Source organism: Heteronotia binoei, chromosome 5 (assembly GCF_032191835.1).
Source record: "Heteronotia binoei isolate CCM8104 ecotype False Entrance Well chromosome 5, APGP_CSIRO_Hbin_v1, whole genome shotgun sequence".
NCBI classification, from domain to species: Eukaryota; Metazoa; Chordata; class Lepidosauria; order Squamata; family Gekkonidae; genus Heteronotia; species Heteronotia binoei.
In genome coordinates, this window is record NC_083227.1 from 20,521,568 (window position 1) to 20,806,211 (window position 284,644).

At 47.1% G+C, this 284,644-nt stretch overlaps 8 protein-coding genes across 10 annotated transcripts in view; 6 read left to right on the top strand and 2 right to left on the bottom strand.

Annotated features, from left to right (window-relative positions):
• The first annotated feature begins 234 nt into the window (after positions 1-234).
• LOC132572196 (E3 ubiquitin-protein ligase TRIM7-like) lies at positions 235-17,845 on the top strand. The gene is given in 8 exon segments (XM_060239031.1): positions 235-393; positions 396-506; positions 509-664; positions 854-1,018; positions 7,284-7,379; positions 8,082-8,317; positions 12,113-12,246; positions 16,797-17,845. Coding segments are annotated over 8 exon segments (1,575 nt in total). The 3' UTR covers positions 17,315-17,845.
• Positions 17,846-21,107: 3,262 nt separating this feature from the next.
• On the top strand, positions 21,108-90,209 carry LOC132572179 (E3 ubiquitin-protein ligase TRIM11-like). 3 transcript variants are annotated; one of them, XM_060238986.1, is made up of 8 exons: positions 21,108-21,577; positions 21,768-21,932; positions 32,979-33,074; positions 33,932-34,162; positions 35,672-35,694; positions 37,548-37,657; positions 39,901-39,933; positions 43,104-44,131. In XM_060238986.1, exons 1-8 carry the CDS (start codon positions 21,134-21,136, stop codon positions 43,619-43,621), a joined length of 1,620 nt encoding a protein of 539 aa, XP_060094969.1. In that variant the 5' UTR covers positions 21,108-21,133; the 3' UTR covers positions 43,622-44,131. The 3 variants fall into 3 exon arrangements, with proteins under 3 accessions (XP_060094969.1, XP_060094970.1, XP_060094968.1); XM_060238985.1 differs by lacking the exons at positions 21,768-21,932; positions 32,979-33,074; positions 33,932-34,162; ... (2 more) ...; positions 39,901-39,933; positions 43,104-44,131 and adding exons at positions 49,089-49,256; positions 71,150-71,314; positions 75,923-76,018; ... (2 more) ...; positions 83,974-84,092; positions 89,167-90,209 and having other exon boundaries at positions 21,134-21,577; XM_060238987.1 differs by lacking the exon at positions 39,901-39,933 and having other exon boundaries at positions 21,114-21,577.
• Positions 90,210-95,436: 5,227 nt separating this feature from the next.
• LOC132572198 (E3 ubiquitin-protein ligase TRIM7-like) lies at positions 95,437-112,396 on the top strand. Its single transcript, XM_060239033.1, has 8 exons — positions 95,437-95,869; positions 96,060-96,224; positions 102,459-102,554; positions 103,385-103,612; positions 105,097-105,119; positions 107,432-107,550; positions 108,559-108,591; positions 111,347-112,396. The coding sequence occupies exons 1-8, from the start codon at positions 95,438-95,440 to the stop codon at positions 111,862-111,864; spliced, it is 1,614 nt and encodes a 537-aa protein (XP_060095016.1). The 5' UTR covers position 95,437; the 3' UTR covers positions 111,865-112,396.
• Positions 112,397-117,330: 4,934 nt separating this feature from the next.
• Positions 117,331-143,111, top strand: LOC132572195 (E3 ubiquitin-protein ligase TRIM41-like). Its single transcript, XM_060239030.1, has 8 exons — positions 117,331-117,777; positions 128,062-128,223; positions 128,731-128,826; positions 132,304-132,534; positions 133,189-133,211; positions 136,187-136,305; positions 137,542-137,574; positions 142,541-143,111. The coding sequence occupies exons 1-8, from the start codon at positions 117,331-117,333 to the stop codon at positions 143,053-143,055; spliced, it is 1,626 nt and encodes a 541-aa protein (XP_060095013.1). The 3' UTR covers positions 143,056-143,111.
• An 11,250-nt stretch (positions 143,112-154,361) lies between these two features.
• LOC132572174 (zinc finger protein ZFP2-like) lies at positions 154,362-160,017 on the bottom strand. Its single transcript, XM_060238979.1, has 3 exons — positions 159,296-160,017; positions 156,794-156,917; positions 154,362-155,994 (listed from the first exon to the last, which is right to left on the bottom strand). Exons 1-3 carry the CDS (start codon positions 159,998-160,000, stop codon positions 154,736-154,738), a joined length of 2,088 nt encoding a protein of 695 aa, XP_060094962.1. The 5' UTR covers positions 160,001-160,017; the 3' UTR covers positions 154,362-154,735.
• Positions 160,018-202,593: 42,576 nt separating this feature from the next.
• On the top strand, positions 202,594-212,170 carry LOC132572178 (zinc finger and SCAN domain-containing protein 30-like). The gene is made up of 4 exons (XM_060238983.1): positions 202,594-202,709; positions 205,995-206,734; positions 208,486-208,612; positions 210,970-212,170. The coding sequence occupies exons 1-4, from the start codon at positions 202,688-202,690 to the stop codon at positions 211,887-211,889; spliced, it is 1,809 nt and encodes a 602-aa protein (XP_060094966.1). The 5' UTR covers positions 202,594-202,687; the 3' UTR covers positions 211,890-212,170.
• An 8,333-nt stretch (positions 212,171-220,503) lies between these two features.
• Positions 220,504-272,457, top strand: LOC132571818 (uncharacterized). The gene is made up of 9 exons (XM_060238611.1): positions 220,504-220,723; positions 222,522-222,722; positions 231,828-231,954; positions 235,235-235,824; positions 238,451-241,446; positions 253,689-253,770; positions 259,550-259,676; positions 265,003-265,089; positions 267,949-272,457. Exons 1-9 carry the CDS (start codon positions 220,574-220,576, stop codon positions 271,701-271,703), a joined length of 8,115 nt encoding a protein of 2,704 aa, XP_060094594.1. The 5' UTR covers positions 220,504-220,573; the 3' UTR covers positions 271,704-272,457.
• A 7,731-nt stretch (positions 272,458-280,188) lies between these two features.
• Positions 280,189-284,644, bottom strand: part of LOC132572199 (E3 ubiquitin-protein ligase TRIM7-like) — a 16,873-nt gene continuing 12,417 nt past the window's right edge. The window contains 3 exon segments of the mRNA XM_060239034.1: positions 280,189-280,738; positions 282,434-282,466; positions 283,500-283,618. Coding sequence (XP_060095017.1) covers positions 280,227-280,738; positions 282,434-282,466; positions 283,500-283,618 — 664 coding nt within the window. The 3' untranslated portion in view covers positions 280,189-280,226.

The following is a 284,644-nucleotide window of genomic DNA, read 5'->3' on the forward strand; positions in this document are numbered from 1 at the left end:
TACATTCGGAACAAATGTAGTTGGTCTTAAAGATCCCCCCCCCCCCCCGTCTACTGCTTTGTACTTTTCCCAGCGCCTCTTTCTTGGCGGGCTTTGCTCGGCTGGTCGCTGATTGGGTGCCGGCTGCAGAGTCTTTCGCACGCAGGGAAACGCCCTCCTCGCTGCTTTGGGAAACACGGGAAGAACCGAAACCGATTCTGTTCTTCTCTCTCTCTCCCCCCGGCCAAGGCAGCCATGGCGGCTGAAGGTGCTGTGCAGGAGCTCTGCGAGGAACTCTCTTGCTCCATCTGCCTGGACTTCTTCAGGGACCCGGTGACCATCGCCCAGTGCGGCCACAACTTCTGCCGAGCCTGCCTGACCCAGAGCTGGGGGGAGCGGTCGGGGGCCGCCGAGCTTTTTTGCCCCAGTGCAGAGGAAGGGCTCAGCCCAACAGCCTCTGCCGCAACCAGAAGCTGGCCACGCTTGTGGCAATGCTCAAGAAAGGCAGCCCTTCGGCAGCGAAGGGGGGAGAAGGAGAAGGGGCGTCTGCGAGAAGCACCGGGAGCCCCTGAAGTTTTTCTGCGGGGAGGACGAAGCCTCCCTCTGCGTGGTGTGCAGCAAATCCCAGAAGCACCGAGGTCACCAGGTGACTCCCTTGGAGAAGGAGGCTGCTGGAGAGAAGGAGGTAAGAAATCTCGGTGCATCTTCAATGCGGAATTCCGGCTTTCCCTGGATAATGAGCTAAGCCACTGCCTCCTTTGGTGGAGGGGGGAGCCCTCAGCTGAGGATTTAGCGCATTTGCAAACTGTGACAGAGTTCAGAGATATGGGGTGGTAAATAAGACAAATGCAGTTCTTTTGGTTTTGGGCAGCAGAGAGTCGTGGCAGCTAGAACGGCAAGAGTTTGCCAGAAGCACCAGAAGCTGCTGAAGCTCTTCTGCAAGGACCATGAAGCCCCCATCTGCGTGGTCTGTGAGCAGTTTCAGGAACACCAATATCACGACATCGTTCCTGCGGAGGAGGCTGCCCAAGAGTACAAGGTAGGAAGACTACCAGATGGATCATGGTGGGGAAGTGTTTGGATCCTCCCCAGCTGAACTCCTGGGTGTCCTACAAAACTTTTTCATAGAGCTACTCTTGGGCTTTGGATCCAGAACAGGAGCAAGAAGATTTGTCTTTGCTAAGAGGGTGACGCTGTCTGGTCATCCCATTGGTCTGCCAAGCCACAAGGGGGCAGCAACATTTCATAAGAACATCAGAGAAGGCATGTTGGATCAGGCCAATGGCCCATCCAGTCCAACACTCTGTGTCACACAGTGGCCAAAAAAATTATATATAATATATATATATATATATATATATATATATATATATATATATATATATATATATACACACATACATACAATACATACACACACACACAGATATAAACACACTGTGGCTAACAGCCACTGATGGACCTCTGCTCCATATTTTTATCTAACCCCATCTTGAAACTGTCTATGCTTGTAGCCGCCACCACCTCCAAGTGGCAGTGAATTCCACATGTTAATCACCCTTTGGGTGAAGAAGGACTTCCTTTTATCCGTTTTAACCTGTCTGCTCAGCAATTTCATCAAATGCCCATGAGTTCTTGTATTGTGAGAAAGGTACTAATTTCTCTACCTTCTCCATCCATGCATAATCTTGTAAACCTCTATCATGTCTCCCCGCAGTCGACGTTTCTCTAAGCTAAAGAGCCCCAAGCGTTTTAAACTTTTCTTCATAGGGAAAGTGTTCCAACCCTTTAATCATTCTAGTTGCCCTTTTCTGCACTTTTTCCAGTAGGAGGTTTTAACTGGTTTTTTTCCCCTTTACACTATCTTCTTCCATTAATTAAAAAATGCTTCAGTGGAGTTGCTGTTATCCTCTGGCCAGGGTTAGCATGGGACACAGGGTTAGCATTGGACATAGGACATCCTGCATGTATGTCTAGATTGGTCTTTGATGGCAGTTTTCTTTATTAAGTTTTATTAGTAATTAATCCCATTTTGAGGAAAATACAATGGGTGCTAGAAATTTGCTGTGGATGAGTGTCATGTGGGGTCTGGGAAGGGAAAGACAGAGGGAGTCAAGGTATGTTGAGAAGACAACTGATGGGAAGGGAAATGGAGAAAATGTGGGATAGTTAGCAGAGAAGGAGGTCGCTTGAGAAAGAAGGAATGGGGGCAAAAGAGAAGGAGGTAGATTGCTTTCCATCTCCTCATCCCTCTCTGCAGCCTCTACCTAGGAAAAATACAGTCTTTCTCTGTGGTGGGGAGAACCAAAGCAGCTTGCATCCTTCTCCTCTTCCCCTTTTGATCTGCACAACAACCCTGTGAGGCAGGTTAGACTAAAAATATGCGATTAGTCCAAAATCGCCCAGTCAGCTTCCACAGCAAGAATCAGGGTCTGATAGACCCTTCTCTGAAGTGTCAACTGCCACATCATGCTGGCTGTTGTGTGTGTGTGTGGGGGGGGGTGACCTCAGCAGAGTGTACTATTTTCTCCATTGAAGAAGAAGAAGAAGAAAAAGATATTGGATTTATATCCCGCCCTCCACTCCAAAGAGTCTCAGAATGGCTCACAATCTCCTTTACCTTCCTCCTCCATTGGAATCGAGAACAGTTGTAATTCTGAGGGATCTCCAGGTCTCACCTGGAGATTGACAAAAAATGTTCCCCAGGAGGAAATACCTGGTTTGGAGGATGGAGTCTATGGCATGGTACGTCTGAGTTCCCACTCCTCCACAAATTCCACCCACTCCAGGTTTCATCCCTCAGATCTTCAGAAATTTCCCAACCTGGAGTTATCAGCCCTCTGTCCTTCCCAGCCAACCATCAACCTACCTTTATCTGCTCTTCTGATTTCACCTTTCCATCTCTTCCCCCTCCTTGCAGTCTCTGCCTAGGAAAAGGACAGTCTTTCTCTGCAGTGGGAAGAACCAAAGCAGCTTACATCATTCTCCTCTTCCCCTTTGATCAGCTCAACAACCCTGTGAGGTAGGTTAGGCTGAAAGTATGTGGGTGGTCCAAAATCACCCAGTCAGCTTCCACAGTAGAAACCTGGGTCTGGCAGACCCTGCTCTGAAACGCTGACTGCCACATCATAGTGGCCAGAACTAGTTAAGTCAAGCTTGTCCAACCTGTGGCCCAGGATGACTTTGAATGCGGCCCCAGCACAAATGACATAAACTCTCTTAAAACAGCACCTGGAACTGTGTGCTGCAGTGGTGGCAGATCCTGGAACTGAGGCTACATCTGGTTTTTCCTCCTGCTTGCTTCCCCCCCCACCACCACCAGAGAGGGCACTAAAGCTGACTCAGAGTACATGTGTGTGAATGCTCTTCCCTTGCTCCTGGGTGCTCTCCAGCTCTTCTTTCTTCCTGCTGAGGTTCCTCTGGATCTCCCACCCAGGACAAAGAGCTCTCAGCTGTGCTCTGGAGGTATCTGAGGTGGCTGTGGGCCCCTCTCTGGGAAAGTTGGAAGAAGATGGAAGATATTGGATTTATATCCCGCCCTCCACTCCGAAGAGTCTCAGAGCGGCTCACAATCTCCTTTACCTTCCTCCCCCACAACAGACACCCTGTGAGGTGGGTGGGGCTGGAGAGGGCTCTCACAGCAGCTGCCCTTTCAAGGACAACCTCTGCCAGAGCTATGGCTGACCCAAGACCATGCTAGCAGGTGCAAGTGGAGGAGTGGGGAATCAAACCCCGTTCTCCCAGATAATACTTAACCACTACACCAAACTGGCTCTCCGGGAAGTTGGGAAGTAGCATAGCCAGCCTCCCAAGCTCCTGGACGGGCTTGTGGGGTGGGGTGGGAGTTTTCCCTGTCGGAGGGCTGCTGGCCCCCTCTGTGAACGTTGGAGGTGGGGTGTGTGTGGTGGAGCTGGGCTTGCTGTCCTCAAAATGGAGATGGCTCCACTGCCTTGGGTGGATTCTGTTGCATTCTCCCTCCTTCTCTTTACTGTGGGAGTTCCAGAATCCCCTTACCCTTCTCTGTAACTGTGACTGTGACTGGAAAAGAGACACACAGAAACAGCCCCCCCCCCCAGTCTTTGGAGAGAGAGGTTTAAAAAAAAGCGTGTAGAAAAAACAGGACTCTTGCTTTAAAAACAAATCAATGACTTCCCCCCCCCCTTTTTTTTTTTTTTGCTCCTGACAGTGAGTCTTCTGCACTTGGGATGGCTTTACAAGCAGGCCTGTGTATGTCAGCAGAAAGCCAGCTTCAGTTGGGAAGCAGGGGCTGGTGTGAAAAAGAAAAAAAATCTGCTTACTCCCTTCCCCCTCTTCTGTTCCAAGCTTCTGAAGGAGGGCACGGAGAGGAAACAATGATTTCCCTTCCCCCTCTGTCAGAAATTTAGAGGCATGGTTTGGGAGCAGAGCAAAACAAACGTCTCTTCCACCCAACCCTGTAGCAACCAAGGGGCCTGGCCACCTAGCAGTTTTTATAGGCCCCCTCTGCAGCCTCAGTTCCCCCAGCCCTTCATTTGTATCACCTGTCGATTCTAAGCAGACTGAATTCTTGATTATATTGAGCTGAGACAGGCTGCAGGGAGGATGACAAATCAGGAAGAAGGAGGAGCGGAGCCCGAGTCCCTCACAGACTGCCTCACACCTTGAACAAATATGAACATATGAAGCTGCCTTATACTGAATCAGACCTTTGGTCCATCAAAGTCAGTATTGTCTTCTCAGACTGGCAGCGGCTCTCCAGAGTCTCAAGCTGAGGTTTTTCACACCTATTTGCCTGGACCCTTTTTTGGAGATGCCAGGGATTGAACCTGGGACCTTCTGCTTCCCAAGCAGATGCGCTACCACTGAGCCACCGTCCCTAAAGCAGACAGATGGAACTCTTCATCATGCATGGGGGCTACATAGGAGAAAGTAATTTTAAAAGTATGATGGGAGTAAGGTTTTATTATGACAACTCTAATTCAATAAGCATTTTAAGGTAGATGCTGAGCTGATATAATTTAGTGCACCTTCCAGTGATGTCAGGAGTTTGTGGCATATGCAAATGAGTTATACAAATGAGTTGTGCTAATGAGTTCCAGCACCTCTTTTTCTACAAAATGACCCCTGAATAGGAAAGATTTGGATTGGGAAGTAGCTCTTGAAAAAGAGGAGAGAGGAACAAAGAAAAGAAAGAAAAAGAGTTAGGAGGAGACTGATGGGTTTGTACAACAACAAAGTGTGTACACCACTGCTCATGCAGAATTCCACTCTGGCATGACAACAGCCACTATTGCAATAACACCCTTTTGTGCATGTAAACAAAGAACTGCCAGAGAAAACTGCAGCCTTAGTCATTGCCTTACCTTCAATTGGGCAGTGTGCTCCTCCCTTTCCTCCTGCTAACCAAAGTACCCACTGATACTTTGTGTAAGGAGCCCGCCCTCACCTATCTGAAGGAAACAAACGCAGTGCCGAGAGAAGCATGCAGCTACAGAATTTTGGATGAGGCAAAGGAAACCCCCAAACCCCTATTTTCTCTGGAAAGCAAAGGACATTTAAAGGCATGGTTCCTGCTTTCAGCCCTGGGCCATTTGCAGCAGAACTTGGAAGCAGAAAGGGTATTAAGCCCCTATGTTTCTGGGAGGGGTGGGATGATTTTCTTTATTGATCCCCCCCCCCCCTTCCTACAATGGCCTGGTTTGGGCCACTAGTTTTACGTTGCCCTCTTTTCTTTTATAATTTTTTTTTAAATGAAGTTTTATTACCTAGATATATATATTTTCTATATCGGTGATCACAAACTCGGGACCTGCTTGATGATTTTAAAAAACCCTTCGAATGGGGCAGCGCATGATTAGGATTATTACGCAAGAGCTTTTCAGTTTATATCCGGTGGCGGATATCACAAAAATTATGCACGGACCTTTTTTGGCTCATCATCAGCTGTCATTAGTATTTGTGTATTTTATGTGCAGCCCAAGACAATTCTTCTTCTTCCATTGTGGCCCAAGGAAGCCAAAGGGCTGGACATTCCTGAGTTAAGTCATGCCAGCTTGATGGCATCAGGTAACACAGAGGGTAGGAAACCTCTAGATGGAGGCCGAAGGTCTCCTATCACAACTGAACTCAAGACATCAGATCTCTTTCCCCCTGGAGAATATAACTGCTTTGGTGGGTGGACTGGGGCCTCTCCGTCCCCCAAAGTCTGGCTTCCACAAAATCTCCAGGAATTTCCCAGCTTGGAGCTAGCAACCTTAGTCAGGACTGGCCCCAATGAGTTCTCCCTCAAAGGCCAAAACAGGCCTCCTCTCCCTGCCTTTTACTAACAGAACCAAACTTTGTTGTTGGGTTTCCAGGTTCAACTCAGAAAACATCTGGGGACTTCAGGGGTGGAGCCAGGAGACTTTCCATTCCCCTCCCCAAAATAAATAAAAAATGCAGCAGTGTAGTTCCCCTAAATACAGTCTTAATTTCCTCATCCCCTAGCAGCTGGCAGTACTTCCACTAAATGAAAGTGAACACACACACACACTCACAAAGCAGGCAGAATAACTTTGTTCACAAGCACATACTTTTGTGATCTCACTAGGGTAATTTACTCATTGAAGAATGTAACCATCTTTTGTATTTCAACCAACTTCTTTAGACTAACATGAAAATGAAAGCAGAGCGGCCTAGGGGGTGGAGTTTTCCTCCAAACAATCAGAGGGACCTGTGCTTGCTTCTCTTCCTTTTACACGCTCACCAGGAAGACCCAGGTGGCTTTGCCTACTTCCCCATCCGTTAAGTTTTTCTCTTGGTCTTCCATCCAGGTATCTCAAATTCACCTGCCCTGCTTTGTCACACTAATTATCTCCAACAGCAGGCACTGAAGGGAAAGCAAAGACAGCTTCTGCAGTGGCTCAGTCTTAAACACAGGAGTCTGTATTCTCTGTCTCTCTTTTTTGCTCTCTTCCCCCCCCTCTCTCTGTAGACCTAGAATAAAAGGGATTGGGGTTTTTTTTGTCTATGTCTCTCTGGCTGTTTGGTTCCCCAGAGGAGGAGGGGAAGGAGTCCTCAGCTGTGGCTGTTTTCCTCCCTTTCCCTCCCTCAGCCAATCAATCGAGCAAAGGCTTTCTTTCTCTCCTCTGCGAAGCAGTGCCTCAGTCCTCAGTCTGGAACGCAACAGACTTTGAGTAGGGGTTGACGGGCTGAAGGTTGATGGAGTGCACACCATAGCCAATGTGAGACCTGGATTTGGCTTCACCACAGGGCTTTTTTATGTAGAGTATCCTAAACTTTTGAAAAGAAACAAAACTGAATTTTGGAACCATTTCCCCTCCTAGGATCAGTTCTGCAATTGTGTGGAGATTCTGCTGAAGGAGAGAAACAAAATCCTGGCATACAAAGCCGATATAGTGAAGGAAAGCCAAGACCTGCTCGTAAGTATCAGTATTGCAGTCCCAAATGCAGAAAAGTCATGTGAGAAGGAAGCCTCTCGCTATTGGGAATGGCTTGGTTTCCCACAGGACAGTTAATGAGAGACCCCTTAGAAATTACATTTTGTGAATGTTAAGAGGAGCACCTTTCCTCTCAGATCTCTGTGACGAGAACTTTAGTTTACTGTACCAGTGCAAAAGCTACATGTGAAAATAATCCTAGTGTTCCTGTGTGTGGAGACTCAAGACGCTCGTTCAGCTCTTTTGTCTTCAGCAGACACTGAAAATGTACACAGGGGGGAAAACACGGAAGACAATTCAGAATACTTGAGCGTGAAGGCAGCCTCCTCCTATATGGAATTTGTTTCCAACAAAGAGGGAATGAGAGACCACTTAGAAGGCGCTTTTCTGAATATGAAGAGGCACACCTTTCCTATTATATCTCTGTAATATTGGGTGTTATACCAAGTTCACATGATAGGAACCTTAGCGTCTCAGTGTGTGTCTGAGGGGTGGACGTGCGAGGATTCGTCAACTGTTTTTGTTCTTTGCTGCTGCATATGTTGTCCCTCTGGCCAGGGATAGCAGGGGAAACGGGATAAGCTGCACTTATGTCTAGTTTGGCCTTTGATGACAGTTTTGCTTTTTATGTTTTGTAGCCGTCTTCCCACTGTGGGCACTGTTATTCTTCTTTTTCTGTCTCAGAGGCAAACCAAAGGAGAGCGACAGAAAGCGCTGATCAAGTTTAGGCAACTACAGAAGTTTCTGGAGGAACAAGAGAAACTTTTGCTGGCCCAGATGGAAGAGGTGGAGAAGGAGGTGGCAAGGAAGAGGGACCAGCACCTGGCCAGACTCTCTGAGGAACTCTCCTCTCTGGAAAGCCTCATCCGAGAAATGGAGACGTGTCAACAGCCAGCCAGCAGTCTCCTGCAGGTAGAAGGGTGGCAGGAATAGCCCAGGGTCACCTTGGGGAGAATGCTGGCTCCAGATCTTCTAAGTGCCTCCTTCACTTAGCAGAAAAGCAAGCTAGCCCTGTTATATACAACAATAGAGAATCACAGCAAATAGATTTAAATTAAATAGAAAATAACTTTGAACTTAACAGAAATGCTTTAATAACTATTTTGCAACAATCGACGTATTTATATATTCACTTTCTATACGTAATCAATTCCATACAAGTGCTAATAACGGTACAATCCATGTTCCGTTCAAGGAATCCATATTCCATTGTCTGCTAGAGAGTTTCCAGGTCTGCAGAAAGGCCGCTTTCCTCTCTGTTCCTTTACATCTCCAGCAAGCGGCAGACTGGACAATCTCTGAGTCCCTATGAAAGTCCAGCCCCTGGAAATGCATTCTTCCCCCACCCTGAGCCCTCTGCTCCTCCCAGATAAACGGAGGCTGCTCAGCTTCCATCTCAGAAATCTGGGGAACGCCATGCAAGTAAACCCAGGTCCATGGGTTGCTGTTTCAAGAAAACCAACTAGGAAAGAGGGTCACATGCAAAGTTTTTCACAGCAAGTTTTAAAAGGAGGAGCAGGAAATGTATCCTATATTGTGTGCTTGGAGCAACAGACTCTAATCTGGAGAACCAGGTTTGATTCCCCACTCCTCCACATGCGGCCAGCTTGGTGACCTTGGGTCAATCAGTTTTCTGAGCAATTCTCTTAGAGAAAAGCAGTTCTGTCAGAGCTCTCTCAGTCTGTTGTGGAGAGAGGAAGGTAAGGAGACTATAAACCACTCTGAGTGAATGGCATTCTCTTCTTTTTCTGTGGATACCATCCTCCGTCCTCTACCTCTGGGTTTTAAAGAGAAGGGCAGTGGCTAGATTGCTATAGTGTTGTGACAGTATAATCTGTGGCACTAATCCCTAGCATTTGTTTTAAAGAACATGCAGGCTGCACATTTCCAGTTTTATCTCTGCAATGATAAGGACTTTACTGTTTTTAAAAATGAAAGCTGGGTATCAGTATGCTGTTATGATGCTAGTGTAATCTACGTATTATTTTTAAGCCTAGAAAATGCCCTCCAATGAAAAGAAGAGAAATCACAGTGACTCAGGGCTGAGGCTAGGAAATTTGCTGGAAATGCCTCTGCATCCGTGGGTGGCCACAAAGGGAACACACCCTAATCTGTGAGCTTCCTGCCTTCCATGTGAGGAAAAATCTGTCTGTGAAAGTTGCCACTGTTGAGTTGTCAAAGCAGATCACCTAGCTCTACTTTTTCTGCTGTTATTAATTTCACAGAGATTTTCTCTCATAGATCTACCCCAGTCTATCAGTGAAGTCTGCTAGCTGGACACAAGTGAAAGGATAGAATGGAGAATCTTCCAGAGTTTGAGAGGTCTTCCTGGTATGGTCTTTTAGCAAGCACTGAGGTCTCTCTCTCTCTGCCTTTTTTCTTTAGGGTGCCAGAAGGACCTTGCAGAAGTAAGTAGGCCTTTAACATTAATCTTCTTAATGCTGGAAGTGGACTGGGTATCCTGTGGAGAATGTCGTCCTTCAGGATCATGGCTGAGGGTCAAATCAGGTGTAAATAAGAGCATGGATCACCATCTGTCTGTCAGTGGCAAACAGCATATGCCCAAAGCCTCATCCATAGGAAATGGGGGCGAGGTCCTTGGTTGGTACCTAGCTTTACATCTCTAGAACAATGGTCCCCAATCTTTTTGAGGCTGCAAGCACCTTTCAGATTCTGACATGGTGTGGAGGGTGCTGCCACAGGAGATAGTGCCACTCACAAAATGGCTGCTACAGCTTACCTTCAGTCACACAGTGAAGATCCTTGTGTTGTGGTGGCAAATGCTGCCAGAACAACATTTATCTAAAACACCTCACAAAACACAAAGTTCAGGTCTCCTCAGCTTTGCTTATTCCACAAAATGGCAGGTGGCGAACTTTACTTGGCCCAAATAATGCCTTGGTTGGCATCATGGCTGGGTGCAGGGGCACTTGGATGTCCTCCCAACCCAGTTTGATGATGACTGCCCAATCCAAACTAGTGCACTCTGTTGTGTCAAAGAGGATAGGGTGAGACTACACATCATGAATCAGAAGTTGGCTTGTCTGCCATATTTCTACCAATGCTCCTGAATCATATGGCATCTAAACATTCTGCTCGGCTTTTTTTTTTCTGGCAGGAACTCCTTTTCGTATTAGGCCACACACCCCTGATGTAGCCAATCCTCCAAGAGCTTACAGTAGTCCTAGTAAGAAGAGCCCTGTAAGCTGTTGGAGGATTGGCTACATCAGGGGGGGGGGGGTGTAGCCTAATAGGCAAAGGAGTTCCTGCTACAAAAAAAAGGTGGTTTGCCATTGCCTTCCCCAGTCATCTGCACTTTCCCCCCAGCAAGCTGGGTACTAATTTTACTGACCTCAGAAGGATGGAAGGCTGAGTCAACCTTGAGCCGGCTACCTGAGCCCAGCTTCCACCGGGATGAAACTCAGGTCGTGAGCAGAGGTCGACTGCAGTAATGCAGCTACCACTCTACACCATGGGACTCTTATAGTACAGGCATATCTGAGTACAGTGATAACATATGATGTGTTTCCTTTCTTTAAGTATCTGCCACACTCTTAAAAGCATAAGAAAAGCCTGCTGGATGAGACCTGTGGCCCGTCTAGGCCAGCATCCTGTTTCATGCAGTGGCCAACCAATTGTCCTGGAGGGCCAGTCAAACTGAGCACAGAGGCTTATGGGCTCCCCTTCCACCCCCTAGCACTTGTGCTTAGAGGTTTGCTGCCTCTGGATATGGGGGCTTCCTTCAGTCCTCGAGTCTAGCAGCTATTTATCAATGGGCCCCTCCATGAATCTGTCTAATCCCCTTTGAAAGCTCTCTGTTCTGGTGGCCATCAATCACTACCTCAACCTGCAGCGAATTCTCATCAACTTTGTTGGGTACCCCTCAGTTCTCGTACTATAGGAGGGAGAGGAAAAAACATCAAAGTGATGTACCTGATTCTGCCCTCCTCCGTTTTCTCCTCACAACAGCCCATTTTTTGTGTGAGAGAGAGTGGTCTGACGTCACCCTGGCTGAGAGTGGGATTTAACTAGGGCCCTACAGTCCTACTCCAGAACTCTCACCAGCTTTCTTTTTCTTCACTTAGGCATTTGCCAGACAGAGAGGAGTAGGGGATGTGGGGTTGCTGTTCTCAGGGCCAACATGACATTTGATTTTTTTGGAGAGTTTGACCTGGGCTCCACAATGCCACACAGCGGCTGCAGGGAATGGCTGTTAAAAAAGAAAGCAGGCCTTGTTTAGGTCTCAAATGCCACTGTGGGAGAGGAAGGGCTGCTGCCTCCTTTTCCCATAGTTGTTTTTTCATGCTGAGACAATGCTGGGGCAGGGAATTTCCGTGTTTACGCTGATCCACCTGCACAAAATACTACACAAGGAGCAGCAAAAATGGGCCAATAATTTCCCTAGTGCTATTTTAGTGTGCAAAAACAGTTGACGTGGAGGGGGGGGGGGTCAGTTTGAGTCCGAAAGAGCTGTCTTTTATTTTGTGGTAGACATTCCCTTTGGCTACTGTGTGGCTCTATGAACACAGGCCAAATTCATAAGAAAGCAGGAGGTACAGTGAGGTGAACAGTCCTTTTCAAATAGCCCCTCATCTTTCTGTGCTTTCAGCCTCAGTCTGTGTCTCTCTGCTTTTTACCAGCTCCTTCCTCTGCTTTTCTAATCCACTTGTGTGTGGAGGAGGGTGGGATTCTGAACTGAATGGATGTCACCTTAGTGGGATTTTCCTCAGGTATGAAGAAAAGGAGCCGTTTGAGAGTCCAGTGGCTTTTCCTCTTGCGCTGAAGTGGCGTATCTGGGACTTCTTGGATTTAAATCCGCTTTTGGAGGCCATCAAGAAGCAACTCAGAGGTAATGAAGAAACACTGCAGGTGTTTCAGACTGGACATTAGAGTGGGCCTGATGTGTTTTCGTCTGCTCCAGCTTGCTTTTAACATTAGCAGACCCAGGAACGTGGGAAATGTATGTATCATCAGAAGGCCATTTTAGTTCATCATGTAAAGTTTTCTGGTCAAAATTGCACTATATGGATTTCTATGTTGCTGATCTCTAATCATTACTGTGACCATGCAAGGGCAAATTGAGAGGAAAATGGTCCAACAAGCACCTAAAATGATAGGGATCAGGAGGAAACTGCCCTTCAGGCATCTGCATTTAATGAAGACACCCACCAGTTCCATTTCAGGGACACCCCCTCCCCTTTGGTGTAGGCCAGTTTGGTGTAGGGAGAACCAGTTTGGTGTAGTGGTTAAGTGTGCGGACTCTTATCTGGGAGAACCAGGTTTGATTCCCCACTCCTCCACTTGCACCTGCTGGAATGGCCTTGGGTCAGCCATAGCCCTGGCAGAGGTTGTCCTTGAAAGGGCAGCTGCTGTGAGAGCCCTCTTACCCCCACCCGCCTCACAGGTGTCTGTTGTGGGGGAGGAAGCTAAAGGAGATTGTGAGCCGCTCTGAGACTCTTCGGAGTGGAGGGCGGGATATAAATCCAATATCTTCTTCTTCTTATTATTATTCTTTTTCCCTTTCTCTTTGCAGTGTGCCTGTGGCCAAATGAGACTTATCAAAACTGTTCCCTTTAATTGTCTGTGTTCGTTTGAATATGTCCTAGCTGTGCCCACAGAAAGGTCTCAAAGGGACCACGGTGCTGTTGTAGTTACACCCTTCTAATACCATTGAAATCAGTGATTTTAGAAGGCGCGATGGAAACTCTGTTTCGAATCATCCTCAATTTACCTGGATTGGATCCTTACTGTGCCACACTTTCTGTGAGGTGGATCTTAATTAAAGCAAAGTGATCTGTGAAAATGAATTTGAATATTAGCACCCAGATTCCCCCCCAGAAATAGCTTCTGCTTAACCTTTCAGCTGTAACTCGGAAGAAATACGTAACTATGTACCATGAAGTCACAAGGGACTTATGGCGACCCCAGCCAGAGGTTTTCAAACCGAGTGAGAAACAGAGATGGTTTGCTGTCCTCCCCTCCCCCCCTGCAAAGTCTTCTTTGGTCACCCATCCAAGTACCGACCCAGCTTAGCTTCTGAGATCTGACAAGATGGGGCTATACCATTCTTCTTACCCTCCCCAAGAGAAAATAGACAGTATTATTAACTGATATTTTTGTCCTAAGATTTGTAATAAGCACAAGGGTCTCACTTTCTGTTCCTTTGCTTCCTCAGACACTCTGGATTCTGGACTTCACCTGCAGAAAGGTACGTTTTTCTCCATACACTAATGAATTATTTCTGAACTAAAAAGCTTCACTGTACAAGTTTTGTGTTCTTCTGCTTGGTGTTTGCAAGCATCAGGATAGTGTCTTCGTGGCTCTGCAAAATATATGTGAGGCAAGGAAACAATTCTTGATGCTGAAAGACGTCTGTGGCTTGGCTGAGTTGCATAAGAAAAGTCTCAATATTCTTCTGCCAAAGGTGGCTGTTGAGGCATCCATTTTTCCAGCCCAGGGAAGATCATGCCTGAAGGTCAATAACTCTGTGTTGGTAACTGCAGTCCAGAAGAGATTCCAAGTGGTAATATAGCAGTTCTTTTAAAATTGCCGCTGAGGATACAACAGACATTAGTTTTTGGAGCAGTGTTAATAGAAGCAGAAAGGGGACATGAATTAAGTACCAAAGATATTTCTGTCAGTTCTAATTTGATCCTGGCCACCTCCACAGGGATTACCTGCCCCATGTTCAACATTCTTGTGTAGCAGGTTTTTTCCCTGCTTCCCCACTGCATTTGTGCATCTCTTGGACTTTCCCAGCTTTCTGAAACCTCATTTCCACTGAAGTTTTGGGAAGGATTGCAGCGAAGTGTGGTTGGCTGCTGTATGAGTGGGAGAATTCAGAGTTTCTCAACCTCTGTGGCCACTATTCCCCTGACCTTGTCCTGTGGTGAGCATTTCCTCACCTGACCTCTGGGGGGATTTTTATTTTTTTAAAAAAATAGTTTCCAGGATCTGTTATATCATGATCTCGATGTGATGTCTTACCAAATGTGTACCTGGTTTTCTGAATTCCCAGCTTTGTTCAAAAGTAAATCTCTAGACATTTCTGTTGTGAAAATATACAAGTATAATGATATGTATAATATAATATAATGATATGAAGAAGATATTGGATTTATATCCTGCCCTTCACTCTGAATCATACCATACCAAACCTTTAATGGCATAATAGATTCAGATAAAAATACACAGAATATAAAAATTTAAACATTGGAGATAAAATCAAAATAAAACCGAGCTTACAGATACATTCAAACATGGTCAGAATTAAATTTAAGGATGTCAGCCAGAAATTTTGCCACAGCCTCACTAACCACCCCCTCAGTATCACTCAATAAATAATAACAGGGTGGCAGAATAGACAAATCTGGAGAAAAAGAAAGCTTGCCAAATAAATCTTTACGGAGGTTATGGTAAAAAGAACAATCAAGCAATATATGCTGGATTGAGTCAGGGGTATTCGCTCCACAGGCGCAAAGTCTGTCGGCTAAAGGGACTCGCTGATATCTCCCTTGTAAAACTTTGGAGGGAAACGCGTTTAGTCTGGCCAACATAAATGCCCTGCGATGACTTGGAGTGGTTAGGTCTGATAGATAATTGGGCATTTTGCCACAAAAAGCATAAAGACCTAAGGAAGCTGGAGAGCAAGTATAAGGGAGAGTTGGCCGTAATTTCGTTTCCTCCAATTCCCACAGTCTCAGTTTAATACATCTGAAGATATATGACTCTTCAGAGGTAGAAAAATCATCTACCTCTAACCCCAATTGATTGAGTTTAGACAGAAGCAGTGCTGTCCAGGACGAAATATATGGGTCTCTTTTCATACAATCAAGAAGGCTGTTGGGATCTGTTCTAAAATGAATTTTGAGCCAGAATTTAAACACTGCAATCCAGGCTGAATCTCAAAGTGGCTCATAATCTCCTTTACCTTCCCCCCACCCAACAACAGGCACCTTGTGAGGTGGGTGGGGCTGAGAGAGATCTCCCAGAAGCTGCCCTTTCAAGGACAGCTCTGAGAGAGCTATGGCCGACCCAAGGCTTTTCCAGCAGCTGCAAGTGGAGGAGTGGGGAATCAAACCCAGCTCTCCCAGTTAAGAGTCCACGCACTTAACCACTACCCAGACTGGCTCTCTCAAGCACTGTAATTTCAAAGAGCCCTCCCCCCCTTTATTTTATTTCCTTTCCTGGTCAGCCCTCCTTGCTGACGGATAAAAGGAAGTAGTTTTTCACCCAAAGGATGATTAACACATGGAATTCACGGCCATAGGAGGTGGTGGTGGATACAAGCAAAGCCAGCTTTAAGAGGGGATTGGATAAACATATGGAACAGAGGTCCATAAGTGGTTATTAGCCACAAGGTATAGATGGAACACTCTGTCTGGGGCAGTGATGCTCTGTAGTCTTGGTACTTGGGAGGGGCAATAGTGGGAGGGCTTCTAGTGTCCTGGCCCCACTGATGGACCTCCTGATGGCGCCTGGCTTTTTTGGCCACTGTGTGACACAGATTGTTGGACTGGATGGGCCTTTGGCCTGATCTATCATGGCTTCTCTTATGCTCTTCTTCTCCTCTCTTTCTGGAGCAGTACCTAGGAGCTCCTGCAGGTTTTGCTGGCTGTCACCTAGGAGGTGTGAACGGTCTCGCTTCCCCCCCTCCCAGGTGCCTACTTGCAAGTAGGAAAGGAGCCAGCTTTTTGTTGGCTAAGGGGTAGGTGCAGAGATTGCCAAGGGGAGAATACTTTTTCTCAGAAGGCACTTGAGTCAGAGTGGGTATACTGATATGACCCTAATGGGCTTTATTACTTCAATTTTGGTTCTTTTGTGAACTAGTGGGCCTCTCTCAGAATTCTTCTCTCTGTTCTCTGGGGTGGCTTGTTTGGCGGTTTGGGACGCTTTTAGAGAGGGAGTTCTACTGCTTCAGGACCAGACTGGGGCCTGGGAGCGAAGCCCCTCCTCTCTAGGAATTGCAAAGTTCAGGGACTATCCTGGCTGTCATGGAGGAGCTTCCCCCAGAAACTTCTCCACCCCAGGCCCACAGAGAAGGAAGACTCATGGTAATGAGTCACATCTTCTGTTCCTGTGTCTGATTTCCAACCAAATAGCTGTTGTTCTTTTTCTCTCCCTCACAGTTCTTTGCTTGGCATAGGATATGGGAGGAAATAGATTGTGTTCCTGTGGGTGCTTATTGTGTACTTTGTCTGCCTTCTCTTGAAGTGGACAGGAAGATTGCTCTGCCTTTTAAAAGGACAGGAAGAAGCAGGAGATCCTGTTGACCAAGGAGAGGGTGGCAGAAGTGGGAGGAGGCCATGACCGGCAGGAGGAGGAAGCCGAACAGGCCAAAGGGTGAAATCCCCCAACTGATGCCATTTCTCTTCTTCTCTCCTCATCTTCCCCCAACAGCAAATGTGACTCTGGATCCAGACACGGCCCATTTACAACTCATCCTGTCTGAGGGTCAGAAAACCGTGAGACAAGGAGAAAAACCTCAAGCTCTGCCCACCAGTCCGGAGAGATTTGAGAACTATAGTGCTGTGCTGGGCTGTGAGGGATTCACAGGAGGCTGCCATTTCTGGGAAATCCTTGTGGGAAGTGAGGAAAGATGGGCTGTGGGGGTGGCCAGAAAGTCTGTGAGGAGGAAGGGAGACCTCCCTTTTACTCCTGAGGAAGGGATCTGGGCTGTGGGGAAGTGGGCAGGGATGCACAGGGTTTGTATAAAAGGACATTACCCTCCCCTGACTGTGACTGGGGAGCTGAAGAGGATCCGAGTGTGCCTGAACTATGCTGGGGGGCGAGTGGCCTTTTTTGATGCTGACCGAGCAGCCCTTCTCTACGAGTTCTCTGGAGCCTCCTTCCATGGAGAGACCCTCCTGCCCCACTTTTGGGTGTATGGAAAAGGCCACCTCAGAATCTCTTCCTAAGACCTTTTCTTCAACCAGGACCATCAAGAAGAAAATAGTATTTCTCAAGAGTGCCCCTTTTTTGAGTCCTGTAGAGGCCTCTCTTGTCTCCAGTCACCAAAACAGACTGCAGTAAAGTGGAGACATTTCTCCCCCCCCCCCTCCATTTCCCAACATTCCTTTCTCCTCCTTTGTATCTTATTCCTTAAAGCAACAGTAACCCCTTTCACATTGTAAAGGATAACAGGCTTGTACTACAGGAGAGCTCCAAACAGACCATCAGGACCCTCTCCAGCCTCCATTCTCCTCAAGGATGAGAGGAACCACTGCAGAGGAAGAAGAGGTCCCGCATGTTTCTATTATTATTCTGGACTTCCTCTTTTCTTTACTGGACACCATCTGCTAGGATTTCCCAGTGTTCAGCCTACACTTTCTGACAGACACTGAAGGTCTTGTCGCTATCCAGGTTCCTGCGTTCACAGCATTTGTTTTTCAGTTGTACCAGAGACTGAGAAGATGTTATGCTTTTTATGAAGTTATGTTGTGTTGAAATCTCTGCTGCTTGATTTTTTAAAAAAGGGGGTGGGGATGGCAAGCCATTTCATAACTCCCAGACAAGCCCCAGAGGGTGCCGTCATTTACTGACTCGATCCATCTGCAACTTTGGAGTGGGAGAGAAAAATCAGGAGGTGGATTTACGTAACCAGGGTCCTGCTGAGCTATGCTTGCGTTAAGGTTACTCTTCTGGTTGTTTTTGTGTCTCTTTTCAAACCATTATTAATCCACACAGCCATCTCACTCTCCTTTGTGTCTCCAAGGAACGGGGCACCCTGGTTTATCCTCACCGTGACCCAGTGAGAGAAGTCAGGCCAAGAGCGAGTGGGCTTCGTCCTGGAGAGTTTGGGTGCAAAGCTGGGGAGGCTGGGGTCTGGGGAGGGGCGGGACCAGAGGGGGGAGGGCACAGTGGCACAGAGTCCATCCTCTGAAGGGACCATTCTCTCCAAGGGAAATGATTATGTTGTTTGGAGATCACTTTTAATTCTGGGAGCTCTTCAGCCCGGTCCCCCCTCCCCCCAAGGCTTGCAATCTTATATGTGAGCAGAAATTTGAACCCAGGCCTCATCAGTTCAACTCTACCACACTGTACACGGCAACACACCGGTTCTCAGCTCTGACTGTCGTATTAATGTGTCATCTACACATTTCTAGACCTAATCTGGGCCAGGATATTTGGATCCCCTTCATTTTTGCTCTAGGGATTTCGATCCTCCAATCCTTATTTTCTGGTGCGTTATGCCTGCCAAAGACAGATGGACAGCCACATGGGCCCTCACATTATTATAAATTTATTTGTGAAGCACTGTCTGTGGAATTGACACTGCAAAGTACAGAAAAACAGGTCTCCGCCCCGATGAACTTTCAATGCCATATTTGCCATAAAGTAGGAGCGGAAGGTGCCAGCAGGGAGAAATGGGAAGAATGTACATAAATTCTAGGGATATGGAACTAAGAAGTTCTGCCCAAGGGTTCAAAGAAAAGGGACCTTTAGGGAGGGAAGTGAGAGGCGATATCATGCAGGCCTTCTTGGGAGGCAGTTCCAGGTGTAAGAGGCAGGAAGGGAGTACTTGTTTGAGGGCGCAGGAGGCCTCGGGAGGCAGAGTGTGGTGAAACTGAAGGTCGGGGCCGGGGCTGTATCTGTGGGAAAGAGGAGGGAGGCGATGGAGGGCTTTGAAGGGCAGAATTGAGCTGTTTCTGCAGGATCTAGGAACAGACAAGAAGTTAATGGAGGGATTTAAAGAGATGTCACAGATTTTTAGCCTCCGGCTCACACATTTTGGTCTTCACGCAGGAAGGATGACCCCAGTGAATTATGCAGTAGCTCTTGACTTTAATGCCAGTAGCTTGCAACTTTAATAGCAGTAGCTCACAAAGTAGAATTTTTTTCTCACAAGATTGCAGCTTAGAGGGAACATTGGTTTGGAGGCCCCCTGCTTCAGGGTTATCAGAAAGCGGGGTGGGAAGGGAACTGTCCACTGGGGACTCCATTGTACCCCACAGAGACCAGCCCCCATAGAATTGATCCATGGGTATCAGGTGTTTGTTGAGGTAGAGGCACCAAATGTCCAGCATAGCATCTGGTGCTTCTAACACCCCCCCCCCACAAAGTTTCAAAAAGATTGGACCGGAGATCCAATTCTATGAGCCCCAAATGAAGGTGCTCCCATCCTCCATTATTTCCAATGGAGGGATTTAAAAGGAGCATGATCCGCTAAAATGTGATGGCCAGAATTCCCTTTGGAGTTCAATGGTGCTTGTCCCACCCTTGCTCCAGTCTGCAGATATTTCCTGAATCAAACCTGGGAACCCTAGTTTGGAAGATCAGAGGGAAAGTGGAGAAGGCTGCAAGGGGAGAGGTGACCAGAGCAGGAACGAAACTTTGGGCAGAGAGGAAGTACCTTTTTGTTTAATGTTGTCAAGGAAGGAGCCTCATGATCTGGCAAGAGACTGAAGATGGAAAGCAAAGGAGAGAAAAGAGGCAAAGATGAAGCCAAGGCCTCATGCTCATTCTACACAGATCGTTGTGGGTGATGTCAGGGAACGTGGATTTGGGAAGGGAGGAGGCCTCATTTATTATTAATTGAATTTCTGCACATGAGCAAATTCTTCGCCTTCAGGGCTTCTTTTGTAGCAGGAGCTCCTTTGCATATTAGGCCACACCTCTGTGATGTAGCCAGTCCTCCAAGAGCTTATAGGGCCTACTGTAAGCTCTTGGAGTTTTGGCTACATCAGGGGGGTTTGGCCTAATATGCAAAGGAGCTCCTGCTACAAAAAAAGCCGTGCTTGCCTTGATGTTCCAAGGAGTCCGTTCCATCCCACACTTCCTTTTTTTGTTTTCAGGTCATCGCTGATGGCAACTGCACAGAGTTGTCAGGCAAGGGATGTACAGAGATGGCTTGCCATTGCCTGCCTCTCTGTAGCAACACTGGACTTCCTTGGTGGTCTCCCATCTAAGAGCCAGATCGTGTAGCTTCTGAGATATGATGAGATGGAGCTAGCCTGGGCTGTCCAGGTCATGGCCCTCTCCCCACTAAAAAAAGCAAAGGCAGTCCCCTGTGCAAGCAAGCACCAGTCTCTGACTCTGGGGTGATGCCGCTTTCACAACATTTTCTTGGCAAACTTTTTACATTGTACTTTTTACAATGTTGCCATTGCCTTCCCCAGTCATCTACACTTCCCCCCCACCCCCAGCAAGCTGAGTACTCATTTTGTCCTTCTCAGAAAACGTGCACTTTTTGTTGCTGGGATCCAAGTTCTTTGGCAAGAGCATTGTTTGGAGGTTAAGATAAGAAAGGTTGAGACCGGAAGATATTGAGATACTCAGCAGCCTGATCGGCTCCTTTCACCCCTACTTGCCGGGGACCTCTAACATCTCCCCAGACACTGGGATGTCTCCTCTGCCAGACCCCACAGCCTCCCTCCCTTCCCTCCGAGGCGCCTAGTCCAAAGAAGTGCAAAGGCGGCGTTCTTTCTGTCTACTTTCTCTCTATTTAAAGATGGCTTGCCATTGCAACTTTGTCTGATGAAGTCTGCTCCGAGCAGACTTGTTACATTCGGAACAAAATGTAGTTGGTCTTAAAGATGCGCCCCCCCCCCCCCCCCCCCGTCTACTGCTTTGTTCTTTTCCCAGCGCCTCTTTCTTGGCGGGCTTTGCTCGGCTGGTCGCTGATTGGGTGCCGGCTGCAGAGTCTTTCGCTCGCAGGGAAACGCCCTCCTCGCTGCTTTGGGAAACACCGGAAGAACCGAAACCGATTCTGTTCTTCTCTCTCCCCCGCCCTGGCCATGGCGGCTGAAGGTCCCCTGAAGGAGCTCTGCGAGGAAGCCTCTTGCTCCATCTGCCTGGACTTCTTCAGGGACCCCGTCATGATCGCCGAGTGCGGCCACAACTTCTGCCGAGCCTGCCTGAACCGCAGCTGGGGGGAGGCGGGGGCCGCTGAGCCTTCCTGCCCCCAGTGCAGAGGAAAAGCTCAGCCAAGCAGCCTCCGCCCCAACCAGCAGCTGGCCAGCTTTGTCGAAATAGCTAAGAGATTCAGCCCTTCGGCAGGGAAGGGGGCGGAAGCGAAGGGGGGAGAAGGGGAAGGGGGCGTCTGCGAGAAGCACCGGGAGCCCCTGAAGTTTTTCTGCCGGGAGGACGAAGCCCCCCTCTGCGTGGTCTGCAGCAGATCCCAGGAGCACCGAGGTCACCAGGTGACTCCCCTGGAGAAGGAGGCTGCTGGAGAGAAGGAGGTAAGAAATCTCTGTGCCTCGTCAACGCGGAATTCCTGCTTTCCCTGGATAAGGAGCTAAGCCACTGCCTCCTTTGGTGGGAGGGGGGAGCCCTCAGCTGAGGAGTTAGCGCATTTGCAAACTGTGACAGAGTTCAGAGATATGGGGTGGTAAATAAGACAAATGCAGTTCTTTTGGTTTTTGGCACCAGAGAGGCGTGGCTGCTAGAACGGAAAGAATTTGCCAGAAGCACCAGGAGCCGCTGAAGCTCTTCTGCAAGGACCATGAAGCCCCCATCTGCGTGGTCTGTGAGCAGTCCCGGGAGCACCAATATCACGACATCGTTCCCGTGGAGGAGGCTGCCCAAGAGTACAAGGTAGGAAGACTACCAGATGGATCATGGTGGGGGAAGTGTTTGGATCCTCCCCAGCTGAACTCCTGGGTGTCCTACAAAACTTTTTCATAGAGCTACTTTTGGGCTTTGGGTCCAGAACGGGAGCAAGAAGATCTGTCTTTGCTAATACACACACACACACAGATATATACACACTGTGGCTAACAGCCACTGATGGACCTCTGCTCCATATTTTTATCTAACCCCCTCTTGAAGGTGGCTATGCTTGAGGCCGCTACCACCTCCTGTGGCAGTGAATTCCACATGTTAATCACCCTTTGGGTGAAGAAGGAATTCCTTTTATCCGTTTTAACCTGTCTGCTCAGCAATTTCATCGAATGCTCATGAGTTCTTGTATTGTGAGAAAGGGAAAAAAGTACTTCTTTCTCTACTTTCTCCATCCCATGCATAATCTTATAAACCTCTATCATGTCTCCTCGCAGTCGACATTTCTCCAAGCTAAAGAGCCCCAAGAGTTTTAACTTTTCTTCATAGGGAAAGTGTTCCAACCCTTTAATCATTCTAGTTGCCTTTTCTGCACTTTTTCCAGTAGGAGGTTTTAACTGGTTTTTTTCCCCTTTACACTATCTTTTCCATTAATTAAAAATGCTTCTGTGGAGTTGCTGTTATCCCTCTGGCCAGGGTTAGCGTGGGACTCAGGGTTAGCATTGGACATAGGACATCCTGCATGTATGTCTAGATTGGTCTTTGATAGCAGTTTTCTTTATTAAGTTTTATTAGTAATAAATCCCATTTTGAGGAAAATACAATGGGTGCTAGAAATTTGCTGTGGATGAGTGTCATGTGGGGTCTGGGAAGGGAAAGACAGAGGGAGTCAAGGTATGTTGAGAAGACAACTGATGGGAAGGGAAATGGAGAAAATGTGGGATAGTTAGCAGAGGAGGGTCGCTTGAGAAAGAAGGTATGGGGGCAAAAGAGAAGGATTGCTTTCCATCTCCTCATCCCTCTCTGCAGCCTCTACCTAGGAAAAGTACATTTTTTCTCTGTGGTGGGGAGAACCAAAGCAGCTTGCATCATTCTCCTCTTCCCCTTTTGATCTGCACAACAACCCTGTGAGGCAGGTTAGACTAAAAATATGCGATTAGTCCAAAATCGCCCAGTCAGCTTCCACAGCAAGAATCAGGGTCTGATAGACCTCTGAAGTGTCAACTGCCACATCATGCTGGCTGTTGTGTGTGTGTGTGTGGGGGGGGGTGACCTCAGCAGAGTGTACTATTTTCTCCATTGAAGAAGAAGAAGAAGAAAAAGATATTGGATTTATATCCCGCCCTCCACTCCAAAGAGTCTCAGAATGGCTCACAATCTCCTTTACCTTCCTCCTCCATTGGAATCGAGAACAGTTGTAATTCTGAGGGATCTCCAGGTCTCACCTGGAGATTGACAAAAAATGTTCCCCAGGAGGAAATACCTGGTTTGGAGGATGGAGTCTATGGCATGGTACGTCTGAGTTCCCACTCCTCCACAAATTCCACCCACTCCAGGCTTCATCCCTCAGATCTTCAGAAATTTCCCAACCTGGAGTTATCAGCCCTCTGTCCTTCCCAGCCAACAATCAACCTACCTTTATCTGCTCTTCTGATTTCACCTTTCCATCTCTTCCCCCTCCTTGCAGTCTCTGCCTAGGAAAAGGACAGTCTTTCTCTGCAGTGGGAAGAACCAAAGCAGCTTACATCATTCTCCTCTTCCCCTTTGATCAGCTCAACAACCCTGTGAGGTAGGTTAGGCTGAAAGTATGTGGGTGGTCCAAAATCACCCAGTCAGCTTCCACAGTAGAAACCTGGGTCTGGCAGACCCTGCTCTGAAACGCTGACTGCCACATCATAGTGGCCAGAACTAGTTAAGTCAAGCTTGTCCAACCTGTGGCCCAGGATGACTTTGAATGCGGCCCCAGCACAAATGACATAAACTCTCTTAAAACAGCACCTGGAACTGTGTGCTGCAGTGGTGGCAGATCCTGGAACTGAGGCTACATCTGGTTTTTCCCCCTGCTTGCTTCCCCCCCTCCTACCACCAGAGGGGGCACTAAAGCTGACTCAGAGTACATGTGTGTGAATGCTCTTCCCTTGCTCCTGGGTGCTCTCCAGCTCTTCTTTCTTTCTGCTGAGGTTCCTCTGGATCTCCCACCCAGGACAAAGAGCTCTCAGCTGTGCTCTGGAGGTATCAGGGGTGGCTGTGGGCCCCTCTCTGGGAAAGTTGGAAGAAGAAGATAGAAGATATTGGATTTATATCCCGCCCTCCACTCCGAAGAGTCTCAGAGCGGCTCACAATCTCCTTTACCTTCCTCCCCCACAACAGACACCCTGTGAGGTGGGTGGGGCTGGAGAGGGCTCTCACAGCAGCTGCCCTTTCAAGGACAACCTCTGCCAGAGCTATGGCTGACCCAAGACCATGCTAGCAGGTGCAAGTGGAGGAGTGGGGAATCAAACCCCGTTCTCCCAGATAATACTTAACCACTACACCAAACTGGCTCTCCGGGAAGTTGGGAAGTAGCACAGCCAGCCTCCCAAGCTCCTGGACGGGCTTGTGGCGTGGGGTGGGAGTTTTCTCTGTCAGAGGGCTGCTGGCCCCCTCTGTGAACATTGGAGGTGGGGTTTGTGTGGTGGAGCTGGGCTTGCTGTCCTCAAAATGGAGATGGCTCCACTGCCTTGGGTGGATTCTGTTGCATTTTCCCTCCATCTCTTTTCTGTGGGAGTTCCAGAATCCCCTTACCCTTCTCTGTAACTGTGCCTGGAAAAGAGACACACAGTCCCTGGAGAGAGAGGTTTAAAAAAAAGCGTGTAGAAAAAACAGGACTCTTGCTTTAAAAACAAATCAATGACTTTCCCCCTTTTTTTTTGCTCCTGACAGTGAGTCTTCTGCACTTGGGATGGCTTTACAAGCAGGCCTGTGTATGTCAGCAGAAAGCCAGCTTCAGTTGGGAAGCAGGGGCCAGTGCGAAAAAGAAAAAAAATCTGCCTACTCCCTTCCCCCTCTTCTGTTCCAAGCTTCTGAAGGAGGGCACTGAGAGGAAACAATGATTTCCCTTCCCCCTCTGTCAGAAATTTAGAGGCATGGTTTGGGAGCAGAGCAAAACAAACGTCTCTTCCACCCAACCCTGTAGCAACCAAGGGTCCTGGCCACCTAGCAGTTTTTAGAGGCCCCCTCTGCAGCCTCAGTTCCCCCAGCCCTTCATTTATATCACCTGTCGATGCTAAGCAGACTGAATTCTTGATTATATTGGGCTGAGACAGGCTGCAGGGAGGATGACAAATCAGGAAGAAGGAGGAGCGGAGCCTGAGTCCCTCACAGACTGCCTCACACCTTCAATTGGGCAGTGTGCTCCTCCCTTTCCTCCTGCTAACCAAAGTGTCCACTGATACTTTGTGTAAGGAGCCCACCCTCACCTATCTGAAGGAAACAAACGCAGTGCCGAGAGAAGCATGCAGCTACAGAATTTCGGATGAGGCAAAGGAAACCCCCAAACCCCTATTTTCTCTGGAAAGCAAAGGACATTTAAAGGCATGGTTCCTGCTTTCAGCCCTGGGCCATCTGCAGCAGAACTTGGAAGCAGAAAGGGTATTAATCCCCTATGTTTCTGGGAGGGGTGGGATGATCTTCTTTACTGATCCCCCCCTTCCTACAGTGGCCTGGTCTGGGCCACTAGTTTTACGTTGCCCTCTTTTCTTTTATAATTTTTTTTAATTAAGTTTTATTACCTAGATATGTACCGTATATTTTCTATATCAGTGATCACAAACTTGGGACCTGCTTGATGATTTTTAAAAACCCTCCGAATGGGGCGGCGCATAATTAGGATTATTATGCAAGAGCTTTTCTGCTTATATCCGGTGGCGGATATCACGAAAATTATGCACGGACCTTCTTTGGCTCATCATCAGCTGTCATTAGTATTTGTGTATTTTATGTGCAGCCCAAGACCATTCTTCTTCTTCCAATGTGGCCCAGGGAAGCCAAAAGGCTGGACACCCCTGAGTTAAGTCATGCCAGCCTGATGGCATCAAGTGACACAGAGGGTAGGAAACCTCTAGATGGAGGCTGAAGGTCTCCTACTATCACAACTCAACTCCAGACAACAAATCTCTTTCCCACTGGAGAATATAACATCTTTGGTGGATGGACTGGGGCCTCTCCGTTCCCCAAAGTCTGGCTTCCATAGATTCCACCACAAAATCTCCAGAAATTTCCCAGCTTGGAGCTGGCAACCTTAGTCAGGACTGGCCCCAATGAGTTCTCCCTCAAAGGCCAAAATAGGCCTGGAAATAGGCCTCCTCTCCCTGCCTTTTACTGACAGAACCAAGCTTTGTTGTTGGGTTGCCAGGCCCAACTCAGAAAATATCGGGGGACTTCAGGGGTGGAGCCAGGAGACTTTCCATTTCCCCCCCAAAATAAATAAAAATGCAGCAGTGCAGTTCCCCTGAGTACAGTCTTAATTTCCTCATCCCTTAGCAGCTGGCAGTACTTTCACTAAATGAAAGTGAACACACACACACTCACAAAGCAGGCAGAATAACACAGATCTTCTTCGTGGTCTCTGTGCATCACACCCATGGGAGAAAGCGCGCCTGCGCTGATCCAATCGGTACTTAACAAGCCAAAGGATTTTCGCGCTCAGCTCCAGTGGGCATGCGCAAGAACCCCACCACGCATGCTCACAGAGTGGGCGCGGACATCCCGTCAGTTCTCTTCTGACCGCCGCGCTGATCAGTTGATCTCCTCGCTCCGGCTGGTACTTTTATTTACTTCACCTTTTAAATAGCCACTTCTAATCTCATGTTACCTCAAAAGCAAATAATAACAAACCTAGTGAGATGAAGAAAAGTCGAAAACTTTATTCTCTTCAGCCCTTCGGATTCCCCCCCCCCTTTTTTCCCCTTCCCCATTATGGAAAAGCAATGGAGGCGGGCTCTCTTGCCGACTCAAGTGCTGGGATCAAATTTCCCCTCCTGATTCGTTTCCTCCGCTCCTCTCCCTGCCCAGAGGGACTCACAGCATAGATCTTCACCAATCCTCCAGACTAACGAGGAAAAAGCCAGCAATGTGCCTGTTCAAACTGCTTGCGTCGTCTCCCTAACTGATTCAATGGACTTCGATGTCTTCCAGCCTGGACAACACACGGCCCAACTCGCTATGTTGGTGCCGGAGCCCACTGAGAGCAAGACAAACTCTCGTGGCTCTTCCCTTTCCGACGCCGACCGCTCTGACCTACGAGCATTCTCGGCATCAAAGTCGGAGTCCTCACTACCTTTCAGCAACTGCTGTGGGGAAGACAAGTGATTTGAGGTGGAAGCAGGCATGGCAAACATGACTTCTATCATCATACGCCACTTGCCCACTGAAGGATCGGCATCGGAAGGATCAGCGTCGGAATCATCGCTTCTGTCTGACATTGCTGACTGAGCCCCCCGACGCTCAGCTTATTCCCGAGCCGAGTGCTTCCGTGCTCCAGTTCATAGCGCAAACGCACCTCCCATCGATACTTGTGGCTCCCAGCGCCAATGCCCTCTGCTTGGCCAGTCTCGTGGGCACTGGAGCCAAAGCGCTCCCCCATACCGACGTTCAACCTCGAGGGCAGAGGCTCATCGGCAGCGATGATGCTGACCCCCCCCCCTTTTCTCGTTTTCACATGGGTTCTTTCTAGTCTTATAAAGACAGACTGCAGGAGGCACACTCCGCGTCCCAGCAGCTTTTTGTTGCTCTTGTTCTTAGGTACTGGATGCTTTATCATCCATCATACTACTGTTGGCAACAACGACCTGGCTGCTCTATTATTGGATCAATGCTAGAAGAAGCATCTGCACAACCCTCCAGAGCAGACTCACATTGCTCTGCCATCAGCACCGAATATCAGCATCTCTAGCCATCCCGTGGCTGTTTTGATGCAGATCAAGCCTTGCCTACCTCCACCCTGTTTCTTTACCCTGAGCTTTATGGTCTCTGCCTTCACCATCAGATGACCCTAATTCCTATGGCAACTGCATGAAAGCATTAGACTATACCCTGACGCTTTCTCCTATCAACTTCAACCCTCGACCACTGCAATGGTGTTTAACATCATTTCACTTGGCATTTGCTGTTTTAGCACCCACCAACCCCCCCTCTAGCAGTAGTGCCATAAAGGAGTAAGAAGTTCGAACTACACCGATCCTTCCTCCAAGTTCCTCTCCTTGGCCGGATCATACGTGTACGATACATGAACTGGGGACCGAACTCTCTCTTTCTAGCCCCCCCTTTTTGTGGGGGGGGGAGGGAAATTAACACCTTGGGCAAGACATGTTATTCAGTTGGTACCCTGGCGTTTAGACCCTCCGTTGCTCCACTCACACCAGTTTCTGGCAGTTTATGTTAGAGCAACAACTCTCAGAAGCACTGCCTCCCCCACCCCCAGTATGTTCAGCATTCTGCTGTCAAACTAATTCAAAGGGGGCATGCTCTTGTCCTCACAACAACTCATCATTTGTAGTTGTTATTCCTGGATGCCAATCATGTCTTCGCTCTGCTGCCTCAGTTGGGTATTAATAATAATAATAATAATAATATTTTATTTTTATATCCCGCCCTCCCCGCCAGGCGGGCTCAGGGCGGCTAACAGACATGGGGATCCCATGATTCACATAAAACAACATAAACAGTTTTAAATATATCAGTCACAAATAAATTATTTAAAATAGTTAAAATATATAAAATGGTGCTAAAATACTGTATCATAATGTACGCAAGATGGCTAGATGTCCATTCGTTGGATTAATCAAGTTCTATCTCAAAAGCCAGCTGGAAAAGAAATGTATTAGAACATATACTAAAGTTTTCCTGCTCAAGACAGTTGTTGTCCACTCTACTGCAGATACTATTTGGCATGAGATGCTCAGGAGTATCACAATGCCCTGCAATCTGGGTCTGCCTCCAGGTTCTATGCCATCCGGAACACAGCCCAGAACAAACTACAATCCTAGCACCAACCATCTGAACTCTACTAGAAGCAGGGTTCTGCCTCAGTACTAACCAACACCCTTTCTCTCTTACCTGAGAGAATGTAGTGCAGCTGCATCGGCTAACTGCCGGTTGAAGGCTCATATTAATACCAACTGTCCTTCTGGCAGAAGTCCCGTTATTCCTGTTCAGGGACTAAGCTCTTCTACCCTTCCCTTTCAGCACTTCATGGTATCAAAAACAGGACTGGGAGGCCTCTGCCTCATCAGGATCCACAGAGCACTAGATGAAGAAGATGATATTGGATTTATATCCCGCCCTCCACTCCGAAGAGTCTCAGAGCGGCTCACACTCTCCTTTCCCTTCCTCCCCCACAACAGACACCCTGTGAGGTGGGTGGGGCTGGAGAGGGCTCTCACAGCAGCTGCCCTTTCAAGGACAACCTCTGCCAGAGCTATGGCTGACCCAAGGCCATGCTAGCAGGTGCAAGTGGAGGAGTGGGGAATCAAACCCGATTCTCCCAGATAAGAGTCCACACACTTAACCACTACATCAAACTGACTCTCCAATTGACACTAGTACTCGTCCCTCTAGTACAGTTTTAGCAGGACTGCCCTGCATGATATGCTCCTGCCAACTAATGTGAAGTAGGGATTGGCACCCCTAATTTACTGGGTGTGTATTCCCACTACATTTCAGTTGGACCACTTCACTTCCATTGGGCACTTGAATTCATCATGCATCCCTCTCAAACTATAACTCTCAGCCTGCTCTGCTTCCTAGGTTTAACCACACTCCTGTAACTGTTGGTTGCTAACTCCAAACAGAAAGAAAGAAAGAAGAAAGAAAGAAAGAGAGAGAGAGAGAGAAAAAGAAAGAAAGAAAGACATCTAAAATCCTTTAAACATGGCCCAGTCCACAGGGACAACTATGAATGCTAGCCTGTGGGGTCCACACACATGCACACATCATACGGGGAGTGCAGAACTTTCTCTTTTGCACATGTGTCCCGAACATGGTAAGAACACACAGTTTTCCATGTCTATCCTCGCTGGGCCTTATGGCCTCAACCACCTCGGTCCGGGTGCTTACCAGCCTCCTCATGCATGTCCTACATTTCTGGAGTTCTGGTGCCTCAGATCTCTCTGACTCTTCAGAGACCCCCTGTTGCTCCACCTCTCCCTACTGCCCGAACCATGGGATTGGTGCATAATGTTTTTCTTTCTGTTTTTCGGGACATCTCTCCAACTCCCTATCCTTCCTTTTGGATCATTACAAACCAGTCTCTGGTTCTGGAAGATGCACATGAATGATCCCATGTCAAGAGCTTACCAGCCCTGACCTGGATAGCCCAGGCGAACCTGATTTCATCGGATCTCAGAAGCTAAGCAGGGCCAACCCTGTCAAGTGCTTGGATGGGAGACCTCCTTGGAATACTGGGAACAGGAGGCAGGGACAGGCTGTATCAAGTCACTTATAACCCGACCATGCCAACTACCACATCATTTTCTGGGAACGCTGGCGATAAGATCCACTACACACTTCCCTCAGCTATCACTTGCAGAGAGGTCTGTGTTCACCCTTGCATAAATGCCTCATCCCGCATCTTATAGCTGTCACAGATGGACTATTGCCAGGATGCTTATACCCTAGTACTGGGAATGTCGACAGACGGTATGGACTTCCACTCTTCCCACAGGTCATCTGCCCACTTGCGGACCTGAACATACAGGCGATTTCTTGAATCTGCAGGGCGTCATCCCCTCACGTTGAGAGGTTTTTCTCCACCCTCTGTTATGCCTCTGGGGTCACTCACCAATCGACAGCATCTGGGTAAGATAGGAAACATCGGCAGTTCTACCCCAGAGCAGGAGTGGATACCAGATCTTGTCTCCTTTCCTGCGACGCAGCCAATACCTCTACGTGTTCCCATGTGCACCTTGAAATTCCAGGGTAGCCAACAAACTCTGAAGCCATGCCCTCACTGCTCTAGGGCATAACTATGATGGCTTTGCCATCGCTACTTTCCTCTTCTGCGTCATCTCGTCCCAGAGACTCCCCCTACTTTTCTTCCAAATATGGAACATCCTATTGGCATAATTGTGGGCTGCAGCCTCAACTCCTCTTGGGTTGGACAGCCTCCTGGCCGTCTTGGCACACTGTACCTCCATTGATGGGTACCGGTCATCCTCACACTCTCCTATTACTCACTTCCTAAAGGCCACCTCGGCTCTCATCTTTATGCCAAATGACCACTCCGCCTTGGCATCTGCCTTTCTCTTATCAATCCTGCCAGGGAACCTCTCCAAACCCCTGGCTACTGGTTCCATTCATTTCTTGTCATAGGGAGCAGCGTTATTGAGGGCTGTCTCTCTCACTGGTTGGATAGCTGGACTACTGGCTCTATGTTATGATACCCTTTGTTTTCATGATGAGAATATACTTCTTCCCCACTCTCCAGCGGTATTCTTTTCTTGGAAATAGAGTCTGAATTCCCTTTGTAACTCTGACATCTCTTTTGCAAACACTCTTTTTGTGGGTTGGCAAATAAAGAAAGTCTCCTTTCTTTGGATAACAAAAGGGTCCTCCTTTTGTGTTCTTCATTCAACTCTAGAAACAATACTAACTTGTTCTTCTCCACAGTTTCTTCCAAGCTAAACTGTAAGATCTCAGAGACTTCCCGGAGGCCTAACAGGACATCCTGAGCTCTACTGTCCCTTACCATGGGTTGCCTCTTTACCTGCCTTGAGGTCCCTCAACTAGGGCCTTAGCCATGTCTCTGCTGCATCAGGTGATCCACAGAGGTCTATACAGCAGATCTACAGAGCTACGATCTAGGCCAGTCAGCAAGCTGCTATGCCTCTACTGTCTATCTACACTTGTGTTTTTCCTAGTGTGCAATGTGCTTCTGCTGTCTGCTGTGTCTGAATGACCTCCAGCACCCTCCTCCAGACATAGGCCTAGCTTGCTAATCTCCCATGGGTGTGATGCACAGAGACCACGAAGAAGATAAACAGGTTGCTTACCTGTAACTGATGATCTTCGAGTGGTCATCTGTGCATTCACACCACCCACCCTCCTTCCCCACTGCTGTCGGTCCTTCGGCACTCTTTAGGATCATACAGCGGTCAGAAGGAACTGACGGGATGTCCGCGCCCACTCTGTGAGCATGCGTGGTGGGGTTCTTGCGCATGCCCACTGGAGCTGAGCGCGAAAATCCTTTGGCTTGTTAAGTACCGATCGGATCAGCGCAGGCGCGCTTTCTCCCATGGGTGTGAATGCACAGATGACCACTCGAAGATCATCAGTTACAGGTAAGCAACCTGTTTTTCAAAAGCACACACTTTTGTGATCTCACTGGGGTAATTTACTCATTGATGAATGTAACCATCTTTTGTATTTCAACCACCTTCTTCAGACTAACATGAAAATGAAAGCAGAGCAGCCTAGGGGATGAAGTTTTCCTCCAAACAATCAGAGGGACCTGTTCTTGCTTCTCTTCCTTTTACACACTCACCAGGAAGACCCAGGTGGCTCTGCCTACTCACCCCACCCCTTAAGTTTTCCTCTTGGTCCAAGTATCCCAAGTTCACCTGCCCTGCTTTGTCACACTAATTATCTCCAACAACAGGCACTGAAGGGAAAGCAAAGACAGCTTCTGCAGTGGCTCAGTCTTAAACACAGGAGTCTGTATTCTCTGTCTCTCTTTTTTGCTCTCTTTCCCCCTCTCTCTCTGTAGACCTAGAATAAAATGGATCGGGGTTTTTTTGTCTATGTCTCTCTGGCTGTTTGGTTCCCCAGAGGAGGAGGGGAAGGAGTCCTCAGCTGTGGCTGTTTCCCTCCCTCAGCCAATCAATCGAGCAAAGGCTTTCTTTCTCTCCTCTGCGAAGCAGTGCCTCAGTCCTCAGTCTGGAACGCAACAGACTTTGAGTAGGGGTTGACGGGCTGAAGGTTGATGGAGTGCACACCATAGCCAATGTGAGACCTGGATTTGGCTTCACCACAGGGCTTTTTTATATCGAGTATCCTAAACTTTTGAAAAGAAACAAACCTGAATTTTTGAACCATTTCCCCTCCTAGGATCAGTTCTGCAATTGTGTGGAGATTCTGCTGAAGGAGAGAAACAAAATCCTGGCATACAAAGCCGATATAGTGAAGGAAAGCCAAGACCTGCTCGTAAGTATCAGTATTGCCGGGAAGTTGAAACTTACAGTCCCAAATGCAGAAAAGTCATGTGAGAAGGAAGCCTCTCGCTATTGGGAATGGCTTGGTTTCCCACAGGACAGTTAATGAGAGACCCCTTAGAAATTACATTTTGTGAATGTTAAGAGGAGCACCTTTCCTCTCAGATCTCTGTGACGAGAACTTTAGTTTACTGTACCAGTGCAAAAGCTGCATGTGAAAATAATCCTAGTGTTCCTGTGTGTGGAGACTCAAGACGCTCGTTCAGCTCTTTTGTCTTCTACAGGCACTGGAAATGTACACAGGGGGAAAAACACGGAAGACAATTCAGAAAACTTGAGCGTGAAGGCAGCCTCCTCTGATATGGAATTTGTTTCCAACAAAGAGGGAATGAGAGACCACTTAGAAGGCGCTTTTCTGAATATGAAGAGGCACACCTTTCCTATTATATCTCTGTAATGTTGGGTGCTATACCAGGTTCACATGATAGGAACCTTAGCGTCTCAGTGTGTGTCTGAGGGGTGGGCGTCAGAAGATTCTTCAACTGTTTTTGTCCTTTGCTGCTGTATATGTTATCCCTCTGGCCAGGGCTAGCCTGGGACACAGGACATCCTGTCTAATTTGGCATTCACTGTTTTGCTTTTTATGTTTTGTAAGGTAAAACAGTACTCCAAGAAGAAATTAAGGCAAAAATAATACATGTGGACTTTGGATGGGTCTTTCTAAATTTTTCTCTTTTCCTACCAAATGTGGATACTATCTCCAGGAAAGGCAGAATTGCCCTTCCCGTAGGATTCTCCTGAGGGCCCTCTTCCCCCACTGTCTGCATTCTTCTTCTTTTTCTGTCTCAGAGGCAAACCAAAGGAGAACGGCAGAAGATGGTGATCAAGTTCAGGAAACTACAGAAGTTTCTGGAGGAAGAAGAGGAACTTTTGCTGGCCCAGATGGAAGAAATGGAGAAGGAGGTGGTGAAGAAAAGGGACCGGCAGCTGGCCAAGCTCTCTGAGGAACTCTCCTCTCTGGAAAGCCTCATCCAGGAGATGGAGGAAAAGTGTCAGCAGGCAGCCAGAGATCTCCTGCAGGTGAGAGGGTGACAGGAAGAGGCAGGGTCGCGTTGGGGAGAGGGCTGGCTCCAATCCTCTCTGTGCCTTCTTCACTTACCAGAAAAGCAAGCCAGCCCAGTTTATGTTACTATATACAACGCAACAGAGAATCACGGAAAGTAGACATAAATTAAATAGAAAATCACTGTGAAAATTAAGGAAAAATGCTCTAATAACTATTTTACAACAATGAAGGTATTGATATATTCCCTTTCTACATGTAATCAGTTCCATAAACAATACAATCCATATTCCGTTCAAAGAATCCATATTCCATGGTCTGCTAACAAGTTTTCAGGTCTGCACAAAGGCCGCTTTCCTCTCTGTTCCTCTACATCTCCAGAAAGTTGTGGACTGGACAATCTCAGCCAGTCCAGCCCCTGGAAATGCATTCTCCCCCCACCTCTGCCCCCTCCCAGATAAACTGAGGCTGCTCAGCTTCCATCTCAGGAGCAGAAGTGTGTTTGTGTGTCAGTCAGTCTGGGGGACCACATGCAAATGAAGCCAGGTTCATGGGTAGCTGTTTCAAGAAAACAAATAAGAATGAAGGTCACATGCCAGATTTTTCACAGTGAGTTTTGAAAGGAGGATATCTGTGGGTACAGGGTATGTAGCTTATATTTCATGCTTGGAGGTTGGCACGTTCAGTGTAGTGGTTAAGACTAACGGACTTTAATGTGGAGAACCAGGTTTGATTCCCCATTCCTCCACATGCAGCCAGCTTGGTGACTTTGGGTCAGTCACAGTTCTCTTACAGAAGAGCATTTCTCTCAGAGCTCTCTCTGTTGTGCGGAGAGGAAGGGAAGGAGATTCACTCACTGAGTGAAGGATGGGGTATAAATCCATTCTCTTCTTCCTTCTGTGGACACCATCCTCCGCCCTCTGCCTCTGGGCTTTAAAGAGAAGGGCAGTGGCTAGATTGCTATAGTGTTTTGACAGTATAATCTGCTGCACTAATCCCTAGCTTTTGTTTTAATGAAAGTGCAGGCTGCACATTTTCAGTTTTATCTCTGCAATGATAAGGACTTTACTGTTTTAAAAATGGAAAGCTGGGTATCAGTATGCTGTTATAATGCTAGTGTAATCTACGTATTATTTTTAAGCCTAGAAAATGCCCTCCAATGAAAAGAAGAGAAATCACAGTGACTCAGGGCTGAGGCTAGAAAATTTGCTGGGAATGCCTCTGCATCCGTGGGTGGCCACAAGGGGAACACACCCTAATCCGTGGGCTTCCTGCCTTCCATGTGAGGAAAAATCTGTGAAAGTTGCCACCGTTGAGTTGTCAAAGCAGATCATCTAGCTCTACTTTTTCTGCTGATATTGTGTTCAGAGATTTTCTCTCATAGATCTACTGCAGCCTGTTAGTGAAGTCTGCTAGCTGGACACAAGTGAAAGGATAGAATGGAGAATCTTCCAGAGTCTGAGAGGTCTTCCTGGTATGGTCTTTTAGCAAGCACTGAGGTCTCTCTCTCTGCCTTTTTTCTTTAGGATGCCAGAAGGACCTTGCAGAAGTAAGTAGGCCTTTAACATTAATCTTCTTAATGCTGGAAGTGGACTGGGTATCCTGTGGAGAGTGTGGTCCTTCAGGATCATGGCTGAGGGTCAAATCAGTTGTAATTAAGAGCGTGGATCTCCATCTGTCTGTCAGTGACAAACAGCATATGCCCAAAGCCTCATCCATCAGAAATTGGGGGAGGGGGGGTTCTAGGTTTGGCACCTAGCTGTCCATCTCTAAAACAAGGGTCCCCAACCTTTTTGAGGCTGCAGATACTTTTCGAATTCTGACATGGTGTGGAGGGTGCTGCCACAGAAGATAGTGCCACTCACAAAATGGCTGCCGCAGCTTACCTTCTGTCAGACAGTGAAAATCCTTGTGTTGTGGCAAATGCTGCCAGAACAACACCCCACAAAACACAGAGTTCAGGTCTCCTCCGTTTTATTCATTCCACAAAATGGCAGGTGGTAAACTTCACTTGGCCCAAATAATGCCTTGGTTGGCATCGGGGCTGGCTGCAGGGGCACTTGGATGTCTTCCCAACCCAGTCTGATGATGACTGCCCAATCCAAACTGATGTGCTCCATGCGTCGAGGGTATACTACACATCACGAATCAGGAGTTGGTGTGTCTTCCATGTTTCTACCACTGTTCCTGAACCACATGGCATCTAAACATTTTGCTCAGAGCTTTTTTGAGCAGGAACTCCTTTGTATATTAGGCCACACACCCTGTGATGTAGCCAATAATCCAAGAGTTTACAGTAGGCCCTATAAGCAGAGTCCTGTAAGCTCCAGGAGGATTGGCTACATCATGGGGGTTGTAGCCTAATATGCAAAGTGGTTCCTGCTACAAAAAGCAGAAGCTTCAGTGAGGGAACATTCCTTTTCAAAGAGCCCCTCAACTTTCTGTGCTTTCAGCCTCTGACTGTGTCTCTTGGCTTTGTACCAGTTCCTTCCTCTGCTTCTCTGCTCTATTTAAGGGGATGGGGGAGATGAGATTCTGAAATCCATCAGAAATTGGGGGAGGGGGGGTTCTAGGTTTGGCACCTAGCTGTCCATCTCTAAAACAAGGGTCCCCAACCTTTTTGAGGCTGCAGATACTTTTCGAATTCTGACATGGTGTGGAGGGTGCTGCCACAGAAGATAGTGCCACTCACAAAATGGCTGCCGCAGCTTACCTTCTGTCAGACAGTGAAAATCCTTGTGTTGTGGCAAATGCTGCCAGAACAACACCCCACAAAACACAGAGTTCAGGTCTCCTCCGTTTTATTCATTCCACAAAATGGCAGGTGGTAAACTTCACTTGGCCCAAATAATGCCTTGGTTGGCATCGGGGCTGGCTGCAGGGGCACTTGGATGTCTTCCCAACCCAGTCTGATGATGACTGCCCAATCCAAACTGATGTGCTCCATGCGTCGAGGGTATACTACACATCACGAATCAGGAGTTGGTGTGTCTTCCATGTTTCTACCACTGTTCCTGAACCACATGGCATCTAAACATTTTGCTCAGAGCTTTTTTGAGCAGGAACTCCTTTGTATATTAGGCCACACACCCTGTGATGTAGCCAATAATCCAAGAGTTTACAGTAGGCCCTATAAGCAGAGTCCTGTAAGCTCCAGGAGGATTGGCTACATCATGGGGGTTGTAGCCTAATATGCAAAGTGGTTCCTGCTACAAAAAGCAGAAGCTTCAGTGAGGGAACATTCCTTTTCAAAGAGCCCCTCAACTTTCTGTGCTTTCAGCCTCTGACTGTGTCTCTTGGCTTTGTACCAGTTCCTTCCTCTGCTTCTCTGCTCTATTTAAGGGGATGGGGGAGATGAGATTCTGAAATGGGTGGATGGCACGTTAATGGCATTTTCTCCAGGTATGAAGAAAAGGAGTCGTTTGAGAGTCCAGCAGCTTCTCCTCTTGCACTGAAGTGGCGCATCTGGGACTGCTCAGATTTTTTGGACGACATCAAGAAGCAATTCAAAGGTAATGAAGAAATGCTGCAGGAGTTTCAGACTGGCCTGATATGTTTTAGTCTGCTCCAGGCTGCTTATTTAGGGGTGTCAAACTCCTTTCTTATGAGGACCGTATCTGACAGAAATGAGACCTTGTTGGACTGGGCTGTTTGTATCATAAAATGTAATGCCAGGTAGCAGAGTTATAAATTTTATAAAGGACACAGACAAACACAGTTAAAGATTTAAAAAAACTTAAAATAAAGCATGCTTAAAACATTAGCACTCAGTCATCTTAAAGGTGCTTTCTTTGTATCTCCTGAACTAGGCAAAGGAAGCTCCTTCCTTCCTTCCCCCCCCTTCCTCCCTTCCAAGGGAGGAGCCTCAGACAATGGAGAAAATAGAGGCTTTGCTCTGTAGTTCCTGTACAGTTGAGCAAACCTGGCAAAGCAAGCTGTGATGTAGAAGGAAGCAAGAGAGAGGGAGAAGGAAGCAGATGACAGTCAGTTGCTCGGCGACTTGATAGGAGCCCTCTAGGGGCCTGATTCGACACTTGGGCCACTTGTTTGACACCCCTGGCTTATATCATTGTCCACAATGTAAGGATTACAGCACATGAAGCATGATTTAAAAGAAGGGTTTGCTGTAATAGTGCCTAAATAAAACTTCATTTGTTGCGATCATTATATGTTACTAAAGATATATTATTGTCCAATTACATACACAATAGAATAAAATATATACTATTGGAGCTGAATATACTTTTCAGGAGAGCCAGTTTGGTGTAGTGGTTAAGTATGTGGACTCTTATCTGGGAGAACCGGGTTTGATTCCCCACTCCTCCACTTGCAGCTGCTGGAATGGCCTTGGGTCAGCTTATCTTTCGCAGGAGTTGTCCTTGAAAGGGCAGCTGCTGTAAGAGCTCTCTCAGTCCCACCCACCTCACAGAGTGTCTGTTGTGGGGTGGAAGATAAAGGAGATTGTGAGCCACTCTGAGATTCAGAGTGGAGGGCAGGATATAGATCCAATATCTTCTTCTTTTTCTTCATACAAAACTCAAATAATTGCAATGATAAGAGGTATTGCATTATATGGATTTCTGTGTTGCTGATATCTAATCATTACTATGACGGTGCAAGGGCAAATTGGGAAGTGACAGATGGTAAAAAAATCACCTAAAATGATAGGGAGCGGGAGGACACTGCACTTCAGGCATCTGCATTTAATGAAGACACCCACCAGATCCATTTTGGGGACACCCCCCCCCCTTTCTCTTGGCAGTGTGCCTGTGGCCAAATCAAAACTGTTCCCTTCAATTGTGTGTGTTTTTGCTTGAATATGTCCTTGCTGAATGGTCTTAAGGGGACCACAGTGCTGTCTTAGTTACACTCTTCTGATACCATTGAAATCAGTGAGTTCAGAAGGCTGCAACCCTGCTTAAGATGGGGCATTGTGGAAACTCTGATTCGAATCATCCTAAATTTAGCTGGGTTGGATACTTGGGCCACAGTCCTTAGCATACTATCTATGAGGTGGACCTCAAGTTAAGCAAAAGCGAAAATGAATTTGAATATTTGTACCCTGATTTCCCCCCAGAAATAGCTTCTATTTATTTTATTCGATTTTTAGCCCGCCCTTCTCATAGAACAGGCTCAGGGCGGGTTACATCACAAAAACTATCAACAGTAAAAAACCAATTTAAAATATATAAAATATAAAATTACAGAGAAAAATAGGTACTAAAATGGTAGGTTCTGCATCACAGACATGGCCTATTGTCCACGTCCAGCAGGTCTTATAGCACTGGGATGGAATGAAGGGGGGAGGCTGATAACAAGTGATGTCCATTGCCTGGCAAAAGAGCTCTGTTTTACAGGCCCTGCGGAATTGAAGCAGATCCCGGATCTCCAGGGGGAGCTCATTCCACCAGGCAGGGGACAGGGCCGAAATGTAACCCTTCAGCTGTAACTGAAGAAATACATGCCTATGGTACCATGAACTCACAAGTGACTTATGATGACCCCAGCCAGAGGTTTTCAAACTCAGTGAGAAACAGATGGTTTGCTGTCCTTCCTCCCCCCCCCCCCCCCGCAAAGTCTTTTTTCACTCATCCAAGTACTGACCCAGCTTAGCTTCTGAGATCTGACGAGATGGGGCTATACCATTCTTCTGGCCCTCCCCAAGAGAAAATAGACAGTATTATTAACTGATATTTTTGTCCTAAGATTTGTAATAAGCACAAGGGTCTCACTTTCTGTTCCTTTACTTCCTCAGACACTATGGATTCTGGCCTTCGCATGCAGAAAGGTACATTTTTCTCCATACACTAATCAATTATTTCTGAACTAAAAAGCTTCACTGTACAAGTTTTGTGTTCTTCTGCTTGGTGTTTGCAAGCATCAGGATAGTGTCTTTGTGGCTCTGCAAAATATATGTGAGGCAAGGAAACAATTCTTAATGCTGAAGGACGTTTGTGGCTTGGCTGAGTTCCATAAGAAAAGTCTCAATATTCTTCTGCCAAAGGTGGCTGTTGAGGCATCCATTTTTCCAGCCCAGGGAAGATCATGCCTGAAGGTCAATAACTGTGTTGGTAACTGCAGTCCAGAAGAGATTCCAAGTGGTAATATAGCAGTTCTTTTAAAATTGCCGCTGAGGATACAACAGACATTAGTTTTTGGAGCAGTGTTAATAGAAGCAGAAAGGGGACATGAATTAAGTACCAAAGATATTTCTTTCAGTTCTAGTTTGATCCTGGCCACCTCCATAGGGATTACCTGCCCCATGTTCAACACTCTTGTGTAGCAGGGTTTTTCCTTGCTTCCCCACTGCATTTGTGCATCTCTTGGACTTTCTCAGCTTTCTGAAACCTCATTTCCACTGAAGTTTTGGGAAGGATTGCAGCGAAGTGTGGTTGGCTGCTGTATGAGTGGGAGAATTCAGAGTTTCTCAACCTCTGTGGCCACTATTTCCCTGACCTTGTCCTGTGGTGAGCATTTCCTCACCTGACCTCTGGGGGGATTTTTATTTTTAAAAAAAATAGTTTCCAGGATCTGTTATATCATGATCTCGATGTGATGTCTTACCAAACGTGTACCTGGTTTTCTGAATTCCCAGCTTTGTTAAAAAGTAAATCTCTAGACATTTCTGTTGTGAAAATATACAAGTATAATGATATGTATAATATAATAAAATGATATGAAGAAGATATTGGATTTATATCCTGCCCTTCACTCTGAATCTCAGAGTGGCTCATAATCTCCTTTACCTTCCCCCCATCCAACAAGTCACCTTGTGAGGTAGGTGGGGCTGAGAGAGCTCCCCCAAAAGCTACCCTTTCAAGGACAGCTCTGAGAGAGCTATGGCCGACCCAAGGCTTTTCCAGCAGCTGCAAGTGGAGGAGTGGAGAATCAAACCCAGTTCTCCCAGTTAAGAGTCCACGCACTTAACCACTACCCAGACGGGCTCTCTCAAGCACTGTAATTTCAAAGAGCCCTCCCCCCTTTATTTTATTTCCTTTCCTGGTCAGCCCTCCTTGCTGATGGATAAAAGGAAGTAGTTTTTCACCCAAAGGGTGAATAACACATGGAATTCACTGCCACAGGAGGTGGCGGTAGATACAAGCATAGCCAGCTTTAAAAGGGGATTGGATAAACATATAGAGCAGAGGTCCACCAGTGGCTATTAGCCATAAGGTATAGATGGAACTCTCTGTCTGGGGCAGTGATGCTTTGTATTCTTGGTACTTGGGAGGGGCAACAGTGGGAGGGCTCCTAGTGTCCTGGCCCCACTGATGGACCTCCCAACTCCAGATCAACCACTACACAGACTGGCTCTCTCAAGCATTGTAATTTCAAAGATCCCTCCCCCCCTTTATTTTATTTCCTTTCCTGGTCAGCCCTCCTTGCTGATGGATAAAAGGAAGTAGTTTTTCACCCAAAGGGTGAATAACACATGGAATTCACTGCCACAGGAGGTGGTGGTGGATACAAGCATAGCCAGCTTTAAGAGGGGATTGGATAAACATATGGAGCAGAGGTCCATTAGTGGTTACTAGCCACAAGGTATAGATGGAACTCTCTGTCTGGGGCAGTGATGCTCTGTATTCTTGGTACTTGGGAGGGGCAACAGTGGGAGGGCTTCTAGTGTCCTGGCCCCACTGATGGACCTCCCAACTCCAGATCAACCACTACACAGACTGGCTCTCTCAAGCATTGTAATTTCAAAGATCCCTCCCCCCCTTTATTTTATTTCATTTCCTGGTCAGCCCTCCTTGCTGACGGATAAAAGGAAGTAGTTTTTCACCCAAAGGATGATTAACACATGGAATTCACGACCATAGGAGGTGGTGGTGGATACAAGCATAGCCAGCTTTAAGAGGGGATTGGATAAACATATGGAGCAGAGGTCCATTAGTGGTTATTAGCCACAAGGTATAGATGGAACTCTCTGTCTGGGGCAGTGATGCTCTGTATTCTTGGTACTTGGGAGGGGCAACAGTGGGAGGGCTTCTAGTGTCCTGGCCCCACTGATGGACCTCCTGATGGCGCCTGGTTTTTTTGGCCACTGTGTGACACAGAGTGTTGGACTGGATGGGCCTTTGGCCTGATCCAACATGGCTTCTCTTATGTTCTTATGCTCTTCTTCTCCACTCTTTCCGGAGCAGTACCTAGGAGCTCCTGCAGGTTTTGCTGGCTGTCACCTGGGAGGTGTGGAGGGTCCCGCCTCCCCCCCTCCCAGGTGCCTACTTGCAAGTAGGAAAGGAGACAACTTTTTTTTGGCTAAGGGGTAGGTGCAGAGATTGCCAAGGGGAGAATACTTTTTCTCAGAAGGCACTTGAGTCAGAGTGGGTACGCTGGTATGACCCTAATGGGCTTTATTACTTCAATTTTGGTTCTTTTGTGAACTGGTGGGCCTCTCTCAGAATTCTTCTCTCTGTTCTCTGGGGTGGCTTGTTTGGCGGGTTGGGACCCTTTTAGAGAGGGAGTTCTACTGCTTCAGGACCAGACTGGGGCCTGGGAGCGAAGCGCCTCTTCTCTAGGAATTGCAAAGTTCAGGGACTATCCTGGCTGTCATGGAGGAGCTTCCCCCAGAAACTTCTCCACCCCAGGCCCACAGAGAAGGAAGACTCATGGTAATGAGTCAAATCTTCTGTTCCTGTGTCTGATTTCCAACCAAATAGCTATTGTTCTTTTTCTCTCCCTCACAGTTCTTTGCTTGGCATAGGAGATGGGAGGAAATAGATTGTGTTCCTGTGGGTGCTTATTGTGTACTTTGTCTGCCTTCTCTTGAAGTGGACAGGAAGATTGCTCTGCCTTTTAAAAGGACAGGAGGAAGCAGGAGATCCTGTTGACCAAGGAGAGGGTGGCAGAAGTGGGAGGAGGCCATGACAGGCAGGAGGAGGAAGCCGAACAGGCCAAAGGGTGAAATCCCCCAACTGATGCCATTTCTCTTCTTCTCTCCTCATCTTCCCCCAACAGCAAATGTGACTCTGGATCCAGACACGGCCCATCCATGGCTCATCTTGTCTGAGGGTCAGAAAAGCGTGCAAATGGGAGAAAGAGCTCAAACTCTGCCCACCAGTCCGGAGAGATTTGAGAACTGTAATGCTGTGCTGGGCTGTGAGGGATTCACAGGAGGCTGCCATTTCTGGGAAGTCCTTGTGGGAAGTGAGGAAAGCTGGGCTATGGGGGTGGCCAGAAAGTCTGTGAGGAGGAAGGGAGGCCTCACTTTTATTCCTGAGGAAGGGATCTGGGAGGTGGGGAAGTTGTCAGGGGTGCACAGGGTTTGTATAAAAGGACATTACCCTCCCCTGACTGTGAGTGGGGAGCTGAAGAGGATCCGAGTGTGCCTGAACTATGCTGGGGGGCGAGTGGCCTTTTTTGATGCTGACCGAGCAGCCCTTCTCTACGAGTTCTCTGGAGCCTCCTTCCATGGAGAGACCCTCCTGCCCTTCTTTTGGGTGAATGGAAAAGCCCACCTCAAAATCTCTTCATAGGACTTTTTCTTGACACCAGGACCATCAAGAAGAAAATAGTATTTCTCAAGAGTGCCCCTTTTTTGAGTCCTGTAGAGGCCTCTCTTGTCTCCAGCCACCAAAACTGACTGCAGTAAAGTGGGGACATTTCTCCCCCCCTCCATTTCCCAACATTCCTTTCTCCTCCTTTGTATCTTATTCCTTAAAGCAACAGTAACACCTTTCACATTGTAAAGGATAAGAGCTCCAAACAGACCATCAGGACCCTCTCCAGCCTCCATTCTCCTCAAGGATGAGAGGAACCACTGCAGAGGAAGAAGAGGTCCCGCATGTTTCTATTATTATTCTGGACTTCCTCTTTTCTTTACTGGACACCATCTGCTAGGATTTCCCAGTGTTCAGCCTACACTTTCTGACAGACACTGAAGGTCTTGTCGCTATCCAGGTTCCTGCGTTCACAGCATTTGTTTTTCAGTTGTACCAGAGACTGAGAAGGTGTTATGCTTTTTATAAAGTTATGTTGTGTTGAAATCTCTGCTGCTTGATTTTTTAAAAAAGGGGGTGGGGATGGCAAGCCGTCTCATAACTCCCGGACAAGCCCCAGAGGGTGCCGTCATTTACTGACTCGATCCGTCTACAACTTCGCAGTTGGAGAGGAAAATCAGGAGGTGGGTTTGCATAACCAGGGTCCTGCTGAGCTATGCTTGCATTAAGGTTATTCTTCTGGTTGTTTTTGTGTCTCTTCTCAAACCATTATGGGTCCTTTCATCCACACAGCCATCTCACTCTCCTTTGTGTCTCCAAGGAACGGGGCACCCTGGTTTATCCTCACCGTGACCCAGTGAGAGAAGTCAGGCCAAGAGCGAGTGGGCTTCGTCCTGGAGAGTTTGGGAGCAAAGCTGGGGAGGCTGGGGTCTGGGGAGGGGCTGGACCAGAGGGGGGGGGCGCAATGGCATAGAGTCCATCCTCTGAAAGGACCATTCTCTCCAAGGGAAATGATTTATGTTGTTTGGAGATCACTTTTAATTCTGGGAGTTCTCCAGCCCGTCCCCCCCTCCCCCCAAGGCTTGCAATCTTATATGTGAGCAGAAATTTGAACCCAGGCCTCATCAGTTCAACTCTACCACACTGTACACTGCAACACACCGGTTCTCAGCTCTGACTGTCGTATTAATGTGTCATCTACACATTTCTAGACCTAATCTGGGCCAGGATCTTTGGATCCCCTTCATTTTTGCTCTAGGGATTTCGATCCTCCAATCCTTATTTTCTGGTGCGTTATGCCTGCCAAAGACAGATGGACAGACACATGGGCCCTCACATTATTATAAATTTATTTGTGAAGCACTGTCTGTGGAATTGACACTGCAAAGTACAGAAAAACTGGTCTCTGCCCCGATGAGCTTTCAGTGTCATATTTGCCATAAAGTAGGAGCGGAAGGTGCCAGCAGGGAGAATTGGGAAGAATGTACATAAATTCTAGGGATATGGAACTAAGAAGTTCTGCCCAAGGGTTCAAAGAAAAGGGACCTTTAGGGAGGGAAGAGAGAGGTGATATCATGCAGGCCTTCTTGGGAGGCAGTTCCAGGTGTAAGAGGCAGGAAGGGAGTACTTGTTTGTGGGCGCAGGAGGCCTCGGGAGGCAGAGTGTGGTGAAACTGAAGGTCAGGGCCAGGGTTGTATCTGTGGGGAAAAGGAGGGAGGCGATGGAGGGCTTTGAAGGGCAGAATTGAGCTGTTTCTGCAGGATCTAGGAACAGACGAGAAGTTAATGGAGGGATTTAAACAGATGTCATTTGCTCAGCATGAAAAGGCAAGTGGAGGATTTGGGGTGCAGAGTGCCTGACAGAAGGAAGGTGGCTTGAGGATGACAAGGTTGTCAATCCCCAGTTGGGGGCAGGGGGTCCCCTGGTTTGGAGCAGTGTTCCCTCTGAGCTGAGCCGAGCATGAGCTAACTTTAATAGCAGTAGCTCACAAAGTAGAATTTTTGCTCACAAGACTGCAGCTTAGAGGGAACATTGGTTTGGAGGCCCCCTGCTTCAGGGTTATCAGAAAGCGGGGTGGGAAGGGAATTGTCCGCTGGGCACTCCATTGTACCCCACAGAGACCAGCCCCCATAGAATTGATTAATGGGTATCGGGTGTGTGTTGAGGTAGAGGCACCAAATGTCCAGCATAGCATCTGGTGCTTCTAACACCCCCCCCCCAAGTTTAAAAAAGATTGGACCAGGGATCCAATTCTATGAGCCCCAAATGAAGGTGCTCCCATCCTCCATTATTTCCAATGGAGGGATTTAAAAGGAGCATGATCCCCTAAAATGTGATGGCCAGAATTCCCTTTGGAGTTCAATGGTGCTTGTCCCACCCTTGCTCCTGGCTCCACTCCCAGTCTCCAGGTATTTTCTGAGTCAAACCGGGCAACCCTAGTTTGGAAGATCAGAGGGAAAGTGGAGAAGGCTGCAAGGGGAGAGGTGACCAGAGCAGGAACGAAACTTTGGGCAGAGAGGAAGTGCCTTTTTGTTTAATGTTGTCAAGGAAGGAGCCTCATGATTTGGCAAGAGCCTGAAGATGGAAAGCAAAGGAGAGAAAAGAGGCAAAGATGAAGCCAAGGCCTCATGCTCATTCTACACAGATCGTTGTGGGTGATGTCAGGGAACGAAGGGAGGAGGAAACGAGGCCTCGGTGCTGGCCTCATTTATTGTTAATTGAATTTCTGCACATGAGCAAATTCTTTGCCTTCAGGGCTTCTTTTGTAGCAGGAGCTCCTTTGCATATTAGGCCACACCTCCACGATGTATCCAGTCCTCCAAGAGCTTATAGGGCCTACTGTAAGCTCTTGAAGTTTTGGCGACATCAGGGGAGTTTGGCCTAATGTGCAAAGGAGCTCCTGCTACAAAAAAAGCCGTGCTTGCCTTGATGCTCCAAGGAGGCCGTTCCCTCCCACACTTCTTTCTTTTTTTGTTTTCAGGTCATCGCTGATGGCAGCCGCACAGAGTTGTCAGGCAAGGGATGTACAGAGGTGGCTTGCCATTGCCTGCCTCTCTGTAGCAACACTGGACTTCCTTGGTGGTCTCCCATCTAAGAGCCAGATCGTGTAGCTTCTGAGATATGATGGGATGGAGATAGCCTGGGCTGTCCAGGTCATGGCCCTCCCCCCACTAAAAAAAGTAAAGGCAGTCCCCTGTGCAAGCAAGCACCAGTCTCTGACTCTGGGGTGATGCCGCTTTCACAACATTTTCTTGGCAGACTTTTTACATTGTACTTTTTACAATGTTTGCCATTGCCTTCCCCAGTCATCTACACTCCCCCCCCCCCCCCCAGCAAGCTGAGTACTCATTTTGTCGACCCCGGAAGGATGGAAGGCTGAGTCAACCTTGAGCCGGCTACCTGAACCAGCTTTCGCTGGGATTAAACTCAGGTCGTGAGCAGAGAGCTTGAACTGCAGGACTGCAGCTTACCACTCTGTGCCACGCCCCCCCACCCCACTACTGGAGGAGTTTAAAAAAAATTGCTAACACCTAGATCAAAATAGTTTTATGTATTAAAATAACACTGCAATGTTTTAATGTCCAGAATTCATTAAAAAAAAAACTTTAGTCCTTCCCCCCCCAGTTATGAACAATGTGCAGTCAGTACAGCTTCCGTTATATGTCTGCAATGAAAACTATCAGAGACTTACTCAAAAAGAAGTTAGTCATTGCCACAGCAGATCAACATAATGGCACATCAGCATTTTTTAAAAAACTACTGCTGAGCTGTGTTCCTTCTGAGTTAGCGCGAGCTAGCTCACAGATTTTTAGCCTTCAGCTCACACATTTTTCTCTTAGCTCAGGAAGGATGACCCCAGAGCACACTAATTTATGCAATAGCTCACAACTTTCATGTCAGTAGCTCACAGCTTCAATGCCAGTAGCTTGCAAAGTAGAATTTTTGCTCACAAGACTGCAAGTTAGAGGGAACATTGCTGCTAAGCGCCTCAAAAGCTGGATAGGGCCTGGTCCTTTCTTGGCCTGTGTTAAGAAACAAACCGAATAAATGTTAGCAGGACAAGAGGAGATGACTCACTCTGCTGGACTCCTCCCTGAGGGGCTGTTCATCTGAGTTCTGGGTCTTGTACCTCCAGGGAAATGGAGAACTAGGGGGTTTCAGAAACAGAAGTTTTCAAGGGCTATTAGAATAATTATTATTTTTTGTTTCTGTTCTAAAACTGTAGCAATGAAACAGCACTACTGCCATTTGTGTGTCCTAAAACTTATCATAAATGCTAATAACAGAATGCCTGTAAACATGCAGATGTCCTTCTCAGAAAACGTGCACTTTTTGTTGCTGGGATCCAAGTTCTTTGGCAAGAGCATTGTTGGGAGGTTAAGATAAGAAGGGTTGAGACCGGAAGATATTGAGATACTCAGCAGCCTGACCGGCTCCTTTCACCCCTACTTGCCGGGGACCTCTAACATCTCCCCAGACACCGGGATGTCTCCTCTGCCAGACCCCTCAGCCTCCCTCCCTTCCCTCCGAGGCGCCAAGTCCAAAGAAGTGCAAAGGCGGCGTTCTTTCTGTCTACTTTCTCTATATTTAAAGATGGCTTGCCATTCCAGTTTTGGAATGACGAAGTCTGCTTAGAGCATACGAAAGCTTACATTCGGAACAAAATGTAGTTGGTCTTAAAGATCCCCCCCCCCCCCCGTCTACTGCTTTGAACTTTTCCCAGCGCCTCTTTCTTGGCGGGCTTTGCTCGGCTGGTCGCTGATTGGGTGCCGGCTGCAGAGTCTTTCGCTCGCAGGGAAACGCCCTCCTCGCTGCTTTGGGAAACACGGGAAGAACCGAAACCGATTCTGTTCTTCTCTCTCTCTCTCCCTGGCCAAGGCAGCCATGGCGGCTGAAGGTGCTGTGCAGGAGCTCTGCGAGGAACTCTCTTGCTCCATCTGCCTGGACTTCTTCAGGGACCCGGTGACCATCGCCCAGTGCGGCCACAACTTCTGCCGAGCCTGCCTGACCCAGAGCTGGGGGGAGCGGTCGGGGGCCGCCGAGCTTTTTTGCCCCCAGTGCAGAGGAAGGGCTCAGCCCAACAGCCTCTGCCGCAACCAGAAGCTGGCCACGCTTGTGGCAATGCTCAAGAAAGGCAGCCCTTCGGCAGCGAAGGGGGGAGAAGGAGAAGGGGGCGTCTGCGAGAAGCACCGGGAGCCCCTGACGTTTTTCTGCGGGGAGGACGAAGCCTCCCTCTGCGTGGTGTGCAGCAAATCCCAGAAGCACCGAGGTCACCAGGTGACTCTCCTGGAGAAGGAGGCTGCTGGAGAGAAGGAGGTAAGAAATCTCGGTGCATCTTCAATGCGGAATTCCGGCTTTCCCTGGATAATGAGCTAAGCCACTGCCTCCTTTGGTGGGAGGGGGGAGCCCTCAGCTGAGGATTTAGCGCATTTGCAAACTGTGACAGAGTTCAGAGATATGGGGTGGTAAATAAGACAAATGCAGTTCTTTTGGTTTTGGGCAGCAGAGAGTCGTGGCAGCTAGAACGGCAAGAGTTTGCCAGAAGCACCAGAAGCTGCTGAAGCTCTTCTGCAAGGACCATGAAGCCCCCATCTGCGTGGTCTGTGAGCAGTTTCAGGAACACCAATATCACGACATCGTTCCTGCGGAGGAGGCTGCCCAAGAGTACAAGGTAGGAAGACTACCAGATGGATCATGGTGGGGGAAGTGTTTGGATCCTCCCCAGCTGAACTCCTGGGTGTCCTACAAAACTTTTTCATAGAGCTACTCTTGGGCTTTGGATCCAGAACAGGAGCAAGAAGATTTGTCTTTGCTAAGAGGGTGACGCTGTCTGGTCATCCCATTGGTCTGCCAAGCCACAAGGGGGCAGCAACATTTCATAAGAACATCAGAGAAGGCATGTTGGATCAGGCCAATGGCCCATCCAGTCCAACACTCTGTGTCACACAGTGGCCAAAAAAATTATATATATATATATATATATATATATATATATATATATATATATATATATATATATATATATATATATATATATATATATATATATATATATATATATATATATATATATATATACACATACATACACACACACACAGATATAAACACACTGTGGCTAACAGCCACTGATGGACCTCTGCTCCATATTTTTATCTAACCCCATCTTGAAACTGTCTATGCTTGTAGCCGCCACCACCTCCTGTGGCAGTGAATTCCACATGTTAATCACCCTTTGGGTGAAGAAGGACTTCCTTTTATCCGTTTTAACCTGTCTGCTCAGCAATTTCATCAAATGCCCATGAGTTCTTGTATTGTGAGAAAGGTACTAATTTCTCTACCTTCTCCATCCCATGCATAATCTTGTAAACCTCTATCATGTCTCCCCGCAGTCGACGTTTCTCTAAGCTAAAGAGCCCCAAGCGTTTTAACTTTTCTTCATAGGGAAAGTGTTCCAACCCTTTAATCATTCTAGTTGCCCTTTTCTGCACTTTTTCCAGTAGGAGGTTTTAACTGGTTTTTTTCCCCTTTACACTATCTTCTTCCATTAATTAAAAAATGCTTCAGTGGAGTTGCTGTTATCCCTCTGGCCAGGGTTAGCATGGGACACAGGGTTAGCATTGGACATAGGACATCCTGCATGTATGTCTAGATTGGTCTTTGATGGCAGTTTTCTTTATGAAGTTTTATTAGTAATTAATCCCATTTTGAGGAAAATACAATGGGTGCTAGAAATTTGCTGTGGATGAGTGTCATGTGGGGTCTGGGAAGGGAAAGACAGAGGGAGTCAAGGTATGTTGAGAAGACAACTGATGGGAAGGGAAATGGAGAAAATGTGGGATAGTTAGCAGAGAAGGAGGTCGCTTGAGAAAGAAGGAATGGGGGCAAAAGAGAAGGAGGTAGATTGCTTTCCATCTCCTCATCCCTCTCTGCAGCCTCTACCTAGGAAAAATACAGTCTTTCTCTGTGGTGGGGAGAACCAAAGCAGCTTGCATACTTCTCCTCTTCCCCTTTTGATCTGCACAACAACCCTGTGAGGCAGGTTAGACTAAAAATATGCGATTAGTCCAAAATCGCCCAGTCAGCTTCCACAGCAAGAATCAGGGTCTGATAGACCCTTCTCTGAAGTGAACTGCCACATCATGCTGGCTGTTGTGTGTGTGTGTGGGGGGGGTGACCTCAGCAGAGTGTACTATTTTCTCCCTTGAAGAAGAAGAAGAAGAAAAAGATATTGGATTTATATCCCGCCCTCCACTCCAAAGAGTCTCAGAATGGCTCACAATCTCCTTTACCTTCCTCCTCCATTGGAATCGAGAACAGTTGTAATTCTGAGGGATCTCCAGGTCTCACCTGGAGATTGACAAAAAATGTTCCCCAGGAGGAAATACCTGGTTTGGAGGATGGAGTCTATGGCATGGTACGTCTGAGTTCCCACTCCTCCACAAATTCCACCCACTCCAGGTTTCATCCCTCAGATCTTCAGAAATTTCCCAACCTGGAGTTATCAGCCCTCTGTCCTTCCCAGCCAACCATCAACCTACCTTTATCTGCTCTTCTGATTTCACCTTTCCATCTCTTCCCCCTCCTTGCAGTCTCTGCCTAGGAAAAGGACAGTCTTTCTCTGCAGTGGGAAGAACCAAAGCAGCTTACATCATTCTCCTCTTCCCCTTTGATCAGCTCAACAACCCTGTGAGGTAGGTTAGGCTGAAAGTATGTGGGTGGTCCAAAATCACCCAGTCAGCTTCCACAGTAGAAACCTGGGTCTGGCAGACCCTGCTCTGAAACGCTGACTGCCACATCATAGTGGCCAGAACTAGTTAAGTCAAGCTTGTCCAACCTGTGGCCCAGGATGACTTTGAATGCGGCCCCAGCACAAATGACATAAACTCTCTTAAAACAGCACCTGGAACTGTGTGCTGCAGTGGTGGCAGATCCTGGAACTGAGGCTACATCTGGTTTTTCCCCCTGCTTGCTTCCCCCCCTCCTACCACCAGAGGGGGCACTAAAGCTGACTCAGAGTACATGTGTGTGAATGCTCTTCCCTTGCTCCTGGGTGCTCTCCAGCTCTTCTTTCTTCCTGCTGAGGTTCCTCTGGATCTTCCACCCAGGACAAAGAGCTCTCAGCTGTGCTCTGGAGGTATCAGGGGTGGCTGTGGGCCCCTCTCTGGGAAAGTTGGAAGAAGAAGATGGAAGATATTGGATTTATATCCCGCCCTCCACTCCGAAGAGTCTCAGAGCGGCTCACAATCTCCTTTACCTTCCTCCCCCACAACAGACACCCTGTGAGGTGGGTGGGGCTGGAGAGGGCTCTCACAGCAGCTGCCCTTTCAAGGACAACCTCTGCCAGAGCTATGGCTGACCCAAGACCATGCTAGCAGGTGCAAGTGGAGGAGTGGGGAATCAAACCCCGTTCTCCCAGATAATACTTAACCACTACACCAAACTGGCTCTCCGGGAAGTTGGGAAGTAGCATAGCCAGCCTCCCAAGCTCCTGGACGGGCTTGTGGGGTGGGGTGGGAGTTTTCCCTGTCAGAGGGCTGCTGGCCCCCTCTGTGAACGTTGGAGGTGGGGTGTGTGTGGTGGAGCTGGGCTTGCTGTCCTCAAAATGGAGATGGCTCCACTGCCTTGGGTGGATTCTGTTGCATTCTCCCTCCTTCTCTTTACTGTGGGAGTTCCAGAATCCCCTTACCCTTCTCTGTAACTGTGACTGTGACTGGAAAAGAGACACACAGAAACAGCCCCCCCCCCCCAGTCTTTGGAGAGAGAGGTTTAAAAAAAAGCGTGTAGAAAAAACAGGACTCTTGCTTTAAAAACAAATCAATGACTCCCCCCCCCCTTTTTTTTTTTTTGCTCCTGACAGTGAGTCTTCTGCACTTGGGATGGCTTTACAAGCAGGCCTGTGTATGTCAGCAGAAAGCCAGCTTCAGTTGGGAAGCAGGGGCTGGTGTGAAAAAGAAAAAAAATCTGCTTACTCCCTTCCCCCTCTTCTGTTCCAAGCTTCTGAAGGAGGGCACGGAGAGGAAACAATGATTTCCCTTCCCCCTCTGTCAGAAATTTAGAGGCATGGTTTGGGAGCAGAGCAAAACAAACGTCTCTTCCACCCAACCCTGTAGCAACCAAGGGGCCTGGCCACCTAGCAGTTTTTATAGGCCCCCTCTGCAGCCTCAGTTCCCCCAGCCCTTCATTTGTATCACCTGTCGATTCTAAGCAGACTGAATTCTTGATTATATTGAGCTGAGACAGGCTGCAGGGAGGATGACAAATCAGGAAGAAGGAGGAGCGGAGCCCGAGTCCCTCACAGACTGCCTCACACCTTGAACATATATGAACATATGAAGCTGCCTTATACTGAATCAGACCTTTGGTCCATCAAAGTCAGTATTGTCTTCTCAGACTGGCAGCGGCTCTCCAGGGTCTCAAGCTGAGGTTTTTCACACCTATTTGCCTGGACCCTTTTTTGGAGATGCCAGGGATTGAACCTGGGACCTTCTGCTTCCCAAGCAGATGCTCTACCACTGAGCCACCGTCCCTAAAGCAGACAGATGGAACTCTTCATCATGCATGGGGGCTACATAGGAGAAAGTAATTTTAAAAGTATGATGGGAGTAAGGTTTTATTATGACAACTCTAATTCAATAAGCATTTTAAGGTAGATGCTGAGCTGATATAATTTAGTGCACCTTCCAGTGATGTCAGGAGTTTGTGGCATATGCAAATGAGTTATACAAATGAGTTGTGCTAATGAGTTCCAGCACCTCTTTTTCTACAAAATGACCCCTGAATAGGAAAGATTTGGATTGGGAAGTAGCTCTTGAAAAAGAGGAGAGAGGAACAAAGAAAAGAAAGAAAAAGAGTTAGGAGGAGACTGATGGGTTTGTACAACAACAAAGTGTGTACACCACTGCTCATGCAGAATTCCACTCTGGCATGACAACAGCCACTATTGCAATAACACCCTTTTGTGCATGTAAACAAAGAACTGCCAGAGAAAACTGCAGCCTTAGTCATTGCCTTACCTTCAATTGGGCAGTGTGCTCCTCCCTTTCCTCCTGCTAACCAAAGTACCCACTGATACTTTGTGTAAGGAGCCCGCCCTCGCCTATCTGAAGGAAACAAACGCAGTGCCGAGAGAAGCATGCAGCTACAGAATTTTGGATGAGGCAAAGGAAACCCCCAAACCCCTATTTTCTCTGGAAAGCAAAGGACATTTAAAGGCATGGTTCCTGCTTTCAGCCCTGGGCCATTTGCAGCAGAACTTGGAAGCAGAAAGGGTATTAAGCCCCTATGTTTCTGGGAGGGGTGGGATGATTTTCTTTATTGATCCCCCCCCTTCCTACAATGGCCTGGTTTGGGCCACTAGTTTTACGTTGCCCTCTTTTCTTTTATAATTTTTTTTAAAATGAAGTTTTATTACCTAGATATATATATTTTCTATATCGGTGATCACAAACTCGGGACCTGCTTGATGATTTTAAAAAACCCTTCGAATGGGGCAGCGCATAATTAGGATTATTACGCAAGAGCTTTTCAGCTTATATCCGGTGGCGGATATCACAAAAATTATGCACGGACCTTTTTTGGCTCATCATCAGCTGTCATTAGTATTTGTGTATTTTATGTGCAGCCCAAGACAATTCTTCTTCTTCCATTGTGGCCCAAGGAAGCCAAAAGGCTGGACATTCCTGAGTTAAGTCATGCCAGCTTGATGGCATCAGGTAACACAGAGGGTAGGAAACCTCTAGATGGAGGCCGAAGGTCTCCTATCACAACTGAACTCAAGACATCAGATCTCTTTCCCCCTGGAGAATATAACTGCTTTGGTGGGTGGACTGGGGCCTCTCCGTCCCCCAAAGTCTGGCTTCCACAAAATCTCCAGGAATTTCCCAGCTTGGAGCTAGCAACCTTAGTCAGGACTGGCCCCAATGAGTTCTCCCTCAAAGGCCAAAACAGGCCTCCTCTCCCTGCCTTTTACTAACAGAACCAAACTTTGTTGTTGGGTTGCCAGGTTCAACTCAGAAAACATCTGGGGACTTCAGGGGTGGAGCCAGGAGACTTTCCATTCCCCTCCCCAAAATAAATAAAAAATGCAGCAGTGCAGTTCCCCTAAATACAGTCTTAATTTCCTCATCCCCTAGCAGCTGGCAGTACTTCCACTAAATGAAAGTGAACACACACACACACTCACAAAGCAGGCAGAATAACTTCGTTCACAAGCACACACTTTTGTGATCTCACTAGGGTAATTTACTCATTGAAGAATGTAACCATCTTTTGTATTTCAACCAATTTCTTTAGACTAACATGAAAATGAAAGCAGAGCGGCCTAGGGGGTGGAGTTTTCCTCCAAACAATCAGAGGGACCTGTGCTTGCTTCTCTTCCTTTTACACGCTCACCAGGAAGACCCAGGTGGCTCTGCCTACTTCCCCATCCGTTAAGTTTTTCTCTTGGTCTTCCATCCAGGTATCTCAAATTCACCTGCCCTGCTTTGTCACACTAATTATCTCCAACAGCAGGCACTGAAGGGAAAGCAAAGACAGCTTCTGCAGTGGCTCAGTCTTAAACACAGGAGTCTGTATTCTCTGTCTCTCTTTTTTGCTCTCTTTCCCCCTCTCTCTCTGTAGACCTAGAATAAAAGGGATCGGGGGTTTTTTGTCTATGTCTCTCTGGCTGTTTGGTTCCCCAGAGGAGGAGGGGAAGGAGTCCTCAGCTGTGGCTGTTTTCCTCCCTTTCCCTCCCTCAGCCAATCAATCGAGCAAAGGCTTTCTTTCTCTCCTCTGCGAAGCAGTGCCTCAGTCCTCAGTCTGGAACGCAACAGACTTTGAGTAGGGGTTGACGGGCTGAAGGTTGATGGAGTGCACACCATAGCCAATGTGAGACCTGGATTTGGCTTCACCACAGGGCTTTTTTATGTAGAGTATCCTAAACTTTTGAAAAGAAACAAAACTGAATTTTGGAACCATTTCCCCTCCTAGGATCAGTTCTGCAATTGTGTGGAGATTCTGCTGAAGGAGAGAAACAAAATCCTGGCATACAAAGCCGATATAGTGAAGGAAAGCCAAGACCTGCTCGTAAGTATCAGTATTGCCGGGAAGCTGAAACTTACAGTCCCAAATGCAGAAAAGTCATGTGAGAAGGAAGCCTCTCGCTATTGGGAATGGCTTGGTTTCCCACAGGACAGTTAATGAGAGACCTCTTAGAAATCACATTTTGTGAATGTTAAGAGGAGCACCTTTCCTCTCAGATCTCTGTGATGAGAACTTTAGTTTACTGTACCAGTGCAAAAGCTGCATGTGAAAATAATCCTAGTGTTCCTGTGTGTGGAGACTCAAGACGCTCGTTCAGCTCTTTTGTCTTCAGCAGGCACAAAAGTACACAGGGGGAAAAACACGGAAGACAATTCAGAATACTTGAGTGTGAAGGCAGCCTCCTCCTATATGGAATTTGTTTCCAACAAAGAGGGAATGAGAGACCACTTAGAAGGCGCTTTTCTGATTATGAAGAGGCACACCTTTCCTATTATATCTCTGTAATGTTGGGTGCTATACCAGGTTCACATGATAGGAACCTTAGCGTCTCAGTGTGTGTCTGAGGGGTGGACGTGAGAAGATTCTTCAACTGTTTTTGTTCTTTGCTGCTGCATATGTTGTCCCTCTGGCCAGGGCTAGCAGGGGAAACAGGATAAGCTGCACTTATGTCTAGTTTGGCCTTTGATGACAGTTTTGCTTTTTATGTTTTGTAAAGTAAAACAGTACTCCAAGAAGAAATTGATGCAAAGATAATTCATGTGGATTTTCTCTTTCCCTACCAAACGTTGATATGATCTCCAGGAAAGACAAAATTCCCTTTCCGGCAGGAGTCTCCTCAGGGCCGTCTTCCCACTGTGGGCACTGTTATTCTTCTTTTTCTGTCTCAGAGGCAAACCAAAGGAGAGCAACAGAAGGTGCTGATCAAGTTCAGGCAACTACAGAAGTTTCTGGAGGAACAAGAGAAATTTTTGCTGGCCCAGATGGAAGAGGTGGAGAAGGAGGTGGCAAGGAAGAGGGACCAGCACCTGGCCAGACTCTCTGAGGAACTCTCCTCTCTGGAAAGCCTCATCCGAGAAATGGAGACGTGTCAACAGCCAGCCAGCAGTCTCCTGCAGGTAGAAGTGTGGCAGGAATAGCCCAGGGTCACCTTGGGGAGAATGCTGGCTCCAGATCTTCTAAGTGCCTCCTTCACTTAGCAGAAAAGCAAGCTAGCCCTGTTATATACAACAATAGAGAATCACAGCAAATAGATTTAAATTAAATAGAAAATCACTTTGAACTTAACAGAAATGCTCTAATAACTATTTTGCAACAATCGACGTATTTATATATTCACTTTCTATACGTAATCAATTCCATACAAGTGCTAATAACGGTACAATCCATATTCCATTCAAGGAATCCATATTCCATTGTCTGCTAGTGAGTTTCCAGGTCTGCAGAAAGGCCGCTTTCCTCTCTGTTCCTTTACATCTCCAGCAAGCGGCAGACTGGACAATCTCTGAGTCCCTATGAAAGTCCAGCCCCTGGAAATGCATTCTTCCCCCACCCTGAGCCCTCTGCTCCTCCCAGATAAACATAGGCTGCTCAGCTTCCATCTCAGAAGTCTGGGGAACCCCATGCAAGTAAACCCAGGTTCATGGGTTGCTGTTTCAAAAAAACCAACTAGGAAAGAGGGACACTTGCAAAGTTTTTCACAGCAAGTTTTAAAAGGAGGAGCAGGAAATGTATCCTATATTGTGTGCTTGGAGCAAGAGACTCTAATCTGGAGAACCAGGTTTGATTCCCCACTCCTCCACATGCAGCCAGCTTGGTGACCTTGGGTTAATCACAGTTCTCTGAGCAATTCTCTTAGAGAAAAGCAGTTCTGTCAGAGCTCTCTCAGTCTGTTGTGGGGAGAGGAAGGTAAGGAGACTATAAATCACTCTGAGTGAATGGCATTCTCTTCTTTTTCTGTGGATACCATCCTCCGCCCTCTACCTCTGGGCTTTAAAAAGAAGGGCAGTGGCTAGATTGCTATAGTATTGTGACAGTATAATCTGTGGCACTAATCCCTAGCTTTTGTTTTAAAGAACATGCAGGCTGCACATTTCCACTTTTATCTCTGCAATGATAAGGACTTTACTGTTTTAAAAAATGAAAGCTGGGTATCAGTATGCTGTTATGATGCTAGTGTAATCTACGTATTATTTTTAAGCCTAGAAAATGCCCTCCAATGAAAAGAAGAGAAATCACAGTGACTCAGGGCTGAGGCTAGGAAATTTGCTGGGAATGCCTCTGCATCCGTGGGTGGCCACAAGGGGAACACACCCTAATCTGTGAGCTTCCTGCCTTCCATGTGAGGAAAAATCTGTCTGTGAAAGTTGCCACTGTTGAGTTGTCAAAGCAGATCACCTAGCTCTACTTTTTCTGCTGTTATTAATTTCACAGAGATTTTCTCTCATAGATCTACCCCAGTCTATCAGTGAAGTCTGCTAGCTGGACACAAGTGAAAGGATAGAATGGAGAATCTTCCAGAGTTTGAGAGGTCTTCCTGGTATGGTCTTTTAGCAAGCACTGAGGTCTCTCTCTCTGCCTTTTTTCTTTAGGGTGCCAGAAGGACCTTGCAGAAGTAAGTAGGCCTTTAACATTAATCTTCTTAATGCTGGAAGTGGACTGGGTATCCTGTGGAGAATGTCGTCCTTCAGGATCATGGCTGAGGGTCAAATCAGGTGTAATTAAGAGCATGGATCACCATCTGTCTGTCAGTGGCAAACAGCATATGCCCAAAGCCTCATCCATAGGAAATGGGGGCGAGGTCCTTGGTTGGCACCTAGCTTTATATCTCTAGAACAATGGTCCCCAACCTTTTTGAGGCTGCAAGCACCTTTCAGATTCTGACATGTGTGGAGGGTGCTGCCACAAGAGATAGTGCCACTCACAAAATGGCTGCTACAGCTTACCTTCAGTCACCCAGTGAAGATCCTTGTGATGGCAAATGTTGCCAGAACAACATTTATCCAAAACACCTCACAAAACACAGAGTTCAGGTCTCCTCAGCTTTGCTTATTCCACAAAATGGCAGGTGGCGAACTTTACTTGGCCCAAATAATGCCTTGGTTGGCATCAGGGCTGGCTGCAGGGGCACTTGGATGTCCTCCCAACCCAGTCTGATGATGACTGCCCAATCCAAACTGGTGTACTCTGTTGTGTCAAAGAGGATAGGGTGAGACTACACATCATGAATCAGAAGTTGGCTTGTCTGCCATGTTTCTTCCAGTGCTCCTGAATCACATGGCATCTAAACATTCTGCTCGGCTTTTTTTTTTCTGGCAGGAACTCCTTTTCATATTAGGCCACACACCCCTGATGTAACCAATCCTCCAAGAGCTTACAGTAGTCCTAGTAAGAAGAGCCCTGTAAGCTGTTGGAGGATTGGCTACATCATGGGGGGGTGTAGCCTAATAGGCAAAGGAGTTCCTGCTACAAAAAAAAGGTGGTTTGCCATTGCCCTCCCCAGTCATCTGCACTTTCCCCCAGCAAGCTGGGTACTAATTTTACTGACCTCAGAAGGATGGAAGGCTGAGTCATCCTTGAGCCGGCTACCTGAACCCAGCTTCCACTGGGATGAAACTCAGGTCATGAGCAGAGGTCGACTGCAGTAATGCAGCTACCACTCTGCAGCATGGGACTCTTATAGTACAGGCATATCTGAGTACAGTGATAACATATGATGTGTTTCCTTTCTTTAAGTATCTGCCACACTCTTAAAAGCATAAGAAAAGCCTGCTGGATGAGACCTGTGGCCCGTCTAGGCCAGCATCCTGTTTCATGCAGTGGCCAACCAATTGTCCTGGAGGGCCAGTCAAACTGAGCACAGAGGCTTATGGGCTCCCCTTCCACCCCCTAGCACTTGTGCTTAGAGGTTTGCTGCCTCTGGGTATGGGGTCTTCCTTCAGTCCTCAAGTCTAGCAGCTATTTATCAATGGGCCCCTCCATGAATCTGTCTAATCCCCTTTGAAAGCTCTCTGTTCTGGTGGCCATCAATCACTACCTCAACCTGCAGCGAATTCTCATCAACTTTGTTGGGTACCCCTCAGTTCTCGTACTATAGGAGGGAGTGGAAAAAACATCAAAGTGATGTACCTGATTCTGCCTCCTCCGTTTTCTCCTCACAACAGCCCATTTTTTGTGTGAGAGAGAGTGGTCTGACGTCACCCTGGCTGAGAGTGGGATTTAACTAGGGCCCTACAGTCCTACTCCAGAACTCTCATCAGCTTTCTTTTTCTTCACTTAGGCATTTGCCAGACAGAGAGGAGTAGGGGATGTGGGGTTGCTGTTCTCAGGGCCAACTTCGGTGGGAAGGGCGGGATATAAATCGAAATATAAATAAATAAAACTTGACAATTGATTTTTTTGGAGAGTTTGACCTGGGCTCCACAATGCCACACAGCGGCTGCAGAGAATGGCTGTTAAAAAAGCAAGCAAGCCTTGTTTAGGTCTCAAATGCCACTGTGGGAGAGGAAGGGCTGCTGCCTCCTTTTCCCATAGTTGTTTTTTCATGCTGAGACAGTGCTGGGGCAGGGAATTTCCCTGTTTATGCTGATCCACATGCACAAAATACTCGACAAGGAGCAGCAAAAATGGGCAAATAATTTCCCTAGTGCTATTTTAGTGTGCAAAAACAGTTGACGTGGAGGGGGGGTCAGTTTGAGTCCGAAAGAGCTGTCTTTTATTTTGTGGTAGACATTCCCTTTGGCTACTGTGTGGTTCTATGAACACAGGCCAAATTCATAAGAAAGCAGGAGGTACAGTGAGGTGAACAGTCCTTTTCAAATAGCCCCTCATCTTTCTGTGCTTTCAGCCTCAGTCTGTGTCTCTCTGCTTTCTACCAGCTCCTTCCTCTGCTTTTCTAATCCTCTTGTGTGCGGAAGGGGTTGATTCTGAACTGAATGGATGTCACCTTAATGGGATTTTCCCCAGGTATGAAGAAAAGGAGCCATTTGAGAGTCCAGTGGCTTTTCCTCTTGCGCTGAAGTGGCGTATCTGGGACTTCTTGGATTTAAATCCGCTTTTGGAGGCCATCAAGAAGCAATTCAGAGGTAATGAAGAAACACTGCAGGTGTTTCAGACTGGACATTAGAGTGGGCCTGATGTGTTTTCGTCTGCTCCAGCTTGCTTTTAACATTAGCAGACCCAGGAACGTGGGAAATGTATGTATCATCAGAAGGCCATTTTAGTTCATCATGTAAAGTTTTCTGGTCAAAATTGCACTGTATGGATTTCTATGTTGCTGATTTCTAATCATTACTGTGACCATGCAAGGGCAAATTGAGAGGAAAATGGTCCAACAAGCACCTAAAATGACAGGGATCAGGAGGAAACTGCCCTTCAGGCATCTGCATTTAATGAAGACACCCACCAGATCCATTTCAGGGACACCCCTCCCCTTTGGTGTAGGCCAGTTTGGTGTAGGGAGAACCAGTTTGGTGTAGTGGTTAAGTGTGCGGACTCTTATCTGGGAGAACCGGGTTTGATTCCCCACTCCTCCACTTGCACCTGCTGGAATGGCCTTGGGTCAGCCATAGCCCTGGCAGAGGTTGTCCTTGAAAGGGCAGCTGCTGTGAGAGCCCTCTTAGCCCCACCCGCCTCACAGGTGTCTGTTGTGGGGGAGGAAGGTAAAGGAGATTGTGAGCCGCTCTGAGACTCTTCGGAGTGGAGGGCGGGATATAAATCCAATATCATCTTCTTATTATTATTATTATTCTTCCCTTTCTCTTTGCAGTGTGCCTGTGGCCAAATGAGACTTATCAAAACTGTTCGCTTTAATTGTCTGTGTTCGTTTGAATATGTCCTAGCTGTGCCCACAGAAAGGTCTCAAAGGGACCACGGTGCTGTTGTAGTTACACCCTTCTAATACCATTGAAATCAGTGATTTTAGAAGGCGCGATGGAAACTCTGTTTCGAATCATCCTCAATTTACCTGGATTGGATCCTTACTGTGCCACACTTTCTGTGAGGTGGATCTTAATTAAAGCAAAGTGATCTGTGAAAATGAATTTGAATATTAGCACCCAGATTCCCCCCCAGAAATAGCTTCTGCTTAACCTTTCAGCTGTAACTCGGAAGAAATACGTAACTATGTACCATGAAGTCACAAGGGACTTATGGCGACCCCAGCCAGAGGTTTTCAAACCGAGTGAGAAACAGAGATGGTTTGCTGTCCTCCCCTCCCCCCCTGCAAAGTCTTCTTTGGTCACCCATCCAAGTACCGACCCAGCTTAGCTTCTGAGATCTGACAAGATGGGGCTATACCATTCTTCTTACCCTCCCCAAGAGAAAATAGACAGTATTATTAACTGATATTTTTGTCCTAAGATTTGTAATAAGCACAAGGGTCTCACTTTCTGTTCCTTTGCTTCCTCAGACACTCTGGATTCTGGACTTCACCTGCAGAAAGGTACGTTTTTCTCCATACACCAATCAATTATTTCTGAACTAAAAAGCTTCACTGTACAAGTTTTGTGTTCTTCTGCTTGGTGTTTGCAAGCATCAGGATAGTGTCTTCGTGGCTCTGCAAAATATATGTGAGGCAAGGAAACAATTCTTGATGCTGAAAGACGTCTGTGGCTTGGCTGAGTTGCATAAGAAAAGTCTCAATATTCTTCTGCCAAAGGTGGCTGTTGAGGCATCCATTTTTCCAGCCCAGGGAAGATCATGCCTGAAGGTCAACAACTCTGTGTTGGTAACTGCAGTCCAGAAGAGATTCCAAGTGGTAATATAGCAGTTCTTTTAAAATTGCTGCTGAGGATACAACAGACATTAGTTTTTGGAGCAGTGTTAATAGAAGCAGAAAGGGGACATGAATTAAGTACCAAAGATATTTCTGTCAGTTCTAATTTGATCCTGGCCACCTCCACAGGGATTACCTGCCCCATGTTCAACATTCTTGTGTAGCAGGTTTTTTCCCTGCTTCCCCACTGCATTTGTGCATCTCTTGGACTTTCCCAGCTTTCTGAAACCTCATTTCCACTGAAGTTTTGGGAAGGATTGCAGTGAAGTGTGGTTGGCTGCTGTATGAGTGGGAGAATTCAGAGTTTCTCAACCTCTGTGGCCACTATTCCCCTGACCTTGTCCTGTGGTGAGCATTTCCTCACCTGACCTCTGGGGGGATTTTTATTTTTTTAAAAAAATAGTTTCCAGGATCTGTTATATCATGATCTCGATGTGATGTCTTACCAAATGTGTACCTGGTTTTCTGAATTCCCAGCTTTGTTCAAAAGTAAATCTCTAGACATTTCTGTTGTGAAAATATACAAGTATAATGATATGTATAATATAATATAATGATATGAAGAAGATATTGGATTTATGTCCTGCCCTTCACTCTGAATCTCAAAGTGGCTCATAATCTCCTTTACCTTCCCCCCACCCAACAACAGGCACCTTGTGAGGTGGGTGGGGCTGAGAGAGATCTCCCAGAAGCTGCCCTTTCAAGGACAGCTCTGAGAGAGCTATGGCCGACCCAAGGCTTTTCCAGCAGCTGCAAGTGGAGGAGTGGGGAATCAAACCCAGCTCTCCCAGTTATGAGTCCACGCACTTAACCACTACCCAGACTGGCTCTCTCAAGCACTGTAATTTCAAAGAGCCCTCCCCACCTTTATTTTATTTCCTTTCCTGGTCAGCCCTCCTTGCTGACGGATAAAAGGAAGTAGTTTTTCACCCAAAGGATGATTAACACATGGAATTCACGGCCATAGGAGGTGGTGGTTGATACAAGCAAAGCCAGCTTTAAGAGGGGATTGGATAAACATATGGAGCAGAGGTCCATAAGTGGTTATTAGCCACAAGGTATAGATGGAACTCTCTGTCTGGGGCAGTGATGCTCTGTATTCTTGGTACTTGGGAGGGGCAATAGTGGGAGGGCTTCTAGTGTCCTGGCCCCACTGATGGACCTCCTGATGGCGCCTGGCTTTTTTGGCCACTGTGTGACACAGATTGTTGGACTGGATGGGCCTTTGGCCTGATCCAACATGGCTTCTCTTATGTTCTTATGCTCTTCTTCTCCTCTCATTCCGGAGCAGTTCCTAGGAGCTCCTGCAGGTTTTGCTGGCTGTCACCTAGGAGGTGTGAACGGTCTCGCTTCCCCCCCTCCCAGGTGCCTACTTGCAAGTAGGAAAGGAGCCAGCTTTTTGTTGGCTAAGGGGTAGGTGCAGAGATTGCCAAGGGGAGAATACTTTTTCTCAGAAGGCACTTGAGTCAGAGTGGGTATACTGATATGACCCTAATGGGCTTTATTACTTCAATTTTGGTTCTTTTGTGAACTAGTGGGCCTCTCTCAGAATTCTTCTCTCTGTTCTCTGGGGTGGCTTGTTTGGCGGGTTGGGACGCTTTTAGAGAGGGAGTTCTACTGCTTCAGGACCAGACTGGGGCCTGGGAGCGAAGCCCCTCCTCTCTAGGAATTGCAAAGTTCAGGGACTATCCTGGCTGTCATGGAGGAGCTTCCCCCAGAAACGTCTCCACCCCAGGCCCACAGAGAAGGAAGACTCATGGTAATGAGTCAAATCTTCTGTTCCTGTGTCTGATTTCCAACCAAATAGCTGTTGTTCTTTTTCTCTCCCTCACAGTTCTTTGCTTGGCATAGGATATGGGAGGAAATAGATTGTGTTCCTGTGGGTGCTTATTGTGTACTTTGTCTGCCTTCTCTTGAAGTGGACAGGAAGATTGCTCTGCCTTTTAAAAGGACAGGAGGAAGCAGGAGATCCTGTTGACCAAGGAGAGGGTGGCAGAAGTGGGAGGAGGCCATGACCGGCAGGAGGAGGAAGCGGAACAGGCCAAAGGGTGAAATCCCCGAACTGATGCCATTTCTCTTCTTCTCTCCTCATCTTCCCCCAACAGCAAATGTGACTCTGGATCCAGACACGGCCCATCTACGACTCATCCTGTCTGAGGGTCAGAAAAGCATACAAGTCGGAGAAGAAGCTCAAGCTCTGCCTGACAGTCCTGAGCGATTTGACTTCGATTGTGCTGTGCTGGGCCGTGAGGGATTCACAGGAGGCTGCCATTTCTGGGAAGTCCTTGTGGGAAGTGAGGAAAAATGGGCTGTGGGGGTGGCCAGAAAGTCTGTGAAGAGGAAGGGAGGCCTCACTTTTACTTCTGAGGAAGGGATCTGGGCTGTGGGGAAGTGGGCAGGGATGCACAGGGTTGGTATAAACGCTCACCTTCCCCTGACTGTGAGTGGGGAGCTGAAGAGGATCCGAGTGTGCCTGAACTATGCTGGGGGGCGAGTGGCCTTTTTTGATGCTGACCGAGCAGCCCTTCTCTACGAGTTCTCTGGAGCCCCCTTCCGTGGAGAGACTCTCCTGCCCTACTTTTGGGTGCGTGAAAAAGGCCACCTCCAAATCTCTTCATAGGACTTTTTCTTCACACCAGGACCATCAAGAAGAAAATATTTCTCAAGAGTGCCCCTTTTTGAGTCCTGTAGAGGCCTCTCTTGTCTCCAGTCACCAAAACAGACTGCAGTAAAGTGGAGACATTTCTCCCTGCCTCCATTTCCCAACATTCCTTTCTCCTCCTTTGTATCTTATTCCTTAAAGCAACAGTAACACCTTTCACATTGTAAAGGATAACAGGCTTGTACTACAGGAGAGCTCCAAGCAGACCATCAGGACCCTCTCCAGCCTCCATTCTCCTCAAGGATGAGAGGAACCACTGCAGAAGAAGAAGAGGTCCCGCATGTTTCTATTATTATTCTGGACTTCCTCTTTTCTTTACTGGACACCATCTGCTAGGATTTCCCAGTGTTCAGCCTACACTTTCTGACAGACACTGAAGGTCTTGTCGCTATCCAGGTTCCTGCGTTCACAGCATTTGTTTTTCAGTTGTACCAGAGACTGAGAAGGTGTTATGCTTTTTATAAAGTTATGTTGTGTTGAAATCTCTGCTGCTTGATTTTTTAAAAAAGGGGGTGGGGATGGCAAGCCATTTCATAACTCCCAGACAAGCCCCAGAGGGTGCCGTCATTTACTGACTCGATCCTTCTACAACTTCGCAGTTGGAGAGGAAAATCAGGAGGTGGATTTGCGTAACCAGGGTCCTGCTGAGCTATGCTTGCGTTAAGGTTACTCTTCTGGTTGTTTTTGTGTCTCTTCTCGAATCATTATGGGTCCTTTCATCCACACAGCCATCTCACTCTCCTTTGTGTCCCCAAGGAACGGGGCGCCCTGGTTTATCCTCACCATGACCCAGTGAGAGAAGTCAGGCCAAGAGCGAGTGGGCTTCGTCCTGGAGAGTTTGGGAGCAAAGCTGGGGAGGCTGGGGTCTGGGGAGGGGCAGGACCAGAGGGGGGCATAGAGTCCATCCTCTGAAGGGACCATTCTCCAAGGGAAATGATTTATGTTGTTTGGAGATCACTTTTAATTCTGGGAGCTCTCCAGCCCGTCCCCCCCTCCCCCCAAGGCTTGCAATCTTATATGTGAGCAGAAATTTGAACCCAGGCCTCATTAGTTCAACTCTACCATACTGTGCACTGCAACACACCGGTTCTCAGCTCTGACTGTCGTATTAATGTGTCATCTACACATTTCTAGACCTAATCTGGGCCAGGATCTTTGGATCCCCTTCATTTTTGCTCTAGGCATTTCGATCCTGCAATCCTTATTTTCTGGTGCGTTATGCCTGCCAAAGACAGATGGACAGACACATGAGGCCTCACATTATAAATTTATTTGTAAAGCACTGTCTGTGGAATTGACACTGCAAAGTACAGAAAAACAGGTCTCTGCCCCGATGAACTTTCAGTGTCATATTTGCCATAAACTAGGAGCGGAAGGTGCCAGCAGGGAGAATTGGGAAAAATACATAAATTCTAGGGATATGGAAGTAAGAAGTTCTGCCCAAGGGTTCAAAGAAAAAGGGGACCTTTAGGGAGGGAAGAGAGGCGATACCATGCAGGCTGCCTTAGAAGGCAGTTCCAGGTGTAAGAGGCAGGAAGGGAGTACTTGTTTGAGGGCGCAGGAGGCCTCGGGAGGCAGAGTGTGGTGAAACTGAAGGTCAGGGCCAGGGCTGTATCTGTGGGAAGGAGGAGGGAGGCGATGGAGGCCTTTGAAGGGCAGAATTGAGCTGTTTCTGCAGGATCTAGGAACAGACGAGAAGTTAATGGAGGGATTTAAAGAGATGTCATTTGATCAGCATGAGAAGACAAGTGGAGGATTTGGGGTGCAGAGTGCCTGACAGAAGGAAGGTGGCTTGAGGATGACTTAAGGTTGTCAATCCCCAGTTGGGGGCAGGGGGTCCCCTGGTTTGGATCAGTGTTCCCTCTAAGCTGAGTTAGCATGAGCTAACTTTAATAGCAGTAGCTCACAAAGTAGAATTTTTGCTCACAAGACTGCAGCTTAGAGGGAACATTGGTTTGGAGGCCCCCTGCTTCAGGGTTATCAGAAAGCGGGGTGGGAAGGGAATTGTCCGCTGGGCACTCCATTGTACCCCACAGAGACCAGCCCCCATAGAATTGATCCATGGGTATCGGGTGTGTGTTGAGGTAGAGGCACCAAATGTCCAGCATAGCATCTGGTGCTTCTAACACCCCCCCCCCCAAGTTTAAAAAAGAGTGGACCAGGGATCCAATTCTATGAGCCCCAAATGAAGGTGCTCCCATCCTCCATTATTTCCAATGGAGGGATTTAAAAGGAGCATGATCCCCTAAAATGTGATGGCCAGAATTCCCTTTGGAGTTCAATGGTGCTTGTACCACCCTTGCTCCAGTCTGCAGATATTTCCTGAATCAAACCTGGGAACCCTAGTTTGGAAGATCAGAGGGAAAGTGGAGAGGGCTGCAAGGGGAGAGGTGACCAGAGCAGGAACGAAACTTTGGGCAGAGAGGAAGTGCATTTTTATTTAATGTTGTCAAGGAAGGAGCCTCATGATCTGGCAAGAGACTGAAGATGGAAAGCAAAGGAGAGAAAAGAGGCAAAGATGAAGCCAAGGCCTCATGCTCATTCTACACAGATCGTTGTGGGTGATGTCAGGGAACGAAGGGAGGAGGAAACGAGGCCTCTGTGCTGGCCTCATTTATTATTAATTGAATTTCTGCACATGAGCAAATTTTTTGCCTTCAGGGCTTCTTTTGTAGCAGGAGCTCCTTTGCATATTAGGCCACACCTCCATGATGTAGCCAATCCCCCAAGAGCTTATAGGGCCTACTGTAAGCTCTTGGGAGTTTTGGCCTAATATGCAAAGGAGCTCCTGCTACAAAAAAAGCCGTGCTTGCCTTGATGCTCCAAGGAGGCCGTTCCATCCCACACTTCTTTCTTTTTTTGTTTCCAGGTCATCGCTGATGGCAACCGCACAGAGTTGTCAGGCAAGGGATGTACAGAGATGGCTTGCCATTGCCTGCCTCTCTGTAGCAACACGACTTCCTTGGTGGTCTCCCATCTAAGAGCCAGATCGTGTAGCTTCTGAGATATGATGGGATGGAGATAGCCTGGGCTGTCCAGGTCATGGCCCTCCCCCCACTAAAAAAAGTAAAGGCAGTCCCCTGTGCAAGCAAGCACCAGTCTCTGACTCTGGGGTGATGCCGCTTTCACAACATTTTCTTGGCAGACTTTTTACATTGTACTTTTTACAATGTTTGCCATTGCCTTCCCCAGTCATCTACACTCCCCCCCCCCCCCAGCAAGCTGAGTACTCATTTTGCCGACCTTGGAAGGATGGAAGGCTGAGTCAACCTTGAGCCGGCTACCTGAACCAGCTTTCGCTGGGATTGAACTCAGGTCGTGAGCAGAGAGCTTGAACTGCAGGACTGTAGCTTACCACTCTGTGCCACGCCCCCCCACCCCACTACTGGAGGAGTTTAAAAAAAATTGCTAACAGCTAGATCAAAATAGTTGTATGTATTAAAATATCACTGCTATCTATAGCTGCAATGTATTAATATCCAGAATTCATTAAAAAAAACCTTTAGTCCTTCCCCCCCAGTTATAACAATGTGCAGCCAGTACAGCTTCCGTTATATGTCTGCAATGAAAACTATCAGAGACTTACTCAAAAGAAGTTAGTCATTGCCACAGCACATCAACATAATGGCACATCAGCATTTTTAAAAAAACTACTGCTGAGCAGTGTTCCCTCAGCTTAGAGGGAACTAACTAACTCAGCTTAGTGCCAGCTAGCTCACAGATTTTTAGCCTTCAGCTCACACATTTTTGTCTTAGCTCAGGAAGGATGACCCCAGAGCACACTAATTTATGCAATAGCTCACAACTTTCATGTCAGTAGCTCACAGCTTCAATGCCAGTAGCTTGCAAAGTAGAATTTTTGCTCACAAGACTGCAAGTTAGAGGGAACATTGCTGCTAAGCGCCTCAAAAGCTGGATAGGGCCTGGTCCTTTCTTGGCCTGTGTTAAGAAACAAACCGAATAAATGTTAGCAGGACAAGAGGAGATGACTCACTCTGCTGGACTCCTCCCTGAGGGGCTGTTCATCTGAGTTCTGGGTCTTGTACCTCCAGGGAAATGGAGAACTAGGGGGTTTCAGAACCAGAAGTTTTCAAGGGCTACTGGAATAATTATTTTTGTTTGTTTGTGTTCTAAAACTGTAGCAATGAAACAGCACTACTGCCATTTGTGTGTCCTAAAACTTATCATAAATGTTAATAACAGAATGCCTGTAAACATGCAGATGTCCTTCTCAGAAAACGTGCACTTTTTGTTGCTGGGATCCAAGTTCTTTGGCAAGAGCATTGTTGGAAGGTTAAGATAAGAAAGGTTGAGACCGGAAGATATTGAGATACTCAGCAGCCTGATCGGCTCCTTTCACCCCTACTTGCCGGGGACCTCTAACATCTCCCCAGACACTGGGATGTCTCCTCTGCCAGACCCCTCAGCCTCCCTCCCTTCCCTCCAAGGCGCCTAGTCCAAAGAAGTGCTAGTCCAAGGCGGCGTTCTTTCTGTCTACTTTCTCTATATTTAAAGATGGCTTGCCATTCCAGTTTTGGAATGACGACGTCTGCTTAGAGCATACGAAAGCTTACATTCGGAACAAAATGTAGTTGGTCTTAAATATGCCCCCCCCCCCCCCTGTCTACTGCTTTGTTCTTTTCCCAGCGCCTCTTTCTTGGCGGGCTTTGCTCGGCTGGTCGCTGATTGGGTGCCGGCTGCAGAGTCATTCGCATGTAGGGAAACGCCCTCCTCGCTGCTTTGGGAAACACGGGAAGAACCGAAACCGATTCTGTTCTTCTCTCTCTCTCTTTCCCCCCTGGCCAAGGCAGCCATGGCGGCTGAAGGTCCTGTGCAGGAGCTCTGCGAGGAAGCCTCTTGCTCCATCTGCCTGGACTTCTTCAGGGACCCGGTGACCATCGCCCAGTGCGGCCACAACTTCTGCCGAGCCTGCCTGACCCGCAGCTGGGGGGAGGCGGGGGCTGCAGCAGAGCCTTCCTGCCCCCAGTGCAGAGGAGCAGCTCAGGAGGGGAACCTCCGCCCCAACCAGCTGCTGGCCAACTTTGTCGAAATAGCTAAGAAATTCAGCCCTTTGGAAGGGAAGGGGGCGGAAGCGAAGGGGGGAGAAGGGGTAGGGGGCGTCTGCGAGAAGCACCGGGAGCCCCTGAAGTTTTTCTGCCGGAAGGACGAAGCCCCCCTCTGCGTGGTGTGCAGCAAATCCCAGGAGCACCGAGGTCACCAGGTGACTCCCCTGGAGAAGGAGGCTGCTGGGGAAGAGGTAAGAAATCTCGGTGCATCTTCAACGCGGAATTCCTGCTTTCCCTGGATAATGAGCTAAGCCACTGCCTCCTTTGGTGTGATTCAGCCATGCTCTTACTATACTCCATTTCACCATGAGACGTAAGGCCATAAGAGAAGCCATGTTGGAGCACGCCAGTGGCCCATCCAGTCCCACACTCTGCATCACACAGTGGCCAAAACCCAGGTGGCATCAGGAGGTCCACCAGTGGGGCCAGAACTCTCCAGAAGTCCTCCCTCTGTTGCCCCGCAAGCATCAAGAATACAGAGCATCACTGCCCTAGGGAGGCTGTTCCATCTGTACCTTCTGGTGATTGGCACTGATGGACCTCTGCTCCATATGTTTATCCAGTCCCTTCTTGAAGCTGCCCCTACTTGTAGCCACTGCCACTTTCTGCAGCAATAAATACCACATGTTGATTATTCTGTGGGTGAAGAAGAAAGGGGAGCTGGGAGGTTTGCAAAGTCTAGACTCGAGATGGGAGAGGGTTTTTGTGTAGATCTACCTGCTGCAGTGACCATTTTGTGTTTGGCTCTGCCTCCTTTGGCAGTCATTTTGGGATAGCTGGAAAACTACTGTAGTAAACCCTCACTTCCGTTCTAGTTAATGTAGATGTATTCTGGAGAGTATTTGGGTCCAGATATTCCAATTGCTTTCATTTTTGGCTTCCTCCTCTTGCAGGAGTCCCAGATGCTACCTGACATCTCTTTCTTAGAGGAGGGGGGAGCCCTCAGCTGAGGATTTAGTGCATTTGCAAATTGTGACAGTTCAGAGATATGGGGTGGTAAATAAGACAAATGCATTTCTTTTGATTTTTGGCACCAGAGAGTCGTGGCAGCTAGAACGGAAAGAGTTTGCCAGAAGCACCAGGAGCCGCTGAAGCTCTTTTGCAAGGACCATGAAGCCCCCATCTGCGTGGTCTGTGAGCAGTCCCAGGAGCACCAATATCACGACATCATTCCTGTGGAGGAGGCTGCCCAAGAGTACAAGGTAGGAAATCTACCAGATGGATCGTGGTGGGGGAAGTGTTTGGATCCTCCCCAGCTGAACTCCTGGGTGTCCTACAAAACTTTTTTATAGAGCTACTCTTGGGCTTTGGGTCCAGAACGGGAGCAAGAAGATTTGTCTTTGCTAAGGGGGTGACGCTGTCTGGTCATCCCATTGGTCTGCCAAGCCACGAGGGGGCAGCAACATTTCAGTAGGAGGTTTTAACTGTTTTTTTCCCCCTTTACACTATCCTCTTCCATGAATTAAAAATTGCTTCTGTGGAGTTGCTGTTATCCCTCTGGCCAGGGTTAGCATTGGACATAGGACATCCTGCATGTATGTCTAGATTGGTCTTTGATGGCAGTTTTCGTTATTAAGTTATATTAGTAATAAATCCCATTGTGAGGAAAATACAATGGGTGCTAGAAATTTGCTGTGGATGAGTGTCATGTGGGGTCTGGGAAGGGAAAGACAGAGGGAGTCAAAGTATGTTGAGAAGACAACTGATGGGAAGGGAAATGGAGAAAATGTGGGATAGCTATCAGAGAAGGAGGGTCGCTTGAGAAAGAAGGAATGGGGGCAAAATAGAAGGAGGTAGATTGCTTTCCATCTCCTCACCCCTCTCTGCAGCCTCTACCTAGGAAAAGTACAGTCTTTCTTTGTGGTGGGGAGAACCAAAGCGGCTTGCATCATTCTCTTCTTCCCCTTTTGATCTGCACAACAACCCTGTGAGGTAGGTTAGACTAAAATATGCGATTAGTGCAAAATCGCCCAGTCAGCTTCCACAGCAAGAATCAGGGTCTGATAGACCCTTCTCTGAAGTGTCAACTGCCAGATCATGCTGGCTGTTGTGTGTGGGGGGGGCGTGACCTCAGCAGAGTGTACCATTTTCTCCATTGGAATCGATAACAGTTGTAATTCTGAGGGATCTCCAGGGATCTCCAAAAAATGTTCCCCAGGAGGAAATACCTGGTTTGGAGGATGGAGTCTATGGCATGATACATGTCTGAGTTCCCACTCCTCCACAAACTCCACCCTCTCCAGGCTTCATCTCTCAAATCTTCACGAATTTCCCAACCTGGAGTTATCAGCCCTCTGTCCTTCCCAGCCAACCATCAACCTACCTTTATCTGCTCCTCTGACTTCACCTTTCCATCTCTTCCCCCTCTCTGCCTAGGAAAAGGACAGTCTTTCTCTGCAGTGGGAAGAACCAAAGCAGCTTACATCATTCTCCTCTTCCCCTTTGATCAGCTCAACCCCGTGAGGTAGGTTAGGCTGAAAGTATGTGGGTGGTCCAAAATCACCCAGTCAGCTTCCACAGTAGAAACCTGGGTCTGGCAGACCCTGCTCTGAAACGCAGACTGCCACATCATAGTGGCTGTTATGGGGGGAGCTACTGCTGAACAGGAGCAAGCAACCAGAACTAGTTAAGTCAAGCCTGTCCAACCTGCGGCCCAAGGACCGCATGCGGCCCAGGAGACTTTGAATGCGGCTCCAGCACCAATGACATAAACTCTCTTAAAACAGCACCTGGAACTGTGTACCGCAGTGGTGGCAGATCCTGGAACTGAGGCTACATCTGGTTTTTCCTCCTGCTTGCTTCCCCCCCCCACCACTAGAGAGGGCACTAAAGCTGACTCAGAGTACATGTGTGTGAATGCTCGTCCCTTGCTCCTGGGTACTCTCCAGCTCTTCTTTCTTCCTGCTGAGGTCACTCTGGATCTCCCACCCAGGACAAAGAGCTCTCAGCTGTGCTCTGGAGGTATCTGAGGTGGCTGTGGGCCTCTCCCTGGGAAAGTTGGGAAGTAGCATAGCCAGCCTCCCAAGCTCCTGGACGCTTGTGGGGTGGGGTGGGAGTTTTCCCTGTCAGAGGGCTGCTGGCCCCCTCTGTGAAGGTTGGAGGTGGGGTGTGTGTGGTGGAACTGGGCTTGCTGTCCTCAAAATGGAGATGTTCCACTGCCTTGGGTGGATTCTGTTGCATTCTCCCTCCATCTCTTTACTGTGGGAGTTCCAGAATCCCCTTACCCTTCTCTGTAACTGTGACTGGAAAAGAGACACACAGAAACAGCGCCCCCCCCCCCAAGTCCCTGGAGAGAGAGAGAGAGAGAGAGAGAGAGAGAGAGGTTTAAAAAAAAGCATGTAGAAAAAACAGGACTCTTTCTTTAAAAACAAATCAATGACTCCCCCCCCCTTTTTTTTTGCTCCTGACAGTGAGTCTTCTGCACTTGGGATGGCTTTACAAGCATGCCTGTGTATGTCAGCAGAAAACCATCTTCAGTTGGGAAGCCGGGGTTGGTGTGAAAAAAAAAATCTGCGTACTCCCTTCCCCCTCTTCTGTTCAAAGCTTCTGAAGGAGGGCATGGAGAGGAAACAATGATTTCCCTTCCCCCTCTGTCGGAAATTTAGAGGCATGGTTCGGGAGCAGAGCAAAACAAACGTCTCTTCCACCCAACCCTGTAGCAACCAAGGGGCCTGGCCACCTAGCAGTTTTTATACGCCTCCTCTGCAGCCTCAGTTCCCCCAGCCCTTCATTTGTATCACCTGTTGATGCTAAGCGGACTGAATTCTTGATTATATTGGGCTTAGACAGGCTGCAGGGAGGATGACAAATCAGGAGGAAGGAGGAGCGGAGTCCAAGTCCCTCACAGACTGCCTCACACCTTCAATTGGGCAGTGTGCTCCTCCCTTTCCTCCTGCTAACCAAAGTGCCCACTGATACTTTGTGTAAGGAGCCCACCCTCACCTATCTGATGGAAACAAACGCAGTGCCGAGAGAAGCATGCAGCTACAGAATTTCGGATGAGGCAAAGGAAACCCCAAAACCCCTATTTTCTCTGGAAAGTAAAGGACCTTTAAAGGCATGGTTCCTGCTTTCAGCCCTGGGCCATTTGCAGCAGGACTTGGAAGCAGAAAGGGTATTAATCCCCTATGTTTCTGGGAGGGGTGGGATGATCTTCTTTACTGATCCCCCCCTTCCAACAGTGGCCTGGTCTGGGCCACTAGTTTTACGTTGCCCTCTTTTCTTTTATAATTTTTTTAAAAATGAAGTTTTATTACCTAGATATGTATATTTTCTATATCGGTGATCACAAATTTGGGACCTGCTTGATGATTTTTAAAAACCCTCCGAATGGGGCGGCGCATAATTAGGATTATTATGCAAGAGCTTTTCAGCTTATATCCGGTGGCGGATATCACGAAAATTATGCATGGACCTTTTTTGGCTCATCAGCTGTCATTAGTATTTGTGTATTTTATGTGCAGCCCAAGACAATTCTTTTTCTTCCAATGTGGCCCAGGGAAGCCAAAAGGCTGGACATCCCTGAGTTAAGTCATGCCAGCCTGATGGCATCAAGTAACACAGAGAGTAGGAAACCTCTAGATGGAGGCCGAAGGTCTCCTACTATCACAACTTAACTCCAGACATCAGATCTCTTTCCCCCTGGAGAATATAACTGCTTTGGTGGGTAGACTGGGGCCTCTCCGTTCCCCAAAGTCTGGCTTCCATAAAATCTCCAGGGATTTCCCAGCTTGGAGCTAGAAACCTTAGTCAGGACTGGCCCCAATGAGTTCTCCCTCAAAGGCCAAAACAAGCCTCCTCTCCCTGCCTTTTACTGACAGAACCAAACTTTGTTGTTGGGTTGCCAGGTTCAACTCAGAAAACATCTGGGGACTTCAGGGGTGGAGCCAGGAGACTTTCCATTCCCCTCCCCAAAATAAATAAAAAATGCAGCAGTGTAGTTCCCCTAAATACAGTCTTAATTTCCTCAGCCCCTAGCAGCTGGCAGTACTTCCACTAAATGAAAGTGAACACACACACTCACAAAGCAGGCAGAATAACACAGTTCACAAGCACACACTTTTGTGATCTCACTAAGGTAATTTACTCATTGATGAATGTAACCATCTTTTGTATTTCAACCAACTTCTTCAGACTAACATGAAAATGAAAGCAGAGCGGCCTAGGGGGTGGAGTTTTCCTCCAAATAATCAGAGGGACCTGTGCTTGCTTCTCTTCCTTTTACACACTCACCAGGAAGACCCAGGTGGCTCTGCCTACTTCCCCACCCGTTAAGTTTTTCTCTTGGTCTTCCCTCCAGGTATCTCAAATTCACCTGCCCTGCTTTGTCACACTAATTATCTCCAACAACAGGCACTGAAGGGAAAGCAGAGACAGCTTCTCCAGTGGCTCAGTCTTAAACACAGGTGTCTGCATTCTCTGTCTCTTTTTTGCTCTCTTTCCCCCTCTCTCTCTGTAGACCTAGAATAAAAGGGATTGGGGTTTTTTTTGTCTATGTCTCTCTGGCTGTTTGGTTCCCCAGAGGAGGAGGGGAAGGAGTCCTCAGCTGTGGCTGTTTCCCTCCCTTTCCCTCCCTCAGCCAATCAGTCGAGCAAAGGCTTTCTTTCTTTCCTCTGCGAAGCAGTTCCTCAGTCCTCAGTCTGGAACGCAACAGACTTTGAGTAGGGGTTGACGGGCTGAAGGTTGATGGAGTGCACACCATAGCCAATGTGAGACCTGGATTTGGCTTCACCACAGGGCTTTTTTATATAGAGTATCCTAAACTTTTGAAAAGAAACAAAACTGAATTTTGGAACCATTTCCCCTCCTAGGATCAGTTCTGCAATTGTGTGGAGATTCTGCTGAAGGAGAGAAACAAAATCCTGGCATATAAAGCCGATATAGTGAAGGAAAGCCAAGACCTGCTCGTAAGTATCAGTATTGCCGGGAAGCTGAAACTTACAGTCCCAAATGCAGAAAAGTCATGTGAGAAGGAAGCCTCTCGCTATTGGGAATGGCTTGGTTTCCCACAGGACAGTTAATGAGAGACCCCTTAGAAATTACATTTTGTGAATGTTAAGAGGAGCACCTTTCCTCTCAGATCTCTGTGACGAGAACTTTAGTTTACTGTACCAGTGCAAAAGCTGCATGTGAAAATAATCCTAGTGTTCCTGTGTGTGGAGACTCAAGACGCTCGTTCAGCTCTTTTGTCTTCAGCAGGCACAAATGTACACAGGGGGAAAAACACGGAAGACAATTCAGAATACTTGAGCGTGAAGGCAGCCTCCTCCTATATGGAATTTGTTTCCAACAAAGAGGGAATGAGAGACCACTTAGAAGGAGCTTTTCTGAATATGAAGAGGCACACCTTTCCTATTATATCTCTGTAATGTTGGGTGCTATACCAGGTTCACATGATAGGAACCTTAGCGTCTCAGTGTGTGTCTGAGGGGTGGACGTGAGAGGATTCTTCAACTGTTTTTGTTCTTTGCTGCTGCATATGTTGTCCCTCTGGCCAGGGCTAGCAGGGGAAACGGGATAAGCTGCACTTATGTCTAGTTTGGCCTTTGATGACAGTTTTGCTTTTTATGTTTTGTAAAGTAAAACAGTACTCCAAGAAGAAATTGATGCAAAGATAATTCATGTGGATTTTCTCTTTCCCTACCGAACGTTGATATGATCTCCAGGAAAGACAAAATTCCCTTTCCGGCAGGAGTCTCCTCAGAGCCGTCTTCCCACTGTGGGCACTGTTATTCTTCTTTTTCTGTCTCAGAGGCAAACCAAAGGAGAGCGACAGAAGGTGCTGATCAAGTTTAGGCAACTACAGAAGTTTCTGGAGGAACAAGAGAAACTTTTGCTGGCCCAGATGGAAGAGGTGGAGAAGGAGGTGGCAAGGAAGAGGGACCAGCACCTGGCCAGACTCTCTGAGGAACTCTCCTCTCTGGAAAGCCTCATCCGAGAAATGGAGACGTGTCAACAGCCAGCCAGCAGTCTCCTGCAGGTAGAAGTGTGGCAGGAATAGCCCAGGGTCACCTCGGGGAGAATGCTGGCTCCAGATCTTCTAAGTGCCTCCTTCACTTAGCAGAAAAGCCAGCTATTTGCACGGGAGGCTTACTCCTTCAGGGCGCTCCCGGCCCCAAAGATTGAGGGCATTGAATGTGCCGGTCTGGCGTGGGGGATGGAGAGGGGTTGGCGATTTGGCTGGTGTACCGTACGCCTAACGCACCAGCCAACGCCTTACCGTCCCTGCTCGAGGCGGCGACAGGCTGGGCGTTGGAGCACCCAAGGTTGATAATCCTGGGTGACTTCAACGTCCATGCTGATGACCCGTCCTCCAGTCAGGCGGCGGACCTAGTGTCTTCCATGGCGACACTGGGACTCTCTCAATTTGTTGCAACCCCCACCCACCAGGCCGGACACATGTTAGACCTGATCTTTACGGCTGGGATCGTAGTGAGCGATATAACTGCAGAGGTAGTGCCATGGTCGGATCACTTCGCCCTCAAGGCCCGTGTAGATATGCCTCCCCAAACCTGTTTAGGCGAGGAGCCGATTATGGCTCGCCCGCGGAGCCAAATGGACCCGGAACGGTTCCAGATGGCTCTGCGGGATCCCTGGCCCTCTGGCGACTCCCTCGATGGCCTGATTGAGACCTGGAATAGCCGGCTCTCTAGGGCCATCGAGGAGATCGCACCTCGGCGCCCTCTGCGGCCCCGGACTAAGCTGGCTCCGTGGTATACCCCGGAATTACGCCAGCTGAAACAAGGCCTTAGACGGCTAGAGAGGCAATGGCGGCGTACTCGTGACGAGACGACTAGAACATCTTATAGGAAGTTTATGAAGTCTTATGAGATGGCAATCAAGGCCGCAAAGAAAACATACTTTGCGGCTAAGATTGCATCTGCAAATTCGCGCCCAGCCCAATTATTTAGAATAATTTGGAACCTGACTACATTGCCTCAAGGCAACTTAAAAGCTAAGGAATTGGAGATTGGCTGTGAGGCTTTTGCGAAATTTTTTGCGGATAAGGTCCAATCGCTCCGCCATGACTGCCCTGCCAATTTGGAGGCAGTAAGTGAACTCGAAGCCCAATGCGTGTCTTCTGAGTTAACTCTGGATTGCTTCGACCCGCTCAGCTTGGAGGAAGTCGACAGAATTCTTGGTACTGCACGATCCACAACTTGTGATCTGGACCCATGCCCCTCCTGGCTAATTAAGGCCTGCCAGGAGGAATTAAGATATCCTATACGGGATATTATAAATCGATCCCTTTCAGAGGGTGCTTTTCCAACACCCCTGAAAGAGGCATTGGTCCGTCCTCTCTTGAAAAAACCGTCATCAGACCCGGCCGAATTGGCGCACTACCGGCCGGTCTCAAATTTGCCCTTTTTGGGCAAAATTATCGAGAGGGCTGTGGCAGTGCAGTTACAGGAATTTCTGGAGGACGCTTCCATCTTAGACCCATGCCAGTCCGGCTTTCGCCCGGGCCATGGGACGGAAACAGTCCTGGTCGCCCTCATGGATGACCTCCGACGACAACTGGATCGAGGCGGCTCGGCGGTATTGCTGTTGCTAGACCTATCGGCTGCGTTCGATATGGTCGACCATCGGCTGCTGACCCGCCGCCTTGCCGACGCAGGAATTCGGGGGCTAGCCTTACAGTGGCTCTCCTCCTTTCTTGATGGTCGGGGACAAAGGGTGGCAATTGGGGGGGAGCTGTCTCAGAGGCACCCACTTCATTGTGGTGTGCCCCAGGGAGCAGTTCTCTCCCCGATGTTGTTTAACATCTTTATGCGCCCCCTTGCCCAGATTGCACGGAGGTATGGGCTGGGTTGTCACCAATATGCAGATGACACCCAGCTCTATCTATTGATGGACGGCCGGGCTGGTGATGTCCCTATAAATTTGGACCGGGCATTACAAGCCGTGGCTGACTGGCTCAGGCTGAGCGGGCTGAAGTTAAATCCGGCGAAGACTGAGGTCCTTTGCGTGGGCCGCAGCGGACCGGGAGGGGAGATTACCCTACCGGCTTTTGACGGTGCGCCACTGGTACCAGTGCGCAAAGTCAAAAGCCTGGGAGTGCTACTGGAATCCTCTCTATCAATGGAGGCCCAGATAGCCGCCACTGCTAGATCCGCCTTCTTCCATCTCAAGAGGGCGAGGCAGCTGGCTCCCTTCTTGGAGCGCAGCGACCTAGCAACTGTGATCCACGCAACGGTCACTTCGAGACTAGACTACTGCAATGCCCTCTACATGGGGCTGCCCTTATACCGAACACGGAGACTTCAGGTAGTCCAGAACGCGGCGGCCAGACTGCTGGAGGGACTACCACGGTGGGAACCTGCGCGGCCTGGGCTGCGGGATCTGCATTGGCTGCCGGTTGTGTACCGTGTTCGCTATAAAGTGCTGGTTATTACCTTTAAAGCCCTATATGGCCGAGGACCTGCCTACCTAAGGGACCGCCTCTCCCCATATGTGCCCCAGAGAGCACTGAGATCTAGCTCTCAGAACTTACTAACAATCCCTGGGCCAAGAGATGCCAGGTTGAAGGCTACTAGGGAGCAGGCCTTCTCAGTGATGGCCCCTCGTTGGTGGAACCACCTTCCAGAGATGGTGCGAGTCCTGCGGGACCTGAACCAATTCCGCAGGGCTTGCAAAACATTTCTTTTCCCGCTTGCTTTCGAGATAGAACCCGATTAATCTGATATGTGGACATCTAGCCATCTTGTGGATATTATGATTATAGAAATTAGCACCCATTTTATACATTTTATCTATTTTAAAAATCTATTATGAAATTGATATATTTATATTGTTTACATTGTTTTATGAATCATGGGATCCCCATGTCTGTTAGCCGCCCTGAGCCCGCTTCGGCGGGGGAGGGCGGGATATAAAAATAAAGTTATTATTATTATTATTATTATTATTATAAGCTAGCCCTGTTATATACAACAATAGAGAATCACAGCAAGTAGATTTAAATTAAATAGAAAATCACTTTGAACTTAACAGAAATGCTCTAATAACTATTTTGCAACAATCGACGTATTTATATATTCACTTTCTATACGTAATCAATTCCATACAAGTGCTAATAACGGTACAATCCATATTCCGTTCAAGGAATCCATATTCCATTGTCTGCTAGTGAGTTTCCAGGTCTGCAGAAAGGCCGCTTTCCTCTCTGTTCCTTTACATCTCCAGCAAGCGGCAGACTGGACAATCTCTGAGTCCCTATGAAAGTCCAGCCCCTGGAAATGCATTCTTCCCCCACCCTGAGCCCTCTGCTCCTCCCAGATAAACGGAGGCTGCTCAGCTTCCATCTCAGAAGTCTGGGGAACCCCATGCAAGTAAACCCAGGTTCATGGGTTGCTGTTTCAAGAAAACCAACTAGGAAAGAGGGTCACATGCAAAGTTTTTCACAGCAAGTTTTAAAAGGAGGAGCAGGAAATGTATCCTATATTGTGTGCTTGGAGCAACAGACTCTAATCTGGAGAACCAGGTTTGATTCCCCACTCCTCCACATGCGGCCAGCTTGGTGACCTTGGGTCAATCACAGTTCTCTGAGCAATTCTCTTAGAGAAAAGGAGTTCTCTCAGAGCTCTCTCAGTCTGTTGTGGGGAGAGGAAGGTAAGGAGACTATAAACCACTCTGAGTGAATGGCATTCTCTTCTTTTTCTGTGGATACCATCCTCCGCCCTCTACCTCTGGGCTTTAAAGAGAAGGGCAGTGGCTAGATTGCTATAGTGTTGTGACAGTATAATCTGTGGCACTAATCCCTAGCTTTTGTTTTAAAGAACATGCAGGCTGCACATTTCCACTTTTATCTCTGCAATGGTAAGGACTTTACTGTTTTAAAAAATGAAAGCTGGGTATCAGTATGCTGTTATGATGCTAGTGTAATCTACGTATTATTTTTAAGCCTAGAAAATGCCCTCCAATGAAAAGAAGAGAAATCACAGTGACTCAGGGCTGAGGCTAGGAAATTTGCTGGGAATGCCTCTGCATCCGTGGGTGGCCACAACGGGAACACACCCTAATCTGTGAGCTTCCTTCCTTCCATGTGAGGAAAAATCTGTCTGTGAAAGTTGCCACCGTTGAGTTGTCAAAGCAGATCACCTAGCTCTACTTTTTCTGCTGTTATTAACTTCACAGAGATTTTCTCTCATAGATCTACCCCAGTCTATCAGTGAAGTCTGCTAGCTGGACACAAGTGAAAGGATAGAATGGAGAATCTTCCAGAGTTTGAGAGGTCTTCCTGGTATGGTCTTTTAGCAAGCACTGAGGTCTCTCTCTCTGCCTTTTTTCTTTAGGGTGCCAGAAGGACCTTGCAGAAGTAAGTAGGCCTTTAACATTAATCTTCTTAATGCTGGAAGTGGACTGGGTATCCTGTGGAGAATGTGGTCCTTCAGGATCATGGCTGAGGGTCAAATCAATTGTAATTAAGAGCGTGGATTTCCGTCTGTCTGTCAGTGGCAAACAGCATATGCCCAAAGCCTCATCCATAGGAAATGGGGGCGAGGTCCTTGGTTGGCACCTAGCTTTACATCTCTAGAACAATGGTCCCCAACCTTTTTGAGGCTGCAGGCACCTTTCAGATTCTGACATGGTGCGGAGGGTGCTGCCACAGGAGATAGTGCCACTCACAAAATGGCTGCTACAGCTTACCTTCAGTCACACAGTGAAGATCCTTGTGATGTGGTGGCAAATGCTGCCAGAACAACATTTATCCAAAACACCTCACAAAACACAGAGTTCAGGTCTCCTCAGCTTTGCTTATTCCACAAAATGGCAGGTGGTTAACTTTACTTGGCCCAAATAATGCCTTGGTTGGCATCAGGGCTGGCTGCAGGGGCACTTGGATGTCCTCCCCACCCAGTCTGATGATGACTGCCCAATCCAAACTGGTGCACTCTGTTGTGTCAAAGAGGATAGGGTGAGACTACACATCATGAATCAGAAGTTGGCTTGCCTGCCATATTTCTACCAATGCTCCTGAATCACATGGCATCTAAACATTCTGCTCGGCTTTTTTTTTTCTGGCAGAACTCCTTTTCATATTAGGCCACACACCCCTGATGTAGCCAATCCTCCAAGAGCTTACAGTAGTCCTAGTAAGAAGAGCCCTGTAAGCTGTTGGAGGATTGGCTACATCATGGGGGGGTGTAGCCTAATAGGCAAAGGAGTTCCTGCTACAAAAAAAAGGTGGTTTGCCATTGCCCTCCCCAGTCATCTGCACTTTCCCCCCAGCAAGCTGGGTACTAATTTTACTGACCTCAGAAGGATGGAAGGCTGAGTCAACCTTGAGCCGGCTACCTGAACCCAGCTTCCACCAGGATGAAACTCAGGTCGTGAGCAGAGGTCGGCTGCAGTAATGCAGCTACCACTCTGCACCATGGGACTCTTATAGTACAGGCATATCTGAGTACAGTGATAACATATGATGTGTTTCCTTTCTTTAAGTATCTGCCACACTCTTAAAAGCATAAGAAAAGCCTGCTGGATGAGACCTGTGGCCCGTCTAGGCCAGCATCCTGTTTCATGCAGTGGCCAACCAATTGTCCTGGAGGGCCAGTCAAACTGAGCACAGAGGCTTATGGGCTCCCCTTCCACCCCCTAGTACTTGTGCTTAGAGGTTTGCTGCCTCTGGATATGGGGTCTTCCTTCAGTCCTCGAGTCTAGCAGCTATTTATCAATGGGCCCCTCCATGAATCTGTCTAATCCCCTTTGAAAGCTCTCTGTTCTGGTGGCCATCAATCACTACCTCAACCTGCAGCGAATTCTCATCAACTTTGTTGGGTACCCCTCAGTTCTCGTACTATAGGAGGGAGAGGAAAAAACATCAAAGTGATGTACCTGATTCTGCCCTCCTCCGTTTTCTCCTCACAACAGCCCTTTTTTTGTGTGAGAGAGAGTGGTCTGACGTCACCCTGGCTGAGAGTGGGATTTAACTAGGGCCCTACAGTCCGACTCCAGAACTCTCACCAGCTTTCTTTTTCTTCACTTAGGCATTTGCCAGACAGGAGTAGGGGATGTGGGGTTGCTGTTCTCAGGGCCAACTTCGGTGGGAAGGGCGGGATATAAATCGAAATATAAATAAATAAAACTTGACAATTGATTTTTTTGGAGAGTTTGACCTGGGCTCCACAATGCCACACAGCGGCTGCAGAGAATGGCTGTTAAAAAAGAAAGCAAGCCTTGTTTAGGTCTCAAATGCCGCTGTGGGAGAGGAAGGGCTGCTGCCTCCTTTTCCCAGAGTTGTTTTTTCATGCTGAAACAGTGCTGGGGCAGGGAATTTCCCTGTTTATGCTGATCCACCTGCACAAAATACTACACAAGGAGCAGCAAAAATGGGCAAATAATTTCCCTAGTGCTATTTCAGTGTGCAAAAACAGTTGACATGGAGGGGTGGGGGGTCAGTTTGAGTCCGAAAGAGCTGTCTTTTATTTTGTGGTAGACATTCCCTTTGGCTACTGTGTGCTCTATGAACATAGGCCAAATTCATTTTATCTATTTTATTTAATTATTTATGTAACTGATTATATTAAATTGTTGTGTATATTGTTTTATTTGAATCATGGAATGCCATGTCTGTAAGCCGCCCTGAGCCCGCCTTTGGTGGGGGAGGGCGGGATATAAAAATAAATTTATTGTTGTTGTTGTTGTTATTATTATTATTATTATTATTATAAGAAAGCAGGAGGTACAGTAAGGTGAACAGTCCTTTTCAAATAGCCCCTCATCTTTCTGTGCTTTCAGCCTCAGTCTGTGTCTCTCTGCTTTCTACCAGCTCCTTCCTCTGCTTTTCTAATCCACTTGTGTGTGGAGGAGGGTGGGATTCTGAACTGAATGGATGTCACCTTAATGGGATTTTCCCCAGGTATGAAGAAAAGGAGCCGTTTGAGAGTCCAGTGGCTTTTCCCCTTGCGCTGAAGTGGCGTATCTGGGACTTCTCGGATTTAAATCCGCTTTTGGAGGCCATCAAGAAGCAATTCGAAGGTAATGAAGAAACACTGCAGGTGTTTCAGACTGGACATTAGAGTGGGCCTGATGTGTTTTCGTCTGCTCCAGCTTGCTTATAACATTAGCAGACCCAGGAATGTGGGAAATGTATGTATCATCAGAAGGCCATTTTAGTTCATCATGTAAAGTTTTCTGGTCAAAATTGCACTATATGGATTTCTATGTTGCTGATCTCTAACCATTACTGTGACCATGCAAGGGCAAATTGAGAGGAAAATGGTCCAACAAGCACCTAAAATGACAGGGATCAGGAGGAAACTGCCCCTCAGGCATCTGCATTTAATGAAGACACCCACCAGATCCATTTCAGGGACACCCCCCCTTTCTCTTTGCAATGTGCCTGTGGCCAAATGAGACTTTATCAAAACTGTTCGCTTTAATTGTCTGTGTTCGTTTGAATATGTCCTAGCTGTGCCCACAGAAAGGTCTCAAGGGGACCACAGTGCTGTCGTAGTTACACCCTTCTAATACCATTGAAATCAGTGATTTTAGAAGGCGCGATGGAAACTCTGTTTCGAATCATCCTCAATTTACCTGGATTGGATCCTTACTGTGCCACACTTTCTGTGAGGTGGATCTTAATTAATGCAAAGTGATCTGTGAAAATGAATTTGAATATTTGCACCCAGATTCCCCCCCAGAAATAGCTTCTGCTTAACCTTTCAGCTGTAACTCGGAAGAAATACGTAACTATGTACCATGAAGTCACAAGGGACTTATGGCGACCCCAGCCAGAGGTTTTCAAACCGAGTGAGAAACAGAGATGGTTTGCTGTCCTCCCCTCCCCCCCTGCAAAGTCTTTTTTGGTCACCCATCCAAGTACCGACCCAGCTTAGCTTCTGAGATCTGACGAGATGGGGCCATACCATTCTGCTGGCCCTCCCAAAGAGAAAATAGACAGTATTATTAACTGATATTTTTGTCCTAAGATTTGTAATAAGCACAAGGGTCTCACTTTCTGTTCCTTTGCTTCCTCAGACACTCTGGATTCTGGACTTCACCTGCAGAAAGGTACGTTTTTCTCCATACGCCAATCAATTATTTCTGAACTAAAAAGCTTCACTGTACAAGTTTTGTGTTCTTCTGCTTGGTGTTTGCAAGCATCAGGATAGTGTCTTCGTGGCTCTGCAAAATATATGTGAGGCAAGGAAACAATTCTTGATGCTGAAAGACGTCTGTGGCTTGGCTGAGTTCCATAAGAAAAGTCTCAATATTCTTCTGCCAAAGGTGGCTGTTGAGGCATCCATTTTTCCAGCCCAGGGAAGATCATGCCTGAAGGTCAATAACTCTGTGTTGGTAACTGCAGTCCAGAAGAGATTCCAAGTGGTAATATAGCAGTTCTTTTAAAATTGCCGCTGAGGATACAACAGACATTAGTTTTTGGAGCAGTGTTAATAGAAGCAGAAAGGGGACGTGAATTAAGTACCAAAGATATTTCTTTCAGTTCTAGTTTGATCCTGGCCACCTCCACAGGAATTACCTGCCCCATGTTCAACACTCTTGTGTAGCAGGTTTTTTCCCTGCTTCCCCACTGCATTTGTGCATCTCTTGGACTTTCCCAGCTTTCTGAAACCTCATTTCCACTGAAGTTTTCTTTAGCCATCTTTAGATCCGGCCCAATTGACACACTATCGGCCGGTTTCAAATTTGCCCTTTCTGGGTAAACTTATTGAGAGGGCAGTGGCGATGCAGTTACAGACTTTCCTGGATGACACTTCCGTCCTTGACCCATTTCAGTCCGGCTTTCGCCCGGGACACGGGACAGAGACAGTGTTGGTTGCCTTAGTGGATGACCTTCAACGGCATCTGGATCGGGGTGGCTCGGCGGTGCTGATGTTGTTAGACCTGTTGGCTGCGTTCGACACGATCAACCATCGGCTACTGACGTGCCGCCTCGCCGACGCGGGGATTCAGGGGTTGGCCTTACAGTGGCTTTCCTCTTTCCTGGAAGGTCGGGGACAAAGGGTCGCAATTGGGGGGGAGCTATCCCGGAGGCGCTCACTCGATTGTGGCGTGCCCCAAGGGGCGGTTCTCTCCCCGATGTTATTTAACATCTACATGCGGCCTCTTGCCCAGATTGCCCGAAGGTATGGGTTGGGGTGTCACCAGTATGCTGATGACACCCAGCTCTATCTACTGATGGATGGCCAGCCTGTCTGCGCCCCGGAAAATCTTGACCAGGCACTACGGGCCGTGGCTGAGTGGCTCAGACTGAGCGGGCTGAAGCTAAATCCTATGAAGACAGAGGTCCTTTGCTTGGGTCGCCGCGGCCCGGGGAGAGGGATCCCCCTGCCGGCTTTTGATGGTGCGCCGCTCACGGCGGCGGACAGGGTCAAGAGCTTGGGGGTGCTATTGGAGCCTTCCTTAAAGATGGAGGCTCAGATAGCAGCCGCTGCCAAGTCCGCATTTTTTCATCTTAGGCGGGCAAGGCAGCTGGCCCCCTTTCTGGAGCGCGACAACCTAGCAACAGTGATCCATGCTACGGTCACCTCAAGGTTGGACTACTGCAATGCCCTCTACATGGGGCTGCCCTTGTCTCGGACCCGGAAACTGCAGCTGGTGCAGAATGCCGCAGCCCAGCTGTTATTGGGTCTCCCAAAGTGGGGACACATCCAGCCGGGTCTCCGGACTCTGCACTGGCTTCCAGTGATATACCGAGTCCGGTACAAGGTGCTGGTTATTACCTTTAAAGCCCTATATGGCCTGGGACCTGCCTACCTGAAGGACCGTCTCTCCCCACATGTTCCCCAGGGGGCACTGAGGTCAGGAACACAAAATCTCCTCACTATCCCCGGGCCAAAAGAAGCCCGTCTGAAAGCCACCAGAGAAAGGGCTTTCTCCGTTATGGCCCCCGTATGGTGGAATCAGCTGCCGGAAGAGGTGAGGGCCCTGCGGGACTTGGCGCAGTTCCGCAGGGCCTGTAAGACGACCCTCTTCCGGCTAGCCTATACCTAGCCTATATTTAGCTAGGATGACAACTTGATGTAACTGGCCAGCCATCTGTTTACAGGAAACTGAATTACTCTGTTTTAAGGTTTTAACTGTTTAAATATTTAATTGTTTTATATTTGAATTGTTTTATACTCGAAATTGTTTAAATTTTATGTTGATTAACTGTTGGAAGCCGCCCTGAGCCATTCGTGGGAAGGGCGGGATATAAATCCCGAATAAATAAATAAATAAATAAAAAGTTTTGGGAAGGATTGCAGCGAAGTGTGGTTGGCTGCTGTATGAGTGGAGAATTCAGAGTTTCTCAACCTCTGTGGCCACTATTTCCCTGATCTTGTCCTGTGGTGAGCATTTCCTCACCTGACCTCTGGGGGGATTTTTATTTTTTTAAAAAATAGTTTCCAGGATCTGTTATATCATGATCTCGATGTGATGTCTTACCAAATGTGTACCTAGTTTTCTGAATTCCCAGCTTTGTTAAAAAGTAAATCTCTAGACATTTCTGTTGTGAAAATATACAAGTATAATGATATGTATAATATAATATAATGATATGAAAAAGATATTGGATTTATATCCTGCCCTTCACTCTGAATCTCAGAGTGGCTCATAATCTCCTTTACCTTCCCCCCACCCAACAACAGTCACCTTGTGAGGTGGGTGGGGCTGAGAGAGCTCTCCCAGAAGCTGCCCTTTCAAGGACAGCTCTGAGAGACCTATGGCTGACCCAAGGCTTTTCCAGCAGCTGCAAGTGGAGGAATGGGGACTCAAACCCAGTTCTCCCAGTTAAGAGTCCACGCAGTTAACCAATACCCAGACTGGCTCTCTCAAGCACTGTAATTTCAAAGAGCCCTCCCCCCCTTTATTTTATTTCATTTCCTGGTCAGCCCTCCTTGCTGACGGATAAAAGGAAGTAGTTTTTCACCCAAAGGGTGTTTAACACATGGAATTCACTGCCATAGGAGGTGGTGGTGGATACAAGCATAGCCAGCTTTAAGAGGGGATTGGATAAACATATGGAGCAGAGGTCCATCAGTGGTTATTAGCCACAAGGTATAGATGGAACTCTCTGTCTGGGGCAGTGATGCTCTGTATTCTTGGTACTTGGGAGGGGCAACAGTGGGAGGGCCTCTAGTGTCGTGGCCCCACTGATGGACCTCCTGATGGCGCCTGGTTTTTTTGGCCACTGTGTGACACAGAGTGTTGGACTGGATGGGCCTTTGGCCTGATCCAACATGGCTTCTCTTATGTTCTTATGCTCTTCTTCTCCTCTGCTTCCGGAGCAATACCTAGGAGCTCCTGAAGGTTTTGCTGGCTGTCAACTAGGAGGTGTGGAGGGTCTCGGCTCCCCCCGCTCCCAGGCGCCTACTTGCAAGTAGGAAAGGAGCCATTCTTTTGTTGGCTAAGGGGTAGATGCAGAGATGGCCAAGGGGAGAATACTTTTTCTCAGAAGGCACTTGAGTCAGAGTGGGTACGCTGATCTGACCCTAATGGGCTTTATTACTTCAATTTTGGTTCTTTTGTGAACTGGTGGGCCTCTCTCAGAGTTCTTCACTCTGTTCTCTGAGGTGGTTTGTTTGGCGGGTTGGGACCCTTTTAGAGAGGGAGTTCTACTGCTTCAGGACCAGACTGGGGCCTGGGAGCGAAGCCCCTCCTCTCTAGGAATTGCAAAGTTCAGGGACTATCCTGGCTGTCATGGAGGAGCTTCCCCCAGAAACGTCTCCACCCCAGGCCCACAGAGAAGGAAGACTCATGGTAATGAGTCAAATCTTCTGTTCCTGTGTCTGATTTCCAACCAAATAGCTGTTGTTCTTTTTCTCTCCCTCACAGTTCTTTGCTTGGCATAGGATATGGGAGGAAATAGATTGTGTTTCTGTGGGTGCTTATTGTGTACTTTGTCTGCCTTCTCTTGAAGTGGACAGGAAGATTGCTCTGCCTTTTAAAAGGACAGGAGGAAGCAGGAGATCCTGTTGACCAAGGAGAGGGTGGCAGAAGTGGGAGGAGGCCATGACCGGCAGGAGGAGGAAGCGGAACAGGCCAAAGGGTGAAATCCCCCAGCTGATGCCATTTCTCTTCTTCTCTCTTTATCTTCCTCCAACAGCAAATGTGACTCTGGATCCAGACACGGCCCATCTAAAGCTCATCCTGTCTGAGGGTCAGAAAAGCGTAAGACGAGGAGAAAAGGCTCAAGCTCTGCCCACAAATCCTGTGAGATTTGAGAATTATGGTGCTGTGATGGGCCGTGAGGGATTCACAGGAGGCTGCCATTTCTGGGAAGTCCTTGTGGGAAGTGAGGAAGAATGGTCCTTGGGGGTGGCCAGAAAATCTGTAAAGAGGAAGGGAGACATAACCTTTAGTCCTGAGGAAGGGTTCTGGGAGGTGGGGAAGTGGGGGGGCAGCTACCAGGTTTCTGGAAAAGTCAGTGATCTGACCCTGAGTGGAGAGCTGAAGAGGATCCGAGTGTGCCTGAACTATGCTGGGGGGCGAGTGGCCTTTTTTGATGCTGACCGAGCAGCCCTTCTCTACGAGTTCTCTGGAGCCTCCTTCCATGGAGAGACCCTCCTGCCCCACTTTTGGGTGTATGGAAAAGGCCACCTCAGAATCTCTTCCTAAGACCTTTTCTTCAACCAGGACCATCAAGAAGAAAATAGTATTTCTCAAGAGTGCCCCTTTTTTGAGTCCTGTAGAGGCCTCTCTTGTCTCCAGTCACCAAAACAGACTGCAGTAAAGTGGAGACATTTCTCCCCCCCTCCATTTCCCAACATTCCTTTCTCCTCCTTTGTATCTTATTCCTTAAAGCAACAGTAACACCTTTCACATTGTAAAGGATAACAGGCTTGTACTACAGGAGAGCTCCAAGCAGACCATCAGCATCCTCTCCAGCCTCCATTATCCTCAAGGATGAGAGGAACCACTGCAGAGGAAGAAAGAAGAGATCCCGCATGTTTCTATTATTATTCTGGACTTCCTCTTTTCTTTACTGGACACCATCTGCTAGGATTTCCCAGTGTTCAGCCTACACTTTCTGACAGACACTGAAGGTCTTGTCGCTATCCAGGTTCCTGCGTTCACAGCATTTGTTTTTCAGTTGTACCAGAGACTGAGAAGATGTTATGCTTTTTATAAAGTTATGTTGTGTTGAAATCTCTGCTGCTTGATTTTTTAAAAAAGGGGGTGGGGATGGCAAGCCATTTCATAACTCCCAGACAAGCCCCAGAGGGTGCCGTCATTTACTGACTCGATCCATCTACAACTTTGCAGTTGGAGAGGAAAATCAGGAGGTGGATTTGCGTAACCAGGGTCCTGCTGAGCTATGCTTGCGTTAAGGTTACTCTTCTGGTTGTTTTTGAGTCTCTTTTCAAACCATTATGGGTCCTTTCATCCACACAGCCATCTCACTCTCCTTTGTGTCTCCAAGGAACGGGGCGCCCTGGTTTATCCTCACCGTGACCCAGTGAGAGAAGTCAGGCCAAGAGCGAGTGGGCTTCGTCCTGGAGAGTTTGGGAGCAAAGCTGGGGAGGCTGGGGTCTGGGGAGGGGCTGGACCAGAGGGGGGAGGGCGCAATGGCATAGAGTCCATCCTCTGAAAGGACCATTCTCTCCAAGGAAATGATTTATGTTGTTTGGAGATCACTTTTAATTCTGGGAGCTCTCCAGCCCGTCCCCCCCTCCCCCCAAGGCTTGCAATCTTATATGTGAGCAGAAATTTGAACCCAGGCCTCATCAGTTCAACTCTACCACACTGTACACTGCAACACACCGGTTCTCAGCTCTGACTGTCGTATTGTGTCATCTACACATTCCTAGACCTAATCTGGGCCAGGATCTTTGGATCCCCTTCATTTTTGCTCTAGACATTTCGATCCTCCAATCCTTATTTTCTGGTGCGTTATGCCTGCCAAAGACAGATGGACAGACACATGGGCCCTCACATTATTATAAATTTATTTGTGAAGCACTGTCTGTGGAATTGACACTGCAAAGTACAGAAAAACCGGTCTCTGCCCTGATGATCTTTCAATGTCATATTTGACATAAAGTAGGAGCGGAAGGTGCCAGCAGGGAGAAATGGGAAGAATACATAAATTCTAGGGATATGGAAGTAAGAAGTTCTGCCCAAGGGTTCAAAGAAAAAGGGGACCTTTAGGGAGGGAAGAGAGGCGATATCATGCAGGCCTTCTTGGGAGGCAGTTCCAGTTGTAAGAGGCAGGAAGGGAGTACTTGTTTGAGGGCGCAGGAGGCCTCGGGAGGCAGAGTGTGGTGAAACTGAAGGTCAGGGCCAGGGCTGTATCTGTGGGAAGGAGGAGGGAGGCGATGGAGGCCTTTGAAGGGCAGAATTGAGCTGTTTCTGCAGGATCTAGGAACAGATGAGAAGTTAATGGAGGGATTTAAAGAGATGTCATTTGATCAGCATGAAAAGGCAAGTGGAGGATCTGGGGTACAGAGTGCCTGACAGAAGGTGGCTTGAGGATGACAAGGTTGTCAATCCCCAGTTGGGGGCAGGGGGTCCCCTGGTTTGGAGCAGTGTTCCCTTTGAGCTGAGTTAGCATGAGCTAGCTCCCAGATTTTTAGCCTCCAGCTCACACATTTTGGTCTTCACGCAGGAAGGATGACCCCAGTGAATTATGCAGTAGCTCCTGACTTTAATGCCAGTAGCTCACAAAGTAGAATTTTTGCTCACAAGACTGCAGCTTAGAGGGAACATTGGTTTGGAGGCCCCCTGCTTCAGGGTTATCAGAAAGCAGGGGGTGGGAAGGGAATTGTCTGCTGGGCACTCCATTGTACCCCACAGAGACCAGCCCCCATAGAATTGATCCATGGGTATCGGGTGTGTGTTGAGGCAGAGGCACCAAATGTTCAGCATAGCATCTGGTGCTTCTAACCCACCCCCCTCCCAAATTTCAAAAAGATTGGACCAGGGATCCAATTCTATGAGCCCCAAATGAAGGTGCTCCCATCCTCCATTATTTCCAATGGAGGGATTTAAAAGGAGCACGATCCCCTAAAATGTGATGGCCAGAATTCCCTTTGGAGTTCAATGGTGCTTGTCCCTCCCTTGCTCCAGTCTCCAGGTATTTTCTGAGTCAAACTGGAAACCCTAGTTTGGAAGATCAGAGGGGAAGTGGAGAGGGCTGCAAGGGGAGAGGTGACCAGAGCAGGAACGAAACTTTGGGCAGAGAGGAAGTACCTTTTTGTTTAATGTCAAGGAAGGAGCCTGATGATCTGGCAAGAGACTGAAGATGGAAAGCAAAGGAGAGAAAAGAGGCAAAGATGAAGCCAAGGCCTCATGCTCATTCTACACAGATCGTTGTGGGTGATGTCAGGGAACGAAGGGAGGAGGAAACGAGGCCTCTGTGCTGGCCTCATTTATTGTTAATTGAATTTCTGCACATGAGCAAATTCTTTGCCTTCAGGGCTTCTTTTGTAGCAGCTCCTTTGCATATTAGGTCACACCTCCATGATGTAGCCAATCCCCCAAGAGCTTATAGGGCCTACTGTAAGCTCTTGGAGTTTTGGCCTAATGTGCAAAGGAGCTCCTGCTACAAAAAAAGCCGTGCTTGCCTTGATGCTCCAAGGAGTCCGTTCCATCCCACACTTCTTTCTTTTTTTGTGTTCAGGTCATCGCTGATGGCAGCCGCACAGAGTTGTCAGGCAAGGGATGTACAGAGGTGGCTTGCCATTGCCTGCCTCTCTGTAGCAACACTGGACTTCCTTGGTGGTCTCCCATCTAAGAGCCAGATCGTGTAGCTTCTGAGATATGATGGGATGGAGATAGCCTGGGCTGTCCAGGTCATGGCCCTCCCCCCACTAAAAAAAGTAAAGGCAGTCCCCTGTGCAAGCAAGCACCAGTCTCTGACTCTGGGGTGATGCCGCTTTCACAACATTTTCTTGGCAGACTTTTTACATTGTACTTTTTACAATGTTTGCCATTGCCTTCCCCAGTCATCTACACTCCCCCCCCGCCCCAGCAAGCTGAGTACTCATTTTGTCGACCCCGGAAGGATGGAAGGCTGAGTCAATCTCGAGCCGGCTACCTGAACCAGCTTTCGCTGGGATTAAACTCAGGTCGTGAGCAGAGAGCTTGAACTGCAGGACTGCAGCTTACCACTCTGTGCCACGCCCCCCCACCCCACTACTGGAGGAGTTTAAAAAAAATTGCTAACACCTAGATCAAAATAGTTTTATGTATTAAAATAACACTGCTATCTATAGCTGCAATGTTTTAATATCCAGAATTCATTAAAAAAAAACTTTAGTCCTTCCCCCCCCAGTTATGAACAATGTGCAGTCAGTCTCTCGGCTTGGCTTCGCAAACGAAGATTTAAGAAGGGTGCAATAGTCCACGTTTGCTGCAGGCTCGCTGGTGGCTGACAAGACCAATGTGGGACAGGCAGGTCCGGCCACAGCGGCTGCAGGGAAAAGTCTGATTTAGGGTTGGTCCTGTAGCAGTGCGATTCTTCCTCAATCTCCTTTTGTCCTCAAGACCAGCTATGCGTGTGTTCTCAAAGGAAGAGACAGCCTGGTGGATGGTGTGCCTCCATGCTTTGCGATCTGAGGCTAGGTCAGACCACTGGTGATGGTTGATGTGACAGGTGCTAAGGGATTTCTTCAAGGAGTCCTTGTACCTCTTCTTTGGTGCCCCTCTATTTCGATGGCCGGTGGAGAGTTCGCCATACAGGGCAATCTTGGGAAGGCGGTGGTTTTCCATCCTAGAAATATGCCCCGCCCAGCGCAGCTGCGTCTTCAACAGCAGTGCCTCGATGCTGGTAACCTCTGCCCACTTGAGGACTTCAGTGTTGGTCACAAAGTCACTCCAGTGGATGTTGAGGATGGTGCGAAGGCAGCGCTGATGAAAGCGCTCAAGGAGTCGCAGGTGATGACGGTATAAAACCCACGATTCGGAGCCATAGATGAGGGTTGTCATCACAACCGCTTTGTAAACATTGATCTTTGTGCCTTTTTTCAGATGCTTGTTGCTCCACACTCTTTTGTGCAGTCGGCCAAATGCACGGTTTGCCTTTGCCAGCCTGTTGTCAATCTCCTTGTCGATCTTGGCATCTGAGGAGATGATGCACCCCAGGTAGCTGAACTGCTGGACTGTCTTCAGAACTGTCTTCAGAACGGAAGCAGTCAGTACAGCTTCCGTTATATGTCTGCAATGAAAACTATCAGAGACTTACTCAAAAAGAAGTTAGTCATTGCCACAGCAGATCAACATAATGGCACATCAGCATTTTTTAAAAAACTACTGCTGAGCTGTGTTCCTTCTAAGCTGAGTTAGCGCGAGCTAGCTCACAGATTTTTAGCCTTCAGCTCACACATTTTTCTCTTAGCTCAGGAAGGATGACCCCAGAGCACACTAATTTATGCAATAGCTCACAACTTTCATGTCAGTAGCTCACAGCTTCAATGCCAGTAGCTTGCAAAGTAGAATTTTTGCTCACAAGACTGCAAGTTAGAGGGAACATTGCTGCTAAGCGCCTCAAAAGCTGGATAGGGCCTGGTCCTTTCTTGGCCTGTGTTAAGAAACAAACCGAATAAATGTTAGCAGGACAAGAGGAGATGACTCACTCTGCTGGACTCCTCCCTGAGGGGCTGTTCATCTGAGTTCTGGGTCTTGTACCTCCAGGGAAATGGAGAACTAGGGGGTTTCAGAAACAGAAGTTTTCAAGGGCTACTGGAATAATTATTTTTGTTTGTTTGTGTTCTAAAACTGTAGCAATGAAACAGCACTACTGCCATTTGTGTGTCCTAAAACTTATCATAAATGTTAATAACAGAATGCCTGTAAACATGCAGATGTCCTTCTCAGAAAACGTGCACTTTTTGTTGCTGGGATCCAAGTTCTTTGGCAAGAGCATTGTTGGGAGGTTAAGATAAGAAGGGTTGAGACCGGAAGATATTGAGATACTCAGCAGCCTGACCGGCTCCTTTCACCCCTACTTGCCGAGGACCTCTAACATCTCCCCAGACACCGGGATGTCTCCTCTGCCAGACCCCTCAGCCTCCCTCCCTTCCCTCCAAGGCGCCTAGTCCAAAGAAGTGCAAAGGCGGCGTTCTTTCTGTCTACTTTCTCTATATTTAAAGATGGCTTGCCATTGCAACTTTGTCTGACGAAGTCAGCTTAGAGCAGACTTGTTACATTCGGAACAAAATGTAGTTGGTCTTAAAGATGCCCTCCCCTTGTCTACTGCTTTGAACTTTTCCCAGCGCCTCTTTCTTGGCGGGCTTTGCTCGGCTGGTCGCTGATTGGGTGCCGGCTGCAGAGTCTTTCGCACGCAGGGAAACGCCCTCCTCGCTGCTTTGGGAAACACGGGAAGAACCGAAACCGATTCTGTTCTCTCTCTCTCTCTCTCCCTGGCCGAGGCAGCCATGGCGGCTGAAGGTGCTGTGCAGGAGCTCTGCGAGGAACTCTCTTGCTCCATCTGCCTGGACTTCTTCAGGGACCCGGTGACCATCGCCCAGTGCGGCCACAACTTCTGCCGAGCCTGCCTGACCCAGAGCTGGGGGGAGCGGTCGGGGGCCGCCGAGCTTTTTTGCCCCCAGTGCAGAGGAAGGGCTCAGCCCAACAGCCTCTGCCGCAACCAGAAGCTGGCCACGCTTGTGGCAATGCTCAAGAAAGGCAGCCCTTCGGCAGCGAAGGGGGGAGAAGGAGAAGGGGGCGTCTGCGAGAAGCACCGGGAGCCCCTGAAGTTTTTCTGCCGGGAGGACGAAGCCTCCCTCTGCGTGGTGTGCAGCAAATCCCAGAAGCACCGAGGTCACCAGGTGACTCCCCTGGAGAAGGAGGCTGCTGGAGAGAAGGAGGTAAGAAATCTCGGTGCATCTTCAATGCGGAATTCCGGCTTTCCCTGGATAATGAGCTAAGCCACTGCCTCCTTTGGTGGGAGGGGGGAGCCCTCAGCTGAGGATTTAGCGCATTTGCAAACTGTGACAGAGTTCAGAGATATGGGGTGGTAAATAAGACAAATGCAGTTCTTTTGGTTTTGGGCAGCAGAGAGTCGTGGCAGCTAGAACGGCAAGAGTTTGCCAGAAGCACCAGAAGCTGCTGAAGCTCTTCTGCAAGGACCATGAAGCCCCCATCTGCGTGGTCTGTGAGCAGTTTCAGGAACACCAATATCACGACATCGTTCCTGCGGAGGAGGCTGCCCAAGAGTACAAGGTAGGAAGACTACCAGATGGATCATGGTGGGGGAAGTGTTTGGATCCTCCCCAGCTGAACTCCTGGGTGTCCTACAAAACTTTTTCATAGAGCTACTCTTGGGCTTTGGATCCAGAACAGGAGCAAGAAGATTTGTCTTTGCTAAGAGGGTGACGCTGTCTGGTCATCCCATTGGTCTGCCAAGCCACAAGGGGGCAGCAACATTTCATAAGAACATCAGAGAAGGCATGTTGGATCAGGCCAATGGCCCATCCAGTCCAACACTCTGTGTCACACAGTGGCCAAAAAAATTATATATATATATATATATATATATATATATATATATATATATATATATATATACACACATACATACACACACACACAGATATAAACACACTGTGGCTAACAGCCACTGATGGACCTCTGCTCCATATTTTTATCTAACCCCATCTTGAAACTGTCTATGCTTGTAGCCGCCACCACCTCCTGTGGCAGTGAATTCCACATGTTAATCACCCTTTGGGTGAAGAAGGACTTCCTTTTATCCGTTTTAACCTGTCTGCTCAGCAATTTCATCAAATGCCCATGAGTTCTTGTATTGTGAGAAAGGTACTAATTTCTCTACCTTCTCCATCCCATGCATAATCTTGTAAACCTCTATCATGTCTCCCCGCAGTCGACGTTTCTCTAAGCTAAAGAGCCCCAAGCGTTTTAACTTTTCTTCATAGGGAAAGTGTTCTAGTTGCCCTTTTCTGCACTTTTTCCAGTAGGAGGTTTTAACTGGTTTTTTTCCCCTTTACACTATCTTCTTCCATTAATTAAAAAATGCTTCAGTGGAGTTGCTGTTATCCCTCTGGCCAGGGTTAGCATGGGACACAGGGTTAGCATTGGACATAGGACATCCTGCATGTATGTCTAGATTGGTCTTTGATGGCAGTTTTCTTTATTAAGTTTTATTAGTAATAAATCCCATTTTGAGGAAAATACAATGGGTGCTAGAAATTTGCTGTGGATGAGTGTCATGTGGGGTCTGGGAAGGGAAAGACAGAGGGAGTCAAGGTATGTTGAGAAGACAACTGATGGGAAGGGAAATGGAGAAAATGTGGGATAGTTAGCAGAGAAGGAGGTCGCTTGAGAAAGAAGGAATGGGGGCAAAAGAGAAGGAGGTAGATTGCTTTCCATCTCCTCATCCCTCTCTGCAGCCTCTACCTAGGAAAAATACAGTCTTTCTCTGTGGTGGGGAGAACCAAAGCAGCTTGCATCATTCTCCTCTTCCCCTTTTGATCTGCACAACAACCCTGTGAGGCAGGTTAGACTAAAAATATGCGATTAGTCCAAAATCGCCCAGTCAGCTTCCACAGCAAGAATCAGGGTCTGATAGACCCTTCTCTGAAGTGTCAACTGCCACATCATGCTGGCTGTTGTGTGTGTGTGTGTGGGGGGGGTGACCTCAGCAGAGTGTACTATTTTCTCCATTGAAGAAGAAGAAGAAGAAAAAGATATTGGATTTATATCCCGCCCTCCACTCCAAAGAGTCTCAGAATGGCTCACAATCTCCTTTACCTTCCTCCTCCATTGGAATCGAGAACAGTTGTAATTCTGAGGGATCTCCAGGTCTCACCTGGAGATTGACAAAAAATGTTCCCCAGGAGGAAATACCTGGTTTGGAGGATGGAGTCTATGGCATGGTACGTCTGAGTTCCCACTCCTCCACAAATTCCACCCACTCCAGGCTTCATCCCTCAGATCTTCAGAAATTTCCCAACCTGGAGTTATCAGTCCTCTGTCCTTCCCAGCCAACCATCAACCTACCTTTATCTGCTCTTCTGATTTCACCTTTCCATCTCTTCCCCCTCCTTGCAGTCTCTGCCTAGGAAAAGGACAGTCTTTCTCTGCAGTGGGAAGAACCAAAGCAGCTTACATCATTCTCCTCTTCCCCTTTGATCAGCTCAACAACCCTGTGAGGTAGGTTAGGCTGAAAGTATGTGGGTGGTCCAACATCACCCAGTCAGCTTCCACAGTAGAAACCTGGGTCTGGCAGACCCTGCTCTGAAACGCTGACTGCCACATCATAGTGGCCAGAACTAGTTAAGTCAAGCTTGTCCAACCTGTGGCCCAGGATGACTTTGAATGCGGCCCCAGCACAAATGACATAAACTCTCTTAAAACAGCACCTGGAACTGTGTGCTGCAGTGGTGGCAGATCCTGGAACTGAGGCTACATCTGGTTTTTCCTCCTGCTTGCTTCCCCCCCCCCCCCCACCACCAGAGAGGGCACTAAAGCTGACTCAGAGTACATGTGTGTGAATGCTCTTCCCTTGCTCCTGGGTGCTCTCCAGCTCTTCTTTCTTCCTGCTGAGGTTCCTCTGGATCTTCCACCCAGGACAAAGAGCTCTCAGCTCTGCTCTGGAGGTATCAGGGGTGGCTGTGGGCCCCTCTCTGGGAAAGTTGGAAGAAGAAGATGGAAGATATTGGATTTATATCCCGCCCTCCACTCCGAAGAGTCTCAGAGCGGCTCACAATCTCCTTTACCTTCCTCCCCCACAACAGACACCCTTTGAGGTGGGTGGGGCTGGAGAGGGCTCTCACAGCAGCTGCCCTTTCAAGGACAACCTCTGCCAGAGCTATGGCTGACCCAAGACCATGCTAGCAGGTGCAAGTGGAGGAGTGGGGAATCAAACCCCGTTCTCCCAGATAATACTTAACCACTACACCAAACTGGCTCTCCGGGAAGTTGGGAAGTAGCATAGCCAGCCTCCCAAGCTCCTGGACGGGCTTGTGGGGTGGGGTGGGAGTTTTCCCTGTCAGAGGGCTGCTGGCCCCCTCTGTGAACGTTGGAGGTGGGGTGTGTGTGGTGGAGCTGGGCTTGCTGTCCTCAAAATGGAGATGGCTCCACTGCCTTGGGTGGATTCTGTTGCATTCTCCCTCCTTCTCTTTACTGTGGGAGTTCCAGAATCCCCTTACCCTTCTCTGTAACTGTGACTGTGACTGGAAAAGAGACACACAGAAACAGCCCCCCCCCCGTCTTTGGAGAGAGAGGTTTAAAAAAAAGCGTGTAGAAAAAACAGGACTCTTGCTTTAAAAACAAATCAATGACTCCCCCCCCCCTTTTTTTTTTTTTGCTCCTGACAGTGAGTCTTCTGCACTTGGGATGGCTTTACAAGCAGGCCTGTGTATGTCAGCAGAAAGCCAGCTTCAGTTGGGAAGCAGGGGCTGGTGTGAAAAAGAAAAAAAATCTGCTTACTCCCTTCCCCCTCTTCTGTTCCAAGCTTCTGAAGGAGGGCACGGAGAGGAAACAATGATTTCCCTTCCCCCTCTGTCAGAAATTTAGAGGCATGGTTTGGGAGCAGAGCAAAACAAACGTCTCTTCCACCCAACCCTGTAGCAACCAAGGGGCCTGGCCACCTAGCAGTTTTTATAGGCCCCCTCTGCAGCCTCAGTTCCCCCAGCCCTTCATTTGTATCACCTGTCGATTCTAAGCAGACTGAATTCTTGATTATATTGAGCTGAGACAGGCTGCAGGGAGGATGACAAATCAGGAAGAAGGAGGAGCGGAGCCCGAGTCCCTCACAGACTGCCTCACACCTTGAACATATATGAACATATGAAGCTGCCTTATACTGAATCAGACCTTTGGTCCATCAAAGTCAGTATTGTCTTCTCAGACTGGCAGCGGCTCTCCAGGGTCTCAAGCTGAGGTTTTTCACACCTATTTGCCTGGACCCTTTTTTGGAGATGCCAGGGATTGAACCTGGGACCTTCTGCTTCCCAAGCAGATGCTCTACCACTGAGCCACCGTCCCTAAAGCAGACAGATGGAACTCTTCATCATGCATGGGGGCTACATAGGAGAAAGTAATTTTAAAAGTATGATGGGAGTAAGGTTTTATTATGACAACTCTAATTCAATAAGCATTTTAAGGTAGATGCTGAGCTGATATAATTTAGTGCACCTTCCAGTGATGTCAGGAGTTTGTGGCATATGCAAATGAGTTATACAAATGAGTTGTGCTAATGAGTTCCAGCACCTCTTTTTCTACAAAATGACCCCTGAATAGGAAAGATTTGGATTGGGAAGTAGCTCTTGAAAAAGAGGAGAGAGGAACAAAGAAAAGAAAGAAAAAGAGTTAGGAGGAGACTGATGGGTTTGTACAACAACAAAGTGTGTACACCACTGCTCATGCAGAATTCCACTCTGGCATGACAACAGCCACTATTGCAATAACACCCTTTTGTGCATGTAAACAAAGAACTGCCAGAGAAAACTGCAGCCTTAGTCATTGCCTTACCTTCAATTGGGCAGTGTGCTCCTCCCTTTCCTCCTGCTAACCAAAGTACCCACTGATACTTTGTGTAAGGAGCCCGCCCTCACCTATCTGAAGGAAACAAACGCAGTGCCGAGAGAAGCATGCAGCTACAGAATTTTGGATGAGGCAAAGGAAACCCCCAAACCCCTATTTTCTCTGGAAAGCAAAGGACATTTAAAGGCATGGTTCCTGCTTTCAGCCCTGGGCCATTTGCAGCAGAACTTGGAAGCAGAAAGGGTATTAAGCCCCTATGTTTCTGGGAGGGGTGGGATGATTTTCTTTATTGATCCCCCCCCCCCCTTCCTACAATGGCCTGGTTTGGGCCACTAGTTTTACGTTGCCCTCTTTTCTTTTATAATTTTTTTTTAAATGAAGTTTTATTACCTAGATATATATATTTTCTATATCGGTGATCACAAACTCGGGACCTGCTTGATGATTTTAAAAAACCCTTCGAATGGGGCAGCGCATAATTAGGATTATTACGCAAGAGCTTTTCAGCTTATATCCGGTGGCGGATATCACAAAAATTATGCACGGACCTTTTTTGGCTCATCATCAGCTGTCATTAGTATTTGTGTATTTTATGTGCAGCCCAAGACAATTCTTCTTCTTCCATTGTGGCCCAAGGAAGCCAAAAGGCTGGACATTCCTGAGTTAAGTCATGCCAGCTTGATGGCATCAGGTAACACAGAGGGTAGGAAACCTCTAGATGGAGGCCGAAGGTCTCCTATCACAACTGAACTCAAGACATCAGATCTCTTTCCCCCTGGAGAATATAACTGCTTTGGTGGGTGGACTGGGGCCTCTCCGTCCCCCAAAGTCTGGCTTCCACAAAATCTCCAGGAATTTCCCAGCTTGGAGCTAGCAACCTTAGTCAGGACTGGCCCCAATGAGTTCTCCCTCAAAGGCCAAAACAGGCCTCCTCTCCCTGCCTTTTACTGACAGAACCAAACTTTGTTGTTGGGTTGCCAGGTTCAACTCAGAAAACATCTGGGGACTTCAGGGGTGGAGCCAGGAGACTTTCCATTCCCCTCCCCAAAATAAATAAAAAATGCAGCAGTGCAGTTCCCCTAAATACAGTCTTAATTTCCTCATCCCCTAGCAGCTGGCAGTACTTCCACTAAATGAAAGTGAACACACACACACACTCACAAAGCAGGCAGAATAACTTCGTTCACAAGCACACACTTTTGTGATCTCACTAGGGTAATTTACTCATTGAAGAATGTAACCATCTTTTGTATTTCAACCAATTTCTTTAGACTAACATGAAAATGAAAGCAGAGCGGCCTAGGGGGTGGAGTTTTCCTCCAAACAATCAGAGGGACCTGTGCTTGCTTCTCTTCCTTTTACACGCTCACCAGGAAGACCCAGGTGGCTCTGCCTACTTCCCCATCCGTTAAGTTTTTCTCTTGGTCTTCCATCCAGGTATCTCAAATTCACCTGCCCTGCTTTGTCACACTAATTATCTCCAACAGCAGGCACTGAAGGGAAAGCAAAGACAGCTTCTGCAGTGGCTCAGTCTTAAACACAGGAGTCTGTATTCTCTGTCTCTCTTTTTTGCTCTCTTTCCCCCCCTCTCTCTGTAGACCTAGAATAAAAGGGATTGGGGTTTTTTTTGTCTATGTCTCTCTGGCTGTTTGGTTCCCCAGAGGAGGAGGGGAAGGAGTCCTCAGCTGTGGCTGTTTCCCTCCCTTTCCCTCCCTCAGCCAATCAATCCAGCAAAGGCTTTCTTTCTTTCCTCTGCGAAGCAGTGCCTCAGTCCTCAGTCTGGAACGCAACAGACTTTGAGTAGGGGTTGACGGGCTGAAGGTTGATGGAGTGCACACCATAGCCAATGTGAGACCTGGATTTGGCTTCACCACAGGGCTTTTTTATATAGAGTATCCTAAACTTTTGAAAAGAAACAAAACTGAATTTTGGAACCATTTCCCCTCCTAGGATCAGTTCTGCAATTGTGTGGAGATTCTGCTGAAGGAGAGAAACAAAATCCTGGCATACAAAGCTGATATAGTGAAGGAAAGCCAAGACCTGCTCGTAAGTATCAGTATTGCAGTCCCAAATGCAGAAAAGTCATGTGAGAAGGAAGCCTCTCGCTATTGGGAATGGCTTGGTTTCCCACAGGACAGTTAATGAGAGACCTCTTAGAAATCACATTTTGTGAATGTTAAGAGGAGCACCTTTCCTCTCAGATCTCTGTGATGAGAACTTTAGTTTACTGTACCAGTGCAAAAGCTACATGTGAAAATAATCCTAGTGTTCCTTTGTGTGGAGACTCAAGACGCTCGTTCAGCTCTTTTGTCTTCAGCAGACACTGAAAATGTACACAGGGGGGAAAACACGGAAGACAATTCAGAATACTTGAGTGTGAAGGCAGCCTCCTCCTATATGGAATTTGTTTCCAACAAAGAGGGAATGAGAGACCACTTAGAAGGCGCTTTTCTGAATATGAAGAGGCACACCTTTCCTATTATATCTCTGTAATGTTGGGTGCTATACCAGGTTCACATGATAGGAACCTTAGCGTCTCAGTGTGTGTCTGAGGGGTGGACGTGAGAAGATTCTTCAACTGTTTTTGTTCTTTGCTGCTGCATATGTTGTCCCTCTGGCCAGGGCTAGCAGGGGAAACAGGATAAGCTGCACTTATGTCTAGTTTGGCCTTTGATGACAGTTTTGCTTTTTATGTTTTGTAAAGTAAAACAGTACTCCAAGAAGAAATTGATGCAAAGATAATTCATGTGGATTTTCTCTTTCCCTACCGAACGTTGATATGATCTCCAGGAAAGACAAAATTCCCTTTCCGGCAGGAGTCTCCTCAGAGCCGTCTTCCCACTGTGGGCACTGTTATTCTTCTTTTTCTGTCTCAGAGGCAAACCAAAGGAGAGCGACAGAAAGCGCTGATCAAGTTTAGGCAACTACAGAAGTTTCTGGAGGAACAAGAGAAACTTTTCCTGGCCCAGATGGAAGAGGTGGAGAAGGAGGTGGCAAGGAAGAGGGATCAGCACCTGGCCAGACTCTTTGAGGAACTCTCCTCTCTGGAAAGCCTCATCCGAGAAATGGAGACGTGTCAACAGCCAGCCAGCAGTCTCCTGCAGGTAGAAGTGTGGCAGGAATAGCCCAGGGTCACCTTGGGGAGAATGCTGGCTCCAGATCTTCTAAGTGCCACTTAGCAGAAAAGCAAGCTAGCCCTGTTTAAGAAAAGCAAGCTAGCCCTGTTATATACAACAATAGAGAATCACAGCAAATAGATTTAAATTAAATAGAAAATCACTTTGAACTTAACAGAAATGCTCTAATAACTATTTTGCAACAATCGACGTATTTATATATTCACTTTCTATACGTAATCAATTCCATACAAGTGCTAATAACGGTACAATCCATATTCCATTCAAGGAATCCATATTCCATTGTCTGCTAGTGAGTTTCCAGGTCTGCAGAAAGGCCGCTTTCCTCTGTGTTCCTTTACATCTCCAGCAAGCGGCAGACTGGACAATCTCTGAGTCCCTATGAAAGTCCAGCCCCTGGAAATGCATTCTTCCCCCACCCTGAGCCCTCTGCTCCTCCCAGATAAACGGAGGCTGCTCAGCTTCCATCTCAGAAATCTGGGGAACGCCATGCAAGTAAACCCAGGTTCATGGGTTGCTGTTTCAAGAAAACCAACTAGGAAAGAGGGTCACATGCAAAGTTTTTCACAGCAAGTTTTAAAAGGAGGAGCAGGAAATGTATCCTATATTGTGTGCTTGGAGCAACAGACTCTAATCTGGAGAACCAGGTTTGATTCCCCACTCCTCCACATGCGGCCAGCTTGGTGACCTTGGGTCAATCACAGTTCTCTGAGCAATTCTCTTAGAGAAAAGCAGTTCTCTCAGAGTTCTCTGTCTGTTGTGGGGAGAGGAAGGTAAGGAGACTATAAACCACTCTGAGTGAATGGCATTCTCTTCTTTTTCTGTGGATACCATCCTCCGCCCTCTACCTCTGGGCTTTAAAGAGAAGGGCAGTGGCTAGATTGCTATAGTGTTGTGACGGTATAATCTGTGGCACTAATCCCTAGCTTTTGTTTTAAAGAACATGCAGGCTGCACATTTCCAGTTTTATCTCTGCAATGATAAGGACTTTACTGTTTTAAAAAATGAAAGCTGGGTATCAGTATGCTGTTATGATGCTAGTGTAATCTACGTATTATTTTTAAGCCTAGAAAATGCCCTCCAATGAAAAGAAATCACAGTGACTCAGGGCTGAGGCTAGGAAATTTGCTGGGAATGCCTCTGCATCCGTGGGTGGCCACAACGGGAACACACCCTAATCTGTGAGCTTCCTGCCTTCCATGTGAGGAAAAATCTGTCTGTGAAAGTTGCCACTGTTGAGTTGTCAAAGCAGATCACCTAGCTCTACTTTTTCTGCTGTTATTAACTTCACAGAGATTTTCTCTCATAGATCTACCCCAGTCTATCAGTGAAGTCTGCTAGCTGGACACAAGTGAAAGGATAGAATGGAGAATCTTCCAGAGTTTGAGAGGTCTTCCTGGTATGGTCTTTTAGCAAGCACTGAGGTCTCTCTCTCTGCCTTTTTTCTTTAGGGTGCCAGAAGGACCTTGCAGAAGTAAGTAGGCTTTTAACATTAATCTTCTTAATGCTGGAAGTGGTCTAGGTATCCTGTGGAGAATGTGGTCCTTCAGGATCATGGCTGAGGGTCAAATCAGTTGTAATTAAGAGCGTGGATCGCCATCTGACTGTCAGTGGCAAACAGCATATGCCCAAAGCCTCATCCATAGGAAATGGGGGCGAGGTCCTTGGTTGGCACCTAGCTTTACATCTCTAGAACAATGGTCCCCAACCTTTTTGAGGCTGCAAGTACCTTTCAGATTCTGACATGGTGTGGAGGGTGCCGCCACAGGAGATAGTGGCACTCACAAAATGGCTGCTACAGCTTACCTTCAGTCACACAGTGAAGATCCTTGTGATGTGGTGGCAAATGCTGCCAGAACAACATTTATCCAAAACACCTCACGAAACACAGAGTTCAGGTCTCATCAGCTTTGCTTATTCCACAAAATGGCAGGTGGCGAACTTTACTTGGCCCAAATAATGCCTTGGTTGGCATCATGGCTGGGTGCAGGGGCACTTGGATGTCCTCCCAACCCAGTCTGATGATGACTGCCCAATCCAAACTGGTGCACTCTGTTGTGTCAAAGAGGGTAGGGTGAGACTACACATCATGAATCAGAAGTTGGCTTGCCTGCCATATTTCTACCAATGCTCCTGAATCACATGGCATCTAAACATTCTGCTCGGCTTTTTTTTTCTGGCAGGAACTCCTTTTCATATTAGGCCACACACCCCTGATGTAGCCAATCCTCCAAGAGCTTACAGTAGTCCTAGTAAGAAGAGCCCTGTAAGCTGTTGGAGGATTGGCTACATCATGGGGGGGGTGTAGCCTAATAGGCAAAGGAGTTCCTGCTACAAAAAAAAGGTGGTTTGCCATTGCCCTCCCCAGTCATCTGCACTTTCCCCCCAGCAAGCTGGGTACTAATTTTACTGACCTCAGAAGGATGGAAGGCTGAGTCAACCTTGAGCCGGCTACTTGAACCCAGCTTCCACCGGGATCAAACTCAGGTCGTGAGCAGAGGTCGACTGCAGTAATGCAGCTACCATTCTGCACCATGGGGCTCTTATAGTACATGCATATCTGGGTACAGTGATAACATATGATGTGTTTCCTTTCTTTAAGTATCTGCCACACTCTTAAAAGCATAAGAAAAGCCTGCTGGATGAGACCCGTGGCTCATCTAGGCCAGCATCCTGTTTCATGCAGTGGCCAACCAATTGTCCTGGAGGGCCAGTCAAACTGAGCACAGAGGCTTATGGGCTCCCCTTCCACCCCCTAGCACTTGTGCTTAGAGGTGTGCTGCCTCTGGATATGGGGGCTTCCTTCAGTCCTTGAGTCTAGCAGCTATTTATCAATGGGCCCCTCCATGAATCTGTCTAATCCCCTTTGAAAGCTCTCTGTTCTGGTGGCCATCAATCACTATCTCAGCCTGCAGCGAATTCTCAACAACTTTGTTGGGTACCCCTCAGTTCTAGTACTATAGGAGGGAGAGGAAAAAACATCAAAGTGATGTACCTGATTCTGCCCTCCTCCGTTTTCTCCTCACAACAGCCCATTTTTTGTGTGAGAGAGAGTGGTCTGACGTCACCCTGGTTGAGAGTGGGATTTAACTAGGGCCCTACAGTCCTACTCCAGAACTCTCACCAGCTTTCTTTTTCTTCACTTAGGCATTTGCCAGACAGAGAGGAGTAGGGGATGTGGGGTTGCTGTTCTCAGGGCCAACTTGACATTTGATTTTTTTGGAGAGTTTGACCTGGGCTCCACAGTGCCACGCAGCAGCTGCAGAGAATGGCTGTTAAAAAAGAAAGCAGGCCTTGTTTAGGTCTCAAATGCCGCTGTGGGAGAGGAAGGGCTGCTGCCTCCTTTTCCCAGAGTTGTTTTTTTCATGCTGAGACAGTGCCGGGGCAGGGAATTTCCCTGTTTACGCTGATCCACATGCACAAAATACTACACAAGGAGCAGCAAAAATGGGCAAATAATTTCCCTAGTGCTATTTTAGTGTGCAAAAACAGTTGACATGGGGGGGTCAGTTTGAGTCTGAAAGAGCTGTCTTTTATTTTGTGGTAGACATTCCCTTTGGCTACTGTGTGGCTCTATGAACATAGGTCAGATTCATAAGAAAGCAGGAGGTACAGTGAGGTGAACAGTCCTTTTCAAATAGCCCCTCATCTTTCTGTGCTTTCAGCCTCAGTCTGTGTCTCTCTGCTTTCTACCAGCTCCTTCCTCTGCTTTTCTAATCCACTTGTGTGTGGAGGGGGGTGGGATTCTGAACTGAATGGATGTCACCTTAATGAGATTTTCCTCAGGTATGAGGAAAAGGAGCCGTTTGAGAGTCCAGTGGCTTTTCCTCTTGCGCTGAAGTGGCGTATCTGGTACTTCTCGGATTTAAATCCGCTTTTGGAGGCCATCAAGAAGCAATTCGAAGGTAATGAAGAAACACTGCAGGTGTTTCAGACTGGACATTAGAGTGGGCCTGATGTGTTTTCGTCTGCTCCAGCTCGCTTATAACATCAGCAGACCCAGGAACGTGGGAAATGTATGTATCATCAGAAGGCCATTTTAGTTCATCATGTAAAGTTTTCTGGTCAAAATTGCACTATATGGATTTCTATGTTGCTGATCTCTAATCATTACTGTGACCATGCAAGGGCAAATTGAGAGGAAAATGGTCCAACAAGCACCTAAAATGATAGGGATCAGGAGGAAACTGCCCTTCAGGCATCTGCATTTAATGAAGACACCCACCTTCAGGGACACCCCCCTCCTTTCTCTTTGCAGTGTGCCTGTGGCCAAATGAGACTTATCAAAACTGTTCCCTTTAATTGTCTGTGTTCGTTTGAATATGTCCTAGCTGTGCCCACAGAAAGTTCTCAAGGGGACCACAGTGCTGTCGTAGTTACACCCTTCTAATACCATTGAAATCAGTGATTTTAGAAGGCGCTATGGAAACTGTTTCAAATCATCCTCAATTTACCTGGATTGGATCCTTAGGCCACAGTCTGTAGCACACTTTCTGTGAGGTGGATCTTAATTAATGCAAAGTGATCTGTGAAAATGAATTTGAATATTTCCACCCAGATTCCCCCCCCCCCAGAAATAGTTTCTGCTTAACCTTTCAGCTGTAACTCGGAAGAAATACGTAACTATGTACCATGAAGTCACGAGGGACTTATGGCGACCCCAGCCAGAGGTTTTCAAACCGAGTGACAAACAGAGATGGTTTGCTGTCCTCCCCTCCCCCCCTGCAAAGTCTTCTTTGGTCACCCATCCAAGTACCGACCCAGCTTAGCTTCTGAGATCTGACAAGTTGGGACTATATCATGCCACCAACCCTCCCCAAGAGAAAATAGTATTATTAACTGATACTTTTGTCCTAAGATTTGCAATAAGCACAAGGGTGTGCTGTTCACTTTCTGTTCCTTTGCTTCCTCAGACACTCTGGATTCTGAACTTCACCTGCAGAAAGGTACGTTTTTCTCCATACACACTCAATTATTTCTGAACTAAAAAGCTTCACTGTACAAGTTTTGTGTTCTTCTGCTTGGTGTTTGCAAGCATCAGGATAGTGTCTTCGTGGCTCTGCAAAATATATGTGAGGCAAGGAAACAATTCTTGATGCTGAAAGACGTCTGTGGCTTGGCTGAGTTCCATAAGAAAAGTCTCAATATTCTTCTGCCAAAGGTGGCTGTTGAGGCATCCATTTTTCCAGCCCAGGGAAGATCATGCCTGAAGGTCAATAACTCTGTGTTGGTAACTGCAGTTCAGAAGAGATTCCAAGTGGTAATATAGCAGTTCTTTTAAAATTGCAGCTGAGAATACAACAGACATTAGTTTTTGGAGCAGTGTTAATAGAAGCAGGAAGGGGACATGAATTAAGTACCAAATATATTTCTTTCAGTTCTAGTTTGATCCTGGCCACCTCCACAGGGATTACCTGCCCCATGTTCAACACTCTTGTGTAGCAGGTTTTTTCCCTGCTTCCCCACTGCATTTGTGCATCTCTTGGACTTTCCCAGCTTTCTGAAACCTCATTTCCACTGAAGTTTTGGGAAGGATTGCAGCGAAGTGTGGTTGGCTGCTGTATGAGTGGGAGAATTCAGAGTTTCTCAACCTCTGTGGCCACTATTTCCCTGACCTTGTCCTGTGGTGAGCATTTCCTCACCTGACCTCTGGGGGGATTTTTATTTTTTTAAAAAATAGTTTCCAGGATCTGTTATATCATGATCTCGATGTGATGTCTTACCAAATGTGTACCTGGTTTTCTGAATTCCCAGCTTTGTTAAAAAGTAATAATTAAAAAGTGATATGAAGATGATATTGGATTTATATCCTGCCCTTCACTCTGAATCTCAGAGTGGCTCATAATCTCCTTTACCTTCCCTCCATCCAACAACAGTCACTTTGTGAGGTGGGTGGGGCTGAGAGAGATCTCCCAGAAGCTGCCCTTTCAAGGACAGCTCTGAGAGAGCTATGGCCGACCCAAGGCTTTTCCAGCAGCTGCAAGTGGAGGAGTGGGGAATCAAACCCAGTTCTCCCAGTTAAGAGTCCACGCACTTAACCACTACCCAGACTGGCTCTATCAAGCACTGTAATTTCAAAGAGCCCTCCCCCTCTTTATTTTATTTCCTTTCCTGGTCAGCCCTCCTTGCTGATGGATAAAAGGAAGTAGTTTTTCACCCAAAGGGTGAATAACACATGGAATTCACTGCCACAGGAGGTGGTGGTAGATACAAGCATAGCCAGCTTTAAGAGGGGATTGGATAAACATATGGAGCAGAGGTCTACCAGTGGCTATTAGCCATAAGGTATAGATGGAACTCTCTGTCTGGGGCAAATGATGCTCTGTATTCTTGGTACTTGGGAGGGGCAACAGTGGGAGGGCCTCAAGTGTCCTGGCCCCACTGATGGACCTCCCAACTCCAGATCAACCACTACACAGACTGGCTCTCTCAAGCATTGTAATTTCAAAGATCCCTCCCCCCCTTTATTTTATTTCATTTCCTGGTCAGCCCTCCTTGCTGACGGATAAAAGGAAGTAGTTTTTCACCCAAAGGATGATTAACACATGGAATTCACGGCCATAGGAGGTGGTGGTGGATACAAGCATAGCCAGCTTTAAGAGGGGATTGGATAAACATATGGAGCAGAGGTCCATTAGTGGCTATTAGCCACAAGGTATAGATGGAACTCTGTCTGGGGCAGTGATGCTCTGTATTCTTGGTACTTGGGAGGGGCAACAGTGGGAGGGCTTCTAGTGTCCTGGCCCCACTGATGGACCTCCTGATGGCGCCTGGTTTTTTTGGCCACTGTGTGACACAGAGTGTTGGACTGGATGGGCCTTTGGCCTGATCCAACATGGCTTCTCTTATGTTCTTATGCTCTTCTTCTCCTCTCTTTCTGGAGCAGTTCTCAGGAGCTCCTGCAGGTTTCGCTGGCTGTCACCTAGGAGGTGTGGAGGGTCTCGCCTCCCCCCCTCCCAGGTGCCTACTTGCAAGTAGGAAAGGAGACAGCTTTTTGTTGGCTAAGGGGTAGGTGCAGAGATTGCCAGGGGGAGAATACTTTTTTCTCAGAAGGCACTTGAGTCAGAGTGGGTATACTGATATGACCCTAATGGGCTTTATTACTTCAATTTTGGTTCTTTTGTGAACTGGTGGGCCTCTCTCAGAATTCTTCTCTCTGTTCTCTGGGGTGGCTTGTTTGGCGGGTTGGGGCCCTTTTAGAGAGGGAGTTCTACTGCTTCAGGACCAGACTGGGGCCTGGGAGCGAAGCCCCTCTTCTCTAGGAATTGCAAAGTTCAGGGACTATCCTGGCTGTCATGGAGGAGCTTCCCCCAGAAACTTCTCCACCCCAGGCCCACAGAGAAGGAAGACTCATGGTAATGAGTCAAATCTTCTGTTCCTGTGTCTGATTTCCAACCAAATAGCTATTCTTCTTTTTCTCTCCCTCACAGTTCTTTGCTTGGCATAGGATATGGGAGGAAATAGATTGTGTTCCTGTGGGTGCTTATTGTGTACTTTGTCTGCCTTCTCTTGAAGTGGACAGGAAGATTGCTCTGCCTTTTAAAAGGACAGGAGGAAGCAGGAGATCCTGTTGACCAAGGAGAGGGTGGCAGAAGTGGGAGGAGGCCATGACCGGCAGGAGGAGGAAGCCGAACAGGCCAAAGGGTGAAATCCCCCAACTGATGCCATTTCTCTTCTTCTCTCCTCATCTTCCCCCAACAGCAAATGTGACTCTGGATCCAGACACAGCCCATCCATGTCTCATCCTTTCTGAGGGTCAGAAAAGCGTGCGAGTGGGAGAAAAAGCTCAAGCTCTGCCCACAAATCCTGAGAGATTTGAGACGTATGGTGCTGTGCTGGGCCGTGAGGGATTCACAGGAGGCTGCCATTTCTGGGAAGTCCTTGTGGGAAGTGAGGAAAGCTGGGCTGTGGGGGTGGCCAGAAAGTCTGTGAGGAGGAAGGGAGGCCTCACTTTTGCTCCTGAGGAAGGGATCTGGGCTGTGGGGAAGGAGTCAGGGATGCACAAGGCTTATATAAAAAAACATTACCCTCCCCTGACTGTGAGTGGGGAGCTGAAGAGGATCCGAGTGTGCCTGAACTATGCTGGGGGGCGAGTGGCCTTTTTTGATGCTGACCGAGCAGCCCTTCTCTACGAGTTCTCTGGAGCCTCCTTCCATGGAGAGACCCTCCTGCCCTTCTTTAGGGTGTATGGAAAAGGCCACCTCAAAATCTCTTCCTAGGACTTTTTCTTGACACCAGGACCATCAAGAAGAAAATAGTATTTCTCAAGAGTGCCCCTTTTTTGAGTCCTGTAGAGGCCTCTCTTGTCTCCAGTCACCAAAGCAGACTGCAGTAAAGTGGAGACATTTCTCCCCGCCTCCATTTCCCAACATTCCTTTCTCCTCCTTTGTATCTTATTCCTTAAAGCAACAGTAACACCTTTCACATTGTAAAGGATAACAGGCTTGTACTACAGGAGAGCTCCAAGCAGACCATCAGGACCCTCTCCAGCCTCCATTCTCCTCAAGGATGAGAGGAACCACTGCAGAGGAAGAAAGAAGAGGTCCCGCATATTTCTATTATTATTCTGGACTTCCTCTTTTCTTTACTGGACACCATCTGCTAGGATTTCCCAGTGTTCAGCCTACACTTTCTGACAGACACTGAAGGTCTTGTCGCTATCCAGGTTCCTGCGTTCACAGCATTTGTTTTTCAGTTGTACCAGAGACTGAGAAGATGTTATGCTTTTTATAAAGTTATGTTGTGTTGAAATCTCTGCTGCTTGATTTTTTAAAAAAGGGGGTGGGGATGGCAAGCCGTCTCATAACTCCCGGACAAGCCCCAGAGGGTGCCGTCATTTACTGACTCGATCCGTCTACAACTTTGCAGTTGGAGAGAAAAATCAGGAGGTGGATTTGCGTAACCAGAGTCCTGCTGAGCTATGCTTGCGTTAAGGTTACTCTTCTGGTTGTTTTTGTGGCTCTTCTCAAACCATTATGGGTCCTTTCATCCACACAGCCATCTCACTCTCCTTTGTGTCTCCAAGGAACGGGGCGCCCTGGTTTATCCTCACCGTGACCCAGTGAGAGAAGTCAGGCCAAGAGCGAGTGGGCTTCGTCCTGGAGAGTTTGGGAGCAAAGCTGGGGAGGCTGGGGTCTGGGGAGGGGCGGGACCAGAGGGGGGAGGGCGCAATGGCATAGAGTCCATCCTCTGAAGGGACCATTCTCTCCAAGGGAAATGATTTATGTTGTTTGGAGATCACTTTTAATTCTGGGAGCTCTCCAGCCCGGTCCCCCCTCCCCCCAAGGCTTGCAATCTTATATGTGAGCAGAAATTTGAACCCAGGCCTCATCAGTTCAACTCTACCACACTGTACACTGCAACACACCGGTTCTCAGCTCTGAGTGTCGTATTAATGTGTCATCTACACATTTCTAGACCTAATCTGGGCCAGGATCTTTGGATCCCCTTCATTTTTGCTCTAGGGATTTCGATCCTCCAGTCCTTATTTTCTGGTGCGTTATGCCTGCCAAAGACAGATGGACAGACACATGGGCCCTCACATTATTATAAATTTATTTGTGAAGCACTGTCTGTGGAATTGACACTGCAAAGTACAGAAAAACTGGTCTCTGCCCCGATGAGCTTTCAGTGTCATATTTGCCATAAAGTAGGAGCGGAAGGTGCCAGCAGGGAGAAATGGGAAGAATGTACATAAATTCTAGGGATATGGAACTAAGAAGTTCTGCCCAAGGGTTCAAAGAAAAGGGACCTTTAGGGAGGGAAGTGAGAGGCGATATCATGCAGGCCGTCTTGGGAGGCAGTTCCAGGTGTAAGAGGCAGGAAGGGAGTACTTGTTTGAGGGCGCAGGAGGCCTCGGGAGGCAGAGTGTGGGGAAACTGAAGGTCAGGGCTGTATCTGTGGGAAAGAGGAGGGAGGCGATGGAGGGCTTTGAAGGGCAGAATTGAGCTGTTTCTGCAGGATCTAGGAACAGACAAGAAGTTAATGGAGGGATTTAAACAGATGTCACAGATTTTTAGCCTCCGGCTCACACATTTTGGTCTTCACGCAGGAAGGATGACCCCAGTGAATTATGCAGTAGCTCCTGACTTTAATGCCAGTAGCTCACAAAGTAGAATTTTTGCTCACAAGACTGCAGCTTAGAGGGAACATTGGTTTGGAGGCCCCCTGCTTCAGGGTTATCAGAAAGCAGGGGGTGGGAAGGGAATTGTCCGCTGGGCACTCCATTGTACCCCACAGAGACCAGCCCCCATAGAATTGATCCATGGGTATCGGGTGTGTGTTGAGGTAGAGGCACCAGATGTCCAGCATAGCATCTGGTGCTTCTAACACCCCCCCCCCCCAAAGTTTAAAAAAGAGTGGACCAGGGATCCAATTCTATGAGCCCCAAATAAAGGTGCTTCCATCCATTATTTCCAATGGAGGGATTTAAAAGGAGCATGATCCCCTAAAATGTGATGGCCAGAATTCCCTTTGGAGTTCAATGGTGCTTGTCCCACCCTTGCTCCAGTCTCCAGATATTTCCTGAGTCAAACCAGGCAACCCTAGTTTGGAAGATCAGAGGGAAAGTGGAGAAGGCTGTAAGGGGAGAGGTGACCATAGCAGGAACGAAACTTTGGGCAGAGAGGAAGTGCCTTTTTGTTTAATGTTGTCAAGGAAGGAGCCTGATGATTTGGCAAGAGCCTGAAGATGGAAAGCAAAGGAGAGAAAAGAGGCAAAGATGAAGCCAAGGCCTCATGCTCATTCTACACAGATCGTTGTGGGTGATGTCAGGGAACGAAGGGAGGAGGAAACGAGGCCTCGGTGCTGGCCTCATTTATTATTAATTGGATTTCTGCACATGAGCAAATTCTTTGCCTTCAGGGCTTCTTTTGTAGCAGGAGCTCCTTTGCATATTAGGCCACACCTCCGTGATGTAGCCAGTCCTCCAAGAACTTATAGGGCCTACTGTAAGCTCTTGAAGTTTTGGCGACATCAGGGGAGTTTGGCCTAATGTGCAAAGGAGCTCCTGCTACAAAAAAAGCCGTGCTTGCCTTGATGCTCCAAGGAGTCCGTTCCATCCCACACTTCTTTCTTTTTTTGTTTTCAGGTCATCGCTGATGGCAACCGCACAGAGTTGTCAGGCAAGGGATGTACAGAGGTGGCTTGCCATTGCCTGCCTCTCTGTAGCAACACTGGACTTCCTTGGTGGTCTCCCATCTAAGAGCCAGATCGTGTAGCTTCTGAGATATGATGGGATGGAGATAGCCTGGGCTGTCCAGGTCATGGCCCTCCCCCCACTAAAAAAAGTAAAGGCAGTCCCCTGTGCAAGCAAGCACCAGTCTCTGACTCTGGGGTGATGCCGCTTTCACAACATTTTCTTGGCAGACTTTTTACATTGTACTTTTTACAATGTTTGCCATTGCCTTCCCCAGTCATCTACACTCCCCCCCCCCCCCCCCGCAAGCTGAGTACTCATTTTGTCGACCCCGGAAGGATGGAAGGCTGAGTCAATCTCGAGCCGGCTACCTGAACCAGCTTTCGCTGGGATTAAACTCAGGTCGTGAGCAGAGAGCTTGAACTGCAGGACTGCAGCTTACCACTCTGGTAAGTTTAAAAAAATTGCTAACAGCTAGATCAAAAATAGTATTATGTATTAAAATATCACTGCTATTTATAGCTGCAATGTATTAATATCCAGAATTCATTAAAAAAAACCTTTAGTCCTTCCCCCCCAGTTATAACAATGTGCAGCCAGTACAGCTTCCGTTATATGTCTGCAATGAAAACTATCAGAGACTTACTCAGAAAGAAGTTAGTCATTGCCACAGCAGATCAACATAATGGCACATCAGCATTTTTTAAAAAAACTACTGCTGAGCAGTGTTCCCTCAGCTTAGAGGGAACTAACTAACTCAGCTTAGTGCCAGCTAGCTCACAGATTTTTAGCCTTCAGCTCACACATTTTTGTCTTCGCTCAGGAAGGATGACCCCAGAGCACACTAATTTATGCAATAGCTCACAACTTTCATGTCAGTAGCTCACAGCTTCAATGCCAGTAGCTTGCAAAGTAGAATTTTTGCTCACAAGACTGCAAGTTAGAGGGAACATTGCTGCTAAGCGCCTCAAAAGCTGGATAGGGCCTGGTCCTTTCTTGGCCTGTGTTAAGAAACAAACCGAATAAATGTTAGCAGGACAAGAGGAGATGACTCACTCTGCTGGATTCCTCCCTGAGGGGCTGTTCATCTGAGTTCTGGGTCTTGTACCTCCAGGGAAATGGAGAACTAGGGGGTTTCAGAAACAGAAGTTTTCAAGGGCTACTGGAATAATTATTTTTGTTTGTTTGTGTTCTAAAACTGTAGCAATGAAACAGCACTACTGCCATTTGTGTGTCCGTAAAGTTATCATAAATCATAAATGTTAATAACAGAATGCCTGTAAACATGCAGATGTCCTTCTCGGAAAATGTGCACTTTTTGTTGCTGGGATCCAAGTTCTTTGGCAAGAGCATTGTTGGAAGGTTAAGATAAGAAAGGTTGAGACCGGAAGATATTGAGATACTCAGCAGCCTGATCGGCTCCTTTCACCCCTACTTGCTGAGGACCTCTAACATCTCCCCAGACACTGGGATGTCTCCCCTGCCAGACCCCTCAGCCTCCCTCGCTTCCCTCCGAGGCGCCAACCCCTGGGTGTGTGGCATATGAGCTCCACCACTAGGGCTGCCAAGTCCAATTCAAGAAATATCTCTCGACTTTGGGGGTGGAGCCAAAAGCAAGGATGTGACAAGCATAACTAAACAAAGGACCATCACGTTTAAAGAAACCACACCATTTAAATGCCTTCCCTCCATTGGAAATAATGAAGGATAGGGACACCTTCTTTGGGGGAGGTTCAATCTTTTTGAAACTTGGAGGGTCTTTTGAGGAGAGGTATTGGATGCTATGCTGCAAATTTGGTGCCTTACCTCAGAAAACAGGCTCCCCAGATACCTGTAGATAAATTTTCCATTAAATCTTATGGGAATTGGTCTCCATAGGGGATAATGAAGTGCCCAGCAGACAGTTCCCCTTCTCCCCCACCCGTTTTTTGATGACCCTGAAGCCGGGGGGAGGGCCTCCAAACCAGGGGATCCCCTGCCCCAACCTGGCAACCCTACCAGAACTTCTTTTTTACAAAATGACTCCTGGTCAGTGTTCCCTCTAAGCTGAGTTAGCGTGAGCTAGCTCACAGATTTTTAGCCTCCAGCTCACACATTTTTGTCTCAACTCAGGAAGGATGACCCCAGAGCACACCAATTTATGCAGTAGCTCGCAAAGCATTTTTGCTCGCAACTCTGCAGGGAACCTTGCTCCTGGTTACGCCCATCGGTAAAGTCGGCTTCCCGCTTCCAAGTTTCCCTGCGCGCTTGTCTTCTCCTTGGGGGAAGCTTTCCGGGCTGCTTTCACCCCTATTCGCTGGAGACACCCCCCCCCACTCTCCCCCCAGGCGGGGAAGCCATCCATGCCAGTCTCCCGTCTCCCTCCCTTCCCCCCGAGGTGCCTGCAAAGGCCTTTCCCTGCCAAAGTCCGCCTTCCAGCCCAGCCCCTTTTCCCACGGCTCTCGGTCGCCGGCTGTCGTTGCTTGTGCCCGGCCAGACAGTCCACTTGCAGGCAGGGAAACGCCCCGTCGCCGCTGCTTTGCGAAGCTCTTCTCTCTATACCCCCCTCATGGAGGCGGCTGAGGGTCCCCTGAAGGAGCTCTGGCAGGAAGCCTCTTGCTCCATCTGCCTGGACTATTTCAGGGACCCGGTGACCATTGTCGAGTGCGGCCACAACTTCTGCCGAGCCTGCCTGACCCAGACATGGGGGGAGCCGCGGGCCGCCGAGCCTTCCTGCCCCCTTTGCAGAGGGACGGCGAGAGAGGAGACCCTCCTCCCCAGCAAGCAGCTGGCCAACCTGGTGGAGATAGCCAAGAAATTCAGCCCTTTGGAAGGGAAGGGGGCGGAAGCGAAGGGGGGAGAAGGGGAAGAGGGCGTCTGCGAGAAGCACCGGGAGCCCCTGAAGTTTTTCTGCCGGGAGGACGACGCTCTCCTCTGCGTGGTCTGCAGCAGATCCCAGGAGCACCGAGATCACCAGGTGACTCCCTTGGAGGAGGAGGCTGCCGGGGAAAAGAAGGTAAGAAATCTCTGTGGCTCTTCAGTGTGGAATAGCTGTGATTTCTTCCTGCTTTCCTTAGAGGTTCAGTCCTGAGAAAAAGGAGTCCTCACACTGCAATGCAGATAATAGTGAGAAAATAATGGTGATGTCAGGGGGTGTGGCCTAATATGCAAGTGAGTTAATTTTAGGCCCCAGTTGCTTCACAGTTAACTGGGAATCAGTCAGCCTTTGGCAGTGAACAGGATCCTGGGCTAAGCAGATGGCCCCTTTCGTCTGATTCAGCCATGCTCTTACTGTGCTCCATTTCTTAAGAACATAAGAGACGCCATGTTGGATCAGGCCAATTGCCCATTCAGTCCAACACTCTGTGTCACACAGACAGTGGCCAAATACAAGGGGCATCAGGAGGTCTACCAGCGGGGCCAGGTTACTTGAAGCCCTCTCACTGTTGTCCCCCCAAGCACCAAGAATACAGAGCACTGCCCCAGACAGGGTTCCATCTGTCTCTCTCTCTCTCTCTTGGCTTGACTTCGCGAACGAAGATTTAAGAAGGGTGCAATAGTCCACGTCTGCTGCAGGCTCGCTAATGGCTGACAAGACCAATGCGGGAAAGGCAGATCCGGCCACAGTGGCTGCAGGGAAAAGTCTGATTTGGGGTTGGTGCTGTAGCAGTGCGATTCTTCCTCAATCTCCTTTTGTCCTCAAGACCAGCTATGCGTGCGTCCTCAAAGGAAGAGACAGCCTGGTGGATGGTGTGCTTCCATGCTTTGCGATCTGAGGCTAGGTCAGACCACTGGTGATGGTTGATGCGACAGGTGCCAAGGGATTTCTTCAAGGAGTCCTTGTACCTCTTCTTTGGTGCCCCTCTATTTCGATGGCCGGTGGAAAGTTCGCCATACAGAGCAATCTTGGGAAGGCGGTGGTTTTCCATCCTAGAAATATGCCCTGCCCAGCGCAGCTGAGTCTTCAACAGCAGTGCCTCGATGCTTGTAACCTCTGCCCTCTTGAGGACTTCAGTATTGGTCACAAAGTCACTCCAGTGGATGTTGAGGATGGTGCGAAGGCAGCGCTGATGAAAGCGCTCGAGGAGTCGCAGGTGATGACGGTATAAAACCCACGATTCGGAGCCGTAGATGAGGGTTGTCATCACAACCGCTTTGTAAACATTGATCTTTGTGCCTTTTTTCAGATGCTTGTTGCTCCACACTCTTTTGTGCAGTTGGCCAAATGCACGGTTTGCCTTTGCCAGCCTGTTGTCAATCTCCTTGTCGATCTTGGCATCTGAGGAGATGATGCACCCCAGGTAGCTGAACTGCTGGACTGTCTTCAGAACTGATTCACCCACAGTGATGCAGGGAGGGTGATAATCTTCCTGGGGTGCAGGCTGGTGGAGAACTTCTGTCTTCTTCAGACTAACTTCTAGGCCGAATAGCTTGGCAGCCTCTGCAAAGCAGGACGTCATATGCTGCAGAGCTGATACCGAGTGGGAGACGAGTGCAGCATCATCAGCAAACAGTAGCTCTCGGATAAGTTTTTCCATTGTCTTGGAGTGAGCCTTTAGTCAGGTTGAACAGGCTCCCATCGGTGTGATAGCGGATGTAGACACCATCATCATCATCTAGATCTACTGTGGCTCTTTGAAGCATCATGCTAAAGAAGATCGTAAAGAGAGTTGGCGCAAGAACGCAGCCTTGCTTTTCACCTGTGCCTATTGGGAAGGGCTCCGAGAGGTCGTTGCAGTGTCTGACTTGGCCTCGTTGGTCTTCATGTAGCTGGATGATCATGCTGAGGAACCTTGGGGGACATCCTAAACGTTCCAAGATTTGCCACAGGCCTTTCCTGCTAATGGTATCGAAAGCTTTGGTAAGGTCGACAAAAGTCACATATAGACCCTTGTTCTGTTCCCTGCATTTCTCTTGGAGCTGCCTGAGAACAAATACCATGTCGGTGGTGCTCCTGTTAGCTCTGAAGCCGCACTGGCTCTCTGGGAGGAGTTCTTCTGCAATGGTGGGCACCAGTCTGTTCAGGAGTATTCTGGCAAGGATTTTGCCTGCGATGGAGAGCAGGGTTATCCCCCGGTAGTTGGAGCAGTAGTTGGAGTAGTTCCATCTGTAGCTTTCGTCTAATAGTCATTGATGTACCTCTGCTCCATATCCAGTCCTCTCTTGACACTGTCTGTGCCTGTAGCTGCCACCATTTCCTGTGGCAGCGAATTCCACATGTTAATTACTCTTTGGTTGAAGAAGTACTTTGATTTGTTCTAAACTTACTGCCACCAAATGAGAACGGCCACCTACGGCCACTGCTATCTACGGCCACCAAATGAGAAGGGAGCACTCCCTGGAGAAGATCCTGATGCTAGGAAAGACAGAAGGCAAAAGAAGAAGGGAACGGCAAAATATGAGATGGCTGGACAGTGTTACTGATGTAACAAACACGAATTTGAGCAGACTTCAGAGGATGGTGGAAGACAGGAGGGCCTGGCGTGACTTTGTCCATGGGGTCACAAAGAGTTGGACTCGACTGTGCAACTGAACAACAACAAAAACCTACTGCTCCTTAATTTCATTGAGTTCTTGTGTTGTGAGAAAGGGAGAAACTACTTATTTCTCTGCCTTCTCTATCCCATGAATCTCTATCATGTCACCCTACAATTTTTGTTTCTCCAAGAGTCCTCACTTCTTTAACCTTTCTTCATAGTGAAGGTAGCTCATCCCCTTCATCATTTTAGTTGCACTTTTTCCAATGCTGTAATATCTTTTTTTTTAGGTGCGGTGATCAGAACTGTACACGGTATTCCAAATGAGGCCAACACCACAGATTTAGAGAGGGGCATGTTGATACTGGCTGATTTGTTTTCAGTTCTATTCTTAATAATCCCATGTAGAAATTTGCATTTTTTTTATTGCAGTCACACTCTGAGTCAACATTTTCAAGGAATTATCTACCATGACTCCAGAAGATCAGACCAGAAGGCTGAAATTAAATCGAAAGAGTTTTTGGCTAAACATTAGGAAGAACTTCCTGACAGAATGGTTCCTCAGTGGAACGGACTTCCTCAGGAGGTAGTGGGCTCCCCTTCTTTGAAGGCTTTCAAACAAAGGCTAGATGGCCAATCTGACAGCAGTGCTGATTCTGTGAATTTAGGCAGTTCATGAGAAGGAGGGTAGGAAGGATTGCATCACTGCTTGTTTCTTGTGTCCTCTCTTACACACCCAGGAAAATGCTGTTCTCCACTTTGGGGTCAGGAAGCAATTTTTCTCCATGCCAGTTTGGCCAGAGATTCTGGAGAGTGTTTTTTTTTCTTTTTTGCCATCTTCTGGGCATGGAACAGGGATCATTGGGAGTGAATTTCCAGTATTGGACTAGATTACCCTGGAGTTTCCTTCCAACTCTTATGATTCTATGATTCTAACTTACTTGGTATCAGCATATTGTTGGTACTCTCTGTCTGGGGCAAGTGGTGCTCTGTATTCTTGGTGCTGGGAGGGGGGGCACAGTAGGAGGGCTTCTAATGTCCTGGCCCCACTGAGGGACCTCCTGCTGGTGCCTGGGTTTTTTTGGCCACTGTGTGACACAGTGTGTTGAACTGGATGGGCCATTGGCCTGATCCAACATGGCTTCTCTTATGTTCACCCCCACCACCAGGATTCCACGGTCACTACACAGAAGCAGGCAAGGGCACTCCTCCTCTGAACGTTTCTTGCCTTGAAAACCCTATGGGATCACCATAAGTCAGCTGCAACTTGATGGCACTTTCCACCACCTTTGGGCATTTGGAAGTCCTATGCAAATGCTAATCATAATTACTGCTCTAGCTATACTAAGAACATGGGGGGTGGGGGGGTGGGCTCCCTCTGGGTATCCTACCCCCCCAGGGAAAGTGTATGCGCAATACATAGCCTCTCCTCTCCCGGTGTAGTGAACGCCGCGTGGTCACTGTCTGGCTATGCCTGGCAGATGGTCACTGCAATGGCCTCTCCTGCATTACTGCATCTGTAGCAACACCTTCTCGCTGGTCCCCCCCCCCCGTTTTTCACAGAGTTTGCTACGTCATGGTGCGACCGAATTGTCCGGCGGTATAACCGGATGGGCAGGCTGGGCCCACCAACCTCGCCAGCCTAAGAGAAGGAAAACTCTAACATCAAACCCGGGCAGATACAGCTCGTTAATGTAACACCTACCACCTGGAGGACTCGCTGCCGGCGTCCCAGCTTACTGGGCCATGGCAGATGACCCCCAGGTGAAAGGGTGGAGCCAGTACCGCGCACACTGCGCTTCACCTAAAAAATTCCTCTGCGCAGGCCTGAAGGGCATATCCACATACACAACCCACAACACATCAAGTCCTGCAGCGATGGGCAAGGGGCGAAACGGCAGGTGGAAGATGCCACTGGAAGCCGCAGTCCCGATCCTGCATGTAGGCGGTTCAGGGTATTGGTCGCCTCATGCTGACCCGGAGACGAAAGCATTTTTCGGCAGCACCCTGAACGACCAAGCAGCCTTATCTAGGGACAGCACTGCTTGCTCCACACGGAGAGGGGCCTAGAAAAGGTGGCCTAAACAAAGCTCGTCTCCTCCCCCCCAGTTGGCTAGCCGCGGTCAACGGGCATCCTTACTTGCGGTCAAAAAATAACAACAAAGAAAAGGCATGCACCTGCCTCACAAAGTGTGCAAAGACTAAAGCTTGCGTGTTGGAACATCAGAACTATGCTTGACACAGTAGACAGTGGTCGCCCTGAACGACGCTCTGCTCTAGTTGCCCACGAACTTCTCAGGTTGAATATCGACATAGCAGCTCTCAGTGAGGTCCGTTTCCCTGAGGAAGGTAGTCTTCAAGAACACGGTGCTGGCTGTACCCTCTACTGGTCAGGTAAGTCAAAGGCTGAGAGCCGCCTTTCTGGCGTTGGCTTCATGGTCAGGAACTCCATTGCCTCCAAACTCGAAAACCTGCCAACAGGTCACTCAGATCGCATCATGTCCATGCGCCTCCCACTTCAAAACAAGCAGCATGCAACACTCTTCAGTGTGTATGCCCCAACCCTTCAAGCAGATCCTGCAGAAAAGAACAAGTTCTATGCTGATCTACACAACCTCGTACGGAAGACCCCTACAGAGGACAAGGTGATCATCCTTGGCGACTTCAATGCCAGAGTAGGTAAAGACTCGGAAGCCTGGAAAAGAGTACTTGGCAAACACGGCATTGGCAACTGCAATGACAACGGGTGCCTCCTGCTAGAATTCTGCATGGAGCAACAGCTCACCATCACCAACACTATCTTCCAGCAGAAGAACAGTCTGAAGACAACCTGGATGCACCCACGGTCCAAGCACTGGCACCTTATCGACTACATTCTGGTGCGCCAGAGAGACCTTCGAGATGTCTTACACACCCGAGTAATGCCCAGTGCAGAATGTCATACGGATCATCGTCTTGTACGCTGCAATCTCCGTCTTCACTTTAAACCCACACCCAGGAGAGGAGGTATCCCTCGGAGGAAGTTTCAGGTTGGCAGTCTCCAGTCAGCCGAAGTTAAAGCTGCCTTCCAGGCAAAACTCCAGTCAAGAATTGAGGACCCCAGTTGCCCCACAGACCCTTCTCCAGAAGCACTCTGGGAACACCTAAAAACTACCGTCCTGCAGATCTCTGAAGAAGTCCTCGGGTTCTCCACAAGGAAGAACAAGGACTGGTTTGATGAGAACAATCAAGAGATCCAAGATTTACTGGCGAAAAAGAGATCTGCCTACCAAGCACATCTTGCTCAGCCCTCCTGTCCTGGGAAAAAAGCAACCTTTCGCGCTACATGTAGCAACCTCCAGCGCAAGCTTCGAGACATTCAGAACGATTGGTGGACCAAGCTTGCAGAGAGAACCCAGCTGTGTGCAGACACTGGTGATTTAAGAGGGTTCTACGAAGCCCTGAAGGCAGTATATGGTCCATCATATCAGGCTCAGAGTCCCTTGCGTAGTGCAGACGGCCAAGTGCTCCTCACAGACAAGGCATCCATACTGAACCGGTGGTCGGACTATTTTCAGGTTCTCTTCAGTGCCAACCGCGTAGTTCAAGATTCAGCAATCCACCTCACCCCAATTCAACCAGTGAAAACAGAGTTGGATGAGATCCCCACCCTAGAAGAGACTGTTAAAGCCATCAAGCAACTGAAAAGTGGCAAGGCAGCAGGAGTTGATGGAATTCCACCAGAGATCTGGAAGCATGGGGGCACAGTACTACATAGCTCACTTCACAAAGTACTTGTCACCTGCTGGGAACAAGGCAAATTACCACAGGACTTTCGCGATGCAATCATCATCACCCTATACAAGAACAAAGGGGAAAAGTCAGACTGCTCCAACTACCGGGGGATAACCCTGCTCTCCATCGCAGGCAAAATCCTTGCCAGAATACTCCTGAACAGACTGGTGCCCACCATTGCAGAAGAACTCCTCCCAGAGAGCCAGTGCGGCTTCAGAGCTAACAGGAGCACCACCGACATGGTATTTGTTCTCAGACAGCTCCAAGAGAAATGCAGGGAACAGAACAAGGCTCTGTATGTGACTTTTGTCGACCTTACCAAAGCTTTCGATACCGTTAGCAGGAAAGGCCTGTGGCAAATCTTGGAACGTTTAGGATGTCCCCCAAGGTTCCTCAGCATGATCATCCAGCTACACCAAGACCAGCGAGGCCAAGTCAGACACTGCAACGACCTCTCGGAGCCCTTCCCAATAGGCACAGGTGTAAAGCAAGGCTGCGTTCTCGCGCCAACTCTCTTTACTATCTTCTTTAGCATGATGCTTCAAAGAGCCACAGTAGATCTAGATGATGACGATGGTGTCTACATCCGCTATCCCACCGATGGCAGCCTGTTCAACCTGAGGCGACTAAAGGCCCACTCCAAGACAATGGAAAAACTCATCCGAGAGCTACTGTTTGCTGATGATGCTGCACTCGTCTCCCACTCGGTATCAGCTCTGCAGCATATGACGTCCTGCTTTGCAGAGGCTGCCAAGCTATTCGGCCTAGAAGTTAGTCTGAAGAAGACAGAAGTTCTCCACCAGCCTGCACCCCAGGAAGATTATCACCCTCCCTGCATCACTGTGGGTGAATCAGTTCTGAAGACAGTCCAGCAGTTCAGCTACCTGGGGTGCATCATCTCCTCAGATGCCAAGATCGACAAGGAGATTGACAACAGGCTGGCAAAGGCAAACCGTGCATTTGGCCGACTGCACAAAAGAGTGTGGAGCAACAAGCATCTGAAAAAAGGCACAAAGATCAATGTTTACAAAGCGGTTGTGATGACAACCCTCATCTACGGCTCCGAATCGTGGGTTTTATACCGTCATCACCTGCGACTCCTCGAGCGCTTTCATCAGCGCTGCCTTCGCACCATCCTCAACATCCACTGGAGTGACTTTGTGACCAACACTGAAGTCCTCAAGCGGGCAGAGGTTACCAGCATTGAGGCACTGCTGCTGAAGACACAGCTGCGCTAGGCAGGGCATATTTCTAGGATGGAAAACCACCGCCTTCCCAAGATTGCCCTGTATGGCGAACTCTCCACCGGCCATCGAAATAGAGGGGCACCAAAGAAGAGGTACAAGGACTCCTTGAAGAAATCCCTTGGCACCTGTCGCATCAACCATCACCAGTGGTCTGACCTAGCCTCGGATCACAAAGCATGGAGGCACACCATCCACCAGGCTGTCTCTTCCTTTGAGAACGCACGCATAGCTGGTCTTGAGGACAAAAGGAGATTGACGAAGAATCGCACTGCTACAGCACCAACCCTAAATCAGACTTTTCCCTGCAGCCGCTGTGGCCGGACCTGCCTGTCCCGCATTGGTCTTGTCAGCCACCAGCGAGCCTGCAGCAGACGTGGACTATTGCACCCTTCTTAAATCTTCGTTCGCGAAGCCAAGCCGAGAGAGAGATACTAAGAACAGCATAACAGTTAAGCTTTTGAAACAAAATTAAATTTTTTATAATTCTGGCGCATCCTGGTGGTTATGGGTAAGTAACAGTGACCCGGGCTTTTTTTTGTAGCAGGATCTCCTTTGCATATTAGACTAGACCCCTCTGATGTAGCCAATCCTCCAAGAGCTTACAGGGCTCTTCTTACAGGGCCTATTGTAAGCTCTTGGAGGATTGGCTGCATCAGAGGGGTCTAGTCTAATATGCAAAGGAGTTCCTGCTACAAAAAAAGCCCTGACAATGGCTAAAACCAAATGTTATATATTATATAAAATAGATAAATTAAAACCGTATAAAACATGAAGAAAAAACAAAACAAAACTCCAGAAACTCACTCAATCCCATACACATTTTCTTATTACTAACCGCAAACATTTTTCGACATGGCTGGAGATATAACTTTAGGAGCTGGAAAGGAAAGGTTCCCTGTGCAAGCACCAGTCATTTCCGACTCTGGGGTAATGTCACATCACAACATTTTCATGGCAGACTTTTTTATGGGCTGGTTTGCCATTGCGTTCCCCAGTCATCTACACTTTCCCCCCAGCAAGCTGGGTACTCATTTTACCAACCTTGGAAGGATGAAAGGCTGAGTCAACCTTGAGCCAGCTACCTGAATCCAGCTTCCGCTGGGATAGAACTCAGGTCGTGAGCAGAGAGTTCGGACTGCAGTACTGCAGCTTTACCACTCTGCGCCACGGGACTCATTATATGCCATCTAGGGATGCATTTTTCTTTTCTTTAGCTGCTAAGGCTCAAATTTTCCCTTTGGATCAAGGGAGCCTTGCATGTTTGGGACCTCTTTGCTGCTTGTTTGTTTGTAATGTCAACATATATTGTTTGATTCCTCTATTCAGCCAGAGATTGGTTGGCGAAGGACTGGATGGTAACAAAGAGCCGTCGTATTATCTTTTGAAGCCTTGCTATGTATTCCACCAGGAGATTCCTTTTGTAAAAAGGTAGTCCCCTGTGCAAGCACCAGACGTTTCCAACTCTGGGGTGGCGCTGCTTTCACAACGTTTTCATGGCAGACTTTTTACAGGGTGGTTTGCCATTGCCTTCCCCAGTCATTTACCCTTTCCCCCCAGCAAGCTGGGTACTCGTTTTACCGACCTCAGAAGGATGGAAGGCTGCGTCAACCTGGAGCTGGCTACCTGAATCAGCTTCCGCTGGGTTTTGTAGCTAATGGCTAATGGAATTCACTTGTTCAGGAAGTGCTCTTGGTCCTTCTGTCCGCGGCCTCCCACTGACACAATCCAATGAAGGAAGAGTGATATATCCCATTCCCATCTGTTACTTACAGTGGGGACACTATAGCCTCCCCTGTACTGAAGTGTAGCAGCACATCTAGTTCAAAGGATGACATTGCCTAAGTGGTCCCCAACCTTTTTGAACCTGTGAGTCCCTTTGGATTTCCGACATGGCGTGGATGTAACCACAAAATGGGTGCTGCAGGAAGTGGAGCCTGCTACAAAATGGCTGCCACATATTCCCTTGGGGAAGAGGAGCACTCCAGTATAAAGCAACAGTAACTATTAATCTGGAATGATGTGGGGAGCCCTGCAGGAACAGAGAAAAATTCATGTCCTTGTCAGACAACGCACTGTGTCACTGGTAATGTTGGCTGTGTCAGGGTCTAACGTGCCTCAACCCTGAGTTATCAAATATCTCGACAGAGTTTTAGTGTCTTCAAAGCATTCCCCACGACCATTCAGAGAGTGTAGAAAGAGGAACGGGGAGGTTTGCAGAATCTAGACTCAAGATGTGAGGGTTTTCTTGAGTGGATCGACCTGCTGTGGCAGCCATTTAGGATTTGGTTTTGCCTCTTGGCAGCAGTTTTGGGATGGCACTCACCACCTTCTCTCAAAATCCCTAAGGTACCTGCAAGTTAAAAAGATTGAGGGATCCCTGGAGTAAATGCTCATTTCTATTGTGTTTTAACTGTTATGTTTTGGAGAGTATTTGGGTCTGGATGTTCACCAGGGCTTTTTTTGTAGCAGGAACTCGTTTGCATATTAGGCCACACACCCCTGATGTAGCCAATCCTCCAAAAGGTTACAGGGCTCTTAGTAAAGGGCATATTGTAAGCTCCAGGAGGATTGGCTACATCAGGCTGTGTGTGGCCTAATAGGCAAAAAAAGTCCTTCCAGTTCTCTTCATTTTTGGCTTCTTCTTCATGCAGCAGTCCCAGATGCTACTTGAGATCTTATTCTTAAAAGAGGGAGGAGCTCTCAGTTGAGGAGTTAGTGTATTTGCAAATTGTGACTGAGAAGGAATTCAGAAATATGAGGTGGAAAATAAGACAAATGCAGTTGTACTGTTGTTGGTACCAGACAGTGGCAGCTGGAAAGGAAAGAGTTTGCCAGAAGCACTGGGAGCCGCTGAAGCTCTTCTGCAAGGACCATGAAGCCCCCATCTGCGTGGTCTGTGAGCAGTCCCAGGAGCACCAATATCACAACATCGTTCCTGTGGAGGAGGCCTCCCAAGAGTACAAGGTAGGAAATAGGCAAGATGGACGATGGTGGGGAAGGTGTGTGGATGCTCCCCAATTGACTCCTGGGTGTCCCAAGGCACTTTCTGTAGGGCAGTTCTTGGGCTTTGGGCCCAGAGTGGGACTGACAAGATCTGTCTTTGCTGCACATCTCCTGGCTTGGCTGTTGCCTTACTAATTGCCCTCTCCCCTCCTGCTAAGTGGGTGGCAATGAGGTTGCCTGAGGGCTGGCTGTGTCGATGTGTGGCCAGCCAACTGACCTGCCAAGCCACCAAGGGGAAGCTGCATTTTGTTAGGGAGTTTTCTTTTTTTTCTCCTGCACTATCTTCTATTAGTGAAATGTTCTTATTGCGGAGTAACCATTAACCCTCCAACCAGGGTGGTAGCTTGGGGCACTAGACATTCTGCACTTATGTCTAGTTTGACCTTTGATATCTGTATAGTTTTCTATGCTTTATGGTAAATTTGTGAAAAGAAACAAACCTCAATGTTGGAACCTTCCACCCCCCAGGATCAGTTCTGCACTTCTGTGAGGATTCTGCAGAAGGAGAGGAACAAACTCGTGGCGTACAAAGCCAGTATAGTGAAGGGAAGCCAAGAACTACTCGTAAGTGTCATTAGGGCTGGGAAGTGTACAGCAACTGGAAACTTAAAATCCCAAATGCAGAAAACTCATGCAAGAAGCAGGCATCCTGCCACTGGGAATAGCTTGGTTTCCTACAGGAAAGTTAATGAAAAACCATTTAGAATTACATTTTGTGAATATTAAGAGCAACACTTCCTCTTGTATCTCTGCATTGAAAAAGTTAGTTTGCAGTACCAGTGCAAAATCTCCTTGTGGAGGTAACCTGTGGGTGGGCGTGTGTAGACTCAAGAAGCTTTTTCAGATCTTTTTTGTCTTGAGCAGTCTCTGGAAAGATACATGGGGGATCCACTGAGTAGAAAATCCAAAAAACTCAAGTGAGAAGGTAGCCTCCTCTGATTTGGAATGTCTTGGTTTCCAATGGAAGAATCAATTAAAGACCACTTAGAAGGAGCTTTTGTTAATATGAAAGGGGGGGGAACCTTTCCTATTATATCTCTGCGATGAAAAGGGTTGGGTGCCATACTAATGCAGAAAGTCCTTGTGGAAGGAACCTTAACGTCTCTGCGGGTGGGATAAATATGAGAATCTTCTGCAGCTCTTTGTTTCTGGCTGCTGCACATATTTTACAAAATACAACAATATTCCAAGAAGAAAGTAATGCATAGGATAATTCATGTGGATTTTGGATGAGTCCTTATGAATATTTTTTCCCTACCAAATGTTGAAACAGACGCGTAGGGAGGGGGGGGCGGGGATGGCGGACCGCCCCAGGCCCTGGGGCCCCGCGTTGGCAAGGGGGCCCCCCAAACAATGGCCGTGACGTTGCTGAAAAAGAATGGAAGCGCCCGCGGCGCCCGACAGCGAGGGGAAGCGCGCGCGCACGGCGGAAGAAGGGGGTGGGGAGGGGCGCGCGCACGCACGCACCTCGGGGCTCCTCGTTGGGAGCCGGGGTTATGCTCTGGGCGGGGATGACACCCGACGATACGCAGATGAAGGAGCGAGCAAAGGTGGGCAGGTCCTGCGGAGCGGCTGCGAGGTTGGAGCAAGCAAAGGCGGAGCTGCAGAGCGCTGGATGCTCGCAGAGCGTCTCACTCCAAAGGGCTAGAATTGTTAAGGTTGCCATTGCCAGTTCTGGGTCAGACGGTTTTTGGGGACTGGGGCCGGAGCCTGGAGAGGGAGCTTCGCAGGGGATAGTGGCATAGAGGGCACCTGCCAAAGCAGCCAGTTTTCCCCAGAGGAGTGGGTCTGGAAAAGAGTTGTTATTCCAGATCTCCAGGCTCTGCTTGGAGGTTGACAATCCTAGTATGTTGGGAGTGGGGAACAGCACACTTGCTTTGCAAGACTGAGGATCCCGAGTTTAGTTTGTGGCAACTCGGGGCTGAGAAACATCCTTTAGAAAGTTGTTGCAAATCTGAGTACAGTGTACCAAGTGAAATGGACTAATAGTACAACGTGACATGTAAAACAGTTAAAGTGGTGTCAAGGGAGGTATGCTGGCTTGGTAGCTAAAATCGTGCTGAAACTGGTTTTTGTTTATGTAGTTTATTTGTTCTTCCTTTTTTAATCCCACTGTTCTCTGAAAAGCTCAGGGTGGCATACATCGTTTTATTTTTACAACAACCCTGTGAGGTAGATTAGGCTGAGAATGACCCGCTCATTTCTATACAGTAAGCTTCATGACAGAGTGAGGATTTGAATTCTGACTCTCCCAGACAGTCTTGGTTGCTAAAGAGGTGTGATGTACTGGACTAGCGGTCTCATTCTGTAATGAAGCTGTGGTTTACTTTGTTAAATGATTTTGGTTTGTATCATTTTTTCGAACAGGCAGTGAAAAATATTAAAGATTTTAAAAACTATTCTTTGTTGTTGTATAACTTTATAGTACCATTAACATACATAATTTTTATTAAGCAAAATATTCAAAAGAGAAGGGCTGTGCCCCAAGGAGCGTGCTATCTAAATTCTGACAGTGAGAGAAATAAAACACAAAGATGAAGAGACAGGCAAAATAAGCAGGCGATGACCATGCATGGATGAAGTGACAGATACAGAGTATCCATTTAATTAGAAGTAAGTCCTATTTTATTAAATGGGGTTTACTTCCAGGAAAGAATTCTTATATGACTGCAGCCTTAGTCATCATTTACATAAGAGATAAGGATGAACAGAAAGTAGAAAACTTTATTTTTAAAACAAAAGTCTTTATCTCTGAAAGTACTGATGTTCTGGCAACATTGATATCTATTAAAATATGCTCAATCCATTAAACTGGGTGTAGTTAATTAATTTTGCTTTCTAAATCAGCATGTCTGAATATTATGAATGATTTTATTGAAAATGGTGGCATATCACATTTGACCATTTAGAGGCCTACAATTTTTTGAAGGTGTATTACAGAGACTCCATGTGTCAGGAAACTAGCTTATTTAGAGGGGAGGCAATTTCATACACGTAAGTATATGTAAATATCAAGTGACTGAAAATTGTTCTTTTATCTGACGTAACTACAGAAGCAAGATAGTGAACTTAGGACCTTTTGGTATGCAGGGCTTGTGTCCTACTGTTGAATAACAGGCCTTTCTGTAGTCAGCAGAGATTATTGGTTTAGGATCCGTTCTCTTGAAAGGCAAGGAGCAGGCCAGTACAGGTACAGATGATGCTACCTGTGATTAGATCTTAGACTATTAGCCATAGTGTGTGTGTATTGGCCACTGTGTGATACAGAGTGTTGGATTGGATGGGCCATTGGCCTGATCCAACATGGCTTCTCTTATGTTCTTATGACTCTCCCAGCTGAGCTGTTTCAGCTGATAAGGGCTACATAAGAAAAGCCATGTTGGATCAGGCCAATGGCCCATCCAGTCCAACACTCTGTCACACAGTGGCCAAAAAACCAGGTGTCATCAGGAGGTTCACTAATAGGGCCAGGACATTAGAAGCCCTCCCACTGTGGACCCCTCCAGCACCAAGAGTACAGAGCATCACTGCCCCAGACAGAGAGTTCCATCTATACCCTGTGGCTAATAGACACTGATGGACCTCTGCTCCATATGTTTATTCAGTCTCCTCATGAAGCTGTCTATGATTTACAAGAGGCCTAAAAAACACGGACTGGAAGTTGACCTGGCCCAGGAAAGTGAACAACAGAACTCTCAAGTGATCAGAAGGTCTGGCTGAATTCAATCAAGTGCTGACTGGCTTATTCTTATTATGGGACATCCAGGGATCCCTGGAAAGATCTGATAGTAGCAACTAGCATAAAGGCAAGGGAAATCCTAGCTTGGGAGAAAATCTAAGTGATTAGACGTTCTGGAGGCGTGCACACACATGGGGGGCCCACATAAATCTTGGGCCCCGGGCCCCCAAAGCCCTAGCTACGCCACTGTGTTGAAAAGATCTCCAGAAAGGGCAAAAGCACCCTTCTGGGTAGGAGTCTTCTCAGGGCCCTCTTCCCACTATGGATACTGCCTATATTCTTTTTTTCTTTTTCTGTCTCAGAGGCAAACTGAAGTAGAATGGCAGAAGACACTGATCAAGTTCAGGCAACTGCACACATTTCTGGAGGAACAAGAGAAACTTTTGCTGGCCCAGATGGAAGAGGTGGAGAAGGAGGTGGTGAGAAAAAGAGACCAGCACCTTGTCAGACTCTCTAACGACCTCTCTTCTCTCGAAAGCCTCATCCAGGAGATGGAGAAGAAGTGTCAGCAGTCAGCCAGTGATCTCCTGCAGGTGAGGGCGTGGCAGGAACAGCCCAGGAGAAGGCTGGTTCCAGATCCTCTCTGTGCCTCCTTTGCTTAGCAGAAAAGTGAACAAATCCAGTTTATGTTACTAGCAACCTTTCACCTCAGCACGGGGGCTGCTTTCCCCTCTGCCCTTTTACCTCTCTCCCCCCACCCCGGTTGCTAGGCTTTTCTCAGGCTTTAAAATAAAAGGATTGCTACAGCATTGTGACATTGTAGTTTGCCCTCTTGTGGAAAGAAGAGGAATAATAGAAACAGGGCTGATGCAGAGAACATTGCTGGAAATGCCTTTGTGTCTATCGGTGGCCATAAGAGAAACACACCCTCTTCCGAGGGCCTCCTGTCTTCTATGAGAGGAAAAAACCCTTTGTGAAAGTCGTCACTGTTAAGTTGTAAAAAAAGATTACCAACTGTGCTCTGAAATGGCTCTACTTTTTCTGCTGATATTAACCTCACAGAGATTTTCTCTCACTTTATGAATCTCTACCCCAGTCTTTGAGTGAAGTCTGCTAGTTGGACACAAGCAAAAGGCCAGAGTGCAGAATTTTCCAGAATCTGAGGGGGTCTTCCTGGTATAATCTTTTAGCAGGCACTGAAGTATCTCTTCTTCCTCTCTCTTTCTCTCTCTGCCTTTTTTCTTTAGGATGCCAGAAAGACCTTACAGAGGTAAATGAATCTTTAACATCAACCTTCTTAATGTTGGGTTTGGAACTGGGTAGCCTGTGGAGAACGTGGTTCTTCAGGATCATGCCTGAGGGCCAAATCAGGTGTAACTAAGAGCATGGGTCTCCATCCGTCTGTCAGTGGCAGATAGCTTATGCACAGATCCACAGAGAGCCAGTTTGGTGTAGCTGTTATGTGTGCGGACTCATATCTGGGAGAACCAGGCTTGATTCCCTGCACCTCCACATACTCCTACTGATGTGACCTTGAGTCAGTCAAAAGGTTTCTCAGAGCTGTTCCTCTCAAGAGCAGTTTCGGTGAGAGCTCTCAGCTCCACCTACTTCACAGGGTGTCTGTGGTGGGGAGGGGAAGGGGAAAGGAGATTGTAAGCTGCTCTGAGATTCCTTCGGTAGTGAAGGGTGGGGGGTATAAATCTGCTTCTCCTCCTCCTCCTCCTCATCAACAGGAAATTGTGTAGTGAAATGAGGGGGTGGGGTCTGGATTGGCACCTAGCTGTGCATCTCTAGAACAAGGGTCCCCATCTTTTCTGAGGCTGCAGGCGCCTTTGGAATTCTGATGTGGTACGGTGGACACAGCCACAAAATCAGTCGCAGGAAATGGCTGCCACTGGAGGCAAACGCAGCTGCAAAATGGCTGCTGAAGTTTACGTTCAGTCACGCAGTGAAGATCTGTTGTAGTGGCAGCTGCCTCCAAAGCAGGAAATATAGAGTTCAAGTCTCCTCAGTTGCATTCATTCCACAAAATGGCAGATGTTAAGTTTTACTTGACCAAACAATGTCTTGTTTGGCATTGAGGATAGCTACAGGGGCCCGTGGATGTCCTCCCAACTCAATCCAATGATGACTGCCAGGTCCAAAGCAATGTGTGTTGAAGATACGGTGAGACTACACACCAGGAAGCAGGAGTTGGCGTGTCTGCCATTTTTCCATCAGTGTTCCTGCAGCCACATGGCAGTTAAAGGTGTAGCTCCTAGTCGGATTAGAGCCTGGCTATTTTCTTATTGGCAATTTGTCCTTCATTCAGTACTGTGAGGGAAATGGGAATGGCAGTAATTCCCTCGTTTTTTACTTATTTCATATCAGCCATTGGGACAAGGAAGCACACTGTCAGGAAATCAGGTTGCCGTGGCATTGCTTGGGCTGCCCTGGTAATAGCAGGACTTCAGAAGTATGTCATAGTGAGCAGGTCACGATGGGGAATACCTGGAGAATGAGTAGAAAACCCCTGCTTTGTCTTTAAGTGTCCCCAAGTAGATTTAGAGTGTAAGGTTTTGCCAGTTATCAACTCAAACAACCTTGCTCATATAAAATGGCCAAAGTTTATTAGAAGTCAGTTACAGGAAGCTATGGAAGTCATAGCCTGAACTAATGAAAAAGGGAAAGATGGTTACAATTATAGGAATAAAAAAGATGTACAAATGCAGTCCCAACCCCCTGGCTCTGTTTTCAGTTCCCACAGGGGATGATACATTCAGACATGAGGTTTCAGAGACTCAAGGTCAGGCCCAGGTTCTTTAGCCTGGTTACCAGGGGAACGTGATAAGCCCATAACAGTTACAGCTAAAATAATACATCTTCCCAACTCCCTCCAGCACAGTTTGGTACAAGACACTACAATATATGTTCAGTTACACAGGTGGGGAATTGAAAGTCATGTCTCAGTTTAAAGAAAGGAAAGTTACCACGTCAGGCTAATCCTGACATAGAGGAAGATTTGTGATGTGACGTTACTGGGCTTGAAGGGGCAAATGATTAAAAGAATGGATACTTCAGGGTACACTGATGTCATATATGTTTCCTTCCACTGTCTATCAACAGTGGGAGGGCTTCTGGAGCCCTGCTGGTGGGTCTCCTGATGTCACCGGGTGTTGGACTGGATGGACCATTGAACCAATATGACTTTTCTTGTGTTCGTATCAGCCCCACTCTTGAGAACACAAGTAGAGCCTGCCAAATGAGACTAGTGGTCCAATTCGTCCAGTATCCAGTCCAGAACTCCAGCCATGCCAGCTTTCCTTTTTTCTTTTTGCTAGACATTTGCAAGGCAGACATGGGCAGGGAATGTGGGGTTGCTGTTCTTCAGGCAGACTTGATGTTTTCTTTTTTAAAGAGTTGGGTCCAGACAGCAACTGTGGGGAACGGCTAACTAAAGCAGAGCCCATTTTGCTCAGAATGTCACCGCAGGGCTCTCGCCTCCCCTGCAGCCATTTTCTGTGCTGAAACAGCACTGGAGGAGTGGAGCTATTTCCCCATTTTTGCTGCTTCGCATGCACAGAACAATCCGTGTGGAGCAGCAGAAACTGAGAAATAACTCCCTCCTCAGGAATATGGCTAGAGGGGGCAGATAGGAGCCCTTCTTCCCCCCGTTGCAGTGTTCTGAGCCAAAATGGGCTCTTTGTGTTTTCGTTCTCTTAGTTTCCTGTTAGTTCCTTTCTCTGTTTTTCTGATTCACAGGGTGGGGAAGGGAGAGATTCTGAATTGGATGACTGGTACCCAGGGGTCATTTTGTAGAAAAATAGATGCAGGAGCTCGTTAGCACAACTCATTTGCATATGCCACACTGCCCTGGAAGGTATACTAAATTATATCAGCTCACTATCTATCTTAAAATACTTCTTGAATTATAATTGTCATCATAAAACCTTACTCCTATCATACTTTTAAAATTACTTTCTCCTGTGTAGCCACAGTGGCAGGATAAAGATTTCCATCTGTCTGCTTTATATGTTTTGGTTATTTCCCCCTTTTTTTGTGGGGAAAAATATGAGAAAGTTTGTCACATCTTAGAGTTCAGCAGAATTCTCCCAGGGGTTTTGAACAATGGCATCCAGAAGCAATTTTTTTTTGGGGGGGGGGGGAAAGAAAGAGCACAATAAAATTTAGAGGTTCCAGAGCTCCACTCCTGTGAGCTCCTGCCCAAAATGAGGCCTGATGGTACCATAATGTGATTTTTTCCAGGTCTGAAGGAAAGGCAGCGTTTGAGAATCCAGAGGCTTTTCCTCTTGCCCTGAAATGGCACATCTTGGACTTCTCAGATATAAATCTCCTTTTGGAGGTCATCGAGAAGCAGCTTAAAGGTAATGAAGAAATGCCACAGGGATTTCAGACCAGATGTGTTTTAGTATGCTTCAGGCTGCTAATATTAGAATCTTCAACCTTTTTTCTGCCCATGGCTACCTTTGGAATTTTGGCACAGCTTGGTGGGCGCAGCCGCAGAATGGTTGCTACAAAATAGCTGCCGCCAGAGGAGAAGCCAGCTACAAAATGGCTGCTGCAGCTGACCTTCAGTCACCCAGTGAAGATCCTACCACTGTGGTGACAGGTGCTGCCAAAGTCCAGGGGTTTTTTTGTAGCAGGAACTCCTTTGCATATTAGGCCACTCTCCCCTGATGTAGCCAATCCTCCAGGAGCTTACAGTAGGCCCTGTACTATGAGCCCTGTAAACTCTTGGGGGGATTGGCTACATCAGGGGTGTGTGGCCTAATATGCAAAAGAGTTCCTGCTACAAAAAAAAAAACCCTGCCAAAGCCACATTTTTTAAAAAGTTACAGTTAGTCAGAAGCTTTGTTTGGCAAAAAATCCCACCTTATCCTGGTTGCCTTGTAAAATAGGTGGGAGCGGGCACCTGGAAAGGTATTGGTGGGCACCAGGGCTGTTTTTGTAGAAAAAGTCCAAGCAGGAACTCCTTTGCATATTAGGCCATGCCCCCTGATGTAGCCAATCCTTCAAGAACTTACAGGGCTCTTAGTACAGGGCCTACTGTAAGCTGTAGGAGGACTGGCTACATCAGGGGGTGTGGCCTAATATGCAAAGGAGTTCCTGCTACAAAAAAAAACCCCTGACTGATAGTGCAGTCTTAAAGAGAGTTTCTAAGCCCTTTGAAAGCAGTGTGTTTAGGGGGTGTAACACTGGTTAGGATGGCATTTCAGAACCTGTGTTTGGAAGCATCCTACATTTAGCTGGATTGGACCCATAGGCATACTTTCCATGAAGTGTCTCATGGAAACAAATTTGGATATTTGCACACAAATAAAATTTTAGAGAGTATTTTCCCTAGAAGTAGCTGAAACTAAGCAAAATATGTGTGTATGTGCATTCAAGTCAGAAAGGAGTTATGGCATACCCAGAAAGAGGTTTTCAAGGCAAGTGAGAAGCCAAAATGGTTTACCATTGCCTTGTTCTGCAGAGTTGTCTTTGGTCTCCCATCTGAGTACCAACCCTCAGACAATATTATTAATTGATATAAATTTGTCACAAGATTTGTAAAAGGCACAAGAATCTGCTGCTCACTTTCTGTTCCTTTGCTTCCTCAGACACTCTGAATTACGGACTTCACCTGCATAAAGGTACATTTTTCTTCATACAATGATTGATTATTTTTGAACTAAAAAGTGTTACCTAATTCTGTTACCTGGTGTTTTTCCAGAGATAACATTACTGGACCCTCTTGTTTTGTTCCTCAAAATCTTATTCTCCCCGCCACAGCCCTTTCCTTCTTGTTCAGAGGAGGTCTGTAAAGGGGCAGAGAAGGTGAACTCTGAGGGGTTGAACTGCCTTCTTTCACCTCCCTGCCGCCATATTGAAATGATGGGAGAATGAAGGCTGTTCAGAATCCTCCGCATGAGAGGCACAGGTCAGGGATTTGTTTTTCTCTCAGTTGCAGGGTGCTATAAATAGTGTACTGGATTCATAAGTTTGTGGAATAGAAATAAATGAAGGCAGCAGTCCGGCTGGTTCTGGTGAAGTCTTCCAGTTGTTCACACACAATTTGTGTTTGATATTTGGGAGAAGAACTGGAACTACATCCCTTCACACATCTTTGTCTCCCTGACTATCACTAGCGTGCTAACTTCTGAGTGAGAGGAGGCTGTCTCCTGAGTATAAAAGGTAAAGATAGTCCCCTGTGCAAGCACCAGTCATTTTTCGACTTTCACAACATTTTCATGGCAGACTTTTTACAGGGTGGTTTGCCATTGCCTTCCTCAGTCATTTACACTTTCCCCCCAGCAAGCTGGGTACTCATTTTACTGACCTCGGAAGGATGGAAGGCTGAGTCAACCTGGAGCCGGCTACCTGAACCAACTTCTGCTGGGATCAAATTCAGGTCGTGAGCAGAGGGCTCTGACTGCAGTTCTGCAGCTTTACAACTTTGCACCAGGGGGCTCCTGAGTATATTGTAGAGTAAATTCAAACAGAATGGAGGCTCATGTTTTCTGGAACAGCAAACTGGGCTCAGCAACTGGCCATTCATGCAATTGTGTACACAGGTTGAATGCTGGCTTGCCTTTGTTATGCTCCCTTCTGCATAGAGTGAATTGTCTACTGTTTTAAATGAACATGTTTTCAAACATCATTTATGAAATATCTTGATGTATAATCTCTGTGAAGGTGTGTTCCGGTTATTAAGGCAGGCCAGATGGGGGAATCAGTCTCTGCTTTCTTTGCTTTGAGCAAACTTCCTTTCGCTGTTTTGACAGCTGATTAAACTTCTCCATTACCCTGGTGATCAAATTATCACTGAGTCTGGAAGGCTCTGAGCCAGTTTGGTGTAGTTATATTTATTTTAGCAGATTTATATTCCATCCTTTCCCACAGGTGGGCTCAGGGTGGATTATAGATTACAGGCGGGCTTAGGGCATATTAGTGGTTAAGTGCACAGAGTCTTATCTGGAAGAACCGGGTTTGATTCTCCACTCCTCCACTTGCACCTCCTGGAATGGCTTTGGGTCAACCATAGCTCTCACAGAAGTTGTCCTTGAAAGGGTAGCTTCTATGAATAAGAAATTGGATTTGTATCTCGCCTTCTTCCACTCAAAGTGGCTCACCTTCCTCCCTTGCAACAAACACCCTGTGATGTAGGTGGGGCTGAGAGAGCTCTCCCAGAAGCTGCCCTTTCAAGGATAGCTCTGTGAGAGCTATGGCTGACTCAAGGCCATTCCAGTAGGTGCAGGTGGAGGAGTGGGGAATCAAACCCAGTTCTCCCAGATAAGAGTCCGCACACTTAACCACTACACCAAACTGGCTCTGTATGAGAGCTCTCTCAGCCCCACCTACCTCACTGAGTGTCTGTTGTGGGGGTGGAAGGTAAAGGAGATTGTGAGCTGCTCTGAGATTCAGGGTGAAATAGAAATCCAGTTAAGAGCCCTGGGGCGCAGAGTGATAAAGCTGCAGTACTGCAGTTTGAGCTCTCTGCTCATGACCTGATCTCGATCCCGGCGGAAGCTGAGTTCAGGTAGCCAGCTCCAAGCTGACTCAGCCTTCCATCCTTCTGAGGTCGGTAAAATGAGTACCCAGCTTGCTGGGGGGGAAGTGTAGATGACTGGGGAAGGCAATGACAAACCACCCCATAAAAAGTCTGCCGTGAAAACATTGTGAAAGCAATGTCACCCCAGAGTCGGAAATGACTGGTGCTTGCACAGGGGACTACCTTTACCTTTATAAATCTAATATTATCATCATCAATCCCCTCCTTCTCCTTCCTCTTGATACAGACTGAGGGCCATTGTCAGACAATACAGAGTCAGCTATAGCAGGCAAAATGGTTCTTAAGCTTCCTGATGACTGAGATCTGCTGTCTGGCAAAGGGCTGCTGAGGGACTGGAGCAGAGAAACGGGTGGGGGACCTGTCATGCAAAAGCCCCTCATTGCTGCCTTTTATCAGCAGCCACACCTGCAACAGGAAAACAGCACAAGCCCACAGAAGCAGAGAGCTAGTGTGATGTAGTGGTTAAGAGGGGTAGACTCTAATCTGAAGAACTCTTCCACATGAAGCCAGCTGGGTAACCTTGGCCGGTAACAGTTCTCTCAGAACTCTCAGCCCCACCTACCTCTCAGAGTGTCTGTTGTGGGGAGAGGAAGGGAAGGCAATTGTAAGCCACTCTGAGATTGCTTTGGATTTTGATGGCCAGGGTATATCCTCTTCTTTGTCCCCCTCCTCTGGAAGAGGCAGAGAGTTTCAGGGGAATGTAAATCCTGCTTTGTCTTCCAGAAGATGAAGAAGAAGATATTGGATTTATATCCCGCCCTCCACTCCAAAGAGTCTCAGAGCGGCTCACAATCTCCTTTACCTTCCTCCCCCACAACAGTCATCCTGTGAGGTGGGTGGGGCTGGAGAGGGCTCTCACAGCAGCTGCCCTTTCAAGGACAACCTCTGCCAGAGCTATGGCTGACCCAAGGCCATTCCAGCAGGTGCAAGTGGAGGAGTGGGGAATCAAACCCGGTTCTCCCAGATAAGAGTCTGCACACTTAACCACTACACCAAACCGGCTCTCCATCCCCCAAGGTACTTCTGCTGTGAAGCACAAAAACCATTAGCAGGGTGTTTTTGATTTGGCTTTCAGGGAAGCACTTTAAATGATATAATAAAAAAGCGTATTCATTTTTAAAAACAAATAATTAAAGACTGGGTTTATTAGCGTATTGTTGGAACTCTATGTCAGGGGCAGTGATGCTCTGTATTCTTGGTGCTGGGGGGGGGGCAACGATGGGAGGGCTTCTAGTGTCCTGGCCCCACTGGTGGACCTCCTGATGGCACCTGTTTTTTTTTTTATACTGTGTGACACAGAGTGTTGGACTGGATGGGCCATTGGCCTTATCCAACATGGCTTCTCTTATGTTCTTATGTTAGAAATGTCATTCCTGAGATACAGAAAACGCTTGTACAGCCATAGTGGTCCATGCAAGCCCCCAAAGAGAAACAATATCCATGTAATTCCTTTTATTAGGAAAAATCAAATTATCAAAGTTTTCAGGTTTTCACGGCTGACATCATCATTTGGGTTTGTAGAATCTTTCGGGCTCAAGTGCCGTGTTCTACTGGAGAAAGTTTTTCTTCCAGACGTTTCGTTCTCAGCTGCGGAGAACATCCTCAGTGGCGTTGCAGCCGGAGCAGGCGCTCTGACCTTCTTGGCTGCTGTGCCTTGAGTGCAGCCAAGAAGGTCAGAGCAGCCAAGAAGGTCAGAGCGCCTGCTCCGGCTGCAACGCCACTGAGGATGTTCTCCGCAGCTGAGAACGAAACGTCTGGAAGAAAAACTTTCTCCAGTAGAACACGGCACTTGAGCCCGAAAGATTCTACAAAGCCTAATAAAAATCATATTCACAAAAAACACTGTGCCAGCTTTGGAGCACAGCAAGAGATCTTTATCATGTTGGATGTTACAACCTTTAAAAAGACTTTTTTGTTTTTTGTCATCAAGTCACAGCTGACTTAAGGGGACCCCGTGGGGTTTTTAGTGCAAGAGATGATCAGAGGCAGTTTGCTGTTGCCTGCCTGTGCATCACAACTCTGGTATTGCTTGGGGGTCTCCCATCCAAATACTAGCCAGGGCTGACCCTTCTTAGCTTCCAGGATTGAGCTAGCTTGGGTTATCCAGGTCAGGGATTTTAAAAAGACAGAAGGGTGGAAAGCAGATTCTTCAGGCCATGGGGGGAAGGTCCAGTCTGTTAGGTATCATATGAAGAATGCAAGCAGGCCGTGAGCTTCCCTTTGTTGCCAACATGGTGTTATCTTATAGCACATTCCCTAAGAAGATGTGTTATTACCAGGGGTTCTTTTATAGCAGGAACTCAATTGCATATTAGGCCACACACCCCTGATGTAGCCAATCCTCCAAGAGCTTACAGAGCTGTTAGTACAGGGCCTACTGTTAGCTCCAGGAGGATTGGCTACATCAGGGGTGTGTGGCCTAATATGCAAAGGAGTTCCTGCTACAAAAAAAAGCCCTGGTTAAGACCATGTGCTCCAGTCTTTCCACTTCGATTGAAACATAAAAACCATCCCAAGTCTATCCCAAATGGCCAGTCAAGGAGAACCACAGCTGCCTGGCAGGTTGGAAATGCCTTACAGTGTTACATTTTTGTTCCAAGTCAATTAAAACCAGATTAGGCGGTATTGCGCGTTTTGAGATGTGTCTTGGATCTTGACTAGACGTGCTCAACCCATTTTGTGCCTTGGCTTATTTTCATGCGAGTTGGGTGTTTGTGAAAATGCATGTGTGATTTCTAACTAAGAAACCTGTGACTGAAGTAGCTATTCTTTTTCTCTCCCTCACAGTTCTCTGGTTGGGGTAGGATATGGGAGGAAATGGATTGTGTTCCTGTGGGTTTTTATTGTGCATTTTGTCTGCCTTCTCTTGAAGTGCACAGGAAAACTGCTCTGCCTTTTAAAAGGGTAGGAGGAGGCAGGAGAATCTAGGAAAGGGTGGAAGAGGTGGGAGGAGGAGACCATGACTGGCAGAAGGAAACTAAACAGGCCAGAGGGTGAAATTTCCAAGCTGATGCCATTTCTCTTCTTGTCTCCTCATATCCCAACAGAAAATGTAACTTTGGATCCAAACACAGCCCATCCGACACTTGTCCTGTCTGAGGGTCAGAAAAGTGTGCGAGATGGAGAAAAAGTTAAGTCTCTTCCCACCAGTCCTGAGAGATTTAACAAGTGCTGCATTGTAATGGGCTGTGAGGGATTCAGAGCAGGCCGCCATTTCTGGGAAGTCCTTGTGGGCAGTGAAGAAGAATGGGCTGTGGGGGTGGCCAGAAAATCTGTGAGGAGGACGGGAGCCATCACCTTGAATCCTGAGGAAGGGTTCTGGGCTGTGGGGAAGTGGACAGGGGGGTTCAAGGCTGTCGTAAAACACCGCCCTGGCCTATCCCTGAGTGGAGAGCTGAAGAGGATCCGAGTGTGCCTGAACTACCCTGGGGGTCGAGTGGCCTTTTTCGACGCTGACCGAGCAGCCCTTCTCTATGAGTTCTCTGGAGCCTCCTTCCATGGAGAGACCCTCCTGCCCTTCTTTTTGGTGTATAAAAAAGGCCACCTCAAAATCTCTTCTTAAGACTTTTTTTTTCCACACCAGGACCATCAGTAAGAAAATATTATTTCTCAAGAGCCCCCTTTAGTCTTATAAAGGCCTCTCCTGTCTCCAGTCGGCAAAACCGACATGAGTAAAATGGAGACATTTTTCCATCCATTTCCCAACATTCCTTTCCCACCCTTTTATCTTATTTATGGAAATGACAGTAAAGCCTTTCATACAGGCTTGTACTACAAGAGACCTCCAAACAGACCCCTCTCCAACCCCCGTTCTTTTCAAGGAGAAGATGAACCACCGCAGAGTCTACAGGGGAAGAAGAGGCCTCGCACGTTTCAGTTACTATTCAGGACTTCCTCTTTTCTTTTCTTTAATGGGCACCATCTGTTAGGATTTGATTGTGTTCAGTGTTACGCTTTCTGATGTGTACTGAAGATCCTGTCCCTATCCAGGTGTCTGTGTTCAACCAGAGGTGGAAAAGATGTTGTGCTCATTATAAAGTTACGTTACCTTGAAAACTGCTGCTTGAATTTGTGGGGGAGGGGAGCAATACTCCCTCTAAGCTGTGGAGTCTTGTGAGCAAAAATTCTACTTTGTGAGCTATTGGCATTAAAGTTGTGAGCTACTGGCACTAAAGTTTTAAGCTACTGCATAAATTAGTTTGCTCTGGGGCCATTTTTCCTGAGCTAAGACAAAAATGTGTGAGCTGGAGGCTAAAAAACTGTGAGCTAGCTCACACTCAGCTTAAAGGGAACACTGGAGGGGAGCCATTTCATAACCACCAGACAAGCCCCAAAGGGTGCTGCCATTTACTGACTTGATCCATCCGCAACTCTGCAGTTATGACAGAAAAATCAGGACGTGGATTTGCAAAGCTGGGTTATGCTTGCGTTAAGGTTTCTTTTCTTTTTTTCTTTTAAAACCATTATAGACCCTTGACATTTACACAGCCATCTCTTTCTCTCTCCTTTGTGTTTTATCTTAGCCATGCTTCTGTGAGGGAAATTAGTTCGAAAACAAATGAGCTTGATCCTGGAGAGTCTGGGGGTAGAGCTCGGGATGGTGGCGGTTTGGGAGGAGAAGGACCAGAGGGGGGCGTAATGTCATCCTCTGAAGCAGCCACTCTCTCCAAGCGAACTGATTTATGTTGTCTGGAGATCTCCAGGCCCTACCTGGAGGCTATCAATCGTACAGCTGAGCAGGAATTTGAACCCAGGCCTCATCAGATCAAGTTCACCGCACTGTGCAATGCAACACACTTGCTGTCAGCATACTAATGTGTCCTCTATATTTCTGTAAAATTTGAACAACAAGCAGGAGACCCTTGAGACTTGTTTGTGTGTGGGGGGGGGGGGGACCTACCCTCTGCTTGTTGTGCTGGCCCCTGAACAGCCACTCTGTCAACCTAATGTGCTGCCATCTCCTGCCTCATTGATGCAGTGAGAAACAGTGGGTCCACTCACAATCAATGTTCCCTCTAAGCTGCAGTCTTGTGAGCAGAAATTCTACTTTGTGAGCTACTGATGCCAAAGTTGTGAGCTACCGCATGAATTATTGTGCTCTGGGGCCATCCTTCCCAAGCGAAGACAAAAATGTGTGAGCTGTAGGCTAAAAATCACACTGCTCACTATATTTAATGACAATTTGAATACTGAATGAGCCCCCTGCCAAGGGACTAGCGATTTGAGTAAAATGGAGAGCTTTCTTTCTTTCCTGCTTTTTAAAGAACCGTATTGCTTTTTATCTCATTGCCGTGTCCATTATGTGTGATCCCCGTGTTGTAATAAAACCTTATAAGCGTAATCATTTGTAATTTTTTTTAAAAAAACCTATCCAGGGCAAGCTCTTGCCAAGTAATGCGCTCTCATGCATAATTTCTCTTCTCTGATGAAAGCTGATCTCTAGCAGCAGATCAGAAGAAGCGACTGAGGTAATAGAAATGTTGGCAGATCTTCCCAAAGTTAAGATCAAGTGCGACCTAATATTATCTCTGTAATTTTTTTGCCTCCTTTATTGGGAACATAAACAAGAGTTTGCTGGATCAGACCAGCAATTCTGTTTCACACGACAGCCAACCAGTTCCTCTCGAGGGCCAACAACAGGGCATAGAGGCTGAGGCTTTCCCTTGATGTTGCCTCCCTGATTTGGCATTGAAGTTTAGTGCCTCTGAAAGTGGAGGTTCCCCTCAGACACCATTTCCTAGAAGCGACGTCAGAGACTACGATGCTTCTGGGTGTAATCGTGAGCTCTATGCATAACACCTGTTTTCTGTGAAACAGTGATTTCTGTTCTTAGTTTTCACTGGGTTACAGTTCAATCTGTAAGGTAATTTTTTTTTAAAAATCTCTGGATCAGGTATCATTTAACGCAATCCTAATACAAAATATGTAGGAAAAAAATTTACCCTCATGGGATACTCCCCGCTGTGTCCTTGGATGACTCACTGAACTGGGTTTGTTTCCTTCCACTCCCAAAGCACCACTGGAAAAGTGGCTCAAACATAGCTATCTGTGGTGGACTCCTTGGACAGCAACTTGATACTTCACTCTTCTACAGAGCATCATCACCAATATTAATAGGAGGAATATGCCTCAGAGTTGCTGAGAAAACACTTTATCAGAACATTCACAGGGGCATGTGAGAACAGTAAAAAAAAAAAGGGTAGTGAATTTTTGATGTTTCTTTTAGATGAATACAGAACCTGTTCTGGTGAGGAAAGGACTTCTAAGGCTGGGTCATGGCATGTAGAAGAAGAAAAAGAAGAGATTGGATTTATACACTTCGCTTGGAGTCTCAAAACAGTTTATACCAGGGTTTCCCAAACTTTTCTTTCCCGTGGTCCAGTTATTTTTACATTTCTCCTTCGTGACCCACTAAAATTGGGGTGGAGCTGGGAGACAGAAATTATGTCATTTCTTGTGGTGTCAAAGGCCAAGTGATGTCACTTTTGGGGCACACTGAACCAAAACTCCCACCTTTTCCTGTGATGTCACTTCCAGAATGTCCATCAGTGAGGCCAGGGCACTAGAAGCAGTCTTCAAGACTGGCTTTTCTCTGCACAAGAGAGATGGGGGAAGGAAGCCAAATGGAGCTCAGGCTTTGCAGCCTGCGTCAGTCTTCAAGGCTAGCTTTTCTCTGCACAACAGAGAGACGGGGGAAGGAAGCCAAACAGAGCTCAGGCTTTGCAGCCTGTGTCAGTCTTCAAGGCTAGTTTTTATCTGCACAACAGAGAGACGGGAGAAGGAAGGAAGCAGAGCAGAGGTCATGCTTTGCTGGGGGCGGGACTAGCTTTGGCTTTTCTTGTGACCCGGTAGTGAGGCTTCCGTGGCTCGGTACTGGGTCATGACCCTGCAAATGGGAAACACTGGTTTATACAATCTCCTTTCCCTCCTCACAGCAGACACCCTCCCTGTGAGGTAGCTGGGGCTGAGAGTGCTTGTTTGAGAAAGCTTGGGACTCTTTAGCTTGGAGAAACGTCGACTGCGGGGTGACATGATAGAGGTTTACAAGATAATGCATGGGATGGAGAAAGTAGAGAAAGAAGTACTTTTCTCCCTTTCTCACAATACAAGAACTCGTGGGCATTCGATGAAATTGCTGAGCAGACAGGTTAAAACGGATAAAAGGAAGTACTTCTTCACCCAAAGGGTGATTAACATGTGGAATTCACTGCCACAGGAGGTGGTGGCGGCCACAAGTATAGCCACCTTCAAGAAGGGTTTAGATAAAAATATGGAGCACAGGTCCATCAGTGGCTATTAGCCACAGTGTATGTGTGTATATAAAATTTTTTGCCACTGTGTGACACAGAGTGTTGGACTTGATGGGCCGTTGGCCTGATCCAACATGGCTTCTCTTATGTTCTTATGAGAACTGCTTGAGAGAACAGCTCTGATAGAACTGTGACTGCCCCAAGGCTACCCAGCAGCTGCATATGGAGGAGTGGGGAATCAAACCCGGTTATCCCAGATTAGAGTCTGCCGCTCGTAACCACTACACTAAACTGGCTGTAATGGAATTAAGTGGTTCAATCCTGGGTTGCTTGAATGGATTGTATCACTTCACACTGCAGAGTAGTACTACAAAATACTACAATGATTTTAACAGCCCCGATGTTTCTTGCAGGTACACCTGTTCTCTGTAGTGATTGTTTTATTTCTTTGCTGCATATTGCCAAATGAACTTGGGGAAAAAGTAACAAGTTTAGAGGACAAATTGAAGGCTTTTGTTAGATCTTTTCTCCTCACTTCAGGTTAATCATTAATTTACCTCAGCAGTTATTTATGCCACACTGTCAAGAATAAGAATAGTTTTCTCTAGATACTGAAAGACCCTGATTTCCTAGTAAAAGAGAGAAGTTATTTAAAATATGGGACAGAATGAAGATAACAAAATTGTGTTCAACATTCCAGGAATATCAGAAGAGAATGTGGTTACCTTTAGAATGATGTTTGCAAAAGCGCTTAATATATTATTTAGAAAATTTATTAGCCACCTTTCTTCCTTGCAGAGCCCAAAGTGGCTTACAACACAGATAAACACACATGAAATAAAATACTCTGGACTGCTAACAGCTTAACAGTAGCTGTCTCTTGAGAGCCAGTTTGGTGTAGTGGTTAAAAGCAGCAGACTCTAACCTGGAGAACCGGGTTTGATTCCCCACGCCTCTGCATGCAGCTGCTGGGTGACCTTCTGTCAGTCACAGTTCTCTTAGAGCTCTCTCAGCCCCATCTACCTCACAGGAGGGTGTATGTTGTGGGGGTAGAAAGGAAAGGCGATTGTAAGTTGTTCTGAGACCTTCAGGTAGTGAAAATCAGGGCATAAACACCAACTCTTCTTCTAAGAGCTCAGGCAGAAAAAGGTCCTTTCCCACACACCATCTGATATGCAAGACCTATGATTACCTGGGACCTTGTTACACAAAAAAGAACTCTAAGAATAATCTATGGCCTCTCTGTTGTTTTGCTACCTTAATACTTACAAAATTATGCATGGACGTGCTGAAAAAGCTATTTCACAGAAGTGGAGAGGAAAACAAAGTGCTTTAGGTACACTGCTAAAACACACACCTTACAATTTAACTGGGAATCCCCCCCTCCCAAAATGTACATGGAATATGGTATCTTGAAATTCCAAAAAATAATGCAAAAAGAAAAAAAAAGTATTGTTTAATGTAAAAATCTGTAAGTAACACACAGGCATAAATTAAATTTAAATTTCTTTTAATGCATTTACAACTACAGATTCACAAACAGTCATGGGAAGGAAGTGGCATTTGTCTCTCTTCATGTGAACGGTGGACATGCATAAACATTGAAGGATAGAAACAGACGTGGAAAGTGGAAGAATTTATATGCGAGGAGGCCATAAGAAGGCAGCTGAGTATGGTCTAAAGAGAGATGAGAACCCAACTCTGCGTGGAAGCCCTGCACCCTAATCCCAGGTGCATAAGAATAGGATGTTGCTAGTGAATGCTGAGGGAGATACGCTCCACACATGCTCAGAAACATCCAGACGTATCACTGGGCTAAGCATTGCTATAGAAAACAAGACTCCCGTAGTCGAGAAAGAGGCAACAGTAATCTTTCTGTATAGCAGGAGCAAAGCCATCTATATTAACCTGTTACTTTTAAACCATCTTCTTCCCTTCAGAGACTGTCTCAAAGCACTTAGAAATTTACTTACCTAATAGTCCTTTCTAGTTACTGGCTGAGTTGCTGTCATATCACAGACTCTCAAAGGGGGTGGGAAGAGAAAACACACACACAGCCTTAAAATTCTTTGTCACAGTACTGCAAAGCCAGTTTTATGGACTGGGCAGACTTGGGCTGAAACTGTCCCTCACTTCTTGCTCCCCAATCGAAGGGGCTCTCTCCATCCCCAGTGATTCATTTGCCTGCGTACCTGGAGGTTCCTCAGGATACGCAAACTTAACTCTGCAGCTCTCTCTGGAGTGGAAGGTGGGTCAAGCTGTAGGGTGGCCCCCGGCACCTCACCTAGGGCGCCATAAAAGCTGGCACCGGCCCTGGGCAAAATGAGATAACTCAGGTTTATATGTTGCCTCAAAGGGAAAAGATGTTGTAAATGCTGTTTTGCTGAGTGTGTGTGTGTGTCATTTTAATTAGGATCTCCCCCCCCCCCCAAAAGAGTAATGTTTCTCCAATGGAAGCTATTTGGGATGTTATCAGGTGACTGTAATTTACCCCCATGCTACGAAAAGCTTCTGCTACCCATTTCCACTCATTGTTCTGTCAAGCTGCTCCCAACTTGTGGTGACCCTATGAATGAATGACCTCCAGAATGTCCCAGCAGACCGAGAGCTGTGACTTCCTTGAGTTCTGTCTCCACTGATGGCACCTGGGTTTTGACTCCAGAGTGTTGGACTGGATGGGTCACTGGCCTGATCCAACATGGCTTATGTTCTTAATCCAGCTCAAGTTGGGCCTTCCTCATTTCTTGCTGCCTCCAACTTTTCCTAGTGCAATTGTCTTTTCCAATAACTTGTCTTCTTATGTGACCAAAATACAATAGCCTCAATTTAGTCATTTTGGCTTCTAGGGGACGTTCAGGCTTTATTTGATCTAGAACCTGTTTGTATTTTTTTTTGGCACTCCACAGTATCTGTAAAATGCCTCTATTAAAGGGACAGTTGATTTTTCTCCAGGCCTGTTGGCAACCCTATCTTTCACACTCCTTAACTTTTATACTTCCAATTTGTATTGTGCGCGCCCCACAGAAATGAGTTAATCTTTCAGTGGGATCGAGAAGGGTAGAGGAATATGGAGGGGGGGTCCTGCCTTCTCATAACTTATGCACAATGTGCCATATCATGTTTTAGCAACAGGCACGTGTGCACATATGCATAAATTAGATGTGTGTGCAGATTGTTATTTTCTTTCCTTCCCTCCCAGATAGAGCCCATATTTCTAACTTTGTAGGAAGGTTTTTTAAAAAACAAATCTTCATTTTTAGAAATCTATATCCCGCCATTCATCCCTATATGCATCCAAAACAGTTTACATCATTTTCCTCCTCTCTGTTTTCTCCTCACAATGACTGTGAGGTAGATTGAGCTAGGAGTTGTGTGACTGGCCCAAGATCACCAGGAAAGCTTTCGTGGCACAAATGGGGATTCAAACTGGGATCTTCCAGATCCGAGTCTGACACTATAACTCCTAGATGAGTGCTTGTGTGTGTGGTGGGAGTGAGGATATTTTCAGACATATGTCTGAACGAGGATGTTTTCAGATATATGGAAAGGAATTGCTAGTTTCCTCTTTTAAACGGCCCCCTTTCAGGGGATTCCACTGTTGTAACACCACCCTATGGATTTAAAAAAGAAAAGAAAAGAGCAAGACATGGTTAGCCTAACCAACATCCCGGGGTTGTTATGTCGATAAAACTATTAAGACGCTTTGGGTTCCTGCTGGGCAGAAAGGGAGCATATAAATGAAGCAAAATAAAAAGAAATTGCTAGTTGTAAGGCATACTTTGTTTGAATGATTTCCTTCCATAAGAAATAGCATCCTGAGTGTAGAGAACCAGCACAGCGGCACTAGTATTTCGGTGTGTGTGTCAGGAGGAGGGGAAAGTTCTATCCTTTATTTAATGCAAGGCAGCAGTAAAAACTTAATGCAAGGCCCCACTTGCTGTCTGACATGATACAAACCACTGAGTCCAAAATTTACTTTCTCTCTCTGCTGTAGATCACATATGTGCACTCACAATGTGTGGGGTTTTTGGGTTTTTTTAAAAAGGGGGATGTTCCATTTCTGACTATCCTTTTCCAAACCGTTCTTGCAACTAGGACAACAGCTCAGTAACTGGACTAAGTCCACTTTGCCTCTGAAAAAGCCACAAACTGCCACTTTGTAAAGGTTCTAAGACTTATTTCCTCTGTGCCCCAATGCAGAATGACTTGCTGTTGTTCAGGGCTTTTTTTTGTAGCAGGAACTCTTTTGCATATTAGGCCACACAACTCTGATGTAACCAATCCTCCAAGAGCTTACAGTAGGCCCTGTACGAAGAGCCCTGTAAGCTCTTGGAGGACTGGCTACATCAGGGGGGTGTAGCCTAGTATGCAAAGGAGTTCTTGCTACAAAAAAAGCCCTGCAGCAAAATGAGCCTTCTGTATTCCGAAGCTGGATACCTTTGGGTCTGTCTTCACTACAAATTTTACCTTCTTCACAATCAGTTTCACTGCCACAGCATCCTACATGCTGTGAAGTGTACCACTGTAAGGGTGCTATGCAAAACTGTGGGTGCATTCACACAACACGAAACAATTCGTTTTGCAAGTGGATTTCTGCTTATTCTTACACAGTAAAAATCCAGTTCCACAACACATTATTAACGTAGTGTGAACACACCCTGTGTGTGTGTGGAGGAATGAAATATTTTGAGTGTCAGCCTACGACAGAGGCAACTCTAGTCCAAACTCCCTCAGAGCCAAGATGCTCCCTGGGCGTTCTTGGGATAGTATTTTGCCCTAATCTACATCAGAGGGCTTTTGTGAAGAGAAAAGGGGAAAAAACTAAAGTGTATAAATCTTGGAAGAAAGGGAGAATTAAAAAAAAACCCCACAGTAATTACAGTTCCAAAGTTCTGTCTGCTAAGCAGGGAAAGTAGGCCTGACTTACACAGGCAAGAGAGTGAGGGTGGCATAGTTGCCAACCTCCAGGGGTGGCAGACTACAGAGATCGGAAAACAGCTGACTTGGAGGGTGGACTCCATGGAATTCTACCCCACTGAGCTCCCTCCTCTCCCCTCCACCCTTACATCTCCAGGAATTTTCCAGCTTGGGAGTTGGCAACCCCCTAGCAGCACAGCTCTGAAGCAGTAGAATGGATTGCATCCTGCCAGACCTCCCATTGCAGAATTTTAGCTTTGAATGTTCTTTTGCATTTAAATAAACACTCCACAAATATAAAGCTGGCTCAGCATGGAGAAAAAATTCTACCCCTCCTTGCTTGCTGGTTTTCTATTTGGAGGGAATTTTTAAACAGAATGGGAGCTTCCCCCAAAAGGTGATCCACCTCCAGCACCCCGAAGTGGTGCAGTCTATTCTACCACCTCATTCTCTGATGTTCTTCCCAAACCAGGCCCTTGCAGTGCAGACATGCCCTCCCTTTCCTAAATTTTAGGGGACCAACAGGTTGGTGGGAAGTCACCTCAGCTGTGGGCAGTAACAGAAAATAGTTTACACCTGGTCTGGACAGGGCTTTTTTGTATCAGGAACTCCTTTGCATATTAGGCCACACTCCCCTGATGTAGCCAATGCTCCAAGAGCTTACAGGGCTCTTAGTACAAGGTCTACTGTAAGTTCCAAGAGGATTGGCTACATCAAGGGTATGTGGCCTAATATGCAAAGGAGTTCCTGATACAAAAAAAAGCCCTGGAAGGACACAGTCCTTCACCACCACCCCATATCTAGTCTTGCAAGAAGCTGGATGATGACCCACCTGGAACGTTAGGCTATTTAGAAAGGAACAGGCATGGAAGGAAGCCATTTTGGTTTCTTCTGCCTGCGACGTATGCCTTTTGCTGTTACCCAGGGTGAGTTAAATCCTGGCCTCATGGGAATCCTACAAAAATACACAGGGGGTTTGAGCAGAAGTGCAGAAAGGTGAGGCTGGGTAAATATCCAAGGCCAGTCAGAGCCCAGGAATAAGGCAAGCCTTTGGGGTATTGGTGGAGGACTCATCCATGCCTGGGGCAGGATCGCTTGCCCATAAGAATTTGTAGTGCTGCAGATGGAGGGGAATTCAACTACACAGGGTCTGCCTCTATTCTGAAGAACATTACACCCAGGGGTGGAATTCTAGCAGGAGCTCCTTTGTATATTAGGCCACACCCCCTGACGTAGCCAATCTTTCAAGAGCTTACCAAAAAGAGCCTTGTAAGCTCTTGGAGGATTGGCTACATCAGGGGTGTGTGGCCTAACATGCAAAGGAGCTGCTGCTAGAATTCCACCCGATTACGCCTGTGAACTTTAGCCTGCCAGCTTTTCCAAAGATGCTTCCATTCCATTCCTTATAGCATTTCCTGAACTCAAGTTCCTAGGGAATCCAGAACTTTTTATGGGCTCTGCCGTGAGAACGTTGTGAAAAGCAACGTCACCCCAAAGTCGAAAACGACTGGTGTTTGCACAGGGGACTGCCGTTACCTTTTAGAAGAAAAGATCTATTACAGCGGGAAAGTGACTCTGAAGAACCAATAACCAGCTACTAACTGCCCCTGAAGTGAGCAACCATGGGGAACAATGTCAAGATATACACTAAGAGCTGGCTGATAAAGGCAGGAGGGGTGAACGGGTGGTAGAATGCTGAGGAACTGCCCATGTTCAGACTGCAAAGAGAGAGACAAGAGTATTCCAGCTCTGAAAACCCCACTTTGTGTAACAAGACAAAACAAAAACAACCTCCCTGAAAAAAGCATCTACGTCTGCCCTTTTTGCTTACCACACTGTTTTCTATTTGCAGGGAGTTTATGAAACAAAAAGCGTTTCAAAAATGTGCTCAAAGCAGAGCAGACTACGAGGGTTGTCAACAGGCCTGGAAGAAAATGTTCTCTCCCGTTTTTTATACAGGCTACGTGGGATATTATTTACCAAGTGATGTAATTTACCTCCGTGCCCTGAAATGCCTGAACTACCAGTTTGCACAAATTATTAAACGAAGAGGACACTTTTCTCCAGACTTGTTGACAACCTGAATGCTACTCCCCTTAGTATTAACTCTGCTGCCCCTCACACTTGACCCAGAGCTGGGGTACACACAGGGCTGCAGGGAAATCTGAAATACCTAACTGATGCCAAGAGCAAACTATCTGAGTGCCCTCGAAAATATCCCAGAATTCCTTGCCACATGTATTTTGAGGCAGCTGTTCAGGGAGTTCTTCAGCAGACAAACTAGCATGGAGAAATGTCCCTGAACACACACAACCCTGCTCTCTAACTGCCTACGCGTCTCCGTTTTGAGCTCCCTTTGAGTACTACATACAGGGATTCTCGTGCCTCAGGTCTGGTTCACACATCTGCCGGCTGGGGAATCACATACACGTGGTGAGCACATCTACGAACACACAAAGCTGCCTTCTGCCAAGTCACACCATTGGTCCATCTAGCCTTAGTTTGTGCACCCTGCAGTATGCATCTGATGCACAGGTGGCGCTGGTGAGCTGTGCGCACACACTCAGTTTGCATACTCTGCTGTCATTTGTGGGGAAGGAAAAATGACCCACGAAGGCCAACCCACTTTGATGCACGTGGCCTGCATCGCACAACTTGTACCTCTGGCATAGAGGAGAGGTGGGCCACTGCCAAGGCCCGCAGGATGAGTCTAGCCCCTAGAAGACATCTACCTGGCCCTATCAAAGCTGTTTTTAAATTGTAAGAGAGATCAAATCCACATTTTTAATGCTACATCTCTCTTTAGGGTCTGGCGTATAATATGTAGATGCACGTATCTGTAGGTTAGACTATGCCCGTGCGCCTTTAACTGGGAAGCCCTTACTGCTAAAAAGGTGCCGACTTTATGATGGAGCTGACCGTTCTCGTTATCCCCAGGATGCTGTCTAGAGAAGAGAGCAGCCCCCAAGAATCTAGAAGTTGGTTATCCCTGGTATACAGGATTCCTGGCCGGGGGTATGTGTGAACCGGCCTGTTATCTGAAGGGCAGCGCGATAACAGAAGGGTCTCCCGCATTTACGAGCATTTAAGTGGCTCCTCTCCTGTGTGCACTCTCTTATGGCTTAGAAGGTGGGAGCTGGAAATGAAACACTTCCCACACTCTAAGCACTCGTATGGTTTCTCTCCTGTGTGCACCCTCTTATGGCTTACGAGGCGAGAGCTCGAAATGAAGCTTTTCCCACACTCGGAGCACTCAAAGGGCTTCTCTCCCGTGTGGGTTCTCTTGTGGGTGATGAGGGAGGCCTTCTGCCTGAAGCTTTTGCCACAACCTGAGCATATATATGGCTTCTCTCCCGTGTGGATCCTGCTATGTGCTGTCAGGTTGGAACTTCGGCTGAAGTTCTTCCCACAGTCGGGACACTTGTACGGCTTCTCCCCTGTGTGTGTTCTTTTGTGGTCGGTCAGGTGGGAACTGCTCCCGAAACGCTTCCCGCACTCTAAGCACTCGTACGGCTTCTCTCCTGTGTGGACTCTGATGTGATTTATGATCTGAGAGCAAGCGCTGAAGCTTTTCCCACAGAGCGTACACTCGTACGGCTTCTCCCCCGTGTGGGTCCTCTTGTGGGTGATCAGGGATGCTTTCTGGTTGAAGTTTTTGCCGCAGTAGGAGCAACTGTATGGCTTCTCACCCGTGTGGACTCGCTTGTGTGTTATGAGCTGGGAGCTTGTGCTGAAGCTCTTCCCACACTCGGAGCACTCATATGGTTTCTCCCCTGTGTGGGTTCGCTCATGGGTGATCAGGGAGGCTTTCTGGTTGAAGCTTTTGCCACAGACAGCGCATTTGTGAGGCTTCTCGGGCATGTGGGTCTCCTCATGCCTCAACAGCTCCGAGGGGTGAGAGAACCACGTCTCGCACACAGAGCATTTATATGGTTTCTCTCCAGTGTGGATTCGCTCGTGAATGACCAAGTGTGTTCTCTCATAGAAACTTGCTTCGCAAAAGGAGCATTTGTGGGGTTTGTCACTTACGTGAGTTTCTCGGGAGCCAAAGCGCTGACAGGGGCTTTCCCCTGAATTGACAAGCTTGCGGATTCCCTCCTGGAAGGCGTTTTCTCCTAAGCTCCTATCAGGCTCCTCACAAAGTTTTGGTGCTTTCCCGGGAGAGTTTTCCTGACGATTTTCTGGTCCCTGCTGACTTTCCACTCCCTCTTCTGCCTCAGGACCCTGGACACATTTCCCTTTGGGCCTTTCCAGTGCATCTCCCCCAATAACCACTTGCTCAGGCTGGTCCCCCTCATAAGTCTCCTCTTCGTCATCTGGTGTTTGCTCATTGCCTGTGGGGAACAAAACCGGAGAACAATGTTTTTCTTTACTTGCTTTAGAAAATGCATATCCCACCACTGGGCACCAGGCTTACAAACAATGTTCCCTCTAAGCCATGGAATCTGGTGAGCAAAAATTCTACTTTGTGAGCTACTGGCATTAAAGTTGTGAGTTACTGCATCAATTAGTTTGTTCTGGGGCTATTTTTACTGAGCTAAGACAAAAATGTGTGAGCCGAAGGCCAAAAATCTGTGAGCTAGCTCACACTAACTCAGCTTTGAGGGAACACTGTTTACAAACCAACTCAGGGCTACATGAGGAGCCTCCATGGCACAGAGTGGTCAGTCGCAATACTGCAGTCCAAGCTCATGACCTGAGTTCGATACCAGTGGAAGCTGGGTTCAGATAGCCGACTCAAGGTTGACTCAGCCCTCCATCCTTCCGTGGCCGGTAAATTGAGTACCCAACTAGCTGGGAGTAAAGTGTAGATGATAGGAAAAGGCAATGGCAAACCACCTTGTCAAAGTCTGCCAAGAAAATGTCACAATGTGACATCACCTCATGGGTCAGCAATGACTCGGTGCATGTGCAGGGGACTACCTTTACCTTTTCAGGTCTAAACACACACCCTCCCCTAAATCAAAAGCGGCAACAACACTTGACAAAAGAGCTTGACGTATCATTTAAGGGGAAAAAAAAAAGACAAGACAGCAGGACAGGACAATTACCTCATCCTGCTATGTGGATTGACCAGGCTTGAGTCAGAAGCTTCAGTGCAACCACCCAGAACCCCCTGGGGGAAATGCTTACCAGACAGAGTAGCTTCCCAGTCAGCTTCCTGTTTCTCATCCATGGGCAGCTGCATTTTCAGGACATCTGGTGAGGAAGGATCTGACTTGGGGGAACTAAATGCTTTCTCCAAGCCTCCTGTCACCTATGTAGAAAGGAAGATTATTCAGCAACTGATAAATCCAGGGGGATTAGTTGTTAATGTCCAGTAACTGTACACCCCTGGGGTCAAAGACATGTCCCCTGACCCAAACAGTAACCTCCCTGCAAGACAAAATCTGTGGCAAGAACACAGAAAGAGGCCTGCTGGATTGGACTGAGGGACCTTTTCCCCTATGAAAGATTCGGCATAACACTTTGGGACCCTGCTTCTGTAGGTGGAGGGTGTCCCCCCGCCCCAGCTTTCATAATATGCACAGCCGTGAATTTTATCTCCCCCCCCCCACCCTCAGACTTTTTGGATCAGGATAAAGGCCCAACATAGCTTGGTATCCTGTCTCTGACAGTGATGATATAAAAAAGGGGGAACTGAAACCTCCAACAAACCATAAAAGAGACCCCTCTCCCCCAAAAAGCTGAGGAAAAAAACCTTTTAAATATGTCTTAATATCCAAGATACCCTGACCTGGATAGCCCAGGCTAGCTGGATCTCATCCAATGTCAGAAGTTAAGAGCCAGTTTGGTGTAGTGGTCAAGTGTGCGGACTCTTATCTGGGAGACCCGGGTTTGATTCCCCACTCCTCCGCTTGCAGCTGCTGGAATGGCCTTGGGTCAGCCATAGCTCTGGCAGAGGTTGTCCTTGAAAGGGCAGCTGCTGTGAGAGCCCTCTCAGCCCCACCCACCTCATAGGGTGTCTGTTGTGGGGGAGGAAGGGAAAGGAGATTGTGAGCCGCTCTGAGACTCTTCAGAGTGGAGGGCGGGATATAAATCCAATATCTTCTTCATCTTCTTCTTCTAAGAAGGGCCAATCCTGAGCAGTACTTGGACAAGAGACCACCAAGGAAGTCAGTCCAGGGTCACTACACAGAGGCATGCAATGGCAAACCACCTCTGAGAAAAGCCCTCTTGAGTCGCCATGAAACTAAAATCCAAAATAAGATTTTTTGGGGGCGGGCAGAGGGTAGTGTATAAAACGCATGCTATGTGTGTCAAGTCGTTTCTGACTTATAGTAACCCTATGACTACAGAACATCTTATCATGAACAGTCTTGTTCAGGTCTTGCAAACTTAGGAATACACACACACACACAAATAATTCAGAATATCGTAACAGGCATAAAATAATGATTATGGTATTGGATTTATATCCTGCCCTATACTCCGAGTCTCAGAGTGGTCTCAATCTCCTTTACCTTCCTCCCCCACAACAAACACCCTGTCAGGTAGGCGGGGCTGAGAGAACTCTTACAGCAGCTGCCCTTTCAAGGACAACTCCTATGAGAGCTATGGCTGACCCAAGGCCATCCCAGCAGCTGTAAGTGGAGTGGGGAATCAAACCCAGTTCTCCCAGATAAAGAGTCCACACACTTAACCACTACACCAAACTGGCTCTCAAAAATAATCATCACATACACATTTTAAACAGGTGGCCACCGGTTGGATCCAGTACAAAATTTCTGCTTGCGCTACAGCCCTTGTGCAAAATGAAAACCAAAGAATTTTGCATCCCTCTAGAGATGTTATGTGCATCATCAGACTTCTGCAATCCAAATCCTATTATTATGTCAGATTTCTGAAATCCAAATCCTATTACATTGTTTATTGGATGTCCCCCCCCCCCAGTTTATTGTATTAATTCACGCTATGTTATGTCTTGAGTTTCAGTCACAAAGGCAATCTATAATGTGAATAAATAATAAAATTTTTCAGGAATACTGGGCTTCTGTAATGCTTTCCCTTTTATTCTGAAATTAAATTCTTTGGTTCTTTAACAAAAGAAATCTCTGAAAACTTATAAATATACTGTTAATATTTGTCAGAAGTTGCCAGTGTCAAAAGATGAGCTGGCCGTGCAAGCTGAGTGTAGCCGGTATTCTTTTCTCTTTGCAAGTAGAGTCCCGTGTGGTGGAGCACAGAGATAAATGGACAAAGCATCAAAGGCCAGGAGTAAGGACAGGATAAAAATTGTAACACACTTCACAGACAGAAGATTGCTGTACTACAGAAAAAACTGAAACAGCAGGTAGACTAATGATACTAAACACTGACACCGTGCACTGTCTGATCCAGAAAGCTACACAATATTTTTCATTGTCTGAAATCGCAAAGCCATTAAAACCTGGATCCTTGACGCAAAACATTTTCAATGGACTCTTAGCATCACCATCGATGCACTGCATTTTAACCGAAGCATCCTCAATTACAATTTTTATTCTCTAAAAGGCAATGTTTCTATACTAAAACACAGTGTTTTCAAGCTACACTTTGCCATTGTATGTTTCCAACACTGAAATAGAGCAGCATTTTAAATCAACAAAAAAATTCTGCGCCATTTCTTCTTCTAGGCCCCACCCAGGATCTCACCTTTTGTTCCGTTTCCTCGGATTCTTGCAAGAAACTCTCCGCCAGGGCGACAGCCCGAGTGCAGGTCTCAGGATCATGGCCCCTGACCCAGCTCTGCATTTCCTGGGGCAGGACACTAAGGAACTGTTCCAGAATCAGAAACTCCAGGATCTGCTCCTTGGAGTACGTCTCTGGCCTCAGCCACTGGTGGCAAAGTTCCCAGAGCTTGTTACAAACCTCTCGGGGCCCCTCAGCTTCCTCGTAACAGAAGAGTCGGAAGCGCTGGCGCCGGAGCTCCGAGCTGCCTGGGTCCTCATCCAGAACCTCTTCCTTCACTTTCACAGATGGCTCCTGGCTGCTTTCGTAGGCTTCACTATCTTCTTTGTTGAGGCCCGGAAGGGCTTGGCGCGTGCACTCCGCTCTGGGCCATGGGCCGCCGTCCATGGATCTCTTGAATGTGGCTTGGAAATACTTTGTGTCTTCTTCTGGCGTGTAGCGAGGAGAACGTGGGGAGTTCCTCCATCCCGATCGTGAGGGCTGCATCGTCTTCAGGAAATCCTGCAACTGATTTTCCCAGCACTGGTCTTCCGGCTCCCGTTTAAACTGTGGTGGGCCCGCCCCTTCCAGCAGCTCCCCGGTAGACCCAATTTGGATGACGCGAAGGTCTCTCGGCCCTGCCTCCGAACTCTCCCGTGATTCAGGTCTGGGGGGCTCCTGATCCTCCATTTTGGTTTCTAACTCTAACTCCTGGGTGGAAAAAAAACAGAAAGACAATCTTACATGGAGGAATGAAGGACCTCACACAAAACCTTCTATATTATCATGGCTGAGTTTATTCTCAGATAAACAAACCGTCATGACATGTAGTGCTGCAGCAATTAGAATTTTAGGCTGGAAACAGGGGAAGTCAGGTTCAAATCCCCACCCCGCCATGGAAGTTCACATGCGTGACCTTGGACAAGTCACTCCCTCAGCCTAACCTCCTTTCACAGGGTATTTGAGAAGATAAACTGGTGGAAATAAGATTGGTATATCTCAGCCTGAGCTTCTTGGATAAAATGGAGGAAGAGAGAACAAAGTTGTAAGCTGCTCTGGGTCCCCATTGAGGTCAAAAGCGAGGTATAAGTATCTCAATAAGTACATTTCTGCATACAAGGATTTCAAATGCTGTACCAAGGGAAAAGCAATTATGTGACCTACCTAAAAATTATTAAGGAACTAGAGCACCATTCGCAGGGCCATCCTTTACTAGCATGCTCGCATCCTTTTATTTGTTTGTAATAGCCACAAGAGCCTTTTTTTGTAGAAAAAGCCCAGCAGAACTCATTTGCTTATTAGGCCATGCCCCCTGACATCACCATTGTTTCACACAGGGCTTTTTATAGAAAAAGCCCAGAAGGAACTCATTTGCATATTAGGCCACACACCCCAACACCAAGCCAGCCAGAACTGAGTTCCTGTGCCTTCCTGCTCAAAATAGGCCCTGATAGCCACCATCTGGAAGTGAAAGTTAGACAGTGAAGAAAGCTGACAGGAAGAAAATGCAATGTTGACAGCTGACAGGAAGAAAATTTGCAATGTTGTGCAGGAGGAGCGTTTTACAGATACCATGGACCACCAAAAAGACAAATAAGTGAGTCTTTGATCTAATCAAGAACAATTATTCTTAGAATCTAAAGTGGCTAAGCTGAAATTATCATACTTTGGTCAAATTCTAAAGAGACAAGATCCACTGGAAAAGATGATGATGCTGGGGAAAGTTGAAGGCAGCAGAAGAGGAAGACCCAACGTGAGATGGATTGACTCAAGCAGGGAATCCATGAAGACCCTCAGTTCGCAAGACCTGAGCAAGGCTGTCAATAATACGTTTGGGATATTTGAGAATCATTCATTCACAGGGTTGCCATAACTCAGAAATGACTTGATGGTGCATCACCCAATAGCCACAATGATGTAGTGGGTCGAATGTTGGACTCTCTGCCAGAAGACACATGGCGATATGTCTATTCACCTCCTACCTCAGTTTTCCTCTTGTACATAGCAGTGCACAGGGCCCTAATTTGGATCAGTACTGAAGCATGAGAAAAGGAGGGATGAGGGGCACTGATACAAGAACTACATTTGCCCCGATAATGGGACATATAGCAGTCCCAGGAGGCTGTTTCGGGTTGGGAAAATAGTGTCCATGGCAGCAGTGGTGGGCCTTATTTAATTGGGGGTCTTGCATGCTGACTATTTAAGAGGCGGGGGAAATGTGTGAGAGCCCATACACAGAACGTGTAGTGTCTCATCTGGTCTGGCCCAAGGAGACCAAGCTTACCAGAGAAGTTTTAGAAAAGGATTCAGGGCTTTTTTTGTAACAGGAACTCCTTTGCATATTAGGCCACACCTCTCTTATGTAGCCAATTCTCTAAGCTTACAGGGCTCTTCTTACAGGACCTACTGTAAGCTCTTGGAGGATGGGCTACATAAGAGGGGTGTGGCCTAATATGCAAATGAGTTCCTGCCACAAAAAAGCCCTGGATGTAGTTGAGCATGCAGACGTCCTGTCACCTCCAGTTAAAGAATTTCATACATAGCTGCTTTATTCTGAATCAGACCATCAGTCTATCAAATTCAGTATTGTCTACTCAGACCGGCAGCAGCTCTCCAGGGTTTCACTCAGGTGGAGTTCTTTCACATCACCTACTATGAGATCCTTCAACTGGAGATTGAGCCTGGGACCTTCTGCATGCCAAGCAGATGCTCTACCACTGAGCCACGGCCCTTCCCTATATAACAGGGCTGAGACAGAATGTTTTCTGAGACCCCCAAGAGACACAGCCTATCACCACATGAGGTAGATAGACCAAACATTTCTCCCTCACATTTTTATCGCATCAAAGAACTCATGAGGGCGGGGGCATGTGGGTCTCCCTTCTTCCATTTCACCCTCCTAACACCCCTGTGAGGTAACGGCAGGCTGAGAGAGTGTGATTAACCAAAAGCAAGCTCCCCAACTGAGTGGACTTCCGAACTCAGGTCTCCTTATTCCTAATCTGCTATTCTGTAACCACTACCTCACACTGATAGCCCGGTTCTTGATAACCAAATTCAGAATAAGGGAGGTTCAAACTGGGTTTGCACTGAGGCTATTAGACCTCTCCTTTCCGGATGACTGTGAACCAAATTAGACAGGCCAATGTGTGGCTACACATGCCATTTTAGAGAGGATGTTGGCTATTGAGAAAAATTCTGTGAGGTACAGCACACGGGGAACCAGAAGGTCCACCCTCCACTGCACCTTTTAATATGCTGAAGGGGGGGGGGTGTTGTTTTGGCATTTTAAAAGGCATGGGGAGAGGGTAGACAAAATGTCCAGGTCTCCCCACATTATGGGCCTGAATCTCTCGCTGCATTCTTCAAAAGCCAAAATTATCTCTAAAATGACGTTGGTGGTGACTTGTGGCTGCCTTAACATCTCATCCGGCTCTGCTGAGGAATGTTTTTGTGGATAAGAGTGGTGGACTCTAATCTGGAGAGTTTGATTCATCACTCCTCCTCTACATTATGCCAGCTGGGTGACCTTGGACCAACAGTGGGTTTCTCACAACTCTCTCAGCCCCACCTACCTCACAAAAGTGACTGTTGTAGGGAAAGGAAGGGAAAGTGATCTCAAGCCACTCTTGAGACTCTTTAGGGAAGAGAAAAGTAAGACATAAAACACAACTCTTCTTTTTAAGAAACATCCTGATTGTTTCTGTGTTGTCCCCCCCCCCAAAAAAAACCCCCCCAGCTTTGGAGAAAGGAAAGCAGGAAGGGATAGAAACTGTTTAAACAAACAAAACGGCACGTTGATGAAATAAGGCAGAAAGCTGCGGAATGTCCTGACATACTTACATTTAAAAGATATTGGATTTATACCCCGGCCTTCACCCTGAATCTCAGAGGCTCACAATCTCTTTTATCTTCCTCCCCCACAACAGACATCCTGTGAGGTGAGTGGGGCTGAGAGCTTTCCCTGAAGTTGCCCTTTCAAGGACAACCGCTGCCAGAGCTATGGCTGACCCAAGGCCATTCAAGCAAGTGCAAGTGGAGGAGTGGGGAATCAAATCCGGTTCCCCCAGATAAGAGTCGGTGAACTTAACCACCGCAACAAAAGCTGCTCCCTCTATGTAAAGGTGACTATCTCTGGTGTGGCTGAAGGTTTAAGTCCAGGACAGGGGAACTAGGAGAATTTTTACAAAATACCAAATGAAGAGGAGTGCTTGGAGAAATGTACCCAGTTGAGTAAATACAAATCCTCTCAACCAATCAATCAGTCCAGCTGCTTAACGCTTTCGTTTATCCCATTCCTGGCTCAAGAAGTCTGGGCTGGCACTTGCAGTTCTCCCCTGCTCAGGAGGAGACAAGCCAAGAGAAAAGAGTTTGTGTGACTGGCCTCAGGTGACTCAGGGAGCTTTATGCAGAGTGGGTGTTTGAACTCAGCTCTCATCCAGCATGCCCTCATCCAGCCTCATCTCATCAGATCTCAGGAGCTAAGCAAGCTGAGCCCTTATGGGAGACCACCAAGGAAGTCCGGTTTTGCTACGCAGAGGCAAGCAACAGCAAACCACCTCTGACAGTCTCTTGCTTTGAACACCCTGCAGAGCTGCTATAAACCAGCTGCACACTTTCCATCACCACCTGTGCAGCACTCTGACCATTATTCCGATTTAACAGTAAAGGATAGGTAAAGAGTTACCTTCCTCCCCTAAATATTTCTTGCTTATTATGTAGGCTTCCTTCTTACATTTCAGAAGCTGTTTTAAATGCTATAACAGGGGTGGCCGAACTGTGGCTTGGGAGCCATGTGTGGCTCTTTCACACATATTGTGTGGCTCTCAAAGCCTGCCCCCCCCCATCAGCCAACTTGGAAAAGGCATTTCTCTTTTTAGATCACTTCTCCTAGCCAAGCTAGCCAGCAGCTTGAAGAATGCATTTAAAGTTAACGTTGCTTTCTTTCCACCTCTCCCTCCCCCATCTATTTGCCTGCCTGCCTTTCCTGTCTCACAGCTCTCACACTTATTTTATGTGGCTCTTGCCTTAAGCAAGTTTGGCCATCCCAGGGCATTTTTTAATAACAGGAACTCCTTTGCATATTAGGCCACACACCTCTGATGTAGCTAATCCTGCAAGAGCATATAGGGCTCTTAGTACAGGGCCTACTGTAAGCTCCAGGAGGACTAGCTACATCAGGGGTGTGGCCTAATATGCAAAGGAGTTCCTGCTATATAAAAAAAGCCCTGGTTATAACCTCTGTAACATTAGCTTTTGCTGGAGACTAGAAAAGGAACTTAACTCCAAATGAAGAGGAGTGCTTGGAGAAACTCTAAAGAAATGTACACAGTTGAGTAAACTAACCTGTAGGTTGCACGGTAAAAACAAACAAACAAAACCTTAGATAAGCTTGATAAGTGGAATGTGACTCTGACTAGGAGAGTGAGTGAAATTTAATGTCTGCACAGGCTGTTTATAGAACTGAACATGAATTCTCCTGAGTGAGAAGTGAGCAGTGACTCACGAAAGCTCCTCTCCTACAACAAATTTAGTCAGCCTTTAAGGTGCTACAGAACTTTTGCTCTTTTCTGCCACTACAGACTAACCCAGCTTCCCATCTTGATCAAAGAAGATGAATTCATAAAGCTTTGCAAACTAACCTTCTTTCTACTGAATTTTTTTTTAAAAAATGGTTCATTTATTGAAAACCCTGGGCCTAAAACTCAAGACACGCTAAACCAATTTCTTACTTCCGCAGTTTTTTAAATCTGTAGCAGCAATCCAGGGAGGGGGCTAGGCCAGAACAATTCTAGCTTTTCAAGTGCAGGAATATTTTTGGGGGGTGGGAGAGGGCAGTATATGAAGGAACACTCCATTACACTTTAAGTTTATCATCTCAGGGAAGCAATTAATTGATTAAGGAGAGAAACACACACAGTGGCAATCTGGCTTGCATCAGGAAGCACATTTACGATCACGGGACCTCGAAAGGTGCAACTGAATCGACACAGCGTTCCTGAAAAGCACTGTGGCCTTCCAAGCCCTTTTCTATAATAGCCGTCTGCAGAGCATGACTTTGCAAAAGCTGAACAGGAAAGACCTGCGAGGCCAGCCCTGCCGTGGTGGGCTTGCGTTATTCATGAGCGCTCCCTGCAGTGGGTTCGGAAATCTTGCCAGAGGGCCCCTCAGTCTGAAAGCAGATCTGGGGTTTTTTTTCCGTGCACATGGCAAGGAGCCATGTACACTCCTGGCAGGTGTGTGTGTATTTTTCATGCCTTGCTCAGAAAAGAAAAGCACAGGGATGCCTTCGGCCGAATTGGACCATCAATCCGTCTCGGTTCTGCCATTAGATGGTCAGAGAGGCCTCTGGTTTAAGCCAGGGCCACCTCAATTCCCTCCTGCCACAGGAGGTGGTGGCGGCCACAAGCATAGCCACCTTCAAGAGGGGTTTAGATAAAAATATGGAGCAGAGGTCCATCAGTGGCTATTAGCCACAGTGTGTGTAGATATATATAACTTTTTTTGGCCACTGTGTGACACAGACTGTTGGACTGGATGGGCCATTGGCCTGATCCAACATGGCTTCTCTTAAGTTCTTACCCACCTGCCCCTGTTAAGTCACAGCTACTTTACAGTGACCCTGTGGGGTTTCCAAGCCAAGAGACATTCAGAGGTGGTTTGCCATTGCTTGCCTCTACATCACTACACTGGTAAACTTTGTTGGTCTCCCATGCAAATACTTAGTTAGGGCCAACCCTACTTAGCTACCAAGATCTGACAAGATTGGGTTAGTCCGGGCCTGGCTTGGTCAGGGCAAATAATACACACAACTGAATTATTTCATTCATAAAGGAAAACCCAATTAGGAACGACTGCTATGAGGCAACAATATCCAGCCACATATAAAGGCAGCCTTACTATTTACTGCATTTACCCAAAAGGAAGACCAGAATTTTGTTTTGGGTTTTTCCAGCAGTGCCATCAAGACACAATAGCAGTCATCTTGTATTTGCATACAAGTTACATGGACAGTAATCAATTTTTTGTGTGTGTACTTTCTCTTTTAAGGGGGAGCCAGTCTTAGGGGAGCCAGTTTCAAGTAGTGGTTAAGTGAGCAGACTCTTTAACTGGGAGAACTGGGTTTGATTCCCCACTCCTCCACTTGCAGCTGCTGGAATGGCCTTGGGTCAGCCATAGCTTTTGTAGGAGTTGTCCTTGAAAGGGCAGCTTCTGGGAGAGCTCTCCCAGCCCCACCTACCTCACAGGGTGTGGGGGAAGAAAAGGAGATTGTAAACTGGTCTGAGACTCTGAGATTCAGAGTATAGGGCAGGACATAAATCCAATAATAATAATAATAATTTCTTCTTCTGCATCATTTGCCTTTTGGGTAAACAGGCCAGCTATGCAGAGCTTTTCAATAAGAGCTTGTTGGCGAAGATCTGTTGCATTGCTCTGGAGTTTTGGGGGGCAAATGGCATTTGGCTGCAGAGGGACACATAGCAGCAACAGTTCTGCTGTTTCCCTGGTTCAGAGTTGAGAAGTCTGCTAAAGCAACTCAGCTTAACAGTCTTGAGGCAGGGTAACAGAAGTGTCTTAAAACATCAGCAGTTTCCGTCAGTTTGCAGGTTTCCCCTGCAGAGCATTATTTTGACTCTTAAATAACATACTGAGCAATAGAACTTTCCCAGTAATTATGGGCCAGTCAATTAGCAAGCAGAAGAGACTGAAGAACAACCTACCCCAGGGCTCAGTTCAGTTCTTTTCAATCTATACATCTCGATGATCCCAAGATGATATCCCAGAAGTTTGCTTATGCTGATGACATGGTTATTGCAGTAAGGCACAACTCAATTGAAAGGACTGAGGAAATACTGACTAGGGACCTCAACATTCCGGCTGCTACCATAAATGGTGGCTCATTTCAAATCCACAAAAAATAGACTGCTCCCGTTTCCATCTCGATAACAATCCTGCCAACTGTGAACTGAATGTCTACCTTAATGGCGCTTGACTCACATACAACCATACACCTCAGCAGGGGTGGAATTCTAACAGGAGCTCCTTTGCATATTAGACCACACACACCCTGATGTAGCCAATCCTCCAAGAGCTTACAAGAGCTTTTTTGTAAGCTCTTGGAGGATTGGCTACATCAGGGGTGTGTGGCCTAATATGCAAAGGAACTCCTGCTAGAATTCCACCCCTGCACCTAAGTACCTTGGCATTATCCTGGACAGGACCTCAAAGTATAAAACGCCGTCTTACCAGAGCAGCAGTGAAAATATGCACACAAAACAACATTCTCCAAAAATTATGTGGTACAACTTGGGGTGCATCTACTACAACACTTAGATGCTCAGTTTTGGGGCTGGTGTACAGTACTGCAGAATACAGAGTTTCAGAGTGTCTCAGCAACCTCCACGTACACAAATGTGATGTCCAACTCAATACAACAATGAGAACCATCAGCAGATGTATTATACCCGCTCCAACCTATTGGCTACCTACGTTGTGTCACGTCCTTCCCCTGCATCTTTGAAGACAAGATGCTCTTCTTTGTGAATACAGAAAGATTATTTGTAAACACAGGAAGATTACTGAAAACAGAGAGCTGCCCACTCACAAAGACAAGGCTACCGTGGGCCTTTCTAGACTAAGGTCCCAACCCCCAGCAATCAAATCTGCACAAATCCTGCAATTCTAAAATTTTGATCTAAGAAATGAATGGTCGCAAACATGGATGCGATCAGTTCCATCTGATGTTCATGACCTGAGGAGCGCCAATGAGAGGCCCGCAGGATTTGACTTGTCATGTAAAGCATGGAAGAGGGCTAGTAGGATATGAACAGGCTTTGTCAGTTGAGCAGACCTGTAATTTAAATGGGGCAAAATGCAGGACCGAAATGCAACTGTGGTGCAGCCTGCCAAACTATTTTTCATCTGTCACAGGAAATGTGAGCATCATGCTTTCCAGGGAGATGTGATGGCGCTCTTTGAACTGTCCCCTGCTGCGATTGAGTGGACCGAAAATTTAGATTGTAGCAGGGCTTTTTTGGTAGCAAGAACTCCTTTGCATATTAGGCCACTCTCCCCTGATACAGCCAGTCCTCCAAGAGCTTACAGTAGGCCCTGTACTAAGAGCCCTGTAAGCTCTTGGAGGATTGGCTACAGCAGGGGCGTGTGGCCTAACATGCAAAGAAGTTCCTGCTACAAAAAATAGCCCTGTCAAGAGGCATAGCTTGTGTGGGATGGACTTCATTAGGGAGGTTGTGGTGCAGTGGCAGAATATCTGCTCGGCATGCAGAAGGTCCCAGGTTCCATCCCTATTATCTCCAGTTCAAAGGATTAGGCCAGGGGTGCCCAAGCATGCTTAATGTAAGAGCCAAATCGAATAGATATCAGATGTTTGAGAGCTGCAAGGAAGGAAGGAAGGCAAATAGATGGGGGGAGGGGAGAGAGAGGTAGAAAGAAAGCAACTTTTAACTTTTAATGCCTTCTTCAAGCTGGCCAATGGGGTGGTGAGGACTTTGAGAGCCACACATTATGTGTGAAAGAGCCACATGTGGCTCCCGAGCCACAGTTTGGCCACCCCTGGATTAGGCGATGTGAAAGATCTTTACTGGAGGCCCTAGAGAGCCATGGCCAGTTGGAACAGAAATACTGACCTTGAAAGACCAAGGGTATAAGGCAGCTTCATAAACAAGGTTTATAATAAAACACAAAGATGGAAAATAAAGAAATGCACAGGGTGACTTCATTTGGCCAGAAATTATCCTCAAGTTTGCTAAAACCCGACAGGTAATATTCCTTCTGCTTCTTCTTCCTTGAACATATGAAGCTGCCTTTTACTGAATCAGACCCCCTTGGGCCCATCAAAGTCAGTATTGTCTTCTCAGACTGGCAGCGGCTCTCCAGGGTCTCAAGCTGAGGTTTTTCACACCTATTTGCCTGGACCCTTTTTTGGAGATGGCAGGGATTGAACCTGGGATCTTCCGCTTCCCAAGCAGATGCTCTACCACTGAGCCACCGTCCCTTGGCACATTCAGAAGAACATAAAACAGATGCTTGATTATAACAGGAATGCTGTTCCAACTCGACCCTCCCCTTCAATTTTGTGCCCATCCTCATGATATCCCTGGGTCAGCATCCACATACAGTTGGCTGTCACAGTGCGATAGTAGTCTATCAGGTCTGAATTTTCCCATGTGGATGAGACAGCCCAGGTGCAAACGACTGCTGGATTGCCACATGTGCATCAGCAAGAATGCCTGCAACAGGGAAATCAGCTTGGCCACTGCCAGATATTGGACCCTGGAGTCGTTGAGATCCGGACTCCTCCCCCCTTCCCAGAATGAAACCTGCTAGCATTCAAATGCATGTAAGTTGCTTGCCTCTGCACTCTAGACAATGATTCCCTCCCTTTTCAACTTTTAATTTTTAGCTTTTGTTTTGTATTTTTCCTTCTGTACATGGATGGTCCAAAGCAGGGGTGGCCAAACTTGCTTCATGTAAGAGCCACAAGACATAAATGTCAGATGTTTGGGGAGGGAAGGAGGGAAGGAAGGAAGGAAGGAAGGAAAATAAATAGGGAAGGGGGGGGGGATAGAGAGGTGGAAAGAAAGCAACTTTGAATGCATTCTCCAAGCTGCTGGCTGGCTTGGCTTAGAGAAGTGATTTAAAGAACAAAAGCCTTCTCCACGCAGTGATGGAGGCTTCAAGAGCCACACAATATGTGTGAAAGAGCCACATGTGGCCCCCAAGCCACAGTTTGGCCACCCATGGTCTAAAGACTGCAATAAATATGACTATGACCCCCCTCCCTCACATTTGCTGACCTTGGGGGAGGGACGGTGGCTCAGTGGCAGAGCATCTGCTTGGTATGCAGACGGTCCCAGGTTCTCAATCCCCAGCATCTCCAACTAAAAAGGGTCTAGACAAATAGGTGTGAAAAACCTCAGCTTGAGACCCTGGAGAGCCGCTGCCAGTCTGAGTAGAAAATACTGACTTTGATGGACCAAGGGTCTGATTCAGTATAAGGCAGCTTCATATGTACTCCCTTCTCTTAGGCACCTACTCTCTTAGCAAAACTATCTTTAAATGCCGTGCCCTTTTTTGTATCAAACTGCTTCCCACAACACCCCCTTTATGTTGCAAAGAAAGCCGAGGACTCAGACTAGAGTTGCCGATTCTGATTTGGAAAATTCCCTGGAAATCTGAGGGCGGTGCGCCTAGGGAGGGGACTTAGCAAGGATGTGATGCAACAAGATCTACCCTCTGAAGCTGTCATTTCCTCCAGGGGAACTGATCTCTGTAGTCTGGAGGTGAGCTGCAATGCAAGGAGTCACAAGCCCCATGGGGTCAAAAAAAGAAAACAGGAGTCCAGTGGTAGAGCAAAGGTTCCCCAACCCTCAGGCCATGGATTGGTACTGGTCCGTGTCCTGTTAGTCAGCGGGCCGCAGAGGCGCAGCACCGCCTGGGCAGATGAAAGAGGTGGCGTGGCCTTGCTCTGAAGCAGGGCAGGCAGAAGGGGAAGCTCAACAGCAACCTTTGCCTACCCCTCATTTAAAGACCTCCACCTATCAGCTGATCAGCAGGAATCTTTAAATGGGAGCAGAAGGCAGATTGGCAATCCCAGTCTTCCCCCACCCCCCATATAAAGAACCCCATGGGAGGCAGGGACGGGGTGTGGGTGGGGCAGCAAAAACCTGGCTTGGGGCAGCAAAAAAAACCACAGCTGCCACCCCATCCCCCTCAGTCCGTGGAAAAATTGCTTTCCACGAAACCAGTCCCTGGTGCCAAAAAAGGTTGGGAATCGCTGCCTTAGAGCCTTAACAACATCACGTTTTTGAGAGGACTGTGGGCTCTCGTCCACTGAAACGATGCTGAAATAAAAACCAACCTCTTCTTTAAGGCTCTAGAGGGATAGCTGCGGGGCTCTGTTGTAGCAACAAAATATAAGTCCAGCGGCACCTTAAAGCGTTACCGGTATTTATTCCTAAAGTCCTGTTTTTTTTATGCTGTAACCTAGAGGGGGAGCCCTGTTGACTCTGTTCTAGCAAACTGTAAGTCCAGGGGCACCTTTAAGAATAACAGTATTTATTCCTAGAGTTGTTTCTGCTGTAACAGACTCACATGGCTGCCCCTCTGAAACTGGGTGAAGCACACTTTTAGCACATGATGCTGCCCCCACTGTGAACTGAAAGTGCGACCTAATATGCACCCAATGCTCCCCTCTGCAGCTGCCCCCCGGGGGGGCAATCAGAGGCTGATGGACAAGCTGTATTTGTTTGTCTCCCCCCCCCAAAAAAGAAGAAGTTCACCCCCCATTATTGATCTTCTCACAGTTGTGCAGTCTCAGATAAGCTTCTGAGATGTTCCCTGGAACACAGCTGTTAAGGTACCAACTTAAACCATAACCCCAAATGCGGGGAAGGGGGAAATAAATGCAGGCAAAGTCAAAGGCAGTGTTCCCTCTACACTGTAAATTCTTGTGAGCAAAAAAAATTCTACTTTGTGAGCCATTGGTATAAAAGCTGTGAGCTCCTGCATAAATTATTGTGTCCTGGGGCCATTTTTCCCAGAGCTAAGACAAAAAGGTGTGAGCTGGAGGCTAAAAATCTGTGAGCTAGCGAACTCAGCTTAGAGGGAACACTGGTCACACGGCAGACATCCTAGGCACAAACAAGCAAGAACAGCCCGGACGTGGAAGCCTGCTTGCAGAAGTGTCCCTAATCTCCTGTCTAATCGCACATCAAGTTCCTCCTAGGATCCTGACCCCCCTCCCCCTCTTTGCCACCCGCTCCTCCAGAGCCCTGCAGCCGCCGGGCTCCAACTCACCCGCTCCTCCCCGAGCAGCCTTTTGTGTCTGCCGCAGCCCTCCAACAGCTCCCAAGGTAGGAAACAAAATGCAAGAGGCAGTTTCTCATGTCAGACCAGAGGCAGGAAGGCGGGACAGGAAGGAGGTCCTTCTCTCTTCCCCCCCACAAGCTTTTTGCACCACTAAGCTCACATTTCCTAGGCCTTTCTAGGAAGCTGCAGCTTTGTAGATTTAACCCCTGGAGCGGCTGCACAGGACGGGAGGGGGGGGGGGGAATGCCACAAATGCCTTGGAAATCAGAGTCACTGATGAGGGCTGCTGTCTCCCCGCCTTGGCCAAATGCAAAAGGACGCAAGGATGCACCGGCTGCGAAGCAAGGAAAGGGTGACCAGACCTGTTTCTGAATAGGGTTGCCGGGTCCAATTCAAGAAATATCTGGGTACATTGGGGGTGGAGCCAGGAGACTTTGGGGGTGGAACCAGGAGCAAGGTTCTGACAAGCATAATTGAACTCCAAAGGGAGTTCTGGCTATCCCATTTAAAGGGACTGCACACCTTTTAAATGCCTTCCCTCCATTGGAAATAATGAAGGATAGGGGCACCTCCTTTGGGGGCTCACAGAATTGAGCCCCTGGTCCAATCTTTTTGAAACTTGGAGGGTGTTTTGAGGAGAGGCATCAGACGCTATGCTGCAAATTTGGTGCATCTATCTCAAAAAACAGCCCCCTCCAGAGCACCACAGATCAATTCTCCATTATAGCCAATGGGATAGGGCGCAATGGACTGCCCAGCAGACAGTTCCCCCTGCTTTCTGATGACCCTGAAGCGGGGGGAGGACCTCTAAACTGGGGGATCCCCTGCCCCCACCTGGAGATTGGCAACCCTATTTCTGAAGCACCCACCAGACCTGAGAAGGCCAAAATGGCAGAGATGAGACACCTATTTCAAGTTCTCCATTTCAGGGATGGGAACCTGGGGGCTCCTTCTCCATAAAACATTCCCTTCCAAATAGAAAACCAGTATGCTGGGAGAAGGTTAGGCTGCAATGCTTTCCACTGGCATGTTAAAGTTCTCTGTGATTTTTTTTTTTAAATGGAGGACCTGTCCTTGGAACTTGGCAGCAAACTTTACTTTTATTCTTCAAAGGCAACCCCTCCCCCCCCCCCCCCCCAGCCGGTGATTTCCCACATGAGAGCCAGTTGGGTGTAGTCATGGTTAAGTACAGAGTCACTTATCTGGGAGAGCCGGGTTTGATTCCCCATTCCTCCACTTGCACCTGCTGGAATGGGCAGCTTCTATGAGAGCCCTCGCAGGAGTTGTCCTTGAAAGTTCAGCTGCTGTGAGAGCCCTCTCAGCCCCACCCACCTCACAGGGTGTCTGTTGTGGGGGGAGAAGATACAGGAGGTTGTAAACTGCTCTGAGGCTCAGAGTTAAGGGAGGGGTACAAATCCAATATCATCACCATCTTCTTCTTCTAGCACCTCATTTTTAAAAGGCTCCCTGTATACAGAAAATTAAAATGTCATGGAAGAAGTTGGGAGGATCTAGGCTTCCAGTTGCAGGGAATTTTGAAGGGTGTGGATGGAGGAGCAGTCAATCATAAGAGCCCCCACCCATCTGCAGTCTAACAAAAACTAGAATTAGGCTGCTTACTCCTGCTTATAAAGCAATACTCCCTCTAAGCTGTGGAGTTTTGTGAGCTAAAATTCTACTTTGTGAGCTATTGGCATTAAAGTTGTGAGCTACTGCATAGATTAGTTTGATCTGGGGCCCTCCTCCCTGAGCTGAGACAAAAATGTGTGAGTTGGGAGGCTAAAAAACTGTGAGCTAGCTCACACTAACTCAGCTTAGAGGGAACACTGCTTATAATATATTTTAAAAGACAATTTTCCAGCACGCTCTCAGCTTTATGCGTCTGACTCAGTTTGCAGCACTAATAAGCCACAATGATCCAGTGAATGATTAAATCAACAGTACCAGTCAAACAATAAAACACTCAACTATAATAAAATCACAAATAGCCGGCAGTTCAAGCAAGCAATTCCAGATAAGGCATCAGCAAAGAAAGGGAAAATAAACATCAGTTCAAGACCCAGTGGCCGAACAACCTATTATTTCTTGATAAGTTGCTGCCCCTAGAGCAGTCCACAAGTTAAAATCTGGGGGGAAGTGAATGCATGTGACAGGATCATGTCCCCTGTCCCAGTGTGAATTCAGTATAACAAGGGTGTTGAACTCATCTGTTATGAGGGCCGGATCTGACATAAACGAGACCTTGTTATGCCAGACCATTAAATGTAATGTCAAGTAGCAGAGATATAAACTTTATAAAGGACACAGACAAATACAAAGATTTTTTAAAAGCTTAAAATAAAGCATGCTTAAAACATTAGCACTCATTGGTCTTAAAGTTGCTTTCTTTGTATCTCTCTCCTGCAATCCAGGGAACTGGGCAAACGAAGCTCTGGCTCTTTCCTTCCTCCCCCAGGGGACTAGGAGAGGGAAGAGCCTCAGCCAATAGAAGGAAGGGAGGCTCGGCTTGGAAGCTCTGCTGTGCAACTGAAAGAGACTGGCAAAGCCAGCTCTGCCTCTTCCTCCCCAAGAGAGGAGCCTCAGCCAATTGAGAAAACAGAGGCTTTGCTCTATAACTCCTGTGCAATCGAGCAAACCTTGCAAAGCCAGCTGTTATGCAGAAGGAAGCAAGAGGGAGAGAGAAGGAAGTAGATGACAGCCAGTAGCTTGGGGCCTGATAGGAGCCCTCCAGGGGCCTGATTTGGTCCCCTGCAGTATAATACATAAAGACCCAGCACACATTCAAGTGCATGGGAACAGGCTTGGCACGTGTAGACAGGAGCCTGCATCTGCCAGTTTTACTAAATAGGCATATAGGAAAAGCCAGCAAGGGCGATTCTGCCCCGCCTGCCATATATATGTTCACTCGCCTAAAAATAGCTAGGTTCAAGCCCAGTAACACCTTGAATCTAGCAGTTCTACTGCAGAGCAACACAGTTGTCCTCTGAAACTTTCTCAAAATGTAACCTGGAAACAGTTGGGACCTCTGCTCCTCTACCTTGTCTCTGTCAAAGGACCCCTTTCTTCCTTGCCACCCATTACACCAGAAACTGCCGCCTCTGTGGGGTATCAAGGCCTGGTCCACACACAGCAGCTACAAAAGCTCCATGGCTGTGTAGAAGTCCTGGATTCAAATCCATGATGTTCAGAGGGTGACCTTAGGGTCCCTTGCTTTCTCTCAGCCTGACCTACGCTGTCATCCTCACAGGTTCACTGAAAGGATAAAATGGAGAAGAAGGGAATTAGTAAGCTGTTTGGTTTGGTGTAATTATGTAAGTTGCCAGTTTGGTGTAGTGGTTTAGTGCGCGGACTCTTATCTGGGAGAACCGGGTTTGATTCCCCACTCCTCCACTTGCACCTGCTGGAATGGCCTTGGGTCAGCCATAGCTATCTCAGGAGTTGTCCTTGAAAGGGCAGCTGCTGTGAGAGCCCTCTCAGCCCCACCCACCTCACAGGGTGTCTGTCGTGGGGGGAGAAGATATAGGAGATTTTAAGCTGCTCTGAGTCTCTGATTCAGGGAGAAGGGCGGGGTATAAATCTGCAATTCTTCTTCTTCTTTGAGCTCTTCTGAGGAATAAAAATGTAATAGAATGTCTATCTCCTCCTCTCTCTTTCAACCTAACCTACTTCACATGTTTGTTGTTGTGAGGATATAATGGTGGAATGGCCTTGAGTCAGCCGTAGCTCTCGTACCTGTCTTGAAACTATCCATACTTGTAGCTACCACTACCTTCTGCAGCAGTGATTTCCACATATTAATAAAAGGCACACAGCAGATAAAAATCAAGCAAAATACAGCGGGTTTGATTCCCCACTTCTCTGCGTGACGTTTGCTAGGTGACCTTCAGCCATTTGCAAAAAAAAAAAAAAAATGGGAGAGATTATGCCAAGTAGTAAAGTTGAAAACTATCTGCTTATCTTTTACTCTTCCTGAAGAACTACTGCAGGATGAACAGGTCTGTAGCATTCATTTAGGCATAGGAGAAAAAGGATTTCTTTAATTTTAAGCCAAAACTTGCTGGCTGCTTGACAGCCTTATCTTATTCCCCTTCTTTAGGGGGAGTTTTTCTTCCTTTTGCAATCTCAAGGACAAAATAAGCTCTAGCAGTTTTGTAGGTGACTGATATTTTAGGACCTGGGTTTTAACTTTTGATGCAATATCTTATTTATATAATTTTAATTATATTAATATGAACTCAGTTATTATATATAGTACAGATTCCCCTGATGAAGCCTGTTGGCAAAGCACAAAGGGTATTTTTTGAGATTTAACGGAGATTTTACCTGGTTTTGTACCATCAGCTTTGGCTCTATTTTTTATCTTCCCACAACAGGCACCTTGTGAGGTTGGTGGGGCAGACAGTGTTGTGAGAGAACTGCGGCTGGCCCAAGGTTCCCCAGCTGGCTTCATGCAAAGAAGTGAGGAATAAAACCTGTCCTCCAGAATAGGGAACACTGCTCTTAAACACGGCCCTGGGGAAAAGGGCAAATGGTGTGTTGGGGGGAAAGGGCTGCATTTGCAATATTAGGGTTGCCAACAACCTGGAAAAAGTTCTCGCTCCTTTCATGAGGAGGCTTCATGTGAGGAAACGGGTAGTTGAAGTTCTTCGTATGCCACAAAGATAAATAACATCCTATCCTGCCCTGGATAGCGCAGACAAGCCAGATCTCATCAGATTTTGGAAGCTCAGCAGGGTTGACTTTGGCAGGAACTTGGATGGGAGGCCACCCAGGAATACCAGAGGTGGGAGGTGGAGGCAAACTTTAGTCAGCCACCTCTCCGGGCTGAATAGGGCCTCCTCCAGGCCCCTAGTAGAATCAGTGAGAAGAATTTATACACTGTCCTTTACTCTGAATCTCAGAGTCTCCTTTACCTTCCTCCCCCACAACAGATACCCTGTGAGGTAGGTAGGGTTTAGAGAGCTCTCATAGAAGCTGCCCTTTCAAGGACAACCTCTGCCAGAGATATGGCTGACCCAAGGCCATTCCAGGAGCTGCAAGTGGAGGAGTGGGGAATCAAACCTGGTTCTCCCAGATAGAAGTCTGCACACTTAACCACTACACCAAACTGGCTTTGTCCTTGACTTCCAGGTGCACACTCATAAAAAAGGTAAACAACATCCTACGGCTCTGTTCAAATGGAAGCATTTTTTTTTCCTTTCCAGGTTGTTGGCAGCTCTAAGAATGCTCTTATTATGTCACTCCATCTCAAAAAATGGATACTGTGAAGCTGAAACAGGAGCAGAAAAGGGCAACCAGAGCTGGAGCATCTTCCCTGTAAAGAAAAGTTAGTTTGAGCAGAGTTCTCAGCTCTGGGTTGGGAAACTGCTAGAGATCTGGGGCCACAGCCTGGGAGTGGGGTTGGGAAGGGAGCTCAATGGGGTATAATGACATAGAACCCACCCTGCAAAGTAGGCATTTAGAATCATAGAGTTGGAAGGGACCTCCAGGGTCATCTAGTCCAACCCCTTGCACAATGCAGGGAACTCACAAACATGTCCCCCTAAATTCCCAGGATCTTCATTGCTGTCAGATGACCATCTAGCCTCTGTTTAAAAACCTCCAAGGAAGGAGAGCCCACCACCTCCTGAGGAAGCCTGTTCCACTGAGGAACTGCTCTAATGGTCAGGAAGCTCTTCCTAATGTTGAGCCGTAAACTCTCTTGATTGAATTTCAACCCATTGGTTCTGGTCCTACCTTCTGGGGCTGCAGAAAACATTTCCACACCATCCTTTATAATGACAGCCCTTCAAGTACTTGAAGATGGTGATCATATCACCATATTTCCTTCAGGAGAGCTGATCACTGTAGTTAGAAGATGAACTGCATTCCCAGGAGATCTTTAGGTCCCATTTGGAGGTTGGCAACCTTAAATCTAAGGCTTGTGAGGAATTATAGAGGACAAAATATGTATAGGGCAGAGAAGGTAGATATAGATATTCTCCCCCCTCCCCCAAATACTAGAATTTGGGGTCACTTAATACAGATGAAACAGATTCAGGACAGAGGAAAGGAAGAACTTATTCATTTGATACACTATTAAGTAATGGGAATTCACCACTGCAGGATATAGGGGTGGTCACTGGCTTCTGATACCTTTCCAAAAGGACAGTAGTCAAATCCATGGAGGACAGAGCCAGTTTGGTGTAGTGGTTAAATGTGGAGGACAGAGCCAGTTTGGTGTAGTGGTTAAATGTGCAGACTCTTATCTGGGAGAACAGGGTTTGATTCACCACTCCTCCACTTGCACCGGCTGGAATGGCTTTGGGTCAGCCATAGCTTTCACAGGAGTTGTCCTTGAAAGGGCAGCTGCTGTGAAAGCTCTCTCAGCCCCACCTACCTCACAGGGTATCTGCTGTGGGTGGGGAAGGTAGAGGAGATTGTGACCACTCTGAGACTTTGAGATTCAGAATATAGAGCAGGATATAAGTGCAATATCATCATCTTCTTCAACAGCTACAGAACTTCCATGTTCAGAGGCCATTTAAACCCCAGTTCTTGTGGGGGACACAGTAGAGAAGGACTCTTATTCTCATGCCCTGTTCGTGAGCTTTGAAGGAGAAGATGATGATATTGAATTTATATCCTGTCCTTTATATCCTGCTCACAATCTCCTTTATCTTCCTCTCCCACAACAGACACCCTGTGAGGTAGGTGGGGCTGAGAGAGCACTCCCAGAAGCTGTCCTTTCAAGGACAACCTCTGCCAGAGCTATGGCTGACCCAAGGCCATTCCAGCAGCTGCAAGTGGAGGAGTGGGGAATGTTTGGCTACTGAGGGAAACCAGCTGAGGGATCTTTGGCCTGGTCCAGCAGGGCTCTTCCCTGACGTCCTGCCTCTGTACTGGAAGCTTCCGTGCCTCATCCCACAGGCAGCCGATACACCCTAAATCCAGCTATCTTCTGTTTTATCAACCATTCACCACACAAGTCTCTCTCGATTGTTATCTGGGTCATTAAAACCCGGCTTGGATTAAAAGCGACACAGATTCTGTTTACACATCTGTGTGCCTTGGAGGGGGGCGGAGGAAAAGGCTGCCTCTAATGCAGGCCCAGGGAGAGATCAGGCTTGGGACACAAGGCAGGGGACTTTGCCCCCTTCTCCGTTAATCGAAAAGCTTCACCCACTGCATCGTCTGTCCCGGTTCTTTATTGGCGTGCTTAAACGAGCGCCGCATCCTGTCTTGCTTTTATTAATCCAGTAAAAAGGATTTACAACATGCCACCCCCCCTTTAATATGCAGAGTGCTGTTTTTTATATCTCAAGCTTGTACAACAGATACGGAGAGAGAGAGATCGCCTTTTCCAAGGCTGCAGGAGAAACCCGACACTGGCGGGAAAAATCCACATTTCCCAAGGTTGCTTTCACACTGCGGGGGAGGAGGAGAGATAAGCAGGAAGCCCCTGCAGTAAATGGGAGTGTACAGAAGATGTGGTACTCATCCTGGTCCCCGCCCCCACCCCTTGAGCTGGGGAAAATGAAAACCTCCCATGCAAAGGGGAAACTGCGGATGCTCCACTCACAATCACCACGTGGAAGAGCTGAGCTCTGCTTTCATAAGAGAACGAAAGAACATAAGAGAAGCCATGTTGGATCAGGCCAATGGCACATCCAGTCCAACACTTTTTGCCACAGAGTGGTCAAAAAACCCAGGTGCCATCAGGAGGTCCACCAGTGGGGCCAGGACATTAGAAGCACTCTCACTGTTGCCCCCCCCTCCAAAGCACCAAGAATAGAAAACATCACTGCCCCAGGCAGAGTTCCATCAACACCCACTGGTGAACGTCTGCTCCAGATGTTTATCCAATCTCCTCTTGAAGCTGTCTATGTTTGTAGCTGCCACCACCTCCTGTGGCAGTGAATTCCATGTGTTCATCACCCTTTGGGTGAAGAAGTACTTCCTTTTATCCATTCTAACCTGACTGCTCAGCAATTTCAAAATGGCATAGATAGAAGGAAGTGTGTATGTGTGGGAGAAAGGGAGAAAAGTACTTCTTTCTCTACTTTCTCCATCCCATGCATTATCTTGTAAACCTCTATCATGTCACCCCGCAGTCGACATTTCTCCAAGCTAAAGCGTTTTAACCTTTCTTCATAGAGAAAGTGTTCCAAACCTTTAATCATTCTAGTTGCCCTTTTCTACACTTTTTCCAATGCTATAATATCCTTTTTGAGGTGTGGTGACCACATCTGCACACAGTACTCCAAATGAGACCGCACCATCGATTTGTACAGGGGCATTATGATACTGGCTGATTTGTTTTCAATTCCCTTCCTAATAATTCCCAGCATGGCGTTGGGCTTTTTTATTGCAATCGCACACTGTCTTGACATTTTCAGTGAGTTATCTACCACGACCCCAAGATCTCTCTCTTGGTCAGTCTCTGCCAGTTCACACCCCATCAACTTGTATTTGTAGCTGGGATTCTTGGCCCCAATGTGCATTACTTTGCACTTGGCCACATTGAACCGCATCTGCCACGTTGACATCCACTCACCCAGCCTCAACAGATCCCTTTGAAGTGCCTCACAATCCTCTCTGGTTCTCACCACCCTGAACAATTTAGTGTCATCTGCACACTTGGCCACTTCACTGCTTACTCCCAACTCCAAATCATTTATGAACAAGTTAAAGAGCATGGGACCCAATACCGAGCCCTGCGGCGCCCCACTGCTTACCGTCCTCCACTGCGAAGATTGCCCATTTATACTCACTCTCTGCTTCCTATTAATTAGCCAGTTTTTGATCCACAAGAGGACCTGTCCTTTTACTCCATGACTCTCGAGCTTACTAAGGAGCCTTTGATGAGGAACTTTATCAAAAGCTTTCTGGAAGTCAAGGTAAACAACATCTATTGCGTCTCCTTTGTCCACATGTTTGTTCACCCCCTCAAAGAAATGTAACAGGTTAGTGAGGCAAAATCTTCCCTTATGCTGAGTCTTCCTCAATAACCCGTGTTCATCAATGTGCCTACTCATTCTGTCCTTGATAATGGTTTCTACCAACTTTCCCGGTATTGAAGTCAGACTGACTGGCCTGTAATTTCCCGGATCTCCTCTGGAACTCTTTTTAAAGATGGGGGTGACATTTGCTACCTTCCAGTCCTCAGGAATGGAGGCAGATTTCAATGAAAGATTACAGTTGCGCAGAGCAACTGGCTGCCATGTACCCTCCCCACACCTCCTTTAAAAAAAAAGTTTTCAAAAGTGAGCTGCAATGTAGCATTACAGTGCAACTTGTCTGGGAAAAGGGAAAGGGAGGGAAAATGGGGCGGTGGTGTTTCCCTAGGAAACAGGGGCCCTGCTGAAATCACAGTCATGCAAGTGAAAACGAGAAATTGGGGGAAGGAGTGGGGCCTTGGCCCTTGGATTAATGCTAAAAGCATCTGCTTTGCATGCAGAACGTTCCCAGGTTCAGTCCCCGGCATCACCACCTGCATCTCCAACATTCGAGTTGTAAAGACAGCCTGAGACTTTAGAGAGCCACTGCCAATCTGAATAGACTAGACCGACCTTGGTAGAGGGAAGATCTGACTTAGTAGATGGCATCTTCAGGTGAATGGAGCTGGAGGGATGCCAACAGTAGTGAGCAGACATTTCTTGTCTGTTCTTGCCCTGTACACAGCTTCTGCCAGGAGAGGGGTGATGATGATGAGGATGATGATATTGGATTTATACCCTGCCCTCTACTCCAAATCTCAGTCTCAGAGCAGCTCATAATCTCCTTTATCTTCTTTCCCAACAATGAACACCCTGTGAGGTAGGTGGGGCTGAGAAAGCTTTCACAGAAGCTGCCCTTTCAAGGACAGAGTCTCAGAGTGGCTCACAATCTCCTTTATCTTCTTCCCCAACAACGAACACCCTGTGAGGTAGGTGGGGCTGAGAAAGCTTTCACAGAAGCTGCCCTTTCAAGGACAGAGTCTCAGAGTGGCTCACAGTCTCCTTTATCTTCTTCCCCCACAACACACACCCTGTGAGGTAGGTGGGGCTGAGAAAGCTTTCACAGAAGCTGCCCTTTCAAGGACAGAGTCTCAGAGTGGCTCACAGTCTGCTTTATCTTCCTCCCCCACAACAGACACCCTGTGAGGTAGGTGGGGCAGAGAGAACTCTCACAGAAGCTGCCCTTTCAAGGACAGAGTCTCAGAGTGGCTCACAGTCTCCTTTATCTTCTTCCCCCACAACACACACCCTGTGAGGTAGGTGGGGCTGAGAAAGCTTTCACAAAAACTGCTCTTTCAGGGACAGTGTCTCAGGGTGGCTTACAATCTTCTTTATCTTCCTCTCCCACAACAAACACTCTGTGAGGTAGGTGGGGCTGAGAGAGCTCTCACAGAAGCTGCCCTTTCAAGGACAGAGTCTCAGGGTGGCTTACAATCTCCTTTATCTTCCTCCCCCACAACAAAAACCCTGTGACAGCTCTCACAGAAGCTGCCCTTTCAAGGACAGCTCTGTGAGAGCTATGCCAGACCCAAAGCCATTCCAGCAGCTGCAAGTGGAGGACTGGGGGATCAAACAGTTCTCCGGGATAAGAATCCGCACACTTAACCATTACACCAAACTGTCTCTCTGTGGATTTTTGTATCCCTGTACAGATGTAGCCCAAATCCAAGTCCAAATCGGTACACAGTTAAGGGACTGAGCTCCAGCTCAGAAAGTCCCTGGTTGAAATCCTTTCAGAACCAAGAACTCCCTATGTGGGCTCAGCCAAATCATTCCCTCCCCCCCTCATAATCTGCAATACAGCAATATTAATACTGACCTACTTTACAGAATTCTTGCAAGGATTATGACACAAAAATGTACATGAAGTACTCCTAACATTGAAAAGTGCAATGTAAATACTTAAGTAGCAATATCAATAGAGGAGCCCCATAGTGCAGAGTGGTAAAGCTGCAGTACTACAGTCCAAGCTCTGCTCACGACCTGAGTTCGATCCTGGCAGAAGCTGGGTTCAGGTAGCTGGCTTGAGGTTGACTCAGCCTTCCTCCCTTCTGAGATAAGAAAATTGAATACCCAGCTTGCTAAGGGGAAAGTGTAGATGACTGGGGAAGGCAATGGCAAACCACCCCATTAAAAAGTCTGCCGTGAAGACGTCGTGATGCCACGTCACCCCAGAATTGGAAACGACTGGTGCTTGCACAGGGGACTACCTTTACCTTTTTAAAAAAAAGCAATATCAATATCTTGTGCACTGAAATATGTTAATGCCACCAGATTTAAAGGCCAGGTTCCTACGCAGGGTTGGGAAATCTGTTCCCAGATGTAGACACACTGGGCATTCTTCCCTGTTTTTTTTTTAATCCCTACATTTAAATATCTATTGATGCTATTTATAGACCGCCTTTCTCAATGATACTCAATGTGGACCACATAACGTAAGTCAGGACAATCAACAGGATGAGAAGAGATCTAATAAACAATGTAGCAGGAATAGGATGGAAGAAATCTGAAACAAGTATTCAACATGGCACATTAAACAATGCAAACAATGGTGTTACGTAAATCAGAATATAATGCAATAGGACCAAGAGAACGACGTATAGCGAAAGATAACACATATTGGTATTCTACTGAAGCATCTTCCTATCTTGTTTCAAGGAGAAATGGTCTCCCTAATGCGCCAGCTTTTATTTTGCCAGTTTTTAAAAGGGAAAAGCATTTAGCTGAGTAATCCTCCAGCTGCTCCTGCATTTTACCTGTCTTATCAGCTCGCAGCAGCCTTAAAGCAGGTCAGGCAACTGACTCTAGCTTACTCAGTATTGTCTGCTCTGATCAGCAAAACTCTGCAGGGCCCCAGCAAAGATCTTTTATAGCCTTTAACTGGAGACTGTTCCTGGGACCTTTCGCCTGCATGGCAGATGCTCTACCCAAGAGCCATGGCCACTCTCTCCGTAGCTATCAACTCGCTTTTTATTCCAACCTTCCAACCTGGAGCCAGAGGGAGTGTACATTGCTCTCCACTCTCTTTTAGGGTTGCCAACTCTGGGTTGGAAAATTCCTGGGAGATTTGAGGGTGAAGGCATGGATGGGGGTGGGACAGAAGTAACCTCTGGAGAGCAGAGGTGAAATTCTAGCAGGAGCTCCTTTGCATGCTAGGCCCTGCACCCCTGACGTAGCCAATCTTCCAAGAGCTTTCTTGTAAGCTCTTGGAGGATTGGCTACATCAGGGGGTGGGGCCTAATATGCAAAGGAGCTCCTACTAGAATCCCACCCCTGTTGGAGAGTATAATGTCGTAGAATCAACCCTCCAAAGCAGCCATTTTCTCCAGAACAGATATCTGTTCTCTGGAGATCAGTTGTAATTCTGAGAAATCTCTTGCCCTCTCCCGGAAGTTGGCAACCTTATTGTGTCTGAAGTCACACAGTCCAGGAATTGAACTTCATTTGCTTTTTCCTGGGAAACTGATCTCAAATAGAGAGCACTTAGTTGAGCAAGTGCCTCTCTACAGACACCCACAGTGCCATCTCAAAATTAATTCAGAATTTAATCATATTTAGAATATAGACAATGACAGACTGATCAGAAGAGGCATTCCTCATTCTCTCTCTTACAGGAAGAATGCCTCTTCTGAAAAGGCACCTGCAAAGAAACACACATGCCTCAAACAAACAGAAAATGGCTTCAGAACAAATCATGTATCCACATGCAAATCTTACAGAGGTTTAACCTATTAAAAGATGATCAATCAACTAAGATCTTTTGAACAGAGTGGCAGCTGTAACAATTATTTAGGGGGTAGTCATCCACCTCCACCGCCAATACCGATTACCTGTACAGCTCCTACCTGTTTCCTCACACAGTTGCTCCTTCCCCCACTAGTATGAAAACACCCAGCTTATCTTTCTTTTAGCTTAAAAGTGACACAAGATTAAATCAATTTAAGAAGAAGAAAAAGAGGAGATGGTGAATGCCCCGAGTGACAGAGCCATGTCTTGGATTGACATTTATCAGTATTTTTAAAGTCTACCCCTCCCCTTTTCTGCTTTACCGAATAAAGTAAAAGCACAACATGAACATATTGTAACCATTAAAACACACAAATCAAAACGCACTCCACCCATCCCTACGCAAGATCCAGGACAATGAATGAAACCAGGGAATTCAACAGAAAACCACAACCATCAGAAACCAGTACCACAAAAGAGCAAGAGTCCAGTAGCACCTTAAAGTGGAACACGACTTGTGGCAGGGTAGTGGTTTTTGTGAGCCACTGCTCACTTCTTCAGATAACAGCAGTGACTCACGAAAGTTCATCCCCTAAGGACATAAGAGAAGCCATGTTGGATCAGGCCAATGGCCCATCCAGTCCAACACTCTGTGTCACACAGTGGCCAAAAAACCAAGCGCCATCAGGAGGAGGGCTTTTTTTGAGCAGGAACACAGTTCTGGCTGGCTTGGTGTCAGGGGGTGTGGCCTAATATGCTAATGAATTCCTGCTGAACTTTTTCTACAAAAAGCCCTATGTGAAACAATGGTGACATCAGGGGTGTGGCCTAATATGCAAACGAGTTCCTGCTGGGCTTTTTCTACAAAAAAAGCCCTGATCAGGTCCATCAGTGGGGCCAGGACACTAGAAGCCCTCCCGCTGTTGCCTCCCCCAGCACCAAGAAAACAGAGCATCACTGGCGCAGACAGAGTTCCAACAATACACTGTGGCTAATAGCCACTGATGGACCTCTGCTCCATATGTTTATCCAATCCGCTCTTGAAGCTGGCTATGTTTGTAGCCGCCACTTCCACGCGTTAATCACCCCTGCCACAAATTTTGCTCCTCTTTTAAGGTGCGTCTGGGCTCTTGCTCTTTTCTGCTGCTACAAACACGGCTGCCCATCTTGACCCAGCACCAACTATAATGCTTTCAAATATGAACATATGAAGCTGCCTTATACTGAATCAGACCCTGGGTCCATCAAAGTCAGTATTGTCTACTCAGACCGGCAGCGGTTCTCCAGGGTCTCAAAATGAGGTTTTTCATGCCTATTTGCCTGTACCCTTTTTAGTTGGGAGATGCCGGGGATTGAATCTGGGACCTTCTGCATACCAAGCAGATGCTCTACCACTGGCTTTCTGTTTTTACTCTGTTCTTGGTGGAAAGGTCCCATCGTGGATCAAGCACATGAACAGACTCCTCTCCCTCCCCCCCCTCCCCCGCCGCCCCGTGCAGGAAAAGAAGGGCGTCTTCCTGTCTTTGGCCAATGCATACCTCCCCTCGCCCCCAACCAACCAATTACACGCCTCCTGTGGGCTTCCAGCCCACTTCCCAAGCATCAGATCTCCCCGCATTCCTCGGCCCGGACCACGCACCTCCCGCTCCATAGTCTCGGCCATCGCCTTCCCGCAGCCTTCTTCTCCCAAAGGGTAATTCAAAATCCCTGTTTGCGGAGGGGCAGGACAGGAAGTGGCGTTCATTCATAATATCCCCTCGTTCCTCTCTCTCTCTCCCCCACCCCCGCTGCAAAAAAGGCTCTTCCTGTCTAGGAAAAAGCAGCTCTTTGGATTTAACCATTAGAGAACCAATGAACGGGGTAAGGAGGCTTCATCTGGTTTTCTGAACAAAACTCAGCCTTCTGCTAGCTAAGCAATTAAATAGATTTAGGAAGGTCTTTAGCCGTGTTGGTCTGAAGCAGGGGTGGCTAAACTTGCTTAAGGTAAGAGCCACATAGAATAAATGTCAAATGCTTGAGAGTCACAAGACATGAATGTCAGATGTTTGAGAGCCGCAAGACGGAGGGAAGGAAGGAGGCAAATAGAAGGGGGAGGGAGGAGAGGAGATATGCAAAGAAAGCAACTTTAACTTTAAATGCATTTTCCAAGCCACTGGCTGGCTTGACTTGGAAAAGTGGTTTAAAGAGAGCTTCTCCAAGCCAGCCGTTGGGGCAGTGGAGGCTTCAAGAGCCACACAATATGTGTGGAAGAGCCACATGTGACTCCCGAGCTGCAGTTTGGCCACCCCTGGTCTGAAGCAACAGAACCAAGTTGGAGTCCAGTCAGTGGCACCTTTAAGAATAACCACGTTTAATTCTAGGCAATGTTCCCTCTAAGCAGAGTTCCAATGAGCTAGCTCACAGATTTGTAGCCTCTGGTCACACATTTTTGTCTAAGCTCAGGAAGGATGACCCCAGAGCACACTACTTTATGCAGCAGCTCACAACTTTAAGGCCAGTAGCTCACAAAGTAGATTTTTTGCTCACAAGACTCTGCAGCTTAGAGGGAGCATTGATTTTAGGTATAAGCTTTTGTGTGCATGCACACTTTCTCTGGATTTGAGGAAGGGGGCACGCACACAAAAGCTTATACCCAGAATTAAACTTGGTTGGCATTAAAGGTGCCACTAGGCTCAAACTTTTTGCTAAGAAATTAAGACACATACGGGTGCGCATTTCAGATGGCCATTCATAATAAAGTGGCCTTCGCAGAGTTCCCTGCGTGGTTGTGATCCTGGACTAGACTTGCCTCCTGCTCCTGTTTCTCATTCTCCCAGGTTCCTGGAGCCCATCTAGCCAAACAATTCACTTCCCAATTTTTATAAACTCCATTTATACCCTGCCTTTCTGCCCAATGGGGACCCTAAGGCTTAGGGTGTCAAACTTATTTGTTATGAGGACTGAATCTGACATAAATGAGACCTTGTCAGGCTGGGCCATTTTGGGCTGGACCAGGTCATGTTGGGCCAGGCCATGTGTATACCTATTTAAGATTAGGTAGCAGAGACATAAACTTCATAAAGGACAAAGACAAACACGGACACAAAAAAACCCCTTAAAACATTACCACTCATTGGTCTTAAAAGTGCTTTCTTTGCAGCTCTCCCATGGGATCCAGGGAACTGGGCAAAGGAAACTCTGTCTTTTTCCTTCCTTCCTTCCTTCCTTCCTTCCTTCCTTCCTTCCTTCCTTCCTTCCTTCCTTCCTTCTCTAGGAGATGAGGAGGAGGAGGAGCCTCAGCCAATAGAAGGAAGAGAAGCTTGGCTCAGTAGCTCTGCTGTGCAATTGAGAGAGCCTAGCAAAGCAAGCTCTCTCTCCCCCCTTCCTCCCCAAGGGAGGAGCCTCAGCCAATGGAGAAAATAGAGACTTTACTCTGTAGCTCCTGCGTGATTGAGCAAGCCTTGCAAAGCATGCTGTGATCCAGAAGGAAGCAAGAGAAAGGGAGAAGGAAGCAGATGACAGCCAGTTGCTCAGGAGCCTGATAGAAGACTTCTGGGGGCCTGATTCAGCTCTCGGGCCGCATGTTTGACACCCCTGGCTTAGATCGTTTCCCTTTTATCCATTTTATTCTAACAACCCTGTGAGGTAGGCTAGGCTGAGAGTATGTGACTAACCCAAGGTCACCCAATTATGGTAGAGGGACATTCAGCTAGGGTTGCCTGCCACTAGGGCAGAGCCAGAAGTTCTCCCAGAATTATGGCTGATTTTCAGACTATAGAGTTCAGTTCCCCTGGAGAAAATGGCCACTTCAGAGGGTGGGCTTTGTGACATCACGTCTCCACTGAGCACCTTCCCCTCCTGGAGCCCCACCCTCCCCAAGTGGCACCCCCAAAATCTCCAGCCAGGTTGGACCAATTTTAATTCAAGCTCAGTTGTGACACTCTAATGCAGGGATGTCGAACTCATTTGCTATGAGGGCCAAATCTTGACCATGTTGGGCCAGGCCATGTGTGTCATAAAATGTAATGCCAGGTCAGGGAGATATAAACTTTATAAAGGACACAGACAGACAAACACTCAGCCTAATCCACCTCACTGGCTAGCTGAGCCTCAACCAACAGAAGGAAGTGAGGCTTGGCTCAGTAGCTCTGCTGTGCAATTGAGAGAACCTGGCAAAACTAGCTCTCCTTCCCCCACTTCCTCCCCAAGGGAGGAGCTTTGCTGTGTAGCTCCTGTGTGATTCAGCAAGCGGTGATGCAGAAGGAAGCAAGAGAGGGAGAAGGAAGCAGATGATAGTGAGTTGCTTGCAGACCTGATAAGAGCCCTCCGGGGGCCTGGTTAGGTTCCCGGGCCGCATGTTTGACACCCCTGCTCTAATGGCTACACCAGGCAGGCATGTCTTGGTGAGGGCTGCCTAGAGAATAATGTCCTGTTTTTGGGATGCTTAAGGCATGGAAATGGGCAACTGAAGCTTTTCATGACGAGGTAAATAACATCATCATCTTAAAATGGTGATATTGGATTTATACCCCATCCTTCACACTGATTCTCAGAGTCTCAGAGTGCCTTACAATCTCTTTTATCTTCCTACCCCACAACAAGCACCCTGTGAGGTGGGTGGGGCTGAATGAGCTCTCACAGAAGCTGCCCTTTCAAGGACAGCTCTGTGAGAGCCATGGCTGACTCAAGGCCATTCCAGCAGCTGAAAGTGGAGTGGGGAATCAAACTTGGTTCTCCCAGATAAGAGTCCACACACTTAACCACTACACCAAACTGGCTGTCTGGTGTTTGCTGTACATAAAACTGATGTTAAGAGGGATAGGTGGAGATGCCAGGGATTGTTTAAAAGTTGGCATCCTTGGTTTCTGATATGATGCGCATATGTGCGGTATTCTACCTATACATGTGTGTATATAGTTGCACCTGTCTTTCCTAATGTGTAAATATAATGCTGGAGGGTGCCTTGCAGGATCAAACCAAGGGTGCCTCTCATTTAGTATTCTACTGCCAGCCTCCAGGTGGGGCCTGGAGAGCTCCTGCTGTTACAGCTGATCTCCAGACAATATAATTCAGTTCCCCTAGGGAAAAATGGCTGTGTTTGAGGGTGAACTCTATGGTATTGTACACTGCTAAGGTCCCTCACTTCCCCAAACCCCACCTGCCCCAGGCTCCACCCCCCCAAATCTCCAGGTATTTCTCAACCCACAGCTGGAAACTCTAATTCAGCACTGAACGTCTTCCCTGAGGCCTGAGATAACTCTCCCTTGAGGCCTGTCTGCTGTATCGACTGGACACTGCAGAGATCCTGTTCTTAGCTGTCATTCATAATTCCCAATAAGTCACAAGAGTTGTGAAGTTAACCTTTGTAAGAACTTTATATCCACTCAGAGGAATAGCTGTGTTAGTCTGTGGCAGCAAAAATGAACAGGAGGCTGGTTGCACCTTAAGGCCAAACTAGATTTTGTTGTAGTATTTATGGCCTAGAGCCCATTGCTAGAATTTTTTAAAAAAATTACTAGCTTGTAAGGTTCTATAACCCTAGGCAGTATAATAAAAAGTAGAGACATCACACTGCCAACAAAAGTCTGTATAGTCAAAGCGATGGTCTCTCTCGGCTTGGCTTCGCGAACGAAGATTTAAGAAGGGTGCAATAGTCCACGTTTGCTGCAGGCTCGCTGGTGGCTGACAAGACCAATGTGGGACAGGCAGGTCCGGCCACAGCGGCTGCAGGGAAAAGTCTGATTTAGGGTTGGTCCTGTAGCAGTGCGATTCTTCCTCAATCTCCTTTTGTCCTCAAGACCAGCTATGCGTGTGTTCTCAAAGGAAGAGACAGCCTGGTGGATGGTGTGCCTCCATGCTTTGCGATCTGAGGCTAGGTCAGACCACTGGTGATGGTTGATGTGACAGGTGCTAAGGGATTTCTTCAAGGAGTCCTTGTACCTCTTCTTTGGTGCCCCTCTATTTCGATGGCCGGTGGAGAGTTCGCCATACAGGGCAATCTTGGGAAGGCGGTGGTTTTCCATCCTAGAAATATGCCCTGCCCAGCGCAGCTGCGTCTTCAACAGCAGTGCCTCGATGCTGGTAACCTCTGCCCGCTTGAGGACTTCAGTGTTGGTCACAAAGTCACTCCAGTGGATGTTGAGGATGGTGCGAAGGCAGCGCTGATGAAAGCGCTCGAGGAGTCGCAGGTGATGACGGTATAAAACCCACGATTCGGAGCCATAGATGAGGGTTGTCATCACAACCGCTTTGTAAACATTGATCTTTGTGCCTTTTTTCAGATGCTTGTTGCTCCACACTCTTTTGTGCAGTCGGCCAAATGCACGGTTTGCCTTTGCCAGCCTGTTGTCAATCTCCTTGTCGATCTTGGCATCTGAGGAGATGATGCACCCCAGGTAGCTGAACTGCTGGACTGTCTTCAGAACTGATTCACCCACAGTGATGCAGGGAGGGTGATAATCTTCCTGGGGTGCAGGCTGGTGGAGAACTTCTGTCTTCTTCAGACTAACTTCTAGGCCGAATAGCTTGGCAGCCTCTGCAAAGCAGGACGTCATATGCTGCAGAGCTGATACCGAGTGGGAGACGAGTGCAGCATCATCAGCAAACAGTAGCTCTCGGATGAGTTTTTCCATTGTCTTGGAGTGTGCCTTTAGTCGCCTCAGGTTGAACAGGCTGCCATCGGTGCGATAGCGGATGTAGACACCATCGTCCTCATCTAGATCTACTGCGGCTCTTTGAAGCATCATGCTAAAGAAGATTGTAAAGAGAGTTGGCGCGAGAACGCAGCCTTGCTTTACACCTGTGCCTATTGGGAAGGGCTCCGAGAGGTCGTTGCAGTGTCTGACTTGGCCTCGCTGGTCTTCGTGTAGCTGGATGATCATGCTGAGGAACCTTGGGGGACATCCTAAACGTTCCAAGATTTGCCACAGGCCTTTCCTGCTAACGGTATCGAAAGCTTTGGTAAGGTCGACAAAAGTCACATACAGACCCTTGTTCTGTTCCCTGCATTTCTCTTGGAGCTGCCTGAGAACAAATACCATGTCGGTGGTGCTCCTGTTAGCTCTGAAGCCGCACTGGCTCTCTGGGAGGAGTTCTTCTGCAATGGTGGGCACCAGTCTGTTCAGGAGTATTCTGGCAAGGATTTTGCCTGCGATGGAGAGCAGGGTTATCCCCCGGTAGTTGGAGCAGTCTGACTTTTCCCCTTTGTTCTTGTATAGGGTGATGATGATTGCATCGCGAAAGTCCTGTGGTAATTTGCCTTGTTCCCAGCAGGTGACAAGTACTTTGTGAAGTGAGCTATGTAGTACTGTGCCCCCATGCTTCCAGATCTCTGGTGGAATTCCATCAACTCCTGCTGCCTTGCCACTTTTCAGTTGCTTGATGGCTTTAACAGTCTCTTCTAGGGTGGGGATCTCATCCAACTCTGTTTTCACCGGTTGAAGTGGGGTGAGGTGGATTGCTGAATCTTGAACTACGCGGTTGGCACTGAAGAGAACCTGAAAATACTCCGACCACCGGTTCAGTATGGATGCCTTGTCTGTGAGGAGCACTTGGCCGTCTGCACTATGCAAGGGACTCTGAGCCTGATATGATGGACCATATACTGCCTTCAGGGCTTCGTAGAACCCTCTTAAATCACCAGTGTCTGCACACAGCTGGGTTCTCTCTGCAAGCTTGGTCCACCACTCGTTCTGAATGTCTCGAAGCTTGCGCTGGAGGTTGCTACATGCAGCGCGAAAGGTTGCTTTTTTCCCAGGACAGGAGGGCTGAGCAAGATGTGCTTGGTAGGCAGATCTCTTTTTTGCCAGTAATTCTTGGATCTCTTGATTGTTCTCATCAAACCAGTCCTTGTTCTTCCTTGTGGAGAACCCGAGGACTTCTTCAGAGATCTGTAGGACGGTAGTTTTTAGGTGTTCCCAGAGTGCTTCTGGAGAAGGGTCTGTGGGGCAACTGAGGTCCTCAATTCTTGACTGGAGTTTTGCCTGGAAGGCAGCTTTAACTTCGGCTGACTGGAGGCTGCCAACCTGAAACTTCCTCCGAGGGATACCTCCTCTCCTGGGTGTGGGTTTAAAGTGAAGACGGAGATTGCAGCGTACAAGACGATGATCCGTATGACATTCTGCGCTGGGCATTACTCGGGTGTGTAAGACATCTCGAAGGTCTCTCTGGCGCACCAGAATGTAGTCGATAAGGTGCCAATGCTTGGACCGTGGGCGCATCCAGGTTGTCTTCAGACTGTTCTTCTGCTGGAAGATAGTGTTGGTGATGGTGAGCTGGTGCTCCATGCAGAATTCTAGCAGGAGGCGCCCGTTGTCATTGCAGTTGCCAATGCCGTGTTTGCCAAGTACTCCTTTCCAGGCTTCCGAGTCTTTACCTACTCTGGCATTGAAGTCGCCAAGGATGATCACCTTGTCCTCTGTAGGGGTCTTCCGTACGAGGTTGCGTAGATCAGCATAGAACTTGTTCTTTTCTGCAGGATCTGCTTGAAGGGTTGGGGCATACACACTGAAGAGTGTTGCATGCTGCTTGTTTTGAAGTGGGAGGCGCATGGACATGATGCGATCTGAGTGACCTGTTGGAAGGTTTTCGAGTTTGGAGGCAATGGAGTTCCTGACCATGAAGCCAACGCCAGAAAGGCGGCTCTCAGCCTTTGACTTACCCGACCAGTAGAGGGTATAGCCAGCACCGTGTTCTTGAAGACTACCTTCCTCAGGGAAACGGACCTCACTGAGAGCTGCTATGTCGATATTCAACCTGAGAAGTTCGTGGGCAACTAGAGCAGAGCGTCGTTCAGGGCGACCACTGCCTACTGTGTCAAGCATGGTTCTGATGTTCCAACACGCAAGCTTTAGTCTTTGCACACTTTGTGAGGCAGGTGCATGCCTTTTCTTTGTTGTTATTTTTCGACCGCAAGTAAGGATGCCCGTTGACCGCGGCTAGCCAACTGGGGTGGGGGAGACGAGCTTTGTTTAGGCCACCTTTTCTAGGCCCCTCTCCATGTGGAGCAAGCAGTGCTGTCCCTAGATAAGGCTGCTTGGTCGTTCAGGGTGCTGCCGAAAGATGCTTTCGTCTCCGGGTTAGCATCAGGCGACCAATATCCTGAACCGCCTACATGCAGGATCGGGACTGCGGCTTCCAGTGGCACCTTCCACCTGCCGTTTCGCCCCTTGCCTATCGCTGCAGGACTTGATGCGTTGTGGGTTGTGTGTGTGGATATGCCCTTCAGGCCTGCGCAGAGGAATTTTTTAGGTGAAGCGCAGTGTGCGCGGTACTGGCTCCACCCTTTCACCTGGGGGTCATCTGCCATGGCCCAGTAAGCCGGGACGCCGGCAGTGAGTCCTCCAGGTGGTAGGTGTTACATTAACGAGCTCTATCTGCCCGGGTTTGATGTTAGAGTTTTCCTTCTCTTAGGCTGACGAGGTTGGTGGGCCCAGCCTGCCCATCCGGTTATACCGCCGGACAATTCGGTCGCACCATGACGTAGCAAACTCTGTGAAAACGGGGGGGACCAGCGAGAAGGTGTTGCTACGGATGCAGTAATGCAGGAGAGGCCATTGCAGTGACCATCTGCCAGGCATAGCCAGACAGTGACAGTGACCACGCGGCGTTCACTACACCGGGAGAGGAGAGGCTATGTATTGCGCATGCACTTTCCCTGGGGGGGTAGGATTCCCAGAGGGAGCCCACCCCCCACCACCACCCCAAAGCGATGGTATTCCCAGTAGTAATGTATGGCTGTGAGACTGGGACCATAAAGAAGGTCAAGTGCAGAAGAATAGAAGCTTTCAAATTGTGGTGCTGAAGAAGAGTCTTGAGAGTCCCTTGGACTGCAAGAAGATCAATCAGTCCTAAGGGAAATCAACCCAGACTGTTCCCTGGAAAGTCAGATGCTGAAGCTGAAGCTCAAATACTGTGGCCACCAAATGAGAATGGTGCACTCACTGGAGAAGACCCTGATGCTGGGGAAAAAGAAGGCAAAAGAAAAAGGGGATGGCAAAAGATGAGATGGCTGGACAGCATTACTGATGTAACTAACATGAATTTGAGCACACTTCAGAGGATGGTGGAAGACAGGAGAGCCTGGTGTGACTTGGTCCATGGGGTTGCAAAGAGTTGGACTCGACTGTGCGACTGAACAAAACAAGGTTCCACAAATAAACTCCTCTTATTTCATTCAGTCTTTCCAGAATGTTTATAGGCTGGCCCACCACAAAATAGGTCCTCAAGGCAGATAACAAACTAAAATATAGAACAATTCAAATAAAATAACTAATCAGCAAGCTTAGAATACAAAAAACCCCCAACAATGTCCCCTTTCAAGAGCCTTCTGGAAAAGAACTGTTTGGTCTGGAAGGCCTGCCAATCTTACCTCTCTGGGGAGGGAGTTTCACATCTTGGGGGTAACAGCAGAGAAGGCCCTGTCTTGGGCCTCAGCCAAATTAAACTCGGCAGGGACTGGTCCCCATTGGAAACCAGTATGCACAGATCTCAAACTTTGGGCTGGTTTATATGGGTGAAGACAGGCTTTCAGGGACTCTGAGCATAAGCCATTTATGGTTTTTAAAGTCAAAACCAGCATCTTGAAATAATCCAGAAATGAAACTGGAAATCAGAGCTGCTGAAATACCGGTAAGGACTGTTGCAATCACATTTTGCAACAATTGAAATTTTGGAACAGCTGGAATTACTGAACAGTCTTCAAGGACAGTCCTACATAAACTGCACTACAGTAATCTAATCCTGATGTTACCGAAGTATGTGTGACTAAGGCAAGGCTAGCACTCTCCAGGAATGACCACAGCTGGTGGACTAGCCTTACCCAGTGAAAGTGACTATGGGCAACTTTAGATTCCTGTTTGCCCAAAGACAAGGTGGCATCTAGAAACAAAAACAATAATCAAATGTGGCTAACACAATGCTCATATAAAAATATACACTATCGTTTAATCATGCACAGGAAATATTAAAATCACAATTAAAAACACATATCTATGGTTTTGTATATAAGTACCCAAACCCAATATTAGGACAAATGTCAGAACACCTCAGGCGGTGGTGGGCTCTCCTTCATTGGAGGTTTTTAAACAGAGGCTAGATGGCCATCTGACAGCAATGAAGATCCTGTGAATTTTGTGGGCAGCATTTGTGAGTTTCCTGCGTTGTGCAGGGGGTTGGACTAGATCAGGGGTCCCCAACCCCCAGTCCGTGCACCGATCCCAGTCCTCAGTCTGTTAGCAACCGGACTGTGAGTTAAATAATTATTTCATTATATATTACAATGTAGATAGATCCAAGTAGGCATCTGGGTTGGTCTGAAGTAGTAGAACAAAATAGGAGTCTTAAAGGGCCAATCGACTCCTATTTTGTTATATTACAATGTAGTAATAATAATAGAAAAAGACATTGGATTTATATCCTACCCTCCACTCTGAATCTGAGTGGCTCACAATCTCCTTTATCTTCCTCCCCAACAACAGACACCCTGTGAGGTGGGTGGGGCTGAGAGAGCTCTCCCCAGAAGCTGCCCTTTCAAGGGCAACTCTACCAGAGCTATGGCTGACCCAAAGCCAATCCAGCAGCTGCAAGTGGAGGAGTGGGGAATCAAACCTGGTTTTCCCAGATAAGAGTCTGCACACTTAACCACCACACCAAATTAAAGTGCACAATTTTATCATCCCAAAACCATCAACCTCCCCCACCCCCAGGTCTGTGGAAAAACTGTCATCCACAAAACCGGTCCCTGGTGCCAAAAAGGTTGGGGATTGCTGGACTAGATGACCCCGGAGGTCCCTTCCAACTCTATCATTCTATATAAATACAGTTTAAAAGGTACAAAATATGTCCAAATAATAAAAACAAGTGGTTTTTATTGTGACTTTAATGTTTCCTATGCATATTTAAAATATATGGTATATTTTTATATTAGCATTGTGTGTTTAGCCATATTTGCTTATTGTTTTTGCCTCAACCTCTTTAGTTGCCTTTCCTGAATTGCACTGGGGTTCCTCCCCACACTTTTTTGGTTTTGGCATCAAAAACACCCAAAGTTGCATCTCACTCTCTCTCCCCCTCCCTCCCTCCAGATGTTATATTAGGTGCTATCTTATATTCATGAATATAAATATAAGATAGCACCCATGCAGAACAGGCAAAGCACTTATTCTTGGACCATCTGCATTCTTTACCCTGAACACTTTTGTCTTGTCTGTATTACATGTCTATTCTTCAATTAATCTACCTTCATCCAGTCATCCCTAGTTTTACTGCCTTCCCTGGTTGACATGAAGAAGAGATAGAGCTGGATGCAGTTTCTGTGCCCAAGTATAAAAGCAGAAATGGCACTCTGTGTGCAACACCAGGAACAACAAAGGTTAAATGGAACCACCATGTCAAGAGGAAGTGTCCTCCTAAGAATACCAGCTGCTGGTAGAAAATAACAGTGGACAGACCTCCTCTGGCACTGCTTGAGGGCCTTCTGAGACATCTGGTCAGCCATTGTGTGAAATAGGTTGTTGGACTAGAGCAGAGACCCCCAACATGGTGACCATGGGTGCTATAGTGACTGCCAACACCTTTTCTGGTGCCTGCCAAGTGTTTTAGGAAGTGGGTGGGGCTAGGTAGGGGGTTTTACCCAGCAAGGTTTCTGATTTGACTGTTGGAGATTTGATTGGCTGTGCAGATTTTTTTTTTAAAAAATGTTGCTTTAGCAGCAGCTGCCAGTACAGTACTAAACTGAAGTTAAGCTGTGGCAATCATTTTGTGGCTGGCTCTGTCTCCTGTGGTAGCCATCCTACGGCAGCCATTTTGGTGCAGCACCCACTAAGCCATGTCAGAATTCCAAAGGTGCCTACGGGCTCGAAAGGCTGGGGACCCCTGGACTAGAAGGATCATTGGTCTGATCCAGCAAGGCTCTTCTTATATTCTTATGAGCCAGGTGAAACATCTGTCTTGACCAGTGCCCTCCTGTTTCATGCAGCGGCCAGCCAGATGCTACTGGAAGGACCACAAGAAGGTCATGAAGCCTTCCTTGCCTGGCTGCAGTGGCTAAATATGGAGATTCTATTTGAACTCCTCTTATTATTTATCTCTTATGGAGACCAGAGACCACTTAGGAAAACATACAAAAGATAGGGCAAATTCATTTCCTGTCTGCCTCTTTTGGTAGCAGAGACTTGTTGAATCAGATGAACAGCCATGGAGTCCAGTGTCCTGTTTCTGATAGCAGATGCCTCTGAGAATCTTAAAGGCAGGATGTACAAGCTACAGGGAGCCCTGTGGCACAGAGCGGTAAAGCTGCAGTACTGCAGTCCGGGCTCTCTGCTTGTGACCTGAGTTCAATTCCAGCAGAAGCTGGGTTCAGGTAGCCAGCTCAAGGTTGACTCAGCCTTCCATCCTTCCAAGTACCCAGCTTGCTGGGGGGGCGGGGGCGGGTGGAGAGTATAGATGACTGGGGAAGGCAATGGCAAACCACCCCATAAAAAGTCTGACATGAAAACGTCGTGATACGACATCACCCCAGAGTTGGAAACAGACCTGCCTGTTGTTGGCCTCTCACATCTGGTATTCCTGCCTCTGAATGTGGAGTTTCCATTTAGCTACCAGAACTATTGATAAGACTTATCCAGGACTTTCTCTCATCCTGTTTAAAGGCATTTTTGTGGCCATAAGTAGAACCCTGCAGACCAAATAGCCACCTCACCCACCATCCCATTTCAAAGCAGCATCCATTCTGTTTGAGAGCTAGATTTGGACTAGTATCAGGGGGACCTGGGTTCAAATCCCCACTCCAGCCATGGAAGCTCGCTGGATGATCTTGGTCTGGACACACTCTCTCAGCCTAGCCTACCTCACAGATTTGTTGTGAGGATAAAAAGGAGAAGAGACTAATGTAAGCTCCTTTGAGTCCCCATTGGGGAGAAAGGTGAGTTACAAATGAATTAGATAAATTAAAAAATAAGATGTTTCTAACACGATTACAAGTTAAGTATAAAACAGCAGTTCTCATGTGCCCACCCCAAACCTAGCAGATACAGGTACACTGCTTCTATACGTGGAGTCTCTATTTTTTACAGGTTATATAGTACCAGCTAGGAATCACCTGATGGAAAATCTCTCTCTCTTTTTGGTGTTTCTTGTGTATTTTTAGGTTTGTGCGTATATCTGCACCTGGAAGTCATGTCAACCTCTGGTGACTGACCCCCTACTGAGGGCCTGGAGGCTATTCAGAGAGATGGCTGAATAAAGCCTGCCCCTGTCCTCCTGACTGCTGGTATTTCAAGGAGGTCTCCCATCCAAGTACTTGCCAGAGTTGACCCTGCTTGGCTTCCAAGATCTGACAAAATTGGGCTTGCCTGGGCTATCCCGGTCAGGGCTGCCTGATGGGAAATCTTGAGGGGGTGGGGAGCTGTGTTTGTCTGCAGCCTTGCTTTGCATCCGCTGGACACAATCTACTACTCTCCCTGCCAGTCTCTTTCCCATTCCTTCCTTCCTTTCTGTCCGATCTCTATGAGCTCTGGGTTCTTTAACTCACCGCTCTTGCTGACTCAATCTGGCAGCCTCTGCAGAACTGTAAAACAATCCAAAGTTTAGACAGCTCCAAAGTCCAACCAGCTTAGGGGGAGGGAACAGGAAGAGGAATTCAATGCCAGTCAGTTCACTCTTTCTCTGCATTTCTAGGGCTCTCTAGGCAGAAAAACTCTGTGCATTTAACCCAATGAGCTGCTTCTAAAAAAATAACTCCGCAAAAATCTTATAAAGCCAAAGAGACAGATGTGGATGAAAACCCTCTACCCCGTAGATTTATCCCAATTTGACAGATCTAGGTTCCTCTCATAGCTTAAGGAGCAGCCATGCTGGATCCCGGGCAGGGTTGCCAACCTCCAAGTTGCACCTGGAGCTCTCCTGCTATTACAGTTGATCTCCAGCTGAAGAAAACGGCTGCTTTTCAGGATGGATTCTATGGCATTATACCCCACTGAGGTTCCTCCCCTGTCCCCTCACCAAACCCCCCAAATCTCCAGGTATTTCCCAACCCAGAGTTGGCAACCCTATCAGACCAATGATAGTCTACAAATATCAAGGTTCAGAACCTGCTTGGGACTTTGAAGAATGAAGTGTTGGATCAGTGAAAAATTTCTCTTGAAAGAGTGTAGCTTGGATAAAGCTATCTGCGAAAATGGGGTCCTAGATAATCTGGAAATACTCATTAAGCTGTATGGCTGTGTGCCCGGAGTGTGAACTACCTGGAGGCTGGCAACCCTAAAGCTTTCCCTAAAAAGATACATGCACAAAAAAATATGATTGGACATAACTGTAACTTGTATGCAAATATAAGACAACCTCCTTTTTTATGACATACGGGGGTGGGGTGGGGAAATAGTCCTGCATTACACTAAATTTCTTCCTTTTTTGGTATGTATAATAGACAGACTCCATAGTCTGCATTTAATGCATGAAATGGAGGTGACACTGTTAAAAGGAAGCCTGTACAAGAATTCTTTGAACTAGCATGAACAGCTACCATTTGATGTTTAGTGATATTAATAGCTACAGAACTACCGTAATTGGGAGGTTTTTTCATGCATGCAGAATTTTTTTGTGTGTGGGGGGGGGGGAGATGCAAGCCTGTTCAGCAGGTGATCAAGGTGTTCAGTTCCAAGCCAAACAGATTCTGGTGACCAGCTCACCCGTTTGTTACTGACAAACAAGGGTAAGCTCAATTGTTGAATGTATTCAAGACAACATTCATAGCAGCTTTGCCAAAAGTGTCTCTTTAGCTCCTCGATTCCAGCCATCGTGCTGGTGTGACACAGGGAAGTCACTTCCATTTTTGTGAGACAAATTTTGTGTATCTGAGTGGTGCCAAATGGCCCTCCCCATAGCTCTGTTGAGTAATGGTGGGGGACCAGGGGTTCACTGCATGAGACAGCAGAAGACCTGGGTACCTTTTATTTAAAAATAAATAAATAATAATAAATTAATACATACATACATACATACAAGAACTCGTGGGCATTCAATGAAATTGCTGAGTAGTCAGGTTAAAACGGATAAACGGAAGTACTTCTTCACCCAAAGAGTGATTAACGTGTGGAATTCACTGCCACAGGAGGTGGTGATGGCTACAAGCATAGCCACCTTCAAGAGGGGATTGGATAAAAATATGGAGCAGAGGCCCATCAGTGGCTATTAGCCACAGTGTGTGTGTATTGGCCACTGTGTGACACAGAGTGTTTGACTGGATGGGCCATTGGCCTGATCCAACATGGCTTCCCTTATGTTCTTATACATACATACCTTTGGGTTAATGGTCTGTTATTTACCCCTTGATGTTGTTTAAGAACATTAGAGAACATAAGAGAAGCCATGTTGGATCAGGCCAATGGCCCATCCAGTCCAACACTCTTTGTCACACAGAGGCCAAAAACCAGGTGCCATCAGGAGGTCCACCAGTGGGTTTACCTCACCAGGGTTGTCAGGTGCTCCCTAGCCATCAGTGGGGAATATGGAGGCAAGGTTGCCAGCTCTAGGCTGAGAAAGTCCCGGAGATTTGAAGATACGAGCATGGGGATGAAAAGGACTGCAGTGGGGTACAATGCCATAGAGCCCATCTTTCAAATAATCAATTTTCTCCAGGGTAACTGATCTCTGTATTTTGGAGATTCCAGGGATCCTCAGGTCCCACCTGGAGACTAGCTGGCATCCTTGCTCAAATGCAATGAAAAGCTTTAGCTCCCTATTTCCTCCAGGCCTCTTGGCAACTGTATTTATTTTTATTTTATTTACTTAAAATTTATATCCTGCTCTCTCAGCGAATGGACTCATCTGGAGATCTGAGAAGAAGAAGAAAGACAAGAAGAAGAAACTGGATTTATACCCCCACCTTTCACTCTGAATCTCAGAGCGGCTTACAATCTCCTTTACCTTCCTCCCCCATAACAGACACCCTGTGAGGTAGGTGGGGCTGAAACAGCTCTCCCAGAAGCTGCCCTTTCAAGGACAACCTCTGCCAGAGCGATGGCTGACCCAAGGCCATTCCAGCAGCTGCAAGTGGAGGAGTGGGGAATCAAACCTGGTTCTCCCAGATAAGAGTCCAACGCACTTAACCACTACACCAAATTGGCTTTAGAGGCTGGATTTGACTTAGAATGCCTTGAACACTTGGGAGGGACAACAGTGGGAGGGCTTCTAGTGTCCTGGCCCCACTGATGGACCTCTTGATGGCACCTGGTATTTTTGGCTACTGTGTGACACAGAGTGTTGGACTGCATGGGCCATTGGCCTGATCCAACACGGCTTCTCTTATGTTCTTAACACTTTGCTCTCCAAAACCAAGGAGAGGGACGTCCTTTCAAAGCTGTGATGTGAACAAACACATGAACCTGCCTTGCAGTGAATCATACTTCTTGGTTCATCGGTGTCAATATTGTCCACTCAGACTGGGAGCAGCTCTCCAGGGTCCTTGGCAGAGGTCTTTCACATCACCTGCTCCCTGATCCTTTTAAACTGGGGGCACTGAGGACTGAATCTGGGACTTTCTGTATGCAAAGCAGAGGCACTTCCACTGAGCCACGAGCTCTCCCCGACACATTCAGTGAAAGGATGCAGGAAACCAGTGCTTCTTGTTTGAACGAGCTGCTTTGCCCTCCCTTCCTGGTCTGCTGGCAACTTTAGTAGTCTGGCTGCTCTCGGAATGGGTTAAAGACACAGAGCTGCAGCGCCTAGAGAAGCCCAGAAATTTGTGACCCAAGTGAAGCCACCTTCCTGATCCTCCTCCATCTCCTCCTCCTCTTGTTTCCTCCTCCGGATTCTGTCTTTTTGGATGGAGCAATAGCCAGCGGCAGGTCCCTTCGCAGAGGCTGCAATGCAAAAACCGCAGGGCGTGGGTGAGTTAAAGCCCCAAGAGAACTTGGATTGGGGAGGAGAAAACATTATTTGAAGAGAAAAGAAAACACGAGGTGCCAGAAGCCCGTAGTTGTAATGGACGGCTGCCAACTCTTTATCAGCCTTCTGCACCTGTGCTTTCTGATGACATTTTGGTCTGCAGGTGGCAGATCTGCTGGTGTCTGTCAGAAAAGTTGCCATTGAAGGCACGGAAGCAGCCCGGGTTGGGTTTTCTGGATCAGCTGGCAATTCTGCTGGCTCAGGAGTGTAGCTGGTGCCGGAGTAACATAGCTAAAGTTACCAGCTGGTCAGAGAAATTTGCCCCCTTGTCTTACTCAGTCATTCTTAGAAATGGGCAATTTTGTGACATGCAGTTAAAAGTGGTCCCTTGCCAACATCTGCCTATCCAGGTGCTGTTCAATGCACTGGAGCACAGGACCATGGAAAAGTTGACAATGCTAAGTGCTGTGGAATCTCTACTGAAAATGTTATATGTCTATAATACTTATCTGGCTGTCCTAAAGGCACTGGTTCAGGGTTGTAAAGGATTTGTACATACATATATACACATGAAAGAGCCCCGTGGCACAGAGTGGTAAAGCTGCAGTACTGCAGTGTGAACTCTCTGCTCACAACCTGAGTTCGATCCCAGCGGAAGCTGGTTCAGGTAGCTGGCTCCAGGTTGACTCAGCCTTCCATCCTTCCGAGGTTGGTAAAATTAGTACCCAGCTTGCGGGGGGGAAAGTGCAGATGACTGGGGAAGGCAATGGCAATCCACCCCATAAAAAAGTCTGCTGTGAAAACGTTGTGAAAGCAACGTCACCCCAGAGTCGAAAACGACTGGTGCTTGCACAGGGGACTGCCTTTTTAATATATACATGAAGCTGCCTAGCTGTCTGATCCTGAATCAGCCCCTTGGTCCATTAAAGCCAGTTTTGTCTACTCAGACTGGCAGCAGCTCTCCAGGGTCTCAGGCAAAAGTCTTTCACATTGCACATGCCTGGTCCTTTTAACTGGAGATGCCGGGACTTGGACCTGCGACCTTCTGCATGCCAAGCAGATGCTCTACCATTGAGCCACAGTTCTGCCCAGATCTTCCCAGTCCCAGCCTAATAGCATGGGGGGAAAGCATGATAAATTTATGCCAGCAGATCAAACTCGCAAACTCACTGAGAATTGTGCACAAGACCAATGAGAGATTTGGCTCAAGTTGCCGGCTTTTGACCCAGCTCTTGTAGCTGCTCGTGGAATAGTGATTGGCTCCGGAGCAGGGAGCAATGGATCCCGCCCAGTCCTGTGCCTTGCAAAACAAATCCTATGACTGAAAACAGGGCCTCACAATCCTATTCTTGGCTCACATTGCCTTAGTGGTTGTAAGATGCTGTAGTAATTAATAAATCCCTGCCAAAAGCTCTGATTCTTTTGGAGGAGGGGTAAAGGGGAATGACACTAGTGCTGTGTGACTGTAACTGCAGCACTCTGCAGACGTTATGAAGGAATTCCGTTCAATCCCCTCATTTTAGGAGCCTACCAGTTACAGATGCCAGAAGCACGTGAGTCCCTGTGATGTACCTGATATTTGTGATCCTGTAATGCAGGGGTGGAATTCTAGCAGGAGCTGCTTTGCATATTAGATCACACACCCCTGATGTAGCCCTCCAAGAGCTTACCAAAAAGAGCCTTGTAAGCTCTTGGAGGATTGGCTACATCAGGGGTGTGGCCTAATATGCAAAGGAGCTCTTGCTAGAATTCCACCCCTGCTGTAATGTATGAATTGGGCGATACATGGATTTTCAGTGCGGGCACGGCTTCTGGTCATGTGAACCGGAACCTAAATGGAAAATCCACATGTCGCCTAATTCACCTTCCAGGATCATATATATATATGATCATAAAATATATATATATTTTGAGCAAGAACGCAGTTCCGGCTGGCTTGGCATCAGAGGGTGTGGCTTAATATGCAAATGAGGTCCTGCTAGGCTTTTTCTACAAAAAAGCCCCGTGTGAAACAATGGTGACATCAGGGGTGTGGCCTAATATGCAAATAAGTTCCTTTATACAAAAAAAATCCCTGCATGCCATAGGTTCCACATGTAAACAGAATGCCACTGGAACGTCCGCAAAGCGCTGTCGCTATGGTTACGTGTAGGATTGCCAGCTGATGCAGGAGGAAAAGGCCCGACCCGCTTCTGTGCTTTTAAAAATAGGTCCAACTTGTTGAAATCATCCAGTCAAGCTTTTCTTCAAGCAGCTCCACCTGACCTGCTTCCTAATCGCTGCAGGCCGATGATGACCGTTTAAGAGCACAAAGTACGGGTTGAAAACTCACCAATCTCATTAACCGCCAGAGCACCAGATCAGAAGGGGGAATGAGAGGACTTGCACATAGCTGCCATTTTAACAAACTAGGTAGATAAGAGTCAGAAATACATATTAGCATGGTAAATACCATATCGGCTATCAGATGGGCCGCTTAAACAAGCAAAAGCAGTCAGAGAGAAAACCACTAAGTAACAGTTTTATATTATGCTCAAACAAATGTATTTTACAACATTGTATTCACTCTTAAACCAGTGTATACAATTGCAACCTCACTTGTCTGCTTCTTCCCTCCAAAAAATAAGCAAAAGCAGATGTTATGGCTATTTGCTTACAATTTTTTCCTTCACTGTATTTTTAAAGCTCAGTCTTACAAACATGGTACAATCTGCCTCATAAATCAGAAACAGGGAGTGGTAATGACAGCATGGACGCTAGCCACTTGGTGCCCTTGCACCACAGCAGGCTCTCTGCACTTTAATTGCAACCGCTCTGGAAACCGGGAGGAATGATTTCCTCAGGGTGTGATCTCTCAGTCTCACGTACCCCACAGAGTTGTTGTGAGGAGAAAATGGAGGAGGGGGATATTGTGTACACTGCCCTAAACACCAGGCCCACATTATCCCATCCTTTCTTCAAGGAGTTCAGGGTCCTTTGACTTTCCCATCTTCCATTTTCAGCTTCTTCCAGCTGTTCTCCAAATTCATGAAGAGCAAGGTCTCTCTGTAACTATTAGCTGTGATGGCTAAATAGAACCTCCATGTCCAGAACTATTATACCTCCCAAAACTAATTGCTGAGGATAAACAATATGGGCAATGCCATGCCTTCCACTCTTTGCTTAGGAGCTTTCCAAAGCTATCTAATTGGCCATCGTTTGGTGAAAGGAAGAAACGAATTTTGATCTGATGCAGCTTGAAGGTGGGTGGAAGTATATTTTGACTCAAGTATGAATTTCCTTTCCAGTTCAGGAGCTGAAGCCGAAGAAAAAAATGGAGAAGCACAGTTTGACAGGACCCAAAACCAATGAAGGATCGGAGGCAGGTGGAAGGGAGCCTCACGTCGTTCAAGTTGGCACCATCCGTGAGTTTCTGGCTGGGTCAGCGCCTACACAAATCAAGCAAGAGCCCGAGGAGGGGTTGCAGCAACGTTGGGAAGCCCAGTGGCAGGAGTTCCTGAAGACAGTGGAGTCTCCTCACCCAGGTTGGAGGCACCTCAAGTTACCTGAGCCCATGTCAGAAGAGGAGACAAAGGAATTTCAGGCCTCCTTCAAGGAAATAGCTGGCGTCAACCAATGGTCCAGGGGCGAGTGGGTGACCCAGACCATGCCAGGCTTCCGGGGGGTTCATAAGCCCAATGGAGGACTGGATCCTCCTGTGAAGGTGAAGGAAGAGATTGTAGGTGAGGTTGCCCTAACTTCAGAGATGCGGCGCCAGCACTTCCGGCACTTCTGCTACGTGGAGGCTGAGGGCCCTCGGAAAGTTTGTAAGCAGCTCTGGGAGCTTGGCCATCAGTGGCTGAGGCCAGAAAGGCGCACCAAGGACCAAATCCTGGAGGTGTTGATTCTGGAACAGTTCCTGACCATCCTGCCATGGGAAATGCAGTGCTGGGTGAGGGAAAATGGACCTGAGACCTGTGCCCAGGCAGTGGCCCTGGCAGAGGATTTTCTCGTGAGGCTTCAGGAGCCTGAGCAATGGGAGAGGAAGGTGAGGAGACTGATAACCTGAAGGCTGAGGGAATGTGTCTCCTGGTTCAGATTTTCTAATATTTCCCCCCACAAAAAATGGGAAAATAACCAAAACATATAAAGCAGACAGATGGAAATCTTCATCATGCCACTGTGGACACATAGGAGAAAGCTATTTAAAAAGTATGATAGGAGCAAGATTTTGTGACAATTATAATTCAGGAAGCATTTTAAGGTAGATGCTGAGCTGATATAATTTAGTACAGCTTTCAGTGATGTCAGGGGTGTGTGGCATATGCAAATGAGTTGTGCTAATGAGCTCTGGCACCTCCTTTTCTACAAAATCTCCCATGCCTCCCAGTACTGTCTACTATGACTGGCAGCCATCCTCTAGTCCAGGGATGTCAAATATGCAGCCCAGGGGCAGAAAAGGCCCCTGGAGGGCTGCTATCAGGCCCGTAAGCAACTGCCTTGACTGCTTCCTTCTCCCTCTCTCTTGCTTCCTTCTGCATCTCAGCTTGCTTTGCAAAGCTTGCTTAATCGCACAGGAGCTACAGAGCAAAACCTCGATTTTCTCCATTGGTTGAGGCTCCTCCCTGTCTTGATCCCCTGGGGACGGAGGGAAAGAGCCAGAGTTTCCTTTGCCCAGTTCCCTGGATCCCATGGGAGAAATACAAATAAAGCAGCTTTAAGACCAACAAGTGCTAACCTTTTAAGCATGTTTTATTTTTAATTTTTTAAAATATATATATTTAGTCGTGTTTGTCTGTGTCCTTTGAAAAGCTTATATCTCTGCTACCTAATCTAAAATAGGTGCACACATGGCCTGGCCCAACACAGCCAAGCCTGGCCAGGTCTCATTTATGTCACATTCGGCCCTCATAACAAATGAGTTCAACACCCCTGCTCAAGTCCCTCAGGCAAAGGAGGGTCTTTTCCAGTATTGTTACTTCACATTCTTCACCTGGAGATGCCATAGAGTGGACACTTCTGTGTGGGAAGCAGACAGTACAGCCCCTCCCCCAATGTAAGAGAATTCTCTGAGGGGGAAAAGACAAGGTAGGAACACCATCAATAATGTGAGATGCAGCCCTGACTTGGATAGCCCAGGCATGTGATCTCATCAGATTTCGGAAGCTAAGCAGAGACAACTCTGGCAAGTACTTGGATGGGAGACCTCCAAAGGAATACCAGCAGTCAGGAGGGCCAGTGCAGGCTTTATTCCACCACTTCCCTGAATATCCTCCAGACTTCCGGTAGGGGTCAGTCACCATAAGTTGCCATGACTTCCAGGTGCACACACGTGCACAAACACAGACTCACACACACATGCACACACGAACATATAAATACAAAAATAGAAGAAGACCATAGATTTATACCCCCGCCCTTCTCTCTAAATCAGTCTCAGAGCAGTTTACAATCTCCAATATCTTCTCCCCCAACAACAGACACCCTGTGAGGTGGGTGGGGATGAGAGAGCTCTGACAGAAGCTGCTCTTTCAAGGACAACTCTTGCAAGAGCTATAGCTGACCTGAGGTCATTCCAGCAGCTGCAAGTGGAGGAGTGGGGAATCAAACCCAGTTCTCCCAGATAAGAGTCTGTGCACTTAACCACTACCTCAAACTGGCTCTCTCCACTACACCAAAAATACCGAGAGAGAGAGAGAGAGAGAGAGAGAGAGAGAGAGAGAGATGCAGAATGTTGTTTCTCTGTGATCCACAGGTGCTTCTACTGGTCTTCCAAATAACCCATCTGCTTCTTTTCAGGAGTCCGAGCTGTTGGAGAGCTCCTTTATCACCACTCCCAATTCAGAGCAGGATCCCTCTGAGGCCATGAAGATGCAGCTCTCCATTGAAGCTAAGCAAGAGGGGGACGAAGAGGTCACCTATTTTGGTAAATACTGACGTAATTAAGTTGGGGGGGGCACTGTCTGGCTTCAGGACTGATTGTGTGAGTTGGAATCTTTTTTTCGTCTGCATAAATTTGCAAGTATGAAAGGAAGGAGGGCAGCATTCTTTCTTTGTTCTGCACCTCTGAGAGTTTTGCTTCTGTTTACATGTGTCTTGGCTGTGGGTGTTCCCTCCTGAGTGTCTGAGGAACTGGTTGGCCACTGTGTGAGATGGGATGCTGCACCGGATGGACTATTGGTCTGATCCAGCAGGGCTCTTCTTATATTCTTTTAAAAGGGATTTAGATAGGTTCATGGAAGATAAGTTGATCAATGGCTACTAGCTAGCCATGATGACTGAGGGGAACCTCCACATTCAGAGGCATAAAACCTCTGAATCCAGAGCCAGGAGGCAACCTCAGGGGAAGGCCTTGGCCTCTGTGCCTTCTTGTTGGTCCTCCAGAGGAACTGGCTGGCCACTGTGTGAGACAGGATGCTGGACTAGGTGGACCACTGGTCTGATCCAGCAGGGCTTTCATGTTCTTATCAGGGAAGGCCTAGGCCTCTATGCCCTGTTTTTGACCCTCCAGAGGAACTGACTGGTCACCGTGTGAGACGGGATACTGGATTAGATAGATAGACCATTGGTCTGATCCAGCAGGACTCTTCTTATGTTCTCTTTGAAGGAGGCCTCTGCCACCTGTGGGTTTGTAAGTTCTTAGCATTGTTACCTATGGGGGGAAAGCATATTGACGAATGACACTTTTTTAGTTGGTTGAACAACTAAATGCTACAGCCAGGGCCTGGATGTTAGAATCTCAGATCCTGGCTCCAGCACAGATGTTTTCTTTCCAGGCCAGGTGTATCATCCTCTGTCATGCATCTACCAACACAATGGTCATTTTTTAAAAGCCTATCTACAGACTTTAGAAATATTTTCCAAAAATAAACAGAAGCTGAGCTTGGGCCTGAAGTGAACTGGCTGGCCTTAGTCCTGTTCCTTTTCCCACCCAACCTACCTCGCAGGGCTGTTGTGAGGGTAAAACAGAGTGGGGGGGACATATCAGAGTCCTTGAAAGATGGGAGGGATATAGATACTATAATAGTTCTGTGGCACTGAAGCATGTACACTGCCAAGTGCCAACACCTGGCGGCTGCTCAAAGCTCATGGAGGACTCAGTAGAAGACTAGCTTTATAAGCAGAAGACATTTGATCCCTGGCACTGAAAGGATCTCATATTGTAGGTGATGGGGAAAGTCTTGTAATTCCTGGGACGCAGTAATTGTAGATCAGGGGTATCAAACATATGGCCCGGGGGCTGAATCCGGCCCCTGGAGGGCTCCAATCAGGCCCCCAAGGAACAAAGCCTCTACTTTCTTCATTGGCTGAGGCTCCTCCCTTGAGGAGGAAGAAGGGGAGGGAAAGCTTGCTTTTCCAGACTCTCTCAATTGCACAGCAGAGCTACTGAGCCAAGCCTCTCTTCCTTCTGTTGGCTGAAGCTCCTCCCCCTCCTGATCCCTGGGGAAGAAAAGAAAGAGCCAGCGTTTCCTTTGCCTAGTTTCCTCAATCGCATGGAAGAGACTCAAAGAAAGACCTTTAAGACCAACGAGTGCTAATGTTTTAAGCATGTTTTATTTTTTTAAAAAATCTTTAATTGTGCTTGTCTGTGTCCTTTGTAAAGTTCATATCTCTACTACCTAATCTCAAATAGGAACACACTTGGCTCAGCCCAACAAGGTCTCATTTATGTCAGATTCGGCCCTCATAAATGAGTCCGACACCCCTGACCATATTGAGGTAGATGTTCCAATGATCTGACTGATATAAGGTGGCATCCTACACATATGTTCAAAGAGCCTGTTGTTCTGAACCTAATCCTTCATTCCCTTTTGATCCTCAGTACTTAATATTCTTCTGTGTCCTGCAATGCCTTTGAAAACGTTAGAGAAACTGGTCGGACCAACCATAATTAGCCATGGCAACTGAATAGGTTCTCCATGGGAAGAGGCAGACTACCTTAAAATGCTACGTGCCATGTGCAGGGGGGCAAACAGAAGGGGAGGGCTGTGGCCATTGTGCCCTGACTGGGTGTTTCCTGAAGACATGGGCTGTCCTCTGTAAGATATAGGATGCTAGACTAGACAGACTTTTGGTTTGTTCCTGGGAGACATATTTGGTGTGTTCCCTTGGTCATCCTCAATGTGACAATATAGCAATTTTTCTTTCTAATAATGTCCTATAATGTATCCCTTTCTGTACTGGTTCTTTCCTTGTTTTCTTTTCCGGGTGGGGGCAACTTTTTTCTCCAACGGGGCCTAAAATTAATGTCACAATGCTTTCCTTTTTTATTTCTTTCCTCAGAAGGAGCTGATGAAGCGCAGAAGAGCGATGTGGAGACCTTTCAGCTGGGGAGGCCCGAGCAAGTGACTGTTTGTGAAATATCACTGGACGGGGCTAAAGGGGAATTCTTCCAGGAGACCGAGATGCCAGGAAGCCCCCCAGGTCCTGGGAGTCATTGGGAAAACCATCCTGAGAAAGCTTCTGGATTTCTCTGTGAGGAAAGTGCTTTGGGCTTACAAGAAGGCACCTTCCAAGATGGAATCCTCAAGTGCAAGATCAAGAAGGAACAGATTGATGATGAGGGCTTCGACCTGCTGCAGAATCAAGCGGTGCAAATGACCGTCAAACCCTACCAATGCCTCTATTGCGGGAAGACCTCCAACTGCAAAGCAAACCTTGTTGTCCACGAGAGAACTCACACCGGAGAGAAACCTTACGCCTGCTTAGACTGTGGCAAGAGCTTCAACCGGAAGTCGACCCTCGTCCGGCACAAACGGATGCATACAGGAGAGAAGCCGTATGAATGCGCTGAGTGTGGGCGTTGCTTCAGCATCCGGTGTAACCTCATCAACCATGAGAGGATCCACACGGGCGAGAAGCCATACAGTTGTACTGACTGTGGGCAGAGCTTTAGCCGGAGGTTGCAGCTGGTGATTCACAGGCGGACCCACACGGGGGAGACCCCTTACCGATGCGCCCAGTGCGGGAAATGCTTCACCCGTCGCTCTTCCCTCTTGACGCACGAGCGGATCCACACGGGGGAGAAACCAAACACATGCACGGATTGTGGGAAGAGCTTCATCCAGAAAGGCTACCTTCTGATACACCGGAGAATTCATACTGGCGAGAGACCGTATAAATGCACAGCATGCGAGCAAAGGTTCCTGAACCGGAGCGATCTCCGTAGACACGAGAAGATCCATGCGGTAGCGAATCCGTGAGAACGCCACGATGAGACAAGAGGCTGTGGCATTGAGCAGGGAGCTGCCTTATCTTGAGCGAAACCACTGAATCCAAGCACTTGGGCCACGGGTCTTTCCAGTGGCTAAAAGACTCATCAACACAAAAAGCTGGGGATCAAACCTCAGACTTTTGCATGACTTGCATGTCAGCTGCTGTGGAGCTACGGCCCCTCAGCACTGATATCAACCACTTTCGACCTGCTCAGAGGTGAAGGGATTTGCTAGAAATAGAAAAGCATTAAACTTTTTTTTAAGAGTTATTTTTATCTTTTAAAATTTTCTTAGAAAGGTAACATACAAAACAAGGCAAAAAAAAGAAAGAGGAAACAATGAACCTTCAAAGGTGCAGAAATCTTTATTCAAAGCTTGAAAACTGATATTGCAACCTTTCCTGGCAAGTTTGGGGGTGATTCTTTAGTTAGGGAAAGAAGAGATGGGGTGGGTAGAGGTGGGGGATGAGGAGCAGTTTATGAAATATTGAAAAGCAACTCAATAGGGTGAACTTTTGTCTCTAGGACACTAGAACTTGGGGGTGACAGGTGCTAGATTTGGGGTAGAGGGAAAAAATAAAATACTTCTTCACAAGACTTGTTCTGAGCACTTCGACCCTTTGGCTACAAGGTGCAATGACTGCTGGTAGCGTAGATGACTTTAAAAGGGGATTTCATGCTGGAGGGGCTCGATCAATTGCTATTGGCTGTGAATAGGATTGCCAAGAACCTGGAGGGGGAAAAAATATCCTGCCTGTTTAACAGAGGCCTAAATGTATGGACAGGGCTTTTTTTGTAGCAGGAACTCCTTTGCATATTAGGCCACACACCCCTGATGTAGCCAATGCTCCAAGAGCTTACAGGGCTCTTAGTACAGGGCCTACTGTAAGCTCCATGAGGACTGGCTACGTCAGGGGAATGTGGCCTAATGTGCAAAGGAGTTTCTGCTACAAAAAAAGCCCTGATGGTGGGATTGTCAACGTCCATGTGGGGTCGGAGGATCTTTCAGAATGATAAACAGTCTCTGGATTACAGAGATCAGCTCCCCAGGAGAAAGCAGCTGCTTTGGAGGATGGACACAATGGCATTATACCCTGCTGAGGTCCCTCCCCTTCCCCAAACTCTGCCCTCCCAGGTTCCAAACCCAAATCTCCACGAATTTCCCATCCCGGAGCTGACAACCCTAATGTGTGGAAACGGGCAGTTGAAGCTTTACATGGTATGGAACAGGGGTGGCCAGACTTACTTAACTTAAGCTCCACATAGAATAAACGTCAGATGTTTGGGAGCTGGAAGAAATGAATGTTAGATGTTTGAGAGCCACAAAAAAGGACAGAAGGAAGGCAAATAGATGGGAGGGAGGTGGAGGTGGAACGAAAGCAACTTTAACTTGGAATACATTGTCCAAGCCGCCAGGTGGCTTGGCTTGGAGAAGTGATTTAAAGAGACACATGCCTTCTCCAAGCCAGGTGATGGGGGCTCCAAGAGCCACACAATGTGTGTGAAAGAGCCACATGCGGCTCCTGTGCTGCATTTTGGCCACCCCTGGTACGGAATGTCACTCAATAAATAACATCCCGTTCAGCCTCTTTTAAAAGAGACAGGACATTTTTTCCCCTTTTAGTTTGTTGGCAACCCTAGCTGTGAAAGCTGAAAGGAATGTCCATATTCTGAGGTGGTGTGGTTTTGAAATGCTGTTTCTGAACTGAAGACAACAGTTGCCTTAACGCCCTGTCTGTGAGTTTTCTAGAATAATCCAGTGAGCTGCTGTTGGAAGCAGGATGCAGACCTCGGTGACTGTTTGGTCTGATCCAGCAGGATTCTTGTTATTCCAGCCCAGGGGCCCCCAACTTTTTGAGCCTGGGGGCACCTTTGGAATTCTGACACAGCATGGTGGGCGTGGCCACAAAATGGCTGCTGCAGCTTCCCTTCAGTCATATCCTGTCGATCAGGGGTGTCAAACTCATTTGTTATGAGGGCCAGATCTGACCAAAATGAGACCTTGTTGGGCCAGGCCATGTTGGGCCAGGCCGCAGGTGTTCCCATTTAAGATTAGGTAACAGAGAAAGAAACTTTATAAAGGACTCAAACAAACACAATTAAAGATTTTTTTTAAAAAAAACACCTTAAAACATTAGCACGTTGGTCTTAAAGGTGCTTTCTTTGTATTTCTCCCATGGGATCCAAGGAACTGGGCAAAGGAAGCTCTGGCTCTTTCCTTCCTTCCCCAGGGGACCAGGAGGGGGAGGAGCCTCAGCCAATAGAAGGAAGAGAGGTTTGGCTCTAGCTCTGCTGTGCAATTGAAAGAGCCTGGCAAAGCAAGTTCTTCCTCCGCAAGGGAGGAGCCTCACCCAATGGAGAAAATAGAGGCTTTGCTCTGTAGCTCCTGTGTGATTGAGCAAGCCTTGCAAAGCAAGCTGTGAAGCAGAAGGGAGCAAGAAAGAGGGAGAAGGAAGCAGACGACAGCCAGTTGCTTGGGTCCTGATAGGAGTCCTCCGGGGTCCTGATTTGGTCCCCAGGGTGCATGTTTGACACCCCTACTGTAGATCCTTGTGTTGAGGTAACAGCTGTTGTCATAGCATCATTTTTTAAAAACCTGCACAACCAATCAAAGCTCTAGTGGCCAGTAGCTCCACCTGGACCCACCCACTTTAAAAAAAAATGGTGCATGCCAAGAATGTCAAAGGGCATCATCATATCAGGGACCTCTGTTCTAGCCTGTGACTTTCCAAGCTGGGAATGCTCTCCAGGGAAAGAAAACAATTAAACCGTGTTTAAAGCTAGTGTATAATGAATACTGATTGAAGTAAAATCCCAATGATTTTAATCGCACTTAGAATATTAATACTTATTCAACCAAGGACATAGCACTGGAAATATTTGATAACAGCAGAGGTACGGTTTTAGGTTTTTGAGGCGAATCCGAAAGGGAAACGATACATTAGGTGCTTCTCGTCTGTAGTCCTCTTTTCATCTCCCATTATTAGTGTATAAGACATCTGTGCTTTTTATTTATTTTCTTCTTTGTCATCTCTCTGTGTTTTGTTTAAGAGGCAAGTTAAGGCTATTGTAAAACTTGGGTGGGTGGATTCAATAAAAAAGTTTTTGAAAATGATTTAGTAATTATTTTTTTTACAAAGTGCCTTCTAAAACAAATGATAAAAAATGTGGGTTTTTTCCAAAAAAGGAGCAGCAAGGTAAAAAAAATTACATACCTTTAAAAATGAAGTCCTCAGTAGATGTTCCCTTGTACTGTGGATTTAGAAGAGCATTGCTCTGTCTAGGATTGTACTGTAGTATCTATCAGGACTGTCACTGTAATCCCAAGTGTGCTCCCTCAGTATTACGTTGGTTTTTTAAAAATTGGTATACTGCTGAACTCTGATTAAAGGAGCTTTTGACTTTTGAGAGCTCATACTTCCCCCAGTCCTCTTGGCCTTAGGGTTGCCAATCCCCAGGTGGGGGCGGGGGATCGCCCGGTTTGGAGGCCCTCCCCCCACTTCAGGGTCATCGGAAAGTGAGGAGGGGAGGGAAATGTCTGCTGGCCACTCCATTATTCCCTATGGAGACTGATTCCCATAGGGTATAATGGAAAATTGATCTGTGGGTATCCAGGCTGGGGGGGGGGGGGCTGAGATAGAGGAACCAAATTTTCAGCATAGCACCCAGAGCCTCTCCCCAAAATACCCTCCAAGTACCAAAAGGATTGGACTAGGGGATCCAATTCTATGAGCCCCAAAAGAAGGCGCTCCTATCCTTCATTATTTCCAATGGAAGGAAGGTATTTAAAAGAAGAATTGCAGATTTATACCCTGCCGTTCTCCCTGAATCAGAGACTCAGAGCGGCTTACAATCTCCTATATCTTCTCCCCTCATAACAGACACCCTGTGAGGTGGGTGGGGCTGAGAGGGCTCTCACAGCAGCTGCCCTTTCAAGGACAACCTCTGCCAGAGCTATGGCTAACCCAAGGCCATTCCAGCAAGTGCAAGTGGGGGAGTGGGGAATCAAACCCGGTTAACCACTACACCAAACTGGCTCTCAAAAGCTGTGCAGTCCCTTTCAATGTGATGGCTAGAACTCCCTTTGGAGTTCAGTTGTGCTTGTCACACCCTTGCTCCTGGCTCCACCCCCAAAGTCCCCAGATATTGAATTGGACTTGGCAACCCTAGTTGGCCTACAGAACTAGAATTCAGGTGTTCAGTTCTCTCACCCTCGTAAAGCTGAGAAAAGTGTAGGAAAAAAACCCTCAAAATGATGAAAGGACTGGAAAACCTCCTCAGTGATAAAGCATTGGGATCTCTTTGATAGAAAAACAACTCACTGGCCATGGTGGCGTGAAAGAACACGATAAAAAGTTTGTAAAAGTAAGTATATTTGGAGAAAGGTACACCATTTTTTCTTCTTGTCACAAAAGATTAGAACTCATGTTCATCAAATTAGGCTGATGTCCAGAGGAAAGAAAGTTCTTCACACAGCACATAGTTATCTGTTAGCCATGATGAAATCTCCATGTTCAGAGGCAGTACCTCTGAATCATCAATTGCTTGGCGGGGGTGGGGTGGTGTCACAATATGGGAAGATTTTGACTTCTACTTGCGGTGGGGCTTCCCAAAGGTATCTATCTAGGATTGCCAAATCCAATTCAAGAAATATCTGCGGACTTAAGGGGTGGAGCCAGGAGACATTGGGGGTGGAGCCAGGTTGTCCAAGTATAATTGAACTCCAAAGGGAATTCTGGCCATCACATATAATGGAACTGAACTCCTTTAAAATGCCTTCCCTCCACTGGAAATAATGGGTGCCTTTTTGGGGGGCTCATAGAATTGGACCCTCTGGTCCAATCTTTTTGAAACTTGGAGGGTATTTGGGAGAGAGGCACGGGATGCTATTCTGAAAATCTGGTGCCTCTACTTCAAAAAACAGCCCCCCCCCCCAAGCCCCAGATACCCACAGATCAATTCTCCATTATACCCTGTGGAAATCGATCTCCATGGGGTATAACGGAGTGCCCAGCAGACATTTCCCTCCCCCCTCCCCGCTTTCTGATTACCCTGAAGCAGGGTGGGGGCTCCAAACCGGGGATCCCCTGCCCCCACCTGGGGGCGGCACAATAAAGGGAGATTTTGACTTCTAAGCTTTATTTGAGGTGGGTCTTCCCAAAGGTAATATCTGGCTGGTATTTTGGGAAACAGGGTGGTCCTTTGGTCTGATCCAGGTAAGCTCTTGCCAGAATCCCAACCAATGTCCCCTCTAAGCTGCAGAGTCTTGTTAGCAAAAATTCTGCTTTGTGGGCTACTTTCATTAAAGTTGTGAGCTTCTGCATGAATTGTGCTCTGAAGTCATCCTTCCTGAGCTAAGACAAAAATGCGTGAGCCAGAGGCTAAAATTCTGTGAGCTAGCTCACGCTAACTCAGCTTAGAGGGAACGCTGTTTCCACCCCCCCCATCAGAAGGAAGGGCTGGGAAACTGGAGATTTGGGGATGGAGCCTAGGGAGGACAGGATCAGATTTCAGGGTCGTGCTAGATTAGAAATAACTCCGGAGAGGTTTTTTCTATTGGCAGGGCAACCTATTTGCGTACTGAAACAAGGTTCCCAGAGGTCTTATCCAAGCCAAACGCGAGCAGGGAGAACTCATTCCTATAGCTGAGCTTCTCAGCGGGGGAAAACAAAGATGGCGCCAAAAGCAACCAGGAAGTCGCCATCTCCAGACAAAGGAATCCCCCTCTTTGTCCTCTTCGGCGCTTCTATAGCCGTAGCGTGGGGCCGCTCCAGCTCCTCTCTTAGCCATGATAGCCTCCCTTCCCTCGTACCACTCTGGCCTTTGCATTCTCTATGGTTCTTGAGACATGGCATGCTCTATGGAGGAAGTAGCCTGCGACGTCTTGAGCCCCCTCGCAGCTTTTTGGTGCCAGTCCTCTCTATCCGTGCGACGCTCTGACCATGGGCATCTCTATGGCGAATCCTCCTCCCCGCTCGGATTTTTTTGGCTTTGCATGTTTAGAGAGCCGCCGGCTAGGTGAAAACGTCAAGACGAGCCATGCAAGGAACGGGCGTGCTTTGCTGCCCCCCGAAGAGTTTGAATTGCAAGGGGGAGAAGGAGCTGGAGGAGCCTGATGCTTGGAGCTGGTGAGGGTTTGGATGGTATGTTTGATACCCCCCCCCCCGCCCCTTGCTTTGGCTCCCGGAGCAGGTCACAGCCATTTGGAAGGGATGCAGGTATTCAAGGAAGTATAATTTTTTAAGGCTGGGCATGCTCGAAACGGTGTCCAAGCTGCCGTCTTTTCTAACTCAGATTTCAGTGGTGCGAGGTGCTGGAGCCAGGTGGTGCTGGAGTGAGTTTAAAGGAAGTGAGGAAGGAATGATAGTGGTGTGGGTGGGTATGCGGGGGTCTGGGTTCAGTGATGGAACCAGGGGTCACTTTGTAGAAAAATAGGGATTGTTATGCAGGGATTGTTATGCAGCTGCACCTACTATTCAGTGGACAAGGAAGGTAGGTGGGGAGGAGGAGGGGGAACCCTCAGAAAGGTTCAGGAGCTGTGCTCCTGTGAGTTCCCGCTGAATTCAAGGCCTTGCTTTCCAGGCAGAAGGCACTGTGTGTGACATCTTTGCTTAAAAAGGTGCTTTCTCTGACAGATTCCCATTTAGCACTTCTAGTGCGGAATTGGTATCTGTCTGCGCAATGACACGGGAGTCCAGTGGCCCCTTGACAATAAGCATAGATTATTCCAGCCCAAGATTTCTGCAGTCAGCACGCAATTTCATTGGATGCACCTCAGTCTGGAGAGCTGCAGCTGGTCAAAGTAGAAGGTTCTCAGTTAGATGGACCAGCGGGTTGTCTTGGTGCTGGGCGCCTGATTTATACGAAGAAGGTCCCAGATTTGGTCCTGATCATCCCCAAGTGAAAACTGGCAAGTGGCGATAAAGAGCTTGCTCTCCCTGGGGCCTGGGAGAATTACTGTCAGCCCCTGCTATATAGGTTCTGTGGCAATCTTTGTCATCCTCTCCTTATGCGTAATTGAAATAGATTTCAAATATATTTGAAGCTGATGTTGCAAAGAAATCACAAGCCGTTAAGAGTGCTGTCATCTTAGAATAATAGTAAAGGTAAAGGTAATCCCCTTTGTAAGCGCCAGTCATTTCCGACTCTGGGGTGACGTTGCTTTCACAACGTTTTCATAGCAGACTTTCTTATGGAGTGGTTTGCCGTTGCCTTCCCCAGTCATCTACACTTTCCTCCCAGCAAGCTGGATACTCATTTTACCAACCTCAGAAGGATGGAAGGATGAGTCAACCTTGAGCCAGCTACCTGAAACCAGCTTCCGCTGGGATCAAACTCAGGTCATGAGCAGAGCTTGGAGTGCAGTATTGCAGCTTTACCACTCTGCGCCATGGGGCTCTTTTTAGAACAGTAATACTGCAATCCTAAACACAGTCATATCCCTCTATGTCTATAGTACTCAATGGGCTAAGAAGGAGATGAGGCAGTGCTGCCCTGGGGATTTCTAGGAAGCACCCAGCAGTTCCTGGCATTTTTTATAGAGCTGTCTTCCTTTCCCAGTGTCTAATGTACATGGTTTGGGTCATGCTTTTCAGCATCTCTGTAAATATTGTTGGTGTGGATACAGCCCATCTGTGTATGGTAAGCACATGGAGTTTCCTCTCAGTCTTTTACTCCCTTTTGTTTGCCAGAAAGATTTCTGGGATAGCAAGATTTCAGCAAAGGAATAGCCATTTGGGTTGGTGGGCTGGAATGAGGAGGGGTGGCCCTGTGTAAGAGGAAGCAGGAGTGATTTCACCCATGTCCTTCCCTGCTCCAGCACCCCACCACACACATCCATGCCTCTTTTCCTCCATGTGGGTCCTGTGTCCCTGGGAATAATCTTTCAGGGAATCAGAAGGTTTGGCAGGAACTGAATAGAACACAGGACACACTGTGTTCCATACATGGAATAGTTAGGTCCACACCATAGTCTCCCTATTAAAGATGGGAGCCCGGTTAGAAAGAAGCCCATCTGTTGAGTTTATCACAAAGCTGAGATTTATTTGTTTGTTTAATTTGATTTATATCCCGCTCTCCTCGCCAAAGCAGGCTCAGGGCGACTCACAACAATAAAATCACAATAAACAATAACATTTCACAACATTAATACATAATTTAAATTCGACAGTTAAAAACAATCTGGTGCTAATATCATTTGGTGTTGTTTCACTTCCAATGGCTTCAGTATTTCTTTAATTTCTCCTACAATAACGGTGACTCAGAATCAGTTAAAGGCCAACTGGAAGAGTGTGGTCTTACAGGCCTAGTGGAACTGGGTGAGGTCCCGCAAGGCCCTGACCTCCTCCAGCAGCTGGTTCTACCCGTAGGGGGGCTGCTACTGAGAAGGCTCTCTCTCTGGTGGACTTTAGTCTTGCCTCAGTTCAAATGGGACATTGGATCTCATAGTTGCTTTGCTACGTGACCTACTGGGTAGTGTTTTGTTCAGAAGGGAAACAAAGAAATTAAGCATTTAATGAGGGCATAGTATCTGATAAAGACAGGCTGATAACAGAGGGGATTGTAATGGGATGAAGCTTGCTTTCATTTTTGGAATTTGTCTTGCCATCCCTCAGAGAGAAGTCCCTCTCGCTGTCCAGAAGAGTGGAAACTGCTTGTGAACGAACTGTAGACATGGCAGCCAGGGCAGAAGCAGGAAACAGGAGGAGTGAGCAATTCTGGGGAAGAATTCGGCAGACCCTGGAAGAGGCTGCGGTCACCTCAGATGCACAGAGCCGGTCGTTCCAGCAGATTGGCTGCCCGGAAGCCAAAGGGCAACAAGAGGTTGGCAACTGCTTCTGCCTATTTAGATATGTCACATTCTTATCCTTCAGTTCCTAAAAGGAGCTCAGGGGACCTTCGCTCCGCCCTATCTTTTTAACTTCACAGCTACCCTGTAACATAGGTTAAGCCAATCATCTTAAACCCATGGACTGGGACCCTCACATGGGTTGTTGAACCAGTCCTGCTGGGTCATGTAGTTGTAAAGTTCCTGTATTAATTCTGTCCCATGTTTATCTGTTATTTGTAAAATTTATGTCTTGCCTTTCTGACTTCACAAAGACTACCAAGAGCAAATTACAAAGGCCACCAAGAGTCCGTTTGGTGTAGTGATTAAGTGTGAAGACTCTTATCTGGGAGAACCGGGGTTTGATTCCCCACTCCTCCACTTGTAGCTGGTGGAATGTCCTTGGGTCAGCCATAGCTCTTGCAAGAGTTGTCCTTGAAAGGGCAGCTTCTGGGAGAGCTCTCACCTCACAGGGTGTCTGTTGTGGGGGAAGAAGATAAAGAAGATTGTAAGCTGCTCTGAGACTGATTCAGAGAGAAGGGTGGGGTATAAATCTACGGCTGTCTTCTTCCTCTAATAGTTTAATACACATGGCTTGTGACTTTACTTGCTACAATATTTGCCTAATCAACCATTTATTGTACACTCTGCCAGCGTTTTACATGCTAAGGTCCATGCCTGCTCCAGGGGGCAGGAGAAAAGCAGGGGGCGGGGTGAGGAGGGAGGGATCCTTGAAAGAGATGCCCTGTATAGGGATAAATCTACATGGCCGTGCACCATTCCGTGGCAGTCTCACTCTCCACAGGAAACTTTTTTTTTTTAAGAAGAGCGCCACACAATGAGGACTGCTAAATGGCCAGGGCAGGATGGGAGGTAGCTCTGATGCAGAGAGAGAAGGCAGGGGATGTCAGCCTCCAGGTGGGACCTGGGAATCTCCCAGAATTACACCTCATTACCAGATTACAGAGATCAGTTACGCTGGAGGAAACAGATGCTTTGGAGGATGAACTCTGTTGCATTGTACTTCACTGAGGTCCCTGTCCTCCCCAGGCTCCATCTTCAAATCTCCAAGAATTCCCCAGTTTGGATCTCACAGCCCTACCACCCCATCCTCCATTGCTGGCGACGGAGTATCTGGCAACCCTATTCCAATTCTTGACCTTCTTGGACTTCCCTGACCTATATGCCAGGACTTCATACTGGTGGGGCCATATGTCTGTGCCCATCTTCCTGTCACATGATTCCTTTGTCACCCAATGGTTTTCAACTTCCTGTCATATACCTGCCACTCAGTGAGTCCCCTGCTGCTCCCTAGTGATTAAACAAGAAGATTTATACCCTGCCCTTCTCTCTGAATCAGAGTCTCAGAGTGGCTTACAATCTCCTTTCTCTTCTTCCTCACAACAGACACCCTGTGAGGTAGGTGGGGCTGAGAGAGCTCTCACAGAAGCTGCCCTTTCAAGGCCAACTCCTGCAAGAGCTATGGCTGACCCAAGGCCATTCCAGCAGCTGTCAGTGGAGGAGTGGGAAATCAAAACCAGTTCTTTCAGATAAGAGTCTGCACATTTAACCACTACACCAAACTGGTTCACTACACCAAACTGGTAAAGCCGGGTCTTGGGTCTGTTGAGGACCCAAAGATTGAGGGAGAGAGAAAGTGAGTAGCACAAGGCTACCCAGTGAACTACAAGGTCTGAGGTTCAAGCAGGCATCTTTAGCTAAAGGCAGTAGGTGAGAGAGCTTTTGAACCAGGGTCATAGTCTGACATGCTGATCTTTTGTGTGTGTGTTTCAGTGGCTGCCTGCAGAGAAGCACGTGAAGAAGCAGATCCTGGAGCTGGTGATCCTGGAGAAGTTCCTGGCCATCCTTCCTCAGGAAATGCAGTGCTGGCTCAGGAAATGTGACCCTGAGACCTACGACCAGGCAGTGGCCCTGGCAGAAGTCTTCCTGTCAAGGCACCAACAAAAGGAGGAGGCAGTGGAGCAAAGGGAGCAGGTGAGAATGCTCTGCCCTTACAGATCTGAGAGGTGATGGATGAGCATGAAAATCACCTCTTCTGTTGAGAAATTTTCAACATGGGGGATGGCCCATGTTTTGTAGCAGGAACTCCTTTGCATATTAGGCTACACCCTCCTGATGTAGCTAATCCTCCAAGAACTTACAGTAGGCCTTGTGAGAAGAGCCCTATAGCCTAATATGCAAAGGAGTTCTTGCTACAAAACAAGCCCTGGGGATGACCAAGGCTTAGATGTTGGTCTAAACGAGGGGAGGCCAAACTGCGGCTCAGGAGCCACATGTGACTTTCACACATTTGGCTCTTTCACACATAGTGTGGCTCTCAAAGCCCCCACTGCCCCGTCGGCCAGCTTGGAGAAGGCATTTCTCTCTTTTAACCTCTTCTTCGAGCCAAGCTGGCCTGCGGCTTGGACAATGCATTTAAAGTTAAAATTGTTTTCTTTTCACCGCTCTCTCTCCATCTATTTGCCTGCCTTCCTTCCCCTCAGCTCTCAAACATCTGATGTTTATTCTCTGTGGCTCTTACATTAAGCAAATTTGGCCACCCCTGGTCTAAAAATGTATCTGAGGTTGCACCACTGCTTGAAGTTAAGCATAAGAACATAAGAGAAGCCATGTTGGATCAGGCCAATGGCCCATCCAGTCCAACACTCTGTGTCACACAGTGACCTATATATATATATACACACACACACATACACACTATGGCTAATAGCCACTGATAGGCTTCTGCTCCATATTTTTATCCAATCCCCTCTTGAAGCTGGCTATGCTTGTAGCTGCCACCACCTCCTGTGGCAGTGAATTCCACATGTTCATCACCCTTTGGGTGAAGAAGTACTTCCTTTTATCTGTTTTAACCCGACTGCTCAGCAATTTCATTGAATGCCCACGAGTTCTTGTATTGCGAGAAAGGGAGAAAAGGACTTCTTTCTCTATTTTCTCCATCCCATGCATTATCTTGTAAACCTCTATCATGTCACCCCGCAGTGGACGTTTCTCCAAGCTAAAGAGTCCCAAGCGTTTCAACCTTTCTTCATAGGGAAAGTGTTCCAAACCTTTAATCATTCTAGTTGCCCTTTTCTGGACTTTTTCCAATGCTATAATATCCTTTTTGAGGTGCGGTGACCAGAATTGCACACAGTATTCCAAATGAGACCGCACCATCGATTTATACAGGGGCATTATGATACTGGCTGATTTGTTTTCAGTTCCCTTCCTAATAATTCCCAGCATGGTGTTGGGCTTTTTTATTGCAATCGCACACAGTCTTGACATTTTCAGTGAGTTATCTACCACGACCCCAAGATCTCTCTCTTGGTCAGTCTCTGCCAGTTCGCAACCCATCAACTTGTATTTGTAGCTGGGATTCTTGGTCCCAATGTGCATTACTTTGCACTTGGCCACACTGAACCTCATCTGCCACATTGACGCTCACTCACTCAGCCTCCACAGATCCCTTTGGAGTGCCTCACAATCCTCTCTAGTTCTCACCACCCTGAACAATTTAGTGTCATCTGCAAACTTGGCCACTTAACTGCTTGCTCCCAACTCCAGATCATTAATGAACAAGTTAAAGAACATGGGACCCAGTACTGAGCATTGCGAAGGCTGCCCATTTATACTCACTCTCTGCTTCCTATTAATTAGCCAGTTTTGATCCACAAGAGGACCTGACTTTGATGAGGAACTTTATCAAAAGCTTTCTGGAAGTCAAGGTAAACAATATCTATTGGTTCCCCTTTGTCCACATGCTTGTTCACCCCCTCAAAGAACTGTAACAGGTTAGTGAGGCAAGATCTTCCCTTACAGAACCCATGCTGAGTCTTCCTCAATAACTCGTGTTCATCAATGTGCCTACTCATTCTGTCCTTGATAATGGTTTCTACCAACTTTCCTGGTATTGAAGTCAGACTGACTGGCCTGTAATTTCTCGGATCTCCTTTTTAAAGATGGGGGTGACATTTGCTACCTTCCAGTCCTCAGGAACGGAGGCAGATTTCAATGAAAGATTACATATTTTTGTCAGGAGATCCACAAGTTCAACTTTGAGTTCTTTCAGAACTCTTGGATGTATGCCATCTGAACCTGGTGACTTATTAGTTTTTAATTCGTCAATCAGTTGTAGGACATCCTCTCTTGTCACCTCAATCTGGCTCAGGTCTTTCAACACCCCATCCAAAATTAGTGGTTCTGGAGCGGGCAAACACTTTTTGTCTTCCACAGTGAAAATGGAGGCAAAAAATGGATTCAGCTTCTCAGCCATTTCCCTATCCTCCTTCAGTAATCCTTTGACCCTTTGGTCATCCAAGGGCCCCACTGCCTCCTTGGCTGGTTTCCTGCTTCTAATATATTTGAAGAAATTTTTATTGTTGGTCTTTATGTTTTTTGCAATATGCTCCTCATAGTCCCTTTTTGCCTGCCTGATCACAGTCTTGCATTTGATTTGCCACAGCCTGTGTTCCCTTGTATTAATCTCACTTGGACTAGCTTTCCACCGCTTAAAGGAGTCCTTCTTACCTTTTACAGCTTCCATTACTTTGTTTGTTAACGATGCAGGCCTTCTCTTATACCTGTTTGAGCCTTTCCTAACTTGTGGTATATATTTTATCTGAGCTTCTAGGATTGTAGTTTTAAATAGCCTCCAAGCTTCCCCAAGGTTTTGACTGTATTTATCTTTCCTTTCAGTTTCTCTTCACATGCCTCCTCATCTCAGAGAATTTACCTCTTTTAAAGTTAAACGTGGTTGTGCTGGTCTTTTGGGGCAACTCCCTATTTATACAAATGGTGAAATCAATAACGTTATGGTCACTGCTCCCAAGCGGTGCGATCACTTTTACATCTCTCACCAAGTCTTAGGCGTTACTTAGGACCAAATCCAGAATCGCCCCACCCCTGGTAGCTTCTGTGACTATCTGCTCCATAGCACAGTCATTGAGAGCATCAAGAAACTCAATGTCTTTCTCTCGACCTGAACACATATTGACCCAATCAATCTGCGGGTAGTTAAAATCACCTATTACGACACAGTTTTTACGTTTAGCTGCTATCTTTAATCCTTCCATCATATTATAATCGTCCTCTATCTTTTGATTTGGTGGGCCATAAGAAACTCCCATAGTTAAATTTCCTTTTAGGCCCTCTATTTCAACCCAAAGCATTTCTAGAAGGGAATCTAATTCTCTGACCTCAGTCTTACTGGACCGTATATCCTCTCTGACATACAGAGCCACCCCACCTCTAGCCCTTCCCTCCCTATCCTTCCGATATAATTTATATCCAGGAATCACCATGTCCCACTGATTCTCCTCATTCCACCAAGTTTCTGAAATTCCCACAATGTCTATGTTTCCCCCCAACACTAAACTTTCCAACTCACCAATTTTCAACTCAATTCCAACTCAAGCAGACAGGAACTCGGTCTAAACAGGAAGCCTTTGACAACCTCACACTTAAAAATTTAGTAAAATTATGTGTGGGTTTTTTTAAAGCATTGGCTGTCTGCTGACATGTAGGCCAGATTTTCTTCCTTGTCCATCCCTTCAAGTAAGCATGATTGGCCATTGGAAATGTTCATCAAGTGGTGGTTGCCAAATATCCCCACCTATTAAATTATTTTAATCACTTTGTTTTAAAATTCCTCTCAGCTCAGGGTGGCCTATGTGGTACTCTCCTCCCCCATTTTGTCTTCCAGTAGTGGTTGTGAGGTAAACTTGGCCGAGAGGCAGGGACTGCCCTCAGGGTCACCCAGTTAGGTTTGTACCCAGGGCTTTCTAGCCATTACTTCCCCACACTGAGTTTTATTGTTTTAAAAGAAGAGTTGAATCTGTGTTTGTACTGCTCTGCCAATCTGAAAGGGTCTTTTGAGAAGTAGGTTTCTTCTTCTATATGTCCCTTTGTCAACCTTGTGCTGGGAAGACTGGCTAAGATTAGTGTTTAGGTATATACAGGGCATTTTGTTGTGGAAAAAGCCCAGCAGGAATTCATTTTCATATTAGGCCACATCCCCTGATGCCAAGCCAGCCAGAACTGTGTTCCTGCTCAAAAAAAGCCCTGGGTATATACTATCCCACTTATAGTCTTCTGCTGGTCAGGTTGTGCTCTTGAGTCTGTCCCTGTGAAATAGAAGAAGAATTGCATATTTATACCTCACCCTTCTCTTTGAATCAGAGACTCAGAGCAGCTTACAATCTCCTATACCTTCTCCTACACCAAACTGGCTCTCATATGACACAACTATTAGCCTCTGTTCTTTTGTGCGTATTTGGTGCGGTGGTTTAGTACACAGACTCTTATCTGGGAGTGATTCCCCACTCCTCCACTTGCAACTGCTGAAATGGCCTTGGGTCAGCCATAGGTTTCACAGGAGTTGTCCTTGAAAGGGGAGCTGCTTTGAGAGCTCGCTCAGCCCCACCCACCTCACAGGGTGTCTGTTGTGGGGGAAGGAGATAGTAACCCGCTCTGAGACTCTGATTCAGAGAGAAGGGGGGTATAAATCTGGGGTGGTCGTCTTGCTTGTGTGTACTGAAGTCATGTCAACCCCTGGTGACTCCTACTGGAGCCTGGACGTTTTTCAGAGAGGTGGCTTGATAGGCCTGCCTCTGCATCCCAGCCCTGGTATTCCTTTGGAGGTCTCCCTTCCAAAGGTCGGTCCTGCTTAGTTTCTGAGATCTGACGAGATCAGGCTTGCCTGTGTTATCCAGGTCAGAGTGAGAAGCCTCTGTTCTGACCAAGATTTCTAAGATGTAAGCTTCTGAGAGTCAAGGCTCCCTTTTGTCAGATACATCAGTTTTGACTCTCAAGTTCAGGGCTGTGATTCAGTGATAAAGCATCTGCTTGCTGTGCAGAAGGGCTGAGGTTCAACCATCATCTCTAGCGAAAGGACCAGGCAGTAGGTGATAGAACAGACCCCTAGGGACTTGAGACCCTGGAGAGCGCCTATCAGTCTGAGTAGACAATACTGACCTTGGTGGGCCAAGGGGCTGATTCATGTGAAATATCAGGTAAGGTAAGGTAAGGTAAGGTAAAATTTTATTTATATCCCGCCCTCCCCCGCCGAAGCAGGCTCAGGGCGGCTAACAACATCTAAAAGCAAACAATCAATAATACAACATCAAGTTAACATTAAAACATTAAGACATTAAAACCATCAATACTTAAGTAACAATTCTAAATCTCGCAATAAGTCTGGCGGTATCATAATAGCAGGTCCCTGAACCAGGCCATTTTGGCATGTTGTGCATTTATAATTCAGCCATTCATCAGCGCCAACCTGAAGAGGGTAGTCTTGCAGGCCCTGTGGAACTGATCAAGGCTCCGCAGGGCCCGCACCTCCTCTGGGAGTTGATTCCAAAGGTATGGGGCCGCGGTAGAAAAGGCCCATGTGCGGGTATTCCGAAGTTTGACTTCTTTTGGCCCAGGGATAGTCAGTCTGTTTTTCCCCACTGACCTCAGTGCTCTCTGGGGCTCGTACGGGGAGAGACGGTCCCTCAGGTAGGTCGGTCCTTGGCCATATAGGGCTTTAAAGGTAATGACCAGCACTTTGTACTGGACCCGGTATGTAATCGGCAGCCAGTGCAGTTCGCGTAGCCCCGGCTGTATGTGCTCCCATCTTGGGAGGCCAAGCAACAGCCTGGCCGCCGCATTCTGCACTAGCGGCAGCCCCATGTAGAGGGCGTTACAGTAGTCCAATCTTGAGGTGACCGTCGCATGGATCACCATTGCTAGGTCCCGACGCTCTAGGAAAGGGGCCAACTGCCTCGCCCGCCTCAGATGGAAGAATGCAGACTTGGCAGTGGCTGCTATCTGGGCCTCCATTGATAGTGAAGGCTCCAGAAGAACACCCAAGCTCTTTACCCGTTGCGCCGCCTTCAGCGGGGCACCGTCAAAGGCCGGGAGAGATATTTCCTTCCCCAGAGCGCCACGACTCACACAGAGAACCTCTGTCTTTGCTGGATTCAACTTCAGCCCACTCCGTCTAAGCCACGTTGCAACAGCCTGTAAAGCCCGGTCCAGGTTCTCCGGGGTGGAGGCGGGCCGGCCGTCCATTAGCAGATAGAGCTGGGTGTCATCAGCATATTGATGGCAACCCAGTCCAAACCTCCGGGCAATCTGGGCGAGGGGGCGCATATAGATGTTAAATAGCATCGGGGAGAGAACTGCTCCCTGAGGCACCCCACAGTCTAATGTGCGCCTCTGGGATCGTTCACCCCCGATCGCCACCCTTTGTCCCCGGTCCTTGAGGAAGGAGGAAAGCCATTGAAAGGCCAACCCCCTAACCCCTATGTCGGTGAGGCGGTGGAGCAGCAGCCGATGGTCGACCGTATCGAATGCAGCCGACAGATCTAATAACATCAGCACTGCCACACCGCCTCGATCCAGTTGCCGCTGGAGGTCATCTGCCAAGGCGACCAGGACCGTCTCCACCCTGTTGCCCGGCCGAAAACCAGACTGGCACGGGTCTAGGACAGAAGCGTCATCTAGAAACCTCTGTATCTGCAGCGCCACTGCCCTCTCAATAATTTTACCTAAAAATGGTAAATTAGACACCGGTCGATAATTTGCCAATTCGGCCGGGTCTGCTGTAGATTTTTTCAGGAGGGGGCGGACCAAGGCCTCTTTCAGAGGTGTTGGAAAACGCCCCTCTAAGAGGGATCTATTTATGATGTCCCGTAAAGGACATCTAAGCTCCCTGTGGCAAGATTTAATCAGCCAAGAGGGGCAAGGGTCCAGGTCACATGTAGTTGGGCGAGCAGCAGAGAGGATCCCATCGACTTCCTCCAGGCTGAGTGGGTCGAAGTGGTCCAGCACTAAATCCGAAGACAGGCGCGGAGCCTCGGTTTCACTTACTGTATCTAATGTGATAGGCAGGTCTTGGCGGAGCGATGAGATTTTATCTGCAAAGTATTTCGCAAATGCCTCACAGCCTATCTCCAATTCTCTAACATTTGGTTTGCCTTGTGGCAATGTTATAAGATCCCCAATTACCCTAAACAATTGTGCTGGGCGCGAAATTGCAGATGCAATCTTGGCTGCAAAGTATTCTTTCTTTGCAGCCTTGACTGCCATCTCATAAGACCTCATAAACGTTCTATAGGATGTTCTCGTTGCTTCGTCCCGAGTATGCCTCCACCGCCTCTCCAGTCGTCTGAGCCCTTGTTTCAGCTGGCGTAACTCCAAGGTATACCATGGAGCCAGCCTCACACGAGGGCGCAGAGGGCGCCGAGGTGCAATTTCGTCGATAGCCCTGGATAGCTGGCCTTGCCAGACTTCCACCAGGTCATCAAGGGAATTGCCAGTGGGCCATGGATCCCTCAGGGCTGTTTGGAACCGTTCAGGGTCCATCAAGCCCCGGGGGCGAGCCAAAATAGGCTCTCCGCCCATACAGGGTTGGGGTGATGTCTCCATACGGGCCTTAAGGGCTAGGTGATCCGACCATGGAACCGCTTCAGTTGCGATATCGCTCACCAAAATCCCAGACGCAAAGATCAGGTCTAGTGTGTGTCCGGCCTGATGCGTGGGAGTTGTGACAAATTGAGAGAGCCCCAGTGTCGCCATGGAAGACACTAGGTCCATCGCCTGAGTGGAGGCTGTGTCATCGGCATGGACATTGAAGTCACCCAGGACTATAAGCCCTGGGTACTCCAACGCCCAGCCCGCCACTGCCTCCAATAGTGATGGTAAGGCGCTGGACGGTGCGTTAGGCGGACGGTACACCAGCCAGATCGCCAACCCCTCTCCAACATCCCACGTCAGGCCGGCACATTCAATGCCGTCGATCTTTTGGGCCGGGAGAGCCCGAAAGGAGTAACCCTCCCGTATGAACAACGCCACCCCTCCCCCCCGCCCGTTACTCCGTGACTGGTGAAAGACCGAGTAACCTGGGGGGGTCATCTGGGAGAGAGCTACCGTCTCTCCGTCCCGCACCCAGGTCTTGGTCACGCAAGCCAGGTCCACGCCCTGTTGGAGCAAAAACTCCTTAAGGGTCGAGGTCTTGTTGTTAATGGACCTGGCGTTGCATAACACCAGTGACGGAGACGGGCATTTCCTCTTGGCCCTACTACCTACCACCGTTGGGATGGGAAGTAGACTGGAAGGCGGCCGAGCCCCATTTTGTCTCTGTCTCCTTCCCTTATAGATCTGTCTATTCCCACCGTCATATCTTCCCCTCCCCAGGAGCACTGGAATCCCCTGGGCCAACATCAGGGCCTTTTCTGTAACAGGAAGAAGAAGATAATGGATTTATATCCCACCTTATACTCTGAATTCTCAGAGTTTCAGAGCGGTCATAATCTCCTCTACCTCCCCCACCACAACAGACACCCTGTGAGGTGGGTGGGGCTGAGAGAGCTCTTGCAACAGCTGCCCTTTCAGGGACAACTCCTGTGAAAGCTATGGCTGATCCAAGACCATTCCAGCAAGTGCAAGTGGAGGAGTCGGGAATCAAACCTGGTTCTCCCAGATAAGAGTCCGCACACTTAACCACTACAGCAAACTGGAACTCTTTTGCATATTAGGCTACATCCTTCTGATGTAGCCAATCCTCCTGAAGCTTACAGTAAGCCCTGCTCTAAAAGCCTGTAAGCTCTTGGAGGATTGTGGACAACCATTAGGCCTCTGATGAACTGAAATCTGACAAGTGTTCCCTCTAAGCTGCATTAGTGTGAGCTAGCTCACAGTTTTTTAGTCTCTGGCTCACACATTTTTGTCTTAGCTCAGGAAAAATGGCGCCAGAGCAAACTAATTTATGCAGTAGCTCACAACTATAATGTTAGTAGCTCGCGAAGTAGAACTTTTGCTCACAAGATCCCACAGCTTGAAGGGAGTATTGACTCTGGTTCACGAAAGTTTATGATGGAATAAAGGTTGTTAATCTTTAAGCTGTTGTTGGATTCATAGCATGGTTACCAATCTGAAATTATTTTAAAATTGATTGTTTTTATTGGCCGTGGTGTCTGTCATTTGGTGAGCTATCTTGATTGTTTTTTTCACCATAAATGCAGTCTGCATATCTGATAAATAAAATTTAACAATCCGGTGTAGTTTTTTTTAAAAACCATCTTGTGATTATTTTCTCCTGAACAGGGGCCAGTGACTTTTGAAGAGGTAGCAGTCTATTTCTCTGGGGAAGAATGGGGTCTGTTGGATCCAGGCCAGAGAGCTCTCTACAGAGATGTTATGGTAGAGAATTATGGGAATGTGGCCTCTCTAGGTAAGGGTCTTTTTCACCTGCATGGTCTAGCTGTGGGAGGGGTCTCTTTCACGGGCATTCCTCTCCTTGGAATTCACCCCTTCCCCCGTTATATTAGAGCAAGGGTGGGGAACCTCTGTCCCGAGGGCTGTATACAGCCCTCAAGGTCACTTGGTGTGGCCCTCAGGAATTGCTGGGCTGAACTGAGCCATATGGCAGCCTTCCTGGAGCCTGACTGGCCAGTGAGGATCATGGGATCCAGCCGCACTGTGCAGCAGCCTCCCCAGGGCCAGGCAGGGATCACAGGGCCCAGATGTACTGTGCAGCAGCCTCTCAGGGGCCTGGCTGGATGCCCAGAACTGCTGCAGGGCCTGGAAAAGTTACTGTTACAGTTCAGGTAAGTTTCCCCCTCATTCCTTTATTTCTCTTTCTTCCCCCCCTCCAATTTCTTTGTTTCCCTTTATTCCCCTTTCTTTATTTCCCCTTCCATTTCTTCCCCCATTTCTTTATTTCCCTTTATTTCCCTTTCTTCTCCCCTTTGTTTACCTTTATTATCCTTCCCTCCCTCCATTTCCCTTTCTTTCACCCATTTCTTTATTTCCCTTTCTACCCCCTTTCTCCCTCCCTTCCTTTCTCTCTCTCTCTCTGTGGAGCCTGAGTGGTGGGCATTGTGAAGGACTGCTGCTGGGGTTTGTGGGTGCCTTTAAAGGTCTTCTGGGAGCAGCTGCAGTTTCCGCATGAAGGGAGGGGTGGCAGGGATGGGGGGTGGGAGCCAGCTACCACCAGTTCAGTTTGCACTTGATTATCCCAGATGGTGTGGCCTAATATGCTAATGAGTGTGTGACATAATATGCTAATATTAGGGGATGTGGTCTAACATGCTACTGAGTTCCTGATGGCTTTTAAAAAAAAAAAAAAGCCCTGGACCTATGCATTTGCCTAGGGCGACAGGCCGTGTGCGCGCGCGCAAGATTAGGCTCTCCGCACATGACTTCAAATAGAAAACAATTATTTGTATTAATTTTGCTGGCCTGAATCATTCCCTCTTGGCAGAGCACTGTTTTTTAAGTTGATAATTTTTTATGGCCCACGAATGATGTTATAAATATCCATATGGCCCTTGGCAGAAAAAGGGTTCCGCACCCCTGTACTAGAATGATGTTGACAATGAAACAAGTTACTTGTGCTGCATGTCCTTTTCAAGTAACAAGTGTTGGGTCAGACACCAATGCAAATTTATCCACTGCTTAGTTTCTAAGTCACTTTCTGTAGTGCACTTTTAATGCACGGTGCTGCTGGATTTTACTGTGTGAAATGGGAAAATCCACTTGCAAACGATTTCTAAAGTGGATTGAAAGTGCATTATTCCTTTGTCTAATCTAATTAAGCTTTAACTAACCTTTTTTGAAAACTTAGCTTTTAAAACATTGCTCCACAGCTAAGAACTGAATATTGAATTAGTTCCAAAAACTTTTGAAAGCCCAACCAAGAACTAAATGCTCCCTCTCCCCCCCCCCAGTTCTCTAATAATCAGTCTCTCGAAATGTCATGTAACTTTGTTTCAGCTTGGTCCAGGCGGGCAGCCGTGTTGGCCTGAAGCAGTAGAACAAAGTAGGAGTCCAGTAGCACCTTTTAAGACCAACAAAGTTTTATTCCAAATGTAAACTTTCTTGTGTATGCACTTCATCAGACAATGGAATGGGGTACCGTGAGCAGAGTTACATATAGCTGGTGGGCAGTGATTAAGCATGCAGAATGGTACCAAGTCAGAATCTATGCCAAAACAGTACAATTAACACACTGAAAGAACAACCAGTTTGGTTTAGATACCATTTGTTGTGTTGGAAAACATATCAGAATTGAAGAATGATGATGAGTGTGTCGCAGGCAATAAATGCAGATTGCTTTATAGCTACTTAAGGCTGGGTTAAGCTGAAAACATGGTTTTTTTTCTCAGAGGTGTTCCTCTCCACCTAGTATACATTTTAACATAATGTAGCATACATTATAAACATTATTCCAGTTTGCAAGTACAGAGGATCTTCCCTAAAAAGTGGGTTTGATTTTGGATCAAGTCCATTAATATCTTCTTAAACTCTCTGTTTGGTTGGTAGTTCAGATGTTTGCTTTACCAAGTGGTGGGCAACTGGCATATATACATAAAGGATTGAATAATCTGTTACACAGCAAGCTTGGAAGCTGCTCAGGAACTATTAGATTCTGTTGTACTTGGTGCTAGAAATGCCTACCTCAATTCTCAAGCAGCTGAAAAAGTGAACTTCTTCAGATGTAGCAACAGTAAGTTGACATTAAACTAGGATCATAGAATCACAGAGTTGGAAGGGACCTCCAGGGTCATCTAGTCCAATCTTAAAACTAACTTAGCTTACAGGGAACACTTGTCAGAATCAGTTCATCAGAGGCCTAATGGCTGTCCACTTCTGTGATAAACTTAAAGCAGTCTACCTGAGTGAGTGATGAAAAACTCACTCTGATTGGCTGATCCACTTCCATGAAAAGAAATGTATCGAGTGGAAGGAGGCTGGCAGGAGAGGAAAATCTCCTCAGTGTTTAGTTCAGTTTAAGTTTGACTGGAGATTGGAGCTAAGAGCAGTCTGTCAGCTCAGTTCCTTGAGACAGAACTGGTTTCTGTCTGGAAGAGAGTTTCATTTGTGAAAAGGAGCAAATCCAAAGCTATAGTTGAGGGAAAATTCTCACCAACTACTGTGTGTGTGTATATAATATAATATAATATAATATAATATAATATAATATAATATAATATAATATAATATAATATAATATAATATAATATAATATAATATAATATAATATAATATTATATAAATATATGCCTCACTTCTGTCTTCTCCCTTCTTCTGTGTTGCATTATGAAGGAATGTTTGGCCCCTTCTGTGGCTATGGGCAGAATGCCTTCTGGCTAATCAAGAATTGGGAAAGGTTGCCGCAAGGGAGGTTTCAGGAGGCCATAATGCCCCATCTCTAGATTTCTCAGGATTCTTCTTCCTTCCCCAGTGAGATTTTCCAGAGGCTTCCTGATTTCCCTCAGCTCCAGGGCCTCCTTTCAAAATCAACCAAAACATGAGCTGAGGTGTGTATGCCTGGAGTCTCTCCAGCAGGCTTTACAGAGAGTCAGGAAGGGTTGCACGGTTAGCCTCCCTAGTCAAGGGCCACCAGTCTAGGCACTGCACCGCACATCGGTTCAGCATTGTATTGGAATAGGGTAGAGATAATCGCTTTTGTGGTGGGTGTCACTGACAATATCTGGATTTTGTCCCAGGATATAACACCTGTGTGCTGGAATACGAGAAGAACGGTTGGCAGAAAAGACTTGAAAAAGCGGACATTGATGACAGATTGCTAGAAGGATCTGAAGGGAAATGTTTCTGGGACTCTGTAACACAATCAAAGCCTCAAATAGAGCTGGAAACAGACAGTCACCAGAGTGATCATGAGGAGAATAAACCCAAACTAGCCTTGCTTTGGCAGGAAGATGCTGAAAATTTAGAGTTGGACAAAGGACTCCTGAAGTGTGAAAGAACGCAGAGAGACCAAGACTGTGATAACTTTAGTCAGAGCGCGAACTTTATCAGGAATCCACAAATGGCAGAAAAAGCGTATATTTGTTCATGCTGTGGACAAATATTCCAAGGGACTTCAGCTTTGCTCATGCATGAGAGAACTCATATAGCAGAGAAAATATATAAGTGTGCGCAGTGTGGGAGAAATTACTCTTGTCATTCTGACCTCCTTGTACACCAGAAGAGCCATGCACGGGAAAATCCACATCAGTGTGCTTTGGATTGTGGCAAATGGTCTAGACAGAATGCCCCCCTGCACCCACACCAGGGAGCTCACCTGGAAGAGAAGGTAAGCAGGTACCCTGAGTGTGTAAAAGGCTTTGACAGCAACTGGCAACTCTGTCAGCACAAGAAACTCCACATGAGGCAGAAGCAGAATGAGTGCTCAGAATGTGGGAAAAGGTACAAATGGAAGGCTTCCCTCATGAGGCAAAGCCAGGGGTTTTTTTTGTAGCAGGAACTCCTTTGCATACTAGGCCACATACCCCTCATATAGCCAATCCTTCTGAAGTTTACAGTTGACCCTGGAATAAGAGCCCTGTAAACTCTTGGAGGTCAGAGGTCACTTTGTCAGGTACAGAGCTTTTTTTGTAGCAGGAACTCCTTTGCATATTAGGCCACACTCCCCTGATGTAGCCAATCCCCCAAGAGCTTACAGTGCTCCTAGTACAGGGCCTAATATAAGCTCCAGGATTGGTTACATCAGGGGTGTGTGGCCTAATATGCAAAGGAGTTCCTGCTACAAGAAAAGCCCTGGCAAGGTACATGAACATAAGAGAAGCCATGTTGGATCAGGCCAGTGGCCCATCCAGTCCAACACTGTGTCACACAGTGGCCAAAAACCCCAGGGACCATCAGGAGGTCCATCAGTGGGGCCAGGACACTAGAAGTCCTCACATTGTTGCCCCTCCCCAGCACCAATATGCAAAGGAGTTCCTGCTACAAAAAAAGGCCTGGGCAAAGTTTCCTGTGAGCCATGCTCTGAGCCTGAGCCCCACATTTGTGTGGGTTACCAGTCCTCTGGTTACACAGAGGTGAGGGATGTCTTAGGTGCAGTCACTGTGAGAGCAGCTTTAGCCGAAGATTCTATTAGGAGGCCTTTGTGGCGCCTGCAAGGCCATGAGAGATGTTTAGTAGCATAAGAGAAAGTTGGATAGGTCAGGAAAACTTACTGTTGCAATAAATCTGCAAGGTTTGGTTGCACATGCAGGAGAATGAAGTCAGAATACTGCTGCCCTGAAGGAGTGGCATTCTGGCTCTAGATATTTGTTCTCATTAATGAAATGAGCAAACCCTACCCTCCACTCTCTGCAAGCAGAAAGCTAGCACAGCAGGGAGAAAGCTTCTGCTCTCCTTCTTTTCTTGTGGTGCTGGCTTTCTCTTTGCAAGGGATGTCTAGCATAGGAAAATATCCTGAAATGGTGATGCTTCCCTACAGTTTGAATTTTTTTTTAAAAAAAAATTATATCATGCTTTCCTCCCTACTTCGGACCCAGAATGCCTTGCCTTGCCATAACGTTCTCCTTTCTTCACTTTATCCTCATACCAAGAAGCTTGCATGGTAGGTTAGGCTGGGATGTGACGGGCTCAAGCTCCAAGGTCATCCAATGGGAGGCAGAGCAGGGATTCAGATCATGATTGTCCTTGTTCAACATTCTAACCCAGGGGTGTCCATCTCATTTGTTATGAGGGCCAGATCTGACATAAATGAGACCTTGTTGGGCTGGGCCATGTTGGGTTGGGCTGAGCCATGTTGCACCAGGCCATGTGTGTACCTGTTTAAGATTAGGTAGCAGAGATATACACTTTATAAAGGACACAGACAAACACAAGTATATATTTTTAAAAACTTAAAACATGCTTAAAACGTTAGCACTCATTGGTCTTAAAGGTGCTTTCTTTGTATTTCTCCCACGGGATCCAGGGAACTGGGCAAAGGAAGCTGTGGCTCTTTCCTTCCTTCCTCAAGGAACTGGGAGGGAGCCTCAGCCAGTAGAAGGTATAGAGGCTTGGCATAGTAGCTCTGCTGTGCGATTGAGCGAGCCTGGAAAAAGAAGCGCTGCCTCCCCCCCTTCCTCCCCAAGAAGGAGCCTCAGCCAATGAAGAAAATAGAGGTTTTGCTCTGTAGCTTCTGTGCAATTGAGCAAGCCTTGCAAAGCAAGCTGTTATACAAAAGGAAGCAAGATGTCGGGAGAAGGAATCAGATAACAAGTAGCTCAGAGGCCTGATTCGGCCCCCAAACTGCATGTTTGACACCCCTCTTCTAACCACTATACCACACAGGTTCTCAACTACAGTCCTGTTCACAGGCAAATAAAATAGCACTGGAAAAGATGCAGAAGAGGGCAACTAAAATGATCACAGGGATGGAAGACCTCCCCTATGAAGGTCGGAGCCTTTAGCTTGGAGGAAGAACGACTGAAGGATGACGCGATAGAGGTTTACAAAATAATGCAAAAACTCATGGGCCGTCATCGAAATGAATGAACGGTAGGCTTAGAACAGATAAAAGGAAGTACTTCTTCATCCAAAGAATAATTAAAACCTAGAATTCACTCCTGCAGGAAGTGGTAGTGACGTAGACAGCGTCAGGAAGGGATTGGATAAACATATAGAGCAGGAGTCCATGATTGGCTATTAGCAACAAGGATGGAACACTGTTGTTGGGGCAGCGATGCTCTTGGTGCTCAGGAGGCAACAGTGGGAGGGCTTTTGGAGTTCTGGCCCTACTGGTGGACCTCTTGATGGCACCTGGTTTTTGGCCACTGTGTGACACAGAATGTTGGACTGGATGGCCCTCTGGCCTGATCCAACATGGCTTCTCTTATGTCCTTATGCTCATATTTGGCACCACAATCCTTTGTAGCTACTCCACTTCCCACAAGGCTTTGACTGTTTTCCTTTCTCTCTTTCAGCCCTCCATCTCTGGAATAACAAAGAGGTCAGCCGCCACTATGGAAGTTTCACATGCAAAGACAGGTCTCCCTGAACCAAATGAAAGTACACCCAAGCGGTTTCGGACTCACGGGCGGATGAAGGCAGGCAAGGCATGGAAACCTGCAGACGGTGCCAGAGAAGACAAGGCACAGACTGGGGATGTGTCACAGTTGCGGTTCCCTTGTGGAAAGGGAAAGAAAACGGCGGACTGCAGCGTCAGCGAAGCAGATGAAACATGGTCCATGCCTGACGGGTATCTGCCTGCTGAGGAGCCCAGCCCCTCCTCTGATGACGACACCCCTTCCTCACCTTGCAGATCAGTCACCAGTTCCCTTGATTCCTTGCTGAAAGAGGAGCACATGGCCCCCACTCTGGAGCATGATGCTGACGTCAAGGTGGGAACACTCCCCATTTTCAAATCTGAGCACGTTCATCATAGGCAGGAGGAAGTCAGTGCAGAACATAACACATCTTCAGCGAATGGAACAGACAACGAGAGAGTCACTGGGGACATGGTGATACATTCTAATGCCACGGCAGACCATGGGAAAGATGCAGGATGTTCTGATCTTCCATACACCACCTGGCCAGACCCTGCACAAATGCCGCAGTCTGGCAATGAAAGCGCCTCCCTCGGTTTCCACGCAAACTTCCACCAGGAGAAGAGGGCAGAGTCGATGCAGACGCCTCAGGCCTTTGTCAGAAACTCCGCAAGTGAGATCTGTGCGCCTGCGGAAGGGTGTCCGGCAGTCTCTGGCATCTTCATGCGACAAAGGAAGAATGCGTCCTACGTGTGGAAGTTCTTCCGCCGAGCGCCCAACGATAGATTTGTAGTCGTTTGTCAGGAGTGCCACTCGAGGGTGCGCCTCGGGAAGGAAAATGGATGTGGGAAGGTCGGCACTTCGGCAATGAGGAAGCACATGGAGGTGCACCATTCGAACCTCATTCCTCAGCAGCAGGGTGTGGCTGACTTCGGGACAGTCGGTGCAGCCAGCAAAGTCACGCTAGAAGCTTCCGCAGCTGAGCCGATGTATCATTCTCCAGGAGGACAGTCATCCTCGCCGAATTCCATGGTGTGTCACCAGCTTAACATCGAGGAATCGTTTTGCCTCAAGGCTCCTGTCGGCGTGTCAAGTCCTCAGGCAGCTCGCTACACCTGTGGCGTGGCAGCGTACCTTGCCGAAGCGATGCTTCCATTCAGCACAGTGGAGGAAAAGTCATTCGTCGAACTTTGCGCGGCATTCGCACCACGATGGAGGATTCCGTCCAGACAGTATTTTGCCACAAAGGCCATTCCGGCATTGGCAGAAGACATTAAAGGAGCAATATGCCGAGGTATGCGGGGAGCCGTAGGACAGGTAGTGCACTTCACCAGCAGGGTGTGGACAAGCAGCCAGGACAAGTCTTACCTTTGCGTCACTGCACACTGGGTGGGGTGCAATGCCATGGGAGCCCTCAATCACCAGGATGCCACTCTGGTTCTGGTGCCACTGACACAGAGGCACGTCGCTAACCACATTGCTGCTCAATTGCGGTCCTTGGTGGAAGAGTGGTTATCTCCCCTCGATCTGAGACTGGGGAGCATCACGACGGACAATGGTTCGAACTACATGAAGGCTTTCCAAAACACGGCCTTTTGCCACATCCGATGCATAGCTCACTGCTTGAACTTGGTGGTGACGGCGGCGTTACGGCTGGCACCAGCGTGCATCAAGACTATTGTGGACCTGGCGTATAAAATTGTCAGCCACTTCCACCACTCTAGCGGTGCACAGGAAGCCCTGAGAAGGATTCAGGTGAGGAGAGGCCTTCCTCAGCATAGACTTTGCCGAGAGGCTTGTGCACGTTGGAATAGCACTCTGCACATGCTCCAGAAACTGTGTGAGCAGAAGGAGGCTGTTAATGAGTACATGCGTGAGAAGAATTACGGTGACCTCCGAGTCCGCCCCGATCAGTGGGTTTTAATGCACAACATTGCAGATTTACTGCACTCCTTTGATGAGTGTACGGGGCTTTTGAGCCACAGCGATGCCACTCTGGGGATGGTTCTCCCTGTAATCCATGTGATAACAGCTGACGTTCAGGAGAAAATAGCCTCCTTTGCTGGTGGCTCCATGGCATCGCTGCCATCAGTGGCCTTCGGGAACACGGTGCTGAAGCAACTGACCAAAAACAAGCAGCTGCACGCCATGTCCATCAGTGTTAGGTACCACTCAGCCACATTCCTCGATCCACGGTTCAGAGACAAAATCAGGAGCTACCTGGGGGAGAGCACGGAAGAGAATTACAGTGTGTTGCATGCCTACGTTTTGAAGCAGACGACGCCCTACTGTCGCGAGCGAGCGGCGAACGCAAGGTGCACCGAGTCCGTGTCGGGGGAAGACATCGCGTCGCAGGACAGGCTTTTCTTCGAAAGAGCCCTGCAGAACAGCCAGAGCTCTGTCTTCTCGAGGGGAGTCCTAAAACTGGGTCTCTGTGGCCCTACGCCCCGCCCAGTCAAGCAAAACACATTCCTTGAGCAGGAGCCCGAGGTTAGCGCCCAACAAGAACTCGAAGCGTACGTCAGCGATGAGATTCCAGTGGAGTTCTTGCTGCCGGACAGCAACCCCTTGCATTATTGGGAAGGAAAGTGTGGCGTGTGGCCATGCTTGTCTTCCGTGGCCATCAGCACGCTGGCCTGCCCTCCAACTAGCATTCCCTCTGAGCGCCTTTTTTCCAGTTCCGGCAACAGCACGGCAAAGCTGCGGACCCAGCTGTCTCCCGCCGGCGTTTCTGCTCTGTCCTTTGTACGGTCAAACAGAAAGTGGATTCCGAGTGAGCACTGCCCTCCGGAATGCACCAGTGACGATTATGCACTGCCTCCCCCTGCTGATGCCACAGGGGCAGAGTGCAGTGTGGACGAAGAGGACACTATCTCTGTTATACTGGAGCCACTTGTTCCTGATGAAGCTTCGTGTGAATTGGAAGAAGACGGGTGACAGTTGTTGCAGGGACTCAGCATGTTTAGTCCAAGATGCTAAATTCTTCTGTCATGGGTTATGAGAAAATCAGACCGTAAAGAAATGCATGCTTTCAGCGGTGGTGGCCCCCTCCCATAAGGCTGGGTACCTGGGAGTGGAGTGGAATTCTAGCAGGAGTCCTATGCATATTAGGCCAATCCTCCAGGAGCTTACAAAATGAGCCTTGGAAGCTCTTGGAGGATTGGCTGCATCAGGGGGTGTGGCCTAATATGCAAAGGAGCTCCTGCTAGAATTCCACCCCTGCCTGGGAGCAACAATTGCTGTTCACCATCTGAGTGTCAATGCCCAGGGGCCTTTCAGTGTTTCCTTTTCTAAATATTTTTCACCTCAAGTTTATCCCAGGGGGCAATTCCGTTTGTGATTTATGCACTCTAGTGACTGACAGTGATTTGAGGTGTTCTATTGATGTATTGAGTGATCACTGTTGTTTCTTCTTATCCAAAATGAAACTTGCTTTGAGCAAAGTTCTTCCCCAACCCAGGAATTCTGAAAAAAGAGGTATTTATTTGTATTTATTTGTTTCAGTGGTTTCCTTCTGCCTTTCTAGCCAAGGTGCATGAGACAGCTTACAACTATACAATAAACAACCATTGTTTTTGAAATGGTGATAATGATTGATGGTCATCATGTGTGTGTGTGTGTGTTAAATGTTGTCAACTTGTGACTTATGGCAACTTTAGGAATTAACCTCCCAAATGCCGTTTTTAGCAGCCATGCCCTGGTCTTACAAACCGAGGGCTGTGGCTTCCTTGGTTGAGTCGTCTCACGTTGGATCTTCCTCTTTTCCTGATGCCTTCAGCTCTTCCTAGCATTATTGTCTTTTTTCATTGAATCTTGTCTTCTCATAATGTGACCAAAGTATGATATTTTAGCTTCTAGGGAAGGTTGGACATGCTTCGGTAACCATAGTAAACTTGCACTATGGTCTCTGGTGCCTCTTCCTTTTCTGAATCCAATGTGAATATCTGGGGTTTTTCATTCCATATATGGTAACAGTCTTTGTCGTAAGATTTTGTGCATCACTTGTGTGAGAAATTAATGCGGTGGTCCGATAGTTGCTGCCGTCTTTGACGTCTCCTTTTTTTTTTTTGAAACTTATTTTATTTATGGGATTTCTACCCCTGCTATCCCACCAAAGCAAACTCAGGGTGGGTAAAAAGCAGAAATTAAATACAATATATCATTAAAACATAGGAATATAACATATATTTTAAAAATTCTCAGTATAAAGCAATATGCAGAAACAATGGAGAACAACAACAAGATGGCGATAGCTCCCTAAGTCTGCTCATTGGAGATCATGATGAATGAACATTATTCAATGCTTAAAATGGTTGTTTAATGACATGGCTGTTATTTAATTATATAAGCGGTCATTATTTTAAAAGGTCTTAAAGGAAATGATGGGATATTCAAGAGGGGGAAGGTAGGGTTTCCAACTCTGACTTGAGAAATTCCTGGAGATTTAGTGGCTGGGCTAGGAGAAAGTGGCGTTTGGGAAGAAGAAGAAGATATTGGATTTATATCCCGCCCTCCACTCCGAAGAGTCTCAGAGCAGCTCACAATTTCCTTTCCCTTCCTCCCCCACAACAGACACCCTGTGAGGTGGGTGGGGCTGCCCTTTCAGGGACAACCTCTGCCAGAGCTATGGCTGACCCAAGGCCATGCTAGCAGGTGCAAGTGGAGGAGTGGAGAACCAAACCCAGTTCTCCCAGATAAGCGTCCGCACACTTAACCACTACACCAAACCGGCTCTCCTACACCAAACCGGCTCTCCGGGAAGGGATATGATGCCACAGAGGCCACTCTCTCAAGCAGCCATTTCCCCTAAGGAAAATGATCTCTGTAGTCTGAAGATTCTCTGTGGTTCTGATTCTGGGAGAATTCTGTACCTTTCCCAGGGATTGGCAACCGTAGGGAAAGAAGGGATAACATGCGGATAACATCGAGATTAACATGTGGAATTCACTGCCACAGGAGGTGGTGGTGGCTACAAGCATAGCCAGCTTCAAAAGGATCAACATATGGAGCAGAGGTCCATCAGTGGCTATTAGCCACAGTGTATTGTTGGAATTCTCTGTCTGGGGCAGTGATGCTCTGTATTCTTGGTGCTTGGGAGGGGCAACAGTGTGAGGACTTCTAGTGTCCTGGCCCCACTGATGGACCTTCAGATGGCACTAGGGTGTTGGACTGGATGGGCCGTTGGCCTGATCCAACATGGCTTCTCTTATGTTCTTATGAAGGTAAAACAATAGGGAAAATATGCACACATACCCACAAAGTCATTTTAAGTGGGGAACACGAGAAACAGGCAAGTATAACTATAGAAGTATTTTCTGTTCCACTGGCACACCCCAGATAAATGATCAAGCCTAACTCTTGGTCAAAAGAACAAAAATGCTGGGGATGATTCATCATGAACCCCACTTAGGTCGCCCTTGCTCACGTTTTTAGGGCTGGATGCTTCTCTGGGCCGATCGTACTAGGAGGGATCTGGGATTAGGGGACTTTTCTCTTTACTGGTGTCCTAAGCAATGTTCCCTTTAAACTGCAGAGTCTTGTGAGCAAAAATTCTACTTTATGAGCTACTGGCATTAAAGTTGAGAGCTACTGCACAAATTAGTGTGCTCTGGGGTCACCCTTCCTGAGCTAAGACAAAAATGTGTGAGTTGGAGGCTAAAGATCTATGAGCTAGCTCACAGTAACTCAGCTTAGAGGGAACACTGGTCCTAAGAAAGCCATCCTGTATTTCATACACTTGCAAAATAGGCAGAAATCCAAGAGTGCCGTTTTCCCAATGCCATGGCCAGGAGCTACAAGCACTGAATTTAGTTTAGGGACCTGCAGTAAGATCTGAGGGATCCAGGTTCAAATCCCCACTCTGCTATGAAAGCTTGCTGGGTCACCTTGGGCAGGGACCCTTTCAGCCTAACTTACCTGCCAGGGTGGTTGTATGCATAAAATGGAGGAGGGAAGTTTTGTAAGCCACTTTGGGTCCCTGTTGAAGAGAAAAGTAGAATATAAATGAAGTTCAAAGTATGCTAGTACGATCAAGACATTTGAAAAGAGCCCTTCTAGGAAAGACTGCCTACACACACCCATTTGGAAATTGTCTGGAAAACTGCATGCTCCTGAGGATATTAAGAGGGTTTCAGGGCTGAGCCAACTAGGCTTCTCAATCCCCAGGTCCCAGAGGGGGATCCCCCAGTTTTACAGGCTTCCCCCCTCCCCCAGCCAGCTGGCCGGCGGGGGAAGCCCCGCCCCCAGAGCCATCATGCACCTCCATGAACGATTCCTATAGGGAATGATGGGGAATTGAAGTGCGGGTCTCGGGGGCGGCTGTTTTTTGAGATAGAGGCACCAATTTTTCAGTATAGCATCTAGTGCCTCCCCCCAAAATACCTACCAAGTTTCAAAAAGATTGGACCGGGGGTCCAATTCTATAAGCCCCAAAAGAAGGTGCCCCTATCCTTCATTATTTCCTATGGAAGGAATGCATTTAAAAATTTGTGCAGTCCCTTTAAATGTGATGGCCAGAACTCCCTTGAAGTTCAATTATGCTTGTCACAACCTTGCTCTTGGCTCCGCCCCAATGTCTCCTGGCTCCACCCCCAAAGTCCCCAGATATTTCTTAAATTGGACTTGGCAACCCTATGGCCCACACAGGAGTGCCACTAGGACACAGAATGGCTTACAAACTGTCACTTTGTCACCATTTATGTTAAGCGTTCACAAGTGAAAGAGAATTTCTCTTGAGGCTGCAGGAACTGGAAAGCTGGGAGAGAAATGCGAGAAAAGGCCAAAGAAAATGGCAGGGAGAGGAAGCAGTGCCTCTTGGGAAATAAGTTAAAAAGGCAATTAAACCATGTCTAAAGAGGAATAAGTCTATCAATGGCTACTAGCCCCGGTGAAGTGGAAACTCCACATTCAGAGGCACTGAGCCTCTGACCACCCAAGTGATGATTGGAAAACCTTCAAAAGTAAGTTCTGTATGAATTTTTTTTAAAAAAAATCTCTCCCAAGACACTATGAGCTACCATTGACTATTAACCATGACAAAACTTCCATGTTTAGAAACAGTGTACTTCTGAATCATTAGTTGCTTTGGGGGCAACAATAGGACTATGTTTTTACCTTCATACCTTACTTTGGCTGAGGGGGCTTCCCCAAGCCATCTGGCTGGCAGGAAACAAAACCAAACCTTTAGTCTGATACAGTGGAGCTCTTTTGTAGAAAGGACAAGATGGGCAGATCTTTTGTAGTGGCATGGGAATTTATTTTAATGTTTCATAGAATCATAGAATTGGAAGGGACCTCCAGGGTCATCTAGTCCAAACCCCTGCACAATGCAGGAAACTTACACCTCCCCCTAAATTCACAGGTGTCAGGTCATTATAGGATATAAAACTGTGCAACATAAAACCACCAGTGAATAATGAACTCAACACGACTAGGGTAACAGGGAACAAAACTCGAGTCTAATAGCACCTTTAAGACCAGCAAAGTTTTATTCTGGATATAAGCTTTCTTATTCATGCACTCTGAAGAAGTCACCAGTGTGCAGTCTAAAGAGGGCAGGTTTTGTGAAGTGGAGGGACTTCTATGGGATATAGTGCCATTAAATCCCCTTTCCAAAGTGGTCATTTTCTCCAGGTGAACTGATCTCTGTTACATGGAGATTAGGTGTAATAGTGGGAGATCTCCAGCCACTACCTACATATCTACATATGAAGCTGCCTTCTACTGAATCAGACCCTGGGTCCATCAAGTCAGTATTGTCTACTCAGACTGGCAGCGGCTCTCCAAGGTTTCAAGCTGAGGTTTTTCACACCTATTTGCCTGGACCCTTTTTAGTTGGAGATGGCAGGGATTGAACCTGGGACTTTCTGCTTACCAAGCAGATGCTCTGCCACTGAGCCACCACCCCTCCCCAACCTGGCGGTTGGCTACCCTATTATCTGAGGAAGTGTGCATGCACACAAAAGCTTATACCCAGAATAAAACTTGGTCTTAAAGGTGCTGCTGGAATCAAACTTTGTTCTGCTGCTTCAGACCCAGCTACCCACCAGAGTTTGGGAACAATGCAAAAAAAAAAAACTAAGGCGGTAGATCCAGAGGGATTAGTTAAGTCTGTTGCTGCAAAACAGCAAAGAGGCCAGTGGCACCATGAAGACCTACACATTTTATTGTATCATAAGCTTTCGAGAAACACAGCTCTCTTTGTCAAAGACAATAACATTTGTTAGTCTTAAAGGTGCTACTGTACGCTACTAAACAAAGACAGATGCACTATAGATTAATACAATGCAAAGCCATAAAGAGCCCTCCTTTCTCCTGTGCCATTATACTGCAGTTCCAGCCCCCATCACAGCACTGCCCTCCTAAATATGGTTTTGCACAGTGCGCTTAGTGGCAGAAGCGTCGGAAGCCTTCCTGATCTCTTCAGACCAACCCTTTCCCAAAATGGGTCCTTCCACGGACACTAGCATGCATTTCCACATGGAAACAAAGTTTCCAATACTGTTATTCACACATAACAAGAGTTGGACGGATTCATTTTTATGGGCGTCTGAGCCTCACAGCGGGCGGGGGAAAGCAAAGATGGCGCCAAAAACAACCAGAAAGTCTGATCTCCAGACAAAGGAATCGTCCCTCTTTGTGTAGCCTTCAGTGGCTCCAGAGAGGCAGCAGGCTCCCGCCCTCCCTCCTCACATATCAAGCCCCTCCTGTACTTTACAGCAAATGCAGACCGGAAATTTGTGTCACTGGTCTACTCCGCTATGCTTTATTCCCTTGGCAACTCTATGGTGCAAGCCTTCTCGGTCATGGCGGCGCTCTGTCATCGTCTCCATAGCCAAATCTTTTTTTCCCCTTAAACTTGGCATTTAAAAAAGAGCCTCCGGGAACGTGACGTTTAATGCTGCGGGCGCGTAAGGAACGGGGGCTGCTTTTGCTGCAGAGCGGGCTGAGATTTTTGAATTGCACGGGGGAGAAACCCGAAGCTGATGCTTGGAGCCGGTGAGGATTTTAATTGTATTGTATATCCTCCGCGCCTTCAGCCAACATCACTGATTCCCAGAGCAAGCGGCACCTATTCCTAAGGGATGCAAATAGCCACTGAAATATAATTTTTTTAGTCTGGGCGTGCTGGAAAGGGTGTCCAGATGCTGCCTTCTGTCCCTCCCTTCAGCGGTGCGAGGCGGGATGTGAGCAGGGTGGAGTAGGGTTGCCAGGTCTGTGTTGGAAAATACCTGGAGACTTTGGGGGTGGATCCGGGAGAGGGTGGGGTTTGGGGAGGGGAGGGGCCTCAGCATGGTACAATGCCATACACCCTTCAAAGCAGTCATTTTCTCCAGGGGAGCCAGTTTGGTGTAGTGGTTAAGTGTGCGGACTCTTATCTGGGAGAACCGGGTTTGATTCCCCGCTCCTCCACTTGCAGCTGCTGGAATGGCCTTGGGTCAGCCATAGCTCTGGCAGAGGTTGTCCTTGAAAGGGCAGCTGCTGTGAGAGCCCTCTCCAGCCCCACCCACCTCACAGGGTGTCTGTTGTGGGGAGGAAGGTAAAGGAGATTGTGAGCTGCTCTGAGACTCTTCGGAGTGGAGGGCAGGATATAAATCCAATATCATCTTCTTCTCTGCCAGCTGGAGACCAATTTGTAAAAGCAGGAGATCTCCAGGTCCCACCTGGAAACTGGCAACCCTAGGGTGGAATGAGTTAGAGGTGCTCCAAGCATAGATGGAGGAAAGGGGTGACAGTGATTTGGAGGGAGGTGGTTTAGTGGAAGACTCCCTTGGTTTGCAGGCAGAAGGTCTTCCTGGTATGTCCGCTGAAATCAAGAGGTGTCTAGTGGTGCCTTAAAGACTTAATTCTATACAGCCTACCTTCCAGTGTGGCCATTTTCTCCAGGTGAAGTGATCTCTGTCGCGTGGAGATATGTGGTAATACCAGGAGACCACCAGCCACCACCTGGAGGCTGGCAATGCCAAGTTATCATCTCCAGTGAAAAGAAATCACAGAAGGACTTTTCTAAGCCTGGGGTCCTGGAGAATTACTTTCAGTAAGAGATACACCTCCCTCTACTCCAATCCTGCCTCTGTAGCTATTTTGCGTAGAGATAATTACTTTGTTGTCTTCTTATAGGATATTTGCTTTTGGCATCCTCTGTTTATGTATATTTGAAATAAAAGCTGATCATAAAAAGAAAGCATAAGCATCCAGACTACTTTAAACTGTCTCCATTCTGAAAAATGAAGTATTCAAGTAAAACAGCTGCTAGCTCTTTTAATCTGTAGAATGTGCCCTTGCCGCCTATGGTGTATTTTATTTTATTTCTTGGTGTTACTGGTTTTATTGCACTGTTTTTGGTTTTAACCTGTAGGGTTTTTTAAACTGCTATTTAATCTAAGTTGTGATCTGTCCTGAGCCTGTGTATGGGAAAGGGCGGAATATAAGCCTATAAAATAAATAAATATTCAAGATTATGCTCACTCTGATTTTTGGAAGATGTTGCTGTTCTGCAAGCCTTTTCATTATCCAGTAGAGCAAAGAAACCCTTCGGTTCTGAGCAGAACCTCCTGACTGGCGTGTAAAAATAGAAGCCAGGAAGGGGACAGGACATGGAGCTGTGAGGAATTCTGGGGAAGAATTTGGCAATCCTGGCAGAGGATGTGCATGCTTCTGGTTTATATAGCCAGTTATTCCAGCACATCTGTTACCACATCTGAGAGATTTGCGGGCCTGTTCTGTACCTAGATGTGATACAGTTTTATCCTGGCCGTCCTCTGTAGAGCTGGAAGGGAAGGGCTTACATTTTCCTCCCCCCATTTTGTCCTCACAGCAACCCTGTGAGGTAAGTTAGAATAGTGAGACTTCATTCTGTGGCTTGGGTTTCTCAGGTTGTTCCCAGAGCCACACCCTCGATGGAAAGTGCCGTCAAGTCACACCTGACTTACAATGTCCCTGTAGGGTTTCCAAGGCAAGAGAAGGTGGTTTGCCATTGCCTCCCTCTGTGCAACAACTTCTTTGGTGGTTTCCTATCTAAGTATTAACTAGGACTGACTCTGCTTAGCTTCCAAGATCTGATGAGATCCTGGCCATCCTAAAGGCCAAGGCCTTCCCTTAATGTTGCTTCCTAGCATGAGAATTTAGGTGTAAACTCCCCACTTACAATATGCCTCCTTGACCCTCACCAGGAATAACACCAGCGCCCTCTCTTTTGCCTTTCTGAGGCCATGAAAGTTGGATAACATGCCTTCCTGTCACATGGCTGTAGTATCATGGGAGTTCTTGTCATGCTCAGGGGGTTGAGTTGCCAATCTCCAGGTGGTGGCTGGAGATCTCCTGCTATTAGTACTGATCTCCAGGCGACAGAGATCAGTTCCCCAGGAGAAAATGGCTGCTGTGGAAGGTGAACTCTATGGCATTATACTCCATTGAAGTCCCTCCCTTCTCCAAACTGCACTCTCCTCAGGCTCCACCCCACTCCTCCAAACATTAAGGTATTTCTCAACCCGAACTTGGCAACCCTATCAGGGATTTGATGCTGCTGCCAAGCAGTCAAAGCTGAATCCCAGGTCTGGAAAGGATGAAGGCAGCTGGGTGAAGCTGAGAGGCAAATAACTGGTCTGAGTTCATCCAGTGAGCTTCATTGTTAAGAGGAGATGGGAACCAGGATCCCCCAGCTCACAGTCTTGACACTCTAACTAACCATTATATCATGCTAACTAGGGTTAGCACCTGATAGAAAGTAATTGACAGGGAAAGGGGGAGAGGCTGTCGCTTTTATCATAGAGCAGGGAGCTCCAGTCTTTTTGAATTCTGACATAGCTCAGTGGGTGCAGTCACAAAATGGCTGCCAAAGGAGACAGAGCGAGCCACAAAATAGATGCTGCTGCAAAAAAACAAAAAATGAGAGAGATTGCACTACAAAAGCAAGCATGAAAGGAATTACATGGTATAGTCCTGTACAAAGTGTAAACAAATTGATAACCATACATAAATATAATCTGTATATATTTTTCATGTGAAAAACACAAAAATCCAAGGTAACAATGCCATCTGTGATATGTGACAATATCCAAAAATTATTTTAAATGCTCGTAGGAGGTATAGACACAAAGATTAGATAATTGCATAAGATGAGCTCCCAGGTACTACCTATTTTTTTAAAAAATAATCTTGTTTTGTTAGTCCTAAACCTTCCCATTGTTCTGTTATGCCACATAAATCTTGAACAAGAATGAATCAAAAACAACTGCAGTTGTCGTAATGAGCAGAGAATTAATGATAACTCTTCTTATCAGATAACCTTTTCTCAGAACTGTGGTCCTTAATGTATAAGATGTGTTTCAAAATGACCAGGACTCAAGAACATGTCTTATGTGACATGTACAATCTTCATGTTTGTATACCTCCTTATGTGTATTTAGTGAGTTTTGGATATTATCACATATTACGTTTGGCATTGCTACCTTGGATTTTTGTGTTTTCCACATGAAAATTATATATACATTTATGCATGTTTACCTATTTGTTACACTTTGTAGAGGTCTTTACAAAGGGAGTTTGTGAAAATCCTTCTGAGATTGATGTAGCAGACAGCATGAGTTGACAGGGTCAACAAGACTTCGGAGTGCTTTGTCTTGGGAAAACCCCAACTGCAGAAATTGAAAATAGGGAAGGCATTCTTCTGAGGGCACTCTGTTCTCTAAGCACCATCAGATCTTGTGGAAAAGTCCTCAGATTAGACTAATGTATAAATTTAGATGAAGAAACACAAACAATTTTAAACCTTAGGCCAGGGGTCCTCAAACTTTTTAAATAGGGGGCCAGTTCACTGTCCCTCAGACTGTTGGAGGGCCGGACTGCCGTTACTGTACAAGGCCGCGGGCTGTCAGTTCTCCGTCTTCTGCATCTCTCTCCCTTCCCCACACCACACACCCCGGGGGCCTGGGAACTCACCTCACCTCGGTATCACCTCACACTCTGTCTCTGCCGCCTCAGCCCAGTGCCGGAAGTGTGCGTTGCTAACGCAAGTTTAGGTCGAACGTCACTTCCGGTCTGATTTTGCCATAACCCGGCGGGCCACATAAACGTCCTCAGCGGGCCGCATCTGGCCCACGGGCCGTAGTTTGAGGACCCATGCCTTAGGCCCTTTTAAAAAATGCCTTTTGCTATTATTTGTCTGGAAATCAATGTAAGAGGGTTCAGTAAAAGACAGCCCACCTGGTAAAATAATAATAATAATATTTTATTTATATCCCGCCCTCCCCGCCGAAGCAGGCTCAGGGCGGCTAACAACATTTCATACAATACAATATACAATGGGTATTAAAACAACATTAATCTTAAAACATTCTAATTATAAACTAAAATCGACATTTCTGGTGCTATTCTATCAGCGAATATGAAGGCAAGTCACTTTGAGCAAGTCCTTTGATCATTCAATAGGCAAAGGCCATCTTAAAAAGGATGGTCTTGCAGGCCCTGCGGAACTGTTCAAGGCTCCGCAGGGCCCGCACTTCTTCCGGGAGCTGGTTCCAGAGGGGTGGTGCCGCAATAGAGAAGGCCCGTGTGTGAGTGTTCTGGAGTCTTGCCTCCTTTGGCCCGGGGATAGTCAGCTGGTTCTTCCCCGCTGACCTCAGCGCTCTCTGGGGTTCATATGGGAAGAGACGGTCCCTTAGGTAGACAGGTCCTCGGCCATAAAAGAAAGGGAAGTCTGAATGGACAGTCAGAAAGTAACTCTCCTTACTAACACTGCTATCCAGTAGCTTGGTGTATGCACAGACCTAGAAAATGCCACTTTTTATAAAACGCTGACTAGTTAAGTGATTTTATAGTAATCAAAATAGCTTGAAACAAAGAAAGGAAATCTTTGGATGCAGGCGTAAAAAGCCTTAGAACAGGGGTGTCAAACATGCAGCCTGGTGACTGAATCAGGCCCCCCAGAGGACTCCTATCAGCCCCCCAAGCAACTGGCTGTCATCTACTTCTTTCTCCCTCTCTCTTGCTTCCTCCTGCATAACAGCTTGCTACAGAGCAAAACCTCTGTTTCCTCCATTAGATGAGGGGGCGGGGGGAGGCAGAGCTTGGTTTGCCAGGCTCTCTCAATTGCACAGCAGAGCTACTGAGCCAAGCCTTTCTTCCTTCTGTTAGCTGAGGCTCCTCCCCCTCCCAGTTTTCTGGGAAAGTAAGGAAAGAGCCAGAGCTTCCTTTGCCTAGTTCACTGGATCCCACGGGAGAGATACAAAGAAAGCACCTTTAAGACCAACAACTGCTAATGTTTTAAGCATGTTTTATTTTTAAGTTTGTGTCCTTTTTAAAATTTATATCTCTGCTACCTAATCTTAAATAGGAACACACGTGGCCTAGCCCAGCAAGGTCTCACTTATGTCAGATCTGGCCTTCATAACAAATTAGTTCGACAACCCTGCCTTAGAAGTTTTTCGGGGATGGGGTATATTAATTGGAAACATTTTAATGCCACCTTTTCATCTGATCAGGGCCCCCAAGGTGGGGCACATTTGAACCGTTAAAACATTTGAGTCATTAAAAACAAAATAATTCAGCACCAGAACCAGGTATTGGGCATATGCCAAACGAAACAGAAAAAAACCTTCACCTGCTGGCAAAACACAGTGATAGAGGAGTTCCAGGGCTTTGGTGCATTACTGAGGAAGCCCTTTCATGGGCGACTAACCATCTGGCCTCAGATGGTGGGGAGGGTCTCTGAGAATGGCTGGAGTGAACTGGGAAATTCATATGAAATAAGATGGTCCTTCTGGTATATTAATCCCAGGCTGTTACAAGATTAGCCTACAAGCACCTTGAACTGAGCCTGGTCGCAAATTGAAAGCCAGCGTAGTTGGAACCAGTGTTCCCTCTAAACTGAGTTAGTGTGAGCTAGCTCACAGTTTTTTAGCCACCAGCAGCTCACATATTTTTGTCTTTGATAAATGGCCCCAGAGGAAACTAATTTATGTAGTAGCTCACAACTTTAATGCCAGTAGCTCACGAAGCAGAATTCTTGCTCACAAGACTCCACAGCTTAGAGGGAGTAGTGGTTGGAAGGAACCACTCTTTTGGGTGGTGGGGAGGGAAAGCAAGAGGGTTGCTGATAAAAAGAGAGAGAGAAATGCATGCGCAGAAGTAAAAAAAAAGATTTCACAACCTCTTTCTTTCTCCCCCTTCCAGGCAGCAGTGAAAGGCTACCCTTGACGCCTTCTCCGCCATTTCCTTTGTGTGGTGAAAGGAAAAGAGCTGCCATGGAGTCATCTCAGGTACAGGGGTGGTGGTGGGGTGTCACTGGGCTGATGTGCAGAGAATGGCAGGGCTGCCTCCTCAGAGGATCAGGCTCCTTACACTTGGTTCTGGAGGATCTATCACGGCTGCCCACTAGAAATGATCACATCCTGTGTGGGATTGTGAAGTCTGCAAAAAATCAGAACACTACATAGCACAGTAACATTTAATTATCAATTTAAAACCCAAGTGACAACCCATGTTCCCTCTAAGCTGTGGGGTCTTGTGAGCAAAAATTCTACTTTGTGAGCTACTGGCATTAAAGTTGCAAGCGACTGGCATTAAAGTTGTGAGCTGCTGCATAAATTGTTGTGCTCTGGGGTCATCCTTCCTGAGCTAAGTCAAAAATGTGTTGAGCTGGAGGCTGAAAATCTGTGAGCTAGCTCACGCTAACTCAGCTTAGAGGGAACACTGGTGACAACACACTGCAGATTAAACAATAGGTTAGGGGTGGCCAAACTTGTTAACGTAAGAGCTACATAGAATAAATGTCAGATGTCACAAGATATGAACATCAGATGTTTGAGTGCTGCACGGAAGGAATGGAGCAAGGGAAGGAATAGATGGGGGAAGGGAGGAGGGTGTTGGCGTATTCGCTCCTATGCTCTGGATTTGTGAGGCTTAATGATAGACAGCACACTGACTTGTGCTAACTATTTACATTTATTTAGAAATATACAAGTTGATAGTTGTTCTGGTTTACACTGGACAAAGTGCTTCGCCAGACGCCACGTTTGAGAGCAGAGGAAACACTGTACAGGCTCTTCCCAGTTATATACATATGGCTGTACACAAGCACCAATCAGCACACAGTGCTGAGTCATCCTGCAGAGGCACAAGTACACTGGACAGAGTATTTAGCACCTGCTAAAGGAAGCTGTCAGGAACTGTCACAGATCAGGAGCTGTCATTTGCGTTAGACGCCAGCCTGAAGTCTTACTGGCAAGCATATGCTGACAGAGGGAAGGAGAGGTTGAAAGAAATCCACTTTATCTTTAAATGCATTCTCCAAGCTGCCAGTTGGCTTGGCTTGGAGAAGTGATCTGAAGATACTAATGCCTTCTCCAAGCCAGTCAGTGGGACAGTGGGGGCTTTGGGAGCCACACAGTATCTGTGAAAGAGCCACACGTGACTCCTGATCTGCTGTTTGGCCACCCCTGCAATAGATACATCAATCTGTTCCTTCTCTCCAGCATCTTGCATAAAGTTGCCTCCATGCCAATCAAGATAAATGCATCCTGTTGTCATTATAGATGGGATTTTTATACTTGGCCATTCTCCTGTTGTAGACCAAAAATGGCTATATCAGGGGAGGCCAAACTGTGCCTGGGAGCTACATGAGCTCTTTCGCACATATTGTGTGGCTCTCAAGTTCCCCAATGTCCTGTTAGCCAACTTGAAAATGGCTTTTTTTCTCTTTAAATCACTTCTCCAAGCCAAGCCAGGTAGCAGCTTGGAGAATGCATTTAAAGTTCAAGTTGATTTATTTCTGCCTCTCTCTCCCTCCATTTGTCTTCCTTCCTTCCTTCCTTCCTTCCTTCCTTCCTTCCTTCCTTCCTTCCTTCCTTCCTTCCTTCCTTCCTTCCTTCCTTCCTTCCTTCCTTCCTTCCTTCCTTCCTTCGGCTCTCAAACATCTGGCACTTATTCTATGTGGCTCTTACATTAAGCAAGTTTGGCCACCCCTGGGCTATATCATCCTCCTCTTCTCCATTTTATCCTCACAAGAGCCCTGTGAGGTAGGACAAAGATTACCAAGCAAGCTTCCTTGACAGAGTGTGGATTTGAATTTGAGTCTCCTAGAGCCTAGTATGACATTGTAACCACGACACCACGTTTTGATTCCTCCTCCCCACCCCCAGTACGGACTTCTGGGACTGGGAATATGTGGATTCTTCTATGATGCTCTAGGGAATCTTTTCCCACATTAGTCCCAGACACTCCTTGTGCAGATCTGGTAATTTGGGGCAACAGAAATCACACAGAACCATAGAATTGCAGAGTTGGAAGGGGCTTCCAGAACTGCATACAATACTCCAGGTGTGGCTTGACCAATGCAGTGTACAGCAGGACTATAATCTTCCAATTTGGATGTTATGCCTCTGTTGATGCCCTCTACGATCGCATTAGCCCTTTTTGTTGCTGCATCATACTGGTGGCTCATATTTACCTTATGGTCTATATCTTACAATACAAGGTGGGAATACCTTAGTGGACAGGTGGCGGCAGCTTCCTTGTAATTTCAGTGTCATTTGGCTGAAATGGTGTCATTTGGCCATAACTCAGCTGTACTGTTCCTCTTTGTAATCTATTGACCATGCTAGAATTCAGGCATGAATATCATTATTTCTAAAACTGGAGCTGTTTGGTCTCTGCATCCATAAATAGTCTCCTGCCTTGGCCTGCCTTCCAAAAGTATAAGCCAGGAGCTCCTGCTTAGTTTCTTCATGCAGGAGATACAGCTGAAGGGTCAGGCTGACAGACTGCCATTCTCGTAGGCATTTCCCAGAATGCACCTGCTTCTCGGGTGTTTGTGTGTCTTGTGGCAGTTCCGACGCTCACAGTATCAGTGCAGTTAGTTCACACTTACACTTCTTCCCTGTCGTGGATCTGTCTGTTCACATTCACATTGGGGGTTGACTTTTTTTTTTTTGCTTTTTTATTGTTATGTTTTTGTGCATGCGCTGAAGCACTTAAGAACATAAGAGAAGGCATGTTGGATCGAGTCAATGGCCCATCCAGTGCAACACTCAGTGGCCAAAAAAACAGGTGCCATCAGGAGGTCCACCAGTGGGGCCAGAACACTAGAAGCCCTCCCACTGTTGCCCCTCTCCCGAAGCACCGAGAATACAGAGTATCACTGCTCCAGACAGAGCTCCCACAATATGCTGTGGCTAATAGCCAGTGATGGACCTCTGCTCCATATGTTTATCCAATCTCCTCTTGAAGCTGGCTATGCTTGTAGCTGCCACCACTTCCTAAGGCAATAAATTCCATGTATGAATCACCCTTTGGGTGAAGAAGGACTTCCTTTTATCTGTTCTAACCTAACTCTTCAGCAATTTCATTGAGCGTTCAGTAGCCTCAAGGGGGCTGTGCAATCCCTGTTAAAGTACATCCCCTGCCCATCACACTTACAAATAAGGGTTGTTCCTGGTGAATGTGGCTTGCTCCTTATTGGTTGCCTCTTTTCCCACATTTGAATGGTCTCTCTGATTGCCATGCCCCCCTCAATTTTGAATGCCTTTATCTCATGTGCATCCGGTACATAGCTCTAGAGGTGCACCTAGAGCCCTTTTGACACCTAGACTGGCAGTTCTTTAAACAACCCCGCCATACATAAGAACATAAATTGTTGAGGTCAGGGCACAAGTGGGTTTAACTCCTGGTGAACTCAGTGGGGTTTACGCTCAAGTAACAAAATTGTCGAGGTCAGGGCACAAGTGGGCTTAACCCCTGGTGAACTCAGTGGGGTTTATGCTCAGGTAAGCATGTGTGGAGAGTGAGCACTTCCAGGATGAGCCTGCCCCAGTCTCCAGCTCTTATGCCCTTTCTTGCGGGAGAGACTCCATGGCCGGGGACCTGTTTATGGGACTGCCTCTTCTCATGTTCCCCAGAGAGCACTGCATTTGAGAGCTCAAAATCTGCTCTCCATCCCTGGACCAAGGGAGGCCAGGCTGAATTCCACCAGATCCAGGTGTCAGACACTGGAAAAATACTGTAATGAAATGCTCAGCTTAAATGAATGTGATGAAATGCTTAGCTTAACTAACTCCATTTCCTAACCTATATTACTAACTCTGGGAAGAGACCTTGCATATCAAAGTAGGAACCTAGTTGTTACTAACACTGGTGTGAATTCCTGTCTCTGGAACTAACAAAGGCAATTCCCCTTTGAAGATAAAATGCCTCCGGGGATGGCGGTTTGGCCATTCCTGTGAGATCAAGGACCACAAGGAGATAAGAGAAAGTTACTGTGTGAAAAATAGCACTGCATACTAAAGTGCTTGGGAATGTAGTTTTGTTTAGAAACCTTTGATGTGCAATTCCTTAAAGTAACTCCTCACTGGTAAAATTGTATCACTTCCAATCTTTCCACGCTCAGAAACTATGAACTCTCAAATAAAGCCTTAAACTTTGTAATGAATGAAGTCTGGTTGATTTGAAGTTCCATTGTCTGACACCAGGGCCTTCTCTGTGGCAGCGCCTGCACTATGGAACACCCTCCTGGAGGTTATAAGGGCCCTGCGGGATCTTTCCCAATTCCGCAGGGCCCTAAAACTTTGACTTGCTTACAGCATCTGAGACAGGAGTGAGCTGTCACATTTACCAGCAACTGAGTAATACCATCTATAAGAAACTGTGTAACATCTTCTAGGACCCACCAACAGGTGTAACGAAATTTTGAAAGAACTAATTTGAAATGGAATTGCCTGCTGAAGAATGTTTTTGAAATTCGCCTGCTTATTTTTGAGTAGCACCACTGTGTTTGTATTTTAATAATTTTAAAATTTTTTAGTCCTGTACTGTTTTTAGATGGTACTTGATTTGTTAGCTGCCCTGAGCCCTCTTGCGGAGAGGGTGGGATTTAAATGTAAGATAAATAAATAAATAATGAAAGCCCCCTCCTCGCTTTGCTCTGCAGCACTTCCAGCTTTGTGCAGAGTGTTGGCATTGGCTGCTCTCCCAAGAGAAGCTCTGCGTTCATGCACCCACCCCCTCTAGATGGGTTTTTGGCCAAACAATATTCTTTCATGCTTCCATGAGGGCCAAGGGCTCCAGGCTTTTGACATGACATAGTCTCATTGTGCCCCTTGAAACTGCCAGTGCATGCATAAAATTATATGAACATATGAAGCTGCCTTGTACTGAATCAGACCCTGGGTCCATCAAAGTCAGTATTGTCTACTCAGACCGGCAGCGGCCTTCCAGAGTCTCAAGCTGAGGTTTTTCACGCCTATTTGCCTGGACCCTTTTTAGTTGGAGATGTCAGAGACTGAACCTGGGATCTGCTTACCAAGCAGATGCTGTACCACTGAGCCATCGTCCCTCCCTTAAATCGACTGGGACAATGGACAATGATTGACTGCTGATGTTGGGTCTCCCAATGGGACTGAGCACTTCCAGCACAATGCAAATACATATTTTTAGACGTTTGCTGCCCAAACCCACCCTTTCTGTGGCTTCCCCTTCTCAGTACACTGTAAGGACATCCTTAATGAGGAAGGTTGTGGTCAGGCGCATTGACTGTCCTTTGCCATCCTTTTACAGTTCTGGGAAGGGTTTCTGGGTGGGTTTGAGGCAGCAGTCCGCAAGGTGGAAAAAATGTTCAAATTCCAAGCAAGAAGCTATCTTGCAGTTTCATTCCACCAAAAAAAAAAAAAAGTATGGCAAAAACTACTTTAGAAAAAATGCGGGGTGGAGATGAGGAAAGACTGGGAGAGCATGAGGGCGTTAGCAGGGTTGTCTGGACAGAAAGGGGAAATGGTAATATTGGGAAATGAAAATAGAACATTAAGGCAATCTGGAAAATGCCTTAGAAGCCTGTGGTGACAGCAGTGAGAAAGGGGACTGAGTGGGATAAAGGTTAGAGGGTGAAGAAGTCTTCGTTGGGATCTAGCAAACTAACACCAGCAAAGTGAGTGCTTCATTCTGCATGGGGGGAAAACCATGGGGCTCTTTTCCCACAGTTTTAAATATCCGTGTTTAGATTTTCTCTAGGCTTTCCAGTGATATAAAAATGCTTCCTCCTTCTTCTAGGGTTGGGTGTCTTTTGAAGAGGTGGCTGTGTATTTCACCAAGGGGGAGTGGATCCTGCTGAGCTCTGACCAGATTGCTCTGTACAAGGAAGTTATGCTGGAGAATTTTGGGAACATGGCCTCCCTGGGTAAGGATTCTCTTCTCTGTGGCTTCCCCTTCTCAGTACGCTTGGTACATGGTGGCTAAAAAGGCAAATGCAACTTTGGGCTGTATCAACAGAAATATTTGATGAGGTTTCTGGGTGAGTCTGAATTGTTGGGGACACCTTTGAGAGGCGTGGAACACCTCATTATTATCTTGTTATGGGCCAAACATTGACCATCAATAATAGCTGTGGTGTGTTGTGGGGTGAGCACTGGAGAGCCAGTTAATAGGTGCCTTAATAAAGGGAAGAGCCCCATGGCACAGACTGGTAAGCTGCAATATTGCAGTCCAAGCTCTGCTTATGACCTGAAACCTGCTGAGAGAGAGCAGAGCAACTCTGAGGTAAGCTGAGACAGCTGGGGAAGTTGCTGAGAATGCCTGAGTTTGGTGACTGCTGAAAATTCTGAGTTGTGGTTGCTGGAGAACTGCTGTGTGTTTGGTTGAGTGGGCTGAAGGTGATTGAAGGTGAATGGTGCTGATTGATTAGGAGTGGCTGTGTTCCCCACCCTCTTTGCATTGTTAAGCTGCGCCTTGCCAGAGAGCTAAAGGACTCTTGCCCTGTGGCTCTTAGCCTGGGAGCTCTGTAAGGACCAGGAACCCAGATCCCTAATTTCCTTGTGCTCCCAATAAGGTAGGTTGACCCTCCAGAAGGGGAGCCACATAAACAAACAGGGTTTAAAGGGGACTGTATATTTTTGAAAAAAGCTATCATGAAGGTAGAATGCCAGAAGGGGGGTGGGAGCTTTCCAATGTTTTTCACTGAGTGCCACATGTATGACTATCTGCCCACAGGACAGAAGTCTTGGGTGTGTGCTCGATGCAAGGAGCTTCTGGTCCTCAGGGAACGAGTTCGTACCCTTGAGGTCAAGGTGACTGACCTGAAGAAGCAGAGGCAGTCAGTTAGGCACTCGGGGAAGACTCTCAGGGGCGTACTAGATGAGCCCTGCTCTGAACGTGGCAGCCCCGTTGCTGCCAGGGAGCATGAAGGTCGAGAGGAAACAGGGCACCGTGCTGCAGATAAGGGGAATGCGTGCTCAGAAGGGACCTCTTCTTCAGTTGGTGAACGGGAATCCTTTCGCGCCAAGGAACCATCCCTGGGCGGGGAGAGAGGAGGGGTCTTGGTAGTTGGTGATTCGATCCTTACGCAAGTAGACAGCTGGGTGGCAAAACCGTGTACTGACCGTATGGTGACTTGCCTGCCTGGTGTGAAGGTAGCGGACATTACGCATGTAGTAGATAGGCTGATAGACAGTGCTGGGAAGGAGCCAGTGGTTGTGGTGCATGTTTGCACCAATGATGTGGGGAAATGCAGTCGTGAGGCCCTGGAGGAAAAATTTAAGCTGCTAGGCGGGAGACTTAAGGCCAGGACCTCCAAGGTAGCCTTCTCAGAAGTGCTACCTGTTCCACGTGCAGGGCTGGAGAGACAGGCACAAATTAGAAGTCTCAATGTGTGGATGAGACGATGGTGTAAGGAGGAAGGGTTTAAGTTTGTTAGGCACTGGGATGCTTTCTGGAACAAGTGGGAGCTGTACAAAAGAGACGGTCTCCACTTGTCGCCAGATGGAACCAGGCTGCTGGCGCTTAAAATCAAAAAGGTGGCAGAGCAGTTTTTAAACTAAATCTTGGGGGAAAGCTGACAGGAGATGAAATGTCTCTGGTTCGGGAGGACTCATCTCAAAGAGATGAAGGGTTAGCTGTTACTTTTCTACCGGGTAATGGATCAGAGTTGTCCACTGAGATGGTGACAAATGGTATGGACTGTCTGCCAAAGTCTCGAGGCGGCAGGAGGAAGGTTGCGGGCCTAGCTTGCCTGGGAAATTATAGATGTTTGTATGCAAATGCAAGAAGTGTTCAAAGTAAAATTGGTGAGTTGGAATGTTTAGTGTTGGAAGAAAACACAGACATTGTAGGAATTTCAGAAACTTGGTGGAATGAGGAGAATCAGTGGGACACGGTGATTCCTGGATATAAGTTATATTGGAAGGATAGGGAGGGAAGGGTTGGATGTGGGGTGGCTCTGTATGTCAGAGAGGGTCCAGCAAGACTGAGGTCAGAGAATTAGATTCCCTTCTAGAAATGCTTTGGGTTGAAATGGAGGGCCCAAAAGAAAATTTAACTATGGGAGTTTGTTATCGCCCACCAAATCAAAAGATAGGATGATTATAATATGATGGAAGGCTTAAAGATAGCGGCTAAACATAAAAACTGTGTCGTAATAGGTGATTTTAACTACCCGCAGATTGATTGGGTCAATATGTGTTCTGGTAGAGAGAAAGAGATTGAGTTTCTTGATGCTCTCAATGACTGTGCTATGGAGCAGATGGTCTCAGAACCTACCAGGGGTGGGGCGATCCTGGATTTGATCCTAAGTAATGCCCAAGACTTGGTGAGAGATGTAAAAGTGATCACACCGCTTGGGAGCAGTGACCATAACATTATTGATTTCACCATTTGTATAAATAGAGAGTTGCCCAAAAGACTGGCACAACTACGTTTAACTTTAAAAGGGGTAAATTCTCTGAGATGAGGAGGTATGTGAAGAGGAAACTGAAAGAAACTAAACAGTCAAAACCTTGAGGAAGCTTGGAGGCTATTTAAAACTACAATCCTAGAAGCTCAGATAAAATATATACCACAAGTTAGGAAAGGCACAAACAGGTATAAGAAAAGGCCTGCATGGTTAACAAACAAAGTAATGGAAGCTGTAAAAGGTAAGAAGGACTCCTTTAAGTGGTGGAAAGCTAGTCCAAGTGAGATTAATAAAAGGGAACACAGGCTGCGGCAAATCAAATGCAAAACTGTGATCAGGCAGGCAAAAAGGGACTATGAGGAGCATATTGCAAAAAACATAAAGACCAACAATAAAAATTTCTTCAAATATATTAGAAGCAGGAAACCAGCCAAGGAGGCAGTGGGGCCCTTGGATGACCAAGGGGTAAAAGGATTACTGAAGGACGGTAGGGAAATGGCTGAGAAGCTGAATGCATTTTTTGCCTCCATCTTCACTGTGGAAGATGAGAAGTGTTTGGCTGCTCCAGAACCACTAATTTTGGAAGGGGTGTTAAAAGACCTGAGTCAGATTGAGGTGACAAGAGAGAAGGTCCTACAACTGATAAATGAATTAAAAACTAATAAGTCACCAGGTCCGGATGGCATACATCCAAGAGTTCTGAAGGAACTCAAAGTTGAACTTGTGGATCTTCTTTAAAAAATATGTAATCTTTCATTGAAATCTGCCTCCGTTCCTGAGGGCTGGAAGGTAGCAAATGTCACCCCCATCTTTAAAAAGGGTTCCAGAGGAGATCCGGGAAATTACAGGCCAGTCAGTCTGACTTCAATACCGGGAAAGTTGGTAGAAACCATTATCAAGGACAGAATGAGTAGGCACATTGATGAACACAGGTTATTGAGGAAGACTCAGCATGGGTTCTATAAGGGAAGATCTTGCCTCACTAACCTGTTACAGTTCTTTGAGGGGGTGAACAAACATGTGGACAAAGGAGACCCAATAGATGTTGTTTACCTTGACTTCCAGAAAGCTTTTGATAAAGTTCCTCATCAAAGGCTCTTTAGAAAGCTCAAGAGTCATGGAGTAAAAGGACCAGTCCTCTTGTGGATCAAAAACTGGCTAATTAATAGGAAGCAGAGAATGAATATAAATGGGCAGTCTTCGCAGTGGAGGACGGTAAGCAGTGGGGCTCGGTATTGGGCTCGGTATTGGGTCCCATGCTCTTTAACTTGTTCATAAATGATTTGGAGTTGGGAGTGAGCAGTGAAGTGGCCAAGTTTGCAGATGACACTAAATGGTTCAGGGTGGTGAGAACCAGAGAGGATTGTGAGGAACTCCAAAGGGATCTGTTGAGGCTGGGTGAGTGGGCGTCAACGTGGCAGATGAGGTTCAGTGTGGCCAAGTGCAAAGTAATGCACATTGGGGCCAAGAATCCCAGCTACAAATACAAGTTAATGGGGTGTGAACTGGCAGAGACTGTCCAAGAGAGAGATCTTGGGGTCGTGGTAGATAACTCACTGAAAATGTCAAGACAGTGTGCGATTGCAATAAAAAAGGCCAACACCATGCTGGGAATTATTAGGAAGGGAATTGAAAACAAATCAGCCAGTATCATAATGCCCCTGTATAAATCGATGGTGCGGTCTCATTTGGAATACTGTGTGCAATTCTGGTCACCGCACCTCAAAAAGGATATTATAGCATTGGAAAAAGTGTAGAAAAGGGCAACTAAAATGATTAAAGGTTTGGAACACTTTCCCTATGAAGAAAGGTTAAAACGCTTGGGGCTCTTTAGCTTGGAGAAATGTTGACTGCGGGGTGACATGGTAGAGGTTTACAAGATAAAGCATGGGATGGAGAAAGTAGAGAAAGAAGTACTTTTTCTCCCTTTCTCACATCTCATGGGCATTCGATGAAATTGCTGAGCAGTTGGGTTAAAATGGATAAAAGGAAGTACTTCTTCACCCAAAGGGTGATTAACATGTGGAATTCACTGCCACAGGAGGTGGTGGTGGCTACAAGCATAGACAGCTTCAAGAGGGGGTTAGATAAAAATATGGCGCAGAGGTCCATCAGTGGGTATTAGCCACAGTGTGTATATGTGTGTGTGTGTGTGTGTATAATTTTTTTGGCCACTGTGTGACACAGAGTGTTGGACTGGATGGGACATTGGCCTGATCCAACATGGCTTCTCTTATGTTCTTATCCCGTTGGAAGCTGGGTTCAGGTAGCCAGCTCAGGGTTGACTCAACCTTCCATCCTTCCGAGGTCGGTCAAATGAGTACCCAGCTTGCTGGGGGGAAAGTGTAGATGACTTGGGAAGGCAATGGCAAACCACTCCATAAAAAGTCTGCCGTGAAAACGTTGTGAAAGCAATGTCACCCCAGAGTCGAAAACGACTGGTGCTTGCACAGGCTACCTTTAATAGAGGAGTGGAGGAGTTCCCATGCATATTGGGTCTCTGCCTGTTGGAATGACATTTTATTGTATTTGAGTTGCTAGAAGATAGAGTCACTCATCTCTGTGGCTTTGGATGGTCTTGGAATCCAGGGAAGTGTTAAAATGTTGTACCCTGGGGGCGGGGTGGTGGTGCTGTTGGGGTAAGAACATTCCTGGCTTCCCTTCTGTTTCTTAGTTCCCATATGGGCAAACAGTGGGTGCCAAAACCAGGCAGATCAGTTGTGGTCTAGCTGCCATAGTTGTGGAGGGACAGAGTCAAGGTGGCTTCAGACTGCCGAATACTTAGATTTGTTTGCACACAGAAGAGCCATAATTGTTGTTTTGTTTCCTCCTGAAAAAGGACTTGCAGTTGGGAAGCCTGACCTCATATCCTGGCTAGAGGAAGAGCTCTCGTTCCATGACTGTGATGAAAAGGAGAAATTGGCAGGTAGGTGCCCAAGTCTGTAAGGAGAGTCTCTAATGTCTTAGAGGTCTGGAGTTCCTTCCACGGGTTGATGGGTTTCTATCAAGTTATTCTAGCATAGGAAAGAGGACGACACCAGACACCAAGACAGAAAAAAAGGGGGGGGGGGAATATGTCAGTGTACAGAGGGGAAACAAGACATTCCCATTTTATCAATACATTTTTTTTCTAATGCACCATCAGCTTTTTCTTATTCTTTTTTTGTTTAGTTTCTTTTAGGGCAGAACAATCTGACGGCCTCAGATTGTGCCCAAAACATCTCTTATTTCTCACAGCAAGAATTTTTCCTAATAGTTGCTTCTGGTGAAAGATGCTTGGATAGACTATAAAACTGGGTGCATTTTTAAAGGGTTATTAACTGCGTTGGGTCTTGAATTGCCCGGGAGACAGGCTGGTATATAAATAACTTAATAAACCAATAAAAAAGATGTACACCTTGAAGAGATGAAGCTGCCTTCTGCAAAGCCAGGCCACTGTTCAATCCAGCCAAGTATTTTCCATTCTGGCTGGCAGGAGCACTCAGGCAAGGATAGTTTTTTTTATTATTTGTTTGTTTTATTACACTGATATCCCACCCTACCCTGCAAACAGGCTCAAGCGGTTCCCACCCCTCACACATATGTTCACAGGGCCGGCGCCAGACTTCCTAGCACCCTAGGCCCTGCCCCCACCTCAGGCAGACCTGCGCTGCCCTGCTCTCGGCTTCCCGGGTCTCAGTTTCAAAGCCGAGAGTGGCAGAGCGGGGTGTGCTCTCCTCTGAGCCTGCCTTCCCTTGCAAGGTGAGAGTGGCCAGGTGGGGCGCGCTGTCCTCCAAGCCCACCCCTCACAAGGGAAGGCGGGCTTGGAGGAGTGTGCTGACACCCCACCCAGCTGCTTTCGCCTTCAAGGCCATGCAGGGTGCGCTCTCCTCCAAGCTCGCCTTCCCTACGTGGCCTACTCCCAAATGCCGGCCCTGTATATTCATGTGATTTATAGTCTGCTTTTTTCAATGAGACTGAAGGTGGATTAGACAGTGTAAGCTAATACAGTGAATGGGACAAGCCATCTAATAAGCCATGCAAACAGACTAGGGTCACAGCAGTCTGAAAAAGGCATTAAAAGAAATGACCTAAAGCAACCCCAGACAGCACTCAGGTGAACATAGTTTTTTTCCATCGAAAGGACAGCATTGAAAATGAGTCATTGTGGGACAGAGGAAGGGGAGCAGTCCAGGTTGGAGGGGAGGCCTAGAGCTGAAATGGATGCAGCCCAGTCTCTGGAGAAACAGCTGGCCCCGTGGAAAGCAAGAGTGCTGCTCCTTTGAGTGGCAACAGAGGATTTGGGGCTGCTGCTTTCCCCACTTCTAGTAGCACTGGAAGTGAAGGTGCAGGTCATCTCTGCAGTTAGGGACTTTTTTGGAACAATCAGGAAGCAGCAGGGCTTTTTTTGTAGAAAAAGCCCAGCAGGAACTTATTTGCATATTAGGCCACACCTCCTGCCACCAAGACAGCCGGAACTGCATTCCTTTGCATTGCTGCTCAAAAAAAAAAGCCCTGGGAAGCAGAATAATGTTTCAGAGTATGGACTTGTTGAAGTGGCCTTAGTGGAAGGACATTTGGGTGTATTTTGGTTTTCTTTTTGTGGAGCAAGCAGGAGGAGCCCAGCCCTTCACGGGGGGGGGGGGGGCGGTGTCTCTTGAGCTCCACTCAGCTAAGGTTGGACTTGACTTGATATGTGTCCCTCCCATTCTTCGCTTTTTCAAGGTGGAGACCCAAGTTTTATTTCTCAGTTGAGAGGTGCAGGGCTGAATGTTTCAGGAGATATTGTCATTTATTTGTCATAGGGGCAAGAGAATGCAATTTGTATTATCAAGTTTCCCAGGTTAATCAGCAGAACTATACCTAAAGAAGGGCTCACTGGCTTTCTTTTGGGGCAGTTCATCTGACATTTATTTATTCACAAAGTTTTTACCCTGCCTTTCTGCTCTCACAAGGGCCACCAAGGCAGTCAACAAATTAAAACAAACGTAAGGAAATCACATTTTAAAAGACTCAAAGCTAACACCCCCCCCAAAAGCACATATCATTAAAATAATAAAAAAAAACCACCAGAGCTAAAATACATACAAAAATGTAAAACAACCATTAAAGCATCAGAAAGGCTAGGTAACCAGTTGAAGCTGGTAAAAGGCACTCTTGGCCACACCTGCCACCTGCTTATCCAGCAGTGCAACTTGCTCCAAGAGCACCCCCCAGACTACAGACCTGTACTTTCAAGGAGATTGCAAGCCCATGCAGAATGAGAGACACCTTAAAATCCAGGCCAAACCTTCCATCTTTTTGGGATTCAGCTTCAGTTTACATCAGAGAAGCATCAGACCTTTAGTTCACATCTGAGAAGTGTCTCTCTGCTAATAAGGGGAATGGCAAAACCTATTCTGTTAATTGATGGCAACACCCAGGGCTTTTTCTGAGCAGGAATGCACAGGAACGCATTTAGGACTGGCTTGGTGTCAGAGGATGTGACCTAATATGCAAATGAGTTTCTGCTGAGCCTTTTCTACAAAAAAGCCCTGTGAAACAATAGTGATGTCAGGGGGTGTGGCCTAATATGCAAATAAGCTCCTGCTGGACCTTTTTTTTACAACAAAAGACCTGGCAACACATAATCAGGGAATAGAATCTAATATGGCACAAATCCACGCTCTCCACCAAGTCTTTCAGGTGTATACAAATACCATGCTTTTCTATTCTTGCATTCTCAACAGCAGTTAATTTAGTTCATTCCCTAATTCTCAAGCCCTATTTCTTTCCAGTGTTTGTGACGGGTTTCTTTTTTTTTCAGCAGGAGATGAATGGGGGCCAATGAATGAAACCAAACCATTAATGGAGAAAAAAGATGTATATACAGATGTAAAAGACAACATTGAATATTATGATATCCCGATCAAGGAGGAAGGAAAATACTCTCTTAAAGAGAAGAATCATTGCAATTTTTTACAAGGTGATAATTTGCATGAAGTTCCACTACATCAAAAACTATATAGAAGACAAAGTTGGAATGAGGGAAATGAAATTGAGGAAAAACCAGACACTGATATGCATTGGAATATCCATAACAGAAAGAAAATATTTAAGTGCCTGGACTGTGGAAAAGGCTTTGGATGCAAGGCTAAGGTAACTTCCCATCAAAGAATTCACACTGGGGAGAAACCATATAAATGCCTGGAGTGTGAGAAAAGCTTCAGCCAGAAAGTATATCTTACTTTCCATCAAAGTATTCATACTGGGGAGAAACAATATAAATGTCAGGAATGTGGGAAAGGTTTCAATCAGAGAGGGAACCTTACTTCCCATCAAAGAATTCACACTGGAGAGAAACCATATATGTGCCTGGAGTGTGGGAAAAGCTTCCGTCAGAGTGGAAGCCTCACTGTCCATCGAAGAATTCACACTGGGGAGAAGCCATATAAATGCCTGGCGTGTGGAAAAGCCTTCAGCCAGAAAGGATACCTTACTTTCCATCAAACAGTTCATACAGGAGAGAAACGATATAAATGCCAGGAGTGTGGGAAAAGTTTCAGTCAGAGAGGAACCCTTACTTCCCATCAAGGGATCCACACCATGGATAAAAAACATAAATGCCTGGAGTGTGGAAAAAGCTTCAGTCACAGTGGAAGTCTCACTTTCCATCAAAGAATTCACACTGGGGAGAAAAAATATAAATGCTTGGAGTGTGGAAAAAGCTTCCGTCAGCGTGGAAACCTTACTTCCCATCAAAGAATTCACACCGGGGAAAAACCATATAAATGCCTGGAGTGTGGGAAAAGTTTTCGTCACAGTGGAAGCCTCACTGTCCATCAAAGAATTCACACTGGGGAGAAACCATATAAATGCCTGGAGTGCGGGAAAGCCTTCAGCCAGAAAGGATACCTTACTTTCCATCTAAATATTCATACTGGCGAGAAACCATATAAATGTCTGAAGTGTGGGAAAGGTTTCAATCAAAGAAGAAACCTTACTTCCCATGAAGCGATTCACACCATGGAGAAAAAACATAAATGCCCGGAGTGTGGAAAAAGCTTCCGTCACAGTGGTAGCCTCATTGTCCATCAAAGAATTCACACTGGGGAGAAACCATATAAATGCCTCGTGTGTGGAAAAGGCTTCAGTCAGAAAGCATACCTTACTTTCCATCAAAGTATCCATACAGGGGAAAAGCCATATAAATGTCTGGAATGTGGAAAAGCTTTCATTCAGAGAGGAAGCCTTACTTCCCATCTAAGAATTCACACTGGGGAGAAACCATATAAATGCCTGGAGTGTGGGAAAAGCTTCCGTCACAGTGGAAGCCTCACTGTTCATCGAAGAATTCACACTGGGGAGAAACCATATAAATGCCTGGATTGTGGGAAAAGCTTCAGCCAGAAAGGATACCTTAAATTTCATAGAAGTATTCACACTGGGGAAAAACCATATAAATGCCTGGAGTGTGGGAAAGGTTTCAGTCAGAGAGGAAACCTCACTTCCCATCAAAGGATTCACACCGGAGAGGAAAAATATCAATGCCTGGTGTGTGGAAAAAGCTTCAGTCACAGTGGAAGCCTTATCTTCCATCAACGAATTCACACCAGAGAGAAAAAATATAAATGCCTGGAGTGTGGAAAAACTTTCCATCAGAGTGGAAACCTTACTTCTCATCAAAGAATTCACACTGGGGAGAAACCATATAAATGCGTGGAGTGTGGAAAAGGCTTCCGTCAGAGTGGAAGCCTTACAGTCCATAGAAGAATTCACAGTGGGGAGAAACCATATAAATGCCTGGAGTGTGGGAAAGCCTTCAGTCAGAAAGGATATCTTACTTTCCATCGAAGTATTCATACTGGGGAGAAACAATATAAATGCCCACAGTGCGGAAAAGGTTTCAGTCAAAGAGGAAACCTTACTTCCCATCAAGGGATTCACACCACAGAGAGAAAACATAAATGTGTGGAATGTGGAAAAGGCTTTAGTCAAAGTGGAAGCCTCAGTTTCCATCAAAGAATTCACTCTGGGGAGAAAAAATATAAATGCCTGAAGTGTGGGAAAAGCTTTTATCATAGTGGAAGCCTCACTGTCCACCAAAGAATTCACACTGGAGAGAAACCATATAAATGCCTGCAGTGTGGGAAAACTTTCAGCCAAAAAGGTTACCTTACTATCCATCAAAGTATTCATACTGGAGGGAAACAATATAAATGCCCAGAGTGTGGGAAAGGTTTCACTCAGAGAGGAAACCTTACTTCCCATCGAAGAATTCATACTGGAGAGAAACCATATACATGCCTGGAGTGTGGAAAAAGCTTCCGTCAGAGTGGAAGCCTCAATGTCCATAGAAGAATTCACAGTGGGGAGAAACCATATAAATGCCTAGAGTGTGGAAAAACCTTCAGCCAGAAAGGATACCTTACTTTCCATCAAACTATTCATACCGGGGAGAAGCGATATAAATGCCCAGAGTGTGGGAAAGGTTTCAGTCAGAGAGGAAGCCTTACTTCCCATCAAAGAACTCACACTAGGGAGAAGAACCATAAATGTCTGGAGTGTGGAAAAAGCTTCAGTCACAGTGGAAGCCTCACTTTCCATCAAAGAATTCACACAGGGGAAAAAAAATATAAATGTTTGGTGTGTGGAAAAAGCTTTTGTCAGAGTGGAAACCTTACTTCTCATCAAAGAATTCACACTGGTGAGAAACCATATAAATGCCTGGAGTGTGGGAAAAGCTTTCGTCACAGTGGAAGCCTCACTGTCCATCGAAGAATTCACACTGGGGAGAAACCATATAAATGCCTGGAGTGTGGGAAAGCCTTCAGTCAGAAAGGATACCTTACTTTCCATCAAAGTATTCATACTGGAGAGAGACGATATAAATGCCCAGAGTGTGGGAAGGGTTTCAGTCACAGAGGAAACCTTACTTCCCATCAAGGGATTCACACCAGGGAGAAAAAGCATAAATGCCTGGAATGCGGAAAAGGCTTTAGTCACAGTGGAGGCCTCAGTTTCCATCAAAAAATTCACTCTGGGGAGAAAAAATATAAATGCCTGAAGTGTGGGAAGAGCTTCTATCACAGTGGAAGCCTCACTGTCCACCAAAGAATTCACACCGGGGAGAAACCATATAAATGCCTGGAGTGTGGGAAAACCTTCAGCCAGAAAGGATACCTAACTATCCATCAAAGTATTCATACTGGATGGAAACCATATAAATGCCCAGAGTGTGGGAAAGGTTTCACTCAGAGAGGAAACCTTACTTCCCATCGAAGAATTCACACTGGAGAGAAACCATATACATGCCTGGAGTGTGGAAAAAGCTTCCGTCAGAGTGGAAGCCTCAATGTCCATAGAAGAATTCATAGCGGGGAGAAACCATATAAATGCCTAGAGTGTGGGAAAGCCTTCAGCCAGAAAGGATACCTTAATTTCCATCAAACTATTCATACTGGGGAGAAACGATATAAATGCCCAGAGTGTGGAAAGGGTTTCAGTCAAAGAGGAAACCTTACTTCCCATAAAAAAATTCACACCAGAGAGAAACCATATAAAAAGCAGAAAACCATGTGAAAGGTGGGAAAAGCTTCCACCAGAATGGAAACCTTACTTTCCATCAAAAAATGCACACTGGGGAGAAGCAAATATATATGCTTAGGTTCTTAAAAAACCTTCAGCCACAATAGAATACACAAAGGAGAAGAAAAAATACATAACTTCCTTTACTCCGAAATATGTTTCAGCTGGGAAAAAAATTCAGTGGAAAATGCTTCTGTCACAGTGGAATCCTGATTTCCCATCAAAGAATTGACACAGAAATGAAACAGTATGAAATAGTGGCATATGGGAAGATGTATCATCAAAGTGGACATTCATCCAACAGTTTCCCCAAAGAGAAAAAAGTATAAATGCTGGAGTATGGAATAAGCTTTCATCACAGTGGAAGCTTCACTTCCCACCTCCACACACGGGAGAAACCATATAAATACTTAGAGAGACTTGAGAAACCTTCTTCTAGTGGATACCTTATTTCCCATTGAAATATTTACTCTGGGGAGAAATAATATAAATGCTAGGAGTGAGGAGAAAACTTCCATAACAGTGAAAGCCTCACTTTCCATCAAGCACACAAGAGAGAAACCATATGAATGCTTAGAGAGGAGGGAAAGCTTAGAGAGGGGGGAAAGTTGCAGTGGAAGCCTTACTTTCTATCAAAGAATTCATGGAGCTGGGAAACCATCAGAATGCTTGGTGTGTGGAAAAATGTTACATCAAATAAATTGGCTTACAAAATGGAAAGCAATGCAATAAAACAGTGCAAAACTAATAATGTATGCCATAATTCAGTATAATTAATTTAAAAGGTTTCAGAGATTAGCTGCCAGCTCCTGAGACATTAAAAAAACTCACAAATAATGTGAATACATAAGGATATGTTCAATCTACAAAATATTGTCTCTTACGAATGAAATTTCTACAGAAAAGGTATCAAAAGGTTTGCTCTGGAGAGCTAGCTGTGCTTGTATGTATTCTTGCCATGATCTAAATGCTATAGGTTAAAGCTAGAAAAAGCAAAAGTGAAATGAGGAGAGCAGAGTACTGTGCTATGAATGCTGTACCCATAGAAGATTAAAAATTGTCTGTTCAAGTTGATATGAAATGTGGTCTCCCTCCCAGATTGTTTGAATACCATTTTGGATTGATTTTTTTTTTTGCCTTGAGGAGGTGTCTTTGTATGTGGGTCAGCAGGGGTGGAATTCTAGCAGGAGCTCCTTTGCATATTAGGCCACACACCCCTGATGTAGCCAATCCTCCAAGAGCTTACAAGAAAGAGCCTTGTAAGCTCTTGGAGGATTGGCTATATCAGTGGTGTGTGGCCTAATATGCAAAGGAGTTCCTGCTAGAATTCCACCCCTGTGGGTTAGGATACCTTTTCTATGGAAATTTCATTCATAAGAGATAATATTTTGTAGACTGAATATATTGTTATGTATTCACAGTATTTGCGAGTATTTTTGAGGCTGGTTGGTCACAGAAATCTAGATTTTGGTCCCCCCCCCACTTCTATCTGTGATTCTCATTTGGGTTGCCTTAGCTCTTGAGACCTGATCAGCCTCCTTATAGGTACACTGGTGTGGCTGTACTACAATGCTGCCCCTGATGGTACTCCATAGACATTCTGTGGGGGAAGAGGAACCGTATGCACCACTCACCAAGACCCAGATTGCACAGAGTGAATGGGCCAGAGTCTTTAACGATCCTGACCACACCCACCAAGCACAGATCTGAGCCCAGTGAGTGGCAGAAAGGGACACAACTAGGCCCCACCTACCATATGACCATAGCTAGGCCCCACCTACCATATGACCATAGGAAAAACCCAGGAACTGTACAACCAGAACACAAGCTGTGATGTCAGCAACACTACAGCATGCCCCACATAGGGTTGCCAACTTATTGATGGGGCTTGTCCTCCTGGAATTACATCTTGTCACCTTACCATAGAGACCAGTTCCCTTTGAAGCAAACTGGAGCTTTTGAATACAGGCTATGGTGTCATAGACTGATTTCCCACTAAACTTAACACTGCTCGCTCTCTCCTCCGCGCGGCTGCTGCTGGATTTCACACAAACTGCCCCGACCAGCGAATTGCTCCGCCTCTCTTCAAGTTCCCTCTGCAGCAGGCAGGATCCTCTGAAAATCAGTTTCTGTCTGCCACGGAGGGAACTTGAAAAGGGGTGGGGCAACTCGCTGGCTCGGGGCAGCTTGTGCGAAATCCAGCAGCAGCCCCTCAGGGAAAGGGAGCAACAAGACCAAAACAAGGGGAGTGGGAAATCGGTCATATCCTCACTTAGCTCCTTCCTCTCCCTAGATCCTGTCCTCTTGAAGCACTGCCCTCAAAGCACCAGGAATTTCCCAAGCCCTGTCTAGCAACCCTAAATCAGTGTCTGAGTCACGGCCCTTTCCCCACTTCCCTTCTTCTAGGCAGGGTGATGGTAGACATCAGTGGGAAGATGTGGCAGAACCCTGGGCAAAGTTTTAACACTCCCGCTTAAAGTCCCCTGGGTAAGAGCACCCATGTGGCAAGTAGGACAGACGGGCCTGAGCCAGTTGGAGGGCAAAGATGGTGGCCACCCATTCTCCAGGCAATGGCCCAACGTAGCAAAACAGAAGGCAGAGTCTGAGGTCGAGGCCCCTGGCCATAACTCCTAAGACTAGCTTTCTTACCACCTGGTAGAGTGAGCATACCCAAAGGAGGAACACTTGTGTGCAAGGTATTCCATTGCAGCCCTGACAAAAAGAAAATAACTTGAAAAGGAACAGAGAGACGTGTGTGTGAGAGAGAGAGAGGCCAGAGCTCCGGTGCTCTGGAGCCCTGCTCCCACTTCTACAACCTTTTCAAGGTATCTTCCCCCTTGAGAGCTAGTGTGGTGTAGCGGTCAAGTGTGCAGACTCTTATCTGGGAGAACCGCGTTTGATTCCCTACTCTTCCACTTGCACCTGCTGGAGTGGCCTTGGGTTAGCCATAGCTCTCGCAGGAGTTGTCCTTCAAACGGCAGTTGCTGTTAGAGCCCTCGCAGCCCCACCCACCTCACAGGGTGTCTGTTGTGGGGGGGAAGATAAAGGAGATTGTAAGCCGCTCTGAGTCTCTGATTCAGAGAGAAGGGTGGGGTATAAATCTGCAATTCTTCTTGTCCCATGGGCTCATTCCATGAAGGTTGTCCAAGTACTTAAGCTCACTTGGCTCAAGGTCTTCTCATAAGAAATCATAAGATGTCTGTTGTATGGACCCTGTGATTTAGGCATAGATCTTGGCATGGAAATTTAATTACAAAGGTGAAACACAAAAATTCCACATGATTTCCCCCCCATTTAGTGTCTTATTGTTTTGAATGCTGATTTATGTTGCCCTCTTTGGCTTCCTCTGCTACCTCTATTAAAATACAAGTCCTAAGTCATATTGCCTTTGTTTCCTAAGGCTCATTGAAAAATAAGGAAATTACCTAGCTGCTGTCATTAATGCCAAATAGACCACACTGTATGCCTCTGATATTCAGATCCTAAATGACAAGCCTGGGGATGTTTTATCTTGAAATTGATCCAAGCTTGTCTAGCTTATCCAAGAACTACGGTACTGAGGAAGGAAGTTTGCTAAATTGACTCTGAAGCAAAGGAGCAAATCAAGTTAGCTAGAGTTGCAGAGAATATTAAAACATTAGAACATTAAAAATAGCAAAATCTCAAGGTAGAGAAGAACTGAATGAAACTGGTCTGAGCCTATTATTTGAAGTAGAAAAGAGCAAGGGTCCAGTTGCACCTTAAAGACTAACAAACTTTATGGCAGGGTACAAACTTTTGAGTCATTACCATCCTGCAAAAAGTCTGCTGTGGAAACGTGATGTGATGTCACCCCAGAGTTGGAAACGACTGGTGCTCGCACAGGGGACTACCTTTGCCTTTTTAGTGTACCTGAAGAAGTGAGCAGTGACTCAGAAAAGATCATATCCTGCCACAAATTTTGTTAGTCTTCAAGAAGCTACACTCTTGCTCTTTTCTACTGCTACAGACAGACTAGTACAGCTATACATCTCGGCCTATTATTTGGTTTTTCTTATGGCTTAGTGGATGTGAAACATACCAGATGTTCTGTGGAAATCTTTCGTGACAAATGCGCATGTGTGAAACTAGTTCTTAACTTGTACCTGCTTAAGTCAAGTCAGTCTCCTTTTGGCTGGCTGTTTTCTGTGATTGCAATAAATATAGACGGCAGATTTCGAATCCTCTGGTTTCTCATCGAGTTTCTTCAACACAATCTTCCACAAGTTATCCCCTTAAACACACACAGTTCCCCTCAAAATGTCCTTTTAGGGTCCCTCGTCTAATAATAACAATGGTAGCTATGTTGGTCTGAAGCAACAGAACAGAGTTTGAGTCCAGAGGCACTTAAAAAGATCAACAAAGTTTAATTCTGAATATAAGCTTTTGTGTGCATGCACACTTCATCTGAAAGCTTATACCCAGAGTTAAACTTCGTTGGTCTTAAAGGTGCCACTGGAATTAAACTTCATTCTATTATATTGAGCAGCTCGAACAGAAAGACATGGGATCCTGTCCCTGCACCAAAATAGCTACATAGTGAAATTGCCAAACCATGCATTTTCTTCTCTTCCCTCCAACTGGGTGGTTGTAGTGTTTTGACAACTCCATTCCTAAAATTCAGGCCAGTGTTTTAGAGTGACGACCTGAGAGTCCACTCCAACACTTGGAGTGGGCAGAAGCAGGAAGAAAGGAAGCTGTACTCGCTGTTAATTCCAGGAGGAAAAAGTGGAGTTATTAAATTGTGCTTCTGTTTGAAACCTTGCTGTTTGCATATTTTGATACCTAGAATTAAGAACACAACAGGGGGGACAGAAGCTATACTTCCTATTGAACAAACCAGTTTGAAGTTTGTAAGGTTTGTGGTGTGGTAGAACAACCCCGCCCCCCCCTTCGGGCTAGGGACACCAAACTAGCAGCAAGTCTCATCTGCATGCCCACCAAGTTGGAAGGGGGGGGGGGTTACAGTTCCCCAAAGCAGGTACCTTAGGAAGATGCTCTCTGGGAAAATCAGTCACAGGTTGAGAAGTGTTAAACAGCAAACCCCCTCACCCCACAAGCTAGAGGCATCAGACTCAGCACACCTCTCTGAGATGCCCCTCTACCTGACCTCTAAGTTTCATGATTGGCTGGGAGGGGGCAGTACTGCTAACCTCATTGTAGACATTGTTGCAACAGATGGGCAACCCTTCCCCTTGGGGCTGGGAGGTGGTAACCTATCTGCCTCCCCTGATGACAGGGTTTTGGGGTGGCCTGTCACACTCCCCCTTGGGCCTGGGAGGCCTGTCACCCACTCACCACAACATGGTGGAGATGGATTCTGGGTGAGGCCAGCCCTTTCTTGCATGCCCAGGAGGAGGCAGAAATAGACAAAGGGAGTCTTGAAGTGATGATTCTTGGGGGAGGGGAAGTCATGCAGAAGAGGTGTTCACAAATACCACTGAGGGGGAGTGTGGGTCCTCAGCTGAGGGACCTGGCAGCTAAGACCCTTCGCTTGGTTAGGGAAAGATGGTGGCTCAGAAACCTGAGCCCACCAGACACCCATGGAGACTGAAACCCTAAAAGGCTTGTGTGAACTTTGGGGGAGGCTGGACTGCTGATTATTAAAGGGGCAGATGTGGATGGGGAAGTGTTTGGAAGTGTCAATTCAAGGGGGGGGGGCAGAAATCATGAGGTGGCATATGTAGAATTGGGGGGGGGAGGCTGGAATTGACAGTTCTTGGGGGGGATGGGATTGTGAGGGGGCTGATATGGACATGGAGAGGCTAAAAATTACCATTTTTGGTGGAGGACACAAATCATGAGGTAAAGTATGGGGGAGGCTGGAAGCAACAATTCTCGGGGAGAAGTCTTTCAATTTCAACCCATTGGTTCTGGCCCACCCTTCCAGGGCAACAGAAAACAACTCCACGCCATCCTGTATATGCTAGCCCTTCAAGTACTTTAAGATGGTGATTACATCACCTCTCAGTTGTCTCCTCTCCAGGATAAACATGCCCAGTTCCTTCAGCCTTTCCAAACCCCTCCAACATTTTTCTTGTTTTCCTCTGGACATGTTCCAGCTTGTCTATATTCTTCTTAAATTGTGGTGCCCGAAACTGACAATACTCTAGGTAAGGTCTAACCAGAGCAAGTGAAACCATCACTTCACATGATTTGGACACTATATTTCTGTTGATATAGCCCAACATTACACTTGCCTTTTTAGCTACCGTATCACATTGCTGACTCATGCTGTGTATGGACCACCAAGACCCTTAGATCCTTTTTGCACATACTACTGCCAAGATAAGTCTTCCCCATTCTATACTTATGCATTGGATTTTTCCCACCTAAATGTAGAACTTTACATTTATTCCTGTTAAAATTCATTTTGTTTTAGCCCAGTTTTCCAGCCTGTCAAGATCATCCTGTATCCTGGCTCTATTTTCTACTGTATTTGTTATCCCTCCCAATTTAGTATCATCTGCAAATTTAATAATCATCTGTTCTATTCCTTCATCAAAATCATTTATAAAGATGTTGAACAAAACAGGACAGATCGCTTCTGGTTCTACCTGGAAGTGACATCACAATTCTCTAGAAATTCCCTAATCTCTCTGATAAAAACCATAGATACTTGGGAAATTATTAGAATGTTAGTGACATCACATTCTATCATTTGGCACCCCCCATTTTTGGTGGTGCGGCTGGAAGATCAACTGCCGTAGTGTGCAATCTGTTAAACCTAGTATTGCATGTTCTGTAAAATAATAACCATACATCCAGTTGGTTAAATCTTTTCTCAACCTTTCAAGCCAGGGATGTCGAACTCATTTGTTAGGTGGACCGGATCTGACACAAATGGGACTTTGTGGGGTCTGGCCATGTGTGTCATGAAATGTGAGGTGGCAGAGATATAAACTTTATAAAGGACACAGATATACAGATATGTTTTTATTTAAAATACAAATATGTGTAAAACTCTTGCACTATTTTGTTTAAAATGGAAAGGAGGGGGGAATAGTGGGATTTGGCAATGGAATTTTTAAAAGAAAACATCAAGAAAAAACGCAAGGGTCACAGCAAAAAAAAAGTATAAAATGCTTGGAGCTTGGAAAAATAATGAAATGGGGCCTACTCAGATTAGCGACAGCTCTCCAGTGTAGAAGAATAATAATTGCAGATTTATACCCCGCCCTTTTCTCTGAATCAGAGGCTCAGAGCGGTTTACAATCTCCTATATCTCCTCCCACAACAGACACCCTGTGAGGTGGGTGGGGCAGAGATAGCTCTTACAGAAGCTGCCCTTTCAAGGACAACCTCTGCCAGAGCTATGGCTGACCCAAGGCCATTCCAGCAGGTACAAGTGAAGGAGTGGGGAATCAAACCCGGTTCTCCCAGATAAGAGTCCGCACACTTAACCACTACACCAAATTGGCTGTAATATCCTCCTTTAGCTGTGGGTTCCCAGGTTAGAGTACTCACCAAGCACCAGTTCTCAGGTACACTGAGCAGAGAAAGGCCGTTTCAAAGCATCAGTCCTTTATTTGCAAGGATATCATTCCAGGAAGCATGAGCTTCAACTGGCTACAGGAATGCTGAAAAGTGAAACCAATTTCGACTCCATTGAAGCACATTGCAGCACAGACAAAGTTGCAAGGAAAACATGGAATGGATTTTCCATTAAGGTCTCTGAGCCCTATCTGTCTGGGCACAGAGACTTTAATGGAAAATCCACTCCGCATTTTCTTTGCAGCTTTGCTTCCTGCTGCAGCTGGCAAAGACAAGGGAGAGAGAGGAGGGAACTTCAGCTGCCTGGGAGCTTCAAAGGGGGAGAACAGGAGGGAGAGGAGGGGGGAGAAAAAAGCCCTACGGACTTGATTAAAGTCCTGGGTGAGCCAGTTCTGGCTTGTGAGCTGGACATTAGACACTCCTGTTTTAAACTGTATTTTTACATTTGTGCTCCTTGGATGTTTTGAGCTTCTGGATGTGGGATATTTGACAACAGATTTCCAAGTATTCCATCCACTTTTCCCTGGAGAAGTACGAAAAAATGCCCTTTGGGAGATGAAAGAGGCCTGTTGGTCTATTTTGCAGCTCTTCTTCAGATCTGGTATTCAGGATGTAAAATAAGTAAGGATGTCAAATCTCCAAGAGTCCCTCCATAACTGCAACTGACCACATCCCCCAGAGAAAATGGCACTTTTGGAGGGCAGACTCTATGGCACTGCATCCCTGCTGACTGCCCTCCCCCTCTACAAACCCATCCCCAGCCTCCCCCAAATCTTCAGGAATTTCACAATCCAGAGTTGGCAATCCCAGAAGCAGGTCATTGTTTCTGTCAGAAATAAACTTTTAAACAAAGAGAATGTTGGGAAATGGAAGAGGGAAACAGATTCCATTTTATTTAAGTCAGTTTTGGTGACTGGGCCACTAGAGAACGCCTTCACACAGCTATACAACAGGATGGTTAAATAACATTGTCTTAGTAATGGCCCCCAGTGCAAAATGACTGTCTTAAGAGAGTTGGAGGCGGCCTTTCAAATGCACCCCAAAAAAGGGCAGGAGGGTCTCTCCAGAGAAGGCTCCAGAAAACTCGTAGAGAAGGCTTGCTTTGTCAGCATCAAAAAAGGCCACTCGACCCCCAGTGTAGTTCAGGCACACTCGGATCCTCTTCACCCCATCAGTCACAGTCAAGGGAAGGATACCCTCTTCTACGGAAGCCTTGAACCCCCCTGACCACTTCCTCACCACCCAGAACCCTTCCTCGGGACTAAAGGTGATGCTTCCCTTCCTCCTCACAGACCTCCTGGCCACCCCCACAGCCCATTGTTCCTCATTTCCCACAAGGACTTCCCAGAAATGGCAGCCTCCTGTGAATTCCTCACAACCCAGCACAATACCACACCGGTCAAATCTCTTAGGATTATCAGGAAGGCGTTGAGCTTTATCCCCTTCTCTCATGCTTTTCTGATCCTCAGACAGGACGAGTATGAGATGGGCTGTGTCTGAATCCAGAGTCACTTTTGCTGTTGTGGGGGAGAGGAGGAGAGAGAAGAGAAGCAGGTTCAACTGGGAGACAAAGGGCAGAATTGTTCGTCATGCCTACCTGGTACTACTGTTCGTGTATCACATATGTCCATTCTCTCTGGATCTCCCAGACCTGGCTGGTTATTTAGACATTTCCTCATAATGGATTATTGTATTTCCCCATCCTGCATTTTGGTTTTAACCCTCTTTCCTTCCCCTGTCCTATTTAAAGAAGTCGAAAAACAGAACAGACTGCCCGGGCTTGAACAAACACTAGCAACCCATGTGAATACAGTCTGTGCCTCACATCCTATATCAAAGAAGGGAGGGAAAAGCAATCTCTACTTTGGGGGACCCCAACCCTTTGCATTCCAAGGAACACCCTTGGGAGTTCTGACATAAGGTGGTGGGTGCAGGGACAAAATGGCTACTACAAGGGGCAGAGCCAGCCACAAAATGGCTGCCAAAGCTTACCTTTATTCACTCAGCACAGATTCTTATGCTGTGGTGCCCAAGGGTACCACGTTGGGGACCCCAGTACTTTTCATCCACCTTTATAAACAAGCAAAAATCACATATGGAATAGCTCTTCCACAAACACCTTGACCACTTAAAAATGAGAGGGGCAGAATGGGTTAAACTTGCAAAGCAGGTCTTCTTAAGTCTTCATCCTAGGTATATCCCAAGAATGACGTTTCTGCTCAAATCCTTAGGATTTCCAACAGCCACATTCAGGATTCGGATGTTCTTTTCCTTTGGGCCACAATTTCTGTCTCTGACTGAATGGGGAGGTGGCATGAAATCTTAGCTAAAGCTCACAGCAGGTTGACAAAGGACTCACAAAAGGATCCTCCTCATACCCTAAACCAACCTTCAATTGTTTGCTTTAAAATGTATAGCTCCCCCCTTTCCTGTCATGCCAGGTATCTCCCAGAAAGCAAAACCAAAATAATTCCCTGCCCTCCAATAACAGTTTCTATGCTTTACAGTGTAAGTAACTTGGGAGATGGAAGGACAGTGGGATTTACATTCCCTTAATTTACAGAATTCTCTTAAAACTCTGTGTGAATCAGATAGCTGCGACTTCTAGAAAGAACCAGATGCTTCAGGATCACATGACTGATAGGACAGGAAGAATGGAAATATTTATTTACTCAACAAATGATTACAATGTTGAATCCCCTGTGAGAGAAATGCACTGATGTCCATGCGCACAGATTCATGGAGAATAGATCCATCAGTGGCTACTAGCCAAAAGGACTAAAGAGAACCTCCACATTCAGAGGCAGTACGCCTCTGTATACCAGTGAAAGGAGACAACATCACGGGAAGGCCTTGGCCTCTGTGCCCTGTTGTCAGACCTCCAGAGGAACTGGTTGGCAACTATGTGAGTGAGGATGGTAGATTAGATGGGCCACTGGTCTGATCCAGCAAAAACTCTTCTTCAGTTCTTAGGAGATGAAAGGAGGCAGGTCATCCCTTCAGAGTTCCCCTTCTCTGCCATCCTGGTAAATCTTGACAAGTCTCCTGAGAAGAGAGCATTGAGGAACTGGATGGGGCAGGGAGGGTGAGATTTTGAGGGACAAAACAGAAGTGTCCCGGGAATTTCATCACTGCCAAAATACTAAGCAGAAGAGAGATTGTGAGGTGAAGCTTGTTAGATTTGAAACAACTGATTAGTGCACAAAATGTACCTTTCTGGGGGTGAAGTCCAGAATCCAGAGTGTCTGAAGAAGCAAATGGAACAGAAAGTGAGCAGATGATGCTTGTATATATCACAAATCTTTCAGCTAAAATATCCATTTATTTATTTTTAAAATAACATTTCTACACTGCCTCTCCGGGAGACTGCTCATGGCAGAAATCTTTTCTGAGGTAAATACTCCCGAGTTGTTACTTTGCTACATTTTCATTCTGACATTCTTCAGGATGTTCAAGGCAGAAAAGGTGGAATTCCTGGTGGCCTTCCTGCCTGCTACGGGCCACATTTCTTCAGAAACAGAATGTCTCACAGCACTATCCGAAGCAGACTTTTCAGCAACATGGTTTCAGTGGACTTGTAGGTGTCATTCTGCTTAAAACAGCACTGTCAGTCCCCTTGAGGCCGTTTTGTGGGCTCAGCCAGGAGACTTTCAAACCTATAAAACAGGAGTGGCCAACGGTAGCTCACCAGATTTTTTTTTTGCCTACAACTCCCATCAGCCCCAGCCAGCATGGCCAATGGCTGGGGCTGATGGGAGTTGTAGGCAAAAAACACATCTGGAGAGCTACCTTTGACCACCCCTGCAATAAAACACTCAATCCAAGTGGTCAGTTTCGAGAGATTTAATTTGGCCACAGAGGCTGCAATCACACACACTAAAAATGCACTTTCAATCCACTTTCAATGCCCTTTTCAACTGGATTTTCCTGTGTGAATTGGCAACATCCAGGTGGAAAGTGGATGGAAAGTGCATTATTTAGTGTGTGTGATCACAGCCAGAGAGAGACAATGGGGAGGAATTTTCCTGAAAGGAAACAGGAGAGATCAAAATGTACGCAGTGAGAAAATCCAGAGAATGCAATCATGTGCTAAACCCAGAGAAGGAATTTTTAATGGGGAAATGTTCCTTGGTGAACTAAAACAGCCTTTTGAGATTGGCATACAAATTCCCTGCACGCCTAGCCCTGCTAGTGTTACAAGTGATCTTGATGGTTCCACATTCATACCTGGCCTCACTTAATGACCTGTATGAAACCCCTCCAGCTGTTCTTTGTTACCTTTCAGTTGCTTCACGACACCTTCCAGCAAGTGATGGACATCGCAGACATCCCAGATCCTCCACTTCAATGCAGGAGAAAAAGTCACTGGTTTTTCAAATGCCTTTTTTTCTTCATACCTGGAGGGGCGGGGGGGAGATGCCAGGCCCCATCTATCAAATTCAGAATGAAGCAAAAGAATGAAGGCAGGACTAAGAAGAAGGCCCAGAGACACCAGAAGTTGCTGAAAGCAGAGGAAAAGGAGACTCTGTCCCCTGACAACTCCTCCAGAGAACCCAAAGCCAGGCACCTGAAGGCCAGATCAGATGCCAAAAGGAATGGGTGGCTTTCCCTTAAAACAGCAACTTCACATCCCCTGCTTACATCTGTTGAGGGAACAAAGCTACTGTGGTTGTAGTGAATAGGCAGATGGATTAGGACCGCAGAGGCCCTGGTTTAACTCTCAGCTTGCTGGGTGGTCCTGGGCCATTCTCTTTTTCTTGCAGCTGAACTTCTTTAACAGCGAAACTATAGGAGCTTGGCATACCGCTGTGCAAATAAAAAACTGCTAAGAGACACTATACATTTTAAACAACCAGACAGTGTAATGTAGAGAGAGGTCAGTGGTGTTCTGACCAAGCTTGCACAGAGAACTTCAAATAAACAAGAGCCTGTAACAAAAAGATGTTCACAGAAGACAGTTCAAAAACAGTCTTTCCAATCACAAAGGAGTAACAATATTCCAGTATTTAGTTCATAGAACTAAAGGAAGTCCTTCCAAAGACATCTGTTCTAGATATCAAGACGTTTCATCTGTCTTTCTTCAGTTTGGAGGCTTATCTATCACTGGAATCCAATATTTACAATAAATTCATAGAAGACCAACAAGGTTCAAAACGTATCTGTTAGATTTCCACGTTCTCCTAAACATCTTTTTGCTACATGCTCTTATTTGAAGTTCTATGTGCAAGCTTGGTCAGAACACCACTGACCTCTACATTACACTGTCTGGTAGTTTGGAACTTCTGACAGGGCTGTTATGAGGGAGAGAAGCCAAGTTTGCTTCCCTTGAGCTCCTTAGAGGAAGGGCAGGATCGAGACATGGCAGAGACAAATGCTGCTTTGGGGCATGAGTTTCCGTCCATGGGACTGTGTTCATCTGCAGT

What these genes read in the sequence shown, in the direction of transcription:
- LOC132572179 (XM_060238985.1), top strand. Translation starts at nt 21,134, where the DNA reads ATGGCGGCTGAAGGTCCCCTGAAGGAGCTCTGCGAGGAAGCCTCTTGC. An exon ending in AGGAAAGCCAAGACCTGCTC is followed by an intron (nt 76,019 to 76,863) that starts GTAAGTATCAGT and finishes TTTCTGTCTCAG; the next exon opens with AGGCAAACCAAAGGAGAGCG. An exon ending in CAGCCAGCAGTCTCCTGCAG is followed by an intron (nt 77,092 to 81,406) that starts GTAGAAGTGTGG and finishes TTTTTTCTTTAG; the next exon opens with GGTGCCAGAAGGACCTTGCA.
- LOC132572198 (XM_060239033.1), top strand. Translation starts at nt 95,438, where the DNA reads ATGGCGGCTGAAGGTGCTGTGCAGGAGCTCTGCGAGGAACTCTCTTGC. An exon ending in AGGCTGCCCAAGAGTACAAG is followed by an intron (nt 96,225 to 102,458) that starts GTAGGAAGACTA and finishes TTCCCCTCCTAG; the next exon opens with GATCAGTTCTGCAATTGTGT. An exon ending in CATCAAGAAGCAATTCGAAG is followed by an intron (nt 107,551 to 108,558) that starts GTAATGAAGAAA and finishes TTGCTTCCTCAG; the next exon opens with ACACTCTGGATTCTGAACTT.
- LOC132572195 (XM_060239030.1), top strand. Translation starts at nt 117,331, where the DNA reads ATGGAGGCGGCTGAGGGTCCCCTGAAGGAGCTCTGGCAGGAAGCCTCT. An exon ending in AGGCTGCCGGGGAAAAGAAG is followed by an intron (nt 117,778 to 128,061) that starts GTAAGAAATCTC and finishes TGTTGGTACCAG; the next exon opens with ACAGTGGCAGCTGGAAAGGA. An exon ending in AGGCCTCCCAAGAGTACAAG is followed by an intron (nt 128,224 to 128,730) that starts GTAGGAAATAGG and finishes TCCACCCCCCAG; the next exon opens with GATCAGTTCTGCACTTCTGT.
- LOC132572174 (XM_060238979.1), bottom strand. Translation starts at nt 160,000, where the DNA reads ATGGAGGATCAGGAGCCCCCCAGACCTGAATCACGGGAGAGTTCGGAG. An exon ending in CCGAGGAAACGGAACAAAAG is followed by an intron (nt 156,918 to 159,295) that starts GTGAGATCCTGG and finishes CTTTCTACATAG; the next exon opens with GTGACAGGAGGCTTGGAGAA. An exon ending in CTGGGAAGCTACTCTGTCTG is followed by an intron (nt 155,995 to 156,793) that starts GTAAGCATTTCC and finishes TGTTCCCCACAG; the next exon opens with GCAATGAGCAAACACCAGAT.
- LOC132572178 (XM_060238983.1), top strand. Translation starts at nt 202,688, where the DNA reads ATGCAAAAACCGCAGGGCGTGG. An exon ending in GCAAAAACCGCAGGGCGTGG is followed by an intron (nt 202,710 to 205,994) that starts GTGAGTTAAAGC and finishes TTTCCTTTCCAG; the next exon opens with TTCAGGAGCTGAAGCCGAAG. An exon ending in CTGAGCAATGGGAGAGGAAG is followed by an intron (nt 206,735 to 208,485) that starts GTGAGGAGACTG and finishes GCTTCTTTTCAG; the next exon opens with GAGTCCGAGCTGTTGGAGAG.
- LOC132571818 (XM_060238611.1), top strand. Translation starts at nt 220,574, where the DNA reads ATGGCAGCCAGGGCAGAAGCAGGAAACAGGAGGAGTGAGCAATTCTGG. An exon ending in AAGCCAAAGGGCAACAAGAG is followed by an intron (nt 220,724 to 222,521) that starts GTTGGCAACTGC and finishes TGTGTGTTTCAG; the next exon opens with TGGCTGCCTGCAGAGAAGCA. An exon ending in TGGGAATGTGGCCTCTCTAG is followed by an intron (nt 231,955 to 235,234) that starts GTAAGGGTCTTT and finishes ATTTTGTCCCAG; the next exon opens with GATATAACACCTGTGTGCTG.